This window comes from Notolepis coatsorum (assembly GCF_963971535.1).
Source record: "Notolepis coatsorum genome assembly, chromosome: 9".
NCBI lineage: Eukaryota > Metazoa > Chordata > Actinopteri > Aulopiformes > Paralepididae > Notolepis > Notolepis coatsorum.
In genome coordinates, this window is record NC_140173.1 from 52774940 (window position 1) to 53063297 (window position 288358).

General features: G+C 44.5%; 7 protein-coding genes across 8 annotated transcripts in view; 3 read left to right on the forward strand and 4 right to left on the reverse strand.

Annotated features, from left to right (window-relative positions):
- The window catches only part of LOC311234232 (calpain-2 catalytic subunit-like), a 62100-nt gene extending 57840 nt beyond the window's left edge, over positions 1-4260 (forward strand). Inside the window, exons 19-21 of the mRNA XM_084321360.1 lie at positions 1172-1288; positions 2169-2227; positions 4052-4260. Of these exons, the coding sequence (XP_084177486.1) occupies positions 1172-1288; positions 2169-2227; positions 4052-4075 (200 nt within the window). The 3' untranslated portion in view covers positions 4076-4260. The remainder of the gene's footprint in view (positions 1-1171; positions 1289-2168; positions 2228-4051) is intronic.
- Positions 4261-16593: 12333 nt separating this feature from the next.
- Positions 16594-25476, forward strand: LOC311234462 (cofilin-2-like). Its single transcript, XM_084321648.1, has 4 exons — positions 16594-16697; positions 19313-19608; positions 21283-21362; positions 24045-25476. The coding sequence occupies exons 1-4, from the start codon at positions 16695-16697 to the stop codon at positions 24158-24160; spliced, it is 495 nt and encodes a 164-aa protein (XP_084177774.1). The 5' UTR covers positions 16594-16694; the 3' UTR covers positions 24161-25476.
- Positions 25477-56982: 31506 nt separating this feature from the next.
- Positions 56983-58530, reverse strand: LOC311234976 (sperm-associated antigen 6-like; the record flags this gene model as incomplete). Its single annotated transcript, XM_084322286.1, has 1 exon — positions 56983-58530. One exon carries the CDS (start codon positions 58528-58530, stop codon positions 56983-56985), a length of 1548 nt encoding a protein of 515 aa, XP_084178412.1.
- Positions 58531-70176: 11646 nt separating this feature from the next.
- LOC311234396 (sperm-associated antigen 6-like) lies at positions 70177-71598 on the reverse strand (the record flags this gene model as incomplete). The annotated part of the gene is made up of 1 exon (XM_084321570.1): positions 70177-71598. The coding sequence occupies one exon, from the start codon at positions 71596-71598 to the stop codon at positions 70177-70179; it is 1422 nt and encodes a 473-aa protein (XP_084177696.1).
- Positions 71599-116901: 45303 nt separating this feature from the next.
- Positions 116902-139525, forward strand: cfl1l (cofilin 1 (non-muscle), like). The gene is made up of 4 exons (XM_084321317.1): positions 116902-116981; positions 118955-119247; positions 119663-119739; positions 138404-139525. Exons 1-4 carry the CDS (start codon positions 116979-116981, stop codon positions 138523-138525), a joined length of 495 nt encoding a protein of 164 aa, XP_084177443.1. The 5' UTR covers positions 116902-116978; the 3' UTR covers positions 138526-139525.
- Positions 139526-140210: 685 nt separating this feature from the next.
- On the reverse strand, positions 140211-223746 carry rrbp1a (ribosome binding protein 1a). Of its 2 annotated transcripts, none has more exons than XM_084321204.1 (29): positions 223585-223746; positions 213753-214779; positions 210276-210430; positions 208703-208825; positions 196842-196994; positions 193932-194050; positions 192420-192573; positions 183806-183944; positions 181912-182048; positions 179696-179834; positions 176353-176507; positions 173951-173985; positions 173627-173702; positions 173269-173303; positions 169839-169914; positions 169279-169319; positions 168793-168874; positions 166577-166666; positions 166128-166220; positions 159589-159672; positions 155121-155213; positions 153981-154052; positions 152353-152448; positions 151572-151655; positions 148954-149031; positions 145821-145904; positions 145245-145343; positions 143211-143354; positions 140211-141272 (listed from the first exon to the last, which is right to left on the reverse strand). In XM_084321204.1, exons 2-29 carry the CDS (start codon positions 214759-214761, stop codon positions 141234-141236), a joined length of 3684 nt encoding a protein of 1227 aa, XP_084177330.1. In that variant the 5' UTR covers positions 214762-214779; positions 223585-223746; the 3' UTR covers positions 140211-141233. The 2 variants fall into 2 exon arrangements, with proteins under 2 accessions (XP_084177330.1, XP_084177329.1); XM_084321203.1 differs by having other exon boundaries at positions 173269-173306.
- A 30065-nt stretch (positions 223747-253811) lies between these two features.
- Positions 253812-286324, reverse strand: snx5 (sorting nexin 5). The gene is made up of 13 exons (XM_084321202.1): positions 286044-286324; positions 283935-284039; positions 283301-283411; positions 281462-281583; positions 278237-278360; positions 275099-275194; positions 274594-274699; positions 273491-273566; positions 273235-273274; positions 271951-272037; positions 262640-262799; positions 259100-259185; positions 253812-256592 (listed from the first exon to the last, which is right to left on the reverse strand). Exons 1-13 carry the CDS (start codon positions 286077-286079, stop codon positions 256542-256544), a joined length of 1200 nt encoding a protein of 399 aa, XP_084177328.1. The 5' UTR covers positions 286080-286324; the 3' UTR covers positions 253812-256541.
- Between the last annotated feature and the right edge of the window lie 2034 nt (positions 286325-288358).

The following is a 288358-nucleotide window of genomic DNA, read 5'->3' on the forward strand; positions in this document are numbered from 1 at the left end:
GATAATATCGGTCAGTCGATAATATCGGACATCCCTAGTCATTGCATAATTATCCCTGCGTAGGAAGGTTATTGGCTACCAGAGCCACAGATTACACTGCCTCCCAGAGATCGTATGATACAGGGTTTCTCAGTGGCAGTTGTGGGCAAATACATAACACTGATTCTGAATTAGATAAGAGACCTATTGTATTAGGCCCTGGGATGGGATTGCATTGTTGTCAACAGCACCTCACAGCAATAAATAGAATAATATGTACAAAGGTAAATAAAAACAAAAACAGATCAAATACATTTTGAATGCTAACAATGAAAAACATTATTGACATTATCGACACTCACAAAACTAGCTTCACGCTGAAATTTGTTTACATTTTTCTTTTATAGTTTATATCTAAGTTTGAAATAAAGAATTTTCAACCAAATGAATCTTCCATAAATTTTAAGAGCAAAAGATAAGAGTTTGGAATGTAGCTGTTGGGATAAATCTTCAAGCTTGTCTTGCTTTATTTTTTCATATGGCATAATTAACATACTGGCCGTAAGCTCCACTATAACAGCACTATTGATTTATTTCAAGCTCCGCCCTGTTTTCTTGATCCTCCAATCACAACTGTTGCATCAAAGCAACAGTTGTGATTGAAGGATCAAGCAAAGAGGGTGGGGCTTGAGATAAATCAATAGTGCTGTTATAGTGGAGCTTACGGCCAGTATGTGTTTGGTCCCTAAAGAAAAAACATTAAAATAAGCATATCAATAAACACCTGTCTACCAAGCAATCTCACAAAACATTAACGATTAGCATTAATGATAATGAAATGCTTCCTGTACATTAAAGCATCTCTGTTTGTATCTGTACTTTGTAGAGTTCTCAGTTTGTCCCGTGTCTGTACTTTGTAGAGTTCTCAGTTTGTCCTGTGTCTGTACTTTGTAGAGTTCTCAGTTTGTCCCGTGTCTGTACTTTGTAGAGTTCTCAGTTTGTCCCGTGTCTGTACTTTGTAGAGTTCTCAGTTTGTCCCGTGTCTGTACTTTGTAGAGTTCTCAGTTTGTCCCGTGTCTGTACTTTGTAGAGTTCTCAGTTTGTCCCGTGTCTGTACTTTGTAGAGTTCTCAGTTTGTCCCGTGTCTGTACTTTGTAGAGTTCTCAGTTTGTCCCGTGTCTGTACTTCGCAGGGTTCTCTCTGAACAACTCCCTGCACCAGATAATCGTGGCGCGCTACAGCGAACCAACCCTCGCCATCGACTTCGACAACTTTGTGGGATGCCTGGTCCGCCTGGAGTCTCTCTTCAGTGAGTTGTCCTCTCGTGTCCAAACGGTCACACCAGAGCGTAGCCTGGAGTCTCTCTTCAGTGAGTTGTCCTCTCGTGTCCAAACGGTCACACCAGAGCATAGCTTGGCTGCAGGTCTGCATGCTGGGATGCTGTCACAGCTGGAGGCTTGGGCCTGAGAAACCAGAGCTCGTTCTGACTTGAAAGATATCCGTCCAAACCCAGCAGCTTTTTGTGAGCCACAAACTGGTCTTTATAGTCACAAACTGCATGGTCACTTAGTCATAGTAATTTTACCATTACGGAAGTGTTTGGCACGTATGTTTTTGCTGACTCCCAAAGGCTTCTTGTGTTACACCACATAAACCCATACGATTCCATGCTGACCTATGTGTATTTAATATTTATATGTACTGTATTATTCTTTTGTGAAAGGTTTTCCCATTGTGATAGCCTCACAAGCCGGAAAGAAATCTCGCATTATTTCAAAGCATTGCAAGGGAGTGGAGCGCCCTCTACGTCTTTCAAATTGTCATACAACCCTCACTGCCTATTGATTATAAGTAGGTGCACCCCCCCCCCCCTCCCCCTTCCAGAAATACCATGACAACACTGGTGTTTAGGATACCTTTTCAGATACACTGAAATTATGTGGCAGTGGTGAATAGGCAAAAAATTGCTAATACGTAATAATCTGAGACATCAATTTTGTATAAAGGCAAGAATAAAAAAAATAAAAAATAAAAGGGATACTCTGAGCAACTGAGTAAGTAATTCATCCCCAGCCTGCTCCTTTATGTATCTGGTCCAGTCAGGTCCCGTCTGATTAGAGCATAATGTGGAGCTGGAACATACGCTTAGGAAGACACTGAACACATTATTGTCCTTTCATCTGAAATAGAGACCTTCAAGACTCTGGACAAGGATCAGTCTGGTGAGGTGGAGCTGAACGTAACAGAGGTGAGAAACCATGTGGCTGAAACGAGGGTGAGGTCCAATCGGCAATTGTGATAGGAGGATCAAGGAAAGAGGGCGGGGCTTGAGATGGGTCAATTCACAAATTTTTAGGACAAGGTTTTTCTTAAATTCTAATATTAAGCAGTAGAGCTTCTGCACACCTGAGTATATTACAAAGTGACGTAGGAGACGACTGACACCTGTTCCGAGTGAACATTATGGTCGAAAGTATCTCGGAAAAGTATCTTGACATAATCCAAACAATTTCGATAGGGTACGGGAAACAACCATTTCTGTATTTCATGCTGTTTTTTTCCTCCTTTCTTTTTGAAAACGAGTGAGCAAATCTTGTTTAGTAAAACTTAGACACAGTTACTCACTTTGCCATACATTTACATGTACATTTAGCTGTACATTAGCTGTTCATTTAGCTGACGCTTGTATCCAAAGCCACTTACAAGTTGTGTACAACAAGTCAGCAGGTAGGGTACAACTCTGGCAGCTAAGGGTCAGTAAGATTGTTAAACAGTGTTCAACTTGAGTGCTACAGTCTTGAGTGCATAGTAGTATCTTAGCTTAGTAGGTAGTAATATAGGCAAGGTAGATTCCTTAGTAGCAGAGTGCATAATAGTAATAATAGCCATATTCATAATGTAATGTAATTCATTATTACAGCTGTGCCTAACCTCTTATTTGTAGCATTTCTCAATTTAGTGGCCTGCCAGCGAGTCACTATGACCAGTAAGCGTGGACACACCAGCCAAGAACCAGCACAACCCATTTCTGTGGTCAAAACACAAAGCGTGTTGTTCTCTTTGGTCATGTGCTTTTAGTTCAGTCTGCTTCATTGAAGCGGCTGGCAAGTTTATAAATGTGTTACACCATATTACCGTTTGCTTGTTTGCTTTGCTGTATCTTAGGAATGGGTGTGAAATGTCCCATTTCCCTAGCACCTATACACACACCATACTTTCCAAATGTCTTCCTATCTATACCCTGCATTACAGGACGGGTTTGTTGATAATATCATTCATAGCCTGATTTATAGTACATTTAGTGAGGTTTTAGAAATATTTCCTGATTTATGGGATGATAAAAAGACATCCCACAATCCCTTCTGTAAAAGGTTCATTGTGTTATGTGTCAACATAATGAAACGATTTTTTTTTAAATCTGGCATCATCCAATGTGTGATGTCTATCCTGGCGATATATGCAAATTAGTGCATATTTAATTAGGTAACGCCCAAACATAAAATCTCAGAAAACTTGCAATAAATTTTTTGAATGTAGAAGTGAAGAAGAAGACGGTGTGCGGGAGCTCTTTGTTTCTTCATTTCAAATATTGAAAAACATTTTACATCACCGTAATTGATTGTCGTATCCAACCTGAAATAATTGAGAATGGATCTTCCATTATGTTGATTTGTGTTGTTGTTGTTTATTGTTGTTTAGCACGTAATCACATAAGATAAGACAAGATAATATTCCTTTATTGATCCTATGGAGTATGGATCCTTTCCCCTTGGGGAAATTCGGGAGTCATAGCAGCATGGGCGAGGGGGGGTACAGGTATGGGCAGGGTAATAGTTGAAAGACATAAATATAGGCAATACAGCACTCTGGTCAACAATTGTTTTTAGATGTGCTTCATTATATTAAACAATAAACAATACATTTGATTGATTGATTATTAGAATATTCTTACAGTTTTACATTTTGAACTGATTAATAGAACAGATTGTTGCAGTAGTTGACACCAAGAGAAAAGGATGTTGATGACAGTGAGACCACATGGTGACCTGTATCCTACTCTTCTCATCCACAGTGGCTGAGTGTGTCGATGATATAGAGCACTTCTGATGAGCTGCAGCTGAAGACTAGGATCACTGGCGTAGCTGTTTCCTCTATGATTTCATCAGACTTTGGTGGCCAGTGGACATTTATATTTTGCTTCACTTGATACTCGTCCTTATGGAAAACAGTCTCTGTAATTTTCTGGATGTCTCAAGAAAATAAAACACTGATGAATTTAAATTAACTTGTGGTCATTTCATTACTCAACCTTTTTTTTGTCAACCTGCCACAGTGGTTCTAGTGGGTTCAGGATTTTGCCACTTTGATTTGATTTCTCAGCAATCTGAGTAGTTTTAAGAATAGGAAGGATTCATTAAATACTGGTTGGTTACTTTCCAAGGTGCCAAAGTAGTAGAGACAGACGTATCAGTCACAGTCAGTATTCACCATTATTTGGCTGGTGGCCAATGTTAAGGTGCAATCCGTGATCCAAATGTAAACAAATGTCGCCCCGCCACTGAGAGATGGTTTTGATTTTCAAATTGATACAATAGACTGTATGACCCGGCTAAACCTGAGTGTTTAAATATATCTTTTGATGCTGTACAAGTTTAGTTTACATTTGTAGATATTGGTTAACAATAGTATCAGTATTTTGAGTTATGAAAGGAATAAAAAGGCTAGTTTTCTCTCTGGTCCAACTCTTCCAAGAATCTGTGCAATATGCACACAAGCAACATGTATGCAGTAGAGCAGTCGTCTGGTAATCAGAAGGTTCCTGGTTCGATTCCGGCTCCTCCCGGCATGGTGTCAAAGTGTTCTTGAGCAAGACTCTAGCTGCTTCCACATGGTGTGTGAGTGAATGGGTGAATGTGAGGCATAGGTTGTAAAGCGCTTTGGATAAAAACGTATATAAATTCAGTTAATTTATGTATATGGTCAAGGAAACTACAGATAAAGTGAGGTTTTAGAAGTCTGTCACCATTGTTGGGGGGGGGGGGGGGCATCTATACACTTTAATTTTACCTAGCGACTAATTAAAAAAGTGAAACAATGTCTTAATCACTCTCACAAAGACATTCAACTAGGAATTTAACTATTCATAGTGTTCTTGTAACCTGTTTTACCAGACAACATGGCACAATTCCACAGCTCACATAGGTCACCGTTGTCAATCACCTGTTGTTTGGAATCACATACAATTAACTACTCTCCAACAGTCATGGCGGTTGTGGTGACTTAAAGGAATATTTCACATCAGTAGAACTTCAGTCTTATCTCCATATAAGGGCATTTATGAGTAAGCTAGTGACTAATGTTGTCCCTGTTGTCTGCTGTCAACGCCACCATTCCTCCCAAGGTGTCAGGCTCCTCCTTTTGTAGGATAAGATAAAATAAGATATTCCTGTATTGATCCCCTTGGGGAAATTCAGGCATCATAGCAGCATGGGGGAGGGGAGGTACAGGTAGTAGAAGACATACAGTACAGGTACAGGTCACAGAATTATAGTACAGTGGAGAAGTAAAAATAGAATAAAAAGTTAAATATAATTAACTCTGGACATGCGCATATGGGCAACAAGGTGCGAGATGAGGGTGTGTATGCCCTCTCAGTTATATTTGCCCTACAATAAATATATGCAATATATAATCCAATAGTCTAAATCTAATCGAATATATAATCTAAAAATGCTAAATGCTAAATATATGCTCTGATGAAGTATACAGTATTCACATAAGGTGCGGTATGCATAAGGTAAGTCTATTGTCCTTTTAGGTGGGAGTCAGCTACTATGTTCCTAGTAGTTGGATGTCTGGCAGCAGTCCCTGCCCACTGTTGTGGAGCCTGATGGCCGCTGGTATGAAGGACTGGCCGAGGCGGTTAGTTGAGTGTGTATCTTTGCCTTTCATGGGATGTTTGTAGAGTGGTTACCCATGGTCACCTGGGGAGACTAACCCGTGGGGCCTGCAAACCCAGTATATCTTTACATTTATTTAAAGTTTTCCCATAAAGATAGGGATAGGTTTACACAGACAACATTTAATATTTGTTTGCAGGCCCCATGGGTGCATTTAGTCTATCCCTGGTCACCTGCTGTCTTGCTGGCAGAAAGATTTGAAACATACTGTGAAAAGTTGACAGTTGTTCAAACTACACCCTAAGTAAGAAATAGTTCCTTTATTGATCATTTGAAAATGGCGACATTTTAACTAAAAAAAAACAAGTATCTTTGACACAGAACATTTTATTGAACAGAATAGTATTGCTGTATAATTTGAATTATGATCTTTAGACATGGTCCTCAGAATGAATGGACGTGAACGAGGAGCCTGGCTTCAAAACCAAATTCTCAACAATACTAAACAACATGGCCCCCCTAAGAACCACCAGGGTAAAAAATAGCCGTGAATGCACACTGAAATACTGACCGCTATGAAAGCCAGAGACAAAAAATGCTCTGAGTTTCGTAAAAGTCAGTCAAAGCTTACCAAAAGCACGAGCAGTGAACTCCAAGCCCACGTGACTGAACTCAAACTAGAAAGAAACAGACTAAGAAATGACGTAAACTCTATGATAAAAACTGCAAAAAAAAATTTCATCAATGACAAAACTGAGGAAAACAAAAATAAACCACGTGAACTTTGGAAATTACTCAATAATCAACTAGGCTGCAGTAAAAAACTTAAAACCAGGTTCTCAAACATAAACATAAAGACGGACAACACGCTCACAGACAAACTGGATGTAGCCAATTACTTAAACACTTTCTTCACAAACATAGCCACAACACTGGTAAACAAACTACCCTCCCACTCAGTGCAGTATGGGGTAGAACACATAGTAGCATACTACAAGAACCTAGGCGTCCACAAAGACGATTTCAAACTGGAAATGGTAACTACAGATGAGGTTAGAGCTGCCGCGGTATCGGTATTACCGCGGTATCGCTGTTACATCATGCCCACCGCAGCGTTGGGCTGAATACCGGCATCACCGCTGTTTTTTATTATATTATTATTATTATTACGCTCTCGTTGGGCTTGCGGCTCTGCAGATATACCCTACTTCTCTGTCAAGATTCCAAGCGACCCTATTGGGTACCAGAAAAGTCACATGAAACACTGCAGACCACTGATTGGTCAGAAGAGATACGCGTCACATGCTGGAGCATCTTGCAGTGCTTTTACTTCCTGAATCTCAGCCATGAGCCATTGATCAGAGCTCACAGTCACAACACGGCTAATAGTACGTTAGCTCCCACCGGAGACCGGAGTGGATTACCGACGCCGTCGCTCCTCAGGGAACGAGGCATAATGATTTTACTGCAACGAAATGTTATAATAAAAGCCCTTCGTTCTATACACTTGTCTGATTGAAAACTTTATTAACAGACCGCAGAATGGGTACAACTCGGCACGCTCTGAGCAAAGAAAGGAACTTAGATATTAATTGAGTAACGCTTGCCTTGCTATGGTCCGGTAAATACGAACGTGTAACTATACTAACGTTAATGCCACAAATCGAATGCCTTTGTAATCATAAGTAGTAACGTTATAATAATAAGAAGAAGAAAGGGTCGGGGGGGTAACCGGCGGGCGCGCCGCTACCACCCCTGCTCTCGACACCGAGGGGAGACTTCGAATCCGTGTTTCACTTTTAATAACGAATGCGTGCATGCCGAATCCCAAACAATATTCATGCTGCAAAGTCATCCACTAAAGATAGACATTTAGACTAGAGGCAGGCGTATATGCTATAAAGAGTAGACTACAAAAAAAATGCATTCAAACTTTTTTTTTTTTGTGTGTGTGTGCGGTAATAACCGCGGCGGTAGGAAATATTTTGCAAATGTGTGCGGTAAGGAAAACATCAATACCGCGGCAGCTCTAGATGAGGTACTCAATAAACTGAGCGCCCTCCAACCGAACAAGGCCACTGGCCATGACAACATCCCCTCCAAATTCCTCAGAGACTCAGCAGCCGCCATCACCCCAGTCATCACACACATAATAAACCTCTCCATAAAACAGGGACACGTCCCCAAGGACTTCAAAATAACGAGAGTAACACCCCTGCACAAAAAGGGCAGCAAATTAGACCCAGGCAACTACCGCCCTGTTTCTATCCTTACATCCATCTCGAAAGTCATGGAAAAAATAGTATACGAACAGGTCGAAAAGTACCTTGCGGATAAAAATCGAATCTACGAATTCCAATCTGGCTTCAGAACATCCCACTCCACTGACACATGCCTTCTCTATTTGAACGACCACATCAAGCAAGAGGTGGACGCGGGCAAATACTGCGGCATGGTCATGCTAGACCTACAAAAGGCCTTCGACACTGTCAATCACACCATTCTGATTGACAAGCTAAAAGCAATTGGTTTTGATAATTTATCAGTGAGCTGGATACAATCCTACCTGGAGGGGAGAGAACAGATGGTGGAGGTAAACGGTACCCTATCCCCCCCCCCCCCTCACAGTGAACTGTGGTGTTCCACAAGGAAGCATACTAGGACCACTACTGTTCCTAATTTATGCAAATGACATGTCGTCAGCTTGTGACTGCAACTTGTTCCTGTTTGCGGACGACTCAGCCTTGCTGGTCTCTGACAAGAACAAGTTACAGGTTGAAAAAACCCTCAGCTCGGAACTAGGCAAAATCTGCATATGGCTCGCTGACAACAAACTATCATTACACATGGGCAAAACAGAGTCCATTCTATTCGGTTCAAATAACAAACTCAGCAAGACCGACGGCTTCTCAGTTACAGTGGGTGACAATATTGTCACAAGGAAAGATGAAATTACCTACCTGGGTTCCATCCTAGAGGCTAATCTTTCCTGTGACAAAATGGCATCCAATTTAATAAAAAAAGTCAATCAACGAACTTGATTCTTGTACCGGATCTCCTCTCTGGTAAACAAGAATACCCTGAAGACTCTGGCAGGAGCACTCATTCAAGGGTACTACGACTGCTTGCACCTCATGGTACCAAAGCACCTCAAAGGCACTAAAAACCAAATTACAAACATCTCAAAACAAACTAGTCAGACTACTGCTTGACCTGACTCCTAGAACCCACCTCACCCCTGCACACTTTGCCAACCTAGGATGGCTTAGAGTAGACGACAGAGTACAGCAACTTGCAATGGGCCTGGTCTACAAGATACACTACACGACCAAGGTACCCATGTACATGTCAAAATACTTCCCAAAGGTCAGTGAATACCACGATCACAACACCAGAGGGAGCTCCACAAATCATGTAAAACCCAGATTCGGCTCAAACAAGGGACTAAACACGTTTAGCAATTATGCCACAACAATGTGGAACGCCCTACCCAAAGCTGTAAAGGAATGTGAATCACTACCCACCTTCAAAAACACTCTCAAAGAACACCTACGGGAGTGTTATGGTTTGTAACCGACCCCAATCGCACAACACAAGACAGGTATGATGGTTTGCCAAGAAACAGATATTTATTGAACAACAGGGAAATACAGGGAAAAGGGCACTGTCCCTTTAAGGGAGAATCACAAATACAGGAATATAATATGAGGGGAAGGAAAGGTGCCTTTAAGAGGCGGGCAGGAAAAGGGAACACTAAGGGAAAGTAAGGGAACACCTAAGGGAAGGTTAAGGGAACGCCTTGGGACAGAGGAACTAGAGACTAGGTAAACCAGGGACAAGGAGAACTAGGGAGAGAGGACTAGGGACTAGGAGAGCTAGGGAACAGGAGAAACGGGGACTAGGGGAACTAGGGACAAGGAACTAGGTGGAACTAGAAGGGGAGAACTTGGGACCAGGAACTAGGTGGAACTAGAAAGGGGAGAACTAGGGAACAGGAACTAGGTGGAACTAGAAAGGGGAGAACTAGGGAACAGAGGGGACTGAGGCCCGCGGAGGCGGGCTGGGGAACAGGGAGGAACTGGGAGGACTGGTGGAAATCATCTGGGCCGCTCTGCAGGACAGAGGAGATAGTTAATGCACAAAAGGGAAAAAACAGAGCAGGTGCAGAACAGTCCAAATAACAAAGTGAACAAAGTAATAATATCTTCGTGTGACAAACACACAGGGGGAGATGTAAAGTCCAAAAATACTATTCTAAGTGAGAACCAAAAACAGAGGCAATACGCTGGGAGAGTGACATCACAATCTAAACTCACCCAGGCGTATGCGTAATGGTACAGGAAACGCAGCGGGAAGGGGGCAAGGGGCATTACGCTGAGTGAGTGACATCACAATCAAAACTCACCCAGGCGTATGCGTAAAGGTACAGGGACAGCAGCGGGAACGGGGGCAAGGGCACTACGCTGAGTGAGTGACATCACAATCAAAACTCACCCAGGCGTATGCGTAAAGGTACAGGGACAGCAACGGGGCGAGGGCATCGCCACCGGGTGGCTGGCTGTCCGAGCCGAGGGACAGAGTGCTGGAACAGTGGCGGTGACGAGGGAGTCGTCCACCGGGTAGCCGACTGTCGGAGCCGAGGAACAGGGTGCTGGAACAGTGGCGGTGGCGAGGATGTCGTCCACCGGGTAGCCGCTGTCGGAGCCGAGGAACAGGGTGCTGGAACAGCGGCGGTGGTGAGGATGTCGTCCACCGGGTAGCCGCAGTCGGAGCCGAGGAACAGAGTGCGCGCCACACCTTGGTGTGCGCGTCGGAACAGTGGCGGTGGCGAGGGCGTCGTCCACCGGGTAGCCGCTGTCGGAGCCGAGGAACTGAGTGGCGCGCCACACCTTGGTGTGCGCGTCGGAACAGAGAGACGCATCGGGGTGCGTCTGCGAGGAGGAGTGTGCCAAGCAGGAAGGTCTGGAAGATGCGCGTCGGCGCGCTGAGGTCTGGAGAGCGTGCCAAGCTCGAAGGTCTGGAAGATGCGCGTCTGTGCGCTGGTACGGAGGAGCGTGCCAAGCTCGAAGGTCTGGAAGATGCGCGTCTGTGCGCTGGTACGGAGGAGCGTGCCAAGCTCGAAGGTCTGGAAGATGCGCGTCTGTGCGCTGGTACGGAGAGCGTGCCAAGCTCGAGGGTTCTTGGAAGATGCGCGTTGCGCGCTGGTCTGGAGAGCGTGCCAAGCTCGAGCGTCCTTGGAAGATGCGCGTTGCGCGCTGAGGACTGGAGAGCGTCTGCGCTGGTCTGGATGTGCGTCAGGACGAACAGCTGCGCGGGGGTCTGCAGTGGAACGCTGGGGTGCCTCCCGTGGAAGTACAGGGAGCGCAGACCAGTCTCCCCCACAGGCAACGGCGACAGCTGGCGAAGGCTGGAGCAAACATCTCGACGCCGGAGAATGGAACAGCATAGGCAGACAGAGGATCTCCCGAAAGAGTCTAGATGTTTAGAGAATATGACTCGGCAAGTATACAACACGACCCCACGCCGAAACGAGGGGAAGCGCCCTGGTATTTAAAGCCCACAGGGGAACTAATTAGCCTGCCACCACAGGTGCGAGAGGTAATTGATAATCGAACAGGTGTGGCCACTGAGAGTAAAGAACGAGAGGGTGGGGGCTAGAGAGAGTGAGTAGGGAATTCCTAACAGTAGGCTTAAAGAAGACAGAGAAAGTTGGTGAGCAGCGGGCAAAACCTCACAGTATCCCCCCCTCCAACGGGAGCCACCCGGCGACCCAAAACAAATACAGACAGAGTGGCAGGGGGCAGAACAAGAGGTACTGGCCAAGCCAGCAGGGGAAGCCACCACAAGAGTGGGGCTAGCAAAAGAAACAGGGTCGCCGAGGGGTAACAAGGGTAGCAGAGGGGCAACTGGGGGAACTGGTCTAGAGGAACTGGTCTAGAGGAACTGGGTCTAGAGAACTGGTCTAGAGAACTGGGCTAGAGGAACTGAGGGGTTAGCAGGGTAGCTAAGGGGTAACCATGGTAGCACCGGGAAAGGGCTAGCAGAGGGAAGGTCAGCTGCCAGGGCACTGATAGCTACAGGGCCTATGCTAGCTGTACTGCTACATCAACATAGAGGCTGCGCTAGCTGCCGAGCTAGGCTAGCAGGGGGAAAGGGTAGCTGCCAAGGCACTGATAGCTACAGGGCCTATGCCAGCTGTACTGCTACATTAACATAGAGGCTGCGCTAGCTGCCGGAGCTAGGCTGGCAGACAGGGCTGGACCAGCATGAGAGAACAAGCTAGCTGGAAGGACAGTCCTAGCTGTGTGAGATGCTACACAAAAAAGTGGAGGCCATGCAGAGGGACCGGGTTAGCTGCTTGGGCCTGGCTAGCTACAGGGCCTATGCCAGCTGCAAGGCTGCATTAACATAGAGGCTGTGCTAACAGCCGGGGCCAAGCTAGCAGACCGGGGCTCTGCTGAGGGACTGGGTTAGCCGCCAGGGCATGGCTAGCTACAGGGGGGTCAAACAGGGCAAAACGGGAAGCTAACAGGGGAGCTAACCGGGGAGACTAACAAGCTAAACAGGGGAGTAACAGGCTAACAAGGGAGCTAAACAGGACTAACAGGGAAGCTAAACTGGGCAAACAGGGAAGCTAACAGGGCTAACAGGGGAGCTAGAGGGGAGACTAACAAGCTAACAGGGGAGCTAACAGGGCTAACAGGGGAGCTAGAGGGAACAAGAAAAAAAAAGGCAAACTCAACATTCACCGTCTGTGCTGGCTGGGGTCGTCGATTTGGTGGGGTCGTACTGTTATGGTTTGTAACCGACCCCAATCGCACAACACAAGACAGGTATGATGGTTTGCCAAGAAACAGATATTTATTGAACAACAGGGAAATACAGGGAAAAGGGCACTGTCCCTTTAAGGGAGAATCACAAATACAGGAATATAATATGAGGGGAAGGAAAGGTGCCTTTAAGAGGCGGGCAGGAAAAGGGAACACTAAGGGAAAGTAAGGGAACGCCTAAGGGAAGGTTAAGGGAACGCCTTGGGACAGAGGAACTAGAGACTAGGTAAACCAGGGACAAGGAGAACTAGGGAGAGAGGACTAGGGACTAGGAGAGCTAGGGAACAGGAGAAACGGGGACTAGGGGAACTAGGGACAAGGAACTAGGTGGAACTAGAAGGGGAGAACTTGGGACCAGGAACTAGGTGGAACTAGAAAGGGGAGAACTAGGGAACAGGAACTAGGTGGAACTAGAAAGGGGAGAACTAGGGAACAGAGGGGACTGAGGCCCGCGGAGGCGGGCTGGGGAACAGGGAGGAACTGGGAGGACTGGTGGAAATCATCTGGGCCGCTCTGCAGGACAGAGGAGATAGTTAATGCACAAAAGGGAAAAAACAGAGCAGGTGCAGAACAGTCCAAATAACAAAGTGAACAAAGTAATAATATCTTCGTGTGACAAACACACAGGGGGAGATGTAAAGTCCAAAAATACTATTCTAAGTGAGAACCAAAAACAGAGGCAATACGCTGGGAGAGTGACATCACAATCTAAACTCACCCAGGCGTATGCGTAATGGTACAGGAAACGCAGCGGGAAGGGGGCAAGGGGCATTACGCTGAGTGAGTGACATCACAATCAAAACTCACCCAGGCGTATGCGTAAAGGTACAGGGACAGCAGCGGGAACGGGGGCAAGGGCACTACGCTGAGTGAGTGACATCACAATCAAAACTCACCCAGGCGTATGCGTAAAGGTACAGGGACAGCAACGGGGCGAGGGCATCGCCACCGGGTGGCTGGCTGTCCGAGCCGAGGGACAGAGTGCTGGAACAGTGGCGGTGACGAGGGAGTCGTCCACCGGGTAGCCGACTGTCGGAGCCGAGGAACAGGGTGCTGGAACAGTGGCGGTGGCGAGGATGTCGTCCACCGGGTAGCCGCTGTCGGAGCCGAGGAACAGGGTGCTGGAACAGCGGCGGTGGTGAGGATGTCGTCCACCGGGTAGCCGCAGTCGGAGCCGAGGAACAGAGTGCGCGCCACACCTTGGTGTGCGCGTCGGAACAGTGGCGGTGGCGAGGGCGTCGTCCACCGGGTAGCCGCTGTCGGAGCCGAGGAACTGAGTGGCGCGCCACACCTTGGTGTGCGCGTCGGAACAGAGAGACGCATCGGGGTGCGTCTGCGAGGAGGAGTGTGCCAAGCAGGAAGGTCTGGAAGATGCGCGTCGGCGCGCTGAGGTCTGGAGAGCGTGCCAAGCTCGAAGGTCTGGAAGATGCGCGTCTGTGCGCTGGTACGGAGGAGCGTGCCAAGCTCGAAGGTCTGGAAGATGCGCGTCTGTGCGCTGGTACGGAGGAGCGTGCCAAGCTCGAAGGTCTGGAAGATGCGCGTCTGTGCGCTGGTACGGAGAGCGTGCCAAGCTCGAGGGTTCTTGGAAGATGCGCGTTGCGCGCTGGTCTGGAGAGCGTGCCAAGCTCGAGCGTCCTTGGAAGATGCGCGTTGCGCGCTGAGGACTGGAGAGCGTCTGCGCTGGTCTGGATGTGCGTCAGGACGAACAGCTGCGCGGGGGTCTGCAGTGGAACGCTGGGGTGCCTCCCGTGGAAGTACAGGGAGCGCAGACCAGTCTCCCCCACAGGCAACGGCGACAGCTGGCGAAGGCTGGAGCAAACATCTCGACGCCGGAGAATGGAACAGCATAGGCAGACAGAGGATCTCCCGAAAGAGTCTAGATGTTTAGAGAATATGACTCGGCAAGTATACAACACGACCCCACGCCGAAACGAGGGGAAGCGCCCTGGTATTTAAAGCCCACAGGGGAACTAATTAGCCTGCCACCACAGGTGCGAGAGGTAATTGATAATCGAACAGGTGTGGCCACTGAGAGTAAAGAACGAGAGGGTGGGGGCTAGAGAGAGTGAGTAGGGAATTCCTAACAGTAGGCTTAAAGAAGACAGAGAAAGTTGGTGAGCAGCGGGCAAAACCTCACAGGGAGACTGCAATTCAAAACTGGCCCCTACAAATGTCCTAACCCAGTTGTACAATAAAGACCAAGCATGGCTTTGTAAGTATTCCAACGTACCCAACCCCCCCCCCCCCTCCAATGTACAGCCCCACCCAACCCAACCCCACCCCACCTACCCAACCTCCTCCAATGTACAGTTTCTATGTCAAATGTATGTCAGTATTCCAATGTACAGTGTCGTCGTCCCCTACCCAACCCCCCCCCCCCCCCCCCCACCTCCAATGTACAGTGTCCCCCCACCTACCCAACCTCCTCCAATGCACAGTGTCTATGTCAAATGTATATACACTCTTTTTCTGGATTTCTTTAGTATCACAAACAGTACTGTATTTGAAAATCTGGTATGTCATAAATGTATAGATGTATAACAGTACTGTCCATCTGTATGTCGTGTGTGTCATATGATGAATTGAAAATGGGGGACCCTGATGGAAACAAGACGAAAGTCTTTCTCAGGTCTGCATCCTCTTAACAATTGTATGTATTGAGCTGTACTGTACTGTACCCATTCTGCAATCTGTTAATAAACTTTTCAATCAATCAATTCAATCAATCAAACCAGGGAGGAATGGTGGTGTTGACGGCAGAGATCAGGGACAGCAGCAGTCGACAGCTTACTTGTACAGGTAGATGACTTTAGATAGAGAGGTAAGACTTCTACTACTTCTACTGAAGTTCTACTACAGTGAAATATCCCTTTAAGCCCTCTCATCAGTACAAAATACCACACCCACTCTGTACTGGTTCCAATGTGAGTTTTTTTCTTTTCTGGGTTAAATGAACAGTTTGAGAAATAAGTGTTAGAACAACTGAAAATTAGTCAAAGTCAGCTTTATTGTCACCTCTCGTAATGTGCAAGACATAGGCCTACAGATACATTTAATTGCGTTTCCCCCTTCCCACGGTGTATATAAAGAACAAGATCTAATATAAACATAAAGTAACATATGGACAGTAGACTAGGCCTATATACAATGTAGACAGTAGCTAAAACAAGTTAATGTAAGAGTGAATGTAAATAATGAGGTAAACGAGAATTTAGGATGATCATGATTATTAATTTTCTCCTCATTGAATTCCGCGTGTGGTGTTCTGTTGTGCAACCATAGCAAATGTGATATCATTTGTGACCAAAAAAAACCAAAGCATGACCAAAACGTTTGTTTTGAAGCACTTGATTAAAAAACAACATTGAAAGGTGAGCTCTCTACAGTTGACACAAACATATTTCTTTGATCATGCTTCCTACTAGTGACCCAATGGTTCCCAATAGCCTCCTAGTATGATGTAAGACATAGAAATGCTTAATGTATCTTGTTTTCTATCTGCCATGTGCTCTTCCTCCCCCTTTACCATATAAGGCTCCTGAAAGTCTGCATAGCACCTGCAGTCAACGTCAACTGGTTTGTTCTCCATATATGGGAGTTATTTTCCACTTCCTCCTCCTATTGGCTCCAGCTCACCTGCTTGTTTGTTGTTTTGTTTAGTTGCTTTTCTTTTACATGAGTTGGAGTGTCTTTCCCACCTTATCCAACTGAGATATGGTGAGTGTTCAAAACAATATATTGCATGGACTTTTTTTTTTTTTTATTGATATGATTTGATGGTTTTGTAGAAGCTGTTTAAAACATGGACGCAGAGCCTGCTGGTAGGCTACTGTCTGACACCTGATGGGAGGAGGCAGGTCTACTTGAGGAGGTGTGTTCAAGACACCATGCTTCCTACCACACTTCACTCAGCCTCTTCTCCTCAGGAGCACTGGTGCTGCTCTCTCTCCTGTTCCCCCGCACACAGCAGCAGTCAACAATCAACATGGTGAGTTTCACACACAGATCCGTTGTTTCGAGTTATACTTGAGCGTGGCTTTTGTTTTTGGGATGTTTTGTCTGTGATTCGGTGGCTTCCGGCTTGTGTCTTTTAGTTTTTGAGTGCAATTATTTGGGACACAATGAAGCTTCAGTCCTGTAGTAGTAGTAGTAGTAGGTAGCCTGTTAAATTGTGATCTGCCCCCTCCTCCCACAGGGCCATTGTTTTGGGTAGATGCTAGATCGGACGGCCTGGAAGAAATGGTTTACATTTATTTTGAATGACTTGGTAATGGTTATGGTTAAGGATACATAACAACCTTAAAGGTTAAAAGCATGACGACTTGAGGCTTTGCAGCTGACTACTCCTAATAAACACAGATGGCCAGTCTCTAATCCAGCATTTTTTCCAGTTTCTTTTTAAAGGAAGCATTTGGGTGATTATACTGTGAGAACTTGACTTGGGTGTTTGAATGGGTCTCTTGTTCAAGGTGTGGCTTCTCTACAAACTCGTTCTCGGAGAATGCCCCAGGGCAGTCTTGCTTGTGCTAACTTGTTTTTCTTTTTTACACGACATGGAATGTGACAAGAGGCAAGGCCCTATAAACTCACACGGAAGCCACATCAATGGAATGTCACTGTCAAAGAACTCTGAAGGTTTTCTGCTTGCCACCCTGTGTGGTCCTAATGAAGGGCTGTTGCACTTTATCTTTCAACAAATACAAATTGTTTGATTCCATATCTAATGCCCCCCCCCCAGTTGATGGCTGACAGGTTTGACAACAAATGAGTCACTTCCATGTTTAAGCATGTCCCACTACCAAGTGAGTCATATTGAGCAAGTGGATGTTTAAAAGGGAACACTACTAAAAAAAATGCTAGTGTTATTTCCATGGCCTAGGAAAGTTCAATCAATATTATGTGAACATGAGCTACTCTCTCCCAAAGCCAGAAACCAGAGAAGTAACAGTCATTGAGTGTAAAGTCTGGAGCTGCTCTGCTGACAATGAATGGGAGACAGATTTTTGTTGGAGCCACCTAATGTTTGTTTTATTTTATTCTCTTTCTATCCAAAGGAGCTTTATTATTCTATAGTAGTGTTCTCAGTTCTGGAATGGAACATGTACCTATGAACTCAGAACATTCCCCTGGGTGCTCCTATTGTCTATGGAGCAGCTTCAGACTTTATACTTGACGGAGTTGACGACATTGCACGTTTGAGTTTTAGCGCTTTAGTTTTTGGAGATGGGAGTTCCTCATTTCACTAATGTATTTGTGTACCGTCTTAACGTGGATGAATTCTGGAATTGGGGTCTAAGTCCTCTGTGCTCCTTTTTATAAATTGAGGCATCAATCAAGATTGGCATGGGGAATCATGGGTACTTAAGATGGCGACTACAGTTTTCCATCTGTACTTGAAACATCACTTGATGCAAAATAAAAACAGAGGGGGAGCTTTTCAGTGTGCAGACCTTTCTCCAGTACTGTATTCGTGTTCGGTCCAACACTTTCCTAGAGCTGGCTGTGTTACACTCTGCTCACTTTGCTGTCCCAGTAGGCACTGCAATAGCAAAGCAACCCTAATGGCCTTGCAGCGCGCTCCTTTTTGATAGGCCACTAACCCTTCTAATTGAATGTCTCTCAAAATTAAGTTTGTGGTTGTCAAATTGGTACAGAGCTATAAACTGTACTTTTATTTATTTTCAGTTTCTTTTTAGTTATGCTTCCAAAAAGTTTCAGTAGCCTACCCTATCCTTCTGACTGTATTCACTGTATTGCTTTAATTCTGGAATATTTTCATCTCATGAATGGCAATGTGACTAATGATTGGAAAATAAATTGGTGTTTACAGGCAAGCCCGTGCGTGGGTTGCAGGGTTGGTTGCATTCTGATCTTTCTTCATATGGCACTTATGTTGTCGAGCAGTTCTACATCCTTGCTCATCCTTCTTAATTGACACTAATGGAGGCTAGACTAGAGTTCTAAATTATCCCTTTAAAGGGAAAACACACCATTAAATAGAATTTGCATGTAATTTCTATAATACTATACAGCTCAATTTCAATTTGTGAATATGAACGAGTATCTCAAGCTGAATACCAGAGAGACTGGATTATAGTGATGTAATCAAGGGACAAATCCTGGAGCATAATCCTGGACAAATCTCCATTACGGAGACATAACTCCTAGGATATTATGATGGTAGCTGTGGTGATTTTACTGTGATACATTTGGATGTAATGGCTCGAACAAAAGGCTCTTGATGACAAATCCAAATCTTAATGCTCTTGATTTCCACCTTTAGAGAGATGGGTCATCTAGGTTTAGACATTTGACTTGCCTGTCCAAGATGACTAGCCTCTCTCAGACGACTGCGGTGCAACTCGTGCACAGCGCGTCTACTTTCCGAGTCCAGTGAACACTTTGTGTTGCTTTGGCTCTGTACTGCAACACTAACCACTATGACATTAAACTGACACTTTCAGCTCCAATCTGAGGGTGTCGACTTCCATATTGGGTGAACCCTATGGGTGGTCCTTTAATACATACCCCCCTCCCATTTTAGTGGGTCAAAAGGAGCGATGTGTGTAATTTACTGTTTATTTTGTCCCCTTCTTGAATCAGGCCCTCTCCGGCGTTGATGTCGCCGATGCAGTGAAGATATTGGTCAACGAGATGAAAGTACGCCGCAGCGGGGCGGACCTCAACGAGCGGGTCAAATTCGTGAAGTTCAGGATCGGCAATGGCAAGATCGACGTGGACGTGGACAGCAAACTGAAAGTGAAGGATCTGGAAGGAGAGCCCGACATCTACTTGAAGATCACCAGCTTGCTGAAGGAGACTGAATGTTGCTACGCTCTCTACGACTGCACGTATCACACGACTGAGACCAGTAAAGAGGACTTGGTCTTCATTTTTTGGTAGGTTCAGGATGGGGAAAGTGTTCACTGGAGGTCGTATGTGTTGCGTTACTAGTAGTGCTGTCAGGCGATTAAAAAAAATTAATCTAATTAATTACAGGATTTGTAATTAATTAATCTAATTAACGTGATAAACTCACAGCCCTAGTTACTAGTTCTGCTGCGTGACACTGACCTAAATGGTGAGCAACCCACCAGTCATACCTACTGCATATGTACTGTATGTAACACAATCATACGGCTACAGTATGTATAAAAGAACAAACATAATTGAGGTAAACCTAAAAGGCCAAAACATTTTTAAATCAAGCATATATTAGTGCTGTCAATAGATTAAAAAAAATTAACTAATCACAATTTTCTGTAATTACTAGATTAAAAATAGCATTTTCTACTTAAGACCGAAGCTTGTAACAGATATTTACTTGAGTAAAATCGTGGAATTAATGTAAAATCAACACAAAAAGTATATTTAGATTCAAAGACTATTTTAATAATAGCTTTCTTTGAATACGGTTTCTCTCCTGTGAAATACAAATGTTCAACAAAACCTCAGCTAGACCTCTTTCTTATATCCGAACAAGCAAATATACTGCTGAAAGTTTAGAACGTTGATGATTTTTCACTCTATAGATTAATCTAGATTAATTTATTTTTAATGCTTTAAATAATTTAAATGAATCAAGTTAAAGCATTCATTTTGACAGCCCTAATATATATATATATATATATACATTCATGCACATATACATAGGGATGGGAATCGAGAATCGGAATCGATTGGGAACCGGTTCCTAATTGTCCGATTCCTGGAATCGCATGCCTCCATGACTATCGATTCCTCTTATCGATGCCATGTTTTTCCGACAGTTGCGCATTTAAAAACAATAACGTTAGCGCCACGCATGCAGCCATAGCAGACTATTTGATTCCTTGACTAGGAAAACCTAAAGGGCTCGATATTGCGACCGTTTTGTGTGTGCAGTGAAAACTGAAAGTGCTTTGCATCCTAGTCATTAATTTACATGGTAAAGTAACGTTAGCCACTATCTAGCTAAATAGCCATGCTCATTGCAGAGAGAGAACACTGAGCTGGCCTTTATTTATACAGGTAGGTTATTGCTAACAAATTGTCTTTTGCAATAACGACCTGTTGAATGCAACTACAGTTCAATAGATTAAATTAGTTCTCAAATACATTTTATTTAAGTGTAGGCCTATAGTTAATTAATTTGTTTACAGTTTTTGTATTTTTCTGACAATAAATGATAAATGACAATCAGAAATGTCAAGTTGCATGTTGTTATTCTAACCAGCTTAGTTCTGTTGCATTTCCAATTTATTTATTGAAATTATAAATGTATCAGGAATCGATAAGGGAATCGATAAAGAATCGGATCGATAAGCAGAATCGACAATGGAATTGTATCGATAAAATCTTATCAATTCCCATCCCTACATATACAGTACATACTTTCAAGCACATACACATAATGTGTGTATATTCTGGTTACCATCTCTTGTGGCCCTGTAGTACAACAGGCCTGCGTTGGAATGCGTCTGCAGCAGTTGAGTATCTCCTTCTGAAGAGGATGTGTTGGTCTGGTCCAGTAAGTTGCACTTGTGACGACTCGAGCAGGGGTATCTTCTGATCATGATCTTCTTTGTTTGTAGGGCTGCTAACACCGCACCAGTTAAGCAGAAAATGCTTTACTCCGCCTCAAGACAAGGCATGAATAAAGCCTGCCTCCAAGGTGAGTGCTATTTTTACTAATTATTTAATTTCACACTTTGCCGGGAAATTGGCAATGCGTTATATTGTTGTGTCAACAGGCTGGTGGGTATCACTGTTCAGTAGGGGTGTAACGGTACACAAAAACCACGGTCCGGTACGTACCTCGGTTTTGAAGTCACGGTTCTCGGTACAGCGGGGGAAAGTTTGCAGAATGTGGCTTTCCATGTTCCACTCGGGGGTGACTTAGTGTGCGGTTACTGTTAAGCAGGGTTGCATTGGTGATTTCAAAGCTGGTTGCACAGTGTTTTAATGAGTGCACGCGCTCCCGCGCATGCACATAAATGTTCCCTTGCGTACGCACAGACTAAAGACGATGCCTAATTGCCTCTACGAATGGAATGTAACACATTTCATTCACAAGTTGTGTGAATGTATCTGAGAACGTATTTGAACACACCTGACGACCTGATCTATTGTTATGCAAAGTAGCCAGGTGGGTACTTAGCGAGTTAGCGCATCAGTCGAGTGCAGCGCATTCCTGTGTGCACGCACATGCTTCTGCTCGGAGCCGGTTGCGTTCTTGCTCAAATGTGAATCATGATTTTTCTCTAAGAATTGAGATCACGATTCTCTCACACGATTCTTATTTTTTCAATAATCATTTATTGCAGTACACTCTTTCTTAAACGGACAATATAACATATCAAAGTGCTTGACTTAAACTTAAACATAACATATATGAAAGTGCTTGACTTAAACTTAAAAGTCTCTTGTAACATACAAAATAACTCGAGTCAGAATCGTCATCATTTTTAAAAGTAAAAAAGAAAAGAATCTTTAAAGAATTGTCATAATTTAGAAATTAGATTGTCTATGAATCGCGATTTTCTTTTGATTACTCGCCCAGCACTATTGGATTACTATATGTACCATCACTCTGTACCACTACATTACTATACTAGTATTATGCTACTAATGTCTATACTACTATGCTCTCAAAGTGAAGCATTCAAATTCGGCACTGCTAGTTGAACAAAACCACAAGCTGCCACAGGCGTACCCCTCTGCTGACACAATTTGTAAATCTCTTTGGATAAAAGTGTCAGCTGAAGGGAGACAGACGAATCAACCTTTTATTTGCTATAGAGGGCCACATCGCAAGGCCCTGTTCAAGCAGAGTCGCGCCCACTGGGTAGTTGACAACACTAACACTGGCCCACACTGCTCCCACGGGTGGTGGCCTCTTGGGTGCTGCTTTGTGGAGCCTATTTGGATGATGTTTGTGTGCAGCAGCAGGCTGGACTTCGTCCTTTGCCAGGTTTTACCAGCTGAATGTGGCGTCGTCATCCAATCCGTTCTTCAGGCAGCAGAGCGCCTGTGAATTTGGGTTTGTTAAGTCTGACTCCTGAATGCGTGACATGTATTCATGTCTGGAGGGCCAAGCGCTCCACTCCAGACGGCGGGAGCAGCACAGGACACCAAACAGTTTTTCATGACTCGGATCTATTAAAACAACAAGGCACACGGCACTGAGGCGTGTTGAAAACACGAGACCTGAGAAACTGTTTATTGGAAGGTCGACACGTCACGACTTGACAACCAAATTGTCCTGTACCATGCTACCATGGCTGGTCTCAGGGTTACCACCCGGTGGTTGAGTTGAGAATTAATTTTTTTTATTTGTAGAACTTATTTCAGTTGAGTTTTATCATCTCAATTATTTTCCGTTATTTCAGGTACCTTGACACAAAGTTGTCGGGTACCCTGACGGGCTGAACTGTTGGTAGTGGACGACCACGCAACCCTGCACGGTCACTGCGGGAGGGATTCCCTGGCTGCTAGCGGTATCGTAGCCATGCGGTTTCCCAATGAATGACGGCAACATTCTGACCCTCTCTCAGGTTAGGATTATTCTGACCCTCTCTCAGGTTAGGATCATACTGACCCTCTCTCAGGTTAGGATCATACTGACCCTCTCTCAGGTTAGGATCATACTGACCCTCTCTCAGGTTCGGATTATTCTGACCCTCTCTCAGGTTAGGATCATACTGACCCTCTCTCAGGTTAGGATCATACTGACCCCCTCTCAGGTTAGGATCATACTGACCCTCTCTCAGGTTAGGATCATACTGACCCCCTCTCAGGTTAGGATCATACTGACCCTCTCTCAGGTTAGGAACTTAGGATCATACTGACCCTCTCAGGTTAGGATCATACATACTGGATCAAGGGAGAACAATTCAGCAAGGTTCTAAAAAGATAATGCTCTTTTCCAGTTCATGCACCTTGGTTGAAGGACGAAGTTGCGACAGATCTTTTTTTCTCTTAAAAGTACTGTATCGCCATGATGGGCATATTCATGTATGTCCAGACGATTTCGTATAACGTTAAGCCAGTGAGAAGTGGCTGTATAGGACCACTGTGTTTTCCAGGACAATGATTAATGTGGATGTCATTTTACTCCATGTGTCAAATAAAAGAAACCAAAGATGGAATGGATCACTGGTAACGATACCAGCAGATGTGTGTAACGTGTCGGAAAGCAACGCTAGTTGATTGTCTGTGATTTTGACGCCTACATAAGACGTTTGATACAGGTCCATACTGTTCAGTACAAGTAATGGATTGGATCAGTACTTTTGATATTGGCCAACATTTCATGTTTATGACTAAAACAAAATGTTTGTTCTGTGCTCCTCAGGTGTCAAAATTCAGATTGAGATGTCTGACGCCGCGGACAAAGACAAGTCTAATCTGGTGGAGAAATTGGAAGGCACTGGATTAAAAGTAACGGAAATAGAGGGGGTCCCTCTGTGAGTGGATCACAAAAGAAAATTACTAGAGTACAGGGTGTGCTGTTAAAAAAAAAAAAAAGTGGGTGTTTCCATGTAAACATTAAGTGTCAAGTTGGGCTTCAATTTGCAAAAAGAAATTATTTCAGAAAAATCTAAACAGTTTTCAAGGGGTTTTCCTTGCCCTCTTTTTTGTCTCTTTCTTGTCCTTTTCCACATGCTTGCTTTTCCCGTCCACTCTGTCCTGGGACGGTTCAGTCAGTACTTGTGAACAAGCATCACTCTTCAGTCTGGTAGCTGCTTCACAGGCGACCAATGGGACTCTGGACATTGAGGCCCATCACATTTTTGCATGAGCTCTTGCTCCCAAATTCGATTTCAAACAGAATATACTAGAGTGCAATCTAGTATTTGAGTGTAAGGGCTCACACAAACATTTTATGGCTTCATAAAGTCGGTGCCCCGTTTATCGTCTATGGAGCATCCCCAGATTTGACATCCCAGTGACATCACTGATTGGAGGAGAGAGCGGTGCGTGGCCATAACGACTGGCTGAACTGTCCTGGGGCACAAGAAGAACATGTGAATTTTTTAAATTGGTGGCATTCCCCTTTAAGAATTGTGGGTTTGCTCAAGTGCATTATGTTAATAATTTGAAATGGCAATCGTTTATGGTACAGGCTACATCTATCAATTGTTTTCAACTAAATGAATTATTCATTTTTAGACTTGAAAATCATTGTTTCTTCATTTGCATAAAGATGAGCCAAGTTACAAATGCTTTTATTTCTTGCTATACATTGAAGTTTTGGATTTATGGAGAACCCAGTTGCCTTTGAAGGATGTAACTTGATAACTAATGATTATTTAATTATTTCATTATACGGTCGAGTCTTTTTACATAGCACAAGGACCAGGTTCTTGCCAAGCGTGGGTACAGTGTTGAAGATGCACTACTCCTTAAATTGGGAGGGTACACCGTACACGTTTCTTTAAGGATCGCCTTCGCTCAAAAACATCTCTTTCTAAAGGTTAACTCCTCTTGGAGGCATGACTTTTGACTATACAGATTATTCATGCAGAACCTGTCACCAGAGTGCCTTTTTTTGTTACATTCTTCCCCTGGAGAGTGAGAGTATCTGAAAATGTGTCTTGCACACCTTGTACCCTTCAACAACCCCTGCTTGGTGTTGGACTCTGTTATGTACTGTAGCTATAATGTAAATGTGTAATACAACCTTCAACTAGCAAGAAAGAAGCAGCTACCTGGCGCTCCATCTGCCAGTGTTGTAACAGTATTTATTCTGCTGCCCGTCAAATAAAGCATCCTATGCAAAAGTGTTTTGAAGTTGTGTCTCCTCACTCCAGCTCAAACGTTAAGATATTCCTTTATTGATCCCCTTGGGGAAATTCGGGTGCCATAGCGGGGGGGGTACCGGTATGGGCAGGGTAGTGGTAGAAAGACATAAATATAGGCAATACAATTAGATATGAGAAAAATAAACAAAGATGCAGATGAGGATCTGTATGCCCCATCGGTTATATTATGTTGCAATAAAGAATTGTAATCTGAATATATACTAGGAGTAAACATAAAAAGCATGCACAAGGTGCAGTATACAGTGGGTGACAATATTGTCACAAGGAAAGATGAAATTACCTACAGTACCTGGGTTAACTTCCATCCTAGAGGCAAATCTTTCCTGTGACAAAATGGCATCCAATGTAATAAAAAAAAAAAAAAATCAACGAACGAACTCTATTCTTGTACCGGATCTCCTCTCTGGTAAACAAGAATACCCTGAAGACTCTGGCAGGAGCACTCATTCAAGGGTACTACGACTGCTTGCACCTCATGGTACCAAAGTACCTCAAAGGCGCTAAAAACAAATTTACAAACATCTCAAAACAAACTGGTCAGACTACTGCTTGACCTTACTCCTAGAACCCACCTCACCCCTGCCCACTTTGACAACCTAGGATGGCTTAGAGTAGACGAAGAGTACAGCAACTTGCAATGGGCCTGGTCTACAAGATGCACTACACGACCAAGGTACCCATGTACATGTCAAAATACTTCCCAAAGTACTTCATCAAATTTGCTGACGACACAGTAGTGGTGGGCCTGATCTCTGCAAACGACGAGAGGGCCTACCTGGAGGAGGTCAAGGTTCTAGCGGGATGGTGTCAAGAGAACAGCCTCTCCCTGAACGTCAGCAAAACAAAGGAGATGATTGTGGACTTTAGGAGGTCGGAGGTCAGGGACTACAGCCCCCTCAGCATCGACTGGGCACCGGTTGAGAGAGTGAACAGTTTTAAGTACCTCGGAGTCCACATATCCGAGGACTTGACATGGACCACATTGACAGTGTTGTGAAGAAGGCACGGCAACGCCTCTACTTCCTCAGGCGCCTAAGGAAGTTCCAAGTCAGTCAGTCAAGATCCTTAAGAACTTCTACTCATGCACAATAGAGAGCATCCTGACTGGCAATATCACCTCCTGGTTTGGGAATAGCACCGCACAAGACCGTAGCAGACTACAGAGAGTGGCCCGTTCAGCCGAACGCACAATTGGAGGGGGGCTTCCCACTCTCCAGGACATTTACAACAAGCGGTGCATGGGTAAGGCTAAGAGAATTATCAAAGACTCCAGCCACCCAAACAACTGCCTCTTTGAACTGCTGCAGTCAGGCAAGTGATACCGGAGTCTCATGGCAAGCACAGAGAGACTCAGAAGAAGCTTCTATCCCCAGGCCATCAGGATGCTCAACGAACAATAACACTATGTAACAACCATCAAATGCACTCACAGCACACACATCCACACGCACACACTCTTTAACCTGTTCCACACGATGTGAAAATCTGCATAAAATATATACCTAGGTAAATGGAATATTGCTCCACTTCTACAAGGGCTATTTGCATATTCTTGGTATCTAGGTACATCTATGGACCTCAGGGAATGTATTCCGTGTCAGAAATATTGTGTATTACTAGGCTTGCTTAAATTGTGATGAAACAAAGGAGAATATGAATTATGATTTTTCTTTGCATCTTTGACAGTGAATAACACCATGATAATAATGACCAAACTTAAAAAAATCTCGTTCAGTACCCTCTTGAGAGCATGTGTAAAAAAAATCTTAAGGAAATTAATAAAGGGAAGATGATAAAACCGAAGGTTCTGTAGATACAGTACTGAATTCTCCCATCCGGACCAATGCAATTTGAAATATTATTATAGAATATAGAATATGATGCTTATACATTACCTTATTATAGCCAATTTGCACATATATATATATACATATATTATCTTTCAAATGCCCGAGTTCAATTTGGATTTAGTATCACCAGGCGTGCATAAGAACAGATAATGATATCTAGGGTACTTTTTTATTTTCCCCACAGTGCAACCGTTTTGAAAATAATTTCAGATCTAATTGTTCCTACATGCTAACAATAGGGAGGAGAGCTAACTGCGTTTAAATATTTGTCAAAAACGTTACCTTTTGTGGCTTATCGCGAATCATAACAGTTATTGATATGATTCATTCAGAACGCTCAACTTTGAACCCCCACAGTATCTGACAGGAAGTGTAGTTCGGAAAAATTCCAACGCTGGTCGACAGCTATGCATGGCCTCTACATAATGGCCGCAAAAATCCTACAATTCCCATGGTTCAAAATGTTCATTTCCGTTTCCGCCTTGGAATAGACTATGTAGATAATATACATTCTACATGCTTTTGAGACATGTTAGTGATGTTAATACTTGAAAACGTTTGATGAAGAAATCGCAAAAAATATGCAACACTGAAAAATATTGATTTATGACCATAATGTCATTTTGGGGTCGGTACCGACCCTAAACAAACAACTCACTGCAGCACCCACTTTAACCAATTTAGAACACCTAAACACACTTTATATTTATTGGTAAAGAATTTGCACTACAACCCATACCTCATTACACCTTACTGTAAATTGTACCTCATCCCATTTCTGCTTTGCACTGTATAGTATATTGTATGGTAACTCAGTTACTTCTACTCTGCATTGAGCATTGTATATATGTATATACTGAACACTTTTGTCTAGGTACTTGACTTCTATTTTATACTTGCTATACTTATTTTATACTTATCTATTTTGTCTAGCACAGTGTCTGGAGCGTAACAGAAAGAAGCATTTTGTATAAAAGTATTCTGTACTTCTGTATGACAACTAATAAAGAAACTTGAACTTGAAACTTGAAAGGTCAGTGAATACCACGATCACAACACCAGAGGGAGCTCCACAAATCATGTTAAACGCAGATTCGGCTCAAACAAGGGACTAAACACGTTTCGCAATTATGCCACATCACATGTGGAACGTCCTACCCAAAGCTGTAAAGGAATGTGAATCACTACCCACTTTCAAAACCACTCTCAAAGAACACCTACGGGTGACTGCAATTCGAAACTGGCCCCTGTAAATGTCCCAACCCAACCCCCTCCAATGTACAGTAAATGACGAAGTATGGTTGTCAATATTCCAATGTACAGTTTTGCTTGTACAGTTGTACAGTGTCCCCCCCCCCCCCACCCCTCTACCAAATCCAAAAACAAAAAGTCAAATTTGTGATGTCATCAAGTATTAAGTCTGAAGCCGCTCCAGATAGAATTAATTTGGAAATATTTGATAGATGACACTGAGGGCACCAGAGGAATGTCCTGAGTTCATAGGTACATATGTTTCAGAACGGAGACCACTACTATAGAATAAACTCAGTTGGGTATAGAAAAAACATTATGTGGGTCCACAAAATTCATTCGTCAGTGGAGTAGCTCCAGACTTTATACCTGATGACATCACTGTTTGAACCTGACTTCTCTGGTTTCTGACTGTGGGAGAGAGTAGCTCATGTTCACACATATAGCTAGAACCTTCCTTGACCATGGGAATAACATATTGGAATTCTGTGGTGTTCCCCTTTAACTATACTCCCCAACAGTGGTGGTAGTGGTGACTGGACGGTGCGTTCGCTCGCTTCTCGTCAACTCTTAGAGTCGTACATTCATCATATATGTGACCAAATCGTGAGGTGATGGCGTTCAGGTGCGCTAGCTCGGTCGTAAAGTCGGGACCAATCTTGATGAGGGTGGTTTGACCAATTTTTATCCCAATTTCAATTCCAGCATGTCAACATATTTCTGATGATGTCTCATGATACATTATGCACTACAAAAGGTGAAAGGTCAGTGAAACGTCACAACTGGTGAACTTGGGCATCATGGTAATTACCACTGGTATTTCCTACTTGGTCGGCCATTCAAGTGCAATTTCTTTGTGGTAAATTGTGAAATGTCTCACACACCACACTGCGCTGGTTCCAATGTGAGCTTTCTTAAGTTAAATTAATTGTATCAGTTTAAGAAATCAGTTACAACAACTGCAATGAAAATGGGTTTTTTTTGGTCTGGATTTGACAAAAGAAAAAAAACATTTAGAAAAATGTAAGATAATAATATCATAATTTGGATTTGTTCTCCTCAGTGATGATAACCAGAACAAACAAACATGATATATTTTGTGCAAAAAGGTTCTTTTTAAGCATTTGATTTGAAAAGCATTTGACAACATTCATTCTGAATTGAAAGGGGCTATAGATAATATTTTCATGTAAGTAATCATTAAAAAAATACATCCAAGGTGCAAAATAAAAGTATCCCGTGACCTCCCTACTTCTCACTTCCCCACGTGGAATGCACCCGATTAGATATGATGCGCTGGTGCTCTATTGCGACATCTAGTGGTATTTATAGCACCTTCAATAAAGAGGGTGAATGAATGAAAACTTTATTTAACAGATTGCAGAATGGGTACAATACAGTACGGCTCAATACATACAATTGTTAAGGGGATGCAGACCTGAGAAAGACGTTTGTCTTGTTTCCATCAGGGTCCCCCATTTTCAATTCATATAGACATTTATGACATACACAACATACATGACATTTATGGCATAGGGACATATAGGTATTTAGTACTGATACATTTGTGACAAACGGTATTCAAATATACAGTACTGTTACCCCTAGATCCTGACAGAGTATATACATATGATGGGGAGGGGACTGTACATTAGGAGGGGGTGGGTCGGTGGGAGAGAAATATACGGCGGGGAGGGAATATATACATGCGGTGGGGAGGAGACTGTCTATTAGGAGGTGGTGGGGGTTTTGGGCATTTACGGTGGCCAGTTTCGAATTGCAGCCTCCCGTAGGTGCTCTTTAAGAGCGGTTTTGAATGTGGGCAGGGATTCACATTCCTTTACAGCTTTGGGTAGGGCGTTCCACATTGTTGTGGCATAATTGCGAAACGTGTTTAGTCCCTTGTTTGAGCCGAATCTGGGTTTAACATGATTTGTTGAGCTTCCTCTGGTGTAGTGGTTGTGGTATTCACTGACCTTTGGGAAGTATTTTGACATGTACATGGGCACCCCGGTCGTATAGTGTATCTTGTAGACCAGGCCCATTGCAAGTTGCTGTACTCTGTCGTCTACTCTAAGCCATCCTAGGTTGTCAAAGTGGGCAGGGGTGAGGTGGGTTCTGGGGTTCAGGTCAAGTAGTAGTTTGACCAGTTTGTTTTGTGATGTTTGTAATTTTGTTTTAAGCGCCTTTGAGGTGCTTTGGTACCATGAGGTGCATGCATAGTCATAGTACCCTTGAATGAGTGTTCCTGCCAGAGTCTTCAGGGTATTCTTGTTTACCAGAGAGGAGATCCGGTACAAGAATCTAGTTCGTTGGTTGACTTTTTTTATTACATTGGATGCCATTTTGTCACAGGAAAGATTTGCCTCTAGGATGGAACCCAGGTAGGTAATTTCGTCTTTCCTTGTGACAATATTGTCACCCACTGTAACTGAGAAGCCGTCGGTCTTGCTGAGTTTGTTATTTGAACCGAAGAGAATAGACTCTGTTTTGCCCATGTGTAATGATAGTTTGTTATCAGCGAGCCATATGCAGATTTTGCCTAGTTCCGAGCTGAGGGTTTTTTCAACCTGCAACTTGTTCTTGTCAGAGACCAGCAGGGCTGAGTCGTCCGCAAACAGGAACAAGTTGCAGTCACAGGCTGACGACATGTCATTTGCATAAATTAGGAAGAGTAGCGGTCCTAGTATGCTTCCTTGTGGAACACCACAGCTCACTGTGAGGGGGGGGGATAGAGTACCGTTTACCTCTATAGTCTATAGTGGTTACGTCATTGTTGTTTCCAGCGCGGTCCACCTCGCTTGAAATTTCAATGTATTTCCAAAGGACACATTTCTAAATCGCCTTGTTTAAAATAAATAAAGCATGAACATTGGCATGGTGTACCTTTCTCTGTGTATTCATCCACAATCTATAGCTCAACATGACACCTTACCCCTGCCTAATTTGACAATCTAGGATGGCTTAGAGTAGATGACAGACACAGTAGAGTATACTTGCAATGGGCCTGGTCTACAAGATACACTACACCACAATATCCATGTACATGTCGAAATACTTCCCAAGGGTCAGTGAATTCCACGACCACAACACCAGAGGGAGTTCCACAAATCATGTTCATCCCAGATTTGGCTCAAACAAGGGACTAAACACGTTTCGCAATTATGCCACTGTAGCCGGTGTGATCTTACTGCGTTGTGTTTGTTTCAATTCGACCCCTGTTAAGGGATTGCCCTGAGTGGGAGTTGAACCCCAGTCTCCCGCACCGGGGGCGACATCACAGACCACTGTACCAAGAGGTGAATTCACTTCTTGCTACTGGGTCTGGATGCCTCTGGGGAGTGAGTTTACTTGCAGTACCGCTTAACGTCCACAGCCACTTCACTACTTGTACCTCGTGACTGTGGATAGACTGCGGTACCTCCGTTACACCACAACAATGTGGAACGCCCTACTACCCACAGCCGTAAAATAATGTGAATCCCTACCCTCCTTCAAAACCGCTCTCAAAGAGCACCTACGGGTGGCTGCAATTCGAAACTGGCCCCGGTAAATGTCCAAACCCCCCACCCAACCCCCTCCAATGTACAGTTTCTTCCCCCTCGAATGTATATATTTTCTTTTATGATATGTCTCATACTGTATATTTGTATATCTTGTATGTCATAAATGTCTGGATGTAACAGTACTGTATATCTGTATGTCGGGTATGTCATAAATGTCATGATGAATTGAAAATGGGGGACCCTGATGTTTGATTGATTAATTGTAAACAAGACGAAAGTCTGCATCCACTTAACAATTGTATGTATTGAGCCGTACTGTATTGTACCCATTCTGCAATCTGTTAATAAAGTTTTCAATCAATCAATCAATCAATCAATCAATCAACTAAGAGGATACCATTGACGTAGGTCTGAAATGATTTTGGTGACATTACACTGTATACACTGTACTGGTGTGCAACACCGGCGCCCCCCAAGGAACTGTGCTGTCACCCTTCCTCTTCACCCTCTATACCTCCGACTTAGGGTGACCAGATGCAAAAAGTCCAAAAGTGGGACAACAGTAAGATTTTGGTGGGACAAAGTGGGACAACAGTAAGATTTTGGTGGGACAAAGTGGGACAAAGTCGGACAGATAGATAATGTAATTTTTTTTATTAGAATAACTGCCATGGTCTTCACTGAATAGATTTAAATCAAAGGTTAAAGGTTAAATCAAAATAAATACAAATTAAATACCACCTAACATCTGTTTTAAATATTCAAACGTCATCACTTGACAGGAATGTCTTGTGTTTGATATTCCCTGTTAACACAGAACTAGGGAAAACAGTATGAATGGGAGTGTTGTACTGTGTGATAGACACTTGTTATCTCAGCTGCAGTGACCTTGTCCGTCTGGCTATCATTGTTTGGTTTAAAAAGAAACGTATCCATAGATCTGGATGTTTCTTTTTGGTGAGCCACTTTCATGTGAGACTCACGTCCACTGTGGCGCTTCAAGTCGTATTCTCCTCCATGCGCAATTGAAAACGAACTATGACACAAAACACAGAACCAAAACGACACCCAGTCATGTGTCGTTTGCCAGTCTTGGTTGTAACTGCAGGTCCGTTTCTTTTTACTGCTTTCCATCTTGAACTAGTTCGCTTGTAATGTTGTTGTGTTTTTTTTTACCAATCAGATTTGCGATATGAGGTAGCGTCACAAGTTCAACTCTCACGAGCAGAGCAGTGCGCTAAATTACTATAACCAATCAGATCTGCGATATGAGGTAGCGTCACGACTCAGTCTCAGTCACGTCACAAGCAGGCAAGCAGCGCGCTAAAGTACTATAACCAATCAGAGCAATGTGTGTGGACAAGAGGCAGGTTGCTACGTTTACTGTCTGTAGGGAGGGGCTTTTAGACGCATGTTTTTTTTTGGCTTCGAAAAGAGGGACATCCTCTCAATATGAGGGACGCAGGACATTTGGTCAAATGGTGGGACAGTACAACCAAAAGGGGGACACCTGGTCACCCTACTCCGACTTCTGCCACAACTCAAGCGGGTGCCACCTGCAGGAGTTCTCTGACGACTCCTCCATTGTAAGCTACATCACCGATGGCCATGAGGAGGAGTATAGAGCCCTGGTGGAGAGCTTTGTGGGGTGGAGCGACAGCAACCACCTCCAACTCAACACCAGTAAGACCAAGGAGTTGGTAGTGGACTTCTGGAGGGGCAAGAAGAGGCCCTTCCCCCCGATTCCCATCACCATCCGAGGGGAGGAGGTGGAGTCATATAAATTCCTTGGGGTACACCTGAACAATAAACTGGACTGGTCGGACAACACAGAGGCCCTCTAGGAGGAAAGGTACACAGACACAGGGCTAGATCCACAAAGAATGGATTGCACGCGGTAATTGATTGAATGGACATTTTATTAACAGATTGCAGAATGGGTACAATACAGTACGGCTCAATACACACAATTGTTAAGGGGATGCAGACCAGATGTAGCAGGGTGGATTATCCCTGCTTCGTGGGAACGGTTGCTGGCAGTCACAAGATAGCTGGACACAGTAGAGCTCCGTCTGACTGCACCCTCGTCTTTGGGCCTGGAGCGTCAAACCGGGACCCGGTAGTGGGAGTGAATGGGGCCCGGGATTTACCAACCTGGTTTGGTACTCTGGTCCTCCTCGCCTCTCCGGGGCGGTCAGCAGTACTCCCCAACTCGCTCTCACTTCCCTGATTACCTCCGTGGGCCCTCCCACACCTAGTGACTGATATGCCTAAATGGATTCGTCCCTCCCGCAAGCAGTACCCTCCCTTGATGACCACTAGAAACCTTACAATGAAAAGGGGAGAGTTGGGTAGGAAGGGGTCAATCATATATACGTTACCCACACCAAAAGAGTTAATACTGGGCACAGGAATGGACACGCACACACAACAATTCCCGTCTTAGTTGTTTAGTATTAATTATACTGGGCAGTGACAAGTATTACTGCAATGAGTCAAATGGCATACACTATCATTATTCCTAATTACTAATAATTAGAATAATAACATATATAGCACTTATACAATAATACCTTCGACCCCAGGGAGAAACAGTTGGAACAAGACGGGAAGTTAAGAGGCATGACAGTCAATCAAACCATACACTTTATCACACTCAAAAGAACTCAAAAATGTGGGCCCACTGTACCAGAACAAAAGTCCTATGCTAATGCCGGCATGTAATGTGTATGGGGTACCCCTGTGGACTATGGTTAGCAACCATTAGCTTCACCCGTAGGCCGCAGCACACTGTGTAATAGATCCAGAGCATCGAAGCCCTCTTGTACTCAACCATAATGGCGGCCTCGCCGCGTCACCACCGTCCAGGTAGTAAGATGGCGTCGAACGCTCTCGTCATGGGCGCCAGCAAGCGGGGCTGGAGCAGGGGCAGTGGTGGGCTGAGAGCGTGTGCTGTGTGATGGCGACCTCTGCTGGACGGGACGACTCCCGTGCTGGCTGAACACAGCCGGTGCAGAGCAGATGCAGAACGCCGGTGAAGGCGGCTGCTGACAGCCGGTGCTGGGTTGGCGCGCAGCAATACTCTTGCCCACCCTTCTGCTATACGGTTATACTGTCACGCAATGTGGCTGACTACACCACCGGTCTCTTCAGCGCCTCGCGCCCGGGGTATACTGGAGTCTATATAGCCGTTAGCAGCATGCTAACTATACCGGTCACACTGCTACTATACCACGCTATCTATGGACGTTAGTCCTTGGGTCGGTTTCTCTTACTCACGCACTATCACGGATGCTTCTAGAATAACCCGTCACTAGCAAGTATGTCTCGTCACCCGTCGCTCGCTCCGGCGGGGCTCTCTGGCTCACTTCTCTCACGGGGCTATTCCAAAGCACCTCCCGTTGTAGCTGCGACTGTTCATGGCTACATCCCACACCGAAGAGGCTCTCCTTCCCTCTTCCGTCCCCATTTACTTGCTCCGCCGGCTCTCTGGTACGCTCTCTGCCTGCCACAGCCCCCTGCTGGTCGCCAACTAGCCACACAGGGAGGCTGGGTGAGTGAATATGGTCCAGCGATACTGTTCATAATCCATATTCCAGCAAGTAGACCCAGGAGGAGCCTGCGTCATTGTTCGAGGGAATATTAATGGAAACTAATTAGAATGTCTTGGTGCACAAAGGGGAGATAAAAGGCAAGTCAGCACATCTGAATAATAGACATTTTTCAGGTTGCTACACAGAGAAAGACTTTCGTCTTTCCCCCATTTTCAATTCATAATGAATTGTAAGTAAGGGTGCAATTAGCACCGTGCAATCCATTCTTTGTGGATCTAGCCCACCGTCTGCTAGACTGCTAGAGGAGGAGAGAGGTATATACACACAGTCTGATAGAGGAGGAGAGGGGTATATACACACAGTCTGATAGAGGAGAGGTATATACACAGTCTGATAGAGGAGAGGGGTATATACACACAGTCTGATAGAGGAGAGGTATATACACACAGTCTGATAGAGGAGAGGTATATACACACAGTCTGATAGAGGAGAGGTATATACACACTCTGATAGGGGAGGAGAGGTATATACACACAGTCTGATAGAGGAGAGATGTATACACACAGTCTGATAGAGGAGAGATGTATACACACAGTCTGATAGGGGAGGAGAGGTATATACACACAGTCTGATAGAGGAGAGATGTATACACACAGTCTGATAGAGGAGAGGTATATACACACAGTCTGATAGAGGAGAGGTATATACACACAGTCTGATAGAGGAGAGGTATATACACACAGTCTGATAGAGGAGAGGTATATACACACTCTGATAGAGGAGAGGTATATACACACTCTGATAGGGGAGGAGAGGGGTATATACACACAGTCTGATAGGGGAGGAGAGGGGTATATACACACAGTCTGATAGAGGAGAGATGTATACACACAGTCTGATAGAGGAGAGATGTATACACACAGTCTGATAGGGGAGGAGAGGGGTATACACACAGTCTGATAGGGGAAGAGAGGGAGGTACACACACTAGGGGATGTATAAGATATATTATTAGAGCTCTGTAATATGAATACCTTTTAACACAAATCCCTAATGAATCCCATCATTACACCCCTAAATAAAACACAAAATGGATTCGAGAAGTGAGGGACTTTAACACTGAAATGTGATTGTAACAAAACAAAACGCTAAACACAATAGCACTCAAGTATTAACACTTTGATGAACATTGTTACTCAGCGGATAGAGTTGTACCCTTCCTACTGACTTGTCGTACAAAACGTGTAAGTCGCTTTGGATAAAAGCGCCAGCTAAATGACAAAATGTAAATGTAAAATGTAAATGTAGGCACTCGCGCTGGTTAGACTAGGGTAGACTATGTAACGTACAGTACTTGCGGTGCCTTATTGCATGTGTAGACACCTGAATATGCCTGACAATTATTCAATGTGTCTAACGCTAATTCTTTGCATTCCCTGTGTCCACGAGGATGGTGTGTAACCAGTTGACCGCTCTTGATCCTCCCTACTTAACTTGCTACCTCTCTTGACAGGTCCCTATCCTAACATTGACACTTCATAGTGGGACAGGATACAGGTGCCGCCAGAGGGAGCTGGTGGTTACATTGGGCAGGGAGACACAGGTGAAGAAGGATGGGCTCAGAGCGCGGTGCCGAGGGAGGGGCTTCCTCTTCATCGTTTTCCACAGAGGGAGGAGGACGCACGGAGCTGGAGCTCCGGAGATTCACCACGCGAGAGATAAACCCAGTTACGAAGCGGGTTATTAAAAAGACATTGTGGATGAATGAGCATTGTGGATGAATGAGTATGCGATAACTTAGCGTTTAGTTAATGCGGAAGAGACATTGTGAATGAACCAGCAGACGAGCGACTGCCGAAGACCAGGTGGTAGATATTGTCCACCTTGCGTTTAGCTGTGTATATGCGTTAAGACAGGGGGTTCACCACGACCCACAGCTTAGCTTCAGTTAGGCTAGCACCACAGTTTAGCCCGCGTGTCGGCCCACCCCTTCAGCCCAGCAGCGGACGTCACTACACTGCACGCTCCTCCAGCCCCTCCGAGCCGTTACCCCAGCAGTCACCTGCCCAGCGTCTACCCAGCCCCGCTGCCTGTTATCGCGGGATCTCCCGACAGCCATCTTACCACATGGACGGTTGGTGGTGAGAGCAGGCCCGCCATTTGGATAAGTACAGCGGCGCTCTGAGTGCTGAAACTTTATCGGTAGACATTTTCTCTGTGTGGCACGGGCTCTCTAAGGGCGAAGATAAACGGTGCTTTGGACTGACGCTGGCAGCAGTGTTTAGGGGCGCCCTGACCATTTATTATTTTGGGGAAAAGCCGGCTGTAGATAGGACTTTTATTTGATAATGTGGGCCCACTGTCAATTTGGTTTGAGTGTAATAATAACGTGTGTTTCTTTATAAAAATCCCATTGAACTCCTTTACTCCTTACCCTGTTCCCCACCTACAGAGATGCGGAGCAGTAGATAACCCTTAAAGGGAAGAGGTTATTACTGTGTCTGTAATATGGAGCAAGAGCACTAGGTGCCCAGTGTGGAAGTAGCCTTAATAGGTATGCGATAACGTGTAACGTGTATCAGCCTTCAGTAAAGGAGACGTAAATGGGAGCACTGTGTGTGTGTCTTTAATGTGCATTCTGTCTAACCCCTTTCTCTCCGGGTAATGCTCATTACTGTTTAACCTTTTCCCTACCCCCTGCCTATAGTTCATTGTGAAAGGTCTCCACTCATCATTAAGGAAGGGTACTGCTTTGGGGAGCGAATATATCATCCATCTTACTGCCATCGGGTGTGGGAGGGCCCAGGAAGTATTGGGGGAAGTGTGGGTGTGTGGGGAGCTACCGCTGATGGCCCTGGAGGGCAAGAAGGACCGGCGTACCATCCCTAGGTCAGTGAATCCTAGGCCCCATCCACTCCTGCTGCTCGACCTCCACTTCAACATTCCTGGCCTACAGTCGGGGACCCAGCTGGACCCAGCTCTGCTGCGTTCTCTCTACCAGGGGGCCGTGTACAACCACTCCCATAAAGTAGGGATAATCCACCCTGCTACACATGGTTGGGGATTAATGAGAGGACAAAAACAATAATGATTCATATATTTAAATTTTTTTATTGAAATGCGGGAAATTGTTCTTCTGTTGCGGCATGCGGGACAGAGGGCTGAAATGCGGGACTGTCCCCCACAAATCGGGATGTTTGGTCACCCTAATGCCAACACTGATTGTGGGAGCTATTAACTATTTTTACATTTATTTGTTATGTGATTTTGTAGTATCAATTTGTTTACGGCCATATTATTTAAGTTATTATGAGTCGCAGCTAAATGCTTTTACTTTGAAGGGGTTCTGGGCAATTGGGAAGCACAGCTGGGTGTATTTAGGTAATTAGAGGCAATAGCACAGTGGGCATCAGGGAAGGTATATGGTTTTTACCAGCGTCAGGAGATCATATAGAATCAAACATAATTTTTCTGTATTCTTTGATTAACAGACAATAAACGCCACAAAACTGTCAAATGCTGTCTGGACAATGGACTTCCTGATCTGCGTGAGATTCGCTGCCCTGGTGCTTCAGTGGCTTTTTAGTTTTTATTAGTTGTTGTTGACAAATAGCCACTACACTGATGGTCACTGCCGGAGTGGCCCCTTCCCATTCAGTGTTCCCGCAGCTGGTGAGTTTGTCTACACAACTTTAATACATTGACTTGGAACATTCTTTAACCAAAAGGGCAATAAAATATTAACTAAAATGGAAACTATACTTGTCTGTCTTTCTTATTAACACTGAAATGTGATTGTAACAAAACAAAACTCTAAACACAAACAGAAGGTGAAGTGTACATTTGTAGTAGCTACATTTGTCAGGGTGAAGGAAGTAAAGAACTGATCTCCTCCCCCTTAATTCTTGGGTTCATCAGAGCACTCAAGCCCCCTGACCACATCAAGGTATCAGTAAGCAGGGGGAAAGAGGTTAAGGGAGAGAGAGAGAGAGAGAGATAGAGGTGAATGGAAAGAAGACAAGGGAGGAACCCAAGATGGACCCGGAACCATCAATGTGAGCCCCTAAGCTTGCACAGTCCAAGGCTGTTTTCGACCAGTAGATGTAGCAGGTGAACCACCTCCACCCCACACCGCAAGGCGCTCCGAGTCCCCCAGAGACGTGTGGTTTGTCGGGACCCGGCGGTTTAGCCAGCTCCCTGCACCAAACCCCAAAATGGGCGGGCACCTCAGTGGCATGGCCGGACTTTATACCGGAGCATCCGCATGTCCATCCACCGAAGGAACGCCTCTCCGAAGGCCCAAACATGCTATTCCGCGCCACGCTGTGTCTGAATAAACAATCACTCCCGTTATCTGCCCTGGTTGACTCAGGGGCCGACGAGAACCTCATCGACACCGGAGTAGTCTCCCGTTACAACATCGCTACTGACGCCTTGCCGATACCCCGTGACGCCCGGGGGTTAAACGGGAAACTTCTCACACGGATTACTCGCCACACCGTACCCCTTCGCCTTCTGCTATCCGGGAATCACAGCGAGAATATTCGGTTTCACGTTACCAACTCTCCCCACAATCCCATTGTCCTTGGCATGCCTTGGCTCAAGTTACACAATCCCATTATCAATTGGCCTACCGGCCTGGTGACCAGCTGGAGCGCCCACTGTCACGTCGCTTGTCTGCAGTCGGCTCGGCCGCCACTAGAGGGCGCCGGTTCGCACCCCCCCAAAGAGAACATAGATCTGTCTGCAATTCCGCCAGCCTACTACGATTTGAAAGCAGTTTTCAGCAAACAACAGGCTCTCTCCCTGCCTCCCCATCGCCAATACGACTGCGCCATTGATTTACTCCCCGGGGCGCCACTCCCCGCTAGTCGCCTGTTCAACCTCTCGCGCCCAGAGAGAGAATCAATGGAGAAGTACGTTCACGAATCCTTGGCCTCGGGCATAATCACCCCCTCCTCCTCTCCTGTCGGCGCAGGATTCTTCTTGGTTTCCAAGAAGGATCGTTCCCTTCGCCCCTGTATCGATTACCGGGGTCTCAACAACATCACGGTAAAGAACAAATAGCCCCTACCTTTAATCAACTCTGCTTTTGAGCCCCTGCAAGGTGCCACCATCTTCACAAAACTGGACCTCAGGAACGCCTACCACCTGGTCCGCATGCGGGAGGGAGACGAGTGGAAGACGGCCTTCAAGACACCACTCGGCCACTTCGAGTACAAGGTAATGCCCTTCGGCCTGACCAACGCCCCTGCTGTCTTCCAGGCCCTCGTCAATGACGTTCTCCGTGACATACTCCACCGCTCCGTATTCGTCTACTTAGACGACATCCTGATCTTCTCCCGCTCCATGGAGGAGCATGTCCAGCACGTCCGCCGGGTCCTCCAGCGTCTTCTAGAGAACAAGCTGTTCGTCAAGGCGGAGAAGTGTGAGTTCCACGTCTCCTCCATCGGCTTCCTCGGCTATATCATAGAGGGCGGCAAGATCCGGGCGGACCCCGAGAAGATCAGAGCGGTGTCCGACTGGCCCCGTCCCACCAACGTCAAACAGCTCCAACGCTTCCTGGGATTTGCCAACTTTTATCTGCGCTTCATCAGGGACTACAGCCTGGTCGCGGCGCCCCTCACCCAACTCACCTCGCCTTCGGTGCCCTTCGTCTGGTCCGACGCAGTGGACTCCGCCTTCGTCGAGCTGCGCCGGCGCTTCACCACCGCTCCCATCCTCGTCCAGCCGGACACGTCCCGCCAGTTCGTGGTGGAGGTGGACGCCTCCTGCACCGGAGTAGGGGCGGTTCTTTCCCAGCGCTCTGCCACCGACCAGAAACTGCACCCCTGCGCCTTTTTCTCACGCCGCCTAACCCCAGCCGAGGTCAGATTCAGATTCAGAATTTTTATTTGCCACATGGAAGCAATACAATCATACAGTTTTCATACAAAATCATAAATAGAGTTCTACCATGGGCAAAAGGAGCAGGAAGAAGAATAAATCTTATGGTTACCTGCCCCCTATTCTTAAACTAAACAAGTATCAGTATCAGTTTCATTTTTTCATTTCAAACCATACAACCTATACAATACAAGACAACCACAAAACAACACTACAACCACCACAAAACAATAGACAACAGCAACAACAGACACCACCCATGGTCCGAAAAGTGGGATGGAAGAAGCCAATCCTGTGAACTTCCATTCCCCACACCCCGGCCATCACCCTCTACATACAACATGTAACACAGCTCCGCTTCCCACATCCCCCGACATCTCAACAAGACACACATGAGTCTGACCAGTCAATACATATTTTATATACATACTCCTTTTAATGCCAAACATCATGTTCACCCTCCTCCTTATACCTTTCCAATATTCCTTTTTTTAACTTTCTTTTAAACTGGTATATATGTTTTTACTCAGTTTAACGTCCTCGTCCAATCCATTCCATAATTTTACTCCACAAACAGATATACACATAGATTTTAGAGTGGTTCTTATACCCGGTTGCTGGAGTTTCTGTTTCCCTCTAAGATTATAATTCCTGGTTCCTACCCTCTCAGTGAACCGATATTGGATGGGGGTTGGAAGAGAGTTATGTGAAGCTTTGAACATGATTTCGGCAGTTTAAATTTTGATCAAGTCCCATAATTTAAAAGCTGATGCTTGTAAAAACAATGGGGTAGGGAGCTCCAGTAGCTCACCACGTACCGCGTGTGCTATTTCAGCGCCGTGGACAACCGCGCTCGCGCGGATCTGGGGCTGAGCGCGTTCGAATCCCGGACGGCAGCCGTGCCTTTCCCAGAGTGTCTTTCCCCCCCATCTGAACCCTTTCAGCCTGCATCTGTCGGTCGAACTTGACCAAGTATGAATGTGAAGAAAAAAAAAAAAAAAGCGATAAACGCTAAAAGAACCAGGTGACTGGTCAAAGTTTAAAAAAAAAAAAACAATGGGGTAGAGTGTTGGTTGTACTTAGCACTGTACACAATCCTTATGGCCTTTTTTTGCAGAATATAAAGAGGTGATATATTGGAACGATAAGTATTACCCCATACTTCCAGACAATAATTTAAATATGGGACTACAAGTGCATGGTAGAGGATGAGAAGTGACCTTTGGTTGACAAAATTCTTGGATCGATACATAATCCCCACACTTTTGGCCATCTTGGATTTTACATGACTGATGTGAGGTTTCCAGCATATCCTGTCATCTATGATTACACCCAGGAATGTGGTTTGCTTTACTCTTTCAATACATACATTGTCTATCATAACTTTCACTGTTAAATCACTATTTCGCTTTCCAAATAACATTAATTTAGTTTTACTCAAATTCAACGACAATTTATTCTCATCAAACCATTTTTTTAACTTTATCAACTCCTGTGTGATCACCTGCAAAAGATCCTGCAAATTTTGCCCTGAACAAATTATATTAGTGTCATCTGCAAAAAGGATGAATTTCATGATTGATGATACTCTACATATGTCATTAATGTATAATAAAAACATTATCGGACCCAAAATTGACCCTTGCGGTACTCCGCAGACTATGTTCCTCAATGTTGACCTATGTTTGTCAATTTGTACAAATTGTTTCCTGTCTTCCAAATAACTTTCCAACCAATTTAGAACTGTTCCTCTAATACCACATCGATCCAGTTTTTTTAATAATATACCATGATCTATAGCAGTGGCGTCGTTAGCCCTGGGCTTCCGGGGCTTCAGCCCCGGATGTTTTTCTCCTAGCCCCGGACCTTATTTTTTTTTATTTTTTTTTTTATGTCAGCATCCCCATTGTCTGTGCTGAATGTTTGTTAGTGTTTGGTATTTTTTGTTGGTTTTTAGTACTTTTAATCCATTTTTAGTAAGTAGTTTTCATTTGATCCTATCATTCTTTCATTCACCGATTTGTGGACTTGAAGATGTGCACTTTAACACAGCAGCACCTGGAGCCATCCATACCCATGTCCAGTGTCCACTGACAAAGACATGCTCATGATACTGTGCTAAACTATAATAAGCTTTAATCGAACCCTGGTTCATTTCCTCGGATAGTCCGGTTGGTTTGGGGTGGTGTGAAAGCTCATTCACTCTTGCAAGTGAACCCTGCTACAGTTCATTTGAGATGTGAATGCAAAGCGGACCAAAGGCAGGAAAAGACCCAAAAATCGAATATTTCTTTTATGAGAAGACTGAAACATAATTATAATGAAACACACAATAGTTTTTTTTCGATTGCTTAAGCATGATTTTGAAAACAGGGCCCGGTGTTTCAAAACACACAATTAGCACAACCACACACACAATTATCAGAACACCTCAGATCCTTTGCTAAATTAAACACTTGTCAAAACCATACACTAATTTATAAAAACTACATTTTGTTACCATATGAAACACACGTTTCATATGACTCAATTCTGTTTGAACCAGTTACACACACTGCTGTGCTTAACCTAAAACACATTTAGCAATTCTACTTCTCAGTGATTAGAGTACTGTAAGTGAAGTATGCAGAGAATGTGCAAATATACAATAAATTCACCAAACACTACACAAGACCAATGCTGTAGAGTAGACTGATGAAAATATAATTTATTTATCTACATATACCCAAATCAATGATGCAGACTGCTAAAAAAAACATTTTCTCTCCATATACCCAAATCAATGATGCAGACTGATGAAAATATAAATGTTCTCTCCATATAACCAAATCAGTCAACATTTCAACATGGAGAATCACAACAAAACATGTCCCAGTTTTCATGCTACTATGTGCATAACACTGTAAGCTCAGCAAATATCAGACAAACATAAAATACTGTATCCAGTACAGGTTAAAATTACAGTAAAACAAAAACAATTTTGAAAAAATGTAAATAGAGTACAGAAAATACTAGACATTATCTCTTTGCCTATGGATCTGGCAAGATCATTTTTTGTTGTGATTCTCCATGTTGACATGTTGACGGATTTGGGAAAATGGGAGAAAATGTATATTTTCATCAGTCTGCATCATTGGTTGTCTTGTGTAGTGTTTGGTGAATGTATTGTATATTTTCACGTTCTCTGTGTACAGTACTTCACTCTCTTTCCATTTTGGTTGAAGACAGGTGAACTCACCTGCTGCATTTTTATAGTGCTTAAACCTGATTGGTGTATCTACAATTAAGCAATGGTGTGTTTGTGCATCTGATGGCTGTGTTTAACCAATTGGCTCATATGTGTGGTAATTTGACATTCTGTGTCTAATGTAATGGAAGTGTGTTTAGTGTTTTGCAAATCACTGTGTGTATTGTTTTGCAAAAAGTGTGAGGCTGACATTGTGCTTATTGGGGTGCAAATCTGGGCCTACGTTTTGCTCCTTGAGTGTAAGGTTTTGATAATTGTGTAATACTTTTGATTTGAGTGTTTATGCAATTGAAGAAAACTGTAAAGACTAGAGATGAACTGTTTATTTCTTTTGTACATAGGCTGTGCATAATGTTTGTTTGTTTGTTTGTTTATTTGCTTATGTGTATGATTCTTAACTGTTTTTATTTTGTTATTGGTGTATATGTGTGTATGTATGTACAGTATATGTATATATATTATATATATATATGTGTATATATGTATATTTGTACTCCTGTTGGGGCCTCTTGGACCAGATCAATGTTTTATCTGGCAAAATAAAGGTTAAATAAATAAATAAGAAACTGATGATTTGGTCCTGTTAACTTTGAATTTTCTATGGGAACTGCCCAGATCCCTCTCATGGACATGGACCTCACTTTGAGAACCTCTAATGATTCGAGTTCTTCAGTATTCATCTCTAATTACTCTAAAATTGCGTATTTCTGTGTTTAAAAAAAAAAAAAAAAAAAAAAGGGGGGGGGGGGGGAGCCCCCCTCCACCCCCCCGGGCTGAAGCCCCCAATGTTTTCTAACCCTAAAAACGCCCCTGATCTATAGTATCAAACGCCTTCTTAAAATCTATAAATATTCCTACAGCAAATTTCTTATTGTGCGTACATGTGGTGATTTCCTCAATTAGGTCTGTAAGCGCCAATGAAGTTGATCTATTTTTTCGGAAACCATACTGGCTGTCGGAAAGCAAGTTATTTTTTTCAATAAAACTGAAAAGTCTTATTGAAAAGAGCTTTTCTAGAATTTTTGAGAACTGAGGTAGGAGAGAGACTGGCCGGTAATTTGTAAAAGTATGTTTATCCCCTGATTTAAATAATGGTATTACTTTTGCTATTTTCATTTTATTTGGAAATGTTCCTGTTTGAAAGGATAAGTTGCAAATGTGAGTTAGTGGTTTTATAATTCCCCCAACAATTTTATTAATCGTCTCCATATCAATATCATTATAATCTTTACATTTTTTATTCTTACAGTTCAATACAGTGTCCATTACTTCATTTTCATCTACCGGATAAAGAAACATTGAGCTTGAATTGAAGTCTATCAGTTTATCCAGTGACCCAGTTGTGAATGTAATTTTCTCTGCCAATTCAGGTCCAATACGTACAAAGAATTTATTAAAACCATCAACCACCTCATCCATGTTGCTTATGGACTTTTCATTTACAATAAAATGATCTGGATAGTTCTCACCATTAGTCAACTACGACATCGGGAACCTGGAGCTCCTGGCGGTCAAGCTAGCCCTGGAGGAATGGAGGCACTGGCTGGAGGGATCGGAGGTCCCCTTCCTGGTTTGGACGGACCACAAGAACCTCGCCTATGTCTCAACGGCCAAGCGCCTGAACTCTCGCCAGGCTCGCTGGGCGCTGTTCTTCGCTAGGTTTAACTTCACCCTGACCTACCGGCCTGGTTCCAAGAACACCAAGCCAGACGCCCTCTCCCGGCAGTTTGTCCCTGAGGAGGGGCCCACACACCCCGACACCATCCTTTCCACTTCCTGTCTGGTGGCCACCGCCACCTGGGAGATCCAGTCCATCGTCAGGGAGGCACAGCGTGCCCAGCCGGACCCAGGTAACGGTCCACCTAACCGGCTCTTTGTCCCTGACCTCGTCCGCTCCCAGGTGCTTGAGTGGGTTCATGCTTCCCCGTTCGCGTGCCACCCGGGGATCGACCGGACACTATCCCGGCTGAAGAGGCACTTCTGGTGGGTCACCATGAGAGAGGACACCCGCGCTTTCGTCCTGGCGTGCACCGTGTGTGCTCGTGCGAAGGCCTCCCATCGACCGCCCGCCGGGCTCCTTCGTCCGCTCCCAGTCCCCGGTCGGCCCTGGTCGCACGTCGCCCTGGACTTTCTCACCGGCCTTCCCCTCTCACACGGTAACACTGCCATCCTCACCATTGTTGACCATTTCTCAAAGGCTGTGCACTTCGTTGCTCTTCCCAAACTCCCCTCTGCTGCACTCCACGTCTTCCGGCTCCATGGGATCCATCCATCGGCCAGGCTACCAGGCTGAGCCCAGGCCCCAACATCACCCAGGCTGCCAGGGTGAACACAGGCCCCACCATCAACCAGGCTACCAGGCTGAGCCCAGGCCCCAACATCACCCAGGCTGCCAGGGTGAACACAGGCCCCACCATCAACCAGGCTACCAGGCTGAACACAGGCCCCACCATCAACCAGGCTGTACACAGGCCCCACCATCAGCCAGGCTACCAGGCTGAGCACAGGCCCCACCATCAACCAGGCTGTACACAGGCCCCACCATCAGCCAGGATACCAGGCTGAGCACAGGCCCCACCATCAACCAGGCTGTACACATGCCCCACCATCAGCCAGGCTACCAGGCTGAGCACAGGCCCCACCATCAACCAGGCTGAGCACAGGCCCCACCATCAACCAGGGTGAACACAGGCCCCACCATCAGCCAGGCTACCAGGCTGAGCACAGGCCCCACCATCAACCAGGGTGAACACAGGCCCCACCATCAGCCAGGCTACCAGGCTGAGCACAGGCCCCACCATCAACCAGGGTGAACACAGGCCCCACCATCAGCCAGGCTACCAGGCTGAGCACAGGCCCCACCATCAACCAGGCTGTACACAGGCCCCACCATCAGCCAGGCTACCAGGCTGGGCACAGGCCCCACCATCAGCCAGACTACCAGGCCAGGCTTCAACAGCCCAGCTACCACCATCAGCAACCGGGCACCACCAGGCTAGCAGCAGCCACCCTGGCTCCACCATCGTCTCTAGCCTGGGATCCATATGCTTCAGCTTAAGCATCATTGTGTTTTGTTGGTGAGACCTCTTGCTTTCTGCTTCACTGAATCACTGTAGTCACTGTAAATATGTCACGTAGAGGAAATAGAAGTGATGAAGACGCTGTTACTATTTCAATGGTTCATGAACTGCTTGAACAACAAAAACTGTTTTACAAAGATCTCATTCAGCTGCAAGAAAATAATTACAAATCATTCCTACAATTGATTGTTGACTCCACAAACGTACGAGTTGACAACTTGATGAAAGATCTACTCAATGTTTCCAAAGATGTTCAAGACCTAAAATCTAGTCTGCAGTTCTCCCAGGCAGATGTGGATGATTTGAAGTCTGCTAAACAGGATGATTTGAATAAATTGCAACAGATATAAAAAAACATCGCCACAATGCAATCTGAAATGGTCAGTCTTTCCTCAAAAACAGACTACCTTGACAATCAGTCTAGACGCAACAATCTTGTTTTTGATGGCTTACCAGATGAGAAATCTGAAACTTGGAATGACTCAGAAAAAAAGGTCAGGAAAGTACTTACTGACCATCTCAAGATAAATGCTAATCAAGTTGAATTTGAACGTGCCCATAGAACGGGGAGGTATGACGCATCGGGTCGGGATCGGCCTGTTGTTGTTAAACTTCTTCGTTCTAGGGACAAGGATGAGATTATGAGATGTGCAAAATCACTTAAAGGCACCAAAATCTTTATCAATGAGGACTACACAGAGAGTGTCCGTGCAAAACGAAAAGAATTGCTGCCAAAAATGAGAGAAGAGAGAGATAAAGGGAACATAGCCTACCTGAAGTTTGACCGACTCATAGTCCACCGACCTGGTACCAACACCAACACAAGCAGTGATCATTCATAATGGATAATATTCCAGTTTTTAACGTTTTAGGCCTTTATGCACATACTTTCTTTTAATGACAGTTACCACACTTTGTTTAAAATGCAATGCTAAAGTTAAATGTGGTACTGTTTGTACATGTTGTAATAGACTACTTCATACAAGGTGTACACCTTTAGATAGATTTAATTCAGCTGAATGGTCATCATGGATTTGTGATGGCTGTTCTACTATATTTCCTTATCACAGTTTAAATGACACAGATTTTAGCAATATTGTTTTTGAGTCTGAGTTAGTTCCTTTGTCTGACTTCAATAACTTGATTCTTAATCCATTTGAACTTAATGAAAATAACAAACATATGGAATATGATAATGAGTTTGATCCTGACTCTATGTTTTTTAACAACACTAAGAATGAACTTGGTACTAGTGATTATTATGATGAAGAGGAGTTTAAGAAATACAATACACTTCTAGGACAGAAGGTACATAGTAACATATTCTCAAGTTTCCATCTAAACATACGTAGTTTGCAGAAAAAGTACGATCATTTAAACCAATACTTATCATCACTAGAGCATCAGTTTTCTGCAATTGCCCTCTCTGAAACCTGGCTCTGTGAGGATATCGCTGCATCCTATGATATGTCACAATATAACTCAATTCATTCCTGCAGACAGAATAAATCAGGAGGGGGAGTGTCAATTTATATACATCAAAACTTTCAATTTATTGAAAGAAAAGATCTTGCATTAACTTTGGCGACAGTTGATGCAGAGTCAGTGTTTATAGAAATACTTTCATGTACCATGTTTGGAGGAAAAAATATTATTGTTGGATGCATATATAGGCCCCCAAATACTGACATAAAAGTTTTTAATTATGCTTTTGCTTCTACTTTAGATGGAATTAACTTGGAAGGTAAAATGTGTACTCTGTTAGGGGACTTTAATATCAACTTGTTAGAAAACAATAGTCATTCTTTGACCGCTGACTTCCTAAACATCTTGTATTCTACTTATTTTCTGCCTCTCATTCATAAACCAACAAGAGTAACTAAGAAATCTGCCACTCTTATTGACAATATTTTTACTAATAATTTTGAATATACAAGCAAATCAGGACTGCTGTTAACTGATATTTCTGATCACTTTCCAATTTTCCAATTGACCATTTCTAATAGAAGTGAACGAGTGGGGTCTGAGGTGAGAGGAAGTCACCGTAGTTTCAGCAGAGGTAACATTGCTCGTTTTGAGAGTTGTATTAATGATGTTCCATGGGATGCTGTGTATAATCAAAATGATGCAGAATTGGCATATCAAACATTTTCACAAATATTTAATTCCTCATTTGAAAAATGCTTTCCTTACATTACATATAATAAAGGGACATCAGTCAAAAAGGAATGCAAACCATGGTTTACTTCTGGTTTGCTGAAATCTGCAAAGAAGAAAAACAAATTATACAAAAAGTTTGTGACTAGCCCGACCCCTTTAAATTCAGATGTTTACAAAAAATTCAAAAATAAATTTACATACTTGCTTCGTGCAGCAAAAAAGACATATTATTCCAATACATTTAAAGAAGCTGCCAGCAACATAAAATCCACATGGAACGTCATAAATCAATTAGCTGAAAGGGCAGTCCTAGCAGTGGGAAAAAACTGACCTTGCTAGCTGAAAGGGCAGTCCTAGCAGTGGGAAAACTGACCTTGCTAGCTGAAAGGGCAGTCCCAGCAGTGGGAGAAAACTGACCTTGCTAGCTGAAAGGGCAGTCCTATAGCAGTGGGAAAAAACTGACCTTGCTAGCTGAAAGGGCAGTCCTAGCAGTGGGAAAACTGACCTTGCTAGCTGAAAGGGCAGTCCTAGCAGTGGGAAAAAACTGACCTTGCTAGCTGAAAGGGCAGTCCTAGCAGTGGGAGAAAACTGACCTTGCTAGCTGAAAGGGCAGTCCTAGCAGTGGGAAAACTGACCTTGCTAGCTGAAGGAGCAGTCCTAGCAGTGGGAAGGCTACACAAAAAGTGGAGGCCATGCAGAGGGACCGGGTTAGCTGCCTGGGCATGGCTAGCTACAGGGCCTATGCTAGCTGCAAGGGCTGCATTAACATAGAGGCTGTGCTAACAGCCGGGGCTAAGCTAGCAGACTGGGGCCATGCAGAGGGACTGGGTTAGCTGCCTGGGCATGGCTAGCTACAGGGCCTATGCCAGCAGCAAGGCTGCATTAACATAGAGGCTGTGCTAGCAGCCGGGGCTAAGCTAGCAGACTGGGGCCATGCTGGTAGTAGAGGCCTAACAAGCTGCAGGGGAGCTAACGAGGCTAACAGGGAAGCAAACAGGGGAGACTAACAGGCTAAACAGGGGAGCTGACAGGGAAGCTAACAGGGGAGTCAACAGGGGAACTAGAGAAAAAGAAAAAAAAAGGCAAACTCAACATACACCGTCTGTGCTGGCTGGGGTCGTCGACTGGTCGGGTCGTACTGTTATGGTTTGTAACCGACCCCAATCGCACAACACGAGACAGGTATGAGAGTAAGCCAAGAACTGGGCATTTATTGAAAACAACAGAAAACGGCACTGTCCCTTTAAGGGAGAACACAAATCACAGGAAACAAGAAGTTGGGAAAATAGGCACAGTGCCTTTAAGAGGCGAGCTGGCTAAGGGGAAGGCTAAGGGAAAGGCTAACGGACAGGGCCAGGGCAAGGGAACAGGGCAGGAACAGGGAGGACTAGGAGGACTGGACAGGGAGGACTAGGAGGAACTAGAGAGGGGAAACAGGGATAGAGGCCCGCGGAGGCGGGCTGGGGACAGGGAGGACTAGGAGGACTAGAGAGGGGAAACAGGGACAGAGGCCTGCGGAGGCGGGCTGGGGACAGGGAGGACTAGGAGGACTAGAAGGACTGGACAGGGAGGACTAGGAGGACTAGAAGGACTGGACAGGGAGGACTAGGAGGACTAGAAGGACTGGACAGGGAGGACTAGGGGACTAGAGAGGGGAAAACAGGGACAGAGGCCCGCGGAGGCGGGCTGGGGACAGAGGACTAGGAGGACTAGAGAGGGGAAACGGGGACAGAGGCCCGCGGAGGCGGGCTGGGGACAGGGACAGAGAAAACAGGGTTCTGGCCTTGGAACAGGTCAGAGCTGCTTACAGGGATGGAGTAGGCGCGCGCAGGCTAGACGTCTGGAGGAGAGCGCATCTGGCGCGGAGGTCAGAGTGGTGCGCGTCTGCTTGGAATACGCGCCGGTACGGAGAGCGCATCTGGCGCGGAGGTCTGAGTGGTGCGCGTCTGCTTGGAGTACGCGCCGGTACGGAGAGCGCATCTGGCGCGGAGGTCTGGATGCGCGTCTGGAGTGAAGAGCGCGTCTGGAGTGAAGAACGCGTCTGGCTCGGAGGTCTGGATGCGCGTCTGGATGCGCGTCTGGAGTGAAGAGCGCGTCTGGCTCGGAGGTCTGGATGCGCGTCTGGATGCGCGTCTGGAGTGAAGAGCGCGTCTGGCTCGGAGGTCTGGAGTGGAACACTGGAATACCTCCCGTAGAGGTTTAGAGAGCGCAGTACAGTGTCTCCCTCCAGGCAAACGGCGACAGGAGGCGAAGGCTTGAGCGCATCTCACGCCGGAGATGAAAACAGCATAAAGACAGAAACAGAAACTCCCGTAGGAGCCTACAGACAGAGAACCTCCCGTAGGGGTCTTGGTGATAGAGATATGATACGGAACGACCCGACCCGGACTGAGGGGAAGAGCGAGGTACTTAAAGCCCACAGGGGTGCTAATTAGAATACACATCAGGTGCGTGATGGTAATTGATACTCGAACTAGAAGTGTGTGTTCGGCACCAGACCAATCAAACACATAATGACAGGTAGTCCAAGGGTGTGGCTGCTGAAGAGCAAACGAGAGTAAACGAACGCGAGGGTGGGGGCTAGTGAGGTGAGGAGACAGGGAATTAAAGGTCAAGGGAAAGGCGAACCTCACACAAGGTCAGTACCCATCTATGTCTACATTTGAACCACCTACCTCGGAAGAAATGCAAAATATTATTTTAAATTTAAAAAACTCAGCAGCAGGTTATGATAATATTATAAGTAGTCTGCTTAAAGAGGTATTACCTTCAATAATTGAGCCATTGAACCACGTTTTTTCACTCTCCCTGGAAACAGGTGTTGTTCCAGGAGACTTGAAAGTGGCAAAAGTTATACCTCTGTTTAAATCTGGTGACTCATCCTTATTTTCCAATTACCGTCCGATTTCGTTATTACCGTCCATATCTAAAATATTGGAGAAGCTGGTTTATACCAGAATTTTGAAACATCTTAATGACAATAATATATTATATGAACATCAATATGGTTTCAGACAAAAACACTCTACGTACATGGCTCTCTTACAGTTTATAGATAGAATCACAGATGCACTAGACAATAAGCAATTTTCAATTGGTATATTTCTGGATCTATCCAAAGCATTTGATACTGTGGACCATAAAATACTTATATCAAAGCTTCAGAGGTATGGTTTGGCTGGCGACGTGATTAAATGGCTCAGTGACTATCTTTATAATAGGGAACAGTTTGTTTCCATAAATGGCGATGACTCTGACAGGGCAAAGCTAGTCTGTGGGGTTCCTCAGGGCTATATACTTGGCCCCCTTTTATTTTTGATTTATATAAATGATTTTGCTTGGGTATCTCCTAGTGTATTCTCGATCTTGTTTGCTGATGACACCAACATTATAATGTCACATGAGAATTTTGCAGTATTAATTAGGGAAGCAAATTATGGTTTATCTTGTGTCTCAGATTGGTTCCAGACTAATAAGCTATCGTTAAATGTAGAAAAATCTAATTTTATTGTATTTTGTAATAAAGGTAAAAGTTATTCGAAAAAGGAGGCAAAGCTATTGATCAGTAACACCGAAATCAAACAAGTAACTTCAACAACGTTTTTAGGGATCCTAGTTGATGATAAACTAAATTGGAAAAAACACATTGATCATGTTTGTAAAAAAGCAATGAAGTCAGTAGGTATAATTAGGAAGGTGTGTTCATTGATAAATAGAAGTTGTTTTTTAATCCTGTATTATAGTCTTATCTTTCCTTACATATCTTATTGTAACATAATTTGGGCTAGCACTCATTCATCTCATCTTCAAAAAATGTTTTTACTTCAAAAAAGATTTGTTAGACTGGCAACCCTCTCAGATCGATTTGAACCATCTGCTCCTCTTTTCAAGAAACTAAACATTCTGTGTCTGAGGTTAATTCTTTACAGATATGTATATTTGTGTACAAATGCATTCATGATCACAATCTACCAAATCTACCAAATGGTTTTAGTTTTTTTTCTTTTAATTCATATGCTACACGTCAGTCCAGGGACCTGCATATACCTTATTGTGGTACTCCACTTAGGCAGTTCTCAGTGAGGTATAGAGGGTCCAATCTTTGGAATGCAGCTGATCCTATGCTGAGGAAATCTCCATCTCTGCTTATTTTTAAAGCAAACTACAAAGAAATTCTCATCCAAAAGTAGTAGATAGATAACAGGTCATACATGTAGGTATGCATTTGGTTATGTGGGTGTGTAGGTTTATAGGCAGGTGGGTGGGTTGTTATATATTATTATGTACACAGTATATCCATGTATGTACTGTGTGTATGTATGTTTGTATTAACACGAATCTTTTAATGTATTCTGGTATTTTATAATATGCATATTTTTGTATTTTTGTATGTTTGATTTTATAAAACGGGGGACGTTCTTGATAAGCCTCTAGGCTTCTAACTTCTCCTTCACAATCGTTATAACTTATTATGTATTGTTTTTACTTCTGTTTAACTGTGTTAATAAACAAACAAACAAACAAACAAACAAACAAACCAGGACCTGGGATCCGCACTCCGCTGCGTGACAGCCCGGGACCCCTACGGCTGGTGCGCCTTCCTGCCATGGGTTGAATACGCCCATAATTCCCTGTCTTCGGCGGCCACAGGTCAGTCCCCCTTTGAGTCATCTTTGGGCTACCAACCCCCGCTGTTCCCTGCCCAGGAAGAGGAGATCGCTGTGCCGTCGGTGCAAGACCATCTCCGTCGCTGCAGGATGAATTGGGAGGAGACGAGGGCTGCGCTGCTCCAGACTGCGGACCAGAACCGGCGCTTCGCCGACCGCCACTGGACCCCGGCTCCCGCCTATGTACCAGGTCAGATGGTATGGCTCTCGTCTCGGGACCTGCCGCTCAAATCCGTCTCACGGAAGCTAACCCCCCGTTTCGTGGGGCCCTACAAGATCCTGTCCCTCATTAATCCCTCTGTTGTCAAGCTCCAGCCCCCCCCCCCCCCATATGCGCATTCACCCTTCCTTCCATGTCTCCCAGCTCAAACCGGTGGTCTCCAGTCCCCTGTCTCCCCCTGCTCCAGAGCCCCCTCCTCCGCTGGTGATAGACGACCACCCGGCCTACGTGGTCCGGGAGTTGCTGGTTGCAGTCACCCCTTCCTTCACCCTCATATGCCCAGCTGTATTCCATCCCCCTAATTCACACGCGGTCAAGCACCCCACTCTCCACAGCTGCACTCAATCCTTCCCTGATGGGGGGACTATTTCTACACCTCGACGCTGACCAGAAGCTGTCATGGTATTAATTACCACTGCCCAGGTACGACGTCTCTGCCGAAAGCTCTGCTGCTAGATACCCTCCGTGTATTTGCTTGCTCTAACCCGTTTCTCTCCTGTGCCCCAAAGGACCGCCGTCCCTGCCTGGACGTCACCTGTTCCCGAAGAGGAACACTTGTTCTCCCGCTGCAACCTAGCAGCTCCCAAGACAAGCACCAGGACCGCTTGCTCGCTCACTGCCGCCGCGGCAGCCACAAGACAGAACATAACCCTGTTCTATTTCCCCCCAATTCCTGTGTTGCTCAATTGACATTAAACACCCTTGAAACCGCTCCTATCTCTTCTCGTGTATTCAGCAATTGGGCTGTGCTCCAGACCCCAGTTCTCACACTGTGAGCTGTATTGCATGTGAGTAAATCATGGGAAAAACCAATGTTGTTTAGGTTAGAGTAATGTACAGATCCCTTATCTGACGACCAGGTTTACTCATGTGTAATGCTCAGTAAGATTCTCTATTTCATTTGATAACCATGACTACATGTACAAACATGTTTGATGTACTATGAAATAATCCTTGTATGTAAACAACAACCTTCTAATTCACTCTGAGCCCTTTGGCAAAATAAATCAGTTGAGTTGAACTATAGCTTTTGTCTGGCTGCACAGGTTATTTCTCTACTGGCTATATTTGAAGTCAGATGAGGACCATCACTATCTCTCTTTCTTCCTTCCAGGTAACAACCTCATTGTACTGTAAATTAACCTTGAGTTATGTATAGAATATACGACACCTCTTTGTCTAGTTTAGCGACACGACAATTCAACATTACTTTTACAGTTATACTGTTTATTAAAACACACACGTATTAAGGGCGGTTAGGTGGCCGAGCGGAGATTGCGTTCGTCACCAGCCCCGGAGCTGAGCTGGATTTGCCTGTTCGAATCCAGCTCACAGCTCCGGGGTTGTCACCAGCTTGGCTGGCCGTCTGCACTGATACAATTGGCTGTATCAGAGGGTGGGAGAAGCTGGCGGGGTGGGTCCGGGTCGTTGTAAACAGCGACTCCTACAGTTCGGTCGGGGCGCCTGCTAAGCGCGGATTGGACGTGAGGGGGATAGTGTGGTCCTCCCACACGCTACGCCCTCTCAATGAGAATCCGCGCTGCCAGGTGAAAAGAAGCGGTGATTGGCTGGACGTGTGTCGGAGGAAGCACGTGGTAGCCTCCACTCTCCCAGATGATCTAACTGTGGGGGGTAAGTGCGCAGCGATCAGGAAGGGACTGGGAATTGGCATACGACTAACATTGGGATGGGAGAAAATCGGAGGAAAATGGAGGGGGAAAAAGACCAAAAAAAAAAAAAAAAAAAAACACACACGTATTTAACAACGACCTCAAGTACTTCCTATTCATCAATAAATGAGGCAGAATACTCATCAATAAATGAGGCAGAATACACAGTGACTGTATCCTTTTTTGTTTATTGCACTTGTTCGCGCTGCGTTCCTGCTGAAAATGAAATCAAAGATGGCGGCTTTCTGTTTTCGTTCTATGCTCGGTGCGTAGAGCTGCTGGGATTCACGAAGGAGAGCGCTGGCCAATCAGAGCAATGCGGAAGCACATGTTAGTTGCCTTAAATGTTCACGCAGTCAGGCCGGGATGGGGGGCAGTCAGGCCGGCCTGTAATTCTCCAGCCTCTCCAGCAGAGACTCTGAGTAGCCTGGTGAGTGGTACCTGACAATCTCCTCTGGGTAGCAGTTGTTGATGGCAGTGATGTACTCCTGCAGGGAGGAGCCTGCCTCGGCCTCGATCTCCTGGATCTTCTTCAGCCCTCCGCTGGTCACGAAGAGACGTCGGGCCTTAATGTCGTGGGGCAGAACCTTGCTGATCTGGTAGATCACGTGTCTGAGGATGTTGGAGGGCGCGTTGTGCAGCAGGGGCTCCAGGCTCGGGAAGTGGGTGCACTTCTGCAGCACGCTTTTCAGCGCCTTCTTACACTTGACCTGCAGGTCCTCTGAGCTGTTGGTGTCCATGTAGAGAGCCAGCAGCCTGGGCAGCAGGCCGGCCACCCCCACGGCCCTGGCGTGCTCTGGGGTGTGGTGGCCCACCTCGCCGATGGCCCAGGCTGTGGCCGCCTTGATGTGATCCTCGGGGACGGGGTCTTCTTCGGATAGACACAAGCTGAGCTGGGGCACCCCCTTGGAGACGATGACGGCCATGGCGAGGTTCTCCGTGTGAGCCGCCACGTAGCCTAGCATCATGATGCCTGGCAGCTGCAGGTTTCCACGGCAATGCCCTTTGCAGTTGCCCAGGTAGTCGACCACGGCTGCGACAGCACCAGAATTCACTACCAACTGGGACAGCGCAGGCGTGTGCTTGGCCACCTCTCTGATCAGCGTGGTGGTGTTCTTCCTCACGTACTCGTCGGGGTCCCTCAGGCATCTCAGCACCACTGGGAAGATCTCCGCCTCCACCACCATCTCCGCCAGGTTCACAGAGTGCTTACTGATCTGGCTCAGGACCGACAGCACCTGCCTCTTGAGTTTGGCGTCTGGGTTGAGGATCATCTGCACCAGGTGAGCGATGGCTCCGGAGTCCACTACCACCTGGGCATGCTCGGGGGAGTGCTTGGCGATGTCGCTGAGGGCCGACGCCACGATGCGCTTCAGTTCCACCTCGGGCTCCTGGAGGCACATGATCAGGAGGGGCACGGCCCCCGCGTCCACCACAGCATGGGCCAGCTGTGCGTTGTGGCGTGCGACGTAGCCCAGGGCCCAGGAGGCCGCCTCCTTCACGTCGGGGTCGAACTGCTCTAGGCAGTCGGCCAGCTCGTTCAGCGCCCCGCAGTCCACCACCGCCTGGGCCAGTGCAGGGGAGTGCTTGGCCACCGCGCGCAGCACGAACGCTGCCGCCTTCTTATAGAACCTGTTCTGTTGGGCCAGAGAGGAGACCAGTAGGGGAAGGATGTCTCCCTTCACCACGGCCTCGGCCAGGTGGTCACTGTGGTCGGCTAGGCGTCCCAGGGCCAGGGCCGCTGTCTGCTGGATGGAGGGCACCACGTCCAGAAGCAGTGGCCGCAGCAGGGACATCACGTTTGCATTTTGCAGGGTCTCTATGTTCTGCGGTCTGCTTGCAAGTTCAGCAATAGTCTGAACAAACTGCGACCGTGATGCCTGGTACTGCTTAAAAACTTGCAATAGCTGTCGTTGTTGGCTCATTTTAAAGTTGGCTCAAAAACAGAATCTACCTTCGAACTAAATGTTTTAAACAATTGTTGTAAATTTGTCCTACAACAAAACCACTTCTTATACGGACTGAGCTACGCGAAGCAGCTTCTTCTATGCAGCGTCGTCAGGTTTTGGTTTATCGATTTTTTTATTGTATCTACAGTATATATTCAAGCTTACAGACAAGTAGCCGGAAACAACAGATCTTCTTCACTTGTCTTCTGAGATCTGAGATCTTCTGAGAGAATTGTTGTGTACACAAATGTTCTAGAATGTTTGATTATGACATCATACTGTGACATCACAACAGAACATTCTACTGTGACACCATACTGTGACATCATACTGTGACATCATACTGTGACATCACAACGGAACATATTTGAGTCCATTTGAATAATATAAATAATATGTATGATATATAAGGCTGTCAAAGTTAACGCGGTATTAACACGTTAACGCCGGATTCTATTCTGTGTATTATTGATACTCTTATTGATACTCTTATTGATACTATGTTTGTTTCCGACTGTGTGTGTGTGTGTGTGTGTGTGTGTGTGTGTGTGTGTGTGTGTGTGTGTGTGTGTGTGTGTGTGTGTGTGTGTGTGTGTGTGTGAGAGAGATAGAGAGAGAGGGGGGGGTGAGAGATGAGGAAGGGGCAAGAGAGAAAGAGAGCTGGGAGAGTGTGTGTGTGTGTGAGAGAGGGGGGGGGGGTGAGTACTCAGCCCTTGTGTGGGTGAATGTAACAAGTTCCTAACGTTTTCTTTCCCCTATTATTTCATGCACAACTTTATTCATGGTTTTAAATTATTATTTTCTTTTAAGTTATTTTGTGCATCACTCTGTTTTGAATTGGATGCAAATTTGCAATGCATGACGGCCCGGGCAGACCAGATGCGATTCAACGCAGTCGGACGGACGTAGCTGTGCACACTGGCTGCAATCGGCATTATTACCACACATATAGATGTTGTTCAACAAGCTAATGTGTCTGTATCTTTCCCAATGCAAATAAACCATATTACTATACTTAGTAGTACCCCGCCCAACCCCCCCTGTCTGTCTGTCTGTCTGTTTGTTTGTTTGTCTATCTGTCTATATATCTGGTTGCCTGTCTGTCTTTTTGTTTGTCTATCTGTCTGTATATCTGCTTGCCTGTCTGTCTGTCTGTCTGTCTGTCTGTCTGTCTGTCTGTCTGTCTGTCTGTCTGTCTGTCTGTCTGTCTGTCTGTTTGTTCAAGCCAAACCATTGATAATGTAGTTTTATAGTGGTGTAGGAATCCGTCTGAAGAACTATATCTATAACTATATACTGATATCAAATAATAACCTAGAATGTTGCATAATAATAATAATAATAATAATAATAATAATAATAATAATAATAATAATAATAATAATAATAATAATAATAATAATAATAATAATAATAATAATAATAATAATAATAATAATAGCAGGATATAGCAGTCATTAAGTCAATCCACCTTGTCACCCATATAACCTACTAATAATGTTAGGGTTTGAAACCGACCTCAAACGCATGGCACAGACAGGTAGTTCAGAGTTAGCCAAATACTAGGGCGTATTTATTTTCAGAGTCAAAAAGGAGCAAGTAACAATCTTGAAACAAAGGGAGACTGCCTTCAGCAGAGTTATCTGCGGCTCTGCAGATCCTCTTGGTGTTCGAGGTGGGGAAACGGTATTGACGCTGAAGCGGCTCTGCAGATACTCCCAGCTTCAACTCGAGGTGGAAAAGAGAGAGAGAGAGAGAGGTAAATAACAGTCCACATCACACAGAGGCAGTGCGGTCTCCTCCTCCCTTAGCTGAGTCCAGAACAAACAAACGATATCTTCAGTGTTCACCACAACACACAATTTAGCTGAGGGTCAGTGCAAAACAAAAACGATAAACTTCTGTGTCTCTTCTAAACACACACCCCAGCTGAGTCCAGTGCAAGCAAATGATAATCTTCGGTGTCTCCTTTAACACACAACTTAGCTGAGTCAAGTGTAAGCAAAAATAGAACTCTTCAGTGTTCTTCAAAACACACAAAACAGAATCGTCCAAAAAAGGGTTTGGTTCAAACTCACCAAAGCGCAAGAGTAAGCGGGTAAACGAGGCGCAGCTCAAAACGGGGGACAAGGTCTTCACCAGCGGCAATCCACAGATGTCCTGGAGGGAGAGTAGACGAGGCACAGCAACGGGGAACAACAGGCAGAAACAGAAGTATTCAAAACGACCCGACATCGATTGAAGGGAAGTCCCAGTATAAAAAGCCTCTGGGGCGCTAATCAAAAACTATGACAGGTGCGCGCTGGAATTGATACTTGCTCCAAAATCAACAATCACCAATCAACACAGCACCTTAAAGGAGCGGAGCGTGTGGCGGGGAATGTATCAATCAACACAGTACCTTAAGGGAGCGGAGCGTGTGGTGGGGAATGAACCAATCCTCACAGTACCCCCCCCTCCACGGGAGCCACCCGGCGACCAGCCCGACCCGGCTCGTCCGGGTGAGCACGATGGAAGTCGGTGATCAGGCCGGGGTCCATGATGAGCTGGCGGGAGACCCAGCTCCGTTCCTCCGGGCCGTATCCTTCCCAGTCCACCAGGTACTGGAACCCCCGACCCCGCCGTCGAACGCCCATCAACCGGCGGACCTGCCACTGGGGGTGTCCGTCCACCATCTCGGGAGGAGGCGGGTCCGGAGCAGGAGGCATCAGGGGACTGAGAGAGACCGGCTTAACCCGGGATACATGAAAAACGGGGTGAATGCGCATGGACGCAGGAAGCTTAAGACTCACCGCCGCAGGACTGAGCACCTTCAGAACCTCAAAAGGACCGACGAACCGGGGGTTGAGCTTCTTGGCCGAGGACCGAAGCGGAAGGTCCTTTGCGGACAGCCACACCCTCTGCCCAGGGTGGTACGTCGGCGCAGGGACCCGGCGCCGGTCGGCCCCACGACTGCCGCGCTCCGATGACCGGAGCAGCGCAGTCCTGGCGATCTCCCAGACCCGACGGCACCGGTCGAGATGCTCCTGTACGGAGGGAACTACCATTTCCGACTCCTGTGCAGGGAAAAGAGGGGGTTGGTAGCCCAGGGATACTTCAAAAGGTGAGAGGCCGGTGGCGGAACTGACCATGGAGTTGATGGAGTACTCGACCCAGGGAAGGAAACGGCTCCAAGAAGCAGGCTTCTCGGCAGCCACACACCGAAGAGCAGACTCCACGCTCTGGTTCATCCTCTCCGTTTGTCCGTTAGTCTGGGGATGATAACCAGAGGAAAGACTGACCGTTGCCCCCAATCCCTTGCAGAAAGCCCGCCATACCTGGGAAGTGAACTGGGGCCCCCGGTCCGAGACGACGTCCTGGGGAAACCCATGGAGGCGGAACACGTGGCGTGTCAGGAGGTCCGCCGTCTCGGCCCGCCGAGGGAAGCTTGGGGAGGGCCACGAGGTGAACCCCCTTGCTGAACCAATCCACTACGGTCAGCAGGCACGTGTTCCCCTGGGAAGAAGGAAGTCCCGTGACGAAGTCCAACGCCACATGGGACCAAGGGCGGCTCGGAATGGGAAGCGGCTGCAGAAGCCCGGAGGGCGCCTGGTGGGAGGCCTTGCTGCGGGCGCAGACTGCGCAGGCCAGTACGAACTCCTTGACGTCGTTCCTCATGGTGGGCCACCAGAATCGCCGAGCCAGGAAGGAGAACGTGCGATGAACGCCTGGGTGGCAGGCGAACCGGCTGGTATGGCCCCACTGGAGGACCCGGGACCGGACTGAGTCGGGGACGATGAGGCGATGAACCGGTACCTTGCCTGGAGCGCGATGGAAGTGTAGGGCACGCCTTACCACCCCCTCGATGCCAAAGGTGACCACTCCCACCACCCTGCCCTCTGGGAGGATGGGAGTCGGGTCCTCAGTGGTTGGGGCTCCCTTGGAGTGTAACCGGGACAGGGAGTCGGCCTTCGTGTTGCGGGAACCAGGGCGAAACGTCAGCGAGAAGTCGAAACGACTGAGGAAACTGGCCCATCTTGCCTGCCGGCCATTGAGGCGCTTGGAAGCACGGATATACGTCAAGTTCTTGTGGTCCGTCCAAATGGTGAATGGCTCCTCGGCCCCCTCTAGCCAATGACGCCACTCCTCCAAGGCAGCCACAACCGCCAGCAGCTCCCGATTGCCGATGTCGTAGTTCCTCTCGGCAGGGAGGAAACGACGTGAGTAGAAGGCGCACGGATGTACCTTCTGGTCCGTTGCCGACCGCTGAGATAAGATAGCCCCAAGTCCGGTATCCGAGGCGTCCACCTCTACGATGAACTGTCTCTTGGGGTCTGGATGGAGCAAGACTGGGGCGGTAGTGAACCTCTTCTTGAGGGAGCGGAACGCAGCACTCGCCGCTGGGGACCAGTCGAACGGCAGGGCGGGAGAGGTTAGCCTGGTCAGTGGTTCCGCCACCTGGCTGTAGTTCCGGATGAATCTTCGGTAGAAGTTGGCGAACCCGAGGAAGCTCTGTAACTCCTTCCGAGAGGTGGGTTCCGGCCACTCCTCCACGGCCCGGATCTTGCGAGGGTCAGCCCGGGTCAAGCCTCTCTCCACGATGAAGCCCAGGTAATCGACGGATTCGGAGTGAAAACGGCACTTCTCTGCCTTGACGAAGAGCCGATTGTGGAGGAGGCGCTCCAGCACACGTTGGACATGCTGGATGTGTTCCTCGAGGGTCTTAGAGAAGATGAGGATGTCATCTAGGTATACCACCACAAACTCCTCCAGCATGTCACGAAGGACGTCGTTCATGAGCGCCTGGAATACCACCGGAGCGTTGGTGAGGCCGAATGGCATTACCAGGTACTCGTAGTGGCCCCTGGGAGTCTTGAAGGCGGTCTTCCACTCATCGCCCTCTCGGATACGGACCAGGTGGTAGGCACTCCGGAGGTCCAGCTTGGTAAAGACGGTAGCCTGGGTGAGAGGTTCGAAGGTGGAGTTCATGAGAGGAAGAGGGTACTTGTTCTTAATGGTGATCTCGTTGAGCTGGCGATAGTCGATGCAGGGTCGAAGGTCTCCGTCCTTCTTCCCAACAAAGAAGAAACCGGACGCCACAGGGGAGGAGGAAGGCCGAATGAGACCTGCTTCCAAGGACTCAGAGATATAACGATCCATCGCTGCCTTCTCAGGGACGGTCAGACTGTAGAGGCGGCTGCCGGGAAGGGGAGCCCCTGAGCGAAGGTCGATGGCACAGTCGTAAGGCCGGTGAGGCGGAAGGGCCTGAGCCCGGGACTTACTGAAAACCTCCTCGAGGTCGTGGTACTCGGGGGGTATCGTCGAGAGGTCCGGAGGCGGCTCACAAAGAGGGCTCCGGGGCGAGGGACAGGACGCCGCCTGAAGACACTGGGCATGACAGGTGGAGCTCCACCCTCTGATGGTACCGGAGGACCAGGCGATGTGGGGCTCATGCAGCGCGAGCCAAGGCCTGCCCAGGACCACAGGGACAAGAGGAGAGCTGGTGATGAAAAACTGGAGTCTCTCAACGTGGTTACCAGCAATGGTGAGAAGGACTGGGACGGTGCGTTGAGTGATGTCAGCCAGGCGGTGTTGGTCCAACGCGAACACCTCCAAGGGTCTCCCAAGGTCCTCTAGCGGAATGTTGGCCTGGGTAGCAAACTCGAAATCCAGGAAGCTCTCGTCAGCACCCGAGTCGATGAGTGCCTCCACCGTCGCCCGTTGGTCCGCCCAGGTCAGGGTGACGCTCATCAGATGACTAGGTGGTGCACGGTTCTGGGAACAAGAAAAACAGCTCACCAGGATCTCCCGGGGTCCCGGCGAGCCTGGTCTTTTGGCCGGGTGGGGCAGTTGGAGATACGGTGCCCCTCCCGGCCACAGTAGAGGCAAAGGCCGGACCTGAACCTGGCCTCTCGTTCAGCCGGACTAAGGTGAGAGCGTCCCAGCTGCATGGGTTCCTCCTCGGGCGCCGAACGGGAGGGGAAGGGACCACCAGTCGTGGTGGAAGCAGGACGGGCTGCAGTACCGTCACGAGTGCGGGAGGTCTGGGTCACCTCTGGAGGTCCCAGTCGGGCTCTCTCACGCCTTCTCTCCCGGAGGCGTCCGTCGATGCGAATGGCGAGGCTGAATAGGTCCTCGAGGGACTCCGGTTCCTCACGGGTCGCGAGCTGGTCCCTTACAGCGTCGTTGAGCCCCCTCATGAAGGTGAGACGAAGCGCTTGGTCGTTCCACCCGCTCTCCGTTGCCGCCAGTCTGAACTCCAGCACGTAGTCGGTGACCCCGCTACTGCCCTGCCGGAAGGTGCCCAACCGAGCTCCTGGGTCCTGGCCATGGGCTGGGTGGTGGAAAACCCTGCGGAGCTCTGCCACGAAGTCTGGGTAGGAAAAACAGAAATCAGCCCCCATTGCCCAGGAGGCAGTAACCCACTGTGCTGCCCGGCCTGAGAGCAGGTTAGTCATGTACGCCACTCGGGCTCCCTCTTAAGTGAATCGGCTGGATTGATGACGAAAAACCAACTCACATTGCATGATGAATGTGGCACAATCCTCGAAGTTACCGTTGAACAACCGTGGTTCGGAGAGACGGGGCTCCCGAGGTGCGGGATCGGGAGGCGCGGGGCCTGCTGCGGGTGGTGCTCTGGCCGAGACTCCTGAAGCAGGTGGGGTTACAAGCAGGGCGTTAAATGCGTCACTCAGAGTTCGTAATTGGTGAAGAATATCAGCCTGCTGATTACCCTGGGCTGTCTGTAGGGTAGCCAGAGAGCCAAGGGACTTCTGAATAGGCAGGACCTGGGCTCGGAGCTCCTGTACAGCAGCCGCAGCCGCACCTAGCTGTAGGCTGTGGTCGTTGGTTAATTCAATCTGGACCGCCAACGCGGTTCTGACTCTGTCTGTGTTGGCTGAGGTCGACATGGTCGGGTCGGAATGTTAGGGTTTGAAACCGACCTCAAACGCACGGCACAGACAGGTAGTTCAGAGTTAGCCAAATACTAGGGCGTATTTATTTTCAGAGTCAAAAAGGAGCAAGTAACAATCTTGAAACAAAGGGAGACTGCCTTCAGCAGAGTTATCTGCGGCTCTGCAGATCCTCTTGGTGTTCGAGGTGGGGAAACGGTATTGACGCTGAAGCGGCTCTGCAGATACTCCCAGCTTCAACTCGAGGTGAAAAAGAGAGAGAGAGAGAGAGAGAGAGAGGTAAATAACAGTCCACATCACACAGAGGCAGTGCGGTCTCCTCCTCCCTTAGCTGAGTCCAGAACAAACAAACGATATCTTCAGTGTTCACCACAACACACAATTTAGCTGAGGGTCAGTGCAAAACAAAAACGATAAACTTCTGTGTCTCCTTTAACACACAACTTAGCTGAGTCAAGTGTAAGCAAAAATAGAACTCTTCAGTGTTCTTCAAAACACACAAAACAGAATCGTCCAAAAAAGGGTTTGGTTCAAACTCACCAAAGCGCAAGAGTAAGCGGGTAAACGAGGCGCAGCTCAAAACGGGGGACAAGGTCTTCACCAGCGGCAATCCACAGATGTCCTGGAGGGAGAGTAGACAAGGCACAGCAACGGGGAACAACAGGCAGAAACAGAAGTATTCAAAACGACCCGACATCGATTGAAGGGAAGTCCCAGTATAAAAAGCCTCTGGGGCGTTAATCAAAAACTATGACAGGTGCGCGCTGGAATTGATACTTGCTCCAAAAGCGTGTGGCGGGGAATGCACCAATCAACACAGCACCTTAAAGGAGCGGAGCGTGTGGCGGGGAATGCATCAATCAACACAGTACCTTAAAGGAGCTCTGTGTGGCGGGGAATGAACCAATCCTCACAAATATTGACAAACGTTTTATTTACACGTTTTATTTGTTTCCTGACAGCTAATTATGGTAATTATTATTATTATTATTATTATTATTATTGAACAGCAACCAGTAGGCTTGATATCAGTGTATTATTGTAGCAGCTAATAGATATATAGGTTAAATAGGTCCTTGTCACAGCTTTTCACAACCTGTCTGATCAGTGGGCCTAGAATGTCTGAAGGAACACTATCATGAAGCAAGTCATCATCCAATAACATAACAAATAAACCTAAACACACAATCTAGTTTGTTAGAATAAAGATAGAATTATTCATGCAAAAAAAAGGTGGGCCTACAGTCTATAGAAAACCTGAGTATCTATGTCTATGACTTTGTCTAAATACTTCTGGAAATGATCCCTGCACAAGACTAATTCTCTATGACCACAATCACAGGAATTCACTACAGTATCATATCAGTCCAAATCTGGATCACTTTTATTTATTTAGGTCATGGCCTACTGGCATTTTTTTTAAATGATAAATAAATAATAATAATTCAATAATTAAAAATAAAATAATAATAATAAATATAAATAGCCTGTATTCTATAGGCATGTTGTGTAGGCCCTAACCAAAAATCCCCCCCCCCCCCATACCTGGCCTGACATGTGAAAGTTCAATAGTTGTGAGAAGTAAACATAGAAATACCCGAAAGAGAGAGAGAGAGACAGAGGGAGAGAGAGGGGGGGGGAGACTGGGAGGCGTAAATATTTTGCCCAACCCACTTTCAGTTCCGCGTTCGGGATCCGCGATCTGATTGGCCACTGACGTTTCTCTCAGCGCCAATCGCGTTACGCCTAGTTCTGCCTCTAACCCTAACCCTAACCCTAACCCTAACCCAACCCTAACCCTAACCCTAACCCAGTTGAAAGTGACTGAAAACGTACCACACTGAGAACTAGGCGTAACGCGTTTGGCGCTGAGAGAAACGTCAGTGGCCAATCAGATTGCGGATCCCGAACGAGGAACTGAAAGTGGGTTGGGCAAAATCTTTACGCGACCGGGAGAGATAGAGAGAGAGAGAGAGAGAGAGAGAGAGAGAGAGAGAGAGAGGGAGGGAGAGAGCTCGTGCTGCTGCTGCTTTGGAATTCCTTTGGTTCTATGAAGGGCTCGCGCTGCAGTCTGTCGTCCACACGCTCTGAAGTCGGACTCGGTGTGCCAGGCCACGCACGCGATCTCGCACGGAACCCGCGCATGACTTCGTGCGCGTCTAGTCTGTGTTAAATGGCTGCATAAAGCAAGCATTTGTTGACTCTCATGTTGATAAGAGTATTAAAACTTGGAACTTGAAAAAGATCCGTTTAAGGTAGATAAAAAAAAATAAGTAAAAAAAAAATTCGATTAATTTGCGATTAATCGCGAGTTAACTATGGACAATCATGCGATTAATCAGATTAAATATTTTAATCGATTGACAGCACTAATGATATAATATAATGTAATGTATAATATAATGTAATATAATAATAAAGTATAATATATTTAGCTTCCATTTGAATAATATATATATTATGTCTAAAAACTAGTGCTGTCAGGCGATTAAAAAAATTAATCGAATTAATTACAGGATTTGTAATTAATTAATCTAATTAATCGCATTTTAATCGCATAACCATTTTATGCCTGATATTCTATATTCTATAATCATATTTCAAATTGCATGTGTCCGGATGGCAGAATTCAGTACTGTATCTACAAAACCTTCTGTTTAATCATCTTCCATCTATTAATTTGCTTAGATTTTTCAGGTCTGGTCAATTTGAGCATAGTGTTATTCACAGTCAAAGATAAAAAAAAAATTTATTGATATTCTCATTTGGTTCATTACAATTTACTCAAGCCTAGTAACAGACACAGTATTTCGGACACTGGGAATACATTCCCTGAGATCCATAGATGTCCCTAGAATCAGATACCAAGAACATGCAAATGGACCATATAAAAAAAAGTCTGTAATGTGTATTCTACGTTCTTATGGAATGAATGAGATAAAAAAAAAATTTATTATTAAAAAAAAAAAAAAAAATTGTAATTAATTTTGAGTTAATTTTCATAACGCGATAATTTGCTGTGTAATTAATTAATCTAATTAACGCGATAAACTGACAGCCCTACTAAAAACATGACATTCTTTAGAAGTCTTAAATTAAAATAAATGTAAAATAATAATGCCATTTATATAGCACCATTCATACAGATTGCAACTCAAAGTGCTTTACACAAAAAACGAAACAAAATGATAAAAAAAAATTATAATAATAATTACAATCACTCCATAACTAAGGATGGAAATTATAAGACATGAAAATTATAAAAACGGTAATAAAACAACTAGATAAGATAGTACAAATAACTAAATAAGACAAACAGTAAGACAATAACATAAGTCAATACAATTATTACAAATAAAATAATAATAAAGACCAAAAAATTTAATAGTTAAAATAATAAAATAGCTAAATTTTATAGTAAACAATAAGAAAAAAATTTAATAACACTAAAATAAGAACAAATACAATTATTTTAAAAGGGCTGACCCCTATTAGTCGAATAGTCGACTAATCGATCGAAAGGAGCCGTAGTCGACTGCCAACCGCTTAGTCGAATGCAAAAAAAATAAAAAAAAATAAAAAAAAAATATATATATATATATATTATATATATTTTTTTTTCTTTTTTTTTATCATTCTTTCCAAAAGAAAAGAGGCCTAGAAGCGTGGCTAGCGCTATTGGCACGCATACCAGAGGCTAACTGCCTAAGAAAACAGGCACAGAGGCACTGAAAGAGGATTTCACCCATCTAATGAACACACTAGACTAGACAAATATCAAGATGTATCCATCAGTGGACCAATTGCATGCTTTTGCAGAGGACAAGAAGCCTTCCGTCGACTCCTTCAGACATGAAGCACCCCCACAGAGCAAATGGAACAAAAATAATTATAAATAAAATGTAATTAAAAAAATATAAAAATATTTAAAAAAAAAATCATAGTCGACTAATAGTCGACTATCGGCAAATTTTGGCCAATCAAAGTCGACTATCCAAATCCTTAGTCGGGGACAGCCCTAATACATAAAACAATGATAATTAACAATGATAATAAAATATTTAAGTAAAACTTATAGAAATAAAGAAAAATAAGACAATAAAATAAAGATAATAATTCATTTAAAAGCTATTTTAAAAAGGTACATTTTGAGCAGTGCCAACCGAGTGTGCTGAAGTACAGTATAGTATATTTTTACAGTAGACGTACAGCATAGTATATGTTTTACAGTAGACGTACAGTATAGTATCTTTTTACAGTAGACATACAGTATAGTATATTTTTACAGTAGACGTACAGTATAGTATCTTTTTACTAACTAAGTTAACCTGAACCAAGCTAACCTGAACCAAGCTAAACTTACCTGAAATAGGCACTGCAGCCACACAGAATTGCCTTGTGGGCGTTAAACTCAGTGCTGTTGACTTTAATAACCACGTCACAGAACCTTCCCTCCAGACGCAGTTCATTAAGGATTGTACAGGACATTGTTTCCTTTTCCATGTGGGGAATTATATATATATATATATATATATATATATATATATATATATATATATATATATTTTTTTTTACATCTCTATAATAAATTTAATGAATTTAAATGTTTAATTTTTTACTCCTCAGATCTGCATGTGAATGAGGTGATCCGGTCTCTCTCTGCGGGGTGGGGGGGGGGGGGGTTAGGGTTAGGGGGGGGGGGGGGGGGGCAGTCAGGGTGGGGGGGCAGTCAGGCCGGCTGGTAATTCTCCAGCGTCTCCAGCAGAGCCTCTGAGTAGCCTGGTGAGTGGTACCTGACAATCTCCTTGGGGTAGCAGTTGTTGATGGCAGTGATGTACTCCTGCAGGGAGGAGCCTGCCTCGGCCTCGATCTCCTGGATCTTCTTCAGCCCTCTGCTGGTTACGAAGAGACGTCGGGCCTTACTGTCGTGGGGCAGAACCTTGCTGATCTGGTAGACCACGTGTCTGAGGATGTTGGAGGGCGCGTCGTGCAGCAGGGACTCCAGGGTCGGGAAGTGGGTGCACTTCTGCAGCACGCTTTTCAGCGCCTTCTTACACTTGACCTGCAGGTCCTCTGAGCTGTTGGCGTCCATGTAGAGAGCCAGCAGCCTGGGCAGCAGGCCGGCCGCCCCCACGGCCCTGGCGTGCTCTGGGGTGTGGTGGCCCACCTCGCCGATGGCCCAGGCTGTGGCCGCCTTGATGTGATCCTCGGGGACGGGGTCTTCTTCGGATAGACACAAGCTGAGCTGGGGCACCCCCTTGGAGACGATGACGGCCATGGCGAGGTTCTCCGTGTGAGCCGCCACGTAGCCTAGCATCATAATGCCTGGCAGTTGCAGGTTTCCACGGCAACGCCCTTTGCAGTTGCCCAGGTAGTCGACCACGGCTGCGACAGCACCAGAATTCACTACCAACTGGGACAGCTCAGGCGTGTGCTTGGCCACCTCTCTGATCAGCGTGGTGGTGTTCTTCCTCACGTACTCGTCGGGGTCCCTCAGGCATCTCAGCACCGCAGGGAAGATCTCCGCCTCCACCACCATCTCCGCCAGGTTCACCGAGTGCTTACTGATCTGGCTCAGGGCAGACGCCGCGATGCACTTCAGTTCCACCTCGGGCTCCTGGAGGCACATGATCAGGAGGGGCACGGCCCCCGCGTCCACCACGGCGTGGGCCAGCTGTGCGTTGTGGCGTGCGACGTAGCCCAGGGCCCAGGCGGCCGCCTCCTTCACATCGGGGTCGAACTGCTCCAGGCAGTAGACCAGCTCGTCCAGCGCCCCGCAGTCCACCACCGTCTGGGCCAGTGCAGGGGAGTGCTTGGCCACAGCGCGCAGCACGAACGCTACCGCCTTCTTATAGAACCTGTTCTGTTGGGCCAGAGAGGAGACCAGTAGGGGAAGGATGTCTCCCTTCACCACGGCCTCGGCCAGGTGGTCACTGTGGTCGGCTAGGCGTCCCAGGGCCAGGGCCGCTGTCTGCTGGATGGAGGGCACCGGGTCCAGAAGCAGTGGCCGCAGCAGGGACATCACGTTTGCATTTTGCAGGGTCTCTATGTTCTGCGGTCTGCTTGCAAGTTCAGCAATAGTCTGAACAAACTGCGACCGTGATGCCTGGTACTGCTTAAAAACTTGCAATAGCTGTCGTTGTTGGCTCATTTTAAAGTTGGCTCAAAAACAGAATCTACCTTCGAACTAAATGTTTTAAACAATTGTTGTAAATTTGTCCTACAACAAAACCACTTCTTATATGACTGAGCTATGCAAAGCAGCTTCTTCTATGCAGCGTCGTCAGGTTTTGGTTTATCGTTGTCATGTGGGGATTTTTTAATTGTATCTACAGTATATATTCAAGCTTACAGACAAGTAGCCGGAAACAACAAGTGAGATCTTCACTTGTCTTCTGAGATCTGAGATCTTCTGAGAGAATTGTTGAATAGATACACAAATGTTCTAGAATGATGTTTGATTATGACATCATACTGTGACATCACAACAGAACATCATACTGTGACATCACAACGGAACATATTTGAGTAGTATTTATTGAGTACACCTTCAAATAAGAAGAAGAAGATACAGTACGTTACTGGAAAGCTAGAATGACAGGAACTGCCACCGCTTAAATAAGAATCTTCGATGTTCTAGAATGTGCTACTATGACATCATCACAAACGTTCCAGTCTGTTCGGGCGGACCGAATGTTCTAGAATGTACTGCTATGACATCATCACAAACGTTCCAGGAAATACGGGCGGAACTAATGTTCTAGAACAGTGGTCACCAACCTTTTTAAGCCCAAGATCACTTTTTTTTGGTGAAGGCAAGATCTACCTATTGAAGCGTTGAGAGAAAAAGACAGCCAAGATTGTACTTTAAACTAAATTACTTTTATTTGCCTGTATTCTAATTACATGCAATGCTTTGGTCCAACATTAACATGATCAGTGCCTACCTTGTTTACCTTTTTACCCCGTTGAATGCCATCATCCACTTCAATGTTAGCGTTAAAATCGCCTAATCTATGTTTTAAATTATGGCTATGTGTCTAATCTGCCCGTCGCTTATCAATGACTTGTTTGCAGTCAACATTGTCTAAACGGATTGTTTTTGTATCGGTTCATTTTCGTTTTATAGTATTTTGAAAAGCCCTCGTTTTCAAGGAAAATATAAAGATTCCGTGATAAAAGACATTTACTGGAATATTCTAAAATACACAAAAACGTTGTAATTTTTCTGCCTATTTATGAATCATTTTCAAATAAACGCTAGATTATCGATAGTATATGTGTACTTATGCATGCTATAGAAGTAGGGTGACCAGGTGTCCCCCTTTTGGTTGTACTGTCCCACCATTTGACCAAATGTCCCGCGTCCCTCATATTGAGAGGATGTCCCTCTTTTCGAAGCCAAAAAAAACATGCGTCTAAAAGCCCCTCCCTACAGACAGTAAACGTAGCAACCCGCCTCTTGTCCACACACATTGCTCTGATTGGTTATAGTACTTTAGCGTGCTGCTTGCCTGCTTGTGACGTGACTGAGACTGAGTCGTGACGCTACCTCATATCGCAAATCTGATTGGTCAAAAAAAACACAACAACATTACAAGCGAACTAGTTCAAGATGGAAAGCAGTAAAAAGAAACGGACCTGCAGTTACAACCAAGACTGGCAAACGACACATGACTGGGTGAGGCAGATGGCAGGCAATCCGCAGCAGGCTTTCTGTGTTTTGTGTCATAGTTCGTTTTCAATTGCGCATGGAGGAGAATACAACTTGAAGCGCCACAGTGGACGTGAGTCTCACTTGAAAGTGGCTCACCAAAAAGAAACATACAGATAGATCTATGGATACGTTTCTTTTTAAACCAAACAATGATAGCCAGACGGACAAGGTCACTGCAGCTGAGATAACAAGTGTCTATCACACAGTACAACACTCCCATTCATACAGGTCAGCCGACTGTGGTAACCTTTAACCTTTGATTTAAATCTATTCGGTGAAGACCATGGCAGTTATTCTAATATAGAAACACAATTTATTTGTATTATTATTTTTGTATTATACTACACTGTTTTCCCTAGTTCTGTGTTAACAGGGAATATCAAACACAAGACATTCCTGTCAAGTGATGACGTTTGAATATTTAAAACAGATGTTAGGTGGTATTTAATTTTTATTTATTTTGATTTAACCTTTAACCCTTGATTTAAATCTATTCAGTGAAGACCATGGCAGTTATTCTAATAAAAAAATTTACATTATCTATCTGTCCCACTTTGTCCCACTTTGTCCCACCAAAATCGTACTGTTGTCCCACTTTGTCCCACCAAAATCTTACTGTTGTCCCACTTTTGGACTTTTTGCATCTGGTCACCCTATATAGAAGCGATCGATTCTCTTATTTCCTCATCAGCGATTCACAGCCACACAGCCACACACAGCATAGGGCAAACGCTTATATCTCCCCCCCTCACAGTGAGCTGTGGTGTTCCACAAGGAAGCATACTAGGACCGCTACTGTTCCTAATTTATGCAAATGACATGTCGTCAGCTTGTGACTGCAACTTGTTCCTGTTTGCGGACGACTCAGCCCTGCTGGTCTCTGACAAGAACAAGTTACAGGTTGAAAAAACCCTCAGCTCGGAACTAGGCAGAATCTGCATATGGCTCGCTGATAACAAACTATCATTACACATGGGCAAAACAGAGTCCATTCTCTTCGGTTCAAATAACAAACTCAGCAAGACCGACGGCTTCTCAGTTACAGTGGGTGACAATATTGTCACAAGGAAAGATGAAATTACCTACCTGGGTTCCATCCTAGAGGCTAATCTCTCCTGTGACAAAATGGCATCCAATGTAATAAAAAAAGTCAACCAACGAACTCGATTCTTGTACCGGATCTCCTCTCTGGTAAACAAGAATACCCTGAAGACTCTGGCAGGAGCACTCATTCAGGGGTACTACGACTATGCTTGCACCTCATGGTACCAAAGCACCTCAAAGGCGCTAAAAACAAAATTACAAACATCTCAAAACAAACTGGTCAGACTACTGCTTGACCTTACTCCTAGAACCCACCTCACCCCTGCCCACTTTGACAACCTAGGATGGCTTAGAGTAGACGACAGAGTACAGCAACTTGCAATGGGCCTGGTCTACAAGATACACTACACGACCAAGGTACCCATGTACATGTCAAAATACTTCCCAAAGGTCAGTGAATACCACGATCACAACACCAGAGGGAGCTCCACAAATCATGTTAAACCCAGATTCGGCTCAAATAAGGGACTAAACACGTTTCGCAATTATGCCACATCAATGTGGAACGCCCTACCCAAAGCTGTAAAGGAATGTGGATCACTACCCACTTTCAAAACCTCTCTCAAGGGACACCTACGGGAGACTGCAATTCAACACTGGCCCCTGTAAATATCCTAACCCAACCCCCTCCAATGTACAGTAATTTACCTAGTATGGTTTTGTCAATAGTCCAATGTACAATTTTGTTTGTTTGTACAGTGTCTCCCCCCCCCCCCCTCAATGTACAGTTTTGCTTGTTTATACAGTGTCCCCCCCCCCCCCCCAACCACCTCCAATGTAGATTACCCAGTATGGTTGTCAATATCCCAGTGTACCCAACCCCCCCCCACCCAACCTCCTCCAATGTACAGTTTCTACGTCAAATGTATATACTCCCTTTTCCTGACTCCTTCTGTATCACAAACAGTACTGTATTTGCAAATCTGGTATGTCATAAATGTATAGATGTAGCAGTACTGACTCTGTATGTCATGTATGTCATATATGTCCTGATGAATTGAAAATGGGGGACCCTGATGTAAACAAGACGAAAGTCTTTCTCTGGTCTGCATCCCCTTAACAATTGTGTGTATTGAGCTGTACTGTATTGTACCCATTCTGCAATCTGTTAATAAAGTTTTCAATCAATCAATCAATCTCCGTGAAAACAGGTCTGATTATCCTAAGACTGGTAAAATAGATTCCTTACCTGAGATCAGATGTTATCCAAAAAGATTATTCCAATTCCTGATCGCCATTCCAAATATCGATCACGCTTATTGATTGATTATTGGCTGCTGTAAATATATATTCCAGGCTGATTTCCGTCTCGCGATCAGATCCCTCTTGATCAGACGTCTCGCCAGCACAATGGAGCCAGTTGGCTCCACCTCTACAGGTCTACAGATCCCAGGTCAGTCTAATCGACTGACCTGCAGTTACACAGGGATAGACGATAGGGGGCGCTTTTTTCCCATCTGAGCTCCTGGAGGGGCTGCTATACCAACGGGAGACTCGGTTGATGAAATATGAATTCAGATCGCTAATAAAAAAATAAAGCGACATTTGTCGTCGTCGGCACTCACCGGTATGAGAGTGGGTTTTAAGCAGAGCCCAATCGCTGAACACAGGAGAGGAGAATAGAGCGTTTCAAGGGGTTTTAATGGTATTCCCAAGCAGGCAAGAATTACATCCAGAAATGTACAACAGGTATGAATAGGGGGATAACGGGGGCAGGCGCACTCCAGTGCCACTGCAGACGGGAGACACGGTTTTGTGTTTGAGAGAGGGAGCTGGAACTCCTCGGTAAGCTCCAGGGGGGTCCAGACAGGAACACACTGGCACGGAGGTCCTGGGCACAAGAGACGGAAGTTAGTACAGGGATGATCACACAGGGATGCCTAGCAGGTCTTCAGACTGAGGCGTCATACCCAGGGGTGCAGTCGTAATATGGGCGGAGGCCAAACGGTATCCTATTATTATGCAAAGTCTAGGCACTTATCACCTAGACTTTGCATAATAATAGGATGCGCGCACTTCGAAGCCCAAACGCCGTTTGACCGCGGTTGCCCAGCACTGCACCACTGGTCATACCTAGGTAATGATACTAACACCACGACGACTCCTGGTCAGCGTCGTCCGGTTGAAGTAAGGTCCTCATCATCAGGGGATGGAATACAGCTGTGAGAAGTGAGGTGCCTGACAGTGTGTGAAGTGCAGCTGGGTTGAGTGACGGGAGGTGAAGGGATGCTGACCATATAAGGGCGTGAGGCTTCCGTGGTGGAAGGAAGGGAGGATGAAGATGAGTGCGTGGTGGGAGAAAGGGAGGATGAAGAGGAGTGCGTGGTGGATGGAAGGGAGGATAAAGAGGAGTGCGTGGTGAATGTGAGGGGAGAAGGAGGGGGAGTGAAGTACGCTCTCGCCGTGATTATGACAACCGGGGGGGCTGATAAAACGAGTTATGTTGTCACTGGCATCCAAAGTGTTAAAACGTCAAAGTAGAACTGTAATATGTACTTTCTCAGTCAGTGCTAAGTGCAGTCATCTTATGCAGCATCACTTTTCACATCAAAACAAAAGTAGAACTGTAATGTGGACTTTCTCATATTATTAACATTGACAAACATATTGTCGTATATTATGCTATATTATAGCTCATAAAACATGTACACATGTTGTGAAATGTCCCTAGGATCAATCAGAATTCAACCATAACTATCTTGAGGCTTAATACCAAAAGTATTAAGCCTATTTTTGACTAATACTATTACTCTGATTTGAAATAATGAAAAACTGAGCAGTTGGACAAAGTACAACCCCCTTTGAGATTTTAACTGTGAACACTTGTAATTGGTGGAAAAACGTCTAGGGGACGGCCTTTGATGACACCACACAGAGGTCTTTCTCATTGATAAAAAGGGAGTGCTGAGAACACAGAGGAGACACAGAACACACCACCCCAGCAGCAGGACGGCAAAACGAGAACAGACGGAGGAACTCATCACCATAGCAACGAATCAAACAACAACAAAAGAGATCGGACAAAGAACTTCCTGGTTTTCTCCAGACAACAAAGAACTCGAGTGAGCCAGATAGATTTAACGCTGTTTTGAACAACCTTTATTTGGATATAGACTCTTTTCAACAAAGACTCAACTTTGTTGGACATTTCAAACCTTTTAATATAGAAATACCGGTACATTGTGTTTATATGCAATAAATGCAACCCCTTCTGACAAGAGCTCTGGATTCTGCCTGATGATTCATCCATCACCGTACTATTCTCCTATGGGTAACGCAACCAGCAACTTAGATACAAAACAACAGCAGAGTACTGTACTGTTAAGATAATACTATACTTCATGAGACAAGTCCATTAGAGGAGACGACAATATTTACAATTAGCATTTTATAAAGTAGAACTGTAATGTGTACTTTCTCAGTCAGTGCTAAGTCCAGTCATCTTATGCAGCATCACTTTTCACATCAAAACAAAAGTAGAACTGTAATGTGGACCTTCTCCTATTATTAACATTATAAAATGCTAATTGTAAATATGTTTGTCAAAGTAGAACTGTAATATGTACTTTCTCAGTCAGTGCTAAGTGCAGTAATCTTATGCAGCATCACTTTTCACATCAAAACAAAAGTAGAACTGTAATGTGGACTCTCAGGGAAAGATCTAAAAAAAAAATATATATATATATATATATATATATATATATATATATATATATATATATATATATATATATATATATATTTTTTTTAATTTTCAGGGAAAGATCTACAGGGAAAGTCTCAAAGATCGACCAGTCGATCGCGATTGACGGGTTGGTGACCACTGTTCTAGAATGTTCCTAACAATAGTTCCGTGGGTGAATTATGTACCATTACAATCACTACAATATATATATAAATTTTTTCTTTTTTTACCAGACTTCACTCAGGTGTATTATTGATACTCTCATTGATACTATGTTTGTTTCTGACTGTGTGTGCGTGTGTGTGTGTGTGTGTGTGTGTGTGTGTGTGTGTGTGTGTGTGTGTGTGTGTGTGTGTGTGTGTGTGTGTGTGTGTGTGTGTGTGTGTGTGTGTGTGTGTGTGTGTGTGTGTGTGTGTGTGTGTGTGTGTGTGTGTGTGTGTGTGTGTGTGTGTGTGTGTGTGTGTGCGTGCGTGCGTGTGTGTGTGTGAGGGAGATAGAGAGATAGAGATAGAGAGAGAGAGGGGGGGTGAGAGATGAGGAAGGGGCAAGAGAAAAAGAGCTGGGAGAGTGTGTGTGTGTGTGTGTGTGCGTATGCGTGTGCGTGTGCGTGTGTGTGTGTGTGTGTGTGTGTGTGAGAGAGAGCGGGGGGGGGGGGGTGAGTACTCAGCCCTTGTGTGGGTGAATGTAACAAGTTCCTAACGTTTTCTTTCCCCTATTATTTCATGCACAACTTTATTCATGGTTTTAAATTATTATTTTCTTTTAAGTTATTTTGTGCATCACTCTGTTTTGAATTTGATGCAAATTTGCAATGCATGAGGGTCATCCTTCTGTGTTAAATGGCTGCATAAAGCAAGCATTTGTTGACTCATGTTGATAAGAGTATTAAAACTTGGAACTTGAAAAATATCAGAAAAATATCAGAAAATATCAGAAAAAAAATATATCAGAAAAAAAATCGATTAATTTGCAATTAATCGCGAGTTAACCATGGACAATCATGCAATTAATCAGATTCAATATTTTAATCGATTGACAGCACTAAAAAAAACAATACATGCTTTCATGATGTCACTTCATGTCACCATTTTTGTACCAGATGTACATACTGTGTATATAGAGGTATACTGAACAATTGTTGTTTACACTTGTGTTTACTTGACTTCTTGACTTTCTATTTTTTACTTATTATACTTATTTATACTATCTTATTATTATCTAGCACACTCTCAGGAGCTAAACAGAAAGAAACATTTCATGCAAAGTATTCTGTATTTCTGTATGACAAATAATAAAGAAACTTGAACTTGAAACTTGAACTTCTGATGTCACAGGTTCTATTAGGTCAAAGGTCACTGATGTAAGAGATTATGTAAGATGATGTAAGAGAAGACATACATCAAATCAGACATTAAGCACCCCAACAGCTGTGGGATATTGTGGATATCCTGAAGAATGTTCTCAGTCAACTGAGGTTCAGTTAATAACAAGGTTTATTAACCAGACAGATAGAAATGTACACATAGTAGTTAGAGAGAATGGCTGAGGGGCTCGCCCCAGGTGATCAGCTGAATTTACCCAGGTAGAGACCAGGAATGCTGTCGGGAGGAGCCTTATATAGTTAAAATGTGGGGGAGGTGGTCCCATTTGATAGGTCAAATGGGTGGGGGGGGAACACAGGATGCGTCTCTACAATTCGTAGCCGCATTTCTGCAGACCTCTCTCTGATTGGTTGAGCTCCATTTCTGCAGACCCCTCTCTGATTGGTTGAGCGAAGCCCCTCTCTGATTGGAAATGTACTACCAGATTAGCTTATAACGTTATTTCGCATGACTTCGCGGTTTATTCATAACGTTATGCACATTTCACAAGTTAGCTGTCAGAAACTGTACATTGTAACGTTGTTATTTCGCGGCCTGCTCATTTGATGTTCCCAAATCATATTCAGAAAGTATCACAGAGACTTCTATTGACCAAGGAATTAGTTATTATTAGTAAGACACATTTCCGTAGCAATTGACCACCAGACTCTTTCTCTTAAAACTTTGAATCTGAGAGAGCTCTGGTCAGCGAAGCCGGCGAGCGATTATTATTGGTTTTTAATGACAAACCAATTACATAATCCTATCCAACATATGTGTAAAGGCACACACAACATATTCCAGTTAACGGTGTATTTTTTTAATGATTCGTTATGGCGTAATCAATACTTCCATGCGTATAAATTGCGTTCGCGACCTCCATGTTTTGGGGCTATTCATCAGAAAACTCGGATCCGGGATTCGGCTCCCATCCGTCGGGCAACAACTGTGGGTTTTCAGCCTCTCTCTGTGGAGCTTAACGGAGTTTCGACTCCTGGCTAGAGGAGCTTGTCGCGGCTCATGCGCGCGCTCGGCCAATCAGAGAGGGGTCTGCAGAAATGGCCTCAACCAATCAGAGAGGGGTCTGCAGAAATGCGGCTACGAATTGTAGAGACGCACACAGGATAGGGGACAAAGGGGAGGGGAATGTCTTTACATGAGAGTTGGGGAATCAATATATTATTCCACACAGCCAAAATGGAAAGAAAAAAAATCATAATAAAAGAAAAATATATATTATATATAAAAAAAAAAACAATACCGAATGCCCCACCCCTCCGCGTCAGTGCGGGTAGCGGAAGTGACGTCATGACGCGCTGTAATTCAAACTTCAGGAAAAGAAAGTGCATAACGTTACTGCTCGACAAAAGCTTTTGACGTTTTTAGATAAAGAAATTAAAATAAGTCGGAGCGACTCGAGCGAGCGAGCGTGTGTGTGTGTGTGTGTGTGTGTGTGTGTGTGTGTGTGTGTGTGTGTGTGTGTGTGTGTGTGTGTGTGCGTGTGTGTGTGGCCAACATGCCGGCCCAGGAGGCTGCCATTTTAATGAGCACTGGCTTGGAGATATCAAATATAATTCATGGTTAAAAAGAGGAATACATCCTTGAGTGGCTGTGTGCAAAATATGCAGAAAGGACCTGCAGATTTTTACCATGGCCCATGGGAGTCTGCACTTTTGAGCCACATGAAAGGTGAGCCATGGATGTTATTAACGTGACTTGATTGATTGATTGAAAATTTTATTAACAGATTGCAGAATGGGTACAATACAGTACAGCTCAATACACACAATTGTTAAAGGGGATGCAGACCAGAGAAAGACTTTCGTCTTGTTTACATCAGGGTCCCCCATTTTCAATTCATCATTACTAAGTACTCTATTGGAATTACAAACTTGTGTTTACCGGACTCTGTTTTTCACTGTGTCTTGAAATAGGCTACATGTAGCCTATTTAACGTTAGGCGAATTAACGTCAGCTCATTCCCTTCCATGTATTTCAAAACATGAAAACTTGTTGTGTATTGAAATGGTATTTAATCGGCGGTTAGGTGGTCGAGCGGAGATTGCGTTCGTCACCAGCCCCGGAGCTGTGAGCTTGATTCGCCTGTTCGAATCCGGCTCACAGCTCCGGGGTTGTCACCAGCTTGGCTGGCCGTCTGCACTGATACAATTGGCTGTATCAGAGGGTGGGAGAAGCTGGCGGGGTGGGTCCGGGTCGTTGTAAACAGCGACTCCTACAGTTCGGTCGGGGCGCCTGCTAAGCGCGGATTGGACGTGAGGGGGATAGTGTGGTCCTCCCACACGCTACGCCCTCTCAATGAGAATCCGCGCTGCCAGGTGAAAAGAAGCGGTGATTGGCTGGACGTGTGTCGGAGGAAGCACGTGGTAGCCTCCACTCTCCCAGATGATCTGACTGTGGGGGGTAAAGCGCAGCGACCAGGAAGGGACTGGGAATTGGCATACGACTAACATTGGGATGGGAGAAAATCGGAGGAAAAATGGAGGGAAAAAAAAAAAAAAAAAAAAAAAAAAAAAATGGTATTTAATTTTTATAACGGAACATTTATGGAGACTGGTGTGGAGCAGTTGTAGTCTGGAACGCAGTAACGTACTGTATATATTTATGTCATAAATGTCATGGGGGGGACCCTGATGTAAACAAGACAAAAGTATTTCTCTGGTCTGCATTCCCTTAACAATTGTGTGTATTGAGCCGTACTGTATTGTACCCATTCTGCAATCTGTTAATAAAGTTTTCAATCAATCAAACGTGACGAGCCAGGCCAATTATAGCATGTTAATTTATGGAATATGCAATCTAACAGCTAACGTGAACTTTACAGTAAATTACATCGATAATAATGTTAAGGTAGTTAGTTAATTCAACATTAAACAATAAACACTCTTAAAATTAAGTGCAACCAGTGAGATTAAATTAATAAAACACTTTGTTTTATTTATAACATGTTGCTCCTTTTTATTTAGGGAGGAAGCATCAAATTCTGATGAAAGCACGTCTAAATCCAGGTCCTGCATTAGTGGATTATTTCCAGCAGACAAGCAATGCATCAAGCAGCACAGCTATGTAGCTGTGGCCATTATATGGTTTCATCATTTATATGTTATTTCAGTTTGTAAGTCTAGTGTAATATTTGAGAATGTATTTATGTTCCATTTCTTATTTTCTTTATTATTTAATTTGCTACAATTTATAGTATATTCATTTTGACGTCTGGTTGGTGTCCCGTTAGGCTGCTGTCGCGTTTTACTTTTGGGACTGATTACGGCACCTGCGAGCAAGCGGCAGGGATGGTCGGAGTTGTACAGGTTGCCACTATCAAGACTGTTGCCAAGAACAGAAGAATAAGACCCCTTTTATGTAGCATGCAGCCAACGAGGTATTTAATGTTTGTTTGTATTTTGCTTTGCTGACGTGTTGTTTTTCATACTGTGTATATTATTGTTTGTGTTGACCTAACGCAACTTATGTTTTCTGTTTTAAGTTTTCACGGTGGATTGGAGGACCAAGCCTTTAATAAACCCGTAGAAAGAAACCACTTGTGTCTGCTGTGCTTGGGAGGAGTTACAATGAAAACTCGACTGTTCATCGACGCAAGTGGGCGATGAAGCAAGTCCAAGTTTAGGGCCGGCGTCCAGCGGACTTTCCCCGTCCCCGACAATTGTCTGCTGCGCACCGTCAACAAAGGACAGATGAGTCACAAACAATACGCACTACACGCATAATAAAACACAAAGAAGTAAAAAGATGCACACAGTTTGCAGCGTTTCAAGATAAAGCCATAAAGAACTTGGACATTATAAGTTCTGTTTCATGCTAGCTGCCGCTCAGCGTCATATTGCATATATCTCGCTTCAGCGTATGTACACTGAATAAATTTCAAACTGTACCTTTACATGCAAGCATTCATCTGGCCACACCCCCATCCGCTTACCTACATAAGCGGGGGTGGGACCACACACTCATCTCCTTCTCAAATTTCATCCACAAGCTACGTGCTGCTCACATGCCACTTGACATGGAGAAAAATATTTACTCTGAGGAAAGGAAGAACAAGGAGATACGTTGACATCATATCTTTATTTTCTCTCTCACTATTTTCGAGAAAATACGGCGATATTGTCTTCGTTACTGGAGTGTCTGGAAGATGATGATCATTCTACACCTCCACCGGTTTTTTCGTATTAGGAGCTCACGCCGCTGACATGCTTCCCAACTACAATCCTGCTTGCTGCGGCTGGATGGGGTAAGACCCTCCAGCAACACAGCTGGACTGTAGGACACACCGACTGTTGTGAGAAGCGGTGGGTTCCAGGTTGGGTATGTACTGTTTTGATTGCGAGCTCTGGTTGTTGTTGATGCTATGGGGGTTAGCTAACAATTTACGAAACGCCGACCCCAGGCTAAGGTCCTCTGCTCGGCTTAAAACGGTGGTCGGAGGATCTTGGCCTGATGCCCATGATGACTAATCTAGTGGCCCGCGCTACGTTCTGGTGATCCCAGGATTCTAGAGCGGATGCTTCTCTGTCCCGTGTAGGCCCCATCTTTCATATACAAATGAAAGTTTACCCTAACGAGGAAATGTGGGCATAAGATCTTCTTTATCGGAAGTTCCATGCTCAAAGGGCCCTGTGTGTGTCTGGATCACCGTTGAAACTGTGTTCTGACATCTCTTTTTCTTTTCCCTGTTAGGGAAGGGATTGGGACAGCGGCCTGTCTGCAGTGTAGCTTGTTATGTCATTGTATACAGTTCAGGTGTTGGCTGGTTAGCTTGCGTGCTAGTTATGGCCTACTGCCAGTCAGCTGTTAGTCGCGCAGCTGTTAGCTGCGGCGTTAGCTCGCTGTGTTTACCAGGCTGGTATACGTTAGCTTGTGGCTATCAGCCGATCGGCTGTTAGCTTAATGCTACACTGTTGAACGTTCTGAGACTATAACATGCTTTAAACACTCTGACTACGACGTCATCTTTGACAGAGGATGTTAGTCGAACCTACCGGGAGCCCGGCCGGCGAGGACTGCGTCAACAAGGAGAACCGTAGCAGCGGGGTGGAGCAGCGACGCTGCCCGTGTCATCAACACAGGAATGCTGTGTTTACTATCGGTGCCCTGTTAGCCAGACTGCAGTTCGCCTGGTCTGCGCTCGCGGTAGGAAAGGTCCCGACCAGACCTTAAAACGCGTCTTCTTCCTTCCCTTTAACGTATATTCTCAATGATTCTATGTTATAGCTATATGATCGTTCTCTAATGTATAGTGGAATAGCTTACTCTGCTCGTTGTATTTCCCGTTAAAGTAACAGTTCATTCAAATGTGGTCCTTTGGAAATCACGTGGAGGCGGAGACAGCGCTGCGGGTGAAAACGGTCTGACCGTTGCTTTATTGGAATATCCAACAGCTTAATCAATCAGGTTTACAGCATCAATTATTTCTATTTCTAATCAGCTCGTCTCGAAGGTTTCTTCTCGGCTCTGTTCTCGAACTCTGGTGGGGTGGATTCTCCAGTCTCTGCTTCTCCGTTCTCTCTGCGTGTCTCTCTGCGTCTCCGTGTCTCCGTGTCTCTGTCTCTCCTCCATCATTCAACCTGCAGGTTTTATAGAGAAGAGAGAATCCCCCCCGCCCTTGCGCCATCCAGTGCCGTCACCCCAGAGAGCATGCTTTTCTATTGGCTAGAAGGTCTCCCCTCTAAGTGACAGTCATTTGGGTCTTGCGAAACAGCGTTACAAGGTGACCTTACAGAGGGGACAGGAACTAGTCTTCTCTTAGAATGATCTACCCAAGTGTCCCTGAATGCGACCCTCATACAGATTGAAATATAGTACCCACTCAACCTAACAGTGGGTATCCCAGAATGGCCTGTTTGGTCTGCTAACTAAAGTAAACAGAACTCTTCTCTGCTGGCCTTCAGGCTGTCATTTTTTGACTTAAAGTTAGGTATTGGCCGCACCATCCCTGTTCGTTGTGTGGGGGAAGATGTGTCATCTGTTTGCTATTTGGTCGTTTTCTTATTTTTATGGTACTCTGGGCTTTTTCCTATAGCTGCTAGGTGAAGGGTGAAGGGTTGCATTGTTAGCTTTTGACTAAATTCTCCTGTGGCCTTTTCCAGAAACCGCTAGATGATTTTGATCCCTCCTGTAATGCTTATACTGTTATGGTTTGACACCGACCCCAAACGCACGACACAAGAGAGTAGGAATTCAGAGTTGCCAAATACAAGGGCTTGTTTATTTGAATACTAAATATAAAGAGTACAGGATAGGCAAGTCAACAAGACAGGTACATAGGCCAGGGGGCAAAAGTTCTGCTGCTCTGCAGCTTCTCCCGTGGTGGTAGTTTGGGAATAGCAGATGTTGACGTCAGAACCGCTCTGCAGAATTCTCTCGGCAGAATCTCCGATGTGTTGCGAGACCGAGAGAGGGAGAGAGGGAACGAGTCAACAACAGTGCAGGTTGAACGAGCAGGAGAACAGGGTGAACTAATCCTCGTGTAATTAAACACAGTGAGCACAATTCCAAAACAAATCCCAAGTGAATCTCTTCGTGTAATACACACAGTGAGCAAAATCCAAACACAGTCCCAAGTGAATATCTTCGTGTAATATACACACAGTAGTGAAGTCCAAAAACAATCCAAATGTGAAAAAATATCTTCGGTGTGAGCAACACACAGTAGTGAAGTCCAAAAACAATCCAAATGTGAAATAATATCTTCGGTGTGAGCAACACACAGAGGGAGATGAAAAGTCCCAAAAATATTATCCCAGAGGGAACAAACAAAAGGGAACGCTGGGTGAGTGACTGTCTGACAAAAAGGTGGTAATCTTCAGTGTAATAGTAACACATGAAAAACGGAATAGATCAAGACAGTCAATAAAAACTCACCCAGACGTAATGCGTAATGGTGCTGGAACAACAGCGGAGCGAGCGCGCGCCACGGGAACAGGTGTCCAAGAGGAAGGCTTCTTGGAAAAATCCTGGAGATAGCACAGAGAGCAAAGCAGCAGCAGCAGCAAAACGGAGAATGCAACCAGAGAAAAATCAAGACGATCCAACAAACTTAGAGTGGAGAAACGGGGTATAAATAATAAGGGATTGATTGATTGACAAGCAGTGACAGCTGGGGAATGTGATTGAAAAGCGTGCGGACCTGAGAGAACCAATCAGCGACGTCTCTGATGACGTCACTGGGGGGAAGCGTGTGAATGAGGGAATTGAAATAATTAACAGAAAAAACAAATGAAAACAGAGCGAGGTGGTTAAAGGAACAGAACGAGTGAGAGAGCAAGGACAGAAACCTCACAGTACCCCCCCCTCCACGGGAGCCACCCGGCGACCAGGCCGACCCGGCTCGTCAGGATGGGCTCGATGGAAGTCGGTGATCAAGCCGGGATCCACGATGAGCTGCCGGGAGACCCAGCTACGCTCCTCAGGGCCGTAACCCTCCCAGTCCACCAGGTATTGGAACCCCCGGCCCCGCCGACGAACGCCCATCAACCGGCGGACCTGCCACTGGGGGTGACCATCCACCAACACGGGAGGCGGCGGATCAGGAGCTGGAGGCATAAGGGGACTGAGGGAGACGGGCTTAACCCGGGAGACATGGAACACGGGGTGGATGTGCATGGACGCAGGAAGCTTCAGGCGCAGGGCCGCCGGACTGAGTACCTTCAGGACCTCGAAAGGCCCGACGAAACGGGGGTTGAGCTTCTTGGCCGAGGACCGTAGCGGTAGGTCCTTCGCGGAGAGCCACACCCTCTGCCCAGGGCGGTAAGTCGGCGCAGGAACCCGGCGCCGGTTGGCACCACGACAGGCGCGCTCAGATGTCCGGAGCAGCGCGGTCCTGGTGATCTCCCAAACTCGTCGGCAGCGGTCGAGGTGGACCTGCACGGAGGGAACTGCCACTTCCGTCTCCTGTGCGGGGAAAAGAGGGGGCTGGTAGCCCAGGGAGACCTCAAAAGGGGAGAGGCCGGTGGCGGAACTGACCATTGAATTGATGGAGTATTCAACCCAGGGAAGGAAACGGCTCCAGGATGCTGGTCTCTCGGCTGCCACACACCGAAGAGCAGACTCTACGCTCTGGTTCATCCTCTCCGTCTGCCCGTTAGTCTGGGGATGATAACCAGAGGAGAGACTGACCGTTGCCCCCAATCCCTTGCAAAAGGCCCGCCATACCTGGGAGGTGAACTGGGGCCCCCGGTCAGAGACGATGTCCTGGGGAAAGCCATGAAGGCGGAACACGTGGTGCGTCAGGAGGTCCGCCGTCTCGGCCGCCGAGGGAAGCTTGGAGAGGGCCACGAGGTGGACCCCCTTGCTGAATCGATCCACCACGGTCAGAAGGCAGGTGTTCCCCTGGGAGGAGGGCAGACCAGTGACGAAGTCGAGCGCCACATGTGACCACGGACGGCTCGGAATGGGAAGTGGCTGCAAGAGCCCGGAGGGTGCCTGGTGAGAGGCCTTGCTGCGGGCACAGACCGCGCAGGCCAATACGAACTCCTTGACGTCGTTTCGCATGGTGGGCCACCAGAAACGACGAGCCAGGAAGGAGAACGTGCGATGGACGCCAGGGTGGCAGGCGAACCGGCTGGTATGGCCCCACAGCAGTACCTGGGACCGGACAGAGTCGGGGACGAAGAGACGGCTCCTAGGGACGTTGCTTGGAGCACGTTGGAAGCGTAGGGCACGCCTCACCACACCCTCGATGCCCAAGGTGATGGCTCCAACCACTCGGGCCTCCGGGAGGATGGGAGAAGGGTCCTCAGAGGGTGGAGCCCCCTTGGAGTGCATCCGGGACAGGGAGTCGGCCTTCGTGTTGCGGGAACCGGGGCGGAAGGTCAGCGAGAAGTCGAACCGGCTGAGGAAACTGGCCCATCTCGCCTGCCGACCGTTGAGGCGCCTGGAAGCGCGGATGAACGTCAGGTTCTTGTGGTCCGTCCAGATGGTAAAAGGCTCCTCGGCACCCTCTAGCCAATGACGCCACTCTTCCAGCGCAGCCACGACCGCCAGCAGCTCCCGATTGCCGGTGTCGTAGTTCCTCTCGGCGGGGAGGAAGCGACGCGAGTAGAAGGCGCAAGGATGCACCTTCTGGTCTGAAAGAGATCGCTGGGATAGGACAGCGCCCAGGCCAGAATCCGAGGCGTCCACCTCCACGATGAACTGTCTCTTGGGGTCAGGGTGGAGCAGGATAGGGGCAGAAGTGAACCTTCTCTTGAGGGAGCGGAACGCAGCGCATGCCGCTGGGGACCAGTCGAACGGCAGAGCGGGGGAGGTTAGCTTGGTAAGTGGCTCCGCCACTTGACTGTAGTTCCGGATGAACCTTCGGTAGAAGTTGGCGAACCCGAGGAAACTCTGTAACTCCTTCCGAGTGGTGGGTTCTGGCCAATCCTCCACAGCCTGGATCTTGCGAGGATCCGCTCGGGTCAAGCCCTTCTCAGCGATGAAGCCCAGGTAGTCGACGGAGTTGGAGTGAAAACGGCACTTCTCCGCCTTGACGAAGAGCCGATTGTGGAGGAGGCGCTCCAGCACACGGCGGACATGCAGGATGTGTTCCTCGAGGGTCCTGGAAAAGATGAGAATGTCGTCCAGGTACACCACCACGAACACCTCCAGCATGTCACGAAGGACGTCGTTCATGAGTGCCTGGAATACCGCCGGGGCGTTGGTGAGGCCGAACGGCATTACAAGGTACTCGTAGTGGCCCCTGGGGGTCTTGAAGGCGGTCTTCCATTCATCGCCCTCACGGATACGGACAAGATGGTAGGCACTTCGGAGGTCCAGCTTGGTGAAGAACGAGGCCTGGGTCAGTGGCTCGAAGGTGGAGCTCATGAGAGGTAGGGGGTATTTGTTCTTGATGGTGATCTCGTTGAGCTGACGATAGTCGATGCAGGGTCGCAGGTCCCCATCCTTCTTACCAACAAAGAAGAACCCGGCCGCCACCGGGGAGGAGGAAGGCCGAATGAGTCCTGCTTCCAATGACTCAGAGATGTAGAGATCCATCGCCTTCTTCTCCGGGACAGTCAGACTGTAGAGGCGGCTGCCGGGAAGGGGAGCCCCTTGGCGGAGGTCGATGGCGCAGTCATAGGGGCGGTGAGGTGGAAGGGCCTGAGCCCTGGTCTTACTGAATACCTCCATGAGGTCGTGGTACTCGGGAGGTATGGACGAGGGGTCCGGGGGCAACTCACCAGCGGGCCTCCGGGGCGGGGGACAGGACGCCGCCTGCAGACAGCGGGCGTGACAGGAGGAGCTCCAGCCCCTGATGGTACCGGAGGACCAGGCGATGTGGGGCTCGTGCAGCGCGAGCCAGGGCCTACCCAGGACCACCGGGACAAGGGGGGATTGGGTAATGAGGAACTGGATTCTCTCGATGTGGTTCCCAGCGATGGTCAGCACGACTGGGCCGGTGCGTTGAGAGATGTCGGCCAGGCGGTGTTGGTCCAACGAAAAGATCTCCAAGGGCCTCACAAGGTCCTCAAGAGGTATGTTGGCTCGAGTGGCAAACTCGAAGTCGAGGAAATTCTCGTCTGCCCCAGAGTCGATGAGGGCCTCCACCGTGGCACGTTGGTCCCCCCAGGCCAGGGTGACGCTCATCAGATGGTCAGGTGGTGCGCGGCGCTGGGAATGGGAAAAACGGCTCACCAGGATCTCCCGGGGTCTCGGTGAGCCTGATCTTTTGGCCGGATGGGGCAGTCGGCGATACGGTGTCCCGCACCTCCGCAGTAGAGGCAGAGACCGGACCTGAGCCTTGCCTCACGCTCCGCCTGGCTCAGATGAGAGCGTCCCAGCTGCATGGGTTCCTCCTCGCGAACCGAACGGGGAAGCCTGTTACCACCAGTAGTGTTGGGGACGGGGCGTCCAGGAGTCCGGGGTGCTTCAGGAGGTAACAGTCGGGTCCTCTCGCGCCTTCTCTCCAGGAGGCGTCCGTCAATACGGATGACGAGGCTAAACAGATCCTCGAGGGAGTCGGGCAACTCCCGGGTAGCGAGCTGGTCCCGGACTGCGTCACTGAGCCCCCTCAAGAAGGTTAGGCGAAGAGCAGGTTCGTTCCATCCACTCTCCACCGCCGCCAGACGAAACTCCATGACATAGTCCGTCACCCTGCCGCTCCCCTGTCGGAAGGTCCCCAACCGGGCTCCAGGGTCCAGACCTCGGGCTGGATGGTGGAACACTCTGCGGAGCTCCGCCACGAAGTCTGGATAGGAAAACAAAAAATCTGCTTCCATTGCCCAGGAGGAAGTGACCCACTGGGCAGCATGGCCTGAAAGTAAGTTCGTTATATAAGCCACTTAGGACCCACGAGCAGAAAAACGGCTTGGTTGATGACGGAAAACAAACTCACATTGCATGATGAATGTGGCACACTCCTCGGGATTACCGTCGAACAGCCGTGGGACGGAGAGACGGGGTTCCCGAGATGCGAGATCTGCTGGGGCTGCGGGGAATGCTCCTGAAGGGTGTGAGAGATGAAAGGTATTAACGGTGTCACCCAGCGAGTGAAGCTGAGCGAGAATGTTGGACTGTTGTCCCGCCATAGCGGCCATTGAACCCTGCATAGGCAGGACCTGGTCCCTGAGATTCTGCACCGCAGCCGCAGCCCGCTCTAATTGGAGACTGTGATCCCTGGTCAACTCGACTTGATTTGCAAGTGCGGTTCTGACCCTCTCTGTGTCGGCTGGGGTCGTCATTTTGGTTGGATCGTAATGTTATGGTTTGACACCGACCCCAAACGCACGACACAAGAGAGTAGGAATTCAGAGTTGCCAAATACAAGGGCTTGTTTATTTGAATACTAAATATAAAGAGTACAGGATAGGCAAGTCAACAAGACAGGTACATAGGCCAGGGGGCAAAAGTTCTGCTGCTCTGCAGCTTCTCCCGTGGTGGTAGTTTGGGAATAGCAGATGTTGACGTCAGAACCGCTCTGCAGAATTCTCTCGGCAGAATTCTCTCGGCAGAATCTCCGATGTGTTGCGAGACCGAGAGAGGGAGAGAGGGAACGAGTCAACAACAGTGCAGGTTGAACGAGCAGGAGAACAGGGTGAACTAATCCTCGTGTAATTAAACACAGTGAGCACAATTCCAAAACAAATCCCAAGTGAATCTCTTCGTGTAATACACACAGTGAGCAAAATCCAAACACAGTCCCAAGTGAATATCTTCGTGTAATATACACACAGTAGTGAAGTCCAAAAACAATCCAAATGTGAAAAAATATCTTCGGTGTGAGCAACACACAGTAGTGAAGTCCAAAAACAATCCAAATGTGAAATAATATCTTCGGTGTGAGCAACACACAGAGGGAGATGAAAAGTCCCAAAAATATTATCCCAGAGGGAACAAACAAAAGGGAACGCTGGGTGAGTGACTGTCTGACAAAAAGGTGGTAATCTTCAGTGTAATAGTAACACACGAAAAACGGAATAGATCAAGACAGTCAATAAAAACTCACCCAGACGTAATGCGTAATGGTGCTGGAACAACAGCGGAGCGAGCGCGCGCCACGGGAACAGGTGTCCAAGAGGAAGGCTTCTTGGAAAAATCCTGGAGATAGCACAGAGAGCAAAGCAGCAGCAGCAGCAAAACGGAGAATGCAACCAGAGAAAAATCAAGACGATCCAACAAACTTAGAGTGGAGAAACGGGGTATAAATAATAAGGGATTGATTGATTGACAAGCAGTGACAGCTGGGGAATGTGATTGAAAAGCGTGCAGACCTGAGAGAACCAATCAGCGACGTCTCTGATGACGTCACTGGGGGGAAGCGTGTGAATGAGGGAATTGAAATAATTAACAGAAAAAACAAATGAAAACAGAGCGAGGTGGTTAAAGGAACAGAACGAGTGAGAGAGCAAGGACAGAAACCTCACATATACGGGTCATTTTGATCAATTTAATTTACGACAATCCCTTCTCTGAGGGGTCTACCCTCATTATGTAACCAGTAAATTTCAAAATCAAAATGATATAATATTTCCATAAAATATAAACATTTTTTTAAAAAATCCAAAAATCCAAAAAAATCCAAAATTCCACTTACCTCTTCTTCTTGCACAGTTATACACATTATCAGTTATTATTATGACATCCAATCTAGGTCCGTCTCTTTATACAAAAAGATGATCGTACCATTCTCAGCTTATTTCGTTTAAGACTATACATTATCCATGTAATTACCAAATATGTCTATTTTGTGTAATGGACTCTGCAAGAAAAGATTTACCTCACACCAATATAAGACTAACAGTTCTAATAAAAACGAAGGAGACTTAAAGGGGCTATGCACTGCTATTCCTAGCACTATTTGGGCAACTTTACACAATTCCTGTTAGTCTATTGAAGACATTTGTAAGTTTTTTTTCAAAAAAATTCATTGTTTTATATTTCTAATCAAGTACTCGAAACCATCATTTTTCAGCCTCAAGAAATCAGGCTGTTATGGCCTGGCTCCGCCCATAAGCACTTTGAGTGACAGTCAGACCACAGTCTGCACTGGTAGAGGGAGGGAGGGAGGGAGGGGGGGGAAGAGAGAGAGAGTTCAGTTCAGTTCAGAGTTTTTATTTGCCACATGGAATAATACAATCATAGTTTCTTCATTAAAAAATCATAAATAGTCATTCCATGGACAAAAGGAGCAGGAAGAAGAATAAATCTTATAGTTATATAGTTACCTGCCCCTTATTCCTAAACTAACATGTATTTTCTTAATGGTCGGCGTATAACCTTAGTTACACAAATAATCATTTATACCATGAGAGAGAGAGAGAGAGAGAGAGAGAGAGAGAGAGAGAGAGAGAGAGAGAGAGAGAGAGAGAGAGAGAGAGAGAGAGAGAGAGAGAGAGAGAGAGAGAGAGAGAGAGAGAGAGAGAGGCAATGCCCCCTCTCGGCTCTCTCTTCCTTTCTTTTTTTCTTTCTTTCAATCTCCCGTGTGGCGCGCGGCCGGCAGGTACCCCCCCCCCCAAGTGCCCCCTCTCTCTCCCTCCCTCCTTCTCTCTTCCTTTCTCTCCTTTCTCTCCCACTCGGCTCTCGCTGATGAGACGGGGCAACTTTTTTCTTTTCTTTCTTTCAATCTCCCGCGTGGCGCGCGGCCGGCAGGTACCCCCCCCCCCCCCCCCCAAGTGCCCCCTCTCTCTCCCTCCCTCCCTCTCTCTTCCTTTCTCTCCCTCCAAAGCGCACGGCCCCGCAGCTTCACTCGCTGTCTTTTCTAGGTAGAATGGGGGCGGGCATTAGCTCCAACCACAGAGCCAATCGCATCACTGTGCGCCTAATGACGTGACTCAGGACTTCAAATCAAAATGACCCGATTTACTAGAGGAAGAGAGGGGCTGGGCTGAATCGGAGCAATCCGCCAATATGGTATTTAGACCCTAAAACACATTGATACGAACTCCTATTACTATAATACAATGCTAGAGACTGAAAAATGACATTTATAATGCATAGCCCCTTTAAACCATAAACATAAAAACTGAATTTCTCCTTCGCAAAAGACCATCTGAGGTCTATTTCCTCTTAGCTGCAATTCTACCAGTTATCCTCATTGAAACCTCTGAGGTCTATTGATAACCCTTTTTGGCCGTGGCTTTTTCGTTGCATTTGCGCTAATCGCTCTCTCCTCCGGCGTCCTCTGTTCCGCTGTTGGTACTCCGCCAAAATCTACAGAGGAAAAATCATAATTTTTCAATTCCAATTCATGATCTCCTCTGTCTGGCTTTTGCAAAAATCCTTCATTTCCCCTAGAGGGACCATCATGTTCGCCCCTGTCTGGTTCCCCATAATCGTCTTCATTTTCCCCTTCGTCGTGCATTTCCTCCTGTTCTTGATCAATGAACAGGGGTTCGGATTCCAATTCTTGCCCATCTTGCAGGGCTTTTACGCAATGCGAAAGGTGAAACCACATTGATGATCCTTTAACCTGTAGAGCTCTTTCCGTAGCTCTTACGACCTCATACGGTCCTTCCCGCCGCGCGCCATACCACTTGCGTCTGAACACTTTGACATAAACGTAATCTCCTGGTATTATCTGGGGAGTATTCCGCCTATTCTCCTCCTCCTCTGTCTCTCGTTTACTAGAGACATAATCATAGATCGCCCCATGGAGCTTTGACATGTACTTCACGTACTCACACATCTCGTGGTCCAGACTGTCCAAACTCGGACCTTTACCCGCTGCGCGCAATCCGGGCACAACCATACATCGGCCAAACAACATCTCGTGCGGTGTTAAACGCAGGCCCCGAATCTCGCTCGATCGGCACGCCATTAGGGCCAAAGGTAGAATAGAATATGTCAGACTAGACAGGAAGGGAGGAATTTTAAGGAAAAACAGCCTAGGGAGGGAGTGCATGTCTAGAGAGGGAGTGTACTACTAGGGAGGGAGTGATGTACCTAGGAAAGGAGCTAGGAAAGGAGGGGAGGGAGGGAGGAAAAAAGACTTAGACGAGGGGGGCCGAAACAACAATACTATACATACAATAACACGAAATAGCTTAGCATTTTTAGCATAGTTAGCTGTCCACTGCTAACACCATTAGCTTAATACTGTTAGCCCCATTAGCTTAGCTCAATGTTGCTATCGCTCGATCAGCCTAGCACGGCTAGTTAGCTTAGCCTAGCCCCTTACAATAGCGTTTCCTACACGGCCCACTATCCTGTTGATTTGAGCGGCACAACACATCGCAACGTTTTGCACAACCCAGTCATATTCTATAACATAATTTTAACTTTATTAAGCATCCGTTTATAAATCCTACAGTATCATTTTCTCGTCTGCCCGCCCGTCCAGCCCCGGCCGGCTCAGTATTTTAAATCTAACGCTCCCGATCCAGCCCCGTATTTCAAATCTAACGCACCCCCTCTAGGCCCCCACCAAGCAGACGCTCCTAGTGACGTCATCAGTGGTGGCCGCGATCTACCATTAATTCATTGAAGCAGAAGAAGAACCCTGCTTTCTTTGATCTTTACCACATTAAACCACAACCTTATTACCACTGATTCAAAAAATTTCAAAGAACGTCACACATCCCTTTGGTTCCATCTCACTCGCCATTCACTCAATTAATTCGATATCGCAACGCAGCGTCCATACGGTATGTACGTCGTTCTCGCGGACAGTGTTATGGTGTCTCCGCGGCCGTTCCCGTCCCTAGAGTTATCATAATGATACAAAAAATACTGGCATCCACTTCATAACCTCTAGCAGACTCATTTACACACATTCTCTCTCATCCGCACAGTTACACTCATACTTCCATTCAGCAACATAATCATTCTTAGCACTGGTTTACCTTGTACATCATGCAGCATCATTTGGTAGCCTTTCAGCCACCATAGATGAAGCTATAAGTTCCGTCATTTCAACACAACAGTCGTACTAAACATTATTAGCCCCAAGCATTCCCCGTTAGCTTGCAACGTAGCTTAGCATGTATTAGCCCTGCTTTGTATAGCAGTAGCTTCCCGGGTATAAAACGGCTTTATTCCGTATACTGCAGCAATATAGTAATCCGCGACGTTTAGCGTTATGATGACGTACGTTTGATCATAGCTATGATACCATGCATGTGTCATCCTATTTCATCTAAACAACATATATACATTGTTACATACCAAAGTCCTTATATAATGCCTCATCGCTTCTAAGTGCAGTTTTTTAGTTCGAACATAAGCGCAGTTCTTCCTAACCCCCCAGTGCACAAGTGCAAATTTTTCCAAGGTTTAAGAGGACTACCTTACGCGCTCCAGATCCCTTGTTCCGTAAGAATTAAACGGATTCGTACAACGTCGTTTTGTCTTTAGCAACGTACAAACCAGACGTCTCTAGTTATTGTCATTGCATTCGAACCTACGATTCTAAACAAGAGTCTCTGTCGCCTAACCTGGCGCAATCCTCCAGCCCCTCAGCAGTGCGCGACCTGAACTATATTATTGTCCAACCCGATCGCGCCAACTCCCTTCATATCATTAGTGCCGATACGGCTGTGCGCTCAATCGTTTAACTCGATCGCGCCAATGCAACCATTCCCTACCCCTGTTCGAAATCTGCCCAAACAAACCCCGACAATACAGACACATCTTCAACTCACCGTTTGACCTCTGCTGGTTGTTGTTGCTCGAGGATGTTGTAGTCAGGCGTCATTGCTCTGCTCTGAGAGTTTTTGAAGTTCTGTTGTGTCCTTGTCCTGGGTTCCGTTCGGATGTACAGACCGGCAGTCACGGCGCCAGATTAACGTATATTCTCAATGATTCTATGTTATAGCTATATGATCGTTCTCTAATGTATAGTGGAATAGCTTACTCTGCTCGTTGTATTTCCCGTTAAAGTAACAGTTCATTCAAATGTGGTCCTTTGGAAATCACGTGGAGGCGGAGACAGCGCTGCGGGTGAAAACGGTCTGACCGTTGCTTTATTGGAATATCCAACAGCTTAATCAATCAGGTTTACAGCATCAATTATTTCTATTTCTAATCAGCTCGTCTCGAAGGTTTCTTCTCGGCTCTGTTCTCGAACTCTGGTGGGGTGGATTCTCCAGTCTCTGCTTCTCCGTTCTCTCTGCGTGTCTCTCTGCGTCTCGGTGTCTCCATGTCTCTGTCTCTCCTCCATCATTCAACCTGCAGGTTTTATAGAGAAGAGAGAATCCCCCCCGCCCTTGCGCCATCCAGTGCCGTCACCCCAGAGAGCATGCTTTTCTATTGGCTAGAAGGTCTCCCCTCTAAGTGACAGTCATTTGGGTCTTGCGAAACAGCGTTACAAGGTGACCTTACAGAGGGGACAGGAACTAGTCTTCTCTTAGAATGATCTACCCAAGTGTCCCTGAATGCGACCCTCATACAGATTGAAATATAGTACCCACTCAACCTAACAGTGGGTATCCCAGAATGGCCTGTTTGGTCTGCTAACTAAAGTAAACAGAACTCTTCTCTGCTGGCCTTCAGGCTGTCATTTTTTGACTTAAAGTTAGGTATTGGCCGCACCATCCCTGTTCGTTGTGTGGGGGAAGATGTGTCATCTGTTTGCTATTTGGTCGTTTTCTTATTTTTATGGTACTCTGGGCTTTTTGCTATAGCTGCTAGGTGAAGGGTGAAGGGTTGCATTGTTAGCTTTTGACTAAATTCTCCTGTGGCCTTTTCCAGAAACCGCTAGATGATTTTGATCCCTCCTGTAATGCTTATACGGGTCATTTTGATCAATTTAATTTACGACACCTTCTAAATGTTTTGTAATAACGATGTTTTCCAAAACGGGTGTTGCTGCAATACATTTAGGATACGACGCGAGTTGTGTGTGAATTGTCTTGTCACTGGTATTAGCTTCTCCATGCAAATCGGGGTTTTTGTTACAGATGTAAAAATGATCTGGTTTGTTGTGTTGAGAAACATCATGTGTGTTCATGTACCGTGTACTCACAACTAAGGGGGTTAAATTAACCTATAAAGCTATGCTCAGTGACATATGAGTGAAGAATGAATTCTTTTCTCAGCCTGTAATGACAATGAACAGTGTGTTCACATATTAACGGGTTTACCTGTTCAACTGGCCGTATTAAGGGTAAGGTAGGAGGGGTGTTCCCCCCGGTTCCCTGGGGACTTCCCCACCCTCCTCTCAGACATGTTGTTTACAATATATTGTGTCACTGTGTTGTGGGATACGATGTAACCCTTAGCTTGGTTGCTGGGGTTGTGCTACAACCGCTTGAGAAACTATATTTTCCAAAAGAAAATATTGTTTGGTCACTTTTCGTGTGTGCTTAGCAAGGCCTGTGGCCGATACTAATCGAGAATTGTGTATTCTGTCATTATGAAAAACGGCGTTCCTCTGTAGAGTGTAATTGCCATTTTTTGTGGTGATAAAGGGTTGTGTGTGTCTTGTGATCTACAACTGGGTTAGGTTGGCCACAGAAGCACATGTGTAAGTCTGGTACCGGGGCTCTTAAGGGGGCCCTCTCTATTCTGTGTTTTTTCCTTAGTAAAAATCAGATAGCAGGTTAGCACATGAGCTGTGTGAAGCTGTTAGACACTTCATGTAGCTGACTGTGACTGTGTCATGCTCTTTTTTGTCATTACATCGTATCATGGGTGTGGGGTCATAAAGGGGTGAACTGGTAATCCTTTCCTCCCCTTTTGATGGGCAGGGGTTACAACCTCCTGTCCTTCAAGGTTCCTGTCACGTTGCTGTTCGGCACGTTACAGGGTAAGAGGGGGGGGGGGGGGGTTCCTGGTCCCACACCCTGGAATATTGGGCGTGTGCACCGCAGAAATTCCCCCGCCATAGAGTACGTCACTGTGCGCGTCTCTGTTGGTAAGACTTCCGTGAGCTGTTCTGGTCCATATGATGGATCTGTTTCAGGGAGTGGTCAGGGCTCCTCCTCACGAAGCTCCTACTCGGGCCTTCTGTGAGTTAGGACTCTCCTTCCCTGTGAGGGAGCCTCCTCAGAGTTCAGAGCCTCCTCCTCAGATTGTCAAGGTGAGTAGAACTTCAAAAAGGAGTCCTGCTCTATTGTGTGTGTATTCGATTCAATTCGATTATTGAGTGTGTATTGGTTCAGTGCCTCCTCCTCGGAGAGCCCTAACCCAAAATCTTACATGGCTCAATGTTGCAATATATTCTTTTCAATCTATACAGCTCGCGTGGGAAGTCTCTCTGGGGATTTCCGTCTCCTCCCTATGGGAGGGTGGTGGGATGTAAAAATGTAAAACATTTTTACCCTCAGCGGCGTCACGAGGGATTCATGTCAGTCTGTGTTCTTTCTTTTTTGAATAAAAAGAGGAAGGTACATGAAGCACGACGGCTCCGTGTCGTTCTCCCAGGCGACTTGGAGGAACAATGTTTGGTGTCTTGCTAGACTATCCATTGATGTGTTTTGGTCTCGACGCATACATAGTGCTGGCTCAGGTGTGTTTCTGTGACAGAATCACACAGGGGCTAAGTGCGCCTTGGTTGCTTGTTAAAACAGCGTTTTTATAGGGCAACTGGGATGGAGTTTTGTCTCTTCCGAGCGCCAGTTTACTAGGTTGTCTCGATGAATTCTCGTTCATATCTGGGGGATGTTAACGGAATAGATCTGAACATAGGTAGAGGGGTCTCACGCCCTTGGGGTGGGCCACTGAGCACGGTCTAAATGGGGATCGTCTGGGTGGCGCCCTCTTTTCATGTTTTAGATCGACACGCATACCTACCCCCTCTCCTGGAGTGGGCATGTCGGCGTGGTTAGGACACAGGACTGGTCTGGTCACACTGGTCCAGGTCAGTTAACCCGTTGTCCGCCGGGGATGCAGATCTGCTGTTCTGGTACCCTGAGGGACTTGTGCTTTTTTCGGGGGGAAAAATGCCGGGTCGGTCCGGGTGTCACAGGGTTAGGCGCTATGGAGACCCTTTGTTGGGTACATGTTGTACTCTGCACTATCGTAATGGCTTACGGCCATGCCAACCTGTACACATCCGATCTCGTTCGATCTCGGACGCTACGCAGGTTCGGTCCTGGTTAGTACTTGGTTTGTTGATACCGTAGGCCTGGGATAACCTTTTTTTGAAAACTGAAACACTTGTACTGCGGTATAGCCAGTGTATGCCCGCAGGTGTGTTTTGGAGTTTTTTCTTGAGGGGTTATAGGAACAACCACCGCATCTGGTAACGACAGGGTGGTTGGTTCCCTGGTGTGTTGGAGCAGAGTCAACTCCCGGGTTACCCGGTTGAGTGTGCCCCTGCACGTTCATGACGTCTGCCAATCATGTCAGCCTTCTCTGCCTCGACCCCTCTGGGTGGTTTTTTTTTTATGGAGGCTTTGTCATGCAACAACGCCAGCATACGCCCCTTCCGCCGGGGGGCTGTTTTCAGATGACTCCTTTGGCGCCTGTCTCGTCCGCAGTGCTCCAGGCTCAGGTTACAGCCTGTTGCCTGGTTTCCCCGGTGCGCTGCCTGCTTCCGTTGGTTAACCTTTTTTGTGTGCTTACGGCCATGCTGACTGCCTGTTCTGCAGGGTCAGTGTGCCAGGCGGTGTGCTATTGGGGGGAAAGGGCCCGCTCTTGGAGGGGCCTTATCCGAATACGCTGGCGATGTGGGGGGCGGTGTCACTAAGTGACCACCTGGTGGGGTCTTGATGCCTGGCGTCATTGACCTCTCCGGGCCCCCGTTTTCCAGGGGATCCAGTCCCTTCAGTGGGTCTGGGTCTTCCTTCGCGCTCCGCTGCTACGGCCTTGCCACGGGGTTGGGTTTGCTCTTGACCCCGTGATTTCTGGGGGCAGTAACGAGGTTGTTCCTTCCGTTCGTTCCCGGGTGGCATGCGGGTTGTGCGTGTGTGTAGTCGTGGGGTCAAGCCACGGTCTGCTCACCATGTGCGTTGAGTTGCTTGAGTGCCTCTTCGCACGGTCAGATCCGTCGCCCTCCCGTGAACGTCCAATAGGGGGGGTATCCTCCATTAGGGAGGGTCGGGGGGGCTCGGTCCTCCCCGGTCTGATGGTTGTGGGGGGCCTCAGCGGGGTTCATTTGTCGAGCTTCTAGCTCCCGCTCAGCTCCTGCTATGCAATATGACGCTGAGCGGCAGCTAGCATGAAACAGAACGTTAGGTTATGTATATAACCAAGTTCTGTGAATGCAGGTGACGCTCAGCGTCTAGACGCCGCTGCTGCCCTTGATTTTTCATTGTGGTGAAATTTGTTGGGAAGGAGATGAGTGTGTTATGGTTTGTAACCGACCCCAATCGCACAACACAAGACAGGTATGAGAGTAAGCCAAAACAGGGCATTTATTTCTTACATAACAAAAAGCGGCACAGTCCCTTTAAGGGAAAACACAAAAACACAAGAGTCAAGGAAAACTGGAAAATGCGGCACTGTGCCTTTAAGAGGCGAACAGGCTAAGGGACTAAGGCTAAGGGCCAGGGCTAAGGAACAGGGGCACTGGAGAGGGGGACAGGGACAGAGGCCCGGAGAGGCGGGCTGGAGACAGGGACAGAGAACAGGGTTAAGGCCTTGGACAGGGCGAGGGCCAGAGCTGCTTACAGGGATGAGGACAGGGTTCCGACGGCGGAGGCCTGGCACGGGGACAGGGGCCCGACGGCGGAGGCCTGGCACGGGAACAGGGGCCCGACGGCGGAGGCCTGGCACGGGGACAGGGGCCCGACGGCGGGGGCCTGGCACGGGAACAGGGGCCCGACAGCGGGGCCTGGCACGGAGATCCTCCTCCTCCTCTTCGGATGCTGCAGACGGGCAGCGCAGAACAAAGGGGGTCCCAGGGGACCGGGATGGGAACACGCCGTCCTCCCGTGGAATACTAGGGAGCGACGACGAGCCTGGGTCCAAGGGGAACGGGATGGGCACACGCCGTCCTCCCGTGGAATACTAGGGAGCGACGACGAGCCTCACCCCCAGGAACGAGGATCACGAAGGGACGCCTTCCTCCCGTGGAATCGGGAGCGATGACGAGCCGGCTTGACGTCTGGAGTGGGAACACTGGAAAACCTCCCGTAGAGAATTAGAGAGCGAAGACGGTGTCCCACTCCAGGCAAACGGCGACAGGTGGTGATGGCTGGCACGTCGTCTCACGCCGGAGACGCGGCAGGTGATGGTAACGTACAGGATGGTAACGTACAGAACTCCATGAACACAGAGTGTACACAGATACAGATACAGAACGAACACAGAGTCCAGAACACAGAACGACCCGACAAGGACTGGAGGGGAGTCTGCAACCTATGTACTCTCCCGAGGTGATTGCAAACTCCCAACAGGTGCGTGAAGGTAGAGGATCAAGGATGTCCAAGGGTGGGGGCTGGTGAAGAGTAGAGGAGAGTTAATCATCGCAAGGGTGGGGGCTGTTGAGGAGAGTAGACAGGGAAAACACAGGAAAAAGGTCCAGGGACAGGCGAATCCTCACAGAGTATGTGGTCCCACCCCCGCTTATGTAGGTAAGCGGATGGGGGTGTGGCCAGATGAATGCTGGCATGTAAAGGTACAGTTTGAAATTTATTCAGTGTACATACGCTGAAGCGAGATATATGCAATATGACGCTGAGCGTCACTAGCATTCACAGAACTTGGTTATATACATAACCTAACGTTAAGAGTGGTCTAAGAAGAGGGCTTTTGTAAACGTGTCTATAATATTTTACTGTGAATTCTAATTACGGTGGTGTGCGTGCTAAACGTTTTTTTTTTCTTCTTTTTTTTGGTCTTTTTTCCCCTCCATTTTCCTCCGATTTTCTCCCATCCCAATGTTAGTCGTATGCCAATTCCCAGTCCCTTCCTGGTCGCTGCGCACTTACCCCCCACAGTCAGATCATCTGGGAGAGTGGAGGCTACCACGTGCTTCCTCCGACACACGTCCAGCCAATCACCGCTTCTTTTCACCTGGCAGCGCGGATTCTCATCGAGAGGGCGTAGCGTGTGGGAGGCCACACTATCCCCCTCAAGTCCTATCCGCGCTTAGCAGGCGCCCCGACCGAACTGTAGGAGTCGCTGTTTACAACGACCCGGACCCACCCCGCCAGCTTCTCCCACCCTCTAATACAGCCAATTGTATTAGTGCAGACGGCCAGTCAAGCTGGTGACAACCCCGGAGCTGTGAGCTGGATTCGAACAGGCGAATCCAGCTCATAGCTCCGTGGTTGGTGACGAACGCAATCTCCGCTCGGCCACCTAACCGCCTGCGTGCTAAACGTTTTGACTTATTTGCCTATATAATTTAATTGAAGCTAAGCATTTATACACACATTAAGATGTCAACGTTAAAGTGTAAATATATTTTCTGATTGAACTACCCATTTCTAATTTAAAGTGTGTTTTGGAAATTATAACCTATAAAAAACACTTATAATTTATAGGTGAAGGCTATTATTGGAATTTAATATTTATGTTTTCTAAGTGTTCTGAAGTGCTTAATATATATATAGAGGTTATTTTGAAAGCCAATTGAATTAAGCAATTTGATTTATTTGGATAGTACTGCATTTAATTCAAATTTGAGTACAACAAATGTTAAAGGTTTAGAGGTGTATTTACTATTTTTTCTTTACAAATTTTGGTAAATTTAAAGTAGTGATTTACAAATGACAGAGCCAAGTGAGCCTGCAATTGAGGTAGGGGACAGTGTTAGGGATAGTGCAAATTCCCAAGACCGACCTGAAGAAGGTCAGGTGGATGGTGCTGATTTTGCTGAAGCCCAGCAAGAGGAAGGGCAGCAACCAAAACGATCTCAAAGAACTAGAACTCTAACAGAGAAGGGTAAAACAATGCAGGAGGAAAAGATCAAAGCGCTTCAACAAAGATTCAACTACATTTACAATAAATGGAGGACACAAGTTAAATCTTCTAAAGGTCCGTTATCACAATCGACAGAACATTTGTCTAATGAGCTGCTTACAGATATCATTACAGATGTCACAGGTCTTTCTAAAGATGTCCAGCATATTTATGATGAACTACGTGACATCTCAACTCCAGACCAGGACACACGTCTAAGAGTGGATCTGTGTGCAGGGATATCGGAGTTAATTGTATCCAGAGCCTCATTTAGACTGGATGGAAGTGTGTTAGAAGGAGGAGAGAAAGAGTGGCCAGAAGCAGGCTCTCTCTTTGACTCAAGCACCTATAAATCTGGTTCTGCCACTTCTTCCAGGAAAAGCACCTCAGTGCGTTCAAGCAGATCTTCTGTAAAGCGACGAGAAGCTGTCGCGGATGCTGCTGCAAGCCAAGCTGTTCTGGTATTGTTAAAAGAACAAGAAAGAGAACAATTGGAAATACAGTGCCTAGAAGCAGAAGCTAAAAAGAAGCTAGCTGATCAAGAGGCAGCAGGCATAAAGCGTCGTTTAGAACGAGAAGCAGAAGAGGTTAAACGTCGTTTAGGACAAGAAGCAGAAGAGCTTGAACGAAGAATAGAGAGAGAGGAAGAGGAAGCAAAATTTAAAGCTCAACTGGAAAAAGAACATGGAGCTATACAAAGGACTCTGGAGGAAAAGCGGAGGAAGATACAGCATTTGGAGGCAGAGAAAGGTCTTAATGCAGCACAAGCAAGAATTCTTGTGTACGATCAAATGGAGGCCACAGAAGAAGAGCGGAAAGACGTACTAGAACATGAGAGGGCAGCAGACAACAAAGTGCCTGCTCCCACAAGTCTTCTGTCCCTGTATACGTCTCCCATACCACAAGTTGTGACCACCTCCTCAAATGACAGTACAGCAGAGCTTGTTAAGATGCTGGCAGGTGCTTTAAGTGCCAACAGAATTCCAATTCCTGAACCTTCATTATTCAGTGGGGACCCATTGAAATACAATGACTGGAAACTTTCCTTTGAAATACTGATTGATCGGAAGGGCATTGAAGACAAGGAGAAGATATACTACCTCCGTAGGTATGTAAGTGGACAAGCTAAGAAAGCACTTGATGGCTATTTCTTACTCAGAACCAAATCTGCCTATGTTGCAGCATGGAAGATTTTGGAGGAGAGATACGGAAATCCATTTACAATAGCAAAAGCATACAGAGACAAGCTCCAAGCATGGCCCAATATGGGATCTAAGGACAGCTTTGAGCTCAGAGAGTTTGCAGATTTTCTCAGGAGTTGCGAGGCTGCCATGGTCCACATCAAGCATTGGACATTTTAAATGACTGTAATGAAAACAGGAAAATTCTTTTAAAGTTGCCTGATTGGCTAACGGCAAGATGGAACAGGATGGTTATTCAAGAAGAAGAAGAAGAGCGTAACCAATTCCCCTCCTTCAGCCAATTTGTAAAGTTTCTGACAAGAGAAGCGAAAATTGCCTGCAACCCTGTTACATCACTACAGTCACTGAAACAAGGTGAGACTGAAAAACCAAAATGCCCAAAATATCAAAGCTTTGGAGCAAAGACACTAACCACAGGTTCCAATGAAAAGACTGTTATAACATGCATTTTCTGTGAGAAGTACGGGCATACTTTGCATAAATGCAGGAAGTTCATGGAGAAACCTGTTTCAGACAGAGTCAAATTTGTTCAAGCTGGAAAGCTATGCTTTGGTTGTCTCAAGTCTGGTCACTACTCAAAGAGCTGCAACAGTAGGAATGTTTGCGACATGTGCCACAAGCAGCATCCTACATGTCTGCATGAGGAGCGAGCCAAAGAAGGACAAAGATCACCACAAGCTAAGCTAAATGAAGACAAGCCAAGTACAAGTCAACAATGGTACAAAGAAAGACCCCAATCAGCACAATACAAGGAAGCAGCCACAACCTCTACTTCACATAGAGTAATACTTCAGGAAGCCAACACACAAACAGCTGCAATAATTCCTGTCTGGCTTTCATCCACAACTCAACCAACACAAGAAGTCCTGGTATACGCTCTGTTGGATTCTCAAAGCGACACAACCTTTGTTCTAACGGAGTTAGCAGAAGCTTTGGAAGCAACCAAAGTGAAAGTCAAACTCAAGCTCTCTACTATGACCTCAAGAACCACAGTAGTAAGCTCTGAAAGAGTAAACGACTTACAAATCCGTGGCTTCTTCTCTGGTAAGAAGATATCTTTACCACCAGTCTACATGCAGGATTTCATTCCAGCCAACAGAACTCACATACCGACAGATGGAACTGCAAAAGCTTGGTCCCATCTAGAGCACCTCCAAGGAGAGATTGCACCTATGCAGGATTGCGAAGTAGGTCTGCTCATTGGGTACAACTGCTCACAAGCCCTGCTTCCAAGGGAAGTTGTGTCTGGCGAAGAAAATCAGCCTTATGCACAGCGTACAGACCTTGGATGGAGTATTGTTGGTCATGGGAATCCCTGTGTAGACTACAGCGACGCCATCGGAATCAGCCATCGCATAGTAGTGAGACAAGTAACGGCAGGTGTGAAACCTTCTGTTAATCTCAAAACTGAAGTACACTATGTGAGCCGAACCAAAGTGAAAGAAATGACTCCCTCAGACATCATAAGAGTTCTTGAATCAGACTTCTCAGAAAGAACTGGAGAACACGATCCTGTGTCTCAAGAAGATCTCAAGTTCCTGTCGAAGTTGAGAGAAACCATCACACAAAAAAACAATGGTCACTACGAAATGCCATTACCGTTCAAACAGGAAAGACCGAAATTACCCAACAACAAGATATGTGCTTTACACCGCTTGAATTGTCTTGAAAGGAGACTAAAGAAAGATCAAAGGTACTACAGAGACTACGTCAACTTTATGGATGACATCATTTCACGAGGCGATGCAGAGAAGGTCCCTGAGGGAGAAATTGACAACAAGCCAGCTTGGTATATTCCACATCATGGGGTTTATCATCCACAGAAACCAGGAAGAATACGTGTAGTATTTGACTGTTCTGCCAAGTTTCAAGAAACATCCCTCAACAACCATCTGCTTACCGGTCCTGACTTGACAAATACATTGGTGGGTGTCCTATGCCATTTCCGAAAGGGCTCTGTCGCAGTCATGTGTGACATCAAAAGAATGTGCCACCAGTTTCATGTGAAAAGGGAAGATCAAGATTATTTGAGATTCCTATGGTGGGAGAAGGGAAACTTGGAAACCACACCATCAATCTACAGGATGAAGGTCCACTTGTTTGGAGCGGCCACGTCTCCTGGCTGTGCCAACTTTGGCCTAAAACATCTGGCAACACAAGGGCAAGGTCAGTTCAGTGAGGAAGCCACGCGCTTCATTCAAAGAAATTTCTATGTAGACGATGGTCTGACAAGTGTTCAAACTGAGAAGGAAGCCATCCAACTTGTTAAAGAAGCAAGAGAACTTTGCTGCACTGGCAAGTTAAGACTCCACAAGTTTGTTTCAAACAGTGACAATGTGATGGCAACCATTCCAGAAGACGAACGTGCCGCAATCAAGGATCAAGACATGGCCTTGAGTTTACCGCATATGGAAAGAGCTCTTGGAGTAGAGTGGTGTGTCACATCTGACTCGTTTAAGTTCAGAGTTCAAATAAAAGCCAATCCGTTAACGAGAAGAGGTGTGCTCTCCACCGTAGCCTCTATGTATGATCCCCTGGGGTTCATGGCACCCTTCGTCCTTTTAGGGAAACAGATACTCAAGCAAATGTGTAGAGAGAAGATCGGCTGGGATGAAGAACTCCCAAGAAACCTAAGACCTCAGTGGGAGTCCTGGATCAGAGACTTTCCCAATCTGGCAAAAATGCAAATCAAAAGGTGCTTCTTACCTTCAAGTTTTGGCAATATCAAGAGGTATGAGCTTCACCATTTTGCGGATGCAAGTGTCTCTGGATATGGTGAATGTACTTACTTACGAGCCATCAACAAGTCAGACGAAGTCCATTGCTGTCTGGTAATGGGAAAGTCGAGAGTTTCACCAACCAAGGTCACAACTATACCGAGACTTGAACTCACTGCAGCGGTTGTTGCAGTTCGAATCAGCGACATGCTCCGGGGTGAGCTAGAAATACAAGACCTGCAAGAGTTCTTTTGGACGGATTCCACAGTTGTTCTTGGCTACATTAACAATGACGCCAGAAGATTCCAAGTCTTCGTAGCCAACCGCATACAGAGAATCAAGTCAAGTACAAAGCCTGAACAATGGGCTTATGTTGCCTCTGAAGACAATCCTGCAGATCATGCCTCTCGAGGTTTGACTGCAGAGCAACTCAAGACCTCAAACTGGTTGACAGGACCAACGTTTCTTTGGCAAAAAGAACTACCTGACAGAGAACTTAAGGTGGGAGAAATTAAGGAAGATGATCCTGAACTCAGCAAGGCTTTTGTGTGCAACACTAAAGCAAAGGAAAACAGGTCATTATTGAATCGACTACAGAGATTCTCGGAATGGTCAACGGTAGTAAGAGCAATTGCCAGATTGAAACAACAAATCAATGAATACAAGTGTGGGAAGCAAAGAACAAATGAAAGTTCAAGCCTAGAAGAAAGGAAGGAAGCAGAACTTGCCATCAACAAAAAGTTCAAAAGGAAGCATTCTCAGACGAGATAAAGAGCTTGGAACTCAAGAAAGAAGTTGCCAAGACCAAAGAGGGCAAGATGTACAAGTTAAATCCATTCTTGGATGAAGAAGGTATCCTAAGAGTAGGCGGACGCCTAAGTCAAGCCATGTTGCACCCACATGTGAAGCATCCGGCAATACTCCCTATAATAACAGCCACATATCGGCTTTACTTATCAAGCACTTTCATGAAAAGGTACAGCATCAAGGACGTGGGATGACGATGAACGAACTGCGAGCTAATGGATGGTGGATCCTGGGATGCAGCAGTAGAGTCTCATCACACATCTTCAAATGTGTCAAGTGTAGAAAGTACAGAAGACGTACTGAAGAACAAAGAATGGGTGACTTACCATAAGATAGATCGGAAGCAACTCCACCCTTCACTTACGCTGGCATAGACTGCTTTGATCCGATCTACTGTATGTTAAAGAAGGAAGGAAGGATCTCAAAAGATATGGTCTCTTACTTACCTGTCTATGTTCAAGGGCCATACACATAGAGGTGATTGATGACATGACAACTGATGCATTTATCAATGCCTTAAGAGCGTTCATTGCCATAAGAGGAAATGTTCGACAAATAAGATGTGACCAAGGAACCAATTTTGTTGGTGCAAGGAGAGAGTTCACAGAACTCATGAAAGGAATTAACCAAGAAAGAGTGAAGGCTCTAGGATGTGAATTCCTCATGAACCCTCCAGCAGCAAGTCACATGGGCGGTGTCTGGGAGAGGCAGATAAGAACTGTAAGAAGTGTTCTTACTGCTATTCTCGACCAGTCGGCACAAAGGCTCGACTGCACCTCTCTAAGGACATTTCTGTATGAGATTATGGCCATTGTTAACAGTAGACCACTCACCACTGAGCATTTGAATGACCCATCTGCATTTGAACCTTTAACTCCCAACCACATCCTTACAATGAAGTCCACAATCCTTCTGCCCCCACCTGGTCAATTTGTCAGAGAAGATCTGTATCTGCAAAAGAGGTGGCGACGAGTGCAGTATTTGGCTAATGAGTTTTGGACTCGATGGAGAAAGGAGTATCTTTTAAACTTACAACCAAGACAAAAGTGGCACAAGGACAGAAGGAACTCGAAGGTCAATGACATTGTTCTTCTACAGGACGATCTGGCACCGCGTAATGAATGGAAGCTGGCCAGAATTACAGACGTCTATCCAGGGTCAGATGGTAGGGTGAGAAAACTGAAATTGCTGGTGAGTGACACCACCTTTGACAAAAAAGGGAAACCTACAACTAAAAGAGTGTTCCTTGATAGACCTGTACAGAAGGTTGTAACGCTACTTGAAGCAGACTAATTTAATGTTTGCCTGGAATTTATGTTAAATGACATTTACATTTAGTCAGTTAGCTGACGCTTTTATCCAAAGCGACTTACAAGTCTATCAGCTGAATGATCACAAGAAACGTTTAATGTAGAAGTCAACCATAGAAGTCGACAATTATGTTCAGTGAAATCCCACGTGTGTGCGATTTGGTGGGAGTGTAGCTGTGGCCATTATATGGTTTCATCATTTATATGTTATTTCAGTTTGTAAGTCTAGTGTAATATTTGAGAATGTATTTATGTTGCATTTCTTATTTTCTTTATTATTTAATTTGCTACAATTTATAGTATATTCATTTTGACGTCTGGTTATATATGGTGTCCCGTTAGGCTGCTGTCGCGTTTTACTTTTGGGACTGATTACGGCACCTGCGAGCAAGCGGCAGGGATGGTCGGAGTTGTACAGGTTGCCACTATCAAGACTGTTGCCAAGAACAGAAGAATAAGACCCCTTTTATGTAGCATGCAGCCAACGAGGTATTCGCTATTAGCTCTATCTTTAATTTTTCAAAATGTACAGTTGCTATTGCATGCACTCATCTGTGTCTCACCACACACATGAGTGCATGCTTACCAACTGTCCGTCTGCAACACTACTATCACCGACATCTAAGAAGGGAGATCCCCCCTTGAACGGCCCTTCTAAGGTTTCTCTCCTCCACATTGCCTGTGGAGCTTTTTTTCCCTATTGTTAGGTTTTAGTGAGTTTTTCCTTACCTTCGCGTGGGGTATGTCTGGGAGTGCTTGCATTCTTTCATTTATTTGCATTCATCTAAAAAATGTTTGGACCCTATGGTGTTCTTGTTCTGTTCTTGACTTATTGTTATGTTGTCTTCTTGACTTGTTTAAAGAAGACCTGTACGGCCCATGGGGACATTAACGTGTGTTGTCGGGCCCTATAAATAAATTTGATTTTGATTTGATTTGATTTGATTTGTATTTTGCTTTGCTGACGTGTTGTTTTTCATACTGTGTATATTATTGTTTGTGTTGACCTAACGCGACTTCTGTTTTCTGTTTTAAGTTTTCACGGTGGATTGGAGGACCAAGCCTTTAATAAACCCGTAGAAAGAAACCACTTGTGTCTGCTGTGCTTGGGAGGAGTTACAAGCTACATCCACATCAACAACCAGCAGTGTAGTGAGAGCCATACAGTGGAAGCAGCCAGTGGAGCGGCTCATCCAAGAATCCACACCAGTCAACCAGCAACACCACAGGCACCATTAAATCATTTGTTACCTCTAATCCAACACTTCAAGCTGAAATATGCTGGGCAACAAAAGCTGTAACCAGTGTTAGATCCTGATCAAACTGGCCAGTATCACGTCTTCGTCTGGTTGGCTCTCCATCCAATTCCTCTGCGTTGTGTCATTTTAATGGTCCTGACGTCTCCGATACTGGCAGATAAGATCCTGATCTCACCCCGTTAGTACAATCCGCAAACCATAATAATTCTCCACCTCCGTAAGAATTCGACACTCCGACAAGGTGAAATACCTTACAAGGAAAAGCGTGGTTTTATTGCTATAAACAGAAACCTCAGCTCAGATGTTAACAGATTGTATTGTCCTTGAAGAGTCTATTCTAATGATCTCTCGGTGTGTTCAGATTGTCTTTTCAGTCCAATAGTGGTCAGGCCTAGTCGTTAGCCAAGACCATCCTCGTGGTAGCCGAAGCTAATGATGATGTGGCATTCTTCTCCCCCCCCCCCCCCCCCCCCCCTCTCGAGGAGAGAGTGTCTTCTGTGTGATCTCAGTCCTACTCGCTCTTGGTCAGATTCTAGTCTGCCTTACACCCGGAAACACTGTTCGACTTATAGATCCTCGCCGTAGCAACGATAGCCCACCCCTTTCTGGTTGTCATGTGCCGCGTTGTCATGACAACTGCGTTAATAACCTTTCACACCATTAAACGTTTCATTCACTGTTGCATTAAAGAGGTCACCCCTCTCCCTCGCTCTGGGAGACACTCGCTATCAGTGTTATTTCTTCAGCAAAACAAAACACCCTGCTCAGTGTGGTGCTCACTCGCTCTGAACCAACCTCTGCTAAGCCAAACACATTTCTGCCCTCTCTGACCTGGCACCGTTAGATGCTACCATCTTCCCCCAATCTATACATCACATACATTGAAAAAGCACCCCAAATCCCTCACCAGCCACTATTCCTACCACTCATGTAATGACATGGGGGACATGTTTCAAACCATGTTTCCTGACAGTGAGATAGCAAAGCAGTTTACTTGTGGGGAGAATAAAGTGGCATACCTCACCACATTTGGGATAGCTCCTCATTTCTCTTCCCTGATGAAGACCAAAGCCAAGAAAGAATCTGAAATATGTACTTCTGTTTGATGAAAGTCTAAATCAGGAAATGGAAGAAATGCCAGCTTGACATGCATGAGATTCTGGGATGATAATCAAGTAAACTCAAGGTATCTGACGTCTTTTTTCATGGGCCATCACACCGCAAAACAAATGCATGAGAAGGTTGAGGCAGTGTGTTCGGATATCGGCTTCCAAAACCTGATTCAGCTGTCTATGGATGGCCCAAATGTTAACTGGAAGCTATTCTCCCTGGCCTAGCAAAACGTAGAAGAACAAACAGGCAAGAAAATGCTAAATGTAGGAAGCTGTGGTTTGCATATACTACACAATTCCTTCAGAGTCGGGTGTGCATCCACAGACTGGGAGCTAGGAAATGCTTTAATATTTGATTGAAATTGAAGTTTTATCTGGGCTGTGTTCTGAGCCCCCTCCTCTACTCCCTGTACACACATGACTGCGTGGCACAGCGGAACAACAACACAATCATCAAATTTACTGATGACACAGTAGTGGTGGGCCTGATCTCTGCCAACGACGAGAGGGCCTACCCGGAAGAGGTAGAGAATCTGTCACAGTGGTGTCAGGAGAACTGCCTCTCCCTGAACGTCAGCAAAACAAAAGAGATGATTGTGGACTTCAGGAGGTCGGGGGTCAAGGACTACAGCCCCCTCAGCATCGACGGGGCACCGGTTGAGAGAGTGAACAGTTTCAAGTACCTCGGAGCCCACATATCCGAGGACTTGACATGGACCACACACATTGACAGTGTTGTGAAGAAGGCACGACAACGCCTCTACTTCCTCAGGCGCCTAAGGAAGTTCCAAGTCAGTCAGAAGATCCTTAGGAACTTCTACTCATGTACAATCGAGAGCATCCTGACTGGCAACATCACCTCCTGGTTTGGGAATAGCACTGCACAAGACCGTAGCAGACTACAAAGAGTGACACATTCAGCCGAACGCACAATTGGAGGGGGGCTTCCCACCCTCCAGAACATTTACAACAAGCGGTGCAGGGGGAAGGCTAAGAGAATCATCAAGGACTCCAGCCACCCGAACAACTGCCTCTTTGAACTGCTGCGGTCAGGCAAGCGATACCGGAGTCTTAAGGCGAGCACAGAAAGACTCAGAAGGAGCTTCTATCCCCAGGCCATCAGGCTGCTCAACGAACAATAAACACTATGCAGCAACCATCAAATGCACACAGCACACACATCCACACGCACACACTCACTTTAAACGGGCAACTCACTGCAGCACCCACTTTACACACTGTAGAACACCTAAACACACTTTACACTTTATATTTATTGGTAAAGGATTTGCACTACAACTCGCACACCTTACTGTAAATTGTACCTAAATTGTACCTCATCCCATTTCTGCTCTGCACTATATAGTACTGTATATTAGTACATTGCATAGTATATTGTATATTGTATGGTAACTCAGTTACTTCTATTCTGCATCGAACATTGTACATAATGTCTATACTGAACACTGTGACCTCTATTTTCACTTCTATTTTACATGCTATACTATTTTTATTTCATACTATCTTGTCTAACACAGTCTCTGGAGCGAAACAGTAAGAAGCATTTTGTATAAGTATTCTGTACTTCTGTATGACAACTATTAAAGAAACTTGAAACTTGATTATTTGAGTGATTGTTTCATATCAGCTCAGCCAGGTTATATATGATGCCAAGTCTACATCATTTTGGTTGTTTATAGAGCACAATAACATCTGATTTAATGTGATGGAAGAAGTGAAATAATCATTTTGAGTAAATATAAAATTTACCCCAGCCGGGTCCTACTAATCACCCCAAAGTACCAGAAAATACCCTAAAGTACCCCAAAATACCCCAAAGTATACCCCAAAATACCCCAAAGTACCCCAAAATACCCCAAAGTATACCCCAAAATACCCCAAAGTACCAAGAAATACCCCAAAGTACCCCAAAATACCCCAAAGTATACCCCAAAGTTCCAGAAAATACCCCAAAGTACCCCAAAGTACCCCAAAATACCCCAAAGTACCCCAAAATACCCCAAAGTTCCAGAAAATACCCCAAAGTACCCCAAAAAAGACCCCAAAATACTCCAAAATACACCAAAGTATACCCCAAAGTTCCAGAAAATACCCCAAAGTACCCCAAAATACCCCAAAATACCCCAAAGGTCCAGAAAATACCCCAAAGTACCCCAAAATACCCCAAAATACCCCAAAGTACCAGAAAATACCCCAAAGTACCCCAGAATACCCCAAAGTACCAGAAAATATCCCAAAGTACCCCAAAATACCCCAAAGTACCCCAAAATACCACAAAGTACCCCAAAATACCACAAAGTACCAGAAAATACCCCAAAATACCCCAAAGTACCCTAAAATACCCCAAAATACCCCAAAGTATACCCCAAAATACACCCAAAGTACCAGAGAATCCCCCAAAGTACCCCAAAATACCCCAAAACCCCCCAAAGTACCCAAAAATCCCCCAAAGTACCAGAAAATACCCCAAAGTACCCCAAAATACCCCAAAACCCCCAAAAGTACCCCAAACCCCCCAAAGTACCCTAAAATACCCCAAAGTACCCCAAAATACCCCAAAATACCCCAAAGTAACCCAAAATATCCCAAAGTATACCCCAAAGTACCCCAAAGTATACCCTAAAATACCAAAAGTATCACAAAATACCCCAAATACCTCAAAGTTCCCCAAAGTATACCTCAAGGTACCACAAAATACTGGCTCAGAGGTAGAGCAGGTCAACTAATGATATAGGTTTGGTCATTGGTTTGAATCCCAGTTCCTTCTGTTCACATGCCGAAGTGTCCTTGGGCAAGACACTGAACCCCAAATTGCTCCCAATGAGTCTGGCTGCCATTGCTCTGTGAGTGCATGTGTGAATTTGTGAAGGACAGGCAATTATAAAGCTCTTTGTGCAGGTAGGAAAGCGCTATATATGTGCAGTCCATTTCCCATTCCCAAAGTACCACATATTTTCAAAACAAATGTTTATTTTAATATATTATAATCTCCAAATGTAATAACATCGGTATTGAACACTGAAAAGTATAAAAAAACTCTATCTATCCGATCTCATCTCCTGATACTTGCCCGCTCGTGCTCTGCGCTCACAAAATGCGGGGCTTCTATCGATCCCTAGGGTTAAAAAGAAATCCGCCGGCCACAGAGCCTTTGTCTACCGCGCTCCCTACCTGTGGAACAAATTACCTGCCGTCATCAGGGGCGCCTGCTCTGTCGAAGCTTTTAAATCCCTGCTTAAGACTCATCTTTTCTCTCTCTCCTTCAACCTACCCTGATCTCACCTGGTCGGGGACTGACCTTTAGATTAATCTGTCTAGTTTAGTTAGGGTACAGGGTACTACATGGTACTACAGGGTACTACATGGTACTACATGGCACTACAGGGTACTACATGGTACTACATGCTTCTACAGATTAACAGTCAACGTGGTTTCATTGCTGGGTTAAGTACTTCTATTCTATTCACATAATATGCTTACTTCATATATCTACTCCATTCACATATATTCTTACCACTTGTATCTATTGCTATGTCCGCCCACTACAATCACATGAGCTGTCTAACGCCTGTCCCGTCTCCCTGTCCCCCTATGAGTTGCTGTCCTGGAGTGCTGACCGGAGTGTCGGACGTCCCGTGATGAAGGCCGGGAGGTTGCGACCCCCTCTGCGTGCCCCCCTGTCTCCGGAGGTCTCGTAGTGGTGACCGGAGTGCCGGACGTCCCGCGATGATGTCGGGGAGTTCGCGACCCTCTCTGCGCCGCCCCCTATCTCCCTGTCTCCGGCTGTCCCTGAGCAATGACCGGAGTGTTGAATGTCCCGTGACTAAGACGGGGAGGACGTGACCCTCTTTGCGCCGCCCCTGTGCCTCAAATAGATCCGCTATCAGCTCTATCTTTAATCTTTCAAAATGTTCAGTTGCTATCGCTATTAGCTCTATCTTTAATCTTTCAAAATGTTCAGTTGCTATCGCTATTAGCTCTATCTTTAATCTTTCAAAATGTTCAGTTGCTATTGCATGCACTCATCTGTGTTTCACTACACACATGAGTGCATGCTTACCAACTGTCCGTCTGCAACACTACTATCACCAACATCTAAGAAGGGAGATCCCCCCTTGAATGGCCCTTCTAAGGTTTCTCTCCTCCACACTGCCTGTGGAGCTTTTTTCCCTATTGTTAGGTTTTAGTGAGTTTTTCCTTACCTTCACGTGGGGTATGTCTGGGAGTGCTTGCATTCTTTCATTTATTTGCATTCATCTAAAAAAAATTTGGACCTTATGGTGTTCTTGTTCTGTTCTTGACTTATTGTTATGTTTTCTTCTTGAGTTGTTTAAAGAAGACCTGTACGGCCCATGGGGACATTAACGTGTGTTGTCGGGCCTTATAAATAAATTTGATTTGATTTGATTTGGAGTTTATGGAGGGAGCAGGAGGTGATGCCAGTGAGGAGGGAGTTGCAGTAATCGAGGCGGGAGGAGATGAAGGCGTGTATGACGGATTCAGCGGCAGGGGGGGAGAGGCAGTGTCTGGTTAACCATCTGTAGTGTGGTAGTGAAAGGGTTAACCTTCTGTGATGTGGTAGTGAAATGGTTAAACACATGAACTGGTTTGTTATCCATATATGGGCGTCATTTGCCACATCCACCTTCCATTGCCTCCAGCTCAGCTGTTATCTTTTTTCTTTTGTTACACCGAGTTGTGTCTTTCCCACTTTATCTAGTTGAGATAATGGTGAGTGTTTAAAACAAAAGAATATTGATTCCCATTATGAAAAGGAGTGCATGGATCTTTTTTGGAATGTAATGTAGAAGCTGTTAAACATGGACGCCGATCCTGCAGGTAGGCTCTTGTCTGACACCTGATGGGAGGAGGTATGGTATAGGACTACTTTAGGAGGTGTGTTCAAGACACGCTTCCTGCTCAGTTTCTTCTCCTCAGGAGCACTGGTGCTGCCCTCTCTCCTCACTCTCCTGTTCCCCCACACACAGCAGCAGTCAACATGGTGAGTTTCACACAGAGATCAATTGTATCGAGTTATACTTTGATTTGACTTTTGTTTTGGATATTGTCTGTGATTCGGGAGCATCCGTATGGAGTCTTTAGTTTGGAGTGCAATTTGGACACGGCAGCTTGTTTAAAGGAACACTCCAGCATTTTGGGGAAATACACTTATTTGCCATCTTCTCCAGAGTCAGACGAGAAGGTTGTTGTTAATTTCATCCCTACGCATCAGGTTTGGACTTTGGCTGGAAGTTGTATTTCTTCACTTTTGACAGAGCTGGGCTAGCTTCTCCCTACTGCTTCCAGTCCTTGTGCTAAGATAGGCTAGCATGCACCTGGACCTCTCTCTTTCTGGGGACAACACAGAGATGAAATCAATCTTCTTGTCTGACTCTGCAGGGGAAGATGGCAAATAAGTGTATTTCACAAAATGTTGGAGTGTCCCTTTAAATAAGTTGACTATTAAATTGTGATTCGCCCCTGCTCCCACATTGTCCATCATTTTCACGTATTTTTCATTTTTTTTAAGGAAACATTTTGGTAATCATACTGGATAGAACTATGTTTGATTGGATTTCTTGTTCAAGGTGTGGCTTCTCTTCGAACATGCTCTTAGATAATGGTCCAGAGTGGTCTTGCTTGTGCTAACTTGTCTTCTACATTGCCTGGAATGTGACAGAAGGCCCTATTTAACTCACAAGGAAGCTACACCAATGGAATGTCTAGCTGGTAGACCCTGTATACAGTATGCCCCCACCCCACCACGCCCCGCGCTCGCCATATACGGTCGGGAATAAATCTGTAGGGAAATGTTTTGGGCCAGAGATTGAAGACGCCTCACAACGTAGATGTGATCTGTGCAGGTCTCTAGATGTATGAGGTTATGCAATTCTTGAAAATAAAATGTATCACCTTTATTCAATTGTATCCTCCCTCGCCTTTGAAATACCGCTGTAGACTATACAGCTGCTCATCTATACAGATGTCTGTCTATACATGTCACTCAAAAGAGTTTAGTTATAGTTATTGTTTTGCTTCCAAAAACCTGTTGTTCTTTTCACCAGCCTTCTGTATTCGCTTTAATTCATGATACATTCTTTACGTCACTGTTTTATGAAACATTTTGCTTGCTTGGCCAGGAGTCACTTGAGATGTAAATATTAATGTGACTAATGGTTTGACTAAACGGTTTGGCTATGGTTTGACTACATGGTTTGGCTATGGTTTGACTAAATGGTTTGGCTATGGTTTGACTAAATGGTTTGGCTATGGTTTGACTTGTAAATATCAATGTGACTAATGGTTTGCTTTTTCCCCAAGGAGATCAATAAAAGAATATCTTATCCTAAAGAAAAAAAGCATTTACTAGAATGCTGTGAGATTTAGAATTTGGGTCATTCTTCAAATTGGGTCATTCTCTAAGGCGCACTTTAAAGCCATCATATTTAATATTTGGTTGCAAATCCTTTGCAATGAATGACAAGTGGTCAGTTGGTGAAATTATTTAGTCTTTCCTGCTCACAAAGCAGAGACCAGTGTCCCTCAGTACGACTGAACGGGACTTACCCCTTTCACTGCCACAATACAGAAGGTTAACCTTTCACTGCCACACTGTTAACACTTTGTCGTGTGGCAGTGAAAGGGTTAACTTTCTGTATTGTCGTCGCAGTGAAAGGGTTAACCATTTGGTAGTGTGGTAGTGAAAGGGTTAAAGTGATTTTAGGTGTACAACAGTGGACTCTCCATCAGAACACTCAAACACAGAATGGGACATGATATGTAGTTGACTTCCGAGTGTCCCGTTGTCCGGTCTATTATATTAATTATATTAATATTAATATTAATCTTAACAATATAAAATTATAATAATATTAACAATATATTAATATTGTGTGTATTGAGCCGTACTGTATTGTACCCATTCTGCAAAAAGTTTTCATTCATTCATTCATATTTTGTCCCGTCTTGAATCAGGCATCCGGCGCCAAGGCCTCCGATGACTTGAAGAAATTGACTCACGACATGCGAGTGCGTCGCAGTGGAGCCGACAAGAGCGAGCAGGTGAAATTCGTGAAGTTCAAGGTCGGTCCGGAGATGATCGAGGTGGACGAGGCCTCCATACTCAAGGTGAAAGATCTGGAGAACGAGCCTGACATCTACCAGAAGATCAGCAACCTGCTGGTGGAAACAGAATGCTGCTACGCCCTCTACGACTGCAGCTACCAGACGACGGAGACCAAGAAAGAGGATCTGATCTTCATCCACTGGTAGGTTCAAGACGGAACGTGTTCACTGTCAGTGGAAGGTTGTCGGCAGCAAAACTATAATGCCATTCAAACAGAGACACATCAATCATACCACATATGTAGCCTACATTACTACCTACTATGCTAGAGTTGTACCCTTCCTGCTGACTTGTTGTACAGAACTTGTAAGACGCTTTGGATGAAAGAGTCAGCTAAATGACTAAAATAATATATACAAATATTCTCTGTGTATATATTCTGGTTAATATCTTGTGTGGCCCCTTAGTATAACGGGTCTACAGTATGTTGGAAATGCATCTGCAGCAGTTGATTATCTCCTTCTGAAGAGGATATGTTGATCTGGTCCAGTAAGTTGCACTTGTGATGACTCGAGCAGGGGTATCTTCTGATCATGATCTTCTTTGTTTGTAACTAGGGCTCCTAACGGTGCAAAAATACAGCAGAAAATGCTTTACTCCGCCTCAAAATCCGCCCTTAACGATTGCCTGCATGGTGAGTACTATTTTATTCATTACCACGTTATCTTTGCCTAGTTATTAGCAGGGCCGTGCACAGACATTCTGAGGGGCAGAATCTCAAGTGGAAAAAAGGGGCCCTCACCCCACTGACACGCACTCTTCCCACCCAGACATTGCTCGACGGGTCATTACTTGTCCGAGGCCAAGAGCTAAACTGGAGCAGGGCTTTTTAAAGAGGGGAGCAGGTGTGTTTCACCAATAGAGGCTGGAGCCCAAACAGCCCTGATGGTGTTAACCTCCTTCATAATGAGGCCACGCTCACTCCACACAGCCCTGACGGTGTTAACCTCCTTCATAATGAGGCCACGCCCTCTCCACACAGCCCTGACGGTGTTAACCTCCTTCATAATGAGGCCACGCTCTCCACACACAAATACTCTGCCCACATGGGCTTGGGGAGCGGAGTACTTTTTAAATTGATATGGTTTATTTATTTTCATGTATGCTACTATACATTTCCCTCTTTATATTTGATAGAATTAGTATTGTTATTATTTATATTATTTAATACAATTAACACCAGTCCAAAAAAGGGCACTGTTTGGAAAAAGGGCAGGGGCTCAAGCCCCCCTCAGGCCCTGGCTGTGCACGTGCCTGGTTCTTAGGACAGTCTTCTAAGACTAGGGCCGGATATTATATATATTCTCGAAGACACTCTGATGTCACGAGACCGCCGCCATCTTGGTATTGGGGAAACAAACGGATTTCTACCATCAAATGTATGCGTTGAGCTCCGTTTTCATTACATATTTGATCACATTCTTGTTCATTTCATAACCTTTTCATATAATTTGTTTTGAAAATATTGAGGCCAACATGGCATTTCACTATTTCGAAAGCCTTTCTGGTGATTCTAAGGCGAGATATGAGTCAAAGAAGCTCGCCCTGATTGACTTGACATCATGTCCATACAAGACAATGAATGAATGAATGAATGAATGGATGGATGGATGGATGGATGGATGGATGGATGGATGGATGGATGGATGGATGGATGGATGGATGGATGGATGGATGGATGAATGGATGGATGAATGAAAACTTTATTTAACAGATTGCAGAATGGGTACAATACAGTACGGCTCAATACACACAATTGTTAAGGGGATGCAGACCAGAGAAAGACGTTTGTCTTGTTAACATCAGGGTCCCCCATTTTCAATTCATATTGACATTTATGACATACTCAACATACATGACATTTATGGCATAGGGACATACAGGTATTTAGTACTGTTACATTTGTGACATATACGATATTCAAATATACAGTACTGTTACCCATAGATCCTGACAGAGTATATACATATGATGGGGAGGGGACTGTACATTAGGAGGGGGTGGGTGGGTGGGAAAGAAATATACATACAGTGGGGAGGAGACTGTACATTTGGAGGGGGGGTGCGTGGGTGGGAGAGAAATATACATACGGCGGGGGGAGAATATATACATGCGGTGGGCAGGAGACTGTCTATTAGGGGGGGGGTGGGGGTGGGGGGTTTGGACATTTATGGTGGCCAGTTTAGAATTGCAGCCTCCCGTAGGTGCTCTTTAAGAGCAGTTTTGAATGTGGGTAGGGATTCACATTCCTTTACAGCTTTGGGTAGGGCGTTCCACATTGATGTGGCATAATTGCGAAACATGTTTAGTCCCTTCTTTGAGCCGAATCTGGGTTTAACATGATTTGTTGAGCTTCCTCTGGTGTTGTGGTCGTGACACCTGCAGGCTGCAGACATGGCCATCTCTCGAATACCCAAATTGAAGCTGCTGTGTTACGTTTTGTAGTAATAACAAAAACAGAAATCCAAATCGCAAGTTTTATATAATACCAGCCGAGGCATCACGGAGGGAAAAGTGGCTGGCGGCTAACGTTCGGCTAACTCCCTCTGGTGTTGTGGTCGTGGTAGCTACATGCTAAGCTAACGTTAATTACATCATATCGAACCGATAGGAGCTTATCTTATCTAATCTCACGTGGATGTTTGATCAGTTAGTGGTACCACGTGTATGTATTATACTACCCGATCAAACATCCACGTAAGATTAGATAAGATAAGCTCCTATCGGTTCGATATGATATAATTAACGTTAGCTTAGCATGTAGCTATTTGTCTGGGTTAACGTTAGCTGCCAGCCACTTTTTTCTCCGTGATGGTATAAAACTTGCGATTTGGATTTCTGTTTTTGTTATTAGTACAAAACGTAACACAGCAGCTCTTTGGCTGCTGTGATGCACTGAAGAAAATTACCCTTGATTGTGTTTAATTTTCCGCTTTTCCGATCCGTTTCTGCACTAAATGAAGCATTCACAATGTACCCGGGGGGGCATGTTTTCCCCACGCTGTAGTTGCGTAGCAACAACAGACAGGAAGTTGACTTTGAGAATGGGTTGGTGGGACTGGCAGACTCAGGGGGTGGGACAGGGGTGCCAGGGGGGCGTCTCTACAATTCGTAGCCGCATTTCTGCAGACCCCTCTCCGATTGGTTGAGCTCCATTTCTGCAGACCCCTCTCTGATTGGTTGAGCGAAGCCCCTCTCTTATTGGAAATGTACTACCAGATTCGCGTATAACGTTATTTCGCGTGACTTCGCAGTTTATTCATAACGTTATGCACATTTCACAACACAGCCAGCTGTCAGAAACTGTACATTGTAACGTTGTTATTTCGCGGCCTGCCCATTTGATGTTCCCAAATCATATTCAGAAAGTATCACAGAGATTTCTATTGACCAAGGAATTAGTTATTATTAGTAAGACACAACATTTCCGTAGCAATTGACCACCAGACTCTTTCTCTTAAGGCATTAACTGGGTTAATTAATATAAATGTTATATTGTAACTGTCTAGTTACACATTGGTTCCGAAACATGTATGTTCCAGGCTCGCCAGCGAAGCCGGCGAGCGATTATTATTGGTTTTTAATGACAAACCAATTACATAATCCTATCCAACATATGTGTGAATGAATGAATGAATGAAAACTTTATTTAACAGATTGCAGAATGGGTACAATACAGTACGGCTCAATACATACAATTGTTAAGGGGATGCAGACCTGAAAAAGACGTTTGTCTTGTTTCCATCAGGGTCCCCCATTTTCAATTCATATAGACATTTATGACATACACAACATACATGACATTTATGGCATAGGGACATAGGTATTTAGTACTGATACATTTGTGACATAAACGGTATTCAAATATACAGTACTGTTACCCCTAGATCCTGACAGAGTATATACATATGATGGGGAGGGGACTGTACATTAGGAGGGGGTGGGTGGGTGGGAGAGAAATATACATACGGCGGGGAGGGAATATGTACATGCGGTGGGGAGGAATAAATGAATGAATGAAAACTTTATTTAACAGATTGCAGAATGGGTACAATACAGTACGGCTCAATACATACAATTGTTAAGGGGATGCAGACCTGAGAAAGACGTTTGTCTTGTTTCCATCAGGGTCCCCCATTTTCAATTCATATAGACATTGACATACACAACATACATGACATTTATGGCATAGGGACATATAGGTATTTAGTACTGATACATTTGTGACATAAACGGTATTCAAATATACAGTACTGTTACCCCTAGATCCTGACAGAGTATATACATATGATGGGGAGGGGACTGTACATTAGGAGGGGGTGGGTGGGTGGGAGAGAAATATACATACGGCGGGGAGGGAATATATACATGCGGTGGGGAGGAGACTGTCTATTAGGAGGTGGTGGGGGTTTTGGGCATTTACGGTGGCCAGTTTCAAATTGCAGCCTCCCGTAGGTGCTCTTTAAGGTTTTGAATGTGGGCAGGGATTCACATTCCTTTACAGCTTTGGGTAGGGCATTCCACATTGTTGTGGCATAATTGCGAAACGTGTTTAGTCCCTTGTTTGAGCCGAATCTGGGTTTAACATGATTTGTTGAGCTTCCTCTGGTGTAGTGGTTGTGGTATTCACTGACCTTTGGGAAGTATTTTGACATGTACATGGGCACCCCGGTCGTATAGTGTATCTTGTAGACCAGGCCCATTGCAAGTTGCTATACTCTGTCGTCTACTCTAAGCCATCCTAGGTTGTCAAAGTGGGCAGGGGTGAGGTGGGTTCTGGGGTTCAGGTCAAGTAGTAGTCTGACCAGTTTGTTTTGTGATGTTTGTAATTTTGTTTTAAGCGCCTTTGAGGTGCTTTGGTACCATGAGGTGCACGCATAGTCATAGTACCCTTAAATGAGTGCTCCTGCCAGAGTCTTCAGGGTATTCTTGTTTACCAGAGAGGAGATCCGGTACAAGAATCTAGTTTGTTGGTTGACTTTTTTTTATTACATTGGATGCCATTTTGTCACAGGAAAGCTTTGCCTCTAGGATGGAACCCAGGTAGGTAATTTCGTCTTTCCTTGTGACAATATTGTCACCCACTGTAACTGAGAAGCCGTCGGTCTTGCTGAGTTTGTTATTTGAACCGAAGAGAATGGACTCTGTTTTGCCCATGTGTAATGATAGTTTGTTATCAGCGAGCCATATGCAGATTTTGCCTAGTTCCGAGCTGAGGGTTTTTTCAACCTGCAACTTGTTCTTGTCAGAGACCAGCAGGGCTGAGTCGTCCGCAAACAGGAACAAGTTGCAGTCACAGGCTGACGACATGTCATTTGCATAAATTAGGAAAAGTAGCGGTCCTAGTATGCTTCCTTGTGGAACACGACAGCTCACTGTGAGGGGGGGGGGATAGAGTACCGTTTACCTCTACCGTCTGTTCTCTCCCCTCCAGGTAGGATTGCATCCAGCTCACTGATAAGCTATCAAAACCAATTGCTTTTAGCTTGTCCATCAGAATGGAGTGATTGACAGTGTCGAAGGCCTTTTGTAGGTCCAGCATGACCATGCCGCAGTATTTGCCCGCGTCCACCTCTTGTTTGATGTGGTCGTTCAAATAGAGGAGGCATGTGTCAGTGGAGTGGGACGTTCTGAAGCCAGATTGGAATTCGTAGATTAGATTTTTTTCCGCCAGGTACTTTTCGACCTGTTCGTAGACTATTTTCTTCATGACTTTCAAGATGGAGGTAAGAATAGAAACAGGGCGGTAGTTGCCTGGGTCTAATTTGCTGCCCTTTTTGTGCAGAGGGGTCACTCTCGCAATTTTGAAGTCCTTGGGGACGTGCCCCTGTTTTATAGAGAGGTTTATTATGTGTGTGATGACTGGGGTGATGGCGGCTGCTGCGTCTCTGAGGAATTTGGAGGGGATGTTGTCATGGCCAGTGGCCTTGTTAGGTTGGAGGGCGCTAAATTTTTTGAGTACCTCATCGGTTGTTACCATTTCAAGTTTGAAGTCGTCTTTGTGGACCCCTAGGTTTTTGTAGTATGCTACTATGTGTTCTACCCCATAATGCCCTGAGTGGGAGGGTAGTTTGTTTACCAGTGTTGTGGCTATGTTTGTGAAGAAGATGTTTAAGTAATTGGCTACATCCAGCTTGTCTGTGATGAGCGTGTTGTCCGTCTTTATGTTTATGAATCTGGTTTTAAGTTTTTTACTGCAGCCTTGTTGATTATTGAGTAATTTCCAAAGTTTGCGGGGTTTGTTTTTGTTTTCCTCAGTTTTGTCGTTGATGAAATTTCTTTTTGCGGTTCTGATCATGGTGTTTACGTAATTTCTTAGTCTGTTTCTTTGAGTTTTTAGTTCAACCACGTGGGCTTGGAGTTCACTGTTTGAGCTTTTGGAAAGCTTTGTCTGACTTTTATGAAGTTCAGAGCATTTTTTGTCTCTGGTTTTCATAGCGGCCAGTATTTCAGTGTGCATCCATGGCTCAGCGCGATTTTTAACCCTGGTGGTTCTTATGGGTGCCATGTTGTTGAGTATTGCTGTGAATTTGGTTTTGAATCCAAGCCATGTTTCTTCAACCTGTGTACCACTGAGTTCATCTGACCAGTCCAAGCTCCCCAGTTCTAGGTTAAAGGCCTCTCTAGAGTAAGTTTTGAGGTCTCTAGATGTGACTGTTTTGTGACAGCCGGCCTTCTGTTTTAGCTTTTTGCGGGTACAGAAAATCATATAATGATCACTTAACCCGCATGCTATCACCCCTTTATTGGAGATCATGGACTTGTCAGAGGTCAAAATGAGGTCAATGGTGGTTTGTGTCGAATCACATACCCTTGTGGGTTGGGTGATTAGCTGGCTGAAACCGTGCAGATCAGAAAATCTACTGAAGGCCTTGAAGACGGGTGCTGCTTTACGCAGCATATCCGTGTTCCAGTCCCCAATAAGAATTTTTTCTACCCCCTCCACCCCAGCTAAACACCCATCAAGTGTGTCATAAAAGCCACTCTGTTCTGGCGGTCTATAGATTGTGCCTACTAGTACTGGTTTCGCCCTGTCTAATAAGATTTCAATCCAAACAGTTTCAATTTCATCATGGTTAAGGTCAGTACGGTTGATGTATTTGGTATCCTTGTGTATATACACACAGACGCCACCTCCATACTGGTTTCTATCCCTCCTGACTATTGAGTAGTTTTCAATTTCAATCTCTGGATCCTGTACAGATGAGTCTAATTTTGTTTCTGTGAAACACAATATGTTAGCCTTACCGTTTAAAAACAGCCAGTTTGGGTCTCAGGCTATTTGTATTAAGATGGAATATGTGAAGTCCATTTTTGCTGGTAATCAGATTGATGTCGTCACACTTGAGGTAACTCTGTTCATTTGTGTCCTGTCCTGTGGTGGGGGGAGGGGGGGCGTTGTTGCTGTTTGTGCCGTGAGTGGGGAGGGGGGGGGGGTGATCCTTTGTCCTTTGCTGGAGTCTGTATTCTTCTGTGTGAAAGCCCGCGATGTGGGGGGGGGGGGGGGGCTGGTTGTTTACAGATGTGTCTGTTAGTACTCCATTGTCCTGGCCCCGGGTAGACTAGCTGGCATGGCGGGGCCAGCCGAGCTAACCGTCGGGTCCTTGGTGATCTTGATGTCCCGCGCCGCTCTCCAAGTCTGCTGGGGCTTCGGTGAGGGTATGTCGCCGCTTGCTGGTCGGCTGGTGCAACTGCTGGCTGAAGCGTCAATTGCGTGGATGCTGTTGATCTCCGGCGCCGGTGTGAAGAGCGATGCCTCACTGTTTTGTCCCCTCGACGTGCTGGGCGCCTCGGTTGTGAACCCCGGTTCCTTCCCTCTCGCTGTGGCCTCTCGTGGGTTCTTTTGCAGAGGTGGTAGAGGAGGAATGTTGCCGTTGATCATGTCGTTAGCCGGCGTCTGTGTGGGTAGCAGTTGATCGGTTGTGCTGGCGAAGCTGGCTGCCGCTTCTTGGGTCAGCAGATCTAACTGTAATCTCTGGTTCCGTGTCATTACGGGACCAGGGTTCTGATGTATGTCACCCGACATGAGCAGATATAATAAAAACATTTATCTCTTATTACACTTGCCTGTCGGGGGTAATTTCTTTCGTTCGGGATTCGCCGTCAACAGTCTGTGAATAGTTGCCGCTCCAATAGTCGGATGTTTACTCTCCGAGCCATTCAACAGGTAAAAGTCACAATGGGACTGTAGATTTTCGCTTTTGTTGCTTTCCACCGCCGTTTCCTGACGATTCTGTGCTGAATTCAGGCACACGTCTGTAATCCATAGTATGGCGAGCAAGAAATGCGCAAATATTCCTGTATATCTTCTTTTTGCTGATTTTTGTTGTTGGTTTCCATGGGAACAGCAAGAGCTGGATATTCTGCGACCGTTTAGGAGGTGGTGGGGGTTTTGGGCATTTACGGTGGCCAGTTTCGAATTGCAGCCTCCCGTAGGTGCTCTTTTTTTTTTAAACTTTGACCAGTCAGCTGGTTCTTTTTAGCGTTTATCGCTTTTTCGTCGCATTCATACTTGGTCAAGTTCGACCGACAGAAGCAGGCTGAAAGGGTTCAGATGGGGGGAAAGACACTCTGGGAAAGGCACGGCTGCCGTCCGGGATTCGAACGCGCTCAGCCCCAGATCCGCGCGAGCGCGGTTGTCCACGGCGCTGAAATAGCACTCGCGGTACGTGGTGAGCTACTGGAGCTCCCCGCCGTAGGTGCTCTTTAAGAGCAGTTTTGAATGTGGGTAGGGATTCACATTCCTTTACAGCTTTGGGTAGGGCGTTCCACATTGATGTGGCATAATTGCGAAACGTGTTTAGTCCCTTGTTTGAGCCGAATCTGGGTTTAACATGATTTGTTGAGCTTCCTCTGGTGTAGTGGTTGTGGTATTCACTGACCTTTGGGAAGTATTTTGACATGTACATGTGGCACACACAACATATTCCAGTTAACGGTATATTTTTTTAATGATTCGTTATGGCGTAATCAATACTTCCATGCGTATAAATTGCGTTCGCGCCCTCCATGTTTTGGGGCTATTCATCAGAAAACTCGGATCCGGGATTCGGCTCCCATCCGTCGGGCAACAACTGTGGGTTTTCAGCCTCTCTCTCTGGAGCTTAACGGAGTTTCGACTCCTGGCTAGAGGAGCTTGTCGCGGCTCATGCGCGCGCTCGGCCAATCAGAGAGGGGTCTGCAGAAATGGCCTCAATCAATCAGAGAGAGGTCTGCAGAAATGCGGCTACGAATTGTAGAGACGCGCCAGGGGGTGGGACTGGTGTGCCCCCACGGTTGAAAAACGCGTGCTAAAGTGCCCTTTTGAGTGCTTTTGTGCCCCACGGTTAAATAATGTCATGCAAAAGTGCCCTTTTGAGTGGAAATAATTAGAGGATGTGCCCTATTGGTGCCCCTCTAATGGTTAAACGTGACCATGTGCCCCCACCCACAGTTGAAAACATTGTGCTAAAGTGCCCTTTTGAGTGGCGAAAACTAGAGGACGTGCCCATTGGTGCCCTTCCAATGGTCTAAACTTGACCATGTGCCCCCACAGTTGAAAACATTGCGCTAAAGTGCCCTTTTGAGTGGCAAAAGCGAGAGGACGTGCCCTATTGGTGCCCTTCCAATGGTTAAACTTGACCATGTGCCCCCACAGTTGAAAATATTGCGCTAAAATGTCATTTTGAGTTTCGAAAATGAGGACATGCCCATTGGTGCCCTTCCAATGGTCTAACTTTGACAATGTGCCCCCACAGTTGAAAAACATCACGCAAAAGTGCCCTTTTGAGTGAAAAAACTAGAGGATGTGCCCCTCCAATGGTCTAAACTTGACCATGTGCCCCCACAGTTGAAAACATCACGCTAAACCTAAAGTGCCCTTTTGAGTAGCAAAAGCGAGAGGATGTGCCCATTGGTGCCCTTCCAATGGTTAAACTTGACTATGTGCCCCCACAGCTGAAAATATCACGCAAAAATGGCATTTTGAGTGGCGAAAATGAGAGGACGTGCCCATTGGTGCCCTTCCAATGGTCTAAACTTGACCAGACTGTTAAATAATGCCACACAAAAGTGTTAGCTACAACTCTGAGCAGCCCTGTCACTACAATATTCCATCCATTTAAATGTTCAGTTTTAGACACATCCCCTCTTGAATGTTCAGATGCCAGAGGGCTTAATGCAGTCTGAGCTGTAACCCTGCTGTGTGTGAGGTAGGTAATACATCAAGCTTTCTTTGAAGTAGCAAAGATTGAGTTTGTTTTTTTATGCATTACTAAATACACTATTAGTATTTAGTAATGCATACTTGGTCAAACAAACTCAATCTTTGTACACTGCAAGTGCTTTTATTGATGGCAGTATGTTTTAGCCTAGGCTAGCTGTATTACTACTGTAGCTAGCTAACTAAACAGGTACCTTGCTTAGCTGATTCTATGCTAACCTGTGTTCTCAATTTAGAAATAAAGTGTACAAATTATTTTAGGATTATTTGCACAAAATATACTAGCACTTTAAAGTTCAGTGTGAATTGCTTTTTAAAGTTAATTTAAGAGTGGTAGTAAACCACAAAATTGGCCATTTTAGAGGACTGCATACTTTTTTTGCAAACCTTTTGCATACTTTTTTTGCAAACCAAAATACTATACTTTATACTTATACCACATGCATGAGCCTGGTCTCTTTTGAAAGATGACATTTTGGAATTTCTGATACAATAAGGAAAACTCACATTTACTGCTAATGAAATAGAGTAACATAGGTCTGAACTTGAGTTGTAGATAAACTTGTTACTCACGTTTTTCTGTAGTAGTCCAGAAGTAGTATTTCCCCAGAATGGCTGGAGGCTTAAAAAACACCTGAGATCCATAGCCTGAAGTCTTATGTAGATCATAAAGATCCGTTCAGAAATGAGTGATTATGAGTGATTTTGGTAAACTGTATACAAAAGAAAAGCTCAGTTTTCTCATAGACGTCAACTAATTCTGTGGTTTTTCTCTTCCTGTTTTCGCTCGTGACTTTTCACCTAGATTCCTCATTCGTACATCCCCAGGTGGGGTATCATTGGAAAGCCACACTCATTGGATACAACCCTGTCCAATAATTTTCGAGATCGCCAAATGATTGACGGAACTAGAGCCCCAAGAGTCGGGAGTAGTATTTGCGCAATACCGTGTACTTCGCGCAAGCCTCACATATCGGCATGTAACTCGAGAAACGCTGAATGGATTTTGTCACCTGAAAGGGCTTTAATTCGAATTTTAATTGTATTAAAAATATGCACAACCAAGCCACTAGAGGTCGCCAAAGTGCAGGTGGGCAAATCGTCCTCAAGAGGGCCCACATGTGGGCCCCCACCTGATAAGTGGGTTTAGCATTGGCCTATATTCTATGATTACAGAATGCCAAGGAGAGAAAGAAATCGTAAGAATATTAAAAAGCAGCTGAAAAATGCTGCGAGAGGCAGCTTCTCTTTGAAAAATTGGGTCCAAAGCAACAATAGTAAGGGAGGAGATAAGGATACAGGTATGTATTTGTAAGTCCGCACTACTAGATACATGTACAAGCTTGTCTCACAGAGCCATAGTTTGGATTATAACTGAGAATCTGGTGCTAACATGGTCAATAATGCTTATTTTTTACAGAAAAATGTGTCTTAAACATTTAAATTGACCAACCATAGACCCTTTTTATTCCAATCAAGGCAAGAGGGCTAGTGGTGGTAGTGCTATATGACATATTATTTTATAATACAATTATAACATTGTAGGCTACAGTACGAATATTATATACAGTACAATTATATTACTATTATAAAACAAATATTATTTGCTCCACCTTAGATAAAGACAGTACAGACAATGAAGATGGAGATATTCAAGAGGGAAATAATGATATCAGGAAGAGAGATGGTGAAGAAGTGGAGGAAAGAGAAAATGCAGATGATTCTATGTAGAGAAATGATGAAGAAGTGGAGGAAAGAAAAAATGCAGATGATTCTATGGAGAGAAATTATGAAGAAGTTGAGGAAAGAGAATGCAGATGATGCTATGGAGAGAAATGATGATGAAGACGGTCATGGAGATGCTAAAGAAAGCGAGGATGAAAATGATGATAGGGAGAGAAATTATTACGACACAACAACAAATAACTTGAATGCTCTCCTGTTGCCATTAAAATATCCCACTGATCCAGTCAGTATCCAGGTACAATATTAACTTTAATGGAGAGAATGGGGAAGATAGAGAGGGGGGAGGGAGAGATAGAAGAGAGAATGAGAGGACAGGATGAGAGAAGGAGAGGAGAGGACATGAGGAGAGAAGGAGAGGAGAGAAGGGGAGTATAAGAGGAGAGAAGGAGAGGACATGAGGAGAGAAGGAGAGTTAGGAGAGAGAAAGGAAGAAGCTCAACGGCACTCAAATTAACTTTAACTCTTAAACTGTTTTATATCCTGTAAAATACTGTATATGTTGTAAATAGCTTTTAAAGAATAGGTTCACTATTTTTCAACCCAGACCATATTAAAATGCTGTTTCCCAAATATTTATATTCCTCAATATCTTTAGCATTGAGAAATGTACCACTGCAGCAATGGTTTAGGCCTTCAAACACCATAATCTACTTTTCAAACACCATGATAAATCTAAGTTTCAAACACTATGATAAATCCACTTTTCAAACACCATGATAATTTACTTTTCAAACACCATGATAAATCTACTTTTCAAACACCATGACAATGAGGTGAAATAAACATTTGAAAGGTGTATTGTTCCCTGTGTGTTTTTATCATAGAGGTGCGTTATACTATTAATCTGGATTGTCTATGTTATTCGAATGTTAATCTTAATCAAGGATGAAGACTATCTCACCATAAATGACGCATCATAGCTTTTTGCTCACTGATGGGTGATTGGGGTCCCATGTTGTGCAGTAGGTGCCCTTTTTTTCTTTTCGCCCCTGCCCTTCAAACAGCCTGAGTCCGGTGGTGACTGCCAGTATCATGGACATAACTGATAAAGTGGTTAATAAAAAAGTAGATGATCACAAAAGTATAAAAATAATCATTCAAAGCACGAGCTGCTATATTTAAGATTGGAAAATAAAGTAAAACTTTTATAAAAAAAAAAGATTTAGTATACCTTTGTTTTATTTAACATACATTTACCCAAAGGGTAAAGATCATAACTGATCTGATAAATCACTCCAGTTGGAAGGAGCCTTGAAAATAAATGCCCCTATTACTAGGGCATAAATTGTTTGGTTCCTGTTGGTTGTCAGTTAAGGCCATGGGTAGGTAGGGAATTTATTTTATTTTATTTTCTATTGAATTTTTTCCCATGGCGACTATGGATAGGGAATTTCTTTATTTAATTAAAATGTTCACGACAACATGGATGCATGTACTCTGCCAGCATGTTTAATATCCATAATACTAAAGGTTTGACTAAGATTTTTATGAAACTTTATTGTAAAAAAAATAATATATATATATATTTAACTCATCAAATAAATTGGGTCGCACCTAAATCGGCAGGGTCGGTCGGTCGGCAGGCCTATAGTTTCTGAGGAAACCTTTGGAACAAAAAAGAGAAGATGATCAGAGCCTGAGAGTGTACAGGGATCAATACAGTTCTGCTTAAGATAACAGAAATACCAGATTGAAGTAAATGCACTTGAAGATGAACTAAAGCCGGTGAAAAAGTCTCCTGGTCCAGTGGTTCTCAAATAGGGTTCCAGAGGATCCCCAGAAACATGAGTCGTCTAATTTCACTAATATTAGTTGAATAATGGATGCGTAAGGATGACCATTCTGATCATAGGTCTCACTCTCTCCTCTGTTATCACCCCAACTACAGTAAAGACACTTATGGAATTCTGGAATAATTCATAACAACAAGGGGGTCCCTGACCTATTTTGTGTCTATTTGGGGGTCAGTTTGAGAACCACTGTCCTTGTGTATAACATAATGGTGATTCAAGATTCAAGAGGTTTATTCATCACATACATACACAAGACATATAGTGAAATGAAGGTGGCCATGCCCGCTTCGATTATGCAAAAAATACAAATAATAATTGAATAAAATAGATAATAAAATAGAAAAGTACTAATAAAATACAATACAATGCTAAGCTTACGAATTAAAAGGTAATGAGTCCTATGTACACTACTATACAATATACAGTTATACTTTGTCACTATGCTATCCTAACTATAGTATACAAAAACATCCAGTTATGTTTTATTTTTTAAGTGACCTTTTTTATTTCCTTTAAAGTGACCTTTTCTTATGTTTAAAGTGACCTGTGGTGTGTTTGTGTGTGAAAGTGCAGAATGTGTGGTGTGTGCTTGTGTGTGGAGAGATCAGTGTTCAATGTTCTGATGGCCTGGGGGAAGAAGCTGAGCCTGAGTCTCTCTGTTCTTGCTGCGTGAACAGGCTATTGTTGGGGTGATGAGGGTCCTTCATTATTCTGCAGACTCTGGATTTGCACCTCCTATTGTATAAGTCCTGCAGGTGGTAGTGCAATACCCGTAGTACGCTCTGCTGAGCACACCACTCTCTGTAGGGCCTTCCTGTCCTGGGCAGTGCCGTTTCCAAACCAGGCAGTGATGTTCCCAGTCAGGATGAGTCTATTCGAATACCAACCGGTTCATGCTTCTGCGTTCGCGTTTTGCGAATCTGATTGGCCACTGCTGTTTCTGGTGCGATCTGATTGGCCACGGACGTTTCTGGTCATGTGACATGTGCGCCCAATCGCGTGACGCGCCCATTTCCGCCTCGACCAGCAGCAAACTACCTAACGCCTAGTTTATCACTGGTTAAGCTTAGGCGACTCTGTCGAAGTTGGTTAAGGTTAGAGTTTGGAATCAGGGCTGGCGTTCTATCGCCATGCTCTAAGACAAACTCTAACCTTAACCAACTTCGAAAGAGTGCCTAAGCTTAACCAGTGAAAGAACTTGCCATCACACGATTGGTGCGACCAGAAACAGCAGTGGCCAAAACGCGAACGCGGAAGCATGAACCGGTTGGTATTCGAATACAGGCAGTCAGGATGCTCTCTACAGCCCCGAGTAGGAGTGGAGTATCTTCCCTGATACTCTGTACTTCCTTAATTGTCTCAGGTGATAGAGGCGCTGCTTTGCCTTTTTTTACCACAGTGTCTATGTGTGTTGTCCATGTCAGGTCCTCTGTGATGCGGACTCCCAGGTACTTAAAACTGCTCACCCTGTCCACGATTTATCCACAGTGAGTGGCGTGTGTGTCCCATGCTGTATTCTCCTAAAATACACTATCAGCTCCTTGGTCTTACCAATGTTCAGGAGTAGGCTGTTATCCGGGCAACAGAGTGCCAGGACATCAACCTCCTCCCGGTAGGCCTTTTCGTCGTTGTTAGAGATCAGACCCACCACCACGTGTCGTCTGCAAACTTCACTATGGAGTTGGAGCTGAACCTGGCCACACAGTCATGTGTGTGCAGCGAATACAGCAGGGGGCTGAGAACACAGCCCTGGGGGGACCCGATGCTCAGGGTGATTGAGTTGGAGGTGTGTCCACCCACCCTGACCGCCTGGGGCCTGTCGGTCAGAAAGTCCAGGATCCAGGCGCTCAGGGTGGAGTTCAGACCCAGATCGCTCAACTTGTCAGACAGTCTGGTGGGGACTAGGTTATTGAAAGCTGAACTATAGTCAATGAACAGCAATCTCACATAGCCCCCCTGATGCGTTTGATATAGGGACATCTTAGAACAAACCTGAAAAGGCCCTTATAGACTACATTCAGAGTTGTGTCTTTGTGGTGTTTTGATAAGACGATATCGGCATAATCCAAAACAAGCACCCATTAATATTTACTAAGAATTCCAAGTCGGAAGCTTAATATTCTTTCAAGACACGTCATTACCTACTCAGGTGTGTGTATGCTGAAGCTAAAGGTGTTAAGTTACCACATATTGGACCATGAAAGGTTCGACCTATTAGTGACATCACACATGCAACGGAGCTTTCAGGGAAGCACAGAGAAGCTCTCCCTCTCCAGGGGAAGCACAGAGAAGCTCTCCCTCTCCAGGGGAAGCACAGAGAAGCTCTCCCTCTCCAGGGAAGCACAGAGAAGCTCTCCCTCTCCAGGGGAAGCACAGAGAAGCTCTCCATCTCCATGGAAGCACAGAGAAGCTCTCCATCTCCATGGAAGCACAGAGAAGCTCTTCCTCTCCAGGGAAGCACAGAGAAGCTCTCCATCTCCAGGGAAGTACAGAGAAGCTCTTCCTCTCCAGGGAAGCACAGAGAAGCTCTTCCTCTCCAGGGGAAGCACAGAGAAGCTCTTCCTCTCCAGGGAAGCACAGAGAAGCTCTTCCTCTCCAGGGAAGCACAGAGAAGCTCTCCCTCTCCAGGGAAGCACAGAGAAGCTCTTCCTCTCCAGGGGAAGCACAGAGAAGCTCTTCCTCTCCAGGGGAAGCACAGAGAAGCTCTTCCTCTCCAGGGGAAGCACAGAGAAGCTCTTCCTCTCCAGGGAAGCACAGAGAAGCTCTCCCTCTCCAGGGAAGTACAGAGAAGCTCTCCCTCTCCAGGGGAAGGATGTGAAAAAGGCGCTGCACAAATAGTCAAAGTCATGCTTCCAAGAGGTGTTAGAGGTTGCAGATCAAATATAAATTAAGATCCGGCAATTGCATATCATATTTCCCGCATAAAATGTTGTCAAACCTTTATTTAACCATTTAGGTGAAAGAACATTTACAAGCAAGCCGCCATCTTGAAAAACACAAAAATACAAAAGGTCAAGTGCCGCTCTCGCCACTTGACATGGGACAGAGAGGCCAATCTGAACGGTTCGTCTAAAGGGAGTTTCTGAATAAGTGCTGTGTGCGAAATCTGACTGGGTTGTTTTATTTCATAGTTATGTTAGTAGGAACATCAGAAACCTTAATGTGCACAAGCACTGAAAAAGTTTTTCACAATACAGTATGTGACCTTTAAGTGAAAATGATAGGAGTATAAGTAGCACCGGTTAGTTTACTTCCTCTTTGGACAGAGATGTTTGAACGTTTCGTTGGCTTTTCAACCCTGCGGAACACAGAGGATCTTAACCCTGAGACAAAGAGGATCATAAAGTGTGAATTCATATCACATTCACTGACGCATATCCCCACGGGCATGTATCTGGGAAAGGCTCAACTAGGCTTGCCTAGTCTTGTTTCAGCTCCAGATGTATCATTTGATTTGTTATATAATTATATAACTGTTTTAGCACACCCTCTGAGCACACCCAATTCTCTCAGTATGTTGAGGGGGCATGGCCTTCTGCTCATTGAAAGGAGAAGTCAAGTATCATACAGCTTTCAAATGTCAACAAATTCATGAGACCTGTGTGACTGCTATGGGAGATTCAAATGACTAAACCTGTGCTAGCAGGTGATCAATACATTGTCACAGTTGCTGTGGATGTTTTTGAACCACTAAAATTAACTAAATTGTAGCAAACTAGTTGCATTACTTGTTTGTGGACTAGCTACTGTAGCTGATATCCTTTACAATCAGGGGTTGAAGGTGGGGGAACCCTAAATTCCGGTGCAGTGGGGGAAATAACTTCCAAATCGACTTGTACTGTGAGCTCCGGTGGACTTGTGGTCTTTATAATAATACATTTATTTTATATATCGCCTTACATTAGGAATCTCAAAGCGCTAAGGTGTTGAACATAAGGTTATGGACAGGCTGCAAAAAACTACAATTGCCATGGTTAAAAATGTCCAAAATGGTCACCCCCTCGGAATAAACTTGACCAAATCAAAAAGTTAAATCCATCTAATGACACTTTTAACCTATTGCTAAACTAACGTATTGATGATAATATACATTCTACATGCTGTTGATGTTAATACATGTTTATAATGTTAATACTTGAATACGTTTGAAATTAAAATCGCAAATTTTATACAACATTCTAAAAAATATTGATTTATGACCAGATGTCATTTCGGGACCCGTATCGGTCCCGTCGGGTGGAAGAGGTTAAACTGCCCAGATTTCTCACATAGCCCTCGAATAACACAGGACATTTCTGACAACAAATTAAATGATGACACTTCTTAATAGGAATTAACTAGATAACGTCAACACATATCTACCATCGGATTAAATACATTTAGCAAGCTCTAAACCACTTCCAGTTTAGTCATTTGCTGAGCAGTCCTGACTCCTTACCCTTGAATCAATAATCACCTTCCTCTTCAGTCCTCTTTCCTCCATCTTTGATAGTAAAGTTATTCTAGGGGTGGCACGGTCACCACCTCTGTGGACAAAGCCAGTTATATATAAAAATAAATTGCCAATCGAAGGTGCCAGAACTGTTCCTTTAACCCGTTTAAACCGTTTTCCACAATTTCTCACAGCTATAATACTTTACATTGACATGCCTTCTCAATGCAACAAGATTGAAAACGGGATTTTCAATATACAGGGTGACATTACTGTAGACTTGTTGGACACAAACCTGGTGACCTTATTTTGTACAGTGCGATACTGGCATTGCCTTGGTGATGTCTGACCAAGTGTTTATAGCTAGTCCATTGCCTTGCATTCATTAAAGTATTGCATATTTAATCTATGGAAGATGCCAGTTTTAAACTGAAGCACTATGTGTAGACAGGGGACCTCCGAATGCCACCAGCAATTTCACACACTGGCAAGAACCACAATGGAAATAAGTCTGACTTTATTGTGTTTTCCTGGACAATGATTTATGTGGATGTCATACGAGTAATCTTACTCCCCATGTGCCAAATAAAATAAACCAAAGATGGAGTTGCACTGATCCTGGTAACGATACTAACAGCCACGTGTAATGTGTCAGAAAGCAATGCTAGTTGTTGATGGTCAATACAATACATGTGCAGGAAGCCCTCTTGGGGTTGGACATTTTAACACAGATTTTTAATGACGAATCTATCAAAACATTTGAGGGAGGTTTTAATGTAAGTTTTCTGCTCATTATGTGCCCGTCAATTGTGCCAACTGTATGCTCATTTTATGCCTGTCTATTTTGTGTCTACATCACTGCTGTGAAGAATTTTGGGCTGCAATTCTTGTATGAAAGGTGCTATATAATGTAAATAAAGATTATTATTTTGACACCTACAAAAGATGTTCGATATCCAATGAAGAAAATGCATTATACCGGTTTCTCACTTAACGGTCTACAGGTAAGTCAGCACTCTTCAGTGGAAGCAACGGATCGAAGCAGCACTTTTGATATTAGCAAACGAAGCTTAGGACTGAAAGAAAGGAGTGAATAGTGATATTTGTTTCATGATGTGTTCCTCAGGTATCAAAATTCAGATGCAGATGAATGATGAGATGGAGAAAGACAAGTCCAGCGTTGTGGAGAAGCTGGAAGCAAACGGAGTAAAAGTGACGGAACTCGAGGGCATCTCCTGCCGGGGGTAGAAGGGGGTCGAGCTGAACCAATGCAACAGAGTACAGGGTGTGCGCACGCTATGCACCAAAGACATCTCTGGGTGCTTATTTCCATGTAAACGTTGAACATTTCAGATAGGTTAGGCTATTCATTTTGCAGTTATGTTATAGCAATTCCACACCAAACATGTACCAGAAGCTAGGTTTGGATTCCGGGCCGTGGATACGAAGCCCCAATGCATGTGTCCTACTGAATTGTGTCATTGTGCTTGCTCAAGTGCATTGTGTTCATTTGAAAATGGCAATAGTTTCAGCTAGTTTTCTCAACTGCGTTTTCGCGGCAGCCATTTTGACATGTCATCACAGGGTAGATTCAAGAGTTTTATTTGTCACATACATAAATACACAAGACATGTAGTGAAATGAAGGTGGGCATTCCCGCCTCGATTGTGCAAAAAAAATAGAATAGATAATAAAATAAGACATGAAACACAAGTGTAATTAATAACATTAATTATGGTCCCGTTACATTTAGTTGAGCCAGGGCCAGAGCTCTGGTATTGTGCATACCTAAACGGGACCATATAACTCCGTTTTAAGTTTTCAGAGAAACAAGAAACTCCAAGTGATTTGGATTAACTTCACAATTGTAAATATGTGGGCTGTCAAATGTTTCAGAATTTACTTATTGCTCTTCTGTGCAAGGGTTCAATTAATGCCATTAATTACACATGTTTACCCTGTGATGGCATGTCACAATGGCTGCTTTGAAAAGGGCCTATTGTTTTTTTTCTTTTTTTTTCTTGCTATTCAGTGAATCAAAACAAAATGATTATTTGTCTCCCTTTTCTTATTCAATATTACTTTACTTGTACCTAGGGACATAAATGCTGCCACATAAAAATACAATTATAGTGCAGTAACACATATATAAAGTGCATTCAAAGTCTATTCAAATACGTTTAACACAGACGCTCATTTCACACCCTCCTTACATCCTGAGTTAATTACAGTCTTTACAATGCAGCCTTCAATTTAGAGTAGTCCAACAGGAGTAGTCCCTAGCATGCTGCTTGGTGAGACTCTGTTCAGTGTTTATGCTTTAATGCAGCTATACCTTTCTGCCGGTGTTGTAACAGTATTCATGCTGCTGCCTGTATTCTGTCAAATAAAGCATCCTATGCAGATGTTCAAAGATGTTGAAATAGTGTCTCAATCATTTAGACTGCCTCGATGAATCAAAATCCAGATCATTATGATTCATATACTAATGATTATAATGATCAAATTATTTCACAAGTCAAGTTTATTTACTAATGCAGACAAATGAGCATATAAAAGCAAAATGATCATAGACATATGATTATTGGTAGTCCATATGGTATTTTGGTCCAAATGGTAGAAGGAAGGGAAAGAGGGATTAGTTCAGTTCTAAGGCTAACTCTGACCTTTAGGAAATATTCCTAAAGAGATCTCCTTGGCAGTGTTGCAAGCAAGTTAGCCCAACAGAAGAGAGCGAGAAAGACTGAAGCTTTATAGTCCAGAGTCAGAGGTCCTACCCACACCATGATTGGGCCGTTTGAAAACAGGCGAGGGGAAAGATCATTGTTTGAGAGGCGTTTACATCTCTTACGTCTATATATATATATATATATTTATTTTTTTCATTTGTTTAAAGCAGCCTACACAACTTTAAAGTGTCAGCGCACTGTGCTGTTCACACAACTCAATTGGGGATCTTGAAGTTCTTGTGGCTTCAGACTACATGACTGATCAGCGATGGGGGTTTACACACTACAAGATCTTTCACCAGAAGGAATCCTCGACGAGTCTGTCTGGTCTCCAAACTACGTTTTGTTATGAAAATACACGCGAGAGGTGGGTTTTGGTCAGAGGAATACCCTGGAGAAAGCACAAGGCAAGATTCTTGCGGTTTCTCTTTTGCTCTGAGAGAATGAGCGGTCATTCTTTCCTTTTCCGGGTTGCATTTTCCCCATGGGCTGAATAATAGGCTATTTCCCAGATCTCCACCCATCCCCTTTTTAAAATGTCCCTAAAATCATGAATCTAATAAACACTCATGGCAGGGTCATCGAACATTGCAATAGGCTGAATACTGTGAATAGTTTAATCATTTTCTTGTTCAGATTTAGTCCTTCAAAAGAGAGAGAGCGGATCTGTGGCTATAACAGAGGACTGTGGTTGTTGTAGTGGGCATGTCCCAGGTGTCCAAGTGTGTAAATGATCACGCGTAAACCTCACATACTGGTAGCTAGACTGTACTTTATTTATTCATTCATTCAAATCCATACAGTTCTGCTGGCAGCCAGCTACAGGAAGCTTTTAAATCTGTTGCATCGCTGTACCATGTTCCCATCATTCAACCACATACAAAAGACGCATACAAAAGTAATTGCACAGGTTGATGTACGTTTGACGTACAATCGGTTTCCCTTTTAACACTGAACATTGGGGGGAATATTTGGAATATAAAGCAAGGGGGATTAATAACTTCTGACATAGCCAGAATTGTTGATGGAATGTGGGGTTCAATAAAGTTTGCAGCATGATTTCTTCTCTCATCTTAGAATGAAATGTTCAGAATATCAAACTCAATTCCTACGGTTTGCAATTAACAAGAGTAAGAAATATAGGTTTTGGAATGCATACCTATGATAATCATAATTATAAGGCATATTTGGCAGTTGTGTGCAGTGTGTCCTTGGTCCTTCATGGTCTTAGACAGACGTTCCTTCCTTCAGTTCCAAATAGTCTCCCTTGAAAACACAAAAACACACACCACAGAAGAATTCAAAACAAGCAAGCAGATGGACCTACCGGTATCTCAAACCTGCCCTCTTTTCCTGATCCTCCAATCACAACTGTTGCTCGTTTGTCAGAGGAAAGCTTGGATCTGTGAATACCCAGAACTCCCTGCATGCGTCCAGTCCACACACAGGCCAGGTTCTGCTTCTACGTTTTGCACGTCTTTGTGGCTCTGCATGGGACTGTACACCCAGAGGGCTCTGCATGAGACTGTACACAAAGAGGGCTCTGCATGGGACTACTGTACACCCAGAGGGCTCTGCATGAGACTGTACACCCAGAGGGCTCTGCATGAGACTGTACACCCAGAGGGCTCTGCATGAGACTGTACACCCAGAGGGCTCTGCATGAGACTGTACACAGAGAGGGCTCTGCATGGGACTACTGTACACCCAGAGGGCTCTGCATGAGACTGTACACCCAGAGGGCTCTGCATGAGACTGTACACCCAGAGGGCTCTGCATGAGACTGTACACCCAGAGGGCTCTGCATGAGACTGTACACAGAGAGGGCTCTGCATGGGACTGTACACCCAGAGGGCTCTGCATGAGACTGTACACCCAGAGGGCTCTGCATGAGACTGTACACCCAGAGGGCTCTGCATGAGACTGTACACCCAGAGGGCTCTGCATGAGACTGTACACAGAGAGGGCTCTGCATGGGACTGTACACCCAGAGGGCTCTGCATGAGACTGTACACCCAGAGGGCTCTGCATGAGACTGTACACCCAGAGGGCTCTGCATGAGACTGTACACAGAGAGGGCTCTGCATGGGACTGTACACCCAGAGGGCTCTGCATGAGACTGTACACCCAGAGGGCTCTGCATGAGACTGTACACAGAGAGGGCTCTGCATGAGACTGTACACAGAGAGGGCTCTGCATGGGACTGTACACCCAGAGGGCTCTGCATGAGACTGTACACAGAGAGGGCTCTGCATGAGACTGTACACCCAGAGGGCTCTGCATGAGACTGTACACCCAGAGGGCTCTGCATGAGACTGTACACCCAGAGGGCTCTGCATGAGACCGTACACAGAGAGGGCTCTGCATGGGACTGTACACCCAGAGGGCTCTGCATGAGACTGTACACCCAGAGGGCTCTGCATGGGACTGTACACAGAGAGGGCTCTGCATGGGACTGTACACCCAGAGGGCTCTGCATGAGACTGTACACAGAGAGGGCTCTGCATGAGACTGTACACCCAGAGGGCTCTGCATGAGACTGTACACCCAGAGGGCTCTGCATGAGACTGTACACCCAGAGGGCTCTGCATGAGACTGTACACAGAGAGGGCTCTGCATGGGACTGTACACCCAGAGGGCTCTGCATGAGACTGTACACAGAGAGGGCTCTGCATGGGACTGTACACAGAGAGGGCTCTGCATGGGACTGTACACAGAGAGGGCTCTGCATGGGACTGTACACAGAGAGGGCTCTGCATGGGACTCCAGGTAGGTTACATGCACCTCACAGAAATACTGTACACACTGGTCATTGTGATTAACCAACACAGGTTTTTGAGGCAGAAACAGATATATACGTTTTGTTCCTATTCATATCAGGCAATGATGATATTGATAAGTTGTAGGAATTCTGGTTAAGCTTTGAAACATACATCTTCATATAATGAAATGGTATCATGACTGTTGGCGGTTTACAACACCCACCCCAATTCTACAGCGGGTCAGTGGTCAAATATCAGCTGTAGGAAAGCAACAGTTGCGATTGGACCATAATGATTATGCTAATGAGAACGATTGTTTGCCAATATATCGGTGGATTTGTAAGCCCCGTTTCATGTTCCAACAAGCCGTCAACAATGCCTAGGAAAGGGACTGCAAAACGGAGCGGGATATAGACGTGCACAGGCCTGCTACCCCCCTCACCTGGCCCTCCAGGTGCTCCTGTAGTGTCCGGACCGTGTTCCTCTCTTGGGTCAGCTGCTCCTGGGTGGCTTGGAGAAGCTGCTGCAGCTTGGTGGCTGCCTGGCCCAGGTCTCGGGACAGCTTCTTCTCCTTCCCCAGGCGCTCCTGTACCGGGTGGGACACGCTATATTATAATACGCTAGCTTTTTCTAACTCCTAAAATGTTTGCACTCAAAAAGAGGCGAGGAAGCCATTTGAAGGTTTTGTAATGTTCATTATATTTCCAATACATTTATATATATATGAAGAATGTGGTGCTAAAGCAATGTCCAAACATGAGACAATTCAAACTGATTTATAAGGAAATTATGTTCACGAGGTACAGGGATGAGGAAGGGACTTGATATTCACGGGTGTTTACATTTGTATTTTATTTCTTTCGTGTTTTACATATGGTTTTTAATTTTAATTTTTTGCATATATATATATTTTTTTAAATGTTTTAAATTAGTACACTCATTTGAGTAGTGGAAAAGGGGTAGGATTAAATAAGTGTATACTTCTTCCTACTCCTTTTCGAACATGTAAATTGAGTTATGTTTTGCTTTTGTTTAGTTATTTATTTTGTTTGTATTCATTTACATGTTCAAAATAAAGATTTCAAATAAAAATATAATGTAATATGTATATATGTTTTTTTTTTATACTAGTGGTATTTTTCTGTATTTTTTACCCATCCCAATTTAGTCGTTATGCCAATTCCCTTCCACTGTCAGCCTGGGGAAGGTGTAGAACTACCACATGCCTCCTCCGATACATGTGGAGTCGCCAGCCGCTTCTTTTCACCCGACAGCGAGGAGTTTCACTGGGGGAACGTAACGCATGCGGAGGTTCACGCCATTTCCCCCAGATCCCCTTCCTGCTGAACAGGCGCCCCGACCGACCAGTAGGAGTCGCAGTTTACAATGACCAGGACACCCCCCCCCACCGGCTTCCCACCCGCTAACACTGCCAATTGTGTTAGTAGGGACGACTGACCAAGCCCGGAGGTAAAGCTGTCTCTGCGGTGGTAAGCGAGTGCTTAGTGGATAACTGCACCCACATGGGCGATTAACAAAAATTTTAGTGCTCCCCCTTGTGTCAATCCCACCATCGGCAGACAGCCTGTTCAGTGGCTGCTGTGGAAAGGCTGGTAAGCCCAAAGTGCAATGTATTTAACTGGCCTCTTAATATCCCGTTTACTGTATTCTGTTGTACGTATAATTCTACAGATTCCTGTCTTTTAGTGAGAAAACACAATTGTAAATGTTGGCCAGTACAAACCTAGCGGTTTCATCAACCAGCTAAGCTAGCTTGCTTTTGCTCAGCATTATTATTGTATGGATTATTCAAATGTTGGTGGTTAACCTATACTTTGACACTTTTTGTACATTTATTCTAGACCCAATTCAAAGAAATCAATCAATCATTCATTAGGCTTTCCATCGGCCACCCTGCTTTCTAAATCAGTATCGGCATTGAAAAACCCATATCAGTCTCACACACACACACACACAAAGTGTTACCAGACGTACATTTCTCAATGTTAATAACAGGGTTCCTACAGACATTGCAAAATGAAATTCAAGGACTTTCAAGTACTTTCCTAAGCACAATTTTTCATTTTAAAAAGGGCATTTAAAAGGATACAATTTACTTTTAAATGCAGTTTTTTATAGAAAATAATCTGATCCAATATTTATGGCTTAAAACCAATTTCCGACAATTAGTTGCACTTTAAATAAAAAAAACTTTAATTTCTTGATTCAGAAGATTTTCTAAAAAAAAATTTAACAACTTTCAATGTGAATGGTTGATTTGAATTTCAAGGACTTTTTAAGCACTGTTAAAAGAAATTGGCTGTTCAAGGAATTCCAGGCCTGGACTTTTTTTTGTCAAAAATCAAGCACTTTAAGCACTTCAAGGACCTTGTGCGAACCCTGTAATAAAGAAACGCTCAACAGAGAAATAGGGTAACCCAGAAAGCCAGATGGTAAAAAAGGCCTGTTGCAGCACCTTCAGCTGCGTGACGTCCTCCGTGTCGGCCTGCGGGGCGTCTCCAGCAGCCTGCAGGAGCCCCAGCTCCGCCTGCAGCTCCAGCACAGTCCTCTGGGCCTGCAGGTTGGACAGCGTGTCAATCATCCACTGTCCCGTTCATATTCACTCACTCGGGTATTCTGCTCTTGAGGTTGTTGCATGTAAAAAGATCATAATTCACTTGACAATAAACCAAATAAGCGTGAATCTCGATTGTGAGAAACACAAATAAGATATTGCGGCTACACCGATATTAAGCAGGAGGATCCTCAATGGTGTGTGCGTTCTGTGTACTGTATGTTCCGTTGGTTTTAAATATTCAATGCAATCATGTATACAGGGATATTTAACACCAGGATGTAAACATGCATAGTAGCAGCTCAGATATGATCCATTATCTGTAATGTGTGCTGCATGCAAAATGCTCTTACTGTGCAACACCTCTAGTCACTGGTCTAACGCTGGTCCATCATGTGACTGAACGTGGCGAGGAAGGGCATATTTCACACGTTACATTATTCACCTAACGGGCCAAGTAGTCCACTGCTTTTTTACCTGCTCAAACTCCTCCGCCAGCTGCAGCCTCAAAGCATCAGAATCCCGCAGCTTCTCCTTACCAAGACTCCGGTCACGCTGGACCTACACACACACACACACACACACACACACACATATAAACTGTGAGTATAAGTGTACATTGGAGGTAGAATCTGTAATGCTGTCAAACAGCGACCTCTATGCCAGATAGCCCCGCTTTGTATAGCATTTTGTTAAAAAAAATTGTTTTGCTCTGTTGGGTTGAGAGTTTAGTGACTTATTATACTGGGAATTTCTCCAAACCCCTCTTGACAGAACCAGAGGTGTGGCCAAATAGCAACCCCTCTCTCCTCTCCCCACTCAACTCCAACCCACACATCAAACAAACAAAAACAAAAGAGCAACAAACAGCCAGGACCCAGTTCTAAACACTGGGGGAAATATTTTATTGAGTTTGAGGAAATTGGCTTTAATCATTTGAATCCACATTATACGTGAAGCGGGCGGGGAGTTACGGATGCCGGTCATCATCTTGGAAGGAACGCTTGAAATCATTTTGTATTGAAAAATCAAGAGAAGGGGTGAAGATAAAGAAGGGATGAAGAAAGACAAGGGGTGAAAATAAAGAAGGGATGAAGAAAGACAAGGGGTGAAGATAAAGGGGTGAAGATAAAGAAGGCATGAAGAAAGAGAAGGGAAGAAAAAGAAGGGGTGAAGATAAAGAGTTGAAGAAAGAGAAGGGATGAAGAAAGAGAAGGGATGAAGATAAAGAAATAGAAGGGAAGAAAGAGAAGGGGTGAAGATAAATAAAGAAGGGATGAAGAAAGATAAGGGGTGAAAAAAGAAGGGATGAAGAAAGAGAAGAGATGAAGAAAGAGAAGGGGTTAAGATGAAGAAAGAGAAGGGGTTAAGATAAAGAAAGAGAAGGGAAGAAAGAGAAGGGATGAAGAAAGAGAAGAGATGAAGAAAGAGAAGGGACGAAGAAAGAGAAGGGATGAAGAAAGAGAAGGGATGAAGAAAGAGAAGAGATGAAGAAAGAGAAGGGATGAAGAAAGAAGGGATGAAGAAAGAGAAGGGATGAAGAAAGAAGGGATGAAGAAAGAGAAGGGATGAAGAAAAAGAAGGGATGAAGAAAGAGAAGGGATGATGGTCGGTTATTGTCTGTCTCGTCACACAACAAGACCTTCCAAACTTTCTTTTAACCAAAACATTCGCCCGTCAACACGACAGAGTCGACAGTCATCTCAGAGCGCCGTGGCAACCGCCTAAGGGCCTGTGTCGACCGGGGACGTTTTATGAGTTGTCAGCTCCTTTCTGTCATTAATTTCTATATGCTACAGACGCGACAGGCGCGCTCCTTTTCCCAGCGCCGCGCCTCGCGTTTTAGCGCTCTCGGCGGCCAGCGTTTTTGGGCGGAGCGCTCCCAGCGCCTAAAGTTGAAATTAGTTCAACTTTTGGAGAGGAGCGGCGCTCATCAAGGTAACTTTTTTTCGACCGACCAATCAACATCGAGCAAGTGGCGGAGCCGCGGCAGTCGTGAGACTCAGGAAAACGCTCTGAGCATGTATATTTTTGCTTTTCAAAGCGGTCCGCCTTGAAAGAAACGTCCCCGGTGGACACAAAGCCCAACTCTCCGCCCGCGTGACGTCACTCCACATTCTTTGCTCTCCAGCCACGGAGGTCATTTCCATGCGGCGGCTGGGATGTAAAAGCTGAAAGACTCCGGGGGAAACACACCGACGACAAGCGCTCATACGTCAAACCTCCCCACACGTCACACACACCAAAGCTGTTTGACATGCAAGTGCTCATGTTAGATCACAGCAGACAAAAATAGGTTAAAATTAAAAACACAAATTACTGCTAAGAATAATTCAAATTAAAAAGATGCTGTAAGTGGAATTATTTTGTTAAAATAAACGTTAAATAGCCCTACATTCAAACAACAATCACTGATAGTGTTTGATCAGTAACATGGGTCTCCCAGTCCCTCCGCTCTGCAGTGAACAGAAAATACATTTCCTGGTATCCCTTCACACTTTATCCAATCAGGAGAGAGAACCGTATATATTTTTACTTATTTCAAGAAATCTTGCCAAGTCAAATTAGCTTACAGCACTGGTAGATCATTTTACTTGTTTCAAACACACATTTGCTTAAAACTAGTTTTTATTTCTTATTTTTGTCAGACCATTTTTGCAGTGTGGAGTTCTCTCTCCTGATTGGATAAAGTGGGAACGGTATACCAGAAAATGTGTATTCTGTTTACTGCAGAGCAGAGGGACTGAGAGACCCATGTTACTGACCAAACATGTCTGTCGGAGTGTAGAGCTATTATTTTAACACGTAGACCACTTATTTCAACAAACAAAAAATGGTACTTACAGCACCTTTCAAATTAAATATCTGAGGGGTGGGGGGTTAATCGCAGGAGTGAGCATGCTAAGAAAGATGAGAAATAGTGTTGGTTAGTGTAGGCAGCGGATACTGTAGTACACTGGAATCAACACAAAGCGAAAAAGGTTTGTTAAGCGCTAGCGGCTGCTGGGAAAGCACTGGACAGACTGGAAATACTGGCCGAGTGACGTTCTGATACCCAGTACCTGCCCACTGGAGGGAGGGGCATCAGGACAGCACAAGCATCGCATAACCGAGGCCTCGCTGTACATGTGATACCGGTAATTATGAAGCATCATGGTACGAAAATAATTCTAAGCCTACATGTGACAATTCATGGTTGATGCAGTGAGCTTGTGTTGGACGCGTCGTTATGAAACCGATGCATTGGAATATCTACATTTTGAAAAGAGTACGATGATGAGACAAAGTTGTTACAGTAGCCTTCTGATTAAAATGCTAATCCATGTTGTTTTTCCTTTTTGTCCACTGTGGCATCATGATACTTCATCTGGTATAGTATTGTAGTGTCAAATCGTGGTACCGTGACAATCATACTGCAAGTGCATACTTATTACTGCAGAGTCACACTGTGGGGTTGCATGGGTTTTACAGCCCCCACCCGGCTCAGCCTAGACCTGGTGTTAATCGACGAGGTGTTTCAGTTTGTGGCCGGTGGCAGATTGGGTCCAGTACTGTCCAGTACTCTCTGACACAGGAAGTGAAGGGTGCACTGTGACCTCTGCACCCTGACCTGACTGGGATGAGGCTCGGCTGCACCGTTCTGCTCTGGTTGAGCAGGCTGCTTCACCTCGCTCAGCTGATCTCGGACCTGAAAACACCAAGCTGGCTCGTCATTGGTTGATACACAACATACTGCATCATCACTGCATCATCCATCCATCCATCCACTCACAGGGGAGTTTAACCCTTTCACTGCGACAATACAGAATCTTAACCCCTTCACTGCCACACGACAAATGGTTAACCCTTTCACTACCACACTACAGAAGGTTAACCCTTTCACTACCACACTACAGACGGTTAACTGTCAGTAGTGTGGTGTTGAAAAGGTTAACTTTCTGTAGTGTGGTAGTGAAAGGGTTAAGGAGCACTAGTTGTCTGGCTAACTAAATAATAATAATATAATAATAATACCACAGAGAAACGGTCAGGAAATACTGTATTGAATAAGGCTACCTGCAATTCCTCTTCACTGGCTAACTGTGAGCCTGCTTCTTGAAAACCCTTGATGACTGGATACTAGGACATATCCCCATATTTACCATCTGTCATTGTGGACTTTGACATTATATCAGGTTTCACACAAAATTATTTCTGAAATTAGGGCGCCCAAGTGGCGCACCACATAAATGCGCTTGCAATTGTAATCGCAACGTCCTGGTTCGAATGCGGCCCAGGGACATGTGTTGCAGGTCCTCCCCATCTCTCTCTCTGTCCCAAATTTCCATCGGTCCCGGCAATAAAAGCACTTCAGAAATATATTTAAAAAATAATAAATAAACAGCAGTCAAAGTGTATATTTAAAAAATAATTTCTGAAAAACAATCAATGTTAACAAAGTTCCAGTTTCACTTTGATACTTTATCACATTTCCCGTTGTCATATAGTCCAATATGATGAACATCAAATGGATAACTTGCGGTTATCCATACGTGACCAGATATTATGACGTATACAGATATTGAAAGAAAGTCCTTCCGAGATTAGCCAAGCCCTAGTGCAGTGGTTCTCAAACTACGGGTCGCGACCCAAAGTGGGGTCGTGGCTAGGTGACAGCGCATGGCAAGTAAATATTTTTTATAATTCTTTTTTGTTTTTTTTGTTCTGGCAACATATTTTGGCTAAATATGCCTCGTTTTATAAATGTGTATCGATAACGTAGTGCTGTAATCCGGAGTGTAAAAAGTACCTGTCTAAAAAATTTACCGGTACTCAAGTAAAAATCAGAGTATCTGGCTAAAAACACACTTGAGTAAAAGTAAAAAAGTTTCTACTTGTAAATGTACTTCAACATTTTGGGAAATTTGCTTATTTAACATCTTCCTTGGAGTTAGACAAGAAGATGCATACCTTTTTTGTCTATCTGCATGCATTAGGCTTAGGGAACGCCCGCACTGTTAGCGTAGCTTAGCTTCATCACTGGAAATGGGGCAGTCCTTTACCCTGAAGTTCCCTACAGTCCCCTACAGTCATGAAATACACTCCAAATAAAACTCCAAAATGTTCCTGTAAAAATGTTGTGACCTGTGTATTTACAACGTGGAGAAATAAAACGTCTTCTAAGCAAATATAGTCTGAATTCTTTTTTCCGAACCACTCCTCTCTGGGCGCAGTGATTTCACGCAACGCAGTGCTACTTTCTAACGTGACGCCAGTGTTCGTTTACATTTTCATTTCATTCAAAGGATCCAAACCGATTGAAGTTTATAGATACCATGCCTTCAAATCCGCTTACCTTGACGATTAAAAGCCTCCACAATTTAGAAAACAGTATTCCCATGGCTGGTGTTGATATGCTGCTAGCTAACAAAAACCAACAAACACAGAACCGGACACTAAAGCAGATAACGAAGCATCTACTATACTTCCGGTCGGGGGGTTTCAAAATAAAAGAGCGACGCCTAAGCACCGGAAATGTTTATTTTGTACATTATCTAACGTTAACACGAACCTAAACTAACTTTAGGTTAGTTGTAACGTTAGTTTAGGTTCGTTTTAACGTTAGATAATGTAATAATAATAAATAGTAATAATGTCTATTCTTCTAATAGCAGGTGTTTAATCAAAGATCCCAGTGTTCTAGTCTTGCACAAGGACCAATCAGCATGGGTTTTTAAATAATTGGCCCAGCACGCCTGAGATACTGTAGCACTCTGAGATTCTCACGAATGTAGAGCGCGGTACAAATTGAATCAATTATTATTATTATTATCACAGGCAGTACCACAGTCTATATAAGCTAGTAGAGGAGTCTGCATAGTCTGGATCAGAAATTAAAACAAAATGTATCATTGTGAATCAATATGAGTGTTTCATCATATCCAGACAGTAAAGAGGGCAATTGTCCTCCCAACGTGATTTACAAGTAATGGAACGTAGATTCGACAGCCAATGTGGGCGGGTTCATTTTCCATTGATGGGGATTTGATTGGCTGTTTTTAAATAAAGTGCGGCCGCAGGATTAATAACGTTAACGTTAGTTCGGCCAGAGAAACAAATAACTAATTAAAATTGTTGGACCTGCGAGATTTGTACTTTGTAGGTCTGCATTTTAAATGTAAGGAGTAAAAAGTATGTTTTTTTTCTCTGAAATGTAATTCAGAGAAATGTAAGGGTGAGCACACTAACCTGCGCCAGCTGCTCCTTGTGTGCCTGGGCCTCCTTCTGGGACGTCTCCAGCTGGTTCTGAGTCTGTGCCAGCAGCTCGTTCAGCTAGGAACACACAATACATAGCAGACCTGGGATCAGGGTTGGCCATCGCTGTAAAGTTTTCAAACTGCTCCAAGAACAGAACTTTTAGATTTAGTTTCAAACAATAGTACAGTACAATATATTTTCAGACAGACACATTTTCATTAGTACAATCTTCACATTAGGTTTCAAATACTAAACAACCAGTAGTAGAGAATTACTACTATCCATGTTCAAAATCTATGTTTACATGAACAAGGATAGATTACATAAAAAAAAATAATAATAATCCAGATGAAAGGTAAATTACAGAGGAGGTAGTAACAAATATATTTTTTTTGTAGTCGGGGCCAATTTTTACCATCTCTCCCAATTAATCAGCTCCAGACTTTATACACAATGACATCACAAATGTAGCAAATTTGGGGATTTGAGAGTGTTCATATTCACTCATATTTTTGGACCGTCTTCGATCATAGCAATAAGACGTATGGGGGGGGGGGGGGGGGGGGGGCATAATTCCCCTTTTAAAAATCACTAACAATACCTATAAAGTCTTAAATTAACGTGAGACTAAAAAACAATAAACCTACAAGCCATGAGGAGGCAGACACCGGCTAGAACGTAATTGACGTTATATAAATATTAGTATAGAACTGATACAGAGCAGTTTCAGACGTCATTTAAAAGAAATCCCAACTAAAAGACACGCCAATACCTGTGTCATCTCCTCGGAGAATCCCTGGGTGTCTGAGCAGGCAGACTCCGACTGCTTCTCAAGCTGGGCCTCCAGAAGCAGCATCTGCTCCTTCAACTAGAGGAAGATGCACATTATTCACTATGGAGGAACCAAAACCACCTTTTCACCGTCCATACCAGATCATACCAGTTCAGAGTCCAGGACCTTTTAGGCATCGGCCAATTACCGATCCATTACTTTTGCCGAAGAGTACAACACTTGAAACATTAAGTTTCACATTATTGGATCAAATTAATTGACATAATATAAAAAAAGCTTTTCCATGAGAGAGATTCAGCATAGGCTACTTATGCATGGTCAAAATTAAGAAAGTCCCGTCACTTTGGTTTAAAGGGAGTCCTTTCTCAGCACACTCCATGCTGTTCCTGATACTAGCTCCGGATAGTTAGCCACAAACCAATGCAATGTGAAATGGGGGTCAAGCTCATGCCTGTAACAATGTGTGCAGTACCGAGTGTACTGTGGAGTGATGTCACGTCTATTTTGCCTCGGCTTGAGGCCAACTAGCCAGAGCTAATATGAGGAATTATCAGGAACCACTTTGTTGTCCTGAGAAAGGATTCTTCCGAACAACATCACCATTGGCAAGTGAGAAATAGGACTAGGGTTCCAATGATCAGAACTATCCCTTAACCCTTTCACTACCACACTACAGAAGGTTAACCCTTTACTATCACACTACAGACGGTGTGGTAGTAAAGGGTTAACCTTCTGTAGTGTGGTAGTAAAGGGTTAACCTTCTGTAGTGTGGTAGTGAAAGGATTAAATATCAGGACATGTTTTGACATGGCTCTTGGTATCGCATGCATGTACCTTTAGCTCAGCGAGTCCCTAGAATCTACTGTGAAAACCCACTTCCAACGCACCGTTTACTTGGATTCCTACACATTTCCCTGTGAGTGCCAATGACGAGTTCTCGTCTTTTTCTCGTTTTTGCTTTTTATAAATTTTTCATCCATCCAGCCTGACGTTATCATTGGAAATGGGTCCGAGCTCGAAAAGGGCAAATACCGCCGCCTATCGTCTCCCGGATGGTAATGCACATCATTGGATTGGATTGGGTGGGCATGTGCATCAGAAAAAAAGTCCGGTCCGGGGTTTTCCCTTCTCTGGCAAGCAGTATCGTGTTACAACATTCACTGGCGAGGCTCTTGGTGCTATAACGTTGGATCAATAAACGCGATCAATATTTGGAATGGCGATCAGGAATTGGATTACGGTAATCTTTTTGCAGAACATCCGATGTGAGGTAAGGACTCTATTTTACCAGTATTGGGTTAATCAAGTATGGCTTTGTCAGTATTCCAATGTACAGTGTCGCACACCCACCCCCTACCCAACCCCCCCCCCCCCACCCCCACCCCCCCAATGTACAGCCCCCCCCCCCCCTGCCGCACGACAGAAGGTTAACCCTTTACTTTACGGCGACAGTCGGTTGCGTGATAGTAAAGGGTTAACCTTCCGTCGTGTGGCAGTGAAAGGGTTAACCATCAGTGAATTGTCACAGTGAAAGGGTTAACCGTTTCGGTAGTGGCGGCAGTGAAAGGGTTAACAGTGTGGTGGTGAATCTACAGGACAACCCCCACCTTTTCTATGCTTTGGTCTTCAGTCTTCAAGATCTCGGCAGCCTCCAACAACATGCTCACTTGCTCCAGAGCCTAGTGTGCGACAAGGTCTGAGGTTAGTCTACTAAATGACACAAACAGGACACACTGTGGTAGAACTCTGTGGCCTGACCTGCAGCGTGAGAAATATTCCAAGACAATTTCATAATTTCTATTCAAAGTATTGATACGATTCTGGTGTCAGTGTCGATTTCTTTCAGTGATTGGTTCATTTTAACATCACTCATCACAAGATTATGGATCATTTTATTCAATATTGTACAACAGGTAGGTGCGACCACGCATTGCGATTGGTCGAGAGCGCTCTAAGCCGTGAGTATATTCATGATACACTCAGTTAAATCACCATGAATATACCACTGCGCTGGCTTTAGGATGTTGTAGAAAGTTTCAACTGCCATTCATCAAATGGAAACTTTCAACATTACCTACGCCACGGACGTTACGTTTGATAACCCATTAACCATAAACGACTGGATATATAAAGAGGATGGGCCTACATCTACCGGTATTCAGAAAAACAGCATTATTAGACATGCCAATCCAAGACGAGCTGGTCGCACTGGACCTTTGATTACACATGCCTAGTTAACGGGTACGTTAAATCACACATAACGTTGTCCGCAGAGTAGGTCATGTTGATACGTTAAATTAGACTAATACGTCATTTGTCTGCGTTGCCAAGCTGGTTGATAGCCTACTCTGTTTGAAATTCCATAGCAACGATACATCTTTAGGAACTATTTTTCTATGCAAAGTTAACTGAAATCAATATAAAAGCCCCTAGAATTGTCTGTATTCATCCTATATTTTTCCCGACGGTGCAACTTGCTGTATAAAAGCAATAATACACCTGAACCAGTGGAATATCAGGAATATTGCCACTCTGATGCCTACGCCACTCGAGCTTCACTCTCGTGGCTGTGGGCGCATCACAGCCGTGGCAATATTCCCGATATTCCACTGGTTCAAGTGTATTATTGCTTAATTGGCATCCAGTTAGATCTACTTAAATCAGTACATCCTGGTATTTCAGTACGGTCTGTATATTAACTAAACGGTTTTTCAAATTCGGCATACTGGATCAGTGAGAGGACTCACCCCCCGCAGCTGCTCTTCTGAGTCAGTCATCTTGGATTTCCAGACCAGCTCCTCCTCCTCCACGCTCTTCTGCAGGTCCTGCAGCATTCCTTCCTGAAAACCAGACACTCCAAATTAGGGATGTTCGATATTGGCTTTTTTTTTTTTACCGATATACAGTACCGATATTGTCCAACTCTTAATTTCCGATACCAACCGAAACCGATATATGCTGGGTTTCTCCCCAAAGAAACGGAATCATTTCAGGTAATTAGCATCACATATCTCTTGTCATGGAATTAACACAACATTATGCATACTTTTGACAATACATAAAATAAGAATTCGTTTTTACTTGCTTGCCTGGGTAAATAAAAAATATTTAAAACAGATACCGATAATTTCCGATAGTACATTTTAATGCCAATATCGGCAGATAATAACGGTAGGCTGATAATATCGGACATCCCTACTTCAAATTGATAAGACTGGACATTCCCATCATTTGGCTGGTAGGCTATAAAATAGCATTTATTAAGTACTCCATGTAAATCTGTGTTGGTTTGGTGCTCAGAAAGACTCAGAAAGCGGATGTACCCAAAGGAAGCCGATGTGTATGTATTAGGGCTGACCTCGATTAGTCGAATAGTCGACTAATCGATCGAAAGGAGCCTTAGTCGAATGCACAAAAAATATATAATTATAATATTATAATTTTTTTGATAATTCTTTCCAAAAGCAAAGAGGCCTAGAAGTGTGGCTAACGCTAATGGCGAGCATACCTGCCTAAGAAAACGGGCACAGAAAGAGGATTTCACCTGTCTAATGAACACACTAGACAAATATCAAGATGTATCCATCAGTGGACCAATTGCATGCTTTTGCAGAGGACAAGATGCCTTCCGTTGACTCCTTCAGACATTAACCCTTTGGTTGCCGAAAACGTAGATCTACGTTTCTGTGGCCCAGCGGTTGAGTGCCGTTCACGTAGATCTACATTTCTGTTTCGTTATTTCTTTTATTCGCTATTGCCATTCATAATCCACGAGGCACCTTGTGCATGCTGTACTGAATGTGTCTGAGATCGCAGACGGTCAATACCGCCGCCTGACGCCTTGCGGCCACTATTGCACTCCATTTGAAACGATGCGGTTTCTTTTCTCTACCGAGCTGCGGTGTGGGGGCGGGTTCTAAACACTCGGGCAAAACAAGCGCTTGTAGGGATGGCTTGGACAACTGACCCAGGCCCACCCGTTCATGTGACATGCCGGATAACGTCGGAGACAGGATCGCTGTGGATATCTGGAATGGCGATCAGATAATTGGATTATTCTTTTTGCAGTACATCAGAGACCAGGTAAGGATTCTATATTACCAATCTTGCATTGAGCCGATATTCTTTTGCCCACGATCGAAGCGTGTCTGTGTGTTATGTGTGTGTGCTGTGTCCCGTTGGTCACATCACAGCACGGAGGTGCGCCCCGCTCCAACCCCCCTTTCATGTGTGCATGATGTAAGATAATAGCGATAATCTAGCGATGATTTCAGATTGATTGTTGATCCAAGAGAGGAATGGTGTATTGAATTACACAAACAGTTTTCGCGTCTTTTTCTGGGATTACTCAGAATCACTCAAACTATACTCATATTCACCACGGTATAAAACGGAAATCTATAGATGAAAAAAGTATCTGTTTTTTGCACGTTGACCGGAAGAAACCCACTGACAATCGACGGCGTTATTAGATCCATAGCTATAATATAAAATATAGGTTTAGCTCTACAAACAAGGTGAGCGCTTACATGGGGTTAATGGGGGGCAAGGCCTATGCACTTCCCGGAAGGGGCGTGGCACCCAATGTGTTAAGCACCCCCCACAGCCCAAATGGAATAATACAAAAAAAAAAGCACATTTTGGACAATCAAAGTAAACTATACAAATCCTTAGTAGGGGACAAGCCTAATATGTATCCAAAGAAAGCTGATATATATGTATCCAAAGGAAGCTGATGTATATGTACAGTATCAAGTCAAGTCAAGAGTTTTATTTGTCACGGCATACAAGCATACAGTGAAATGCGGGTGGTCATGCGCGCAGCGATTGTGCAATAATACAAGTAATAAAAAGACATAGAATGAGACATAACAGGTCAGTGTTTCCCCTGAAAAAATGTGCCTCTAGGGGTGTCCGGGGGCATTACATTTTAAAGTTAAATGCATCAATCTGGTGCACTTTGAGAGGCTAGATCTATGATGAACACAAAATCGACTAGACTGCAGTGCTTTCTCCCTGCAGCCTTTTCCTCAGGTCAGTCTTTTACATTAAGCACCCCCCACAGCCCAAATGAAATGATTAAAAAAAGTATTATTATTATTATTATAATATACACCGGTATATATATATATATTTTTTTTTATAATCTTTTTTTAATAGTCTAGTTCATAGCAGCGGCGGTCCTGCTGAATGCATATAGGGGAAACACTGCAGGTATAATGTACATAAAGTTTACAAAAAGCATGGTAAAGACATGCTAAGGTCCTGCGATAGTGCAATACAGTGATAGCTACGGATGAGGCACTGGGTCTCATGTACAATACTATACAATATACAGTTATACTATATATCCTTATGCTATCTTGCTATATCCATCTATTTACTATACAAGAACCACTCCCGTTCTTTTTTTAAAGTGACCTTTTCATTGTGTAAAGTCGAGTGTGTGTGTGTGCATGTGCAGCGTGTGTGTGTTCGTGCTAAAGTGTCTGTTAGTGTGTGAGCGTTTACAGTATGTGTGTTGTGTGTGTGCTCATGTGTGCTTGTGTGTGGAGAGTTCAGTGTTCAAGACTCTGATGGCCTGGGGGAAGAAGCTGAGCCGAAGTCTCTCCGTCCTAGTTGCTGGTGTGCGCAGGCGTTTGCCTGACCGCAGCAGCTTGAACAGGCTGTTGTTGGGGTGGTGAGGGTCTTTCATTATTCTGCAGGCTCTGGATTTGCACCTCTTGTTATATAAGACCTGCAGGGGTGGTAGTGCAATACCTGTAGTACGCTCAGCTGAGTGCACCACTCTCTGTAGGGCCTTCTTGTCCTGTGCCTTGCTGTTTCCATACCAGGTAGTGATGTTTCCAGTCAAGATGCTCTCTACAGCTCCGGAGTAGAAGGACTGGAGTATCTTCCCCGATACTCTGAACTTCCTTAACTGTCTCAGGTGGTAGAGGCGCTGCTTCGCCTTTTTTACGACTGAGTCTATGTGTGTTGTCCATGTCAGGTCCTCTGAGATGGACCCCCAGGTACTTAAAACTGCTGACCCTGTCCACGGTAGGCCCCGTTTATCCACAGTGGTGTGTGTGTGTCCTGCTGTGTTCTCCTAAAATCCACGATCAGCTCCTTGGTTTTACCAATGTTCAGGAGAAGGCTGTTGTCCTGACACCAGCGTGCCAGTACATCAACCTCCTCCCGGTAGGCCTTCTCGTCATTGTCAGAGATCAGCCAAAAGAAAGCTGATATACATGTATCCAAAGAAAGCTGATATATATGTATCCAAAGGAAGCTGCTGTATATGTATCCAAAGACAGCTGATATATATGTATCCAAAGGAAGCTGATGTGTCCAAAGGCCTAATCTGGATAAACACTCCAGTGGCAGTAGTGCTAAACTCTGATGCACAATCCACATATTAAATCACTTGACTTTATTTATGGCATATTACACGTGGCGCTTGGTACTGGGGACATTCTACGACAGTGTGTATCTTAGCCTGGTGTCGGCCTGACTGGATCCCTGAGGACACATGTCCACCGACGCCGTCCTTTCAGCGCTGGCTTCTCTTTGTTGTTCATTTCAAACAGGGTTTCAATGGAAACGGCTGGCAGCTCTGTGATTTAGTGCTCGGAGGCCTAGAATTTGAAAAGCGGTTAAACTTTTTAGCAAAAGAGTGCCGCTCTGTGATGGGTTTTCAATAGTCGCTCAGCAACAACATCAGCCATGTTGTTCTTCCCCAGAGCGCTGCCAGCTGCAAAAGATGTTGTCTAAAACAGAATGAAAGTGCTCACTAGAGAATAAATGAAATGTTGGAACCTCTGGAACCCCGTTCTAGTGACTGGCTGGTCCTTAAGGTCACTGAGTTTTCTCTGAACAGGGTAAATCTGCATTTGGCTATGATGCCCCTCTAGCTCATGGAATGAACTCCAAAGAGTTCTTAAAGCTTGATATTCTACACTCTGTTGCAGAGTTTAAAACCTTGATCTCCAACCTTTGTCTATCAAGTTGTATGTGTTTTAATTGATTTATTATCCTAGCCTCGTCTTGTCTTATTGTTAGGATTTTATAAGCCGTTCCCCCCCCGCCCCCCCTCATTTATGTATGTACACTCGACGTGACTGTACATGAGGGAAACCTCAGTTACCTTTTGGAGTTTAAATAAAGGTTCAAAATGAAAAGAGGAAATGAAAAACATCAGTACTATGTTTACCGTCTTAAGTATGGACCACTCACCGTTTCCGCCAGGACAGTCCTGTACTGTTCACACTCTGCCTGCAGTGAGCTCTCCTCACCCTCCTTCAGCTTTCCCAGCAGCTCCTGAACAAAAGAGACACAACAGCTCAAAACAACAGGCTGCATACAGCAGGGTTTGAAATTAATAACATACATACTACATGGATAAAACACACATAATACTGTACTACATGGATAAAACACACATCATGCTGTACTACATGGATAAAACACACATCATACTGTACTACATGGATAAAACACAACATACTGTACTACATGGATAAAACACACATCATACTGTACTACAGAAAGAAACATTTCATGCAAGGTATTCTGTATTTCTGTATGACAAATAATAAAGAAACTTGAACTTGAACTACATGGATAAAACACACATCCAACATACTGTACTACATGGATAAAACACAACATACTGTACTACATGGATGAAACACACAACATACTGTACTACATGGATGAAACACACAACATACTGTACTACATGGATAAAACACATCATACTGTACTACATGGATAAAACACACAACATACTGTATTACATGGATAAAACGCACAACTAATGTACTACATGGATAAAACACACAACATACTGTACTACATGGATAAAACACATCATACTGTACTACATGGATAAAACACATACATGGGGCTAGTTTTCTTCGGTTGAACACCAGGAACACTAAGGAAATCATTTTTGACTTGGACTCACAACCAACAACAAATTACTATCAATGAGAAGGGTGTTGAAGTTGTAGACACATGATATCTAGCCACTGTAATAGATGCTAGATTGTTATAGGACTAAAACACAGATGTTATATATATATATAAGAAAACCCTATAGCTTTTATATTTCATGGATAAATTGAGACAATTAAGAGTGGATAGAGACATACTGTAATGGTTCCTTTGTAGAGAGAATTTTAACTGTATGCTTTATTGCCCGGTACTCTATTATTATAAGTGACTAATAAAAACAAACGGCTTTAAAAAAAAATCCAGGAAAAGAGGAAGGAGCATACAATTATTAATGACGTAACGCATCCTTAATTGCCATCATCATCTATTGCCATCAGGCAGACGGTACTGGCTGCCACGTCTCCCAACTAACCGGGCTCGGAGAGCATTCATACCTCACTGATTCTTGAGAGTTGGGACAAAACATGTCCTACATAGAAAAGTCTAATTTATATAAAAAATTAAGAAATTCATAATGATTGACACTCAAAGTTACATCTAAAAGGTATTGTGTATACTGATTTTATGTTTTAGCACATTTTTTTGGGGGGATATTTGTTTAAATGTATAATCTGTGGTTAGAAGCTCTTGTCCTCAGCAAGGGGTCACATTATTGACCAGCCCAAAAAAGCTTGAAAGACCTCTCCACTTGAAAACAAACTTATATCAAAATGTGTGCCCTTTTGTCAACTCTGTCAGACATCAACTCCATCAGATTTTGTGTCTGACGGAGTTGACGTGTAAGCTGACGGAGTTGACAAATCCATCAATAACCTCATAATGCTATTATTATACTATTTTTGAACATGGTAAAGGATTTAAATGTTATTTCAGAGTTTTATCTGCACAGAAGTGTGCATATAATAGCATGCATTACAATACACTGACTTTTAGAGCATGGGCAGGCTGTGGTCTGCTTATTGAATAATTGTCTTACTTTCCCAGCACGTGTTAATAAATAAATTCACTTGTCTACGTTGATTGATTGATTTAACATATGGTGCAGTGTGTAGTTTTCACTACCAATCAGACACATGCCTTTTCATCCATATATACCTATCTCTTTATCAGACACATACATTTTCATTTACGTACACACTATCGATTAGGGAATGTCAATTTCTTTGGTTGAAAATGTTGTTTTACCACGATTTTGAAACGGCATTTACTATTCTCCTGCTTAACATGTCTGGGAAGAGAGTTCCATTCCTGCATACCACGGAACATGACAGTTCGCTTCATTGCATTCGACCTCACTTTTGGAAGTGTAAAACCTCGTGCAGAAGCATGTCTGGTGGAATGGTTGTGTCTGTCAAGACTTATTGATAAATTGTTATATAAAATTGAGGGGATCTTTGTAACTAGAATATTCCTAGTGAATACAAGGAGTGAGCAGAGTAATTTATGTTTGACAAGTAACCAAGTTAAACAACTGTGCATCGCTGCAACATTAGTTCTGTACTCACAGCGAAGCGCTATACGTGCTGCTTTGTTTTGTACCATTTGTAATTTTTTCAGTTTATTCGTTGTTACATTCGACCATACTGCAGGACAATAGTCAAGATTTGACAAAACCAGAGCTTGAATTACCTGTTTGATAGAATTTAGTGGTAACAAATGAGCACATCTTTTAACAACAGAAATCCCTCTTCCCATTTTCACTACTATATTGTTTATATGGTGTGACCATGACAATTTACTGTCTAATGTTACCCCTAGGAGTTTAGTCTCCTGGACTTGATTAATTACCACATCACTTATCAAAAGTTTCAAGACTGGGTTCGTTCTTAGAGTATGGTTTGAACCGAAAATGATGCTACTTGTCTTTGATATGTTTAGAACTAGTTTGTTATTCTTTATCCATTCCATCACTGATTGCAACTCTGCCTTTAGGACCGTATTTAATTCATTGGCTGTTGAGGCTGATGTGTAAATCGTTGAATCATCCGCATACATAGAAATATAGGACTTATTTAGGACAAGAGGCATGTCATTTGTAAATATGGTGTAGAGCAAAGGCCCAAGGCAACTTCCTTGGGGTACTCCACACCTTACCGTTTTAACTTCTGAGTAACTCCCATTAAAAAAAACTATTTGTTTCCGGTTTGCTAAATAAGTTTGCATCCAAGATAGTGCAGATGAGGAGAAACCGTAACATTCAAGTTTTTTAAGTAAGAATTTGTGATCTATGATGTCGAATGCTGCAGTAAAATCAAGCAAGACAGCTCCAACCATTTTCTTTTTATCTATCTCTTTCAGCCAATCATCCGTCATTTGGGTTAAAGCAGTCGCTGTTGAATGTCCTTCACGATATGCATGTTGAAAATCAGTGGTCAATGTGTTAAAAGAAAAGTAGCTTTTAATCTGTTCACTTACTATTCTTTCCATCAGTTTACTCAAAACTGGCAGTAAACTTATGGGACGACTATTAGATCCTGAGAATGGCAATTTAAAAATGTTTGGCAAAGGGAGCCGCATGTGATTGGTGGAGGCAGGACCAGGCCATACAACTGATTGACAGTGGAGATGGCGAATGGAATGGCAGAAGGCACTTGTGCAAAATGACAGGGAGAGACAGCGAAAAAAAAAAAAGGTCAAGCATTATAACCATTATATAAAATAGACAGTGAAAAAAGAGGAAGGGTCGAGCAGAGAGGGAAAGAGAGAAAAATACATACTGCTTACTGCTTGTATTTCACAAAACAGTCAGATGAAAATTACTGGAAATGAAATGTTTCAACAGTGGAAAAAAGGGGAAGGGTGGAGCAGAGAGGGAGGGAGAGAAACAGACACTGCTTACTGCTTGTATTTCACAGAACAGTCAGATGGAAATTAAATGTTTAAACACTTCCAACAGTGAAAAAAAGAGGAAGAGTGGAGCAGAGAGGGGGAGACAAATAAAAAGAAAGGCCCTTGCAGGAGATGCCGCTAAATGTGGCAACATTTACCAAATGTTTTCTTGCACCACGGGACCGCCAGGTTAGTCAGTGATAAAAAAATAAACATGCTAGCTACTAGCTAACATAGCTAACGTTACCATGCATCATCATCATCCCATGTCACTTTTTTCCCCCCATAAATCTTTTATTCAACTTCAGTCCTGATCATAAAAAAATTAAAGATACATTTGTAATGTCTATTTTAAAAATGAAATACTCTCACTTTTCTGATAAGAGTTGTTAAGTCTGACATTACAAAAACAAAAAATCCATCAAAATCAGTGTTGTTGCTAATCATTGACACATGATTATAACTATTATTAGCCTGTAATAAACCCCCCCCCAGAAAAATCCACTTTGCATTTGATATATTGAAAATATTTAAATGTTTGTGTGTTTTTTTAACAATAATTTGTGATGCCATCATAAACAATGGCATTTAAAGGGTAAACATTTTAAATGTCCTGCACCAGCATGCAGGGAATTAAGTCTTTAACAAAAATCTTCCTGGTGGGGGACCTTTACATGGTTAAATAGCTCAGACCTTTCTCTACATGAATATACAACTCTAATCAATATAGTGTGCATTCTCAAAATATAATATTAAAAAGTGTTTTGTCCCGACTCTCAAGAATCAGTGACCTACTAGTATAGCACTGTGCGTGTGTCCTGGTTGTTGTTGATAACTTGATATTGTTACTGTTGTACCGGTATGTTATTTATCTCACGATTGTCATAATGGCACAGGATGGATTTCCAAAAGGACAATAAACAAATCAATCAAGTACTGTGAGGGGGTGTGTGGTCACTGAATTAATAATAGAGTCCTCCACACTGAAGGATTTGGGGTGCTTTTTCAATGTATGTGATGTATAGATTGGGGGGAGATGACCACAGCTAAAACGGTGAGATCGAAATGTGCATGAAGAGGGTGATAGAACAGTGGTCCAGTAGCCAGCAGAATGTTTAGCAGCCAGCCGAATGTTGACATTCCTTGTAAGAACAAAGATAACGGAGCGGTACAGAGTGAGGGAGAGGGGTGACCTCTTTAATGCAACAGTGAATGAAACGTTTTGAAATGTGTGTAAAGGTTAAACGCGGTTGTCATGACAGCGCGTCGCCTGACAACCAGAAGAGGGGCGGGGCTATCGTTTCTACGACGAAGATCTATAAGTTGAACGGTGTTTCCGGGTGTAAGGCAGACTAAAATCTGACTGAGACTAAGAGGGAAGAAACCAGGAGAGACTCTCTCTCCTCTCATCACGAAGGGGGGGGGGGGGGGGGGGGGGAGAATGCCACATCATCATTAGCTTCGGCTACCACGAGGATGGTCTTGGCTAACGAACAGGCCTGACCACTGTTGGATTGAGAGACAGAGGGACAATAGACTGGACTGAAAGATCATTAGATAGACTGAACACACCGAAAGGTCATTAGAATAGACTTTGCAAGGACAATACAATCTGTTAACATCTGAGCTGAGGTTCCTGTTTATAGCAATAAACAACGCTTTTCCTTGTAAGGTATTTCACGTTGTCGAAGTGGCGAATTCTTACGGAGGTGGAGAATTATTATGGTTTGCGGATTGTACTAACGGGGAGAGATAAGGATCTTATCAGCCAGTATAGGAGACGTCAGGACCATTAAAATGACACAACGCAGAGGAATTGGATGGAGAGCCAAACAGACGAAGACGTGATACTGGCCAGTTTGATCAGGATCTAACAACACGCTGCTATAATGTTCCCAAATATTGTTTATTTCACCACACGGACCCAATCTCAACAGATGTGTGGTGAAACACCATTCAGGAAGATTGCAGCAGTGTGTGGTCATGCATTGACCTTAACTGCATCTGCGCCAAGAACGAGTTTACTCGTTATTGCCCGCCAATCGAATTGCGCCAATAACGAGTTTACTCGTTTTTATGATCGTTATTTCCTTTATTCGCTATTGCCATTCATAATTCATCCAGCAAGGCTACAGGAGACTCTGGACTCTGTCTGATATTGCAACGGCTCAATACCGCCGCCTGGTGGATTTCGGGCGATGTTGCACTCACTCTAAACCGGATGGTGCGTTCTGTGCATTGGTGAAACATTTTCGGGCAGAGCTCTCTTGTTATGTGGATCCAGACAAACACTCTAGTGCATTGGATCGCTTTCGAGACGCAAGAATCAATATGCTTTCGGCGTTTATTGCGTCGTACAAACGGAAAACGGATCTAGCAGATGCAAATCAAATAATTGGAATATTTTTTCTCCAGACTCATCGGCCACAGGTAAGAGGAATCTAACGTTAATCCAGCTCGATTTGTGCATTTATTTCATTGCAATCGCAATCCATCTGATCAACGTATGATGTCGTACTAAAGAAAGCCGTTACTGACAATCAAGGAATCATAAACGACCCCCCGCCCCCCCCCCCTCCTTTTCGTCATGCATGACAGTATTAACACGACAATGTATGAATGGAAAAATATAACGTTCCCACATCCGGAACGATAGATACCCGATGTTGAATGGGCCATAGTAATGTCGATATAGCTATAATATTTAAAAAGTTATAGCCCTGCAAAGAAGGTGAGCGACTCCATAGGCTTACAGCGCTGGCAGTGAGCGCTATAAGATGGTCAAACTGCGTGGCAGACATTGTGTTAAACACCAGCCAAGGTACATCTTGGCTGTGCAGCAGCTGGTCCAGCTTTCAGTACTACAAGCTATTTTAGCTGTTAATATGTTATATTGGCTAGTGCCAATTTATACACCAACCACTGTGGCTAATTAATTAAAAAGTTAGTTTCCTGCCGTGCACCTATAATACGTCCCCATGGCTTACCGGCTGCTCCATGCTTGACGGAGACTCCTGGCTCTGCTGACTTTGAGAAAGAGATTCCTGAGCCTTCTGTGTGAAATCTTGTAACCAATTGAACTGAGGATGGAGAAGAGAACCATTAATGTCAGGGGTGATTTATCATGACCATTCATTTCAGGGATGCACAGATACCATACGGGTAACAATTCTTAAATGTCCTAAACTTGAAATATATTACTGATCTGATCAGCTACCTTTACAAAACAGTATAGACTTGGACCATTATGTTTGGGGTTATCAGACAAAAATAACTGCAACATGCTTCTACAGTATGTGCCCGACACGTTTACATCCTACATACAATCCTGGTATCCGATTTTATTGTTGGGGGAAATTCTGGTACATCCCAAAGAATTGTACAGGATCGTTGAGTAAATCGTGGGTACGTGAAGTCAGGTGGGCCGCTTCTCTACCTGCTCTGATTCTATGAGGATCTGTGGGAAGAGTGTCTGGAGAGATTCTTTGGCTTCTGTATGAAATGATGTCAGCTGCTCCATCAACCCCTTCAAAAGAAAACACAAGACACGGTCAGGAAGGCAGTGAGGAACACATTTGTAAATCCGGCACCCTACTAGAATACAGTGTATATAACACACATGGGCCCAGGGACTGGTGCTGGTCCCTGGCTAGCCCCTTTCGTGACTGTGATGTACACCAACAAGGTTTGGCCATGTGAATCCACAGTCACTTGCTCCTCAATAGCAAACCAAGCTATGTTGACCATGAAGGACTGGTTCTGGCCGAACCGTTCATTGTACAAGTATCACAGAGAAATGTCAAAGGTAGTCACAGTTGCACAAGGGTTTCGGACAAATATACAGGATGGTTTGAAAGCTTGGCGTTGCTAATAAACATTTTAAATAATTTGTATAAACGTGTAAACATCACAGAGGGCAGCGTTGCATCAAAATGGCTTATTCTCTTCCGCTTTGTGACATGCCGGAGCGCTGTGATTAGGGATGGGTATCGTTAGGATTTTATCGATACTACTACTCCTATCGATACTGCTTAACGGTTCGGTACTTTATCGATACTCTTATCGGTTCTTTTTGATAATTTTTTTATGATTTTTATATTTGCAGTTGAGAGCATTGGTCATCTCCCTACAGTAAAGATTAGAAATGATTGAATTATTGTAAATTTGTGTGGAGTGGTGGGAATAGCTGCTTCAATAATAACTTATAACAACAACAGACAAGTTAGACAACTATGTATACAAAAAAAACGATATACACTGAATGATTAGTTGTTACCTAAAGTCCTTGGACTCCACTGTAGAGAACGGGTGCAGGCCTTTGACAACAAACTTTGTCACAGCCCTGTGACACTAGTTCACCCTATCCTCTGTCATCTTTCCTCTAGCTGCTAGGGAGAAAGGACTTTGGGTGGTGGAGGTGGAGGGAGGATGTGTGGTGGGCTCACTGGGACACATTGGTGGCTGACCTCAGCTTGACGATCTATAAAACGTTTTTAGATTGTAGTATTTGTAGCTAAACAATTATTTTGTTTATTAGCCTATTTGTAATAATTCGTTATTAGCCTAGGAAACTCCGTATCTTGGCTTACCGGCTGCAGTGGACGTGGATGCAGATGGACCACTGCGCGCAAGGCAGTCGAATACGGCGCATTTCTGCAAACTAATATAGTGTTTTGCAAACAAATGTTTTGATAGATTGCTCGTATTGCCACCCTTACTGGCAAATGTTTTGTTGCACTTGTGAACGCTTCGCTCTATCCGCCATCACGACTCAGTCCATGCAGAGCTGTCTGTGTCTGTGTGCAGCGCGCGTCAGCACGGAGACAGCGCTGAGATGCTTCCAGCTGCAGCACATCAGGTGTGCGGGGCTTGTATGTGCGGGGCTTGTAAGCGCTGCGGTCTGACGTGCTGCAGCTGCATACTATTGACAGCGCTTTCATTAAGGAGTACCCGTATGTATGTGTAGCGCGACTCGCGAGGAGTGTGTGTAATAATGACTCGCTGCGACTCGCTTCTCGTGCAGAGACAGAGAGAGGAGAGATCGTTCGCAACTTTTAAATAATAATAATAATAATAATTTCTCTAGAGTATCGATAGCAGTACCGAGGACGTCGGAGCTTATAAATACTCCGGTATTTTCTAATATAGTACCGGTTCCCGTTTAAAACCGGGGTCCGGGGGGCATCCCTAGCTGTGATTGCTGGGCACACCAGGCATGTTACAAAGCGGAAGAAGAGAGTAAGCCATATAACACTCTTATTTTCGTACATCGTAACTCACTTGGTTAATGTGCACTGCCCTGTACAAAATTCTGTCATTATTATTAATAGCGATACACAATTTTCACGTGTATATATTTGTGTACTTATTAGGGCTGACCCTTATTAATCGATTAGTCGACTAATCGGTCGAAAGGGCACAGCAGGCATGTCACAAAGCAGAAGAAGAGAAGAAGCCAATCACAGCACTCCGGCATGTCACAAAGCGGAAGAAGAGAGTAAGCCATTTTGATGCAACATTGCCCTCGGTGATGTTTACACGTTTATAAAAATGATTTTAAATGTTTATTAGCAACGCAGAGACAAAAAACGTGAAATTGGCTCCTCCAGAAGACCGAAATACAGTACGTTCTGTATGTTAAGAGATTCTTACATTGTCGACAGCTGTTGAATTTTCCTTTGCTTCTCTCAGCTCCTCCTGTAGTGATGTGAGAAGGCCATCCCTCTCTGTCAGACTGGGAAATTAACCAAAAGAAAAGTTAAGATATCAGGTCAATTCAACCCTTGCACTGAAGAACCATTTAAGTCAGTTTTAAAACATTTTGGACAGCCCTTGTATGTGCAGCTGTGAAGTTAATCTGAATCACTAATATTATAGCAAGCAACTACTCAACCTTGACTGTCATTAACTGTGAATGAACACAACACTAACTTCTCCATCTTTATATAATAAAGTACTCAACCTCTACTGTCTTTAACTATGAATGAACACAACACTAACTTACCATCTTTAGATAAAGAAAAACACTGTTCCTCTGAAGTTAAAAACAGACTCATAGGTTCTTTGTCTGAGGTACTCAGTTAATTGAACTGATAAGCCAGACTCTCATTTGATCCAGTGTTTGATTTTAATGTTTACCTGCTCTGTAGAAGTGACAGTTCTGCTGAGTTGTCAGATTGCTAAAAAAAACAAAACAGAAAAGAAGCATTGTTACGGTCAGTCAGTTTTACATAATGCCATTAAGGAGAGTAGAGATAATAAGAGTTACAAAATATAAAAATTAGGGCTGTCAGTTTATCGCGTTAATTAATTACACAGCAAATTATCACGTTATGAAAATTAACTCAGAATTTATAAAAAAAAAAAAAAATTAAATATTTTTATCTCATTCATTCCATAACGTAGAATACACATTTACAGAAATGTTTTAATATGGTCAATTTGCATGTTCTTGGTATCTGATTCTAGGGACCCCCCCCCCTCCAATATCTGCATACATCTCAATATGTTTAGGTATGATATTGAACTTCAGGGAAATGTGATACAGTATAGAAATTAAACATTTTAAATTAACACGCAAAATTTTGCGAGAAATACAACATATCATTAACGATGTAAAAAGAAATACAATACAATAAATTGTTTTTTTTGGTTAGAGACAAATAAATATATGGCCCAGCCCTTCAAAATAAACTCACAGGTGTGTTTTTAAGTTGCTCCATCTCTTCTCTGAGCTTCTTCAGCTCATCTTGAAGCGATGCTACGAGATCCTCACTAAAACCAAGAGATTAAAAACATGAGGCATAGAGAGCGGCATCCTGACTAAAACCAAGTAATTCAAAACATGAGGCATCAGCTTCTACACCTCGTTAGAAGGACCACTAGACTTGACCCGAACTCTCGTTCCACTACCTCCTTCTAGGGTTACCGTTCATGATAATCTAACTGACATACGTTTATGTTTTCATTGTACCGTCGCTTCTCTTTATATATTGTCCTGCCGTTTATCAGTCTTGTTCTTGTAGGGACCTGCACTGGCTCCCCATTGCTGCACGAATCCGCTTCAAGGCCCTCGACCTAGCATACCGTGCGGCAAAGGGAACCGCTCCCGCCTACCTCCGGTCAATGGTCTCTAACTACACACCCTCAAGACCCCTACGCTCTGCATCTTCTGGCCGCCTCAGACCTACTCCTATCCAAGCTCCGGGAGGGTCATCAAAGAGAAGTCGCCTATTCTCAGTCCTTGCCCCACAATGGTGGAATGAACTACCCACCCCAGTTAGGACAGCCGAATCACGTCCAATCTTTCGCCGTCGACTAAAGACGCACTTCTTCAACCATTATCTGAAAAAAAAAAAAAAAAAAAAAATCTAACTCTAACTAACCGTACTGTCATGCACTTGTCCTAATAAACTAACCTACACTGTAGCACTCAACACTTTGATGAACATTGTTGCTCAGCTGATAGAGTTGTGCCCTTCCTGATGGCTTGTCGTACAGAACTTGTAAGTCGCTTTGGATAAAAGCGTCAGCTAAATGACTAAATGTAAATGTAGGCCGTCTATTATTTTATTGCACTTTTATATACCGTAATTCCTCTAATAGTAACCCCGGCTTGTATTTGTTTCAACTGTAGCGGATACCAGGCTTGTATTAGGAGGAGGCATGTATAAGAGAGAGGCCTATATTTCTGATTTTCAAACAGATCATAATGAATAAATCAACATTTGTGTCAGTTTGAACCCAGTAAAATGTACTGGTTTCATTTATTGAAACCAAGTACTGTATGAAATACGGTAGTAAACAGTGCAATTACAGGTGGTCAAAAAATGTCAAATAAAGTAAAATAGTGCAACCACAATACTGGTATAATAATAATAATAACTTCGTTTTATACAATTCTGAGGTAGGCTTACTCTCTTGGTAAACATTAACACCATACCATTATATGGTATTTACTGCACAGCCAGGCCAGCATATAACAACAATAACAAAATATATTGCCTATGGTAAATCCGTTGAGGGAAATACCGTAATTCCTCTAATATACATGAAACCCGGCTTGTATTAGGAGGCCGGCTTATAATTGCTTAGCTCAACAGCGCACCCGGTCATTAATAGAGACCCGGTTTTTAATTGAATACCGGTTACTATTAGAGGAATTACGGTATATTTTTTTTTAGAAGAACACACCAACATTTTGGGAAAATAGCTTACCGTCTAGTAGAAAGCTATCTGGCTGCACGTTAGCCTAGTTTAGCACAATGAATGGAAGCGGACATGGCCGGTTAGCCTAGGCCAGGGGTCGGCAACCTGCGGCTCCGAGGCCGCATGCGGCTCTTAGCTGCGGCTCCCTGGCCCAAAAAAATAAAAAATAAATAAATTTAAATTATTTTTTTCTTATTTTGGAGATCGATGTCATACTGTGACACTGAAATGAAAAAGATATTTCATCAACTAAGATATTTAGTCAACAAAAGGCTTACCTGTATGCCTGATATGTGGTGCGAAATTTGCGAACAACGAAAAATTTCCTTTTTATTTTATAGATTTTCCACAAATAAGGGAAGGACTCTAATAGAGCTGCATAGTTCAGGGTTTTATTTCAAAGTAGGTCTACAGATGCCAGTGTTTTTTCTCCTTTTGTGTTTTATTTCAAAGTAGGTCTACACATGGTAGTCTTTTTTCAAAGTAGACTACTTTTTATTTGATAAATGTGCCACAAATAAGGGAAGGACTCAAATATACCTGAATAGTTCAGGGTTTTATTTCAAAGTCGGTCTACAGACACCAGTGTTTTGTCTCCTCTTCTGTGTTTTATTTAAAAATAGGTCTACACAGCCAGTATTTTTTCTCCTCTTCATAAGAGTTTGAGGTTTTCCTTTGTTATAACAGCAATAAAAACAGCAATAAAAAGTCAAAAAAATTATTTTTGTTGCTTTATAATCCCATTAATGCAACAAACTGTGCTATAAGTATAAAGTATAATAAATTGCAAATTACTTTGGGTATGCAATCGTCAGGCATTTTATGCTAAATGTGGGGTATGCTTGGGGATATATAAAACATTATACAGCGTTATCTTCATTTTAAGGGTAAATAGGTTGTGCGGCTCCCTGAGCATTTTATTTTGTGGGAGGGGGGAAAAGTGGCTCTTTTGATAGTAAAGGTTGCTGACCCCTGGCCTAGGCATTGTCCAATGAACAACTCTCCCGAAGGCTAACCGGCCATGCCCGCTTCCATTCATTGTGCTAAACTAGGCTAACGTGCAGCCAGATAGCTTTCTACTAGACGGTAAGTGCAAACATCTCAGGTTCCTATAAAAGAGAGTTGGCTCTCAGAGTGTCCACCCTGTTTAAATACAAACGTGGTTCCATTAAAAGGGTAAGCTCAGAGTTCTCCACAGATCAGAACTGATGCAACAGGGCCACGCTCCAGTCTGTACAAGTCCTGAGATCAATGCCGAAAGCTACTTTGGGTGCACTGTGGAGCAGGGTCTCTTGTACAGAACGCCTTCACATTAGGGCTGTCCCCGAAGCCCATTTTTGGGATTCGAACTTCGTCAGGGTTTTTCGAACGGACGTTGGAACCTTCGTTTTTAATTTTAAAAAATATAAAAAAAAAAAAAAAAAAAATTTACCGGTAATTTTATAAATATCCTCAAACTAAATCCTCAATTTGAATAAAGTGATTAATTAAATTCGTTAATTTTTTTTTAAATAAACTTTCCAGCCCCAGACCCAGCCCAAGGAGAAGCCCCAGCCCAACTAAATCAACTTTCTTTAATGAATATAACTAATCAGTTTATTTTAATACTATAATTAGTGTAGCCTAATCTTTATTTGCAACTGTGAAGAAAAACACCATTGGTTTAAACAGAATGAATAGATTTATTTATTTTGTTTTTATTAAAGATTTTAAATTCGAATGTTGATTTAGAATTCGAATGCCAACGTAACGAACAAAGGTTCGAACGTTCGGGCTCAGCCCTACTTCACATTGGCTTTGTGGCTAACTAGCGAGAGCTGCAGGTATCCCGTGTGATGAACAGCATGGATTGTGCTGAGAAATAGGGCTAGCATTTCTGAATTGACTATAAACGAAAGTGATGAGTCTATAAGATCGTACCCATTTGTTGTCTGCTCTGGCTCAGACCTGCTCTCCTGCTGGGAAAACCAAATTCATTGGGATTAGTAAGAAGCATTTTGTAAAATGATACCTTTACCGTTTTCAATTTCAGCATGTTATTTTTCCTCTCTGGGGACGTAGAGGAACGTTCTTACATTTGTCATTCTAAATGTCAAAGTTCATTCAAACATTCAAAATGTTTCCCTTTTAAAACCCCTATGAAAATAATGAATATATAATGATATATATATATATATATATATATATATATATATATATATATATATAATGCCCTCATTATGGGCAATAGACATGCATGCATACAGTAGATATAGTCGGTGGGAAGAGAAATCCTTACAGCAGCCTCTTGTTTCATCTGCAGCTGCTTCAGTTCCTCATGCAGGGAAGCCAGCTGGTCGTCCCTCTCCTGTAGGCTGGAACAGGGAGTGAGACTTTAACTACAAAAGAGGATCCAGCTGGGGATCTGGCCTCATAATCCACAAAGCTTCCCAGGGTAGGACTTCTGATCTGGGGTCAGTGACCAGGAACACTCATCGTTATGACCTTATTCAAAATAACAAGACCGAAGCGGACTTCGGATCAGTACTCCCTCGACTAGGAGAGGCCCCTTTGTGAATATGAACCCTGGGGCTGACTGAAAGACAGAGGAGTGCACACTTACCTGAGTGTGAGCTGTTCGTATTCTGCAGAGTTCCCCTGCCAAAGCACAAATGACAAGTTTAAACATGTAATCCACTTGTGAGCCAGCTGCTTGGGCCAAGTCAAAAAGGAATGTTCAGGACTTTCAGAAGAGCAAGGACAAAGAAACATTTCACAATATCCAAAGTTATCGCGTTAACACGTTTGTTTTTCATGACTTGGTAGGACCAACCAACTCCCGTTAGAATTTGGAACCATGGTATGAAAATCTATTTAAACAATAAATTAACGGCATAAAGCCACTTGAATACAAAAGTACAATCTTTTATTTTCTCAAATAGTGCAAAGATTAGGAAGCGCATTAAAGGAATACAACACAATAAGCTAACACACATGCATCCTGAGCCAGTTATTGTGTTCTGTGCCTTTAATGCACTTCCTAATCTTTGCGCTATTTGCCTTTAACTCATTCAGCACCAGACACGAGTAAAGTCGGGTTAAAATTGTTATTTCTTTTATTAGCTATATCCATTCATTTTTCATCCATCCAGCCTGATGTTATCATTGGGAATGGGTCTGAGCTCGCAAAAGGGCAAATACCGCCGCCTCCGACTTCTAGCCGGTATTGCACATCATTGAAATCCCTTCCCCTTGGGCTGTACGCTGATCTAACAAGTCCGGTCCAGGTTTTCCTTCTCGGGCAAGAGTAACGTTTATAACACATGGACTGGGGAGACTGGGAGCAGCATGGATTATGCCTTTCGGACATATAACGTTGGATCAATAAACGCAATCAATATTTGGAATGGCGATCAGGAATTGGATTCATCTTTTTGCAGGACATCAGATGTGAGGTAAGGACTCTATGTTAGGAATCTTGGGTTAATCCAATGTTTCTTTCGCCACCATCGGAGCGTGTGTGTGTTTCTGACGTTGGCTGCAGGCAAAGCACTGAGAAGCGATTTTTCCGTTTCCGTTCGCGCATGATGACACATAATACCGATAATCTAGCGTTATTTTCAGAACGATTCAAGATTCATAAATCAAGCGACAAATGGCACGATTTCTAAGGAAATACATTGAAGCGCCGTTTGCTCGAGTTTCTTGAGATTAGACAGAATGCTCTGGAAATACTCTTATTCACCACGGTATAAAACGGAAATGTATGTATGAAAAAACAATCTGTTTTGTGCATGTTGACTGGAAGCAACTCACTGACAATCGACGGGTGTATTAGACCCATAGCTATAATATAAGATATATTTTAAGCACTTGCAAATGTCGCAGTCCCCCCATTGATTAAAGCGATGGCGCTCTAGCGCCCTCTGGCGCCCCGAGCCGTGGCGCTGAATGAGTTAATTTTGGTATATGTTTAGCCTTTTGGGAGCCTTTATTTTCACAGTTTGCTAGCGATTCCAAAATTGTATGGAAACCACTCCACTCACTTCCATAGGCTGCAATAATTCTAGAATTCCTTTGAACAGTTGGGCTGTGATCACATCGGAGGCCTTATTGTTTTCTATGGTTTTGTCGTGACAGGCGACGTAGCTCCTCCAAACTACGCGCCTCGTGTTTTCGAAGCAACACTTTCGAGCGCTCTCGGTTGAAAAAGTTCCAACTTTAGCCGTGGAGCACACCGACGTCAATCAAATCAACCGAGGGGAGAGATTACAAATCAGAGGTATGGGTGGCGCAGCGGACATTGCACTCGTCACCAACGCAAGAGACACCGGGTTCGACTCCGGCTGTCTGCGTTGCCTCCGGCTTGGGCCGGCCGTCATACTAACTCAATTGGCAGAGTTAGCGGGTGGAAGTCGATGGGTGGTAATCTGGACGTTGTGGACAGCGACTCCTACAGGTCGGTTGGGGGACGCCTGCACAGCAGAGACAGGGAAATAGCGGGGGTAGTGTGAGCCTACCATACGTTACACCTCGCCAAATGAGAGTCCGCGCTGGCAGGTGAAAAGACGAGACAGGCTGCCTCCACATGTATCGGAGGGGACATGTGATGCAAGGCTTCTATCCTCCCTACAACCGACCAGTGGGGGGCATATGCAAGCAACGTTCAAGACAGGGGAGGGGAGAATTGGCACGGCTAAATTGGGATGGGATAAAAATAGGAGAAAAAGTGGATAAAAATAAATAAATAAAATAAAAATCGATAATGGAGGAACAGCTAATGTTGGCAGTTTCCGACAAACCTTTGTACGAGCAGGTCTTACCACGATGAGATATGAACCGCAAGGCCTGGGGGGCTGTGAGTAGTATGTAATGTTAGCTGAGGTAGCAACAGTAATCAGTGGCACCGCTTGTTCCACCCCGTGCGCTTTCGATTCTCTATGTACACCTCTGCGCCTCGCGTTTGAGCGCAAGAAAAAAGGCGTCTGATGTGATCACAGCCTTACCACAGACAACGAGTTTTACCTGACTGGCCTCCAGCAGTGTGTTGATGGCGGACACCTGCTGCTCCAGCATGCTCTTCTCCTCCTTGGTCTGTTCCAGTTGGGCAGTGAGGGCCTCCACCTGGGCAGACTGCTCCCCCAGCTGAGCCTCCGTGCTCCCCATAAGCACCTGGAGGTCTGCAGGGACAACTCGCCACATCAATCAATCAATCCTTTATTTATTCTCGAAAAGACAATTGAGGTCACCCTCATATTCAATGTCGTCGAGACCTTATAACAATAATAAATATTAATAACCATCTATATTGTACTTTTCACACATGGACCTCAGTCCAGAGTGCACCACAGCAATTAGTATACAATGAACATAGGCATAAAATCAGCACACAATTGACAGAATAAAAAAAAACAATGCATAAATTGCAGACATAAGAATAGGTAACGGAACGTAGACCAATCTCAGTCACTCTTATTGTCTGGGACCAATTTCGGTCACGCCCCATTCCCAGTAAAAAGTGGGAATCTCTAGAATGTGTTTGGGCGACGGTGTTTACTGAAGTGCGGGGGTAGCCTCTCAAGTTGACGATAAACACTTTCTGTTGTCAGTAGATGGCAGCATTGGTTTAAAATTAAAAGGTGAAAATGTTGAAAACTACAACATGAATACATTTCCCAAGACCTTTAGCACAGGTCACAGGTCACTGGGACGCGTCTATTCTTTGACGCGATCTGAACAGCGGTAAACTATTAATGCGACCTCAGTACAGTGACCGCGAATGGTAAACTAATTATCTTAACAAAAGTGCATCATTAGCATTATGTTTGTCGTCTAAACGGGAACATAATGGTACAATTTAAGATTTGAATGTTATCCGCATATAAAGGACAAATAAGTAAGGGATAATGTATAGCTACGAGGTCATTGTCGCAAAATAATTGACCGACAGAGTTTAGAATACCGAGGCGCCTCGCCGAGGTGTTCTAAACGTAGTGAAGGTCAATTATTTTGCGACAATGACCGAGTATAGGCTATACATTATCCCGCTTATTACATGGCTAACTTACTAACAATATACCTAATTCATTTTACACCATCGACAAGACGAGATCAAAATGCAGACGCAGTTGTTCTGTGGCTCTGTCAGCCCAAATAAAGTTATTATTATCGCCGCTGATGCAGTGTGTGTCAGTGGGCTTGATTGCTCCAGCTGCGAACAGCGGTCATTATTGCTCGGCAGCGGTCCGTTATCAAGTAATAACGGACCGCTGCTAGGGGCAACCGAGCGCTATTGACCAATCACAATCAAGCATTTCGGCGAATGTTAAAACGCCATGTAATAAAACATCGTTAATTTGTAAGAAACCTCAATGAAAACGGCGCAGGGTAAATTATATACGCTATTGTTATGAAAATGTGATAGAATCCTATAAAAATGTGGACGCATTTGGTCACCGTGACGTTATATAGACAATAAAAGTAGTGCAATGTAAACATGCAGACTTAAGAATAGGCATAAGTACAATAGTACAATGTCACTCGAAGGCATGTGAACCTCCCCCAAACACCCTCATCATGATGTTACATATTTAATTTTAAAACCAATCTACTGAACTAAGGCTTCAAAAAAAGATACTGGGCGGCTGATTGGCGCAGTGGGCAAGGCGCTCGCCTCCAACGCAGGAGACGCTGGGTTCGAGCCCAGCTCTCGGCGTTGCTACCGGCTGGCCGGTCGTTCATACTAACACAATTGGCAAGTGTTAGAGGGTGGGAAAGCCGGTGGGTGGGGATTTGACGTTGTGGACAGCAACTCCTACAGGTCGGTTTGGTGACGGCGGTGCGACGGAAGCAGGAAGTGACGGGGGCTCCCACGCGTTACTCCTCGCCACTGAGAGTTCGAGCTGCTGCGGTGAAAAGATGCGACAAGCTGCCTCCTCGTGTACCGGAGGGGCTTCTGTCCTCACTACAACCGACCTGTTGGAGGCATAGTCTAGCAACGTTCAAGACAGGGGAGGGAAGAATTGGATATACAAAATTGGGATGGGAGAAAAATAGAAAATGGGGAGAAAAAGTGGATAAAAAAAAAGAACGATACAAGCGGATGAATTCTAACACGTAGGAGAAAATGTGTAGTGTCGCATGACTGTCTGTTCAGCACAAACCTTATATTTTAAGTAGGGATGTCCGATATTATCGGCCTACCGATATTATCGGCCGATATTGGCATACAAATGTGATATCGTAAAATATCGGTATCCGTTTTCAAAAAAATATAGTACTTTTTTTTTTATTTATTTTTTTACATTTATTTAACCTTTATTTACCCAGGCAAGCAAGTAAGAACAAATTATAATTTTATTTATTGTCAAAGTATGCATAATGTTGTGTTAATTACACGACAAGAGATATGTAATGTTAATTACCTGAAATTATTCATTTTGGGGGAGGGGGGGGGGGGGGCCCTGCATATATCGGTATCGGTTGATATCGGTATCGGAAATTAAGAGTTGGACAATATCGGTATATCGGTATCGGTAAAAAAGCCAATATCGAGCATCCCTAATTTTTTGTTTTGCATATCCCATTCATATTTCCCATGGGGATTTAAGACTAACCCCCTAAACTGGAGAAATGCGGATTTAAAACAGACGACTTGACTTCATCACTCAGAGTCTATATGATGACTGGGATATGCTGAGATTAGCTGGTTGAACGACAAATTGCTTTTATTGTTGGGTTTTGCAGTCTATGCGCGGTTCGTCTCCATGCTAATGCTTGCGATATCCCATGTACTCATGCATACGGGCATAATTAGCAATCGCATAAAAGCCTCATCTCTTCCAAGAACCAGGATATTAGCTAGTAGTAACCAGAATATCCATTTGCATTTAAACAAAACAACTCTCCATCAAACACCGGCCCGGCCGCTTCTATACTTTAAGCAAGTGGCTTGGCCTTCCGTGTTCCCGTTTTGAGCTCTGATTGGCCACGCACGTTTCTGGTCATGTGACATGTGCGCCAATCGTGGGAAGGCAAGTTTTTGGACGGTTAAGCTTAGGCGCTCTTTCGAAGTTTGTTAAGGTTAGAGTTCGTCTTAAGAGCATGGCGATAGAAGGCCTGCCCCGATTCCAAACTCTAACCTTAACCAACTGCGAAAGAGTCGCCTAAGCTTAACCAGTGATAAACTTGGCGTTAGGTAGTTTGCAGGCTGTTAGACCCGGAAATAGGTGCAGAACTTGCCGTCCCACGATTGGCGCACATGTCACATGACCAGAAACGTGCGTGGCCAATCAGAACGCAAAACGGGAACGCGGAAGGACAAGCCACTTGCTTAAAATATAGACGCGGCCCAGTCCCTTCCTCTGACCTGAGAGAGCGGAGCCGTCCTGCTGCCCCTGCTCCACGCTGGCCTTCAGGCTGATGTTGCTGCTCTGGGCCGTGCGGAGCTCCTCGCTCACATCCTCCAGCCTCCTCTGCAGTGCCTGCTCGCTCTCCACATGGGCGGCCTAGCGGGGAGACAAACACACCGGGGTCAGTTCACCCTGCAATTCAACCATTATATTTTTTCCTAGCGCCACCATATGGTAACATATAACTTAGGTGTGATGAGACTGTATAATATTGGCTCTTGAAAGGTCACCGGTTCAATCCCGCCACTGACGGGGAGGGTGTATTCCAGCTGGGAGCTGGTGACCGAAGGGTGGCTGGTATTACATCTATCTAAGTGCCCTTTGTGTTAAGTTAACTTTGGTGTTTTGGTACTAGTACAGTTAATACGGTATCACTAACGGTTCTGTTAGCCTACTTCTACTGCAGCCTTTACGGTAATCTGAGCAGAGGGGAATGCGCGCTGTTGTTGTACTTCACTTGTTGAACTGTACGGAGGCTGTGGCCACTATGCTGTTGAGCGTAAAATAAACTGGAGTACAAATAAAACAGAGTCTTATTTGCAGACTAACACTTTGGTCTATAGTCATTTAGCTTTGCTTATTTCAATCCATTGATGAATTCTTTATTTATTTTTTTACAACTATAGGAAGTTAACAGGCGACACGTTTTAAGCTGAAGCTTTTCAGGCAACACGTCACCAGACAGACTGCACCAGGCAACACGTCACCAGACAGACTGCACCAGGCAACACGTCACCAGACAGACTGCACCAGGCAACATGTCACCAGACAGACTGCACCAGGCAACATGTCACCAGACAGACTGCACCAGGCAACACGTCACCAGACCAGACAAACTGCACCAGGCAGCGCGTCACCAGACAGACTGCACCAGGCAGCGCTTCACCAGACAGACTGCACCAGGCAGCGCGTCACCAGACAGACTGCACCAGGCAACACGTCACCAGACCAGACAGACTGCACCAGGCAGCGCGTCACCAGACAGACTGCACCAGGCAGCGCGTCACCAGACAGACTGCACCAGGCAACACGTCACCAGACCAGACAAACTGCACCAGGCAGCGCGTCACCAGACAGACTGCACCAGGCAGCGCTTCACCAGACAGACTGCACCAGGCAACATGTCACCAGACAGACTGCACCAGGCAACACGTCACCAGACAGACTGCACCAGGCAACACGTCACCAGACAGACTGCACCAGGCAACACATCACCAGACAGACTGCACCAGGCAACATGTCACCAGACAGACTGCACCAGACAACACGTCACCAGACAGACTGCACCAGGCAACACATCACCAGACAGACTGCACCAGGCAACACATCACCAGACAGACTGCACCAGGCAACACGTCACCAGACAGACTGCACCAGGCAACACGTCACCAGACAGACTGCACCAGGCAACACGTCACCAGAAAGACTGCACCAGGCAACACGTCACCAGACAGACTGCACCAGGCAACACGTCACCAGACAGACTGCACCAGGCAACATGTCACCAGACAGACTGCACCAGGCAACACGTCACCAGACAGACTGCACCAGGCAACACGTCAACAGACAGACTGCACCAGGCAGCGCGTCACCAGACAGACTGCACCAGGCAACACGTCACCAGACAGACTGCACCAGGCAACACGTCACCAGACAGACTGCACCAGGCAACACGTCAACAGACAGACTGCACCAGGCAACACGTCAACAGACAGACTGCACCAGGCAGCGCGTCACCAGACAGACTGCACCAGGCAACACGTCACCAGACAGACTGCACCAGGCAACATGTCACCAGACAGACTGCACCAGGCAACATGTCACCAGACAGACTGCACCAGGCAACACGTCACCAGACAGACTGCACCAGGCAACACGTCACCAGACAGACTGCACCAGGCAACATGTCACCAGACAGACTGCACCAGGCAACACGTCACCAGACAGACTGCACCAGGCAGCGCGTCACCAGACCAGACAAACTGCACCAGGCAGCGCGTCACCAGACAGACTGCATCTTGAGACAATTATTGTGGGAACCCTTTTTTCCCCCCTCACAGTTTACTAGCGATTCCAAAATGTTATGGAAAGCACTCCACTCTCTTCCATAGGCTGCAATAATAGTTCTAGAATTCCTTCAGTTTGAACAGTCACTGCAGACAAAAGGTTTTACCTGGCGGTCGTCCTCCTCCTCCTCCTTGCTCTGACTGGCCTCCAGCAGTGTGTTGATGGCGGACACCTGCTGCTCCAGCATGCTCTTCTCCTCCTTGGTCTGTTCCAGCTGGGCAGTGAGGGTCTCCACCTGGAGGGCTGCAGGGACAAGGATCACAGTCATCAACTCAACCAACTCTCAACTGTATGATATTTGACGTTTACTTTTAACCCTTTCACTACCACACTACAGAAGGTTAACCTTTCACTACCACACGACAGACAGTTAACCGTCTGTCGTGTGGTTGTGAAAGGGTCAACCCTTTGTCGTGTGGCAGTGAAAGGGTCAACCTTCTGTATTGTCACAGTGAAAGGGTTAACCCTTTGGTAGTGTGGTAGTGAAAGGGTTCAAACACGATCTAAGGTCCCGACTAAGGCTTAAGATTTCACAAGTTTGATATTTCGATTTAGTCCAATTATTTCTATTTAACGTGTTGTGTAATTCCCGGTTTAGCACACACCTTATATTTGCGGAATGTGGCGGAAATGCTGATTTAAGACACAAAACTGACTATATGACTTTGTTACTCTATGTGTGATCGCGATATTAGCTGGGTTCACACCTTATACCCTTTACAGTTGGATTCCACGATCTGTTCCGTTGCCATGTTAATGCTTGCGATATTCCATGTACTCGTGCATAAGATAAGATAAGATGATCCTTTATTAATCCCCTTGGAGAAATTCGGGTGTCAAAGCAGCATGGGGGGGGGGGGGGGGGGGGGTACAGAGCTTCACATTCCTTTTTTATTTTTTTTATCCACTTTTTCAATTTTTTTCTCCCATCCCACCGGCATCACCAAACCGACCTGTAGGAGTCGCTGTCCACAACATCAAATCCCCACCCACCGGCTTTCCCTCTAACACTTGCCAATTGTGTTAGTATGAACGACCGGTAGCAACGCCGAGAGCTGGGCTCGAACCCAGCGTCTCCTGCGTTAGTGGCGAGCGCCTTGCCTACTGCGTCAATCAGCCGCCAGAGCTTCACATTCCTATACAGTCCAGTACCTATATACAGTATAGATACAATATAAAATATAAATACAAATAGTCGCTGGCGGAAGAAAACCTTGTAACTCCAAAAACCCAACTTTTCAGGAGATGGAAAAAAACAAACACAGATTTGAGGGCGAATAGAGTTACGAGGTTTAGACAGAAGATCGGTTTAATGCTTTCCCATTGTTTAAACTTTGTAAAACCACACACATATGGAGAATGATCTACTGAATTGATTTATAAAAAATTAAATAAATTTAAAATAGAGTTACAAGGTTTTCTTCCGCCAGCGACAACAATATAATATAAAAGAAAAGTACAAATACAAGATATACAAGTCCATACGGGCATATCGATAATCAGGATATGAAAAGAAACACCTCATCTCGCCCCAAGATCTTAACCGGGATATTAGCTAGTAATAGGGATGTTCAATATTATCGGCCTACCGATATTATCGGCCGATATCGGCATTAAAATGTGATATCGGAAAATATCGGTATCGGTTTTCAATTTTTTTTTTTTTTTTTTTACATTTCTATAACCTTTATTTACCCAGGCAAGCAAGTAAGAACAAATTCTGACTTTATTTATTGTCCAAAGTATGCATAATGTTGTGTTAATTCCGCAACAAGAGATATGTAATGTTAATTACCTGAAATTATTTAAAAAAATTGGGGAGGAAACCCTGCATATATCGGTATCGGTTGATATCGGTATCGGAAATTAAGAGTTGGACAATATCGGTATATCGGTATCGGTAAAAAAGCCAATATCGAGCATCCCTAGCTAGTAACCAGAATATCCATTTGCATGTAAACAACTCTCCATCAAACACCGGCCCAGGCCCTTCCTCTGACCTGAGAGAGCGGAGCCGTCCTGCTGGCCCTGCTCCACACTGGCCTTCAGGCTGATGTTGCTGCTCTGGGCCGTGCGGAGCTCCTCGCTCACGTCCTCCAGCCTCCTCTGCAGCGCCTGCTCGCTCTCCACATGGGCGGCCTAGCGGGGAGACAAACACACCGGGGGTTGGGATTGGGGTCAGTTCACACAAATACGAGATATACGTTTTCAATTCACTCAAAGATAAGTGTGAAATATCTTTAACCCTTTCACTGCCACGGCGACCGTCGGCTGTGTGATAGTAAAGGGTTAACCTTCTGTTGTGTGGCAGTGAAAGGGTTAACCAGCTGTCGTGTGGCAGTGAAAGGGTTAACCGTTTCGGTAGTGTGGCAGTGAAAGGGTTAAAGGACAGTCAGTCGTAAGCAAAAGGGTTCTTCCGTGATATATGATGAAACAAGTGAAAATACATTCTCTATAATTAGTAAAGGAATTGAGGTTTACACTTTCTACATGTCCTGAAATCACCCCATCTCTGGGATGTTCAGCGTGTCAAACAGCAGGGGGCAGCAGAGTGTCACTGGATTATCCTACTTGTCTGGATGTAAAGGAGCAGGTGGATAATATGAACTCATACTGCTTTGTAAGCAATAGAAATACACAAAATGATCAACACCTTAAAGTAATAATCTCTGATATTAGCCCTCTATCGTCAACTCCTATAACTGATTCTACATGTATTTTTTTTTTTTACATTTGCTGTTCGTGGCTGTTGTACACACGGGTGTCTGGTAGGACATTGGTCTACTTAACAATAGACTCCCCTTCCACCTGATGGACGCATATCTGTATTATTATTATTTATATACATATAGAATTGCTCCATATGGATTTGAATATATCATGCTTTTAAGTACTGTCGTTTTAATGTAGTTGGTGTTTTTTATAGTTCTCTTTTTTTTTTACTGTAGTTTTAATGTAGTCTGTTTTTTTTTTATAGTGGCGAGTGTCTATGTATTGTGACTATGTTTGTCTTTTAACCACGGCACAAATGAAGTTCTGAAAGGAAAACAAAGTAGTTTGAAGTGAAGTTGAAAATCACCCGGTGCACAGGAAGTGATGCGTGTCATGTCAGCAGTTACACCACTGAGTAGTTACTAGTTAGCATGAATTATTTATCATTTATTTATTCGTACATGGAATTACCACAGTCCAACAGTACATATTAATATAATCCACCAAATTCCATGGCCGAAAGGAACAGGAAGAAGAAAAATTCTTATATATACCTGCCCCTACACACATACAGCACACCGATAGACTTATTACGTAAAACCAAAATGTGCACAAATGGAATCATCAACACAACTAAATTAAATCAACATAAATAAAGCCATTTTGTGTATCCATCAGTCAAACTACATATTTAGGTTCATTCATTTATACACACACATGTATCTATACATTTATATAATGTATTATTCTATATTATACTTCTATATAATTTAAGGTGGTTCGTGCAAATTGGTCTTAAAATTGAATCTGGAGAGGGAACGAACAACTTCTGTATATTTGCTGGTAATACTCTGCATTTTGCTCTAAACAAAACTAATAAAGTCTGTATTTCAGCTAACTCTTTAAGTTTCAATAGTCTGGATAATAATAATAATTATCAAGATGGAGAGCAAGTCCATTTCTTTTTTGCTACGCGACCCACTGTGAAGCACTTTCGTTGACAAGTGTCATGTTTAAATGTGCTATACAAATAAATTTGATTGATTGATTGACAGCGCAAAAATGCAACAGCAATGACCGCTCATCACCAATAGATGTTGCCAAAACAAACAGAAATGAGGATTTTACCATTTTAATCTCATCTGGAAATGCTTTATAAACAGCTGAAGTCATTGAGGACATGCAATCGTAATTTTTTTTTATAGCTTATTTATAGTATTCTGGGCTAATATACTCCATATGCCTGCTGAGTGCTGCTACACAGCATGATCCTCCAGACACAACAAGTCCATTGTTCATGAACCACATCCCGTCTCCTTCAGCTTTTAGTAGTTTGTAGCCAAAACAAAAAAGAGCAGAGTAGAGGAACTGAGGATATCAGACGCATTGTTTGTTTTTGCTTAATGCGATAAATGGTTGTTTGGCCAGGAGTAGTCCACAGCGTTCAAACAGAGTTTAAATCAGAAAGCTTAGTCTGGTCCTCAACTCGTCACAGTTCAGGCAAAAAGACACATTTTTGTCTTCATTTCGTCTGTGTGGCCGACAGTGTGAAGACCACAGTAGTTGTACTGGGCAGCCCACAGGTGTGAATGTATGTGAACTGTGATAGTGTGAATCAGGGTGTTGCTGAAAAAGAGCATTCATGCTCACAGAACCTACCCTGGGTAAATAAAAGGCATTATGTATTTAAAACATTTTTAAATAAAAGTTTATTTGTATTACATTATGGGTGATTAAAGAGGATTTGAACATGATGTCAAGCCAAAATTGCCCCTATGATTCAGGTCCATTTAGCAATGATGCATTGGCTAAATACTTTTGATATTTGAACAGAAATGAGCTGAGCCAAGAATTCCAGTCTCATCAGGACCGAAGGCTACCTTCAAATCAAAGAGACATCAGTGTTTACTATACATTAGTTTATAGAGTTTTATAAATAAATAAATAAAAATGTTATCGATGCATGTGCAGTCGAGTGGGAGCTCACAGAGCTCACATGTATAATGTCTACAGAACTCATTTACTTTGACACATTCTCCAAGCTGAGGAGGAAATAGCACATTAAAAGTGCTTTGAATCTGCACACTTTCTTCCGACCAACTCTGCTGCCCTTTTGCGCGACCCAATCGTGGAAAATACAGAAGATTTAATAAGAAAGTAATCTCCTAAAAGCCTATATTGACTGTTGGCCTGAGTCGTTGCGTAACCCGTTGAGACCTTTAAACTGAAAGGGATATTAGTTAATGATTAAACAAAACAAACACACGATTGATTGTCAGGAAATGCTGATTCACTTGCTCAACATGCTCCACCGTCATAATAAAGAAAGACACTGTGATGTCGCGTACGGGACAGACGATGTCACGAATGGCGTACAGCGTGCCACGTCTGGAGGTCATGTAATGCCGGCGTGGCGCCGGCTGCCGTTTTACGGACGGCTTCTGACGGGGCTGCGGTGGAGCGATGCTTGGACATGCATTCCTGCTGCTGTTGAAAAGCACTTCACCCGCAGACGCATTATCTTGTGGCTGTGTTCCAGCCTGGCCCAGCCCAGCTCAGGCCTATGTGATTATAGCCGCACAGAGTGCCGTTAAAGACGAGGTCTGGGCTTGAGCATTAAGAGAGAGACCCTGAGAACTAGAGCAGGGGTTCCCAAAGTGGGGGTCGCGAGCCGCAGTTTAATGCAGTCAGGCCACTGAACTTAGAAGCAGGCCAGGCCAGTGTTTCTAGTTGCAGCAGCGCAATAGTTAGATAACCTAGGTGGGGAACGGCTCAGTGGCCTTGTGGGTAGAGTGTCCGCCCTGAGTTCGGGAGGCTGGGAGTTCAAGCCCCGGCAGAGTCATACAAAAATGGTACCCATAGCCTCCCTGCTTGACACTCAGCATCAAGGGTTGGTTTTGGGGGGGGGGGGGGGGGGGGGGGTCCTTGCGACATACTAGCGTCATGTCCAAGGGGTGTACTTGTACATCAAGCTGCCTCACGCTACGGAAACAGGAGATAGGCTCCTGCCCCATGTGCCGTTACGGCTCGAGAACCATTGGTTCTCAAAGGCAAAACTTCTAGGTGGGGAACAACCAGGAGATCACTGTAACTCACACAAGTTGGAGAACTCTCTCTCTCTCTCTCTCTCTTGCTCTCTCACACACACAAAGGGAGCCGCATGTGATTGGTGGAGGCGGGACCCTTACAAAAAACTGTTGTTGCTAATCATTGACACATGCTAGCCTGTAATAATCCCCCCCCAGAATAATCTACTTTGCATTTGATATATTGCAAATATATGCCATCACACACACTGGCATTTAAAGGGTTAGAATTATAAAATGAATATGTGGTGTTATGATCAGGGCTGAAGTTGAATAAAAGATTGTATTTTTTTCAATTCGACATTACAAAAAAAACAGAAAATCCATCAAAATCAGTGTTGTTGCTACTTGCTAATCATACATATGCTAGCCTGTTTAACAATAATTTGTGATGCCATCAAACACTGGCATTTAAAGGGTACAAATAAAAAAATTCCTGCACCAGAATGAAGGAAATTAAGTCTTTGTAACAAAAATGTTCCTGGTGGGGGACCCCCAGACCCCCTGCTTAAAAACAATAGGGGTGTTTATTGATTTAAAAAAGGCATTTGATACCTTAGATCATAATATTCTAATTTCCAAATTACGTTCATATGGTGTGAGAGGAATGGTTCTTGAATGGTTGAGTAGTTATCTCCACAATAGGCAACAATATGTGCAGTTGGCAGATGTCAAATCTGAGCTCATGAAGATTGAATGTGGGGTACCGCACGGTTCGGTTTTGGGGCCCAAACTCTTTCTTTTATATATTAATGATATTTGTGATGTTTCAAAACTATTAGAGTTTGTCTTGTTTGCTGATGATAAAAAAAAAAATTTGTTCTGGAAATAATTTAAAGGAACTAGCTGAATATATTGTGTATGAAATGACAAAGCTAAAGAAATGGTTTGATGTAAATAAGCTATCACTGAATCTGAAAAAAAACAAAATTTATGATTTTTGGCAATCGAAAACTAGATGAAAATATAGTACTGACCATAGATGGAGCTGATATAGAGAGAGTTAATGAATTTCGTTTTCTTGGTGTGATTATGGATGATAAATTAACATGGAAATCGCACATAGCACACGTTAAAAAAAAGATGTCCAAGAGTATTTTTGTTATGAATAAAGTAAAGGATGTGTTAGAGTATGAGGCAATGAGAACACTCTACTGCTCACTCATCTCACCTTATATCAGTTATTGTGTTGAGGTATGGGGGAATACTTATGGGACAAATATAAAACCATTATATATACTACAGAAGAGGGCTGTACGAATCACACATAAAGTGAGTTATCGAGAACACACAAATATATTATTTATTAAATCTAGAATAATTAAACTTGAAGACATGGTTAAGTTTCAAACAATGTTAATTATGTTTAGGGCAAGAAATAATACACTGCCAGAAAAACTACAAAATCTTTTTCATTTAGAAAGTGAGTTTAGTAGGAGAAAATAAAAATTTAAACATCAGTTTGCACGTACCACACTTAAACAGATTTGTCCTTCAGTTATTGGTGTAAAGTTATGGAATTCTCTCCATAGCGAGCTTAAGGGATGTAACAGTGTTTATCAATTCAAAAAAATTTATAAAAAAAAAATATTTAGTCAGTATGAAAACCAAAATGTGATCTGAATAGTGAGATCTTTTTTTTTTCTCTTCTTTCTTTTCTTTTTTATTCTTTTTCATTATTATTGTTATTATTTAAATGTTTCTTGTTTAACTGTGGATTGTGTTTCTTTTATAATGGTATAAATGATTATTTGTGTAAATAAGGTTATACGCAGACCATTAAGAAAATACATGTTAGTTTAGGAATAAGGGGCAGGTAATTATAAGATTTATTCTTCTTCCTGCTCCTTTTGTCCATGGAATGGCTATTTATGATTTTTTAATGAAGAAACTATGATTGTATTATTCCATGTGGCAAATAAAAACTCTGAACTGAAATGAAAAAAGTGGCCTGATATTTTGCACTATATTTCCTGGCCTGAATGATTTCCCCAGTCCGGCCCTGGTTAAAAGCCTACAATGCTTATTAGTGTGTGTGCGTTTGAACGTTTGCATGTTTCAACCATACATTTCCATTTATAAAAAAATAATAAATAAAATATTATCAATTTTTTTTACCTCCTATAATAGGGGGGGGGGGTCGCGGCTCTCTGACACCGTTATTTGGGGGTCGCGGCCTGAAAAGTTTGGGAACCCCTGAACTAGAGGACAGGTGGGCCGAGAGGCCTGGGTTCGACCATTAAGAGAGAGACCCTGAGAAATAGAGGACAGGTGGGCAGAGGCCTGGGTTCGACCATTAAGAGAGAGACCCTGAGAACTAGAGGACAGGTGGGCCGAGGTCTGGGCTCGAGCATTAACACCATCAGTGCCGGCCTCGTTTACCTTTTTACCCTGTTGAATGCCATCATCCGCTTCAATATTAGCGTTAAAAACGCATAATCTATGTTTTAAATTATGGCTATGTGTCTAATCTGCCCGTCGCTTATCAATGACTTGTTTGCAGTCAACATTGTCGAAACGGATATATTTTTTTCGGTTCATATCCTTTTTATAGCATTTCGAAAAGCTATCGTTCTCTCGAAGATTTTCGGAAAATTTAAAGATTCCCCCATAAACGGCATTTAATTGAATATTCTCGAATACACTAGACACGTTGTCATTTGTCGGCCTATTTATGAATCGTTTTCAAATAAATGCTAGATTATCGATAGTATATGTGTACTTATGCACGCTATAGAGGCGGGCTGAAAAATCTATTATCCATTTCCTCAAGATCACACACACACACACGGCACATGCTGATATCTCAGTGAATACAGCTCTGATTATCCTAAAACTGGTAACATAGACTCCTTACCTTAGATCAGATGTTCTCCAAAAAGATTATTCCAATTCCTGATCGCCATTCCAAATATCGATCGCGTTTATTGATTGATTATTGGCTGCTGTAAATATATATTCCACGCTGCTTTCCAACTCGCGATCAGATCATCATCAGACGGCTCGCCAGCACAATGGAGCCAGTTGGCTCCCCCCACAGGGATCTCCCAGTATAGTCGACTGACCTGCAGTTACACAGGGATAGACGATAGGGGGCGTTTTTTCCCCATCTAAGCCCCTAGAGGGTCTGCTGTACCAACGGGAGACTCTGTTGATGAAATATGAATTCAGATCACTAATAAAAAAATCAAACGACAATACACGTCGTCGGCACTCAACGGGGGGCATGATAAGACGACAATACACGTCGTCGACATTCAAAGTGTTAAGAGAGAGACCCTGAGAAATAGAGGACAGGTGGGCAGAGGTCTGGGCTCGAGCATTAAGAGAGAGACCCTGAGAACTAAGTGGCTGTACAGAAACAGCATGGAGAATTCCATTGATGATGCATTAAAACAAGGCTAGAATAAAGTTGAAATTCACATGAGGAGTTTTAACATGCGTTTAGATGTCCGGTGATATCCTGTTAATATTCAAAAGCTCCCGTTTTACAAGTTGGCACACGTACATCATCATATTGACCTTGGATTAATAGGAACCCAAGGAGGACAATACACTACATGAAGCATTATGTGACACTGTGAGAATATATATATTTAATTTAGTTAGTTAAATTATAATGACCAAATTGTTTATACTGCTGTGTTTTTTTTTACTACCTGTACCCCCCACCCCCCTTCCCCCATGCTCAGTGTATTTTTACTGTATTTATTTCTGTATATTTTATTTCATTTTTTTCTATTTTACTCTACTCTTATCCTAGGCAACTTGATTGATTTGTGTTATTATTCTAATTCGTGACCTTTCCTGTCTAAATGTTTAAATGTTGAGCGATTTGCAGTGTCAAATTTCCCATGGGATAATAAAAGTATTTCTATTCTATTGTATTCTATATCCTGTTTTTAAACATCCAGACGAGCTCATATCCCAATTACAAGAAGTGTGACTGAGATACTTGGAATAATAAACCCAACATTATACTGTACAGGATACTGAAACATGTATACAGCTTATTCCCTTTACTTTTGTTTCCACTGTGGCTAATAAAAAACACTTATCTCCATCTTATCTCCATCCTTATCTATCCATACAGGGATATTTATGAGCACGATATGAAGATCATATAAGCAGCCGGTCACAAATAAGAACCGAGTCGTTATCTTCTAGATTACTGTATCTGCATGTAAGCAAACTCAGTTATATGGATGGTGTTTCCTTGAATTATTTTTAGTAGTGGTGACTGGGGGGTAATTTAGTCTCTTTCCATGCCCGTCCCCGTTTTAATCTCACTTTTCTATTACAGTAAAACAGTTCTTGATTCTGTTCAATTGCATTGTAATAAACAAACCAATGCTTATGCTTTTGGGAGGAAATTGGGCTAAATTATGATTTTTATTACACATTTTCTGTAGCAATGGGATGGCATCTTTCTATGGTGGCCCGAGTGAATATAAATCAACCACTTATATGGCAAGGAAACACAGTCATATGACAGCGTTCCCATGAGGCGGCCTACCCTGCAGTGCGGGTAAATAAGAGAGCTTGCTCTCAGGTGCGTCATCACCATGTACACATTAAGCCAGCGGTTCTCAAACTACGGGTCGCGACCCAAAGTGGGGTCGTGGGTAGGTGACAGTGGGGGCATTAGCAAGTACATTTTCTTTTATGTTCTGGCAACATACTTTGTGGCTGTAATAAAATGTTCTAATAAATATGCACAATCAAGTTCAACAACGTGTTCTTTTATTTTGATATTCCTTAATTCCACATTGAAATTACGCGATACATTAAGTGTGGGGTCGCCAAAAAAACTGACCTGCAGCAGGGTGAGCTGCTTCTCCGTGGCGGAGACCTTGGCCTCCAGGCCCCTCTTGACCCGCTCGTCAGCCTGGAGACTCTCAGTCTTCTCCCCCAGCTCCTTGGTCAGCTTGGTACAGTCCTGATGCAGCTTGGCCAGCTCCACATTCTGTCTGAGGAAGCCAGAGAGGAAGTGAGTCAGGACACGACTACACGCCTAACACGAGGGTTCCAATGAGATACCTTTTTATTAGGCTGATACGTCAGTGGATCCGTCGGTGTGGAATTCTCTCACCGCACCTGTCCAAGGTCGTGTATCCCATGCATTGATTTATTTGTGGCGACCCACCCCACAATATCAAAATTAATATAATAACCCATTAATAAACTTCCTCGACTTGCATGCACAGTCCATTCCACTGCTCAAGTGAGTGTCTGGCTTGTTGCCACTACAAATAACCTGAGGGACACACTGATGCACTAAAGTCAGCAGGATGCCAGTCATTATAGATCGGATAGACCTGGTGGTAAATGAGACCTGCAACGTCACAGGTTCTCTCCCCCCCCAATACCCAATGTGTCACTGTCCGTTCCATGTCGAGGTGTCCTTGAGCAAGGCATTAAAACGCTAAAACCTAATCTCTCACTGCGAATGTTGTAGTGCGTTTCTGGGCACACCATACGGACTCTGTTGGCAGTCGGTCAAAGGTCTTAGCTACTAGAGCCCTTCCCTTTCCTGACCCAGCGAGAGCGCTCCCCTCAGCAGGCCAGTACGACCATCTGCATACCACACAACCCAGCCCGCTGCATGATGAAAGGTCATGAAATGAAAACACCTTCTCCACACTGCTTTTAGATAGCCAGTCATCAGACTCCTCCACACTGCTTTTAGATAGATAGCCAGTCATCAGACTCCTCCACACTGCTTTTAGATAGATCAGCCATCAGACTCCTCCACAGTGCTTTTAGATAGATAGTCATCAGACTCCTCCACACTGCTTTTAGATAGATAGTCAGTCATCAGACTCCTCCACACTGCTTTTAAATAGACAGCCAGTCATCAGACTCCTCCACACTGCTTTTAGATAGATAGTCAGCCATCAGACTCCTCCACACTGCTTTTAAATAGATAGTCAGCCATCAGACTCCTCCACACTGCTTTTAGATAGTCAGTCATCAGACTCCTCCACACTGCTTTTAGATAGTCAGTCATCAGACTCCTCCACACTGCTTTTAAATAGATAGTCAGCCATCAGACTCCTCCACACTGCTTTTAGATAGTCAGTCATCAGACTCCTCCACACTGCTTTTAGATAGTCAGTCATCAGACTCCTCCACACTGCTTTTAGATAGATAGCCAGTCATCAGACTCATCCACATTGCTTTTAGGTAGCTTTTAGTACACCTGTGTTTTCCAGAGGGGATTAATAACTAAAAAAATTACAATAACAGACCTGAGTTACTGTGAACTCCTCGTCCCGGGACCCAGTGGTCCAGAATGTCGTGTCCCTACCCAGAGGCAAACACTCACTTGCTCTCGGCCTGGCTGGTGGCCTGGTTGAGGGCGTCGCGGAGGATGGAGTTCTCCTGCTGCAGCCGGGCCAGCTGGGCATTGGGTCCTTTCTCCAGCTTGTCCTGCACGCTCAGGATCTGAAGACCAAGGACAACCAGCACATAGTCACATAGTTACCCTAACCCTACAGGCAGGATGGACACACCGTGTTGGAGGGATGAAGAACAGTACATGTAGCTTCGATTCCCGTGTCGGCGATGATGAAAACCCAACAATGCTAGTAGTGATTCAATAAATTATCAAAAATTACTATAATAATTACCAACTTCATAATCACTGCCGTTTCATATTTTGAAAACCATGGAAGTGAATGAGCAGCTTACCGGCTACAGTTTAAATTACATATTGAAAAATGGAAAAGAAATGCGACTCATGTCACCGTGCATCTTTACAAGACAATCAGGTCACACTTTTTTTTGTATCCACTTTTTCAGTTTTTCTCCCATCCCAATTTAGTCGTGCCAATTCCCCCCTCCCCTGTCTTGATCGTTGCTCGCATGTGCCCCCCACTGGTCGGTCGTAGGGAGGGTTGAAGAATCTATCGCATGTCCCCTCCGATACATGCAGAGTCAGCCAGTCACTTCTTTTCACCTGCCAGCGCGGACTCTCATTGGCGAGGTGTAACGTGTGGGAGGCTCACACTACCCTCACCATCTCCTGTCCTTACTGTGCAGGCGCCCTGACCGACCTGTAGTAGTCGCTGTTTGAGTCAGTATGACGGCCGGTCCAAGCCGGCGGCAACGCTGACAGCCGGATTCGATACCGGTGTCTCACGCGTTGGTGACGAGCGCTTAGACCGTTGCGCCACCCAGCCGCCCCGATTTGTCACACTTTTGAGAATAAGAGTACTGATCTAGGATCAGTCCTCCTCAGGTGACATGAATCTTTAGACAAGACAGACAATCTGGGCCCATATTGATCTTGTTTTTTTTTTATATAAATGTTATTATTATTATATATGAAAGAATAAGAGTAGTGATCTAGGATCACTCGACCCAATCTAGTCTCAGATCAGCACTCCTACTTCCAGATGCCTGATGAATAACAGCTATTTGCCGTATTCACTTCGCCGCCATCCTCATTTTCATATGAGCTGTAATCTAGAATACTGTACCTGCATTTAAGAAATTAGCGCATTTCAATGAGCAGATGACTAATTCACTTCCATACATTTCATGTGTTCTGCCTTTTGCTTTGACCTTTTGGTTTCTGAGGTGGCATTTTTACAGTGTCCGTGAGCTGTAAGTCTTAAAACTGAAGTGAATCTGCAATTTCACACCCGTTGCATCACAGTCGACCAGTGCGGTGACAGAGAATGAGGCTAGAGCTAGAGCTGTGTGATGAGAGGTGACCATTGTGGTGACAGAGAGAATGAGGCTAGAGCTGTGTGATGAGAGCTGACCAGTGTGGTGACAGAGAATGAGGCTAGAGCTGTGTGATGAGAGCTGACCAGTGTGGCGACAGAGAATGAGGCTAGAGCTGTGTGATGAGAGCTGACCAGTGTGGTGACAGAGAATGAGGCTAGAGCTGTGTGATGAGAGCTGACCAGTGTGGTGACAGAGAATGAGGCTAGAGCTGTGTGATGAGGTGACCAGTGTGGTGACAGAGAATGAGGCTAGAGCTGTGTGATGAGAGCTGACCAGTGTGGTGACAGAGAATGAGGCTAGAGCTGTGTGATGGTGACCAGTGTGGTGACAGAGAATGAGGCTAGAGCTGTGTGATGAGCTGACCAGTGTGGTGACAGAGAATGAGGCTAGAGCTGTGTGATGAGCTGACCAGTGTGGTGACAGAATGAGGCTAGAGCTGTGTGATGAGAGCTGACCAGTGTGGTGACAGAGATAATGAGGCTAGAGCTAGAGCTGTGTGATGAGAGCTGACCAGTGTGGTGACAGAGATAATGAGGCTAGAGCTGTGTGATGAGCTGACCAGTGTGGTGACAGAGAATGAGGCTAGAGCTGTGTGATGAGGTGACCAGTGTGGTGACAGAATGAGGCTAGAGCTGTGTGATGAGAGCTGACCAGTGTGGTGACAGAGATAATGAGGCTAGAGCTAGAGCTGTGTGATGAGAGCTGACCAGTGTGGTGACAGAGATAATGAGGCTAGAGCTAGAGCTGTGTGATGAGAGCTGACCAGTGTGGTGACAGAGATAATGAGGCTAGAGCTAGAGCTGTGTGATGAGAGCTGACCAGTGTGGTGACAGAGATAATGAGGCTAGAGCTAGAGCTGTGTGATGAGAGCTGACCAATGTGGTGACAGAGAATGAGGCTAGAGCTGTGTGATGAGGTGACCAGTGTGGTGACAGAATGAGGCTAGAGCTGTGTGATGAGAGCTGACCAGTGTGGTGACAGAGATAATGAGGCTAGAGCTAGAGCTGTGTGATGAGAGCTGACCAGTGTGGTGACAGAGATAATGAGGCTAGAGCTAGAGCTGTGTGATGAGAGCTGACCAGTGTGGTGACAGAGATAATAAGGCTAGAGCTAGAGCTGTGTGATGAGAGCTGACCAGTGTGGTGACAGAGATAATGAGGCTAGAGCTAGAGCTGTGTGATGAGAGCTGACCAGTGTGGTGACAGAGAATGAGGCTAGAGCTGTGTGATGAGGTGACCAGTGTGGTGACAGAATGAGGCTAGAGCTGTGTGATGAGAGCTGACCAGTGTGGTGACAGAGATAATGAGGCTAGAGCTAGAGCTGTGTGATGAGAGCTGACCAGTGTGGTGACAGAGATAATGAGGCTAGAGCTAGAGCTGTGTGATGAGAGCTGACCAGTGTGGTGACAGAGATAATGAGGCTAGAGCTAGAGCTGTGTGATGAGAGCTGACCAGTGCGGTGACAGAGAGAATGAGGTGAGAGCTGTGCGATGAGAGCTGACCTTGGCATTGAGCTCCTGGGTCTGGGCCACGTGGTCCTGGTAACTGGCCTGCATGCGCGCCTGCAGGGCGATCATCTCCTGCTCCCGCTTACTGAGCTGGGAGCTCAGCCGGGTCTCCACGCTGGCCACCTTGGACTTCTCCGCAGACAGCTCCTGGTTGACCAAAAGCACTCCGACCATCAGTCACTCCGTGAAGCTTTTTAACATCAATATATGGTCCATCAGGGCCAAAACCTCACGCAACAAGAACGACTTCTACCCCTCTGCAGTGGGCCTCATCAACAAGGCTTGAGACCCCCACTGACACCCCCCACTGTGTTACATTAACACACCCTTCCTGGACTATAGATTTGTATATACACTCAAAACTGTGAACATCTGAACATGACAGTTCATTATTTCTTTTGCACATTACTGCTCAATTGCACAGCCCTGCTACATATTCTATTCCACTGTATTTGTATTCTAATTTAGTATACTCTTACTACATTACTACTACCTGTCCTATATTCTACTTTTATTTAGTTTATATATTCCATTTTATTCTACCTTAATTGTCTGTTAATGTTGCACCAAAGGACCAGATCGTTGTATGTGCAAACTTACTTGGAAATAAAGACCTTTCTGATATATATCTGTGTCAAATTGATTCCGATAACTTGGTAATTAACTTATTATAAAAATAAAAATATATATTAAAATAATTTACCACCACAAAATTGCCTCAATACAATATTTTTTAAGTGGTATCATTCATAAAACCTGTTTCCCATTAACTCATTCTGCGCCAAACTACGTAATATTACGTGTTTGCTCGCCAACCGGTGAGCGCCAAACACGTAACATTAAGTTTTTCGATAGTTTTTTCGATTTTAATATCCTATACACTCACGGACCTCTGTGTCATCATTAGAACTCATTCTGAGACCCCGATAGTGCAATGCCAGCCAAATCCTGCTAGGTGGCAGTATCGCCTACCCTTTGAAACCTTATTTCACACTGTGCGTTACATTTGATATGGTCAGGGCGGAGAATTTGGACCCAGGCAAGTGAAACGCTTCATTCGAGCACCTTGGAACGCATCCAGCACACTTGATGCATATTTTGTGACATTTCATGTCAGGGACCCGATGGACATCAATTCTGGAAACCGCGATCAGACAATTGGAATATTAATTTTGGAATAACTCCTAGCAAAGGTAAGGAGTCCTATATGACATCAATCCTACGTATGTAGTATTCAAAACGTATGCCGTTGCCGACGATCAGAGCGTCACAAAACGACCCCCCCCCCCCCTTTGATGCCTTCATGATGAAAGATAATGCCTATTATAAACTTTTGATTTGGAAATAATATCGTGTCCAGGCGAGCAACGCGAACGACTTTCGCAAAATGCACATAGCGCTCCATAACTCAGCTTCCAAGAATTAGCCCGGATCACTCTGAAACTATACAATATTCACCACGGGATAACATGCAAACGTATACATGAGAACATTTATATAGATATAGCTCTGCAAACATCGTGACGCACAGTGAAAATGCCTATCTTTTAGCGTGGCCCATTGACTACAGGGATGAGGATAATAGCTGGCGCTGAATGAGTTAAGCAGTCACTTTCGGTTGCAGAGAGGATGTTGCCTTACTTCCTGTCCTGAATGATTGAAAACTTTATTAACAGATTGCAGAATGGGTACAATACAGTACAGCTCAATACACACAATTGTTATGGGGATGCAGACCAGAGAAAGACTTTCGTCTCGTTTACATCAGGGTCCCCCATTTTCAAGTCATCATAAATGTCTGCCTGCTCAGCAGACATGCCAGCCAAATTAAAAAATATATATATATATTTAGCTTACCGGTGAGTTACGTTAACGTCGGGTTTCTCCGCATATTCGGCCATTAAAAAATAATCTAAAGATTTGGTCAAATACTAAGCGTGATATCAATACTTAGTCATACAACATTATAAAAAGAGCTTTACAACTTATGCCTAACATTCACTCACACACCGGCACGGCGGAGGCGACCACGCAAGGTGCCAACCTGCTCATCGGGAGCAAGTTTCAAGTTTCTTTATTAGTTGTCATACAGAAGTACAGAATACTTTTATACAAAATGCTTCTTTCTGTTACGCTCCAGACTGCTAGACAAAAATAGATAAGTATAAAAATAAAATAAAATAAGTATAGCAAGTATAAATTAGAAGTCACTAGGGATGGGTACCTTTCACATTTGAACCGATACCGGTACCTGTGAATCGATACCGGTACCCAACGGTACCTTTTTTCGGTACTTTAGTCTCAAGAAATTTAATGTACCTACCTCAGTCGTAAAAAAAAAAAATCCAAACTTCAAATAACTACAATTTCGACAGTTTTCGGCTCGTCATTGCTCCGACTGCTTTGTTGTTGAATCAAGTCAAATCCTAGGTAAGCATATATTGTGCGTGTGAACGTTGACATGAAGAAAAAAAAAGTTAAAAAAAAAATGTGGTTTCTCACTTGATTCGATACTCTGTAGTACCGACGTGTTTCGGTTCGGTACCTCAAAAGTACCGAATTCGGTACCCATCCCTAGAAGTCACGTACGTAGGCACAAGTGTTCAGTGTGTACAATGTTCAATGCAGAGTAGAAGTAACCGAGTTACCATACAATATACTAATATACAATATACTATATAGTGCAAAGCAGAAACGGGATGAGGTACAATTTACAGTAAGGTGTAATGAGGTATGGGTTGTAGTGCAAATTCTTTACCAATAAATATAAAGTGTGTTTAGGTGTTCTAAAGTGTGTAAGTGGGTGCTGCAGTGAGTTGTTTGTTTAAAGTGAGTGTGTGTGCGTGTGGATGTGTGTGCTGTGAGTGCTTTTGATGGTTGTTACATAGTGTTATTGTTAGTTAGAAGCTTCTTCCGAGTCTTTCTGTGCTTGCTATGAGACTCCGGTATCGCTTGCCTGACCGCAGCAGTTCAAAGAGGCAGTTGTTTGGGTGGCTGGAGTCTTTGATAATTCTCTTAGCCTTACCCATGCACCGCTTGTTGTAAATGTTCTGGAGAGTGGGAAGCCCCCCTCCAATTGTGCGTTTGGCTGAACGGGCCACTCTCTGTAGTCTGCTACGGTCTTGTCCGGTGCTATTCCCAAACCAGGAGGTGATATTGCCAGTCAGGATGCTCTCTATTGTACATGAGTAGAAGTTCTTAAGGATCTTCTGACTGACTTGGAACTTCCTTAGGCGCCTGAGGAAGTAGAGGCGTTGTCGTGCCTTCTTCACAACACTGTCAATGTGTGTGGTCAATGTAAAGTCCTCGGATATGTGGACTCCGAGGTACTTAAAACTGTTCACTCTCTCAACCGGTGCCCCGTCGATGCTGAGGGGGCTGTAGTCCCTGACCCCCGACCTCCTAAAGTCCACAATCATCTCCTTTGTTTTGCTGACGTTCAGGGAGAGGCTGTTCTCTTGACACCATCCCGCTAGGACCTTGACCTCTTCCAGGTAGGCCCTCTCTTCGTTTGCAGAGATCAGGCCCACCACTACTGTGTCGTCAGCAAATTTGATGATTGTGTTGTTCCGCTGTGCCACATGTGTGTACAGGGAGTAGAGGAGGGGACTCAGAACACAGCCCTGGGGGGCCCCTATGTTGAGAGTAGGCTGGTAAAGCTATGCCTCCTAAAGTGTTAATCGGAAATACAGAAATACCGGCTACAGGCTTTCCGGTTTCCGGGCACCCCCTGATCTGTTTATAGTCCCCAGGGAAACAAACAACAAGCAGACGCTCGTACATCTCGAGGGAGGCGATAACGAGGTTGTTTCTGGGGGGAGTGCATTTTCACCAGCACCTGTCGTGATTTCAGGGGCGGGACTTCCTACCCGATTCCCACTTTCAGCCGTAGTGCTTTACCAGGCTTTATCTCTCGAGATAAAGCTGGGAACGAGGTTATGTTGAGAGTGATGGATGAGGAGGTGCAGTTGCCTGCTCTCACCACCTGGGGTCTGCCCGTCAGGAAGTCCAAGACCCACTGGCAGAGGTCATAGTTCAAGCCCAGGTCCCTGAGCTTGGCTATGAGTTTGGGGGGGACTATGGTATTGAATGCTGAGCTGTAGTCGATGAACAGCATTCTCACATAGTTCCCCTGCCTCTTGTCCAGGTGTGATGCTGCTGTGTGCAGCACATGGGCTATGGCGTCCTCCGTGGACCTGTTGGGGCGGTATGCAAATTGCAGGGGGTCCAGGTTGGTGGGGACTGGGGAGGGAGGAGCAGATGTAGCCCTTTACTAGCTTCTCAAAGCACTTCATGGCTATGGAAGTGAGAGCTACAGGGCAGTAGTCGTTGAGGCAAGCAGGCTTGGATTTTTTGGGTACAGGGATAATAGTGGACTTCTTCAGACAGGTGGGGATGACAGCCTGTTCCAAGGACAGGTTAAATATGTCAGTGAATACCGGGGCCAGTTGGTCGGCACAGACTTTTAGGACGCGGCCGGGGATGCCGTCCGGTCCTGCTGCCTTCCTGATATTCACTTTCTTAAAAGGTCCTCCTCACCTCATGTTCTGTTACCCTGAACACTGAGTCTCCATCAGCAGACCACCCCCCCTCCATTGCAGTGGCTTGTAGGCTGGTGTTATTCCCAGCCTCAAACCTCGCATAGAAGGTATTGAGATCATTTGCTAAGGAGATGTCGCTGTTCAGTTTGAGGGAGGTGCCTTTGTAATCTGTCATCGTTCTGAGGCCCTGCCACATAGCTCTAGAGTCAGCCTGTTCAAACTGAAGTAAAATTGTATTCCTGTAGCGCCTCTTTGCTTCTATTACTACTCTCCTGACGTTCTATCTCGCCACCTTGTGGTCATTCATGTTGCCTGCCAAAAGCGCAGCGTTGTATGCTGAGGTGCGCGCTTTCAGAGCTTCACGGACGGATTTGTCTACCCAGGGTTTTTGGTTTGGGTAAACTCTAATTGTGGTAGTGGGGATTGTTTCTTCCACCAAAGTACGAACAAAGTCCAGCACTGTCTCTGTGTAGTCATTGATGTTATCTGTGTTATCGCGGAACACACCCCAGTCTGTACATTCAAGTGCAGCTTGGAGTGTGCCCTCTGATTCGACAGACCATTTCTGCACCTCTCGCGAGACTACCGGCGCGCATTTGAGTCTTTGTTTATACTCCGGCGTGAGGAAGATGGCGGCATGATCAGACTTGCCGAAGCCACTGGCAGAATGAGCCTTGTAACTTGTAACCACACTTGAATTGTGAGTAACAATGGTCTAGAATATTACCGCCTCTGGTGTTACAAGTCACATGCTGGTAGAAGTCTGGCAATACTTCTCAGATTGGCGCTATTGAAATCGCCCACAACCACAATAGCAGCGTCGATATTAGCTGCCTGGATTCTATTTACCTCGTCATGAAGCAGGGACAGCGCAGTTAGGGTTCTTGCTCAAGGACACTTCAACACGCTGCTGGGAGGAGCCAGAATCGAACCGGGAACCTTCCGATTGCCAGACGACTGCTCTCCCTCCTGAGCCACTCTTATAATAAAATGCAGTCCATTTAAAGTGAACGTGTCTGCGTGGACAGCAGAGCCATTTAATAAGTCTCTGACTCTGTGCAATAGAGTAGCTTAAATTCCACTTTTACTGAGAGTAGATTTAACTTTGCATGAAGGAGAGGAAGGAGAGAAAGGAGGCTCTAGAGACGACAGGTTACACAACGTGGCAGAGGATTTGGAAATATTTCACGTTAAACCCTGGACTGGAGAGGAGCTCAGAAGACCAGTCCACTCCAGACAGCAAAAGTATGTTTTGAACGGATAGAAAATTGACGGAAGGTATTACCCAGAGGGAGTTAACCTTCGCTTCGCCAACAACGCCTCCTTCCCCCCAGGACCAAGCTCCTGATTCATGGGCGACCGGGCCTTCTGCTCGGCTGCTCCTCGCCTATGGAATGCCCTCCCCGACTACCTCAGACCACTGCTTCCTTTAAAAGAGGACTTAAAACATACCTCTTCACGAAAGCCTTCCCTTAGTTTTAACCTTTTTATACATGCCTTGTGTGTTTTATCCATTTTTTATGCTTTTATGTCTTGTTTTTTAATTGCCTATGTTTTTAAAGTCTGTTTTTACTCTGTAGCACTCTGAGATTTGGTTTCCAAATATAGAGTGCACTATAAATCGAATGTGTTATTATAATTATTATTACTGTCAGTTGGTTTATTTTAAAATTAGAACATAATGTCAAGTCTGTCTGTCCAACAAATGGATACTAGTAATTGAAAATGAATTAAAGACGGACATCAGTGTTGGGAAAATTCACTTTCTACATAAACTAGTTCAGTTCACAGATTTTAAAATGAACTAGTTCAGTTCATAATTCAATATTTTTAACTAAAGTGCATGGTTTCAAAAATGAACTAGTTTATAGTTATTTTTTCAATACGTTGCTGCGAGCCATCATTTGTAAAAATTATTGCCACAACAACCCATATAGAACCACAGACAGCAATCAGAATACTGGCATTTCCATTACACTGATTATATCAGTTTCGTTCATTGAACGCGTTCAGGTACATCACTGACTGACAGACAGTGGATCAATCAGCCGCAGTAATTGTTCTGTAGATATCGAGTGTCATTTTGTAAAATGTCTGGCATCACCAGAGTTTATTAGTCATGGGAAATGTCACATCACCGTGGCAACACTACCGGGCACTTGTGACGCAAATTGTGAAACATCTTTACTGGCACTTGAGCTAACCCTTAAGAACAGCTCGTCAGGGTTCATAGGCTTCACGAAGCTTCAGATAACCCTTAAGAACAGCTCGTCAGGGTTCATAGCCTTCACGAAGCTTCAGATAACCCTTAAGAACAGCTCGTCGGGGTTCATAGCCTTCACAAAGCTTCAGATAACCCTTAAGAACAGCTCGTCAGGGTTCTTCATAGCCTTCACAAAGCTTCAGATAACCCTTAAGAACAGCTCGTCAGGGTTCATAGCCTTCACAAAGCTTCAGATAACCCTTAAGAACAGCTCGTCAGGGTTCATATCCTTCATGAAGCTTCAGATAACCCTTAAGAACAGCTCGTCAGGGTTCATAGCCTTCACAAAGTTTCAGATAACCCTTAAGAACAGCTCGTCAGGGTTCATAGCCTTCATGAAGCTTCAGTGTTAGTTAATGCAGGACATGGAAGTCATGCGTGTCAAGTGGCTGTCAGCTGATCAGAGAGGCACACAAATCATAATCAAACACGGCTAAAAACTCACAAGACGGTCCATTGAAGCCGTTCTGCCCCTCATGCTGCCGCTCTGCATTGTGCTGCATGGCGTTGGTAAAACTCCCTCCACCATCCCAGTGTCCAACACTCCAGATTCCACCATCTCAGCCTCCACCACCCCAGATTCCACCATCTCAGCCTCCAACACCCCAGTGTCCAACACCCCAGATTCCACCATCTCAGCCTCCACCATCTCAGCCTCCACCACCCAAGCTTCCATAACCCCAGATTCCACCATCTCAGCCTCCACCACCCAAGCTTCCATAACGCCAGCCTCCACCATCCCATTCTCCACCTGCGTCAATCTGTTCAATCATGCATCTCTACCGTTTCAGTGTGTACCGTACCGAACGGCTGTGTAGTGTACCGAACAAATACAAGGGTATGTTAACTAGGGATGCACCGAAATTTCGGCTACCGAAAGTTTTCGGCCGAAAATGGCAAAAAATTGCCTTTCGGCCGAAAGAGTTTTCACCGAAAATATAATACCGAAACAGAAACAACTTGTAACCTAACGCGTGTTGTTGTGATGATGTCGCGCTGTCGGGAGTCGCGCTGTTTCTATGTAAATGAGTCTTTAACATCCTTATTTACTATATGCCCGTCGCGGTTAATCACTGAGTGATCTAATATGCATATTCTTCAGAGCGAGAGGGGGGGGGGGGGGGGGGGGATAGTGTTTCTCACATTGACGCCGTCTGTCGTTGATAATATAATCTCTCGAGCATACACGTCGCGCGTCTACTGTGCCGAGTCAAGAGGGCACATTCAACTGAGGACTAGAAAGGTGCGCTCAGTAGAGCACAGATGTCCGCCGCGGCAGCCAGAGAAAAGATGGAATTAATGTGCTGTATTAGGGCTGGGCGATATGGCCTAAATATGATATCACGATATTTTCTGACCTTTCGGCGATACACGATACGCATCACAATGTTTTTCTTTTTTTCCCCAAACAATTCATTATGAGGCTTACCAAGACAGTATTTGAGTTTGCAAGCTAACATTAAAGACAAAATAAAATACCCATGCATTTAGCATTTTTATATTATATATTAGATTTAGATTATTGGATTATTAGATTATATATTGCATATATTTAGCAATGAGATATTATATGATTTAGATATGAAATATGATGAATTGAAAATGGGGGACCCTGATGTAAACAAGACGAAAGTCTTTCGCTGGTCTGCATCCCCTTAACAATTGTATGTATTGAGCTGTACTGTACCCATTCTGCAATATGTTAATAACGTTTTAAATCAATCAATAGGATTTTAGCATTTTTATGAAACTACTGTATATTTGTATGTCTCTAAATGTTTTGATGAATTGAAAATGGAGGACCCTTATGTAAAAAAGCCGAAAGTCTTTTTCTGGTCTTCATCCTCCAGTCAGTCCACTGTTGTTGTATTGAGCTGTACTGTATTGTACCCATTCTGCAATCGTTAATAACGTTCATTCATTCAGCCGAATAATTTTGATTGACAGTCGAGTCTGCCAATTACGTCACACCGCTTGTACCCGCCCTGCTGTTCTTAGCACCAATCGGCAAGCAGCGCTATTCTTTTTTTACTCCCTGAATGCCCTCCTTGATTTTAACGAGAGCTCAGCTCAACGACAACAACAACAGCTCGCTGCTCACCGCAGCCGACGAGTGATTACTAGCGCACCGCAGCATGACAACGAGGCATAATGATTTTACTGCAACAAATGTTATAATAAAAGCCTTTCCATACATCTGTCTGATTGAAAACTTTATTAACAGACCGCAGAATGGGCACGCACAACTCGGCACGGACTGAGATATGAACAGTAACGCTTGCTATCTATGTAGTCATCGGACGTTGCTATGTTTGGGTAAATACGCTGATGTGTAACTATATAACGTGTAACTATTAGGGCTGTCAGTTTATCGCGTTAATTAGATTAATTAATTAAACAGCAAATAATCGCGTTATGAAAATTAACTCAAAATTAATTACAATTTTTTTTTTTTTTTTTTTTTTAATAATAATATTTTTTTTGTATCTCATTCATTCCATAAGCATGTAGAATACACATTTACAGATTTTTTTTTAATATGGTCCATTTGCATGTTCTTGGTATCTGATTCTAGGGACATCTATGAATCTCAGGGAATGTATTCCCAATTTCCCAGTGTCAGAAATACTGTGGGCTAGATCCACAAAGAATGGATTGCACGGTGCAAGTTGCACCCTTACTTACAATTCATTATGAATTGAAAATGGGGGACCCTGATGTAAACAAGACGAAAGTCTTACTCTGGTCTGCATTCCCTTAACAATTGTGTGTATTGAGCCGTACTGTATTGTACCCATTCTGCAATCTGTTAATAACATTTTCATTCAATCAATCAATCTGCGCTGTGATTGATTGAATGAACATTTTATTTTGAGTAAATTGTAATGAACCAAATGAGAATATCAATACATTTTTTTTTTATCTTTGACTGTGAATAACACCATGCTCAAATTGACCAGACCTGAAAAATCTAAGCAAATTAATAGATGGAAGATGATTAAATAGAAGGTTTTGTAGATACAGTACTGAATTCTGCCATCCGGACACATGCAATTTGAAATACGATTATAGAATATAGAATATGAGGCATAAAATGGTAATGCGATTAAAATGCGATTAATTAGATTAATTAATTACAAATCCTGTAATTAATTATATAAATTTTTTTAATCGCCTGACAGCACTAGTAACTATATAATGTTGATGCCACAAAACGAATGCCTTTGTTAATCATAAGTACTAACCAACTTTGATGCAGTAGTGTGTGTGTGGGAGCGGCGTTGTTCAAAAGTTTGAACGGGGTGGACCAGATTGACGCGACACAATCCTCTTGGGCAAAACATCACGATATCCACGATACGTTAAAAAAGTGTATCGTTAATGAACTGTACCCGATATTTATATAATATCGTCATATCGCCCAGCCCTATGCTGTATGCATTCAGAAGTGCTGAATAAATGTTTTATGGACCCATAAGTGATTCTTTATTATTTAAGTTAAGTTTTGCCATAATCATATATTTTCCATAATCATAATGTTCCACAACATTGGTAAAAATTAATTCTATTCTATGAATCATTTTCGGCCTTTGGTTTTCGGCCAACTGTTTTCTATTTTCGGTATCGGTTTCGGCCAAGAATTTCCCATTCGGTGCATCCCTAATGTTAACCACTAACGACCGCCCGCCGGGGGCTGTTTTTTCCACAATCGAATAGAATTATTATAAAAAAATATATATAATTATAAGTCGATTATTAATTTCAATATACAATATTCGTTGACAGCCCTACAAGTTCAAGTTTCAAGTTTCTTTATTAGTTGTCACACTAAAATACAGAATACTTTCATATGAAATGCTTTTTTCTGTTACAAGTACAATTAGTTACCGCACACTACATCACCCCTGAGTGGAACATGGAAAGCAAAACTTTCCCCCACTGTACCGAAAACCCGTACCGAACTGTGACTTCAAAACAGAGGTACGTACCGTACCGTGGTTTTTGTGTACCGTTACACCCCTACTCTATATGCAATGCTTGCTTATTATGTCTTGCAATATTCTCAGTATCACATCAGAGGACATGTCTCTCTTAGGTCTCTTTCACATATAGTTTTGGTGGACTCGGTGCGGTTCTGGGGGTGAAGTTGCAACATTGTTGCATTCTTCATTTGGTTCGCCTGCGTTCACATAGAGAAATCTGTCAGCGCACCGAGACCTTCTGAACAATGTCACGCGGTCGAAAAGGGCGCTTGTCTATTGGACAGTGGAAATGTGTGTGTGGCTGCAAGCCGTGTGTGCACGCGCGTGTGTGTGGACTGTCTGCGAGTCCTCCAGATCAGCGGAGCGAGTTTTGACATGGCATTGATCCATTGTTCTATTGAAGCACATTACCACCATCCTCTCGCTAAACAACTTGTAGACCAATAATAATAATATAATTATAATAATAATAGTATTGACGTGGCATTGATCCATTATTAATGCCGTGCGCCTCGGTAATAATAATAAGCCGCGTTTTTCTTCCTTCTTCCCAAGATGCAGTTAGATATATAGATAGATAGATAGATAGATAGATAGATAGATAGATAGATAGATAGATAGATAGATAGATAGATAGATAGATAGATAGATAGATAGATAGATAGATAGATAGATAGGATAGATTAGTTGCAGTGTGCTTGTTTTGCAGTGAGTGCTGCAAGCAGTGGTAATAATAATCACTTCCTATATTTGGTCCGCTGAAGCCGAACCGAGACCTACGTTTTCAGGCGGACTAGAGTTCGCCTGCTTGGTCCGCGGACCGAGTTCGACGCGCATTCACACAGACCCGAAAAACCGGACTATCGAATTCTGGTCCGAAAGTCGGGACCAAACAGCCCCTGTGTGAAAGCGACCTTAGGCTCCGTACCCATGGCGAGGGGGAGTTTGCGCTCCGAGCCAAATGTGTTGCATGCTTGCGTTTGGTTTGTGTTGCCTGAGAGCATCTGGAGAGTGGAGTGTTGGGGTCGTGTGGTTTCCCAGTAGCAGAGCCAGTGGTGCGTGTCTCACCTTGGACAGTTCTCTGAGGCGGCCGTTGGCAGCGGCAGAGTCTTCCTGCTCGGTAGCCAGCTGCCTCTCCTTCTCATCCAGCAGCTTCTTCATCATGGCCACCGGATCTCCCTTCTGAGCAGCCTGGGGGGGGAGGAGGGTGGCAGGGCGGGCGGGAGGGGGAGGGGGGAGAGAGGAGGCAGAGGGACGTTGTTGCTAGTAATGCTCTTCTGTGGCTGGTAAGTCCATCAATTCTACTACATGGGGCAAACAGGTAGGCACCCTGTGTTCAATCAATGTATTATTTCCTTAACATTAATTAGTCTGAAGAATTATTGTTATCTTGATGATTCTATCAAATGATTATTTGTGCAATTCGATAAAAACAATTTTATTAGCACATTTAGCCATTTTACTTTATTTGTATACGCTTAACTTGCTTTGCTAATACTTTGTATTTCCATGCCAATAAAGCCTGTTTGAATTGACAGTAAAGTCAACAGATTAAAGTTTTCAATTTCCAATTCCACTACCCACTGAAAGAACAGTTGCTCTGTGCAAAACAACGGTTGCTATGGGTTTGCAAAGACACATGAGAAATATATCAAAAGAATAATTTAATACATTGACGTTCTATTCCTGGATCATGTAAACTAGTCACAGCAGAACAGTAATATTATACCTCCAATGTTTGGCCTCTACCACTGCACACAATGCACGCAAAGGACTTTTTACTTTTTCTCCTCCTGTTTTTCTGTGTTTTTTCCTCCGATACCAATTTTTGTCGTTATGCCAATTCCCCCCTCCCCTTCCTGGTCGTTGCTTGCATGTGCCAGCGCGGACTCTCATTGGTGAGGTGTAACGTGTGGGAGGTCACACTACCCTCACCATCTCCCTCCCTCGCTGTGCAGGCGCCCTGACCGACCTGTAGGAGTCGCTGTTTACAACAACCAGAATACCACCCCACCGGCTTCCCTCCCGCTGACTGCCAATTGAGCCAGTATGACGGCCGGCCCAAGCCGGAGGCAACGCTGACAGCCGGATTCGATACCAGTGTCCCACGTGTTGGTGACGAGCGCTTAGTCCACTGCGCCACCCAGCCGCCCCTGTGTTAACACTTCCTTCGGTCAATCCTCCTTCCAATTTGCTGCTCCCAGCTGTTGGAACAAGATGCAAAAGTCTTTGAAAATGGACACATTGATCCTCCTCACTACTTTTAAGGACTCTATCGCAGAGTTGTTTACAGACACCTGCAACAGTCAACCAGCCTTTCAACTGGAATCGGCCTGTTCTACGTCATGTATTAAATACCTTGTAATTGTAATTTGGTTGTTTGTTTGATGAATGTTTTAATTATTTCCCTTACCTCTGTGATGCATGCATCGTCTGTCTCTTTTCCATTTCATTTTTTTTTGTTCCCTTTCCCCAGTTACCCTTCGAGAGGACCTTTTGTCCTCTCGCCGTCATTGTAAATAATAAGAATTAAGAATGTATTCTTCATTGACCTGCCTGGTTAAATAAAAATATATAATTAAGACGTCGAGAGGAAGGGACTACATCAAAAACAAACAACGCCGCGCAGTGGGGTTCTTACCGTGTGCCAGGCGTCCTGAATGATGCCCACTTTCTCAGAAAGGATCTCAATGAGCCGCTGGGCCTCTCCCTCGCTGAACACCATGCTGCTGATGGTGGAGCCCAGGGCCTTGTAGGGCAGGTACAGAGGAGCGTCCGCAGAGTCCACCGCTGCGACTGGAGGGACACACACACACACGTCATAGAATAAAAACACTCAATCAGACCAAAAAACACCCGCAACAAAAGAAAAGCCTGGGTCCTTGGGTGGCATTAGCGGTGAATGTTTTTTTAAAAGCCAATTCTTTTTATGTAAAGTTTACACCTCTTCACAATGCCACCCAGGACAGGAAATTAACTTTATAAAAAACACTTTTACACACAAACTGACTTTAGGGAGGGGGGCTTTTTTCAGCATTCATATAACAATTTCATCTAAATCCTTGTATAACAAAAAGGAAAACACTAACAATAAAGTGAGGATTATGGTAGGATACAATAAGCTCTCCCTCTTTTCATTGTTCCATCATAATCCTACTTTCGAGAGCATCAAGAATTTTTAGGAGCATTTTCTTCCCTCCCCACCCAGGCCCCGGGTAATTTCCCACCACGAGACAGACCGCGTTTTCCCCCGGTCGCCTCCTGGCTGTGTGGGCGGGCTGCGAGCGCTGCCTCTGGGACCGGAGGGGGGGGGGGGGGGGGGGGGGGGTGGGCTTAGGCGGCTCGGGCTGGCAGAGCGCTGCGGCACAGTGGCACCAGTTGGAGACGGCCCTCGAGCAGGAGACCCCCCCCCCCCCCCCCATTGTCGGGGCACTGAGAGCCTTTGTCAGCTAACAAAACAGGGCAGCGGTGTTTGGACAAGCCATGCCCTCCAGAGTGGAGCGCCAGACGTTGCCCACCTCTGCCCACTAGCAGGGCTTCCCGTGAAACGAGAGGCTCGTCAGCGTTGCTGCTTCTCAGATGTGTGCGTGTGGTTGTCTGTGTATTTTAGCATAATGGAATATAGGGTATTCAAAGATCGGTGTTTGAGTGTTACACTCCTGAGTGCATAGTAGTGTAGACATAGACATACTAGCATGATAGGTAGTAGTATAGTGGCATAGAAGTAAGGTACATAATAGTAAAACGTTTTAATTGATTATTATTATTTTGTTTATGTATTGGTGTGTGTGTGTGTATTTGAATATATGGAATAGGGTATTAAAAAGACGATGGGTTTCCGAAATTGCTGTCTGTGCATGTGTGAGTGAGTGTGTGTGTATGTGTGAGTCTGAGTCAGAGTGTGTCTGAGTGTGAGTGTGTCTGAGTGTGAGTGTGAGTGTGAGTGTGTGTGAGTGTGAGTGTGAGTGTGAGTGTGTGTGTGTGTGTGTGTGTGTGTGTGTGTGGTATTAAGTTTCCCACAGGTTCATAAGTTATTTGTGATGGAGACTGGTGGGTGAGAGGGGGGGGGGTAGTGAAAAGAGGTGCTCACATGCAATACAATAGACACCTCCAACATGTTATGTTATCAGTGTGGGGAATCTACTTGTGGTGGGCCTATCTGATATTGTGTTGGATGCCATAAATAAGTCTATGTCTGGGGAAAAACCTGTGTGTGTGTGTGTGTGTGTGTGTGTTTTCTCTAGTGACATTCTATAGACGTGTCTCCACCTCCTAATCGGAGGACTGAACACCAGTGTTATTGTGGCTGACGTAGTTCCTGTCAGGACGACCACTTCCATCAATTCAACTGAAAGGGCTATTTATAACAGTTATCTTATGTCTAGGGCTGTACCGAATGCTTCGAAGCTTCGATCATAATGTTGACATTCGAATTCTAAATCAACATTCGAATTTTTAATTAAAGAATTATTATTTTTCGTTTAAACCAATGGGGGTTTTCTTCACAGTTGCAGTTAAAGATTAGGCTACACTAATATTATAGTATAAGACGTCACCATCACTTTCATACCAACCATGCCCTTATTGGATTATTTATGTTGACGAAACTGATAAAGAAAGTTGATTTAATAAAAGAAAAAGACTCATTTAATCAGATTTAGTTTAAAAGAAATTTAAAATATTATTTTTGTATGAATATCTTTTATTTTATTTTTTGACATTCGAAGCTTCGTTCGAATACTTCAATAGAAGCTTCGAATGTTAAAAAATGACATTCGGTACAGCCCTACTTATGTCTATCACCGCTGACTAGGGGTGGGAATCACCAGAGGCCTCACGATACGATAGTATTGCGATACTAAATATATTGCGATGTGCCGAGTATTGACCAAAAGAAATAATAATAAAATAAATTATTAAATATCGATACTTGGCGTCCCTGTATCGATTCGATACAGTATCGCCACGCAAAGTATCGCGATACTACTACGTAGGGCTGCACGATTTTGGAAAATAATCTAATTGCGATTTTTCTGACAGATATTGCGATTAAATTTGCAATTATAATAAAAAAATAAAAATAAGCAGCCCGACAGAGGTTTATTGTAAAATGCGGCTTGCATCTGGCCTACGCGGTGGGTCTTTTCGGGACACCGAGCCTGAAAATGTTTCTTTTTACCTGGGAATCGATACCGGTACCCAACGGTACCTTTTCTTCTGTACTTTACTCTCCATCTCTGAAGTCTAAACTTCACAACACACAATCTAAAACCCCTTACCTCCCTCTACCAAACTTCCTGGTTAAAAAAATAAATTAAATAAAAAATATATATATATATTTATTTTTATTTTTATTTTTTTTTGTGCTAATTGCATCATTCCAAATCGCGATTTCGATTTAAAATCGATTAATCGTGCAGCCCTACTACTACGTATTGATATTTTCCCCCACCCCTACCGCTGACCTACATCACATGCAGAAGAAAAAAAGAGACAACTCTAATTCCCTGAAGACATACAGGCCGATACAATATTAATTATTTGATATTTCACCAGAGACTTAACATATTTTTCTTCTTCTTTCATTTAATTTTTGTTTACATTTGTTCCATTTGCTTCTGGCACGTTAGAATTGTTAGCATTCATCATTGAAACCAAGATGCTCCGCTAGCTGTAAACTAGCCACTAGTAGTGCGCCTTGGCTTCAATGAGGGCTTTAACAGCAAAGCCAATGTGTAAATAATATCCAACAGGCTGGTGTATCTCTCACCCTAACAGGCTGGTGTATCTCTCATCCTAACCCTCTCTCAAACAGGCTGGTGTATCTCTCATCCTAACAGGCTGGTGCATCTCATCCTAACCCTCTCTCAAACAGGCTGGTGTATCTCTCATCCTAACAGGCTGGTGCATCTCATCCTAACCCTCTCTCAAACAGGCTGGTGTATCTCTCATCCTAACAGGCTGGTGCATCTCATCCTAACCCTCTCTCAAACAGGCTGGTGTATCTCTCATCCTAACCCTCTCTCAAACAGGCTGGTGTATCTCTCATCCTAACCCTCTCTCAAACAGGCTGGTGTATCTCACCCCAACCCTCTCTCAAACAGTACGTGCTGCTTACCAGGCTCAGCCTTCTTCTTAGAGGCCTTCTTCCTTTGCTCCTGTGCTTTAGCTGGGGCTGCAGCGAGAGCAGTCACCATCACTGGGACCTCCTTGGTGACGGCCTCGGTCTTAGAGGGCGGAGCAGATTTGGAGGGCGCCGCTGAAGACTTGGCCGGCGGCAGAGCAGCTTTGGTCTGGGCGGGGGCGGTCTTGGATTTGGCCGCAGTGGCTTTAGCCGGTGTGGGCGCCGGGGCGGACTTGACGGGTGCCGGTTCGGGTTTGGCTTTAGCCGGAGCGGACATGACGGGTGCCGGTTCGGGTTTGGCTTTAGCCGGAGCGGACATGACGGGGGCCGGTTCGGGTTTAGCTTTAGCCGGGGCTGCGGCTTGGGGGGCGGGCTCCACCTTAGCCGCCTTCTTCTTCCTCTTCTCTTTGGGCGAGGGGGCGGGCGGGGCATCAACGACACTCTGGCTCGGGGCAGCAGCGACCTTGGGCTCGGGTGCCGGGGCCGGCTCGGGGACAGCTTTAGCCGGGGCTGCGGCTTGGGGGGCGGGCGGCTCCACCTTAGCCGCCTTCTTCTTCCTCTTCCCTTTGGGCGAGGGGGCGGGCGGGGCATCAACGACACACGGGCTCGGGGCAGCAGCGACCTTGGGCTCGGGTGCCGGGGCCGGCTCGGGGACAGCGGGGGGTTCGGGCACGGCAGCAGCTACCACGGGCGCGGCAGCAGCAGGCTCGGGGACCGGTTCAGCCACAGGCACCTCCGGGACGCTCTCCTCTGCCTCTGGGATCTTCCCATTGGGCTTATCCTCCTTTTTCCCACGGTTCTTCTTCTCGGACGCCTTGTCCTTCTTCTTCTTCTCCAGGCGAGGAGGCTGCGCGCCCTGCCCCCGACGCTGCTTGGCCAGGGCCTCCTCGTAGGAAGTCTCCTTCATGGAAAAGCTGGAGACCAGAACGATGCCGATGGCGGAGATCACCATGAATCCGCCAAACACCATAATCCCTAGGGTCTGGGGGTCGTAGATATCCATGTTTCAGTCTTGGTTGTCCTGTCAACAGAGAAATAGCATCAGAAGTTCAGACACTTCATTCAAGACAGGATGGGAGCGTCAATGTTTATATATGTGAATAATACATTTCCTGTTATGGCCATTAATCAAATGTTTACTTATATCGATATGATGTGGTCTGTATGAACAACAGTTCCTATGGTAATCTAATCTGTACATACGACATTGTAAAAATAAATTGGAAAATAATTAAATGGAAAACAGTTGCGTGTACAAGTACTCAAAACAACCTGTGCGGCATAACAAAAGGAAACTAGAAAGCTGTGCTCAGTAGAGCACAAATCTCTGCCAGCTGGCGGTCCTTCACCAGACACTAGCTGCATCCATCCTCATTGCTTGGCAAAAAACACAATTCAATGAGTCATTATTGTCACAAGGAAAGAAGATATTACCTACCTGGGTTCCATCCTAGAGGCAAATCTTTCCTGTGACAAAATGGCATCCAATGTAATAAAAAAAGTCAACCAACTCGATTCTTGTACCGGATCTCTTCACTGGTAAACAAGAATACCCTGAAGACTCTGGCAGGAGCACTCATTCAAGGGTACTACGACTATGCTTGCACCTCATGGTACCAAAGCACCTCAAAGGCGCTAAAAACAAAATTACAAACATCTCAAAACAAACTGGTCAGACTACTGCTTGACCTTACTCCTAGAAACCACCTCACCCCTGCCCACTTTGACAACCTAGGATGGCTTAGAGTAGACGACAGAGTACAGCAACTTGCAATGGGCCTGGTCTACAAGATACACTACACGACCAAGGTACCCATGTACATGTAAAAATACTTACTACGATAATAATACGATCACAACACCAGAGGGAGCTCCACAAATCATGTTAAACCCAGATTCGGCTCAAACAAGGGACTAAACACGTTTCGCAATTATGCCACATCAATGTGGAACGCCCTACCCAAAGCTGTAAAGGAATGTGAATCACTACCCACTTTCAAAAACACTAAAAAAACACCTACGGGAGACTGCAATTCGAAATGGGCCCCTGTAAATGTCCTAACACAACCCCCTCCAATGTACAGTCCCCCCACCCCCCAACCCACCTACCCAACCTCCTCCAATGTACAGTTTCTACGTCAAATGTATACTCTCTTTTCTGGACTCTTTTCGTATCACAAACAGTACTGTATTTGCAAATCTGGTATGTCATAAATGTATAGAGATGTAGCAGTACTGTCTGTGTGTCATGTATGTCATATATGTTATGATGAATTGAAAATGGGGGACCCCGATGTAAACAAGACAAAAGTCTTTCTCTGGTCTGCATCCCCTTAACAATTGTATGTATTGAGCTGTACTGTACCCATTCTGCAATCTTAATAAAGTTTTCAATCAAGTTTGCCCGTCTCATACCACTCTCTGCCACCACTCTAAGCCTATGGAGATGTTTACCTTCTTTGCAGGGCTATAACTTTTTAAATTGTATTGCTAAATTGACATTACTATGGCCCATTCAACATCGATTATCTATCGTTCAGGAAGTAGGAACGTTATACTTTTTCATTCATAGATTCATACGAAAATACCGTCTAGAATATAAATATGTTATCGTTTTCTGCAGTCATTCCTAGAACATGAGTTATAGGCATAAACGCATATATAGATTATCAACTGCCGTTTGTTGCCAATACACGCTATATTAAAAATTTCAACTGTACATGATCCTAAACGTTATGGCTGATCATGCACGGATGAACGGGGGGGGGGGGGGGGGGGGGTCGTTTATAATTCCGTGATCGTCAGTAAATGCTTTATGTAGTATGGGTGATATATTGATCAGAGCAGTTTGCATTAATAATAATAAACAATCACGAAAATGAAAATTACGTCAGCGTCCTCTTACCGTTCGCCGATGAGACTGGAGGAAAAAGATCCCACTTATTTGACGTGGATCGACTATCTCCATTTCCGGTTTGTATAATAATAATAAACGCCCAAATCATATCGCTTATTGAGTTATGGCAGCGATCCATATGTACGATGCGTGTCTAGAGTCCCGCAACAATATGAGAGTGCCGGACGCATTTCCCCGGTACACGGAGATCACCAGAGATCCATTTCCGGTTGTAACTCGCCCGATCACCACCAGGCAGCAGTATTGAAGCGTTGCAGAGTTGTGCAGGCTCCCACTGTATCAGCCGAGGCTGGGTGAGGGCATTCTGAATACCATGGCGAAAAAATTAAATATGATCTCAATAACGTTGTACGCCGTGGAATGGCAGAATTAGCATGACCTTGAAACACGTTGTACGACGTTTTTGGCGCAGGATGTGTTAACGACTTTTTAAACGTATCGTGGATATCGTGATGTTTTGCTTAGAGGCCACCGCGGCTGAGATGACTTACAAGCGCAGTGCTAAATGCTTTCCTCTCCCTCTCCCTCTCGCAGAAAAAAAGTCAGTCACACACAAATTACGTCATCTACACGCACATACACGCACATACACGCACGCAAGTGCACACACCTAGGCAGAGACAGAGAGGCGGTGGCTCTGTGCCACAAGATGAGTGACCAAGGCGAAAGCGAGGATTCTACCGTAGAATTAATTCCAAAAAAGGGTTCTACATCAGTGATATGGACCTGGTTCGGCTACACGCGAACAGACGTGAGTCAAAGCACCATTCTGTGCAAACTTTGTAAAGCTAAAGTCGGGCCAACGGGAGGAAACACTACCAATATGCCGAAAGCATTAAGTTGCGCGGTAGCCCTACTACCTCGAGTGTTTTAAAACCACAGCCAAAACAGACGACGCTAACTACATCATTTGCCAGCAGCAGCATCCCTTATGACAAGAGCAAGCGATGGAGGGAGATCACAGATTCGGTAACGTTCCACATAGGAAAGGACATGGTTCCATTGACAACCGTGGAAAAGACAGCGGAGCCAACGTTGTCAAAGCCTTGGCTTTGAACAAGTGGACTCGACTCCAGTGTTTTGGGCACAGGCTTCACCTGGCCATTGGTAAGTGGAATAGTTCATATAAATGTATGCAAAAGCATCCGATTACCAGTTATAAGCTACTAGTTTGTAGATTTACATAAAAAATATCAGTATTTATATCTAATGTAACAATTAAAGAAATTAGTCATCATGTGTGAGTGTGGTCGTTCATTTTTAAACAGTCAAACGTTTTTTTAATAAGATAAGTACTATAATGTATGCCCTCTGTTATATTTGCCCTACAATAAATAGTTACAATATATAATCTAATAATATAAATATAATCCAATATATAATAATAATAAAAAAAAAACGAAATGCTAAAATGCTAAATATATGCAATATATAATCTAATAATCCAATAATCTAAATCTAATATAAAAATGCTAAATGCATGAGTCTTTTGTCTTTAATGTTAGCTTGCAAACTCAAATACTGTCTTGGTAAGCCTTATAATGAATTGTTTGGGGGAAAAAGGAAAAACATTGTGATGTGTATCGTTTATCGCCGAAAAGGTCAGAAAATATCGTGATATCATATTTAGGCCATATCGCCCAGCCCTACGGGAAAGAAAAGAGGCACCAAATCTTCGACCGATTGCCATGTTGTGATCCACTCCTAACCTGGAGTGGATCACAAGACAAGTTAAAAGGCCCATATATAGGCCACTTAAATAAATTTAAGAAAAAACATGTTAAACGAATTCAAAGTAAAAAAAATTTTTATGTTATCAGAAATGAAATCCTCTATTATAATTCAGGCTTGTATTATATTCTGGTAGGGCTATGGCTTATATTAGGTTTTCTAATGCTGATTAATAACATCAATTCTGAGGTCTATGTTTGCATTGTTGAATGCTTGATAGGGTAAGGTCTTTTGCCGTAATAATTATTAATAACACACCAAACTCTGTCGAGAACCCATAGGTTTGTGTTCCTGTTTTTGTTTTTACTTAATAGCGAACGTGACATAATCAAACATGCGAGCTAGCTGGCTGCTGTCATTGCAGTTAACATTAGATATGTGTGAGTCGCAGCAGGCTAAACTTATTTCCAGGAACAAAAGCATTCATTCCGAAAGTTACATCGTCGATGCTTGAAATGTCTGAGCTTCCATGTTGTTGTTGTTGTTGTTGTTGTTGTTTTTACTCAATAACAAACTTGTTATTGTTAACACATTGGGCGCCAGGCATTGTGCCCATCTTATACCACTCTCTGCCACCGTTAAAAGCCTATGGAGATGTTTACCTTCTTTGCAGGGCTATAACTTTTTAAATTGTATTGCTATATTGACATTACTATGGCCCATTCAACATCGATTATCTATCGTTCAGGATGTGGGAACGTTATATTTTTTCATTCATACATTGTTGTCTTAATACCGTCGAGAATATAAGTATGTTTTTAATCTTTTCTGCTGTAATTCCAAAAACAGTAGTTATAGGCCCTGAAGCATATATAGATTATCGATTGGCGTTTCTCTCCTATACACGCTATATTAAAAATTCAAATGTATATGATCGGTATACATTATGCTTCATCATGCGTGATGGAAAGGGGGGGGGGGGGGTCGTTTATAATTCCTTGATCGTCAGTAGCGGCTTTATGTAGTATGGGTTGATATATTGATCAGATGGTTTGCAGTGAAATGAATAAACAATCGGGCTCAGGGGAGGAAACTAACTTTTTGTCTTACCAGCCAACTGGCGAGTATCTGATTTTTTTTACCAGCCAAAAAAATCGCTAATTGTGATAATTACTTCTTTGTATGTCAAGCCGTGTCAATGTTGTGTATGCATCTGGGTAGGCACACTGTGCCTTTAAGACAGCACGGTGGTCTTACGACAGTGCTGTGAAGTACCATCAAGTGTTGTGGTAACGTCAGTTGGGTTGGTGTGCTGTTGTGCACAGTGCACTGGTTGAGCTAGCCCCTTTCGTGACTGCGATGTGCAAGCCAGGGGCTTTTGAGCATGAAATAAAATGTCTAACCTTACGTCGTAGTCCGGTGCTTTTTTGGAAACATTATAGTCATAACAGATACACCTAGCTGGCTGCTTTGAGCACACAGGGCTAACGTTAGCTAGCAAGCAGCTATAGTTAAAACGCTAACTAGAAGCTAACCACTGTATACAGTTCCAGTAGACTAACATTACACCTCTGTGATTTAAATGTGTCCTTAGTAACTTATACTCGAGGGTTGTACTAGGGTTGGATGCAGTTCCCCGTTGGTCAGTCTGTCTGTTTTCCATCTTCTGCTGTGTTTAACGTTATCTGTTTGCGAGTGCTCCTGATGGCTAGCCTAGTACCGCAGGACTTTTATTATTATATGTCCGCGGGTTGGCCAGTACTGCGCAAACGTTTATTAAACATTATATGTCCGCGGGTGGTCTTGTGCAGTGCTCTCGTGGCACTGTCAACTAAAGCGAACACTCAGAAGACACGCACCGTTTGCCAGTGCAGTTATTGCAGAATGTTTTATTTTTTTGTATACTCGCCAGCAGGGGAGGAAACTAACTTTTTGGCTTACCAGCCAACTGGCGGGTATCTGATTTTTTTTACCAGCCAAACGTAAAAAATACTAGCATTTGGCCAGTAAAGTGGCCTAATTTCCTCCCCTGATCGGGCTGTAAATAACGTTACTGTTCTCTTACCGTGCGCCGATGAGACTGGAAGAGAAAGATCCCAATTATTCGACGCCGATCTCCTACATCCATTTCCGGTTTGTATGGCGCAGTAAACGCCAAAATCATATAGATTATTGCGTTATGGCAGCGATCCATATGCACGCCAGTGTTTGTCTGTAGTCACGTAACGAGATGTGACTGCCGGAGGAATTTCCTCGATGCACCGATGACAACATCCGGTTTTTGAGAGTGTAACTCGCCCGACCATCCACCAGGCGGCGGTATTGAGGCGTTGCAGTCTCATTCAGGGTCCCGCTAGGGCACCGAAGTTGGGTGGATGAATTATGAATGCCATGGCGAAAAAATGAAATATTGAACTAAAAAACGCTGTACAGCGTTGTTGGCGTTCAACGCATGGCTGGCAATAACGCTGTAAAGCGATTTTGGCGACCAATGTGTTAACAGCTAATGCCAACATTGTTACCCAGTAACATCTCTGGTCTCTCTTTCTTTATCTTTCTTTTCTGTTCTCCCAGCTGTTAGACTGTTATGCTACCTGGCTAGCTAGCGAGCTGTACCCAGCATGCCGTTCAGCGGTCTAACAGTTAATAGAATCCCCTCTCAATACACTACACAGTGTAGGTGCTGGTAAAAACAAGGGAAAATATATTTTTTAGACAAAATGATATTCACATAAACAAATAGAATTATAATCTAACAACTATTTGAATATAAAAAGATGACACCAAAAGCTGCACATCTAGACAGACGGTAAGTAAATTAATTTAAATCATTATCATAGCCTTGGTCTATCTGCCCAGTTTTAACCTGTATGTAACCGTTTGAGCTGGAATAAAACCACCATAAAGGAATACAAACTTGCCTCATTCTTCCTGACGTTACGGTATGACTGATCGCTACTATGTTGATCGGTCTCCCGAAGTTTGCGCAATATGCGGCTGTACACAAGCTCACTCCTTTGCAGAGACATCTGTATCTCCGTCAATCATGAAGGCCATGTAGCTGTTAGATGCTGTGCTTTTTTAAGTTTCAATTCACAAAGTTGATGCTCCGATAGCAAACGCAGTGCACATGGTTTTGTTCACCCCGTCATTCAGCGAATAAGAATGTCAGGGTGATGATCAGAGCCAATCAGAGGCAGAGCGGGGCTGGTCTTTGCAGAATGCACATACACACAGACCTGCTGGAATGTGAGGTGCACCAGTGCGACAAGGGGAAATATTCAGTCGCACTGCACTGATTTTTGGGTGCACAGTGCGACCAAAACAGTCGCACTCTGGAGCCCTTTGTATTGTGAATAAAAAAAGGTAGCCGGCTGGCTAGCAGTTCGTAGTGCAGTGGCTGGCTAGATGGCTGGCTAACGTTGGCCAATATAGCTGTAACTGAACACCAATGATGCTAGCCTTATGTGGTCTTATGAGTTTCAGACAGTTCATAGGAAAATACTTTGACTATAATGGTGAGTAAATTAACTTAGATGCTGTTATGCTTAACATGCAGTGCCAGTACTATTAACTTTACTTAATTTCTAAGATTAGATCATTGTTATTTTTAAATGTCTGATCTAAAGATAAACAAAGGGTTTCAAAAGTGTTATATTTTTCTTATCTTATAGTACCAGAGAGTAGCTGAGGAGAATTAAAATGTTTCCCTGGCCTGTGGTATCGAAAATGGTATCGAATATCGATACTTTTCAAGGTATCGTATCGATGTTAGAAATTCCAGTATCGTGACAACACTAGTTTGAACGAAGAATGCCTACAAGCGGTTTACAGTAGCGTACAGTGTAAGTGGCAATGCTGTTGCTGCAGCTAATGAGATAGCTTTCTGCTAGCAGTACCCCTTGATTTCAATGAGCAATGCTAACATTGCTAACGAGTCATTTTGGGGAAAGGTAGCCAAACATTTTACATTTCTTCATAATATGGCAAGTATCTTACGAAGAAACACAAGTGGCAAAAGTAAAAAAAATTAACAGTATCCCTTAACTTTAAAGTGGCTTAAACTCTTATTACATTAATTCAGTGCCGTCAAATATTCCACTTCAGTTAGTGTTCAAACAGGGATATAAATTACAATCATTCACAATCTCCAATCTCATGACCCCAATTTGTAGCCTATGTCTCATAGCTAACACAAACAAACAAACATCTCTTCAAATGCATAATGGCAGTCAATGTGGGATACCATATCGCTTGATTGATTGAACATTTTATTAACAGATTGCAGAATGGGTACAATACAGTACAGCTCAATACACAATTGTTAAGGGGATGCAGACCAGAGAAAGACTTCCGTCTCGTTTACATCAGGGTCCCCCATTTTCAATTAATCATAATTCGCTCACTTTAAGACTTCATACAGTATATTATATATATATTTTTTATTTTCTATAACGGTACATAAACATGATGTGAATGTGTATTGAGCCGTACTGTATTGTACCCAATTCTGCAATCCGTTAATAAAGTTTTCAATCAATCAATCAATGGAACAACTTCAATTTCAAACCAGTGACGTCATCAGACAGTAACACCTGGTGCTGCTCCATATAGATAATCAATGGGAGGTTGATTTTATGGACCATCCTCAAGTTCCCCTGGATGTTCTCGCAGTCATCTTTACCAACCTTTCCAAACGCTCAACATTCTCTAAGGAGCAGCCAGAGTTTACATTGTGATGACATAAATCACATTTTAGTTCAGTTTCTAGTTTTAGTTGAGTTGTTCATCTTCACAAATACCCATGGCATTGGACTGTCCGAGGCCATAGAGGGAATCATTCATTTCCAAATGTGGTGGCATTTCTTACCCCAAGTGGCCTCCACTACTTAGGTTATATAAATATACTTTTATGATAGCAATAATATAATCATCATGCAAGTGTTTCATGTGATGCGAGATGCTGACTTTACAACAGGCTAGCTTGGTAGCCAACACACTTTCAATGGACATGAGTAGAGTCCTGGATATCACAGGCTAGAGCTTCCAAAGCCATGATAACGGGCTTTAGCAACACAGATACAAAAGATTGTTACTTAACAGTGAGATTGTACAAAGAATTTCAGCAACTGCTGGCTCTTAGTACTAACTTAGTTAGCTCTTAGAGCTAGCAGGAGATAGCTTGCCGAGCTAGCTGGTTGACTGAATAAAAATGCCAAGAAAGATCCCCACACTTACCTCCTTAGTGATGCCTAGAGAGGAGGATGATGGGGGACCAGAAAGCTTCGCTTTGAAGTTAAACTCTATTTAACTTCCTACCTGTTTATCTAGCTGTTTTTTTTACCGAGCCCTCTCTCTCAGTCCAGTTGAGTGTCCTGCAGCCTGTGAAGTCGTGGCACTTTGAGCTGCTGGCTAGACGTGCTGGCCCCGTGCTACCACAGCTACCATTAGTCCAGAATGCACCTAATTGGCTGGAATGTCAGGAAATTAAGCAGCTGCTGGGAGTTGTAGTTTTTTATAATGACAGCGGAGAGGAGACCAAACGGCGGCTACTCCATAGAGACAACGTGTCAATGGGCTTCATTTTTTGCGTCCGTGTGTTTGTGTGCATGTGTGTGCGTGTGCGCGCGCGCGCGCGTGTGTCAGAGAGAGAGAGAGAGAGAGAGAGAGAGAGAGTTGTTAAGAAAGGAGCAAAGCAATGAGGTGGACAAACTTAGTACTTAGGATAAAAGTTTAAAAGGGAGCCAGAAGTAACGTAGATATTTAATTGAATGTCGAGAATAATAGTTTGCTAGTGTTTTGAACGTGGCACAAAATACATCACTGTGATGGGAAGGTAATTATGAGTAACAATTAGGAACACACCCATACCATGTTTTACTGCCAGTACCGATCCTGGGACCATCTAAGGTTTATGTTTTGGAAAATACTGACTACCAATAGACTTAGACCATTAGTTTGGGGCCACTGGACAAAAATGATGATGGGCTAATACATTTTTCTCCATACAGTATGAGTGAAAAAAGGCATGCAGAACATGAAGCTTTGCTTCAGATACATTTGAACAAAAAAGCTGGCGATGTGTATGTAATGTATATGTATATAAGATAAGATAAGATAAGATATTCCTTTATTGATCCCCTTGGGGAAATTCAGGCATCATAGCAGCATGGGGGATGGGGGTAAGAAACAGATAACTTTGTCTTCAGAACGTGTTATAAGAAACAGATAACTCTGTCTTCAGAACGTGTTATAAGAAACAGATAACTCTGTCTTCAGAACGTGTTATAAGAAACACATAACTCTGTCTTCAGAACGTGTTATAAGAAACACATAACTCTGTCTTCAGAACGTGTTATAAGAAACACATAACTCTGTCTTCAGAACGTGTTATAAGAAACACATAACTCTGTCTTCAGAACGTGTTATAAGAAACACATAACTCTGTCTTCAGAACGTGTTATAAGAAACAGATAACTCTGTCTTCAGAACGTGTTATAAGAAACACATAACTCTGTCTTCAGCAAGTGTTATAACAAACATAATAAAGCTCTGTCTTCAGAACGTGTTATAAGAAACACATAACTCTGTCTTCAGAACGTGTTATAAGAAACAGATAACTCTGTCTTCAGAACGTGTTATAAGAAACACATAACTCTGTCTTCAGAACGTGTTATAAGAAACACATAACTCTGTCTTCAGAACGTGTTATAAGAAACACATAACTCTGTCTTCAGAACGTGTTATAAGAAACAGATAACTCTGTCTTCAGAACGTGTTATAAGAAACAGATAACTCTGTCTTCAGAACGTGTTATAAGAAACACATAACTCTGTCTTCAGAACGTGTTATAAGAAACTCATAACTCTGTCTTCAGAACGTGTTATAAGAAACACATAACTCTGTCTTCAGAACGTGTTATAAGAAACACATAACTCTGTCTTCAGAACGTGTTATAAGAAACACATAACTCTGTCTTCAGAACGTGTTATAAGAAACACATAACTCTGTCTTCAGAACGTGTTATAAGAAACAGATAACTCTGTCTTCAGAACGTGTTATAAGAAACACATAACTCTGTCTTCAGAACGTGTTATAAGAAACACATAACTCTGTCTTCAGAACGTGTTATAAGAAACACATAACTCTGTCTTCAGAACGTGTTATAAGAAACAGATAACTCTGTCTTCAGCAAGTGTTATAACAAACATAATAAAGCTCTGTCTTCAGAACGTGTTATAAGAAACACATAGCCCTGTCTTCAGAACGTGTTATAAGAAACACATAACTCTGTCTTCTGAAAGTGTTATAAGAAACACATAACTCTGTCTTCAGAACGTGTTATAAGAAACACATAACTCTGTCTTCAGAACGTGTTATAAGAAACAGATAACTCTGTCTTCAGAACGTGTTATAAGAAACACATAACTCTGTCTTCAGAACGTGTTATAAGAAACACATAACTCTGTCGTCAGAACGTGTTATAAGAAACACATAACTCTGTCTTCAGAACGTGTTATAAGAAACACATAACTCTGTCTTCAGAACGTGTTATAAGAAACACATAACTCTGTCTTCAGAACGTGTTATAAGAAACACATAACTCTGTCTTCAGAACGTGTTATAAGAAACACATAACTCTGTCTTCAGAACGTGTTATAAGAAACAGATAACTCTGTCTTCAGAACGTGTTATAAGAAACACATAACTCTGTCTTCAGCAAGTGTTATAACAAACATAATAAAGCTCTGTCTTCAGAACGTGTTATAAGAAACACATAACTCTGTCTTCAGAACGTGTTATAAGAAACAGATAACTCTGTCTTCAGAACGTGTTATAAGAAACACATAACTCTGTCTTCAGAACGTGTTATAAGAAACACATAACTCTGTCTTCAGAACGTGTTATAAGAAACACATAACTCTGTCTTCAGAACGTGTTATAAGAAACAGATAACTCTGTCTTCAGAACGTGTTATAAGAAACAGATAACTCTGTCTTCAGAACGTGTTATAAGAAACACATAACTCTGTCTTCAGAACGTGTTATAAGAAACTCATAACTCTGTCTTCAGAACGTGTTATAAGAAACACATAACTCTGTCTTCAGAACGTGTTATAAGAAACACATAACTCTGTCTTCAGAACGTGTTATAAGAAACACATAACTCTGTCTTCAGAACGTGTTATAAGAAACACATAACTCTGTCTTCAGAACGTGTTATAAGAAACAGATAACTCTGTCTTCAGAACGTGTTATAAGAAACACATAACTCTGTCTTCAGAACGTGTTATAAGAAACACATAACTCTGTCTTCAGAACGTGTTATAAGAAACACATAACTCTGTCTTCAGAACGTGTTATAAGAAACAGATAACTCTGTCTTCAGCAAGTGTTATAACAAACATAATAAAGCTCTGTCTTCAGAACGTGTTATAAGAAACACATAGCCCTGTCTTCAGAACGTGTTATAAGAAACACATAACTCTGTCTTCTGAAAGTGTTATAAGAAACACATAACTCTGTCTTCAGAACGTGTTATAAGAAACACATAACTCTGTCTTCAGAACGTGTTATAAGAAACAGATAACTCTGTCTTCAGAACGTGTTATAAGAAACACATAACTCTGTCTTCAGAACGTGTTATAAGAAACACATAACTCTGTCGTCAGAACGTGTTATAAGAAACACATAACTCTGTCTTCAGAACGTGTTATAAGAAACACATAACTCTGTCTTCAGAACGTGTTATAAGAAACACATAACTCTGTCTTCAGAACGTGTTATAAGAAACACATAACTCTGTCTTCAGAACGTGTTATAAGAAACACATAACTCTGTCTTCAGAACGTGTTATAAGAAACACATAACTCTGTCGTCAGAACGTGTTATAAGAAACACATAGCTCTGTCTTCAGAACGTGTTATAAGAAACATGTAACTCTGTCTTCAGAACGTGTTATAAGAAACATGTAACTCTGTCTTCAGAAAGTGTTATAAGAAACATGTAACTCTGTCTTCAGAAAGTGTACAGAAACATAATAAAGCTTTGTCTTCAGAAAGTATTATAAGAAACATGTAACTCTGTCTTGAGAACGGTTTATAAGATGTATGTACCTTTTTGTGTACCTGAGAAAATATTTGTTTATTTGTTTGTTTATCAGCTAGGAGTGTTTTTTTCCTCGCTCATCGTGACACATGTTAGACAGCCATACCGTCAACCATATTTAGCCTACATGACTTGTTTGTAAATGATGACACATCTTGTATGAACCATTTTTTTCTGTGAACAAATACATCAGCATGTGTAGCGCGTCGCGTTGAAATGTGTGTCAATTGACCTATCCCAAGCCCGCCCCCTTTTCCTGATCCTCCAATCACAACCGTCGCTTCCCTCGGACAAACAGCAACAGTCGCGATTGGAGGATCGAGAAAAGAGAGCGGGGGTTTGAGATAGGTCAATTATTGATGAGATATGGATTGTGACTTTAAGATTATATGGTGCACCATGGATAAAAGCAAACAGTTACTGTGTCAGGACACTTCAGGCCAGGGCAGAGTAACCTGGAACACAGGACCCTGCATTCAGCTTACCAAGTTCACAGCTTGCCAAGCCTTTTGGTCCATTAAAGTGCACACTGGTGGTGGTCCATCTCTGCAAATGCAATGTACGCCGTGCTACTCATGTTGTGACTGAAAAGTTCAAACCCCCACCAGAACTTAAAGGTGCTGTAAGTGGTATTTATTTTCTTTGTTAAAATAAGTGGTCTACATCTTAAAATTATAGCTCTACATTCCGACAGCCATCACTGATATAGAGTGTCTGCCTGTCTGGTCAGTCACATGGGTCTCCCAGTCCCTCCCACTCTGCAGTAAACACAAAATAAATGTTCTGGAATCCCGTTCCCACTTTATCCAATCAGGAGAGAGAACTCCACACTGTAAGCATTGTCTAACAAAAATAGGATATACAACTTAGTCATCTTCTTCTTCTTCTGGCGTGTGTCTTTAGACCTGCAGCTCCGTTGAGGCAAGCCAGGCCAACGTTTCATCGTCCAGTTCCATCAGACCGCGTTCTCCATACGGTGGCCGGTGTTTGGGGCAACTGGTGATGATATGTTCCACAGTCTGTGCAGGGGCTCCACACTCGCATGAAGCACTGTCCTTGAGGCCCCACCTCTTCATTGAGGCGCCGTAGCGTCTGACGCTGGTCCTTAGGCGGTTGAGGGTTGTCCACTGCTTCCGGGGCAAGTCCTGACCAGGGACGTCCAGAGGGTCATTGATGTAGAGGTGCAGCCTGGATGGTTCTGCTGACCTCCACTGGTCCCTCCATCTCGTCCTGACCCAGGAACTTAGTCATAAGCAAATGTGTCAACAATCTACCAGTGGAGTAAGTGTAACGGTTCTCAATTGATCAGAGATTGAAGAGACTGGGAACTGCTTTCGACCATTTATTCCTATGGACGACACATAAAATACAATAACTGTAGTTTTCTGGTCACTGCACATATTGCATACCACAGCAAACGGGTACCAGACTGCTGGGTAGATACGGTATCCCCACAGGGACATGCAGCGCGATATACAATGACCTCAATACGTCACAGGTGGCTCCCAAAACAAATACGGTATGATGTTTCTCAATTTAGATAAAATTCACATGCAAACAAATATCATTTCTAACTCTGTTACATAAGCTAATTTTGCTTGGCAAGATCTCTTGAGTTGAAATAAGTACAAATATCTAGGGTTCTCTCTACTAATTGGATAAAGTGTAAGATCTAGTACCAGCACATTTATTTTGTGTTTACTGCAGAGAGGAGGGACCGGGAGACCCACGTTACTGACCAAACACTCACCAGTGATAGCTGTTGGAATGTAGAGCTACTTTAAATCTGTGTCGGAGAAGGGAATAAGTCATGCTCTCCCTGTCATTCAGCAACTACTGTACTCTGCCGATGTGCCCTTAAGCAAGGCACTAACCTCCAACTGCTCCAGTGGAGTTGCTCAGTGGCCGGCAGTAGAAGACTGTCCACAAATAGGTTTGTATCTCCCAGGTGTGAACATGTGGAACGGTATGACAGTGAAGCAGTGAATATTGCTGAAATACAGCAGATATGTTGCTTGAACACCTGCACGTAATCTGTATGATAGCATGCTCTGTATGATAGCATGTACTATAATGCTGTATATACCATATATATATTTATTCTCACCGCATATTATCTATCCACACCTGTCTATATTTACCTGCACATAGTCCTTTACTATATCTATATCTATACATATCCTACACTTACTAGTTATGCTGCTGGCCAGTAGTAGTCATACTGTCTCTATTTATACAATACAACTCTGTACATACATCTGATTAGCACTACACTCAGTAGTACTAATTCGTATATATTTTGTACCCAGTTTAACCACCTGTACTTACTTTGTATATTACTATTGCACTTTACTGCTACATTTGCACTCTGGTTGGATGCCAAACTTATTTTCGTTGTACTGTACTTGTGCTGTATAAGGACAATACATTTTTATCTAATCTAATCTAATGTTAAGGCTGCGGTAGGCAACTTTGGAGAAATTAGCAAGAGTGAGTTTACCTGCCCAGCAGAGATAGAGCAAGCACCCTGGCTTCAGGACCTCCCTGGGTAAATAAAGGTACAAAATATTTTTTTGCTCAACAAAGTGTAGTTGCACTGGATCCCCTGGGGGGGGGGGCACAGCCTGGGAGGAGAGCGAGGTCATGAGTCATGACTGCACTCTGATGAAGGAGACATGTTTGAATACAGCTGCAGCACACTGTGAGTGTTCTCTTTCACTCAGGACGAGCAATCATTTCAGTTATTCCAACAAGCCCTGCAGGTGCCTCTTTGTGAGAGAGTCCCCTGAGAGGAAGAGCAGTGTCTGTGCAGCCAGGCGTCATGCTTCATGTCTCCGTCACCCTCTTTACATGGCTCCTGTGAGCATCTAGACTAGAGCATCTTCACTGCTGCGCAAATTCAAATATTGAATCATTTAAGGATAATTCATGTTTTGTTTAGTTTTTTTTAATGTTCTATTTAGGCGGTTATTGAGGCTTGGGGATAGACGGACCGGACCGGACCGGACCGGACCGGACCAGACCAGACCGACAGACCGACAGAGAGACAGACCGACAGACCGACAGACCGACAGACCGACAGACCGACAGACAGACAGACAGACAGACAGACAGACAGACAGACAGACAGACAGACAGACAGACAGACAGACAGAAGGAAGGTCTTTCTGCACATGGGTAGTCTATACCTACAGCCAGAAGGAAGGGGGGGAAGTGCTGGTAGAGTGGGTGGTCTGGGTCATGTGTGATTGTCAGTGCTTTGTGGACCAGGGATGAGGTGAAGTTGGGGGTGGGAATATCAATCAGTTTGCTGGCTAAATGTATTTCGAGTATAGTGCTAATCAGATGTATGTACAGAGGTAGTATTAATATGTACAGTTACTTACATACTTACCTAGGTCCATCGCTCCCAATGGAGCATAGGCCATCTACGACTTTTCTCCATCCAACACGGCTTTGGGCCGTCCTTTCTGCCTCATAGACTCTGCCCCCAGCTAGTTCCTTGTCTTTTGAGCTCCGCCTCAGTATCCCGCCTCCAGGTGTTCTTAGGCCGCCCTCTCTTCTGCTTCCCCTGGGGATTCCAAGTCGTCAGGCGTGTCAGGGCCTGGCGTGTAGTACTGGTTGCCGGTTTCCTCAAAGTGTGGCCTATCCATCCCCACTTTCGTCTCAATATGTACAGTGATACAGGTATAAAGATACGATGGTAAGTAAGTAATACTGGCCAGCAGCGTAACTAGTAAGAGTAGGTAAGGGATATGTACAGAAGGATTATGTGCAGTTATGTAAAGACAGATGTGGATAGATATATATACGTGTTGACAAAGTCAGCTATGGGGCGACAATAATATGTTCATGAGACATGGTTTCTCTCTTTAGCCATTAAACGGCGTGGTTTATTTCACATTGCACCCAACAGTACATGAGAGTCCTTCTCTTGTGAGAGCGACGGAGGAAGAGACAGAGGGGGAGTTAACAACTCCTTTTATACCCATCACCTGGCGGCAGCATTAACAGCTCCGCCTATAGCGCCCTCTTGTGGAAACAGTTAGACAGTTACTTGCAATCATACATAACATCTAACTTTAACAATACGGTAAGAATAAATGTATATATGGACTGCATTTTCTTGTATGGTGTACAGAATATATGGTACAGTATATAGAGCATTATTGTACATGCTATCATACAGAGTTATATGGGTTATTTTTTTTGATCCACTTTTTCTCCCATTTTCTATTTTTCTCCCATCCCAATTTTCACATCGTCCAATTCAACCCTCCCCTGTCTTCGAACGTTGTTTCTTGCCTCCCACAAGCCGGCTGCAATGTGGACTAAGTCATACATAGCACGAGTCCCCTCCGATACTCGAGGTAACAGCCGTCGCATCTTTTCACCTGCGCGGCTCGATCTTTCAGCGTCGGAGGTCTGGGCTTTGGAGGGGCCCCGCCCCCGTCGCTTCTTGATTCTACTGCGCAGGCGCACCAACCGACCTGTAGGAGTCGCTATCCACAACGCCCGATCCCCACCCTTCAGTTTCCCTCCCCGTAATACGGCCAATGTGTATTACTGTGGACGACCAGCTAAACTGAAAGCAATGTGGAGAGCGGGGCTCGAACAGGAGGCATCCTGTTCGAGCCTAGTCTCCAGCATTCGTTGCGAGCGCTTTTCCCACTGCGCCACGTAGCCGCCCGAGTTATATGGGTTATTATGTGCAGAACAACAAAGAACCAGGTAAAACTACAGCAGAGTGCATTATTTGGTTACTACAGTAGAATGCAGCTTTCCTTCATGTTAAATGAATGGGAGCCATAAGGGCAAAGGTCCATGATTCCCGACTTAATCACAAAGAGTCGAACTAAAATCATCAACAACACACGCTAACAGCGCTGTCCTGTGGGCTGGCAGCTGAGTTTCCTCATTGTTGTCAAGGAAACAGCGGCAGCGTCTCTAGACCATTTCCCCTGCGGGACATTGTGCTGATGCTGGCATGTAATGAGCAATACATTCATACCCGAGATGCCATCCAGTTAGGCAAGGGCAATTACATCATCATAAAAACATCAATGCTTCTATTAAGTCCATAATTATCTACACTTCCCTGTTAGTGGTCATTCATACACGTTTCATGCTTCAGACATGCTCTGGTCACAGTGTCATGGTTTGTAGTACCAGGAGGACCCGTGTGCAGGACGGCAGAGGCAGCTGAAGGGTTAAACCCAAACTGGGTGTATTTAATGATAAAGTAAGGCAGGCCAGATACAGGATAACCCTTTCACTACCACACTACAGAAGGTTAACCCTTTCACTACCACACTACAAACGGGTTAACCCTTTCACTACCACACTACAGACGGTTAACCTTTCACTACCACACTACAGAAGGTTAACCTTTCACTACCACAAGAAGGTTAACCTTTCACTACCACACTACAGAAGGTTAACCTTTCACTACCACAAGAAGGTTAACCTTTCACTACCACACTACAGACGGTTAACCGTCTGTAGTGTGGTAGTGAAAGGGTTAACCTTCTGTAGTGTGATTGTGAAAGGGTTAACCCTTTGTTGTGTCACTCGTTAACAACCGGCGACCGGCGGTTGTGTGATAGTAAAGGGTTAACCTTCTGTCGTGTGGCAGTGAAAGGGTTAAAGAACTACAGGACCTAGACAAGAAGAAGCATACTATGCATAGAGCTATCAGAACTAGACAGTGAGACACCGGGAATGGGGAACTGGAGAGTCTAGAGGGAGGGGCGGCGGAGTGGATGCGTCCCAGCCGTGACCGTTTGGACTTGTGATGTGTCGCAATCTCATTGGCTGAGTCTCTGTGGTTTTAACCAGTCGTGGAAAGAACCCAAACCTCAAAGTCACCCTGACTGTAGACGTGCTTCTTCAAATACTGATAGCACTGGTGACACACAATGTCAAAGACGGTACGACACAGCACCCTGGCAACACAAAGTACCTGTTTCTGTGCTTTTGTGTGAGTACTTTATATAGCTTTAAGGAATACGTTTAACTGTTTTTGAAGTACTTGTCAAAGTAAAGAATCAAAATACGGTAGCGTTAAAATCAAGTCAATATTTGTACTCCTCAAGTGCAATGTTTGATCACAGAAAGCTCCCAGTATGGCAGGGGACGGACACACACACACACACACACACACTCACACTCACACACACTCACACTCACACACACACACACGTGCACGCACGCACACAGGGTTGAGGGTTGGGGAGTAACTGATTACATGTAATCAGATTACAGTAATCAAAACACAAAACGTGTAACTGTAATCCATTAGTATTTTTATTGCACATTACTTTAGTTACATTCCATAATGATGCACACAAGCAATCTTATTTTTCTTTTTGTTCAAAAACTATTTTACAGCGGCATATAACAAAAATATCAAATAAATAGACATTCTTTCATTTGGCGGATTTATACATAAAAATAAACAGGATCGTTAAATAAGCTAGATTCTTGCAGGAAAATAGGAAAGAGACCAAAAGACCAAAGCAATAGAAAAAGGCAAATAGCCCTTTAAGTAATCCAACACCGGTCCCCATGTCTTATCAAACACCATTACAATAATAACTGTAATCCATTACAGTTACTGAAAAGTAGTAATCGGTAATCAGATGAAATGCTTTGAAATAATAGGTGATTATTCAGAGACATGTTGGCAGGGGAAAAGGCATTTTGAAATGGAAATGATTTACATAAGGGCAATAAAGGTTGCAGGTGATGATAATGTTGGGATATATTGTATCAAACAGGAAGAAAGACTGTCAGGTTTTAAACTGTGTCGGTATCAAACAGGAACAAAGACTGTCAGGTTTTAAGCTGTGTGGGTATCAAACAGGAAGAAAGACTGTCAGGTTTTAAGCTGTGTGGGTATCAAACAGGAACAAAGACTGTCAGGTTTTAAGCTGTGTGGGTATCAAACAGGAAGAAAGACTGTCAGGTTTTAAGCTGTGTGGGTATCAAACAGGAAGAAATACTGTCAGGTTTTACTGTGTGGGTATCAAACAGGAAGAAAGACTGTCAGGTTTTAAGCTGTGTGGGTATCAAACAGGAAGAAAGACTGTCAGGTTTTAAACTGTTTAAACAGTAATTCAGAACTGTACTATTGCATTATTCTATTCTATTTTATTTTATTCTATTTTATTGCACCGCACCATTGCACTATTTCGCTCTGTCTACTCTATTTTGCTCCTTTATTACTGTCTATTATGTGTAATGATCAAACCGTAAACAAAGAGGCTTATTGGGAAGCTCAACAAATCATGTTAAACCCAGATTCGGCTCAAACAAGGGACTAAACACGTTTCGCAATTATGCCACATCAATGTGGAACGCCCTACCCAAAGCTGTAAAGGAATGTGAATCCCTAGGGCGGCTATGTGGCGTAGTGGGCAAGGCGCTCGCCACAAATGACGGAGACGCTGGGCTTGCCTGTTCAAGCCCAGCGCTCCACATTGCTTTCAGTTTAGCTGGTCGTTCATACTAATACACATTGGCCGTATTAGGGGGTGGGAAACTGATGGGTCATGGGGATCGGGCGTTGTGGACAGCGACTCCTACAGGTCGGTTGGTGCGCCTGCGCAGTAGAATCAGGAAGTGTCGGGGGCAGCGTGAGCCTCCCACGCGTTACTCCTCGCCACTGAGAGATCGAGCTGCGCAGGTGAAAAGATGCGACTGCTGTTACCTCAAGTACCGGAGGGGACTTGTGCTATGTATGACTTAGTCCACATTGCAGCCGGCTTGTGGGAGGCAAGAAACAGCGTTCGTGACAGGGGAGGGTTGAATTGGATGATACGAAATTGGGATGGGAGAAAATATAGAAAATGGGAGAAAAAGTGGATCAAAAAAAGGAATGTGAATCCCTCTTCAAAACCGCTCTAAAAGAGCACCTACGGGAGGCTGCAATTCGAAACTGGCCACCATAAATGTCCAAACCCCCCCACCCCCTCCTAATAGACAGTCTCCTCCCCTCCGTATGTATATATTCTCTCCCACCCACCCACCCCCTCCTAATGTACAGTCTCCTCCCCACCGTATGTATATTATTTCTCTCCCACCCACCCCCTCCTAATGTACAGTCTCCTCCCCACCGTATGTATATACTCTCTCCCCACCGTGTGTATATTTCTCTCCCACCCACCCACCCCCTCCTAATGTACTGTACAGTCTCCTCCCCATCATATGTATATACTCTGTCAGGATCTATGGGTAACAGTACTGTATATTTGCATATCATATGTCACAAATGTAACAGTACTATATACCTGTATGTCATGTATGTCCCTATGCCATAAATGTCATGATGTCATGTATGTTGTGTATGTCATAAATGTCACTATGAATTGAAAATGGGGGACCCTGATGTAAACAAGACAAACGTCTTTCTCTGGTCTGCATCCCCTTAACAATTGTGTGTATTGAGCCGTACTGTATTGTACCCATTCTGCAATCTGTTAAATAAAGTTTTCATTCATTCATTCATGTTAGATCCTAATTAGAAGAACTGTGATTTGGTGTTCTATGTCTTACCTTGACTTTGTCTATTATACAAATAAAGTGTATTATTATTATTATTATTATTATTATTATTATTATTATTATTATTATTATTATTATTATTATTATTATATTCATATAATGACAAATGGGTTGGTTAAAATGTATCAAAACTTCATTCAACACAAACGTGGCCACGGTGGATTTGAGGCTTGTGTTTATTTAGGTTGCCTGACAACGCTCACTGAGCAGGACACGTAGTGTGTGTTTTGGTGGCAGCGATTCCCATGAGCACCCTGGCGTTTCCTCTCAGCTCACCTGACACCCATCACAGGATTCGCTACAGTCAATGGATTTAACACACAGAAAACACACGTCCTCCCTCCACCAGCACTGTAGAGGCAGTTGTAGCAGACATAGATATTATAGAACTAGATGGTGCAAGGCAGGGTCTCCAGCGTAGTTCACCGGTGGCCATCTTGTCACAGGCAGCACGCCCACTCATAACACGAATGTCTATGGTGCATGTACTATTGCAATGACCATAGCTTGCTCAATTTTCAACCGATTTACAAACGGTTTGGTTTATTACAAACGTTATTAGCGTGGCTATGATTCTTGGATGCTTGGACATGTTGAAATAATATTCATATGAAAGTTCATTATACGTATGCAGTATGATAACTACATCTCTGACGTTTATAACAAACCAAACCGTTTGAAAATCAATATTTCAATAATACATGCACCATAGACGTTCATGTTATGAGTGGGCATGCTGCCTGTGGCAAGATGGCCGCCATGTGGCAACGTCGTCTCCATTGGCCAGCAGTGCGGGTGAGTCATCTAGCCTTTATATGTCTATGGTAGCAGAGGTTGGTATATACTGTGACCTCACTTCCTCATATAGACGCTTTCACTGGCATTCTGTTGCTAGAGAACAGTTTGGACCTAAATGTATTACAGAATCAGGATCAGAAAGGTCTTTATTGCCAAGTAGTTTTCACGTACAAGGAATTTGATTTGGTCGTTTTCAGTGTGACATTAACAGACAGACAATAACGGACAGATAATAAAATAAAAATGTGGAATAAGATAAAATGGGATATAAACTAAATTAAAATAGAAGCACAATAGAATATAGTATAGTAACTATAAAGTAAAAATAAGCCAGGGCTGTACAACTGTGAAAGATGTGGTCCAAGTATATACACAAATTAGAATAAAAATAACAATACAGTGGGATGGGATATTTATCAGGGCTGTGCAATTTGGCAGTTATGTGCAAAAAGTATGAACAGTGAAGTATGAACAAGTATGTTTCCATTTCCTGTCAAACATTGCATCAGCAAACATTGCAACAGGAAATAAACGTGGGTCCCTTTAGTCAGTGTTGTCATTTGAAACCGTCTACACGGTATATGTTTCAGTGGTAATGACGGATAGCCTGTGTATCCTCTAAATACACAGAAAGAAGTTAAGGATATTCCACACAGGCCTTAAATGGATGGAAAGGGCCTTTGGAGTATAATGGTAATCTCCTTTTGTATGCTAGTCTATAGACCTTTCCAGGAGAACTCTGGAAAACAGCTTCAAGTTTCAAGTTTCTTTAATAGTTGTCATACAGAAGTACAGAATACTTTCATACAAAATGCTTCTTACTGTTACGCTCCAGAGACTGTGCTAGACAAGATAGTATCAAATAACATAGTATAGCATGTAATTTAGAAGTAGAAAATGAGGTCACAGTGTTCAGTATAGACATATTTACAATGTTCGATGCAGAATAGACGTAACTGAGTTACCATATAATATACAATACTATGCAGTGTACTAATCAAACTAATGTACAGTACTATATAGTGCAAAGCAGAAATGGGATGAGGTACAATTTAGGTACAATTTACAGTAAGGTGTACGAGTTGTAGTGCAATCCTTCATCAATAAATATAAAGTGTGGGGAGTGGGTGCTACAGTGTGTTTGTTTAAAGTGGGTGTGTGCTATAAAGTGTGTGGAGTGGGTGCTACAGTGTGTTTGTTTAAAGTGAGTGTGTGCGTGTGGATGTGTGTGCTATGTGCGTTTGATGGTTGTTGTTGTGTAGTGTTCATTGTTCGTTTAGCAGCCTGATGGCCTGGGGATAGAAGCTTCTTCTGAGTCTTTCTGTGCTCGCCTTGAGACTCCGGTATCGCTTGCCTGACCGCAGCAGTTCAAAGAGGCAGTTGTTCGGGTGACTGGAGTCTTTAATGATTCTCTTAGCCTTGCCCCTGCAATGCTTGTTGTAAATGTTCTGGAGGGTGGGGAGCCCCCCTCCAATTGTGCGTTCGGCTGAACGTGTCACTCTTTGTAGTCTGCTTCGGTCTTGTGCAGTGCTATTCCCAAACCAGGAGGTGTTGTTGCCAGTCAGGATGCTCTCTATTGTACATGTTGTGAAGGGCCAGATTAAACCGAATATATATATTTATTTATATATATATATTTAATTGTATTTGTATATTCTCTAATATTCCCTGATATCCCTTGTATATTCCTTGTACAATATGCATTGAATATCCATTCTAGCCTACTGAACATCCCATAATAGTCTCCATTCTACTATTGGTCGAGACCTTGGTGCCAGGCTGCCATACCCCTCAGACCCAGTTCAAACGTACCGCTCCACATGTACGGACAAGTCCTAGTTCCGCGTAGGAATCTGGCTACCGCACCACTAATGGGACTATTTGTTCATAGTGCGTATATATACTGCGCTACTAAAGTAGGACTTTCTTTTCAGTCCAGTTTCTTACCCTCCAATAGAGTCACAGACGTAAAGCCTCCCCGCGACGCCACGTGTGGGAGTAAGGCCAAGTTCGCCTACCATCGGTATTGAGACATCGTGTATATTAATATTTGAATAGTCATATTTGGCACTATATCGTCGAGTTGGACGTAGTCTATTAAGCTAATAATAGTCTGTTAATATATAGTACTTCGTGCGGTGAGAATACTACCGTAGTCAGTACCCCATCGTTTCGGGCAGAGAACTGGCTGCTTACCCAGGGTGGTTGACCCCATGTGAAGCTGCACCCGAGGAGCCGACGAGTGAGTGGACCTGTATACCGGATTATTCTACCGACGACAGCCCGCCTTCCCAGGCACAGATTATGCTTTGTATACTTTGATTATTCCATGGATAAAGACCCCCGACACTGCCGTGTGTTGGAACCCCCCCCCCTGGAGAGGACGCAAGGTGAGGAGACGCTCTGCAAGACGAGGTCGCTTCACGTCTCTCCCCCGTGGACCGGAGAGAGCCGGCCCACAAAGAGTCCACCTGCTTTCATCTGTGGTCCAAGGATCGCCGGCGCATTGAACGGCACTACAGTGGGTTCACCTGGGATACCCTTGGCCGGACGAGGCAGCCGGATTCTACCCCCCCCCCCCCCTCCTACTCCTGTCGGCTTACAAGCGACCGGATTAACCCCCTCTAGTGTATCTAGTATATAATCATTAAAGTATCATTGCTGTTATTCCTTAACTATTCCAGGTCGTATATTTACCACCTGCGCCTTCAGAGATTGGACATTATCTATTGATATACCGACGAATACTCTTTGCCATAAAAGTGCATACTATTTCAATTCATAAATGTAATTAAGTGATTAAGTGCTTGTTCTACACACCATCGCTGTGTAGAAATAAAGACCTGTTTCGACTTCGTACATTTGTGTTGGATCCGTTTCATCTACGTGAGAGTGTTTATGATAATATATTTATGCCGTGTACTGGGTGGCCGAATATTAAGTACAAAGGTAGTGGTAGTAAGTATCATATCTAGTAATACAGTCAGGGAATTGTACCCCTCAGTTACAATTGGTCCTTCGAGCCGGAGGGTAATTAGTGTAATATTAATATAGTGTTATTAATATTGAAATGGCCTATGATGAACACTCCACGAAACGATCCTCCTAACCAACGCCCGCAGCGCGAACGACGGCTCCCTCAGTACTTAGAGGCTTACGCTGTCAGTCAACAACCTAGTCTTCTACTAACAGTAAACGCGGTAAAACTAGAAAGTAAAAGTATGTCTAACCCCAACGCCCAGACTACCCCGACCATAGAGGCCCCTACGGGCTCTAATGTAACTGACCAAGTTCACGGTGGGGACCAGTGGGAACCAGACATGACTTCACACCCCGCCAGTACTGAAGAAGTAGTCCCCGATGAGTCCCGGGAGGAATACAACGCTACCGAGAGAGAACTCGGCACGGAAGAAGACGGGGAGAGCACCGTGGAGATAGAACTCCAAGGCTCCGCAAGGAGTACCCCGAGGGAAGGCTCCCCTATACAACCGCCTTCTCCCAGCGAGGCAGAGAGGACCCTACAGCAGGCCTTCCTCATCAGCCTGAACGCCGCTGCTGAACGCGACCGACTGCAGATCCAGCAGCGAAGCGAACACGAGCAGATACGTCTAGAAATAAGACGCATTCAGATGGAAGAGAATGTGGCCCGAGAACGAGCCGGTGCTCAACGGGACGCAGCGCGCGACAGACAGCAGTCGCAACTAATAGAACAGCTGATCAGACGGACAACACCCTCTCCCTCCGCCAGAGGCTCCAGGAACTCGTCTAGACACACCTGCGCTACAGACCCCCGACTCTATACCCGGGTGAGCACGACGCACGACCCGCACCGAGGAACAGCACCTGGACAAGCGGGCCATGGTACACTGCCGGTACCAGCCCATACCAAGGAGCGGGAGGAGACTCGCCTAGGAGGCCTCTCCCCCAACGCTCGCCGATGTATCCACAGTCAGCGTCATACATTGGCACGCCTATGGTACCCGACTTCACCCAAGAGAACCGGGCCCAGTATACAGAACTCCGCATGTGTCTGGAGACCATGTTGGTGGATGTATTGGATGAACGCCACAAATACGCCATCCTACTGAAGCACTTAAAGGTACCCCGCGCACATAATATAGCGCTCGCCTACGCGACTTCCACCACCCCATACACAGCAGCGCTGGTAGCATTGGACCAGAGGTATGGGCGCATATGGGATTACGTGATCCAGGAGATCCGACACATCGACCGCTTACCCCCAGCAATAGACAATCGAGCACTGGACGACCTGTCCATCAGAGTGCAGTCCCTGGTAGGGATGTTGGGAGCGCAAAGAGAGAAGGGGAGGCATGAACTTTACGCCAACTCAAATGTGGAAAGGATCCTGGAGAAGCTGCCGCCCGCTCGTCAGGAGCGCTTTAGGCGGCAGAGGGACCACAGAGACCCGAATGGCCCCGAACCGAACCTCCTTGATCTAGCAGACTTCCTGGCGAGAGAAGTCAGCAGCCTACGGCTAGATACATTCGGACGGAGCACCCCTGGCTCCAGAGAAGGAACCAGACGACTAAATGATGGAAGAAGATCGGTGACTGTGATGCACCAATCGGAGTCAGTACCGAGCAGCAGGAGCCACAGTACCCCCTCCAGAACGGAGAAGTGGAAGATAGTGTGCCCCTACTGTGAGAAAGAACACTGGCTAGCGCAATGTGACTCCTTCCTCAAGCTGAACGCGGAGGAAGCAGGTCAATGGATAAAGTCCAACAAGCGCTGTTTTCGCTGTGCGCGCTCACACATGGCAGCCGAATGCCGCTTAAAGAAAAGGTGCACCAAGTGCGATGGAGCCCATCTGGACATACTTCACGACAGTAACAGACGGCGCCCTTCACCTGCACCATCCAGCCGCAAAGCGAGCGTCATGTACATCGATCCCGCCAGCAGCAGTGGAGCCCGAGTACTCCTAAAAGTAGTGCGTGTGACACTAAGCTACCAGAATAAAGTCCTGGACACTTACGCCGTCCTCGATGACGGGTCAGAGAAGACCCTGCTGCTCGCCTCCGCTGCGGCCCAGCTAGGGCTGCGGGGAAGCGAAACCCAAATGACAATTCGGACAATAAGACGAGATTTGAAGACGATAAAGGGGGAGAATGTCTCATTCTCTATCGCAGCAAGCGGCCAGCCTGAGCGACGGTACCAGATTGCAGACGCTTTCACCAGCCAAGAAATAGGACTGTCGCGGTACACATACCCCGTCGCCAAGCTGATGGAGAAATATGCACATCTGCGCAAGTTACCGATCCCGCTCATAGACAATGCTATGCCGACCCTGTTGATAGGCTCCGACCATGCAGACCTCATTGTCCCGATAGACCGGGTTCATACCGGACCCCGAGGCTGTCCTGCAGCAGTCGAGACCCGTTTGGGATGGACTCTCCAAGGCCCGCTCGCCAAATCTCTCAACCGAAGTACAGCCACTAGATGTCTCCACTCCCGAGTCACAGAGGGAGAAACCGCACTCCTGCAACACGTAGAGCGGCTATGGACCTTGGAACAAATGCCCTTTAAGAACGGAAAGAAAGACATTTGCTCTAAAGATGACATTTACGCCATTCACCTCCTCGAGACAGGGACCAAGAGAGTCCCGGTCAACGGCGTGTTGAGATACGCCACGCCACTCCTGCGGCGAGAAGGAATGCCTACTTTCCACGCCAAGACAGACGCCACAGAACGGTACCTGCTGAACACGGAGCGGCGCTTAGCCAAGAACCCCGCCCAAGAGAGTGTATACCGCGCTGAGATTGAGAAGCTCATCACAGCGGGACACGTCACAAAGATGGACATTAAAGAGGCTGACCAGACCACTGAATCGTGGTACGTGCCCCACCACAAGGTCCATCACAACGGTAAAGACCGCATAGTATTTAACTGCAGCTACCAGATCGGATCCCAAAATCTGAATAAAGAGTTACTGCCCGGTCCCACACTCGGCCCCTCCCTACTCGGCGTTCTACTCCGCTTCCGCCAGGAAAAGGTGGCCATCAGCGGGGACATCAAAGGAATGTTCCTGCAGGTGAGATTAGTAGAGGCGGACAAGCCCCTGTTACGGTTCCTATGGAGAGAGAAGCCAGGAGATGAGCACCCAGCCATCTACCAATGGGAAGTCCTCCCCTTCGGAACGACGTGCAGCCCCTGCTGTGCGACATTTGCACTACAGAAACATGTAGCAGAGGACCCAGCAGCGGACGAAGAGGTCCGACACAGCGTAAAGAACAGCTTCTACGTAGACAACTGTCTACAAAGCCTTTCAACCCAGGAAGAAGCCGAGGCTCTCCTGATTAAACTCCGCGCCTCATTGATCAAAGGCGGCTTTGATCTCAGGCAGTGGGCCAGCAGCGATCCGCAAGTACTGCGCAGCCTCTCCTCCGAGGACAAGGCAGCCAGCAGCGAGACCTGGATGGCTACAATCCCGGGAGAAGCCCAGGAGATGACCCTGGGATTGGTGTGGCGATTCAAAACAGATTCGCTTCACTACAGACACAAGCCCCTGACTACGGAGCAGGGAAGGCCGGCGGCGGCGCCGACCACCAGACGGAGTGTGTACACAACACTCGCCCGACAATATGACCCGCTAGGATGTATTCTACCGTACACCACCAGGGCAAAAATGATTGTACGAACATTGTGGGACAAGGACCAGGGCTGGGACGACCCCATTCCCGCACATCTTGCATCCACCTGGAGAGAGTGGGAGATGGAGCTCCACTCACTCCCAGGCGTTAATATGCGCCGAAGTTACTTCCCACCCACGGTGAGGCCAGAGACATGTAAAATGGACTTACACGTCTTCAGTGACGCCTCAGAGGTCGCATACGGATCAGTAGCCTACTTGCGGGCCCAAGACCAGGGGGGAGAGATCTACACAGCATTTGTCCTCGCCCGCTCGAGAATAGCCCCACGCAAGCAACAATCTATCCCACGTCTAGAGCTCTGCGCAGCCCTAGCCGGAGCGCACCTAGCCACGCTCATCCAACGTGAGCTCACCATACCGGTGTCTAGAACAATCCTGTGGTCAGATTCCACGACGGTACTCGCCTGGATCAAATCGGACTCATGCAAGTACAAAGTCTTCGTGGGAGTCAGAGTCACCGAGATTCAAGACTTAACCGAAGAGTTAACCGGAGAAACAGAGTGGCGCTACGTTGATACAAAACAGAACCCAGCTGACGTCATCACCCGGGGGATGCCCCTGGATGACCTCACCCGTCGCAATGTCTACAGTGACGGCCCCGCATTCCTAAGACTCCCGGAAGGACAGTGGCCCATGCCTATCCCGAGGGAAGCAAGTCCAGAGGAGGTGGAAACTAAGAAGTCTGTGTTCTGTGGATTGAGCACCGTAGCCTCCACCGACCCTAACATAGACGATTGCACGTCCATAGAGAGTGCACAACAAAGAACATTCCTGCGGTACCACCCGGAGTGCAAGTCCCCCGCTGATATGTCAGCAGCTAACTACGAGGAAGCAGAATTGCTTCTACTGCAGCGAGCCCAGAGAGACTCGTTCCCCGATGAATTGGCCTGTCTACAGGGAGGAAAGCCCGTCCCATCCGACAGCAGATTAATTCACCTGGCCCCCGAGAGCGACGCTCATACCCTCATCAGAGTGGGTGGTCGCCTACGCAGAGCCCCCAATCTACCGGATGACATTAAATACCCGATCGTATTGAACAGCCGACACAAGGTCACAGAGCTGATTATAAAGAAATACGATGAGGATGTACATCACGCAGGAGCAGAAAGAGTCTTCGCGGAAATCAGACGTCGTTACTGGATCCTACAAGGAAGAGAGGCGGTACGACGCTTCCAGCGAACATGTCTAGACTGCCGCAAGTGGCGCGCGCAGCCCAGCATACCAAGGATGGCTGACCTTCCTCCATGTCGCCTCCGAATCGGTGACAAGCCATTCCACTCAACGGGTATGGACTGCTTTGGCCCGCTGCACATAAAGAAAGGAAGAGGAACCGAGAAGCGGTGGGGTATTGTATTCAAATGCATGACCACCAGAGCGATACACATCGAGCTTCTCCCGACCATGAGCACAGACTCATTCCTTATGGCCTTCCGAAGATTCACATCACGGAAAGGAAGACCGTCTACCCTGTTGTCCGATCATGGGACAAACTTCAAAGGCGGCGAAAGAGAGCTGAGAGAGAGCTTCCAAGCTATGGGCCCAGAACTTAAGACCCACCTCGCTCCAGCACAGGTTGATTTCCAATTCAACCCCCCAAACGCACCCCACTTCGGTGGCACTTGGGAACGAGAAGTGCGCTCCATAAAGACAGCCCTGTACGCAGTACTTGGGGCCCAGACTGTGGCGGAAGAAGTCCTAATGACAGTCCTCACGGAGATTGAGGGAGTACTTAACTCGAAGCCCCTCGGATATGTCTCCAGTGATGTGGCGGATATCGACCCAGTTACCCCCAACACACTCCTGATGGGGCGGCTAGATCCTGCATTACCCCAGACAATGTACCGGCCTGAAGAAGCGAACGGCCGACGAATGTGGAGGTACAGCCAAGTATTAGCCGACAAGTTTTGGAACAGTTTCCTACTGCACTACCTACCGTCTCTACAGACCCGCCAGAAGTGGGTAAAGGAGAGAGACAATTTGACAGAAGGAACAGTCGTCATGATTATTGATCAATCACTGCCCAGAGCTATGTGGCCGTCCGGCCGCGTAAGCAAAGTGATCACCGGTGCCGACGGCAAGGTCCGAGCAGCTGAAGTGCTCGTCCAGGGTCGCACTTACACCCGTCCCGTGGCAAGGCTCATAGAACTGCCTCGACTCCCAGACACAATCGATGATGACCATGACCCTACAACCCTATGACTTTGTGAAGTTGACTGACCCCTACAGCAAACCCTTATGTGTAAATAGACAACGCGATTAATCTGTCTCTGTTTAACTGATTAGGTCTGGGACCTATTCAGGGGGTGGCTGTTGTGAAGGGCCAGATTAAACCGAATATATATATTTATTTATATATATATATTTAATTGTATTTGTATATTCTCTAATATTCCCTGATATCCCTTGTATATTCCTTGTACAATATGCATTGAATATCCATTCTAGCCTACTGAACATCCCATAATAGTCTCCATTAGGCCTGTTGCAATAAGCAATAAATCAATTTATCGCGCAATAATGAAAATGAATGCAATGATTTTGACGGGCGCAATTAATTGCTATTTGCGTGTTTGTTTTAATGAGGCGGGAACCAGTACCTCTCCGTGTGGGGAGGCGGGCCGCTGACGTTACTACAGAGTACAGCACGGGAGCTCCTGTGAGCAGTGAGCACCATGCGTATGTTGGGCAGTAGCAACGCTACATAGCTTAACTACATTTCTCAGTAGCGTGATGGTAGCGTCGCTCCTTTTGAACCAAGTAGCGTTCTTTGTAGTGTAGCTATTTTTAGACCCAAGTAGTGATGTAGCGTGAACAAACGCTATACGCTACTGCCCGGAGAAACTGGACTGCTAAATAAAGATTAAAGATCTAGCGTTGATGCTATGACGCTTCCTCCTCATCGTTGATTGCCTGTAGTAGCTGCATCTAACGTTAGTAGCTAACGTTAAAACTAACCTAAAGTTAGTTGTTCACCAACAATCTCAACATTTGTTTTATCATTAGCTCAAAAACACAGAACCGGACGACACAAGTTGTCCGCTCATAGGTTCTGCTAGGATAATAACAACAATACTTCCGGTCGGTGGGTTTCAAAATAAAAGAGCAAAGTCTAAAACACCAGAAAAGACGTTTATTTTGTACAGCGTTTTCCTCCACGAGTACTCAAGTACATCATGTGTTCAAGTTCTTTAATAGTTGTCATACAGAAGTACAGAATACTTTCATACAAAATGCTTCTTACTGTTACGCTCCAGAGACTGTGCTAGACAAGATAGTATCAAATAACATAATAACATAATATAGCATGAATTTAGAAGAAGAAAATGAGGTCACAGTGTTCGGTATAGACATATGTACAATGTTCTGAGTTACCATATAATATACAATACACAATACTATGCAGTGTACTAATGTACAGTACTATCTAGTGCAAAGCAGAAATGGGATGAGGTACAATTTTAGGTACAATTTACAGTAAGGTGTACGAGTTGTAGTGCAATCCTTCATCCATAAATATAAAGTGTGGGGAGTGGGTGCTACAGTGTGTTTGTTTAAAGTGGGTGTGTGCTATAAGTGTGTGGAGTGGGTGCTACAGTGTGTTTGTTTAAAGTGAGTGTGTGCGTGTGGATGTGTGTGCTATGTGCGTTTGGTGGTTGTTGTTGTGTAGTGTTCATTCATTGTTCGTTTAGCAGCCTGATGGCCTGGGGATAGAAGCTTCTTCTGAGTCTTTCTGTGCTCGCCTTGAGACTCCTGTATCGCTTGCCTGACCGCAGCAGTTCAAAGAGGCAGTTGTTCGGGTGACTGGAGTCTTTAATGATTCTCTTAGCCTTGCCCTTGCAACGCTTGTAGTAAATGTTCTGGAGGGTGGGGAGCCCCCCTCCAATTGTGCGTTCGGCTGAACGTGTCACTCTTTGTAGTCTGCTTTGGTCTTGTGCAGTGCTATTCCCAAACCAGGAGGTGATGTTGCCGGTCAAGATGCTCTCTATTGTACATGAGTAGAAGTTCTTAAGGATCTTCTGGCTGACTTGGAACTTCCTTAGGCGCCTGAGGAAGTAGAGGCGTTGTCGTGCCTTCTTCACAACACTGTTAATGTGTGTGGTCCATGTCAAGTCCTCGGATATGTAGGCTCCGAGGTACTTAAAGCTGTTGACTCTCTTTTTGCCCATCCCTAGTTTATCCTGTGCTGAAAAGTCTCCATTCCAATAGAGATAGTATATATTTGTGTTTATTTGATTATTGTTGAGCTATATTTTAATCGAGAGTAACTGGTAGTGTAGCTTACTACATTTTCCAAGTAGCTTGCCCATCACATAATCCGCGAGCCACAGTAAACAAACGCGAGCCACAATTAGGGTGACCAGGTGTCCCGCTTTTGGTTGTATACTGCACAGCCATTTTACCTAATGTCCCACGTCCCTCTTTTCGAAGCAAAAAATAAAAACATGGGTCTAAAAGCCCCTTCCTACAGTAAACGTAGCAACCTGCCTCTTGTCCACACACATTGCTCTGCTCGTTTTATCATTGCTCTCACGGAGATAAAACTGGGAACGAGGTTACTCTGCTTCTGACGCTACCTCATATCTGATTGGTTAGGTAGTAATTTAGGATATTTAAAATGTCTTCCAATGTTAAATAAAGGTTTATTGCACTTTGAAACGGTTTCCTTGCATTATTATGCTATTATCATTATATTAGTAAAAAAAAAAATTGATTGAAAACTTTTGGGAAATACATTTCTCAAAAAAATTATTTCTCTCAAAACCGCAATAATATCACTTATCGCAATAATTTCTGGGACAATTAATCGCCCAGCAAAATGTGTTATCGTGACAGGCCTAGTCTCCATTCTACTATTGGTCGAGACCTTGGTGCCAGGCTGCCATACCCCTCAGACCCAGTTCAAACGTACCGCTCCACATGTACGGACAAGTCCTAGTTCCGCGTAGGAATCTGGCTACCGCACCACTAATGGGACTATTTGTTCATAGTGCGTATATATACTGCGCTACTAAAGTAGGACTTTCTTTTCAGTCCAGTTTCTTACCCTCCAATAGAGTCACAGACGTAAAGCCTCCCCGCGACGCCACGTGTGGGAGTAAGGCCAAGTTCGCCTACCATCGGTATTGAGACATCGTGTATATTAATATTTGAATAGTCATATTTGGCACTATATCGTCGAGTTGGACGTAGTCTATTAAGCTAATAATAGTCTGTTAATATATAGTACTTCGTGCGGTGAGAATACTACCGTAGTCAGTACCCCATCGTTTCGGGCAGAGAACTGGCTGCTTACCCAGGGTGGTTGACCCCATGTGAAGCTGCACCCGAGGAGCCCCAGAGCCGACGAGCGAGTGGACCTGTATACCGGATTATTCTACCGACGACAGCCCGCCTTCCCAGGCACGGATTATGCTTTGTATACTTTGATTATTCCATGGATAAAGACCCCCGACACTGCCGTGTGTTGGAACCCCCCCCCCTGGAGAGGACGCAAGGTGAGGAGACGCTCTGCAAGACGAGGTCGCTTCACGTCTCTCCCCCGTGGACCGGAGAGAGCCGGCCCACAAAGAGTCCACCTGCTTTCATCTGTGGTCCAAGGATCGCCGGCGCATTGAACGGCACTACAGTGGGTTCACCTGGGATACCCTTGGCCGGACGAGGCAGCCGGATTCTACCCCCCCCCCCCCCTCCTACTCCTGTCGGCTTACAAGCGACCGGATTAACCCCCTCTAGTGTATCTAGTATATAATCATTAAAGTATCATTGCTGTTATTCCTTAACTATTCCAGGTCGTATATTTACCACCTGCGCCTTCAGAGATTGGACATTATCTATTGATATACCGACGAATACTCTTTGCCATAAAAGTGCATACTATTTCAATTCATAAATGTAATTAAGTGATTAAGTGCTTGTTCTACACACCATCGCTGTGTAGAAATAAAGACCTGTTTCGACTTCGTACATTTGTGTTGGATCCGTTTCATCTACGTGAGAGTGTTTATGATAATATATTTATGCCGTGTACTGGGTGGCCGAATATTAAGTACAAAGGTAGTGGTAGTAAGTATCATATCTAGTAATACAGTCAGGGAATTGTACCCCTCAGTTACAGTACATGAGTAGAAGTTCTTAAGGATCTTCTGACTGACTTGGAACTTCCTTAGGCGCCTGAGGAAGTAGAGGCGTTGTCGTGCCTTCTTCACAACACTGTCAATGTGTGTGGTCCATGTCAAGTCCTCGGATATGTAGGCTCCGAGGTACTTAAAGCTGTTGACTCTCTCAACCGGTGCCCCGTCGATGCTGAGGGGGCTGTAGTCCTTGACCCCCGACCTCCTGAAGTCCACAATCATCTCCTTTGTTTTGCTGACGTTCAGGGAGAGGCTGTTTTCCTGCCACCATCCCGCCAGGACCTTGACCTCTTCCAGGTAGGCCCTCTCGTCGTTGGCAGAGATCAGGCCCACCACCACTGTGTCGTCAGCAAATTTGATGATTGTATTGCTACTCCGCTGAGCCACACAGTCGTGTGTGTACAGGGAGTAGAGGAGGGGACTCAGAACACAGCCCTGGGGGGCCCCTATGTTGAGGGTGATGGATGAGGAGGTGCAGTTGCCTGCTCTCACCACATGGGGTCTGCCCGTCAGGAAGTCCAAGACCCACTGGCAGAGGTCATAGTTCAAGCCCAGGTCCCTGAGCTTGGCTATGAGTATGGAGGGGACTATGGTATTGAATGCCGAGCTGTAGTCGATGAATAGCATTCTCACATAGTTCCCCTGCCTCTTGTCCAGGTGTGATGCTGCTGTGTGCAGCACATGGGCTATGGCGTCCTCCGTGGACCTGTTGGGGCGGTATGCAAATTGCAGGGGGTCCATGTTGATGGGGAGGGAGGAGCAGATGTAGCCCTTTACTAGCTTCTCAAAGCACTTCATGGCTATGGAGGTGAGAGCTACAGGGCGGTAGTCGTTGAGGCAAGCAGGCTTGGATTTTTTGGGTACAGGGATAATAGTGGACTTCTTCAGGCAGGTGGGGATGACAGCCTGTTCTAAGGACAGGTTAAATATGACAGTGAATACCGGGGCCAGTTGGTCGGCACAGACTTTTAGGACGCGGCCGGGGATGCCGTCCGGACCTGCTGCCTTCCTGATATTCACTTTTTTAAAGGTCCGCCTCACCTCATGCTCTGTTACCCTGAACACTGAGCAGCAGACCCCCCCCCCCCCCCCCCCCCCCATTGCCGTGGCTTGTGGGCTGGTGTTGTTATTACCAGCATCAAACCTCGCATAGAAGGTATTGAGGTCATTTGCTAAGGAGATGTCACTGTTCAGTTTGAGGGAGGCGCCTTTGTACTTGGGCACAAGTGGGCACAAGTGTATTTCCTGTCGGATATTAGCATACACTTGCAACAGGAAATAAACTTGGGCTGATATCAAATGTTAATGTTGAAAAGAAAAGGTCTATAAGATGGCAGCCGGGAATTTTGCTAACATGTCAATCAGCATTGTTTTACGTGTGCGGAACCACACTTCTGAAAGTTGTCAAACATCTGTCAAACATCTCTGCCCAGAGAGGAAGTAGGCTAAACAAAAGCCCTCGATATATTCAATGTTAAGCGGCTATGCTTGCCTGAGTATTGTGCATGTACCTGGAGGAGTCATTGCATGCGTAGCGTTCATTTCTGAGGACGCGCACAACCAACACTCCAAAGGAGTACAGGATACGGGGCCGCCATCTTGCGCACGTTAAAAGCAAGTATACTGGGGGAGCTCCAGTAGCTCACCGCGTACCTTGAGCGCTATTTCGGCGCCGGGGACAACCGTGCTCGTCACGGATCTGGGGTAGCAAGTTCGATTCCCGGACAAAGCCGTAACTTTCTCAGAGTGTCTTCCCCCCATCTACACCCCCATTCAACCTGTTTCTGTCGGTCACACTTGACCAGAGAAAAAGCGATAAACGCTAGAAGAGCCAGCGGAATGGCCAAAAGTAAAAAAAAAAAAAAAAAGCAAATATACTGAAGGATTAACCAGTACTTATAGCCTACTCGTATCATTTACCCTTAACATATTGTCATCTTCTTCAAATAGTGGAAATTATGTTCTCTCCATGATGCTGACCACCTCTTGATGTTCTCTCCATGATGCTGACCACCTCTTGATGTTCTCTCCATGATGCTGACCACCTCTTGCTGTTCTCTCCATGATGCTGACCACCTCTTGTTGTTCTCTCCACGATGCTGGCCACCTCTTGCTGTTCTCTCCATGATGCTGACCACCTCTTGTTGTTCTCTCCATGATGCTGACCACCTCTTGTTGTTCTCTCCACGATGCTGGCCACCTCTTGCTGTTCTCTCCATGATGCTGGCCACCTCTTGTTGTTCTCTCCATGATGCTGACCACCTCTTGATGTTCTCTCCACGATGCTGGCCACTTCTTGATGTTCTCTCCATGATGCTGGCCACCTCTTGATGTTCTCTCCACGATGCTGGCCACCTCTTGATGTTCTCTCCATGATGCTGGCCACCTCTTGATGTTCTCTCCATGATGCTGGCCACCTCTTGCTGTTCTCTCCACGATGCTGGCCACCTCTTGCTGTTCTCTCCATGATGCTGGCCACCTCTTGATGTTCTCTCCATGATGCTGGCCACCTCTTGATGTTCTCTCCATGATGCTGGCCACCTCTTGCTGTTCTCTCCACGATGCTGGCCACCTCTTGCTGTTCTCTCCATGATGCTGGCCACCTCTTGATGTTCTCTCCATGATGCTGGCCACCTCTTGATGTTCTCTCCACGATGCTGGCCACCTCTTGCCTACATCCTTAATTGAAAAGATCATGCTGCTCCTACGCAGTTGTGAAATGATTCATAAATATTGGTTCAGTTTATTCTGTTTAGGCAACAATACTGAATGAATAATATTATATTATTGTTCCCCCCAGATTTGGTCTCTCTTGGGCAGAGCTGTTTAAGCAGGCTCTGAGTAGGAGTGTGGTGCGGAACAACATGGATGACACTCAGAAACATGGAATGTTCCCAACAGCCACTGGAATGTTCACATGAACTTGAGTCATGCACCAAACCAACAATAACCTCCACAACATTATCAAAATATCCTATGGCAGCCATTTTATTAATGTTGATTTGAATAGAAATGGTTATGCGGTATACACGGTATTGCACTCTAGGTGCAAAAACCCTCAACTACACCACTGGCATACTGTATACATACAGGCGTGCACAGTACACAATCCCATGCAGTGAGTTTATGATTGCAGAATGCTGATAAACACCGCCACCCAGTGGTATAAAAGATACACCTACCATATGGGGATACAGATTGTTATCTTATTATTGCCAGCAGGCAGCGGCAAAAACTGACCCTGGTCAAGACAAAACCACAAAGAGTCCAACGGTCTGGGAGTAGGCTACCGTACTAATCTTACAAAGTTACCTGGCTATTAACTGTATACCTCTGTGGGAGAGAGCCACTTGTCTCACCAATTGGCAGTCAGCTAATCAGACAATGGCTATCCCACAACCTCAGACCTGACATGATATTAGTCTGGTGGTAATGTTTATGGGTTGCATTCAAACTCAAGTAATTTCCTCCCATCTCATGTGTGTGTCTGTCCGCAACATATCTCGCCAAGTACAGATTGCCATGAAATTAGCTGTGCACATTCATTATCCCAAGAAAACTAAACCCATGACCTTTCCTCCACCATAAGGCCATTGTTTTTCAAATGATTACATCTCCTGACCCGTTAGTCATACAGTCACAAAACTTGCTGTGATTATTTGTGTCCCCTACAGGAAGAACCCTGTTCAGTCTGACGACCCACTCCTTTAGCACCAAAGTATGGATTTATACCCTGTGTCTGTAGAGACTGGCAATATCGGCAACTCTCTGCCATCTAGTAAAATGTTGTATTGGTGGAGGGCCGCATTCTACAGAGTGCATTCTTCTAGTTGGACAATAAAGAGGTTTTGACTACATACTAAAAATCACTAGCTTATGAATACAATCTTGATCTGTCCAAATACCTTTGGTGGGCTGGAGTTCTTGAACAGTTAATCTGACATAGGTGAAATAAACTTAAATTAAAGGCGACAAGTGTGCACTTAACCGTCATAGTCATCAAAGTGATGAGAGTACTGAGTCAAACTAACAAGCTAAGGCTGAGACGTTATGCCATTTGAAAGAATCGATAAATCGGGACGAATTATCGCGATTTTTTTACCCTGGTGGTCTCAGCCTTATAACAAGCCATATGTCACTGTCCATTGTATTCACAATGCTCACTGTAGTAGACTGACAAAGTAAGGATTTGGGAAAGTAGGCTTTATTCAATGCTATCATTACAAATGTATTTATAAAATGCTGATGTTCTGTAAGAAAAACATTATGTAAAGTAATTCACACTGCTGGAATCCATTAGAAATACATTCAATCATCAAAACAACACTCTTTTAATACATTTTAACACTCGACTGGGCTTGGAAATGATTGCAAAGTATTTTATCATCTTAGTGCATTTCTTATTTATCTCAATTATGAAATTGTTCTTAATTTCTTTAATTTTCACAGGTTGTTAAGGCCCAGTAAACATTTCAGATTAACCGTTTCACTACCACACTACAGATGGTTAACTGTCTGTAGTGTGGTAGTGAAAGGTTAACCTTCTGTATTGTCGCAGTGAAAGGGTTAAAAATACATCAGTAACCAAAAGGGCAATTGGAGAAAAATAATGACAAAAGCAAGTGGTCAGTAATCACAGGAATGAGATGACGAGTTGTGTTGCGGAGGTCATCTCAAGAACTAGATCCTGGTGAACCTACACCCCAGGTGTTCTCCAGAACGACTGGTAAGGCTGCAACATCTGTAGCAACCAATATTCACGTGGAATTATTGAAAACGTCTAGAATTACACACTCTTTTTCAGATTTCTAATAGGGACATTCTGCTTCTTGAAATACCCCTCTGGTCAATGAAGTCCAGAGATAACGTGGCTGCAGGCAGACAGGGTTCCTACACGTATCTGTTGGTCAAATTACTTTTCCCATGACTATTCAGGGTTCCTAGTGTTAACTTCCAGGACTTTCCCCGTGACTATTCAGGGTTCCTAGTGTTAACTTCCAGGACTTTCCCCGTGACTATTCAGGGTTCCTAGTGTTAACTTCCAGGACTTTTTCCATGACTATTCCAAAACAAACTGCCCAATTTCCATGGCCTTATATATGAATGTCTATGTTCAATTGATGCAGTCAATTGTTCGATAGCTGATTTGAATGCCCCAGGATTTATTTTGGCCAGCTACAAGAATCAACTGGGACTTGAGTAATTAGGAAATATATTTGGGTTATTGTTTCAATCAAAGATCACTATATCCACCAGCAGACAAGCTCGACATTCCTCATTTGACAGAGTGGAAACAAGAATATGAACAAATATCCATGACATTTCCACACAAAAAAAAACTTTGGACATGTATGCAAAGGACACAATCTTAAAATTCCATAACCTTTCCATCGGAACCCTGCAGACTGTACAACCCTGAGCGACGAAAACCATAAGGCTCTGAGGAAATGCACAGACTTGTTACCACATCCATCATCCACGAGGAGAGAGCTTAAAACTCACTTTTGTTCAGATAATCATCGGAAGTTCAAACAGCAACCGTTTTGTTTGCTCACGCATCCTCCTGTTATTACGAGTCATAGAGCTCAACGGTCGACAACAACACATGCTCAGACCCACGAATTGGTCAATAAATGACCATCCAATCTACTATGAACACTAATCAAGGAAGATGGGGGGGGGGGGATTAATTTGCCCATACTGCGTGCGTGTGTCTCAGGCATCTGTTGGATCTGAACCCAGGTATTTCAGATGGAGGGAGAATGCCAGGACAAATCCAAGTGTTCATTCCTGAGGTACAGTGCAGCTATTTCCGAACACGTTGGGGTGGTTATCTTCCTCTTAATCACCACTGTGGTCGACAGAAGTCTGCCTCGGTTGTACATTATTCTCAGAGTTCAGGAATGCGAGGACATTTTTTCAGGCACTAGTCCCCCCCGCATACTGTATATCTTCATCTGAACATTCCCGTTTGTGAAACCGTTCCAATACCAAACAAGAGACCCGAGCTGGGAGCATATTAGTGTGTGAATCGATGAAACAAGGGTTAGAGTGGCTATGGGATTAGAAGACAAACAAAACTAAATGTTCTCCATACCCATACCAAAGGTGAGTGCATATCGAAATGCATTCAAAAAGAACTAATTGCGCCAGATTAGGCTCTAGACTATTAATATCTGTGCTTAGGTTTACGCGAGTTAGCGAGGAATGGGTTAGAGTGCCTCTACGGCAGCAGAGGGCATCATCAAAAGGCAAGATTCCCACAATCTGTATAATTAATCATGGAAAAATATATGAGAAAGCAAGAATATACAAAAAAAATAAAAATAATCAATGTTTATGATGCAAAAATATGGAAGATCTTTTAAGAGTGCTGGCATCCTCGGTCTCCGGAGGACACCACAGAGGAAGACACTTCCAGTCTCTGGAGGCGATTAATGAGGGGGGGAGGGGGGGGGGGGGGGACACTTCCCTTGGTCATGGAAAGGACAGGCCAGGCAAGGGAAGGGAAGGGAATCAGGGGGACGTAGGGAATCTGTAAACATGGAGACAGACAGCTAACAAGATGGCTGCTCTTGTGCAGGTTTTCTGAAGTGGCATCTGACCCAGGGGGTAGGAGCAGGGATGACCGGGTTTAGATTCAGGATCTGAGATTCTGACCCTGGCAGTGACATAGGGTTGATGGGATTTGGGATTCAGGACCTCCTGGCCCTGGGAGTCGGGACAGGGTTTAGATTCAGGATCTTCCGACCCCGGGTGTGGCATAGGGTTGAAGGGGTTTTTATTAAGGAACCTTCTGACCCTGGAGGTAGGAGAAGGAATGACAGGGGTTTGGATTCAGGGCCAGGTGAGGCCCACCAGGGGGGGGCAGGATTCCCTTCGCTAGGTGGTGGTCACTTGGTGATGGCAGGAACGCTTGAAGACAGGTCAGTTGCTTTTCAGCAGGTCAATGCAGCTCTGCAGTAGAGTCACGTTGTTCTGGGGAGACGAGGAGAAACAGCCACGTTATTCTCCTGAAAGTTATTCGCTCAGGAGGTGTCTGTGGCAGGACGTCCCGAGGACTCAGCTTGTGATCTATGTGGCATGTCATCCCCTCTCTATTTCTAACATGTAACGTAGAAATGGATTAAAAAAAGATGTCCAGGAAATGTATGTTGGGTGTTGAGTCTCTTTCTTTCATGTCTCTCTTTAGTGGAACTATCATTAATAAAATACATACTTTTGGTCAGTAACACAGTCCCTCCGCTCTGCAGTAAACACAAAATATATTTTCTGGTATCCTGTTCCCACTTTATCCAATCAGGAGAGAGAACCCTAGATATTTGTACTTATTTCAAGAAATCTTGCCAAGCCAAATTTGCTTAGTGCACTGGCAGATTATTTTACTCGTCTCAAGCACATATTGCTTTTAGTGAGAGTTCTTCTCTCTCCTGATTGGATAATGTGGGAAAAGGATACAAGGAAATACATGTTCTGTTCACTGCAGAGTGGAAGGACTGGTGGTACTGACCAGACAATCTATATATCAGTGATGGCTGTCGGAATGTAGAACTACTTAACACTCAGGGGAGGAAATTAGGCCACTTTACTCGCCAAATGCGAGTATTTTTTATGTTTGGCGAGTGATTCACGAAGACCACTCGCCAGACTGGCGACTAGTAAACAAAACAAAACAAAAAAATCATTCTGCAATCTGCTGATTCGCTCACTGGCACAAGCCGAACTCCGACTCCCCCCTTATGATTCCTCCCATTTGCGCCTCATAATAATCCATAACCAATGAACATCATCGTTGTACAGATGCGCTCTAAGCTCCTCCAATGAACACTCGTTTTCTAGAAGATGTCGCGCATCTAGGGGAAGTGGACACACCACTGCGTGCAGCCCTACAGACTTCCGTCACCGGCTTGACAACGTAGACAAAAACACATCGTGGATGAAAATAATTGCATGTAGAGTCGTCGCTTTCGGATATCAGTGCGGTCTGTCTGACATGGGGGCGAACAACGGCACGCGTCGCGTCTCCTTTGAGTCGGATGAGAATGACAAGTCAACCAGCATTAGCCGGCTAGCTACCTAGCATGTAACAAGCAACCATAACGCGCGTTCAACATAGTGGACGAGTCCAGGACGACTATACTGAGCGGCTTTGCTTAAATGCAGCCGAGTGACATTTTATTATTACCGGGTTTCCCCCCATATCACCACTCGCCCATATGCCCTTCACAGTGGTGATGTTGTCATACTTGTCATTCAGAATATACCTGCTGAACCCCTAGCGTTGACATGAGATTCAATTCCAATGTATTGTCATCATACAGCACAAGTACAGTACAACCAGAATACGTTTGACATCCAACCAGAGTGCAAATGTAACAAGTCAAGTTCAAGTTGTTTTATTTAGCTATTACATTACAGTGAAATGCTTGGTTCTTTCACTGCCCAGCCCAACCCAGCCCAACCTAGACCAGGCCAACTTTCCCTGCCCAACCCAGTCCAGCCCAGCATCTTTCACTGCCCAGTTCAGCCCAGCATCTTTCACTGCCCAGTTCAGCCCAACCCAGTCCAGAATAGTTCCCTCTTTCATGTTAATATGTGATATCCTAATATTTTGAAGAGTAGAGACGGTGTGATTAATACATGTTTTATGCTAATATTGTGAAGAGTAGAGACACTTAATGTTTTATGCTAATAAATATTTTAAAGAGTAGAGACACGGTGTGATTATTACTATGATTGAAAATCAATTTAGACGAAGACATACAAAGAAGTAATTATCACAATTAGCGATTTATTTTTGGCTGGTAAAAAAAAATCATCTACTCGCCAGTTGGCTTGTAAGGCAAAAAGTTTGTTTCCTCCCCCGTTAACACTTATTTCAACAAATAAATACCCCTTACAGCACCTTTAAGGAAAGTGGACCGTCTGCTCTCCTTAAAACAAACTAACAGACAATGAGCAAAATACAAAAGAGGATTGCAACATCCTGTGTGCTATAGTGGCCCCAGTCGGCCATGACCAACATTCCTGTCCAGGTCAGGGTCATGAATTAATTTATCTTAGTGGATGGACACATGGAACGAGTATGCTCACACATACATGCACACAAAGGAACACAATAGCCTTAATCTTGAAGGCTAGACTTATGACCACGATTACCGTAGTCATTATTGTCATAATGCTGTTAGAAATGACTTCCTCTGACTACCAGAAGACACGTTACGCTTTCAGCAGTAGCATTATGTCCCAGTGCTGAACTGTGTCGTATTACATTCTCATCACATCATTCTAGGTGGAAGACAGTTCAGTCATCATATCATTCTAGGTGGAAGGCAGCAGTTCAGTCATATCATTCTAGGTGGAAGGCAGTTCAGTAATCATATCATTCTAGGTGGTAGGCAGTTCAGTCATCATATCATTCTAGGTAGAAGACAGTTCAGTCATCATCATATCATTCTAGGTGGAAGACAGTTCAGTCAGCTCACCTTGGCATGCTTTATCTCCAGCTCCGCCATCTCTACCAGGTTCTTCCTGAAGGCCACAACTCGCCTGCCCTTGAAATTGGTGAGCTCTGTAAGGAATGAGAAGTTATAGAAATAAGTACATGATCAGGCGGCTGGGTGGTGCAGCGGACATTGCGCTCGTCACCAACGCAAGAGACACCGGGTTCGACTCCGGCTGTCGGCGTTGCCTCCGGCTTGGGCCAGTCGTCATACTAACTCAATTGGCAGAGTTAGCGGGTGGAAGTCGATGGGTGGTAATCTGGACGTTGTGGACAGTGACTCCTACAGGTCGGTTGGGGACGTCTGCACAGCAGAGACAGGAAAATGGCGGGGGTAGTGTGAGCCTCCCACACGTTACACCTCGCCAATGAGAGTCCGCGCTGGCAGGTGAAAAGATGCGACAGGCTGCCTCCTCGTGTATCGGAGGGGAGACGTGATGCAAGGCTTCTATCTTCCCTACAACCGGCCAGTGGGGGGCATATGCGAGCAACGTTCAAGACAGGGGAGGGGAGAATTGGCACAGCGGGTAATTGGGATGGGAGAAAAATTGAAGGAGAAAAAGTGGATACAAATAAATAAAAATAAGTACATGATCTGCACAAGTAAATGAAAACTAGACAATTCCTGCAGACACTCAACACCACAACATTTGAATGGGTTGGTGGTAGGAGTGATGTGGGTGGTGGTGGTAGGAGTGATGTGGGTGGTGGTAGGAGTGATGTGGGCGGTGGTGGTAGGAGTGATGTGGGCGGTGGTGGTAGGAGTGATGTGGGCGGTGGTGGTAGGAGTGATGTGGGCGGTGGTGGTGGGAGTGATGTGGGTGGTGGTAGGAGTGATGTGGGTGGTGGTAGGAATGATGTGGGTGGTGGTAGGAGTGATGTGGGTGGTGGTGGTAGGAGTGATGTGGGTGGTGGTGGGAGTGATGTGGGTGGTGGTAGGAGTGATGTGGGTGCTGGTGGTAGGAGTGGTGGTGGGAGGAGTAATGTGGGTGGTGGTAGGAGTGATGTGGGTGGTGGTGGTAGGAGTGGTGTGGGTGGTGGTGACAGTGGAGCAGCAAAAGAATGTGAGACATGGGAACATGACCTAATGGTGGCACATAACCCTGCACTGCAAAGTTCCACAAAGTGACAGCGACTCATTCACCATGAAGCTAGTTAAAAGAACGGGCAAAATGTGACTAAATGTGATTCCCATAGACTTAGAACGGGGAGCGATCGCTGAGTCTAGTGGACATTCTGTGATCCGAGGATAATAATAGTGTGTTTCCACACTTAACTACACACCAGAGGAAATGTCTGCACAGCACGCACCAGTGACTCCTCTGTAACTGAACCCTCCAGAGAACGGCCCACATGGGCTCTTTTACATCTCTTTTTTTGACAACACACGCATTTGCAGTTGTAAAGTCTCTCCAAATCACTCCTGGATGTGAATACGATACATCGCTCCAAAAGTACTCATCCTCTTCCGTCTTTAAAGCCCCAGTCTGTGATTCTGTTTACCGTGTCACTGTGGGGTATATTCACAAACATTCTTGACAGGTTTTATCCGTGGGTGGAAGATATGCTTAACCCTTTGAACTCCACAAACATTTCCAACGTAAACAAACCGTTTACAGACACAAAATACAGCAAATACAATTAAAAAAGTAGCATTTCTGTGTTGCCTGGTGTTAGTCACTAAGATGGCTGCTCTTGTGCAGGTTTTCTTTCTTTGCCTGAAGGGTTTCATTATTAGTGTAGGAGTGGTGCTTTGGAAGGATTCAGTTTTTTTGTCCCAGTGCATGCAGTCATAAACAGCGACAGTGGCTCGGGAGGTAGAGCAGTCATCTGGTAATCTGGAGCATCCCGGTCCGAGTCCCGCAACCTCCCAGGCAGCGTGTTGAAGTGTCCTTGAGCAAGACACTCCTGATGAGCAGGTTGGCACCTTGCATGGTTGCCTCCGCCGACGGTGTGTGAGTGAATGGGTAAAATGTGAGGACCAAATATAAATGCACCATTTAAAATGTAAATTGATGATAGAAACATTGATTGTGAACATTGGGAAATTGAGCTAAATCGTGTGCATCTCTTTTATACTTGACATATTGTCCAGTAGTGGTGGTAATGTTCCACCACTGCCGACAGAATAAGAAGGGGACACGCAAGGGCGGTCAGGTGGCGTAACGGAGATTGCGTTCGTCACCAACCCCAGAGACGCTGGCTTCGCCTGTTCGAATCCAGCTCACAGCTCCGGGGTTGTCACCAGCTTGGCTGGCCGTTCACACTAATACAATTGGCTGTATTAGAGGGTGGGAGAAGCTGGCGGGGTGGGTCCGGGTCGTTGTAAACAGCGACTCCTACAGTTCGGTCGGGGCGCCTGCTAAGCGCGGATAGGATCTAAGTGGGATAGTGTGATCCTTCCACACGCTACGCCCTCTCAGTGAGAGTCCGCGCTGCCAGGTGAAAAAACAGAGTGGAGGCTAAGTGCGCAGCGACCAGGAAGGGGATTGGGAATTGGCATAACGACTAACATTGGGATGGGAGAAAATCGGAGGAAAAAGGAGGGGGGAAAAGATCAATAAAAAAAATAAAAATAAGAAGGGGACACGCGGTATGGTACAATATGAGGTACAACACATCAGGGTTCCCACAGACATTGCAAAATAAAATTAAAGGACTTTCAAGTACTTTCCTAAGCAACATTTGTCATTTTAAACAGGCATTTAAAAAAGGATACAATTCACTTTTAAATGCCGTTTTTTATGGCTTAAAACCAATTTCCGAATTTTTTTTACACTTTAAATACAATTTAAATCTATTTCCATGAACATTTTTATCATGGATGAACAAAACTTTCAATTCGAAGTTGATTTGAATTTCAATGACTTTTTAAGCACCTTGTTAAAAAACTGTTTTTAAGGGGCGGTCAGGTGGCATAGTGGAGATTGCGCTCGTCACCAATGCAGGAGACGCTGGGTTCGAGCCCAGCTCTCTGCGTTGCCACCAGCTTGGCTGGTCGTTCATACTAATACAATTGGCAGTATTAGGGGGTGGGGAAGCTGGCGGGTGGGAATCTGGCGTTGTGGACAGCGTCAGGTCAGGTCTCGGCGCTTGCTCAGCGGGGCAGGACTTGGTGGAGATAGCGTGCCCTCCCACGCGTTACACTTCACCAATGAGAGCCCTCGCTGCCAAGTGAAAAGACGTCACTGGCTGTCGGTGCACATCTCGGAGGGAGCGTGCGATCGACTCGGGACGCCCTTGTACCGACTCGTAGGAGAACATGCATACACCAGCCAGGTAGGGGAGGGGAGGGGGGGGGGGGGGGGGGGGGGGAATTGGCACAATGACTAATTGGGACGGGGAGAAAATCAGAAAAAAATCAGAAACAGAAAAAGAAAAACGGTCTGTTTTCAAGGAATTCCAGGCATAGTTTTTTGTGTGCAAAAAATCAAGCACTTTAAGCACTTCAACGACTTTGTGCGAACCCCGACACACACACACACACACACACACACACACACACACACATGCAGGTACACACCTTTCTTCCCAGACTCCGAGAGCTTGTCAAACTTCTGCAGACACTGCTTCTGGTGCTCCTCTGCCTGGGGAATGTCTTTGCTCCTGAGTCGCGCTTTATCCAACGCTTTGTTAGAGTTCTCGTAGTCAGCCAGGGCCCGGGCTCGCCTGTACAGAAGGTCCTAGCGGACAAGACCCAGCGGTTACAGCAGGTCACAATGGGGTTGCAGTGGGGTTGCGCATTGGCAAGTTATGTTCTGGCAAAATATTTTGGCTAAATAAGCCTCGTTTTATAAATGTGTATTGATAACATAGTGATGTAATAAAATGTTCTATTAAATATGCATGATCAAGTTCAACGTGTGCTTTTATTTTATTATTCCATAATTCCACATTGAAATTACGCAATATTCCATAATTCCACGTTGAAATTACGCAATTAACTCATTCTACGCAGCCACGAGAAAAGTCGGGTTAACTCGCCAACCGTTCAGCACCAATCACAAGAAAACTCTGGTTTTAATCGTTATTTCTTTTATTAGCTATATCCATTAATTTTCATCCATCCAGCCTGATGTTATCATTGGGAATGGGTCTGAGCTCGCAAAAGGGCAAATACCGCCGCCTACACCTTCCAGCTGGTATTGCACTCCATTGGAAATGGTGTAGTTTCTTTTCTGGGACGATCCGAGCCGTGCGGGTGGGGTTTAGGTGCTCAGGCGAGGTAGGCCTTTGCAACGATGGTATGGAACAGTAACCCCGCCCGCCCGTTCATGTGTAACGCTCGGTAATGTGGGACTGACCTCCATGAGCAGTATTTGGAATGGCGATCAGATAATTGGATTATTTCTTTTGCATTACATCAGAGACAAGGTAAGAACACTATATATAAAACCTTGCATTGATCTGATATTTCTTTCTACCGCGAACGACGCCGTCTCTGTGCGTGTGTGGCTGTGTGCCCACTGTTGGGTGGGAGGAGGTGGCGGGGGAGCCCCGCAGTCCAGGGCTCTTTTCATTCTTGCATGAGGAAGTATAATAATGATGATGTAGCATTGCTTTCAGGAAGATTCGATAATCAGGCGAAAAATGACAACGCGTTTAGTGAATTCCACTAAAAGGCTATTATCGCGTCATTCCCTGGAATTACTCAGAAGCACCCAAACTATATTCATATTCAAAACGGTATAAAACGGAAATGTACAGATGAAAAAACAATCTGTTTTGTGGATGTTGACTGGAAGCAACTCACTGACAACCGACGGGTGTATTAGACCCAGAGATATAATATAAGATATATTTTAAACACTCGCAAGTGAACAAAGCGCCCCATTTACTTACAGTCCTGGCGTAATAGCGCCCTCTGGTGCCCCTACCCGTGGCGCAGAATGAGTTAAGTGTGGAGTCACCAAAAAAAGAATGTGGTCGAGGTATAACAACGTTTGAGAACCCCTGCATGTCCCATTGTGCTCACTCGCTGGATCAGATGAACTAAACTTGCTTATGGTTTCCCAGCCTTTTTCAGCAGGTAAACCATATCGAGGTCAGAGAATCTCTGTGACTCCAATGTATACATCTACCCATTGCACATCATATTGAGCGCATAAACAATATTTAATTCCAGTGACCTCTGTGCCGTATACAAGCGGTTGGTGGTAGTATTTAATAAAAAAAATTACAATTGGATATTATTTGACTTCCACTAGGGCAGTGGTTCTCAACCCTTTTAGCTCGAGGCCCCTAAACACAGAGGGACATCTTTTCCTCTCAACATCAAGCATAGACGGTTTGAAGATTTTTTTTATTTTCCCTTTTCAGGTTATTGAACTTGATTAGTAATAGGGCTATAGACTTCAAATATTCATCATTTCATGAGGGGAAAGAAAACAATAATCTATAACAAAGATTATGAATATATTTGTGTATGTTTTTGCGGCCCCCTAAACTCATCGCCTGACCCCCAGGTTGAGAACCACTGCTCTGGGGACAATCAGGTCCCCGCCCCCAGGTTGAGAACCACTGCTCTGGGGACAATGAGGTCCCCGACCCCCAGGTTGAGAACCACTGCTCTAGGGACAATGAGGTCCCCGACCCCCAGGTTGAGAAGCACTGCTCTAGGGATAATGAGGTCCCCGACCCCCAGGTTGGGAAGGCTTGACGATGTGTCCTTGCGTTAGATCTGAAATACTAAGCTGCCCATGTAGGTCCCACCTGCTGCCCTGAGCGGTGAGAAGTGAAGAGTGATATGACATGATAAGGCGAACCCTTCAAGACTCTTTTTGAAGACACTACAAGCTGTTTACTAAATGTGAAGACACCTACACTACAAGCCGTTTACTAAATGTGAAGACACCTACACTACAAGCCGTTTACTAAATGTGAAGACACCTACACTACAAGCCGTTTACTAAATGTGAAACGGTATCTACTGCAATTACCCTAGTCAATCTTTTTAACCTATTGCAACACCTGAATGAACCTTTCGTATTGACGGAAATGTCCTACTATTTGACCATTTACAATGGTGATTTCAATACAGCTCTCTGTATTGACAACTTGTTCGTGTTTACATAGTAACGTCACAGTGAAACAGAGCAAATGCAAATTTGGACTTTGACAGGCAACCCAGTTGTGATCCTGTGTCACTTATAAAAAGGGGAGATAATCGACTCTTTCAGTGGACTTGACCTATCTCAAGCCCCACCCTCTTTTTTTTTTTTTTTTTTTAAACTTACATTTTTATTTTCATTTTTTCAACAACATACATAGACAACATTCATAGACAATACACAGTACATAAATTAAAACAAATAGACAAAAAATGAGTAAAGAAAAAGTGTGACATGGGTCCTTCGGTCCATTCTACATTTGCATTATTTATTTACATTTTTATTCATTTCCTTGTATCCTTTTCAAACCTCTGTGATGTCGTTACTTCCCCTCCTGTATTCTTCCCATTTTCCCCATTTCCATTCAAACTTTTCTTCTTGCAGCCTCAGCAGATGTGTGATTCTCTCCATTTCCTGTATCCCCTCTACCAACTCTATCCATTGATCCTTTGTCTGCACTTCTACCTTGTACCACAGTTTAGTTAAAGCTTTCTTGGCTGCCACTATCAATATCTTAATCAAATATTTGTCTTCCCCTTGGATTCCTTCCTGTGACAGATTCCCCAAATACAACACTTGGCCTCCCTGGGGTATTTCGTATCCTATTATTTCATTTATTATCCCTCCTATCTCTTGCCAGTAGTGCCTTATCTTCTGACATCCCCAGAATATGTGTGTATGGTTCGCCCCTTCCTGTCCACACTCCCTCCAACATGTTTTCTTTGCTGGTGTGTAATTGCCCTGTATTTCTGGTGTTATAAAGTATCTAATTATATTTTTCCACCCAAACTCCCTCCATATCCTTGATCCTGTGGTTGATTGTTGTGTCTTACATGTGTCATACCATTCCTCCTCTGTTATCTCTATTTCCAACTCTCTTTCCCACTTTTCTTTCACATACAATGTTGTATTTCCCTTACTGTCCATTATTGCCCGATATAGTGCTGATATCACCCTCCCCTTCCGTCCTTCGTATGACTTTACCATTATCTTAATTACCCCATTCTGTTCTTCGTCTCCATCTTGCTTTATTTCCTTGTTATAGTAGTCCCTAATCTGTAAATATCTAAAGTGGTCCCTATTCTCTAGTCCGTATCTTTCTTTCAATTTTTGTAGAGTCTGCATCTCCCCTCCTGTCATCGTGCACATTGCTTGTAACGGCCAAAATGGATTAATGTGCAGTGGATTTATGTGACCAGGGGATGGCGCTTCTTTTATTTAAGCGTCAGGTAAACCTGTAGGAGGAGGAGTTTTGACCCGGAAAAGGGCAATGGTTTTTGACCGCATGTACGACACAGGTCTCAGGTCGAAATGTTTGTATCCAATTAGGTATCATATTCATTATCATTTAATCAGTTTAAGGAACAAAAACAAGGATATTCTGTTTGCACGGTGAAGCAAATAAATATCATTTTCCCAGTAAGCTGCCTGCATTGTGTCATTGGGACAAGGACTGTTTGGTATGAGACCAGGAATATAACGGCGCGTCAGCCAGTCTAACTACGGGATCAAGATTTCTCAGTAGCTCCGTATAAGACGGGAGCTCCTTTAATATTAGTCAAAAACCACGCACCAGTTGGACCCTTGCTTGGAGACTGGGGAAGATTCACTGCGTTAGGGGACGTCGGAGAATCTCCACCGGAGGAAGGCGAGGAGCTGCTGCTGTTGTTGTGTGGAGGAACGGGATTCTACTGTTGCTGCTGCATCGCGGATCCGCCTGCAGCCGTTCGTGGACGAGGAAGACACCGGTGCTGACCCGAAGTTTGGCTGAGGAACAGTACTGGACCGCGAGTACTGATTCGTGAGCGACATCATGGTATCCAACGTAAGGAGGTAGGAGTATAGCGCTATATAAATACATGGCCATGTAAAATTGTGTGCACACATAACTTGGGGTTGAGCATAAATCCATGGTTGCTGAAGAGGAATAACACTTGACTACGCGGACCTTTTTGTATTAACTATGTTGCGCGACTCGTCACCAGCCGTCTCGTTTTAACTCAGACTATCTAATAACATGGCGACGCGCAAACCGGCGTCAAACGTTTCCATGGAGACCACAGCGCGCTCCGCTGTTAGCGGTGACGTCACTGGGAAACGTGTCGTTAAAATGACTGCCAAGGCTGTTGCAGAACATTGTGGCAAATTGGATGCCAGCTGAAAACGTAAATTTAACATGGCAGCCAAGATAAAAGATTCAATTCTTGGTTTCATGTTAAATAATGAGAAGGAAAAAGTAGAGAATGCTCTTACAGATTTGAGTCAGGTGTGTTATGAGGCGAAATGCATACATGACAATCTGTTGGGTTATACGTTACAGGATGAAAAAGAAGAACAAGATATCTGGTTTAAAGCAAAAATGTTGTCAATCAATGAGTGTATTTCAAATGCAAAACTGTGGGTTTCAAATATTGAAGATATAACAAATGTACATGATGAAAATGGTAAAACAACTGAAGGTGATTTGCATTTAATTGATGATGGTATTGCTCCAAATGACAGTGTGTCAAACATTGTGAGCAAATACTCAAAAACAAGTAGCAGGTCATCTGCCAGGATTTTAGCTGAAGCCGATAGAGCTGCACTTCTCGCTCGTGCTGATTCTCTAAAAGAAAAACATGCTTTGGAGGAGCAGGAACTACAGTTGAAGAGAAAAAAGGAACAACTGGAGGTGGACACTGAATTGGCTGCAACCACTGCAAGGTTGGCCGTGTTGCACTCCTCTGAAAGTAAGCGTTCATCTCGTGCACCTTCAAATGCAATGAATTCCTATTTTGAAAGGGAACACCACAAGCTAAATCCTGTTGCAAGGGAATATCAACCTGGGACATTAACACAACGAAGTAAATTGACACAATTGTCAATACCACCAAACAAGCCTGTGGATGTGAGACCAAAGGAACGTGGTCAATGGCATAGCACTGCTGCTAACCGCCAATATAATCACAACCACAAGGAACAGGAAAGCAGAATGGGAACAACTGACAATGTTCAAATCAATTCAAACCAACCTGCAAACATGCTTACCATCATGGAGAGGCTAAATGAGAACTGCTGCTCTGGTGCAGCAACAGCATTCTAGGTCTCTGCCACCACGAGATATCCCAACCTTTGAAGGTGACCCTCTCCAATATAGAACATTCATCAAAGCATTTGAACAAGGAGTGGAGGAAAAGGCAACAGAGGCTGATGCTTTGTATTATCTGGAGCAGTTCACAAGAGGACAGCCACAAGAATTGGTGCGTAGCTGCCAGCATATGGCTCCCGAGTGTGGTTACGCAGTGGCAAAGGGTCTTCTTAAAGAACACTTTGGAAACCAGTACAAAATAGGAAATGCCTACATGCAAAAGGCCTTGGCATGGCAAACAATAAAATCGGAGGATGTCAAGGCACTTCAAGCCTACTCCTTATTCTTGCGTGGCTGCTGCAATGCAATGGAGGAGCTTCATTACATGCAGGAGTTGGACATGCCTGTCAACATGAGGGCCATTATATCAAAACTGCCATTCAAGATGAGGGAGCAATGGAGGAGTACGGCTCATGGCATAATGGAAAATACACAGGAAAGAGCTCACTTCGAGGATATGACTACGTTTGTGGAGCGACATGTTAGCATTCTTTCTGACCCTCTGTTTGGTGACATACAGGATCCAAATTCTGGTGTGGTTGGCACAACATCTCTCACCAGGTTTGAATCATATCCCAACAGAGTGAAAAGAAACATTGTCGCCACCACAGTAATATCTGAGAGAGCCAAGGAGCTGACATCACCAACACCAGGTACAATGAATGCTAGGAGCCTAGGAGAGCTGGATGCCTTTTCTGTGCTCGCAGTCACTCATTGGAGGAGTGCAAACAACTTCAGGAAAAGCGGCACAAGGAGAAAATACACTTTCTGAGGGAAAAGGGAGTTTGCTTTGCATGCTTATGTGTTGGTCACATGAGCAGGGATTGCGAAAGGCGCTTGGTATGCAAAGTCTGTGGTCAAACTCACCCCACCCTGCTTCACATTAAAAGGCAACCATCTTCTCCAGAACAGTTAAAGCACCCAACTTCACTGCAAACATGTGGACATACAGGGGCCGGTAAGGACCGGTGTGTATTAGCCATTCTCCCTGTGAATGTGAAAGCAGCAAACGGAAACATAGTACAAACATACGCCTTCTTAGACCCTGGTAGCTCAGCCACATTCTGATCTGAACGCCTAATGCAGAGGCTGAATATCACAGGCAGAGGAACCACCTTCCTACTGAGCACCATGGGGCAAGAGACGGTTGTTCCAGCTTACTCCTTGACTGGGTTGGAGGTAGCTGGTTTGGTCAGCGATGACTTTTATGTTCTTCCGGAAGTTCTCACACAGAAGAAAATGCCAGTCACGGCTGAGAACATGGTGACACCTGAAGAACTGTCTAAATGGTCATATTTGTCCAACGTACACATCCCACGCCTAAAAGCAAATGTCGACCTGTTGATTGGAACCAACACTCCCAAGATATTGGAACATTGGGAGGTCATCAACAGTCACGGGAATGGCCCGTATGCTATAAGGACAGTGCTGGGATGGGTCGTTAATGGTCCACTGAATGGAAACAGTGGTGTTGTGGAGTCAGAGTTTCCCTCTGCTACAGTGAACAGGATCTCTGTGTCCAGAAATGCTGGCCGATCAGGACAAACACAACTTCAAAGAAGTAGCTGTGAAGGAGAAGGAAGTGTCCAGAGAAGACCTAAGCCATCTGGAAAAATTTGAAAGTTCAGCAGTGCTTCAGGAGGAGAGGTTGAAATTACCTTTTAACAAGGAGGTCTGTCTGCCCAACAATGTGGGAGTGACTAGGCTGGATACAGCGTTTGACGATAGCCTCTTGAGTTGTAGGAAGATTGAGCAGAGGATCAACACCAGAGGAAGCTAAACCTCCACTCATTCTCTCCAAGGACCAGCATGTTTCAATGCTAATTCTCAAGCATGTACACCAGAATCGGAGACATGGTGGAAGGACTCACACAATGTCCAAAGTGAGGAAGAAATGTTGGATCACCAACGCCCATGCAGCTGAGAAGATCAGCGCTGAATGCAGCTTTTGCAAACACTACAGTGACAGTGCAGTGGATCAAAAGATGGCGGATCTTCCAGCAGACAAAATCCTTCCCGACCTACCACCTTTTGCCAACACAGAGGTGGATGAAGGAAGAAGAAACAGGAAAGGAGGAGGAACAGGAAGTCGAAGAACCAGGAAAGGAGGAGGAGCCAGGAGTGCTAACTCGCTTCAGAGAGGAACCGGTGGCATTCATGGGTGACATTCAAGCCATGTTCCACCAGGTGAAGGTCGCTGAGGAAGACAGTGATTTTCTGTGCTTTCTCTGGGACAAGAGGAAAAGGAGTTTGGCAGCTGGAGATATTGTAGTCGTCATGGACTCTTCAGCTCCTCGTGGGTCCTGGCCACTTGGCAGGGTTCATTCCAGACGAACAAGGTCTGGTGCGTTCTGTAAAATTGCAGACTAAAGGTGGCACCATTGTAAGGCCAGTGACAACTGTGTTTGGTTCATGAAGTGTAGATGCACTTAATCCATAACATGTTTTGGCTCTTATTTGTTTTGTTTGTTTATTTTTTGAATTGTTATGTCTGCATGCCTTAACAATTAGGGGCCGGTGTGTAACGGCCAAAATGGATTAATGTGCAGTGGATTTATGTGACCAGGGGATGGCGCTTCTTTTATTTAAGCGTCAGGTAAACCTGTAGGAGGAGGAGTTTTGACCCGGAAAAGGGCAATGGTTTTTGACCGCACGTACGACGCAGGTCTCAGGTCGAAATGTTTGTATCCAATTAGGTATCATATTCATTATCATTTAATCAGTTTAAGGAACAAAAACAAGGATATTCTGTTTGCACGGTGAAGCAAATAAATATCATTTTCCCAGTAAGCTGCCTGCATTGTGTCATTGGGACAAGGACTGTTTGGTATGAGACCAGGAATATAACGGCGCGTCAGCCAGTCTAACTACGGGATCAAGATTTCTCAGTAGCTCCGTATAAGACGGGAGCTCCTTTAATATTGCTGTTATACCCCCCGTTCCCACCTCTTTAACCCATGGTCTTCTATCCCTGGTCTGAATTTGTTGTCGTGTGCTATCCATCTCAGTATCTTAGATTCTTTTTCTAGCTTGTATTTCTTTACTATTGTGTTCCATATGTTTATAGTGAATCTGGTAATTGGATTTAGTAGTTGTTCCTATCTTCTGAACAGCTCCCCATCTCCTATCAGTGCCTGCACTTTGAATCCCTCTCTTTTGGTTTCTATATCTTTCCATTTGGCCTCATAGTTCACATTGCACCAGCATGCTACTGTTCTAAGCTGTGCTGCATAGTAATAGCTTTCTAAACTGGGTACTGCCATCCCTCCTTTCTCCTTTGGTAATTGTAGAGTCACATATCTGATCCTTGGCCTTCCCCCCCCCCCCCCCAAATGAATCTTGATATCTGTCTATCCCATTCCCTAAATTGTTTTTGTGGTATTAATATAGGTAGGGATTGAAATAGGTATCCCACCCTCTTTTCTTGATCCTCCAAACAGCTGTGATCGGAGGATCAAGAAACGAGGGTGGGGCTCAAGATAGATCAATTTCCGTGCCGTAGGAGGAACAGCTTGGACCCAGAGTTAATTTCCTTGTCAGCTATTGACATTAGCGCACACAATAAACCTGGGTCCATTCAGAATGTTTAGGTCTCACCTTGGCAGCCTGGATGTCCCTCATATAGTATCTGAGCAGCTCTGTGAGCTTCAGCTCCTGGTCGGACGCCACCCTGCCCTCCACTTTCTGCAGGAGGAAGCATGGAACACAGGGTAGTAGGTCCCACTGCAGTACACCACCCAAGTTACAGTATATCAAAAAGGTCAGTCTTCTAACATTAACACATTGAGTGCCAACAACGATAAATCTCGTTGTTGGCCGCCATGCGTTCAGTGCCAACAACGACAAATCTCGTTATTTAATCGTTATTTCTTTTATTAGCAATATCCATTCATTTTTTATCAATCCAGCCTCACGTTATCATTGGGACTGTCTATGAGCTCGAAAAGGGCAAATACCACCCCCTATCGTCTCCCGGATGGTATTGCACCCATTGGAATGGACTCAATGAAAATGCATGTGAAAGAATAACTCCGGATTCCACATTTTACTTCTCAGGCAATGTAACCCAAGACTATTGCATTCATTGGGGACCCTCAGAGCAGCGTGGATTATGTGTTTCGAGGTTGGATCAATAAACGCGATCGATATTTGGAATGGCGATCAGGAATTGGAATAAGCTTTTTCCAGAACATCTGATGTGAGGTAAGGACTTTATTTTACCAGTTTTGGGGTAATCCGATGTTTTTTTCACATATTTCACAACGTGTCCCCTATGTGTGTATGTGTGTATATGACGTTAGCGCTGACCAGGTCATAGAATCGATTTTTCAGCCCGCTTCTCTAGCGTGCATAAGTACACATATACTATCGATAATCTAGCGTTTATTTGAAAACGATTCATAAATCAGCCGGAAAATGACAACGTGTTGTGTGTATTCCAGTAAAGGGCGATTCCTGCGGAATATATATTTTTTTTTGAATTTTCCAAAACTATACTCTTATTCAAAAGGTATAAAACGGAAATGTACCGATGAAAAAACTATCCGTTTCGTACATGTTGACTGCAAGCAAGTCATTGATAAGCGACGGGCGTATTAGACACATAGCCATAATATAGAATATAGAAATAGCTCCGCGGAAATCATGAAATATCGGAAAATCAGTCCCAAAAGGCTGGCATTCAAGCGATAAATAGTGCACCCCCTGCTGGCACTCAGTGTTAAAAAGACACATTTCTAACTACTTCAATAATTATGAGTACCATACAACAGGTATGAAGTGTATTTGTGATACAACACGCGTGATGTACAGTAGTAGAATTTGGGGATATACACGTATGAAAGAGAGAGAGAGGGGGTCTAACATGATCGTGTTTCTTACCCTAAGCTTCTCAAACAAGTCTGCAAACTTCTCCAGGTGCCTGAGGTGAAATAAAACATTGATGAACACGCCGTCAGAAACGTATTTCACAAATAAGAATCTATACTAAGCAGGCAGGCAGCACATGAACCCTCGCTAATGTGCATGTTGGAAAATGTCCTGTATGTCTTTGTAGATGTGCACTGTAGACATAAGCTTGCGTGATTAAACACGAGGTACGATATATATATTTGAACATCAGTGCGAGTTCACTCACTTCTTAAGTGCTGTGTTGTCGTCGGCTGAGAGACAGTTTAGAGTGGCAGAGATGTGGATGTAGTCATCAGCGACGTCTGAAGTCAAAGACAAACAAAAGCTCAACGACCATACTGTATAATATGCATAAATTCTGCCGATGTGCACAAATAATTATTCAATATCAACAGATTTTCAAAGTTGGACGTCGATTTCTCTCTACTCACTTTTATACTTTTTTCTCTGCATTGCCTACTAATTAGTCTCAATTGTCCTGATCTAATTTTGAGTGAGTGTGTGAGTGAGTGAGTGAGTGAGTGAGTGAGTGAGTGAGTGAGTGAGTGAGTGAGTGAGTGAGTGAGTGAGTGAGTGAGTGAGTGAGTGAGTGAGAGACACACAGACTGGCTGACTGCTCTGCATTTCAACAAGAGCACACATCTCCCTCCAGAATGAGAAGTGAACGTGATATACAGCAGGATTAAAAAACAGGGGTATAGACCCCCTACTAGTTATCTTTTTAAAAGGTGGTCACAGTTTGGAGCCCTGCTATGGAATCTGGAATTAGGTATGTGGATTGGTCATGCAAATATCTTGAATCGGATCCGTCCCATCTCTAGCTGCAAGTATTCAACTCAATATAAACAACGATAATGAGCACTGTTCATGCATTCAGAACATCCTTCATGCATTCAGTCCCACAATTAACCTCTCCTTCAAGTCAAAATCTAAATGAAAGGCTACTGTATATTAGGGGTGTAAAGGTACATGTATCCGTACCGTTTCAGTGTGTACCGTACCGAACGGCTGTGTACTGAACGAATACAACGGTGGCTGGGGGGGCTGTTTTTCTCCACAAATATAATATAATTATAATTTTCTTTCTTTCTTTTCTTTACAAGTCGATTATTAATTTCAATATAGAATATTCGTTGACAGCCCTACAAGTACAATTAGTTACTGCACAATACAGTACATCACCCCTGAGTGGAACATGGAAAGCCAAACTTTTCCCCACTGTACCGAAAACCCGTACCGAACCGTGACTTCAAAACTGAGGTACGTACTGTACCGAACCGTGGTTTTAGTGTACCATTACACCCCTACTGTATATATATATATCCATACTTTTGTGTGAGCGGGTCATTTTCTCTGCTTTGGTCGTGGAATCTTTTATCTTGCTGTAATAATCCAGCAGGAACGTCTTCTCCTGCTCAAAAAAGTCGTCGACTTCCTGCACAAGAAGCAATAAAGAAAGAAACAAAGAAATAAACGACTGGCCAGGAAAATGTTCCAAGCTCAAAGGAATGTCTAAACACTCAAAACGCCATCTTTGGATCCCTTTCTCACACACACAATTTATCAAAGTGTTAGGGTTCAGTGAACAATGTTATTATATTGTTCTAAAGCAGTGACTGGAAACAGTCCACTCTCTTGTACCAGATAGTCTTGATTTATTTGACTCATCATGAATAAATCTAACTTTTATCTGCAAAGAGAAGTGCAGACCTCCTCTACTTGCCTTCACACAACCCAAAAACAGCAAACAAACTAACTAAAAAACTAATTGACAGGGTTTTAACCCATCTTTCATCTCCATGCACAGAGACGGTTGGGGGAGGAGACACCCTACCTTTATCCCTGAGATGATGACCTCGTCGGCGGTCTTCACCATGTTCTTGAAGAAACCTCCGAACATCTCCTTGGCATTCTTCCTCCGCACGGTGAGCTACACAGTGACAGAGAGAAGAAAAGCCTTCAGTGTCCCAGAGAATTTGCGTTGTTGGCCGTGAACCAGAGTGTGGAGATGGAGTCCAGTGAACCTAATTACCACGCGTTACTGAGTGATTTGTTTAAGTGTAAAATTTGGTTGATATTGAGACACACTGTTACAAGGATTCATGAGATGCACACGGGTTATTTGGATACATGCGCCCTTTGTAGGGTTTGACACAGCTACTAGAACTGTCAGACCTCGACCTGACTGGCACGCCAGCAAACTTACAGTAAGTCAAACCGTTACAGTGCAAAGCACCGTTAATGTGCCCGTATCAGTTTGGTGTAGGGCTGCAACGATTAGTCGACATAATCGACGATGTCGATTATAAAAAATCATCAACGAGAAATTGTTGCGTCGATTAGTCATTAAAAGAAAATAATAATAATTATAATAATTTTTTTTTGCACTACCTATCTTTGTGAAAGTGGCTTCTCAGCTCTGGTCCAGCCAGCTGAATACTTCTTAGTTTAACATAACAGACAGACAGTAAGTTTGGGGGAACTAATGGGATAACTGGGGATGTTGTTTGGTCCTGACAAGAGTCTCAAAGCAACTCTGAGGTCATGCTCAATGTCCAATCTGTTCCTCTGCTCTGTTTTCAGCTGGACCAGAGCTGAGAAGCCACTTTCACAAAGATAGGTAGTGCAAAAAAAAAAAAAAAAAAATTATATAATTGTTTTTCGATTAGTAGACTAATCGAAAAAATAATCTACAGATTAGTCGACTACCAAAATAGTCATTAGTTGCAGCCCTTTTGGTGAATCTATTTGACCAGGAAAAAATAAATCCATATATGAAAAACAATTATATATATATACTGTATTATAATATTATATACTATATATTAGTATTTCCTAAGAGTTGAACTATGTTTATTGTTATACACATGGACTGGATGAAGATCAATGATGCAGTATCTAGGGATGGGCACGAGTAATAGATTACTTCCTGAGGCGCCTAATGAAGTTCAAAGTGATTCAGAAGATCTTAAAGGGGACATGTACTATAAATGTCATTTTTCAGTCTCTAGCATTGTATTATAGTAATAGGAGTTAGTATCAATGTGTTTTTAGTGTCTAAATACCATATTGGCGGATTGCTCCGATTCAGCTCAGATAATTTCCTGCTCCAGTAAATTAGTCCATCCTGATTTGAAGGCTTGAGTCACGTCATTCAGGCTCTGGGTAGAAGACAGTGATGTGATTGGCTCTGTGGTTGTAGCTAATGCCCGCCCACAATCTACATAGACTAGACAGCGAGTGGAAAACCACTTCCTCATACTGCGAGGCAGTGAAACCCAACACCTCTGCATACTCTGGAGGGAGAGAGAGAGAGAGAGATAGAGAGGGAGAGAGAGGGAGAGACAGAGAGAGAGGGAGAGACAGAGAGAGAGAGGGAGACAGAGAGAGAGAGGGAGGGAGCACTTGGGGGGGGGGGGACCTGCCGCGCCACACGGGAGGGGAGGAAGGGAGGCCCCCCTCCCCACAAGCTGCCGCAGGGAGAGAAAAAAACTAAAAGGGACGGCCTGTCTTTTTTTTCTCTCTCTCTCTCTCGCACCCCCCCCCCCCCCCCCCTCTCTCTCTCTCTATCTCTCTCTGTCTACCAGTCGCAGACTGTGTGGACTGACTGTCACTCAAAGTGCTTATGGGCGGAGCCAGGCCATAACAGCCTGAAATCTTGAAGCTGGAAAATGATGGTTTTGAGTACTTGATTAGAAATATAAAACAATGCATTTTTTTGAAAAAAACCTTACAGATGTCTTCAATAGACTAACAGGAATTGTGTAAAGTTGCCCAAATAGTGCTAGGAATAGCAGTACATGTCCCCTTTAAAGAACTTCTACTCATGCACAATAGTAGAGAGCATCCTGACTGGTAACTAACATCACCTCCTGGTTTGGGAATAGCCGCAGCAGACTGCAGAGAGTGGCTCGATCAGCCGGACGCACAATTGGAGGTGGGCTTCCCACTCTCCGGGACATTTACACCAGGCGTTGCAGGGCCAAGGCTAAGAGAATAGTCAAGGACTCTAGCCACCCAAACAACTGCCTCTTTGCACTGCTGCAAAGACTCAGAAGGAGCCTCTATCCCCAGGCCATCAGGATGCTCAATGGCTCTATGTAACATCAACCCATCCATCTACACTCATTGCACACACATGCAAACACTCACCTTAACACTCACTTACACTTTAAAACACTACACCATATTTGATCTATTTATCAAAAAAGAGATTTGCACTACATCCATACCTCAACTCCATACTGCATGCATACTATGGATACAGACATGCCGTTCCATGAGCAGAGAAACTTGCTGCAGACAGAGTGGAGGTAATGAAATTATTACAAACGGTAACTGACTGTTTTGACTGACAATACGCATTCAAACCCTTTCACTACCAAATGGTTAACCTTTTCACTGCAACAATACAGAAGGTTAACCCTTTCACTGGCACACGACAAATGGTTAACCCTTTCACTACCACACTACAGACGGTTAACCTTTCACTACCACACTACAGACGGTTAACCTTTCACTACCACACTACATAAGGTTAACCCTTTCACTACCACACTACAGACGGTTACCCTTCTGTAGTGTGGTAGTGAAAGGGTTAATCAATAAACAATTACCGGAGCACTACTCTAGTAATTCATGCGGGTACTCGATCTGGGAATACATTACTCATGCCCCTCCCTAGTAGTATCATTGTATGGGATAAAGTCTCAATTTCCACACGGGACGTATTATTTACTACACAGCCTATAGGTATTTCCTGCCACAATGCAGTCAAAACGCTCAACTCTCCGCTTGGCTTCAATGGCCCAGTGCTGCTGACAAAGACCAAAAAAGTGGAATTTCCGGTGAACTCAGCAGGATGCAGGATGTATGCCATGTGTCACACGTCTCCTGTCTTCTCTTCCACTTCCCCTCCTCCCAACCGACGGGGTGAGGGAGAGGAAGTGGGCGTGTCTGTGATGAGACTCACATCCTGGTCGTACTCCAAGAAGATCTGGAAGTTTCTGTCCTTGCTCAACACTGGGTGAGAGGACAGTCTCTGCAGGAAGACTTCGTGGACCTGCACAGTTTTCTTGAACACGGCCAGATATTCGCTGAAAGGAAGAACAACAACAACAGCTATTAGTGAGCTCAGTGAGAATCACTCGGCTCACTAAGCCTCACTCAGCGCAGTTGAGTGAGCAGCTGAGTGAGCAGCTGAGTGAGCGATTACACCGTTTACTTTTATCATATTCTGAGTTAATTATATTGTTTACACCGTTTATCTTTTTCAAATTTCTTTATATTTCAGATCTAATTCTATCACCTATATTTATGTTGTTCTACCCTGCCCATACCTGTACCTCCCCTCGTGCTGCTATGATGCCCACATTTCCCCAAGGGAATCAAAAAAGGAATATCTTATCTTTCTTATTAAAGATGAAGTCACTTCCCAACTCAAACTAACCAAAATATAAAACAGAAATTGCAGTTTCACGATAGAGATGGGCTGCCCCAAAGTAGGGAAGGGCAACATTACTTATGCCTGGCCCTCCAGAGTGTTTGTAAGAATGGTGATAAGTCCCTTTGGTCTAATTTGGTGCAACTTAAAAAAGGAACACGCCAACATTATGGGAAATGTGCTTACCCGTCTTCTCCAGAGTCAGACGAGAATATAGATACCAGTTTCCTCTCTGTGCGTTCAGTAGAAAGTTATCCGGCTGCAAGCTAGCCTAGCTTAGCGCAAATTAATGGAAGCGGATATGGAACAGCTAGTCTAGCTGTTGTCCAAAAACACCTCTCCCTGTCACCTTTCCTTTCATTTGTGCTAAGCTAGGCTAGCTTGCATACGGAGAGGTTTCTACTGAACGAGCACAGAGGAAATTGGTATCCATCTTCTTGTCCGACATGGTAAGCGCATTTCCCATAATGTTGGCGTGTTCCTTTAAATATATTTATAGAGGGCTTTTTAGACTAACTTGACTATTACAAGGTTACATTATTAGACCTAAGACAGTTGTTTATTTATTACATCCATTCAATTGCTGTTTATTTTCAGTCACATTATGGCCCACGGCCACCCAGGTTAGATCCTTGGTCACCCCTGTGATTATACGTTAATAGGACGGATAGGACAGTCATGTCATCTCATGCAAAAAAGTGAACTGAATCGATTCAGCTGACAGTGAAGGGACGCCAACCCTGACAGCAACATATAGAAACAACATGTACATACAGTCAGTAGTACATTTCCCTGCAACACATCACAGGTATCGGATATCAGGCCGGTATTTAGTATTTCCCAGATAAATCCAGATGCCTTGTGAACGATGTCAGACTTCTTAGGGTTCACTTGCAGCAACCCCAGAAAATATTTTTCCCCCCAACATACTGTATGCCTCTCGCTTGCTGCCGTTCATTCTTCTATCTAGTCTGATTCAGGGCTTAAAGGAACATGCCAAAGTTTGGGGAAATTAGCTTACTGTCTTCTCCAGAGAGAGACAAGAAGATAGATACCAGTTTCCTCTCTGTGCGTTCAGTAGAAAGCTATCTGGCTGCATGTTAGCCTAGCACAGCACAATGAATGGAAGCGGACATGACCGGTTAGCCTAGGCATTGTCCAACTAACACCTCTCCCGAAGGCTAACCGGTCATGTCTGGTTCCATTAATTGTGCTAAGCTAGGCTAACATGCAGCCAGATAGCTTTTTACTGAACGCACAGAGAGGAAACTGGTATCTATCTTCTGGAGAAGACGATAAGCTAATTTCCCAAAATGTTGGCGTGTTCTTTTAAGTCTCTCCCGTTCAGTAAAACCAACCAATGGAAAAAGAAAAATGACTAACCTTCGTAGTCTTTTATCATTATGCACTTTGCTACCAAGTAATCTACCATGCCTATATTACTACATACTATGCTAATATGTCTATACTGCTACAGTATGCACTCAAGACTGTGTAGCACTCAAGTTCGTCACTGTTTGACAAACAATCTTACTGACCCATAGCTGCCAGAGTTGTACTCTTCCTGCTGACCTGTTGTACAGAACCTGTAAGTCGCTTTGGATAAAAGCAAGTCGCTTTGAATAAAAGCATCAGCTAAATGACTAACTCTAACATGCACTGATCCATATCACCCTTCTACTCTTCCCCCACTACTATGCAATAAGTATTTAAGTAGGGATGCTCGATATTGGCTTTTTTACCGATACCGATATACCGATATTGTCCAACTCTTAATTTCCGATACCGATATATGCAGGGTTTCCCCTGCCAAAAAACTGAATGATTTCAGGTAATTAACATTACATATGTCTCGTCGTGTAATTAACACAACATTATGCATACTTTGACAATAAATAAAATAATAATTTGTTCTTACTTGCTTGCCTGGGTAAATAAAGGTTAAATAAATGTTTAAAAAGAAATTTAATGTCTGATAATATCAGACATCCCTATATTTAAGTGCAATATGCAATACATTTTCTATTCACAAAGTGCAATAGAGCCATACCCATACATCATATTGATATCTTGACTGATAGCTACTTTTCTTTAGCGGTGTCATTTGATAATTGTGTACCGTGTACAGATGAAAACTAGCTCATTAGCTAATTCTGGCACATTGACATTGATGTGGAAACTGAAGATGTTGACTAATGTGCACTGTCCCTGGGTAAAAAAAAATAAACTATGTGCTCATACCGTGTGATTTATTGTGTAGCACCTTAAGTTTTGAGTTCTTAATGTCATTGTACGCAGTATGATGACAATAAAGACTATTCAATTATATTCTTCTATTCTAAATGTAAACAGAGCAGAACTCTGCAGTGGGAAAAGTGGCATCGGTGCATCCAAATCACTGTAGCACAAACAATCGAACATGATGCATTACATGATACACTGCCACTATGAAAAGCTGTCTGGGGCACTAGGGCTGCACAATTAAATCGGGGGGAAAAAAGCGCGATCTCGATTCTTAGACCTATGCGATCTCATTTCTAAATGATGATTTTTTTTATATATATATATATATATATATATATATATATATATATATATATATATATATATACATATTTGTTTTACTTTACCTTTTTTTTTTAATTAGGATGAAAAATAAGAATCGTGTGAGAGAATCGTGATGTCATTTCTTGGAGAGAAAAATCGTGATTCACATTTGAGCAAGAATCGTGCAGCCCTAAAGGCCAAACTCACGCCTCCAGCTCCTGCTTCATCTTGGTGTACTCCTCCTTGGTCATCGTGGCTTCGCCTTCTCCCAGCTTGTGCATCTTCTCCCTCGGGCTCTCGAAGTCGGGCTTCGGAGGAGCCGGGGGAATCTGCGACGAGGAGAAGAAGGGGGTTAATACACAGAAAGGAAAGGGGTTGATTGGCCGTATTCACACGCCTGGCGCTTCGCTCTTACGGGGGAGGCAGGATGGCCTAGAGGTAAAGAGACGCCGGCCAGTAACCGAAAGGTCGCTGGTTCAAACCCCCATCACCGACAGGAGGGTGTATTCCAGCTGTGAGCTGGTGACTGAGGGGTGGCTGCCTGGTATTACATCCGCGCCTAACATGGCAGCGGAGATACACACACGTCTGTCTCAAGACTAGTCCTGCATGTATCAACAAATGCGCATGGTGGTGTGAATTTATGTGTGCCATTATTACTATTACTATGTGTAACTAGGAGGGATGTGCGAAAAGACCGATTTAAATTGCCTTGTGTACATGACAATAAAATAATCTTCTTCTTATGTCACGATCAGGTTGGGATTTCTTTCCATTCTGTTCCCTTGTTGCTGTGTGAATGTAGTCAACGGGTGGGTGGATGAGCGGGGGTCGAGGCAGGGCTGGGCGATATGAAAGAAATTCATATCACAATAAATCATATGAATTTTTTTCAGATATTGATATCTAGTATCGCAATATCTGTTCACGTATGCAAAATCACAAGATAAATAATGCAATTGCTGTTCATTGCATTGAACTGCGTGATAATGTATGGCGTGATGTGAAACCACAATGCTTGTTATTTTCAAATAACATTTACAATACCTCATTTTGAGAGAAATGTCAGTCACAAATATCATAATTTCCTTTCACGATATGATCCCGATGCAATAAACGATAATATTGACCCTAGGTTGAAGACGATCTAAAAGTACACAACAGCGTTCAGGAACAAATACAACGCTACTGCAAGTCATTCAAGCAAGGAAAACACATCATTGGAACTTATCCAAGTGCCTCCGGGAGTCTGTGGAAAACCGTTGTTGCGCATGCATGGGCTTGAAAAGTGACACAGGGCTCTTTCCATTTCTGCTGGGCAGGTAAACTTACTCTCGCTCATTTCTCAGAAGTTGCCTACAGCAGCTTTAAAGCGCTTACTTCTGTGTTCTTCTTCTCATGTCATACGTTTGTTTGCTAAAGAATTAGACTGCCATTTCCATGGTAGTGAAATCTGATAAATTAATCAGAAGAAGAGGATAGAAAAAGCAAAGGTTTTAACAACAGACGTGTCTATAAAAGTGACTTTCTACAAAGTTGTGGTGAGTTTTATTAGTTGTATTTCTTACCAGACGATATATAATATATTACAACAATCAATCTACTGTGCTTGGTGTGCGAGTGCATGTTGCAAACATGAGCAAACTCATAAGTACATAGGGAAATTGTACGACATTATCTGTGGCACAGATATGCGCTTGCAAGCTAGCGACGCTGTTGCGGCTAATGAAGGACTTGGAAAGGAAAATGAAATCCTACATTCCATTCAATTAGGTGGTCAAAGTAAAACACATGTCTTCTAACACACTATGGTGACATGTCTGAATGTTTGATGGCAATGGTCGAATGGCAATAACAATCATCAAAAGGCAGACACAATAAGCTCCTAAAGCTTCTTTCTATTGTGTTTGTTAATGTCTGTATTTAAATCTCTTCCGTCAGCCCAATAAACACACCCCCTAAACAAGAACACGCCGGCGATAATTGCAGGTTGCATCTGTGTATAGCATGTGTCGGCAGTGTATGTGTATTACAGTCAAAACTCACTATGAGGCCAGCGTAATCCTCTGTCTCAACCAGAGTGTCGTGGAGCCAGATGAAGTCTTCATGCTGCCTGGGGACTGAGAACTCTGGCTTCTGGAAAGCACTAAGTGTGGTCTATAAGGAGAGAGTTGCCATGATTAGCATACCTTGGACACCTTGAATTAGTTTATTTACTTACATACTTAAAACACAAGTTCAAGTTGTTTTATTTGTCACATACTATAGGTACATGTACATTATAGTGAGATGCTTGGTTCTGTATGACCCTCCTGAGAGTGTGCTTCATACAGTAAAAAAGTAAAAAAAAAAAGACCAAACACTATACAAAACATACTATATAAAAAACATAAATGTACAAAATGCTAAACATTTTATAATAATAAATGTAATTTGTTATTGGTCAAATGTAGCACCTTATTACAATAACACACAATATTACAAGTATCTGGTGAAGAACAACCAACCAGTGATCGACCAGTCATGGTGTTTCTTGACATTCCATGCCAAGCGAGCCAAACATTATCATCATATCAGCCAAGAGCCTCACAGACGGGTTTTTATTGAAATTCCAAGATTAGGAAGTGCTTGGTGTGTTCTGTGTTGGTTCAAATGTGTTGGTGTCTGGGTGAGTTTTTACCTTGGTATGGACGGTAAACTTGACTTTGTCCCTTTCACAGAGAGCATCGGGAATGTCAATGATAAGAGAGGCGTCGTTGTTTAGGTCCACAGACACAGACCGTGCCTAAAGGAGGAGGGAGGAAAAGCACAAAGATTATCCTACAAAAGTAGCTAAATTGATCCATGACTGCTGCCATTCACCTTCACATCTGAGCTTTTCTCAATAAGAACAAAACCACTATAAGAAATTATACATTGCTTAAAGGGGAACTATTTTACTATTTCTTTCACTATTTGGGCACTTTTACACAATTCCTGTGAGTTTATGGAACACCTGTAATTTTAATTTTTTTTTAATTCATTGTTTTGTATTTCTAATCAAGTCCTCAAAAACAGCATTTTTCTACCTCAAGATCCTAAGCCGTTTTGAGGCTGGGCTCCAACCACAATGGTAAGTTACTGCCTCGCCTGAACATTATCATGCAGCGGTGTCTTTCTGACATCACAAATCAGCACATTTTCAGATGACTCAGTTCAGTGAGGGTGAATATTGTGAGAGGAGAATTGGAAGAATGCGCCAATATGATAATTAGAGACATAGATCATATTAATATAAGTCCACATAGCTAGGAAACAATGCTAAACACTGAAAAAGGCCATTTATAAGATAGTTCCCCTTTAAAGATGTAAATGGTTTGTCTTGCACGTGATTATGTGAGTAATTGTGCACAGCCTATATGGGAGAGAGGTAGTGACTTTTTTTGGTTAAATTATTGGAAGTGCCTTTTGTTTTTTAGGGCACCCAACATTTTATTTGGATTTGTCAATCTGAAAAGGGCAGACGAAAAGGGTGCGGACGGCTGGTGCACCTACCTCCTCTGTGCACATCACTGGATTATCCTGTAGAGTTATTTTCATATCAGACTGAAGTCGGGTGAACAAAGTAATGTTAATTTTCCTCAGTCTTTTGAAACTCGCGCTGTAGGTGTAATGGTTTCAGACACAACATTTGGAATATTTTTAAGGGAACTATCTTATAAATGGCCTTTTTCAGTGTTTAGCATTGTTTCCTAGCTATGTGGACTTATATTAATATGATCTATGTCTCTAATTATCATATTGGCGCATTCTTCCAATTCTCCTCTCACAATATTCACCCTCACTGAACTGAGTCATCTGAAAATGTGCTGATTTGTGATGTCAGAAAGACACCGCTGCATGATAATGTTCAGGCGAGGCAGTAACTTACCATTGTGGTTGGAGCCCAGCCTCAAAACAGCTTAGGATCTTGAGGTAGAAAAATGCTGTTTTTGAGGACTTGATTAGAAATACAAAACAATGAATTAAAAAAAAAAAAAAAAGTACAGAGGTGTTCCATAAACTCACAGGAATTGTGTAAAAGTGCCCAAATAGTGAAAGAAATAGTAAAATAGTTCCCCTTTAAGCTCTACTAATAGAACCATTTGAAAGGACCACCCCCCCCTGGAAAGACCTGTGCACGCCAGTGGGATAATCTATTAGTATGTCCCCTTGGATTTGTTTTGTACCAGTAGGGTGTGGGGGTGATTTGGCTCAGGGTCCCCTTCCAGCTGCAGGTCTCAATTTACTGTTCTGGCTCAATAGTCTGTCATATAAAGACTAAACACTGACCCCATTTCTGGTGTGACATGTTTTCCCCTCGTGTTTTCAATATTCATCCAGCTTTTATTGTGAAGGTTCTGGGTGTTCCATAAATCCAACTGGCAAAAAGTTGAAAGCTTTGTCTCATTGTCTTACTAGCGAGTAGGCTACTCTAAACAAGTGCACGGTCTTGTCAGTTGTGCAGCTGTGCTTAACATTACAGAGGTGTTGATATGTAGCTAACGGTATAATAACTTCTGAAGAGGAAGACTGTCCCTTGCCAAAGCAGTTACCCACCTCTCTCTCTCTATATATATATATATAAAAAGCTAGCAGCAGCTAACTGACAGAGCAACACCAGTAACAAGCACTGACCTACTACTATTGTAACAAGTGCCAAACGTGAGCAAACAAACAGTAACGTTAGCTGACGCTAGCAAGTCGAGCTTTTTGCTACGTTACTGAACACGTAAGATCAAACGTTGGTTATGTCCTCTGGCTTAGTTACCTTTTCTTTATCGCTTTCATCAAGGGCAGTTGTCATGATGACGAGGCGAAGGTAGATGAAAACTGGAGGGAAAGACCTGTGCTATGTTTGTACCTAAGTTAACTAAAATAGATAACGGGCTAACGTTGACGTTAGCTAGCTAGAGAGGCTCTTTTGGCTAGCAAGCTGACAAGCTGTCAAATGGGTTTTCCTGTCCTTCTGATGACAGAGTTAGTCCCGCCTTCAAGTTGTTTTGACTGGACCGTGTCAAATCTACAAACACGACGATTGGTGTTCTCACCATGCCAATCAATAACTTTTTTTTTTATGGTAACCAAAGTTGGTTTCTGTGGGCATTCTAAACTAAAAGCCCACCGGCGTGAATATTAAAGGCAACCTACTTGTGTTCAGCTTTTCGTTCAGCGTTTCCCTGATTGGCCACACGGCCACGTGACCGCCCTAGCACACGCCCTTATCCGCGCCGCTCGTTGTGCCTAGTTGTTGGTTATCGCCGCATCACTTAACGCCGCCATATGATATAACTAACTAATATACTAATACTAATATACTAATATAACTAACTAATTCGCGATGGACCCTGCCGCCAACGTGCAAGCTTTTGTGCCATTGTGCAAGCCAGATATTTGAACATCGTCCCCAAAATGAATGGAAGCGAAATAAAGAGAGTGTAGTGACTACAGTATTGGTTCGTGTTCATCTTCTGACTATGTTGTGTAGTGGGAGGGAACTAATGATCTGGCACCGGGCGCCAGAGGGGACATCTATTTAGGTTGCACTGGTTGTTATTCATTCATGGCTGTGCTGGGATTCATGTGCTGGTGTTCTTGTTTACTGACGTGGCTTTGTACATTAAACAAGCATTACGTTACCTCCGTTTATTCCTCTTTCCTCCGGGCACTACACTGGTGACCCTGACGTGGATTTTTGTTACGGCGGATTGTGTACAATAATCAGCGACGAACATTCTTTCAAAATGTCCGGACGAGGAAGACGTTCTGGCCATCGGCAGCCATCACCGTCCCCTGTCAGGGAAGCGCAGGGTGCGCGCGCGCCCACGATCAAACTACCTGAGTTCTGGGAGGCGGCTCCGGCTGCATGGTTTGCTATTGTGGAGGCAAACTTCAACAAGAGCAACGTGGATGACGACGACGACCGGTACAACCACACGGTGGCAGTGTTGGGCAGCTCCACCGCAGCTCGAGTGGTGGGTTTTTTGTCTGATCCCCCGGCGACGAACAAATATGAGCGCCTCAAGACCCTACTGCTAGATACATTTGAACTGTCCGCTGCAGAGAGGGTGCGCCGCTTATTTTCTATGTCGGAATTGGGAGACGAGAGACCTTCTGCCCGCATGGAGAGGATGCTGAATCTGCTGGGGAGAGAAGACCCCATGATCCTCTTTACGGAGCTGTTCATGCGCACGCTGCCGGCACAAGTGAGGATGGCACTGGCCAACACCGACATCGTGGGCCCCCGCGCCCTGGCCAGGGAGGCGGACCGTTTCGTTTTGGCCATGCCTCAGCGGTCCACCGACCTGCTCGCTCCCGCGACCGCCCCGCCACCGGACCGTCGCAGGAGAGCGAGGGATGACGCCAGGCCTTCTGGTCAGCACGGTAACGCAGCGGGCCATTGCTTCTTCCATGCCACGTTTGGCGCCAAGGCCAGACGGTGCCGCTCACCCTGCACCTTCGGACCTACGGGAAACGGCGGGGCCGGCGCTCAGTAGTGGCCCTGAGCGCTGGCGTAACCAACAGGCTGCTCTTCATCCGAGACACCGCCTCTGGTCGCAGTTTCCTTTGCGACACGGGTGCCCAGTGGAGCATCATTCCGGCAGAGAGGTCGGATGTGGCAAAAGAAGAGCGCGGTCCGCAGTTGGCGGGCGCGGACGGCACGTCCATCCGCTCTTACGGCACAAGGGCGGTGGACGTATGCTTCGGAGGGCAATGTTTTTCGTGGGATTTTGTCGTTGCGGCTGTCACGTTCCCCCTCCTTGGCGCGGATTTTCTGTGCGCCCACAACCTGCTGGTGGACGTGGGGAACAAGCGCCTGGTCAACTCGCAGACTTTCGCTTCCTTTGCATGTACGCAGGGGGAGGCCATCTACGGCGGGTGGTCCAATACACTCGCCGAAAGTGACCAGTACCTTCGGCTGCTCGCTGAGTTCCCCGACCTGGGCAAGCCCACTTTTTCCTCGCCCACGGTGAAACACGGGGTGGAGCACCACATTGAGACCAGTGGGCCGCCCCTCTATGCCAGGGCCAGACGCCTCAACCCGGAGAAGCTGGCCGTCGCCAGGGCGGAGTTTGCGCACATGGA

Bases quoted from the DNA above. Each gene is read 5' to 3' on its own strand.
- LOC311234462 (XM_084321648.1), top strand. The intron at 19,609-21,282 runs GTAGGTTCAGGA...CTTTGTTTGTAG, and splicing joins GACTTGGTCTTCATTTTTTG to GGCTGCTAACACCGCACCAG. The intron at 21,363-24,044 runs GTGAGTGCTATT...TGTGCTCCTCAG, and splicing joins GAATAAAGCCTGCCTCCAAG to GTGTCAAAATTCAGATTGAG.
- cfl1l (XM_084321317.1), top strand. The intron at 119,248-119,662 runs GTAGGTTCAAGA...GTTTGTAACTAG, and splicing joins GATCTGATCTTCATCCACTG to GGCTCCTAACGGTGCAAAAA. The intron at 119,740-138,403 runs GTGAGTACTATT...TGTGTTCCTCAG, and splicing joins CCTTAACGATTGCCTGCATG to GTATCAAAATTCAGATGCAG.
- rrbp1a (XM_084321203.1), bottom strand. From the start codon at position 214,761: ATGGATATCTACGACCCCCAGACCCTAGGGATTATGGTGTTTGGCGGA. The intron at 176,508-179,695 runs GTCAGAGGAAGG...TTGTCCCTGCAG, and splicing joins GGACGGCTCCGCTCTCTCAG to ACCTCCAGGTGCTTATGGGG. The intron at 151,656-152,352 runs GTATTGGCGTGT...GTGTGTTCCTAG, and splicing joins TCTCCGAGGAGATGACACAG to CTGAACGAGCTGCTGGCACA.
- snx5 (XM_084321202.1), bottom strand. From the start codon at position 286,079: ATGACAACTGCCCTTGATGAAAGCGATAAAGAAAAG. The intron at 284,040-286,043 runs GTAACTAAGCCA...CTCCTCCTTTAG, and splicing joins ATGAAAGCGATAAAGAAAAG to GCACGGTCTGTGTCTGTGGA. The intron at 259,186-262,639 runs GTGTGTACCTGC...CATTCCTTACAG, and splicing joins CTCGGAGTCTGGGAAGAAAG to AGCTCACCAATTTCAAGGGC.